The 287300-nt window shown below is 43.9% G+C and overlaps 7 protein-coding genes and 1 long non-coding RNA gene across 19 annotated transcripts; 4 read left to right on the top strand and 4 right to left on the bottom strand.

Moving 5' to 3' along the window:
• Window positions 1–4743: 4743 nt before the first annotated feature.
• LOC136172310 (uncharacterized) lies at window positions 4744–7401 on the bottom strand. Of its 2 annotated transcripts, none has more exons than XR_010664001.1 (3): window positions 7333–7401; window positions 5923–6050; window positions 4744–5511 (listed from the first exon to the last, which is right to left on the bottom strand). It is a non-coding gene; the product is annotated as an uncharacterized lncRNA (long non-coding RNA). The 2 variants fall into 2 exon arrangements; XR_010664002.1 differs by lacking the exon at window positions 7333–7401 and adding an exon at window positions 7066–7235.
• A 13757-nt stretch (window positions 7402–21158) lies between these two features.
• Window positions 21159–24642, bottom strand: FOS (Fos proto-oncogene, AP-1 transcription factor subunit). Its single transcript, XM_065941137.1, has 4 exons — window positions 24291–24642; window positions 23254–23505; window positions 22726–22833; window positions 21159–22602 (listed from the first exon to the last, which is right to left on the bottom strand). Exons 1-4 carry the CDS (start codon window positions 24429–24431, stop codon window positions 21961–21963), a joined length of 1143 nt encoding a protein of 380 aa, XP_065797209.1. The 5' UTR covers window positions 24432–24642; the 3' UTR covers window positions 21159–21960.
• A 77884-nt stretch (window positions 24643–102526) lies between these two features.
• TMED10 (transmembrane p24 trafficking protein 10) lies at window positions 102527–135434 on the top strand. 2 transcript variants are annotated; one of them, XM_065940399.1, is made up of 5 exons: window positions 102527–103264; window positions 118980–119091; window positions 124004–124077; window positions 131259–131413; window positions 131828–135434. In XM_065940399.1, exons 1-5 carry the CDS (start codon window positions 103040–103042, stop codon window positions 131943–131945), a joined length of 684 nt encoding a protein of 227 aa, XP_065796471.1. In that variant the 5' UTR covers window positions 102527–103039; the 3' UTR covers window positions 131946–135434. The 2 variants fall into 2 exon arrangements, with proteins under 2 accessions (XP_065796471.1, XP_065796472.1); XM_065940400.1 differs by having other exon boundaries at window positions 102972–103264; window positions 131259–131385.
• A 4870-nt stretch (window positions 135435–140304) lies between these two features.
• On the top strand, window positions 140305–181342 carry NEK9 (NIMA related kinase 9). Its single transcript, XM_065941459.1, has 22 exons — window positions 140305–140659; window positions 142779–142956; window positions 144876–144931; window positions 145482–145552; window positions 146868–146973; window positions 148622–148753; window positions 150311–150421; window positions 151417–151481; window positions 154212–154262; window positions 154724–154916; window positions 156691–156835; window positions 157486–157686; window positions 157873–157919; window positions 161574–161729; window positions 163864–163972; window positions 166224–166385; window positions 169836–170006; window positions 170749–170808; window positions 173405–173610; window positions 174683–174844; window positions 177178–177387; window positions 178880–181342. The coding sequence occupies exons 1-22, from the start codon at window positions 140441–140443 to the stop codon at window positions 179000–179002; spliced, it is 2934 nt and encodes a 977-aa protein (XP_065797531.1). The 5' UTR covers window positions 140305–140440; the 3' UTR covers window positions 179003–181342.
• Window positions 181343–181749: 407 nt separating this feature from the next.
• On the bottom strand, window positions 181750–193534 carry ZC2HC1C (zinc finger C2HC-type containing 1C). Its single transcript, XM_065941460.1, is given in 5 exon segments — window positions 181750–184685; window positions 184791–184874; window positions 191270–191519; window positions 191521–192615; window positions 193418–193534. Coding segments are annotated over 4 exon segments (1485 nt in total). The 5' UTR covers window positions 192597–192615; window positions 193418–193534; the 3' UTR covers window positions 181750–184610.
• Window positions 193535–193661: 127 nt separating this feature from the next.
• ACYP1 (acylphosphatase 1) lies at window positions 193662–203335 on the top strand. 2 transcript variants are annotated; one of them, XM_065941461.1, is made up of 3 exons: window positions 193662–193970; window positions 198834–198931; window positions 202918–203335. In XM_065941461.1, exons 1-3 carry the CDS (start codon window positions 193805–193807, stop codon window positions 203131–203133), a joined length of 480 nt encoding a protein of 159 aa, XP_065797533.1. In that variant the 5' UTR covers window positions 193662–193804; the 3' UTR covers window positions 203134–203335. The 2 variants fall into 2 exon arrangements, with proteins under 2 accessions (XP_065797533.1, XP_065797534.1); XM_065941462.1 differs by lacking the exon at window positions 193662–193970 and adding an exon at window positions 198273–198424.
• Window positions 203336–208302: 4967 nt separating this feature from the next.
• Window positions 208303–233627, top strand: MLH3 (mutL homolog 3). 9 transcript variants are annotated; one of them, XM_065940816.1, is made up of 14 exons: window positions 208303–208360; window positions 209748–210014; window positions 212877–213090; window positions 215702–215800; window positions 216494–216585; window positions 217321–217425; window positions 218846–218918; window positions 223028–223099; window positions 224459–224570; window positions 225554–225713; window positions 229681–229704; window positions 229807–229885; window positions 232044–232195; window positions 233223–233627. In XM_065940816.1, the coding sequence occupies exons 2-14, from the start codon at window positions 209811–209813 to the stop codon at window positions 233364–233366; spliced, it is 1530 nt and encodes a 509-aa protein (XP_065796888.1). In that variant the 5' UTR covers window positions 208303–208360; window positions 209748–209810; the 3' UTR covers window positions 233367–233627. The 9 variants fall into 9 exon arrangements, with proteins under 9 accessions (XP_065796888.1, XP_065796882.1, XP_065796881.1 ...); XM_065940810.1 differs by having other exon boundaries at window positions 209748–213090; window positions 216500–216585; XM_065940809.1 differs by having other exon boundaries at window positions 209748–213090.
• Window positions 233628–242771: 9144 nt separating this feature from the next.
• Window positions 242772–249306, bottom strand: EIF2B2 (eukaryotic translation initiation factor 2B subunit beta). The gene is made up of 8 exons (XM_065941260.1): window positions 249077–249306; window positions 248852–248972; window positions 248543–248691; window positions 247448–247611; window positions 246715–246810; window positions 245671–245808; window positions 244584–244650; window positions 242772–243324 (listed from the first exon to the last, which is right to left on the bottom strand). The coding sequence occupies exons 1-8, from the start codon at window positions 249237–249239 to the stop codon at window positions 243167–243169; spliced, it is 1056 nt and encodes a 351-aa protein (XP_065797332.1). The 5' UTR covers window positions 249240–249306; the 3' UTR covers window positions 242772–243166.
• Between the last annotated feature and the right edge of the window lie 37994 nt (window positions 249307–287300).

The following is a 287300-nucleotide window of genomic DNA, read 5'->3' as shown; positions in this document are numbered from 1 at the left end:
GGCAAAATAAAAAAAGAATTACATGGACTTTTTTGGTGGTCCAGTGGATAAAATCTGCTTGCCAGTGCAGGGGACACTGCTTTGATACCTGATCCGGGAAGATGACACATGCCTTGGAGCAACTGAGCTGGCCTGCCACAACTACTAAGCCCAAGCTCTAGAGCCTGTGCATTGCAGCTACTGAAGCCCAGGCGCCTAGAGCCTGGCTTGTGCTCCACAACAGTGAGAAGCCCTCGCATTGAAGCGGAGTAGCTCCCGCTTGCTGCAACTAGAGAAGAATTACATCACTGATTCATTTAACGAATGCTATCTACTAAGTCTAAGTTGGCCAGGCACTGTGCCAGCCACTAAGGATAAAATACTAGACAAAAAACACAGTTACGGTCCTTTGGTAGCTTCTGGACTAGTGAAGGAGACAGATATTAACCACATAAAATGTTAAATAACATCTGTGTCATATGAGTAAAGCCATCTCAGACCCTCCAGGCCAGCCCATCCCCCAGCTGAATACCACTGAGGACATCCATCTTTGCCATCCTGAGCAGGAGGATTTCCCAGCCAATTCCTGTCTTCATTCCTGATCCACAAAATCATGAGATCTAATAGGTGTTTGCTCTTTTAAGCTCTGCCTCCCCAGATAAAAATAATGACATCTCTACTAAGTGCCTAAAGCATTAACAGAACGTGAAGTAGAGAAACTACATTTTAGCTTCTTTTCCTAGTTAGTATACTAGAGTGAAAGTAGGTTTAGATATAAGAATTTAGAATAGAGTGACTTGACCTCCTAAATCCTAAAGCCAAATGCAAAGCCTAGGGATGGATGCAAATTCTCAATCCCCAATCCTGCAGATAGGATTTGGGGGTTTCTTACATCAAACTTTGTTCCACTGAAGAGCGCCCTCTTCTGGCTCAGGGCTCTTTCTCCAGCCATGCAGTCTTCTGTCGCCACTTTTCAAGGGACTTGTGGGGTGTACCGCCCATGCCTTCACCAAGTGTGTGCTGAGCACCCAGGCCCCTGGGTTACAGCCAGAATCAGGCACAGGCTCCCCATCCCTGTGAGACTGACAGTCATTTGAGCTTCCTGACATCTCCGAGAAGGCAGGGCAAACTTCATCACTCCCATTTGATAGACGAGGAAATGAGGCAGGAGGATGGAGAAAACTTGACTAAGTTATTGATGATTCAGGACTATTTTAGGAAGGAAACAAAGAAGCTCTCACTGAACATCAGACTGGGCCCAAGTCCCTCACTCCCTATAGCCACTCTGCCGCATCACCCTCTGCTCCCGAACCTTGAGTTCCTCCCCACTTGGGATGTGTCCTCATGGTCCCCTGAACCAGCGGACACTACCCCCCACATCTCTGTGGCCTCACAGGCCTTTCCCTGCCATTTCGTCTCTCTGCAATGACGGTTGCTCCAAAGCCAGCCTTCAGACTCTCTCCTCGCTAAGACCCGCCAGCTCTCCCTGACATCTTGCCCCTGGTAGCCCTCCTAGTGTAGCATGTGTTTGGAAACATATATCTAGGCAGGCACCTCATCGTATACCCTGTCCCTGCCTGTGGAGAGGATCAGACAGGTCTGGGGTTCAAACCCCAGGTCTGCTAACTACTTTCCTGGGAGGTGAGAAAATGAGGTCGCCTTCTCAGCTCTGGTGTTCTCCAGGGTACAGCATGTATATTAGCTGCTCTGAAATGCAGGTGATATGTTTAAGGCACTTGGCACATACTGAACACTCCAGGCACAGTATATGTCTAAGTCACTTAACATGTTCAAGCTGGTCAGCTGCTGGCACAGCGCGATGGCCCTCAAGGCATCTAGTACACTTTTGGGCATACATAGAGAGACAACACACAAGAATTTTAAAACTCAAACAAAATTCTCAGGGAGCAAGATCTTCCACTAAAAGCAGGTGGGTACACAGATTCGAGCAGCATTAAGAATATGCTCTCTGCCACCTCGTGGAGAACAGGACTGACACAAGAGGATGGGGCTGGGGCCCATGATGTTTTTTAGGAATCCACAAAAATATTTTAATTTCGTTTAAAAATCAAAAGAAAAAAACTAACTTTTCTTTCCAAAAAGGACAATTTATTCAAACTTCCTCAGACTATTCATCTTTATAACAATGTAGTCATAAAATGAAATTCTGTATTAATTTTTATAGAGAAAGGGACCTTCAAAGATCAAATTTCCCAGAGCCCATGAAAGTCATAATGCAGCCCTGATTAAGAAAAAAAAAAAAAAGTGGGAAAAGCCAACAGCAGCAAAAGAAGAAAATCAATGAAGAGATGAATGGAAGGGTACTTCCCAGTCTTAACATCCTTCTGCTCCAGGAATTTCTTTGCTTCAGCATGGCTGGGATCCTTTACAGAGTATATTCTTAACAGCACATTTTCCTAGTGCTATTAAAATTCGTGGGCTCATCTACTTTTAGCAGATCTTCTTCCCTAAGAATTTTGTGTAATTTTATATTTCTGGCATGCTGTCTTTTTTAACATTTATTATTTTTATTTATTTACTTGGCTGCACGGGCCTCTGCTGTGGCACGCAGGATCTTTAGCTGATCTTTAGTTGCGGCATGTGGGCTCTAGTTCCCCAACCAGGTATTAAACCTGGGCCCCCTGCATTGGGAGCACAGAGCCTTAGCCACTGGACCACCAGACCACTGACATGCTGTTTATCTTTAGTCAATGACTGTCATGCCCTTGAGTGGCCAGCAGAGGGAGCAGCGACTCAATCTTAAGGATGGGACTAGAAAAGAGAAAGTCCCTTAGTCCCACCCACTCTTTGCAACCCCATGAACCTTGTGGTCCAGGGAATTCTCCAGGCCAGAATACTGGAGTGGATAGCCTTTCCCTTCTTCAGGGAGACATGGGAATGGTTGGCGGGTAAAACAGAAGGAAGCTGTAGACTCAAAGACTTGTTGTTGCTCAGTGTGGTCCTGGGACCAGCAACATGGGTTTGACCCGGGAGCTTGTCAAAGATACCTGTCCCTAAGGAGGATCCTAGATCCACAGAATCAGAATTAGCATGTTGAGAAGATCCCCAGGTAATTATATATACACACTTAAGTTTGAGAACATTGGAAAAGACCCTGATGCTGGGAAAGATTGAGGGCAGGAGGAGAAGGAGGCAACAGAGGATGAGCTGGCTGGATGGTATCACTGACTCAATGGACATGAGTTTGAGCAAGCTCTGGGAGATGGTGAAGGACAGGGAAGCCTGGCGTGCTGCAGTTCATGGGGTCTCAAAGAGTCAGACATGACTTAGAGAGGACAGCAATAAGCTTGGCTTAAAAGTTTGACTGGCTTAAAGCTTTAACTGGCTTAAAACTTGACTGACTTAAAAGTTTCTAGTCTTAGAAGGGGAAGCCTACTTCCTCAAGGGAGAAGACAAGAGAGGAACTGGCTAAAGCAGTCCTCACAGCCCCAAATCTCCTGTTCCTTCAGTTAACAAGCCAGCATCAGTTAGGATGGGTTTGAAGCCACAGAGGGGGCCATCAAGGTATTTGATAGGTCACAATTGAACTGGCTTATTCTTCTTCTGTTTCCGTAACTTTTTGTTGAGTGTCGACTGTGTGCTGGGCATCAGGAGTACAAGAGTAAATTAAAAAAAAAAAAAAAAACAGCCCCCGTTCCTGCTTTTATGGAGCTTCCAGCCCAGTGAGAACACCAAGGGTGAACAATCACAAACACACAATAACTACAAACTCTGACGTTGCTATGTAGATACAGAGGCCCAGGGAAAGTAAACAGGAGGAAGGCGGCCAGCTGAAACCAAACGGTCAGGGAAGGCCTCCCTGAGGAAGTGAGCTTTAAGCTTGAGATCTGAAGGGTGACTGGGCATTCGCCAGGAAGAGCGGACATTACTGGCAGGGGGAAGAGAACTACAAGGCCACCCAACAGGCAGGAACCTGGCGCACTCGGGGAACAGAAAGAACCCTGGCCGGGAGTGATGCAATATGAGGCTGAGAGCAGGAAGGCAGAAAGCAGCCTCGCGGGGCTGGGGGCCACAGGACATGGGCCCCACCTGGGATCTTACAGAGGGGGCCTCCTGGGTGGCGCAGGGGCTGACTGGCACCTGCATCGGCTTCCAAGCTCCAAACGGTACCACGTGGATACTTCACCCCTGTCCACTGTGTTCTCCATCTCCCTCAAAGACACACTCTCCTCTGCTACCTTTTCCTCAGCCAACACCGACTCAAAGGACATGAGCTTGAGCAAACTCCAGGAGACAGTGAAGCACAGGGAAGCCTAGCGTGCTGCGGTCTCTGGGGTCGCAAAGAGCCAGAGACAACTTGGTGACTGGACAACCCCCTCATCAGCCCCTTCTCGATCACTTGTCCGCTTTTTTTTTTTTAATTGTACTGGGTCTTCCTTGCTGTGCAGGCTTTCTCTAGTTGCAGCAAGCAGAGGCTACTCTTCACTGCAGTGCGTGGGCTCCTCATTGGGTGGCTTCTCATTGCACAGCAAAGGCCCTAGGCACATGAGCTTCAGTAGTTGCAGCATTTGGGTTCAGCAGTTGCAGCGTGCAGGCTCTAGAGCATGGGATCAGTAGTTGTAGCATATGGGCTTAGTTGCTCCATGGCATATGGGATCTTCCCGGACCGGGGATCAAACCTGTGTCCCCTGCATTGGCAGACGGATTCCTATCCACTGTGCCTGAGACGTCCCTATCTCAGTGTCTTCCCCTTTCACCATTTAAACCCACTCCAGTTCTTCCCCCGCAACTTTCCCAGGCAACTAGACCTCAGTTTCAAAGACAACTTCTTGCCCTGAAGAAAAGACAATCCGTGAGTCAGAAACAATCACCATTTACTGAGGGTTCGTCATGTGCTGTGCCACTTGACACATTTTTTTTCATCCAGTCCCCACAATAGTCTCATTCCATAAGCTATTATCATTTGAGGAAATTGATGTGCAGAGAAGGTAAGTCATTTCCTCAAGATTGCAGAGCTAGAAATGGGTTGAGCCAATAGTCCCTTCCCATTTGTAACAGGGGCTGCACGCTGTCCTCTGTGACACTGTACTGACTGCACAGCGATGTTTCAAAAGCCTTACAAAGCAGCATGCCCTCGGCCCACCTCAAACTAAATAATCTCAGATGTGCGCAAAAATTTAGCCACGGAGCTTCTTGCATCCTCGTCTAGAATAGAAAAATCACTTAGAAACAACCCAAAGGTCCAACAATGCAGGATTGATTGTTGGATGTTTAGAACTGTTGGATGTTTAGAATCCTATATGACTAGCTATTAAAGTGATCAGGTAGGAAAAAAATTGCATCCATGATGTATGATATAGAAAAACAAGATTATAAAACAGTGTTCTAGCCTGCTCTTGTTTTCATGAAAACTACAATGGATAAATTTAAAAGCATAAAACTAAAGCTTCCAATATAGGAAAGGGAGGGAGAATTAAAATGGTTGGCAAAACCTCTGCAATGTGATGATAGGTGATTTTTCATTTTGATTATCTGAACTTCCAAAGGTTTCATTAGGAGCATCTATTTCTTCTGGAAAGAAGGGGAGAAGAAATAAAAATTAAGAGGTGTTTTGAGTTCTGACTCTTCTCATTTATTATTGTTACCCATAAAAAAACCAAACATACTGTTCTGCTGGGAACATTTAAAAAACATTTTTATTACAAAAGTAGTATGTGGGCTCGCCAAAAACAAAAATCAGAGAGTACAAACAAGCAAAAAGGAGATGATGAAAAACACATTCCTTCCTCCCCAGAGACAACCAATATTAGCACCTTCGTGACTTCACAAGCCACGTTTGAGTTCTGCTCCAGGTACTAGTCACTGGGGCCCACCCCTCCCTTGCCATGACTGGAAACCTGAGTTTGAAATGAGGCTTACAGATCCCTCCGCAATCCCCAAACAGCTCCTAAGACTGTCTGGGATCCCAGAATGACTACTTACTTAGCGTAGACTCTGGCCTGCCAGGGCGCGCAATTCCTCCCGGGTCACAGGGGACTGTAAAAGTGATTCCCAACACGTTTGTGATTGCAACACTCTAGCATCGCTGGATTTTGCAATCTTCCTTCCCCCTTCGAAAAGAACCCAAAGGACTGCATCACAGCTTTTGTATATTCCATTTAGTACTTTTCCATAAATGCGGCTGAAGAGAATGAAGGGTAATTTGACTGTAAGACTATCACAACCCTCCTTCCCACCACTCCTCGGATAGCTGCCGGCAATCACTCTGGGATGTCCCAGGTCAGGGCCAGGAAGGGCAGCTTTGAGGAGCTGTGCAGGCAGGTTCGGCCATGCGGATGGTCATGCCAGGCCTGGGAGGCCAGCTCCTTGTGTAGGAAGTGTCTGGGCCATTCCCACACACACACACACACAGTCATACACACAGTCACACACATACACACTCAACAACAGGTTTCCAAGGCCCACCCTGCCCACGCCCTCTCTTACTAAAGGCCGCCCTCATGGGAAGAAGGGGCCTCCCACTGCTGGCACCTGGCCTGACCGAGTCCACACCCTCAGTACAGCCCTCAGGCAGAAAATGTTCCTAGAGCAGATCCACAAGCCAAACCATTCCTGGTTTCTTCAGATGCTGATATCCAGTCATGGCCCAGATCCAGGCCTAGCCTCCCACCCCTAAGCTCCAGGAACTGAGCCGATCTCACTGCTATTCACTACATTTGATGTTTCTGGAAACCGCAAAGATTTTGGAGACTCTGGTCTCCTTTATCTATGGCTCCTCTCATAGATAATAATAACTATAGCTTCTGTTTACAAAATTCTCGATATGCCTGGCTTTTTACAGTCATGTAATGCATACAACAGTCTTTCAAAGTAACCACAATTATCTGCCCCCTTCCCCTTCACAGATGAGAAAACTGAGGCTCCAAGAAGTAGAATGATCTGCCCAAGGTCAAACAACTAGTAACAGGGACAGGAATCCACCCAGACCTGTACGACCACATAGCTCATGGCCTGCTCAGGAAGTCAGTGCAAAAGGGAACAAAAAGGTCATATAACCTTCCACCATTCTATCTACAAGACAGCTACATTGGAAAATAATCTGACCAACTGTTAGATGGCACTTACCATGTGCTAGGTACTATTCCAGTACTTTGCAAATATCAGCTCAATTTATCCTCAGAATAAGGCCAGGAGACGGGTAGTTATTTTACAGATAAGAAAACGAGGCACAGAGATCAGAGTAAACTTGCCTATGGCCACGCTGCAAGTGGTGGCGTCTGGACAGGAAGCTGGCTCTAGAAGCTGCTCTGCCTCTCTGATCCCACAAGCAAAGCGCCCCCTCCCTGCCCTCCGCCCCTAATTTTTCATCCTTTGACCTTCCCGTGTTCTCACCCTCCTCATCTTTCAGAGAGTTCACTTCCCACTTCTCCATCCCTCTCTGCGTGGGGTGGTGTTCTCTTGTGAAACTGCTTTGTGAAACTCCTTCTTGTGCAAGGCTATCTTTGACTAGATCATTACCTAGATCTCCGCCCCCCCAACCCACTCAAAGAACTGATAGGAAAGTTTATCAAAGCAAAGGCTTGGAGTTGCTTCTGGAGAAATTAATCAATTAATCCGCAAGGGCTTGAGAGCAGGTTTTGTCCCCAGCCCTGTGCTGGGTATTATTCTGTGAACACAAAAGACACCCAGGACTTGGCTTCCACTCTCAAGGAACAACAGTAAAGACAGCAAGTAAGTGTGCACTCGTGTGCTGGGCCTGTGCACAGCTGTAGTTCATAAAATATATAGCAGAGGAGTCAGAAAAGTTGTTATGAAGGAGGTGGAGTCTGAAATAGAAGGGGCAAGATTTGAGAGAAGGGGCAAGAAAACCTTGTTCACTCTAATGGAATCAGCAAGACTTGGCAGGAGGAAAGAAAGCAGTCCAGGCAAGAGAAACAAGAGAGTATTTTCTACGTCCAAATCAATCTGGTCTTCTAAAATAAAGAGATTAAAAAAAAAAAAAAAAAACTTGGATTTTTTTTTTTTTCTTTTCTGTCGGCTTTTGCTATTTCCATCAGAGCAAACAAAGGAAGAAAAAAAAAATCTCTTCCCATAACCATTAGGCAGCTTCTGGAATTGGAGAAGGGTGCTCTGCCTCAAATGTCCACCAGGAGGCAGACCTGTTACTTCTGTCGCTGGAGCTCCAAGTACAAACCGCAGAGAAAGGGGAAAGATCCCAGACTCTTCTTTGGAAGAGTTGGCGTGGCCTGAGGCCAGCAGTGGGCACCAGTCTTACACTGGGCTGCCTAGAATCAGGGAAGAAAAAGAATATAGAATGTAAGAGGAAGTCGGGTGAAACTGAAAGGGGAGACAGACATTAAAGAGGATCTAATCTCTATGTTATAGGGGTTTATAGGGAGCCATAGGGGTTTCCCTAGTGGCTCAGACAGTAAAGCGTCTGCCTACAATGCGGGAGACCGGGGTTTGATCCCTGGGTCAGGAAGATCCCCTGGAGAAGGAAATGGCAACCCACTCCAGTACTCTTGCCTGGAAAATTCCATGGATGGAGGAGCGTGGTAGTCCATGGGGTCACAAAGAGTCAGACACGACTGAGCGACTTCACTTTCAACCTCTATGTACCATGAAAAGATCTTCCAATAGGCAGAACAGGGGTTTCCATGGGCTGAGGCTATTCATGCCTTCTGTTCTCTTGACTGAGAAAACTTAATGAGAGGCTTGGGTAACTATGAAAAATGACCAACTGCTAGTCTAAGCCTAGTTTCAGGGCAACCAATTCAGGGTCTCTGGACAAGTGTAGCCATTCCAGTCACTAGACGGAGGAATGCTCTGCGCTTTGGGGATAACACACCTCCTGGCCATCACCCCAGGCCCTGATGTCACTCTGTGGGTTGTGTGGGACAGGAGGCATGCCACTGGCACCCTTTAAGGAGCTCTGATGTCGGTGTTCAGCTTTACTGTACGTTCCACCATCTGAGCCAGGCAACAGGATCCTGAAGTCACAAGAGCAGAGGGGGTTAGAGGGGAGCTGGGAGGTACGCTAGTTTGAAGCCAGAAATCTTGGCTTTTATCTATCTCTAACCAGCTGTGCAAACTTGGAGGAGTGAATCAGCTTTTCTGAACCTTAGTCCCCCGTATGTAAAATTGAAAGGCTTGAATTAGAGCAGTAGTATCAGATGTGCATTCTAGCTCTGAAATTCTTAAACACACTCCTTTGGTTAGAGGAACTGAGGAATGCGCGGGGGTTGGGGACAGGGCAGGGGGGCGGGAGCCAGTACCAAGCATCTTGAAGAGTTGCCCCCACGCCCGCAGTCGGCTCCCCGGTAGTGGTCACTGCGGCACTGCCCACCCCACCCCCGCCCTCGTGGCCCGGAGGCACACACCCACGGCTCCCTCCGAGATTTCTGGAATCTCGCTGGATTCCTCCCAGGACTGTTTATTGCCCTTTACATCTGCAAATCGCTTTACATCAGCAACCCTGCTGCGCGATGTTAATCATCGCCGCAATATCCCTCCTTCCGCCTCTAAGAGGAATTGCGGGGGTCTGGATTTATGCAGGTGAAATCCGAAAGTAATTTGCCTGGGATTCATTCAATAAGCGGTGAGCAACAGTTAATTAAGCGCCTAATACGACCAAGGCGCAAAGAAACGCACAAAGCCAGTTGCTGCGGGCGTCAGAATTGCAGGGGGTCCTCAAAGAACTTCACCGGTATTCCAATTATGTCATGCACTGCCCCCCGGCCTCCCCCCACTCCCCGTTCGCCGACCCCTCTCTCCCCCGCCCGTAACTACTGCAAAACTAAAAGGTGATGCAGACGATCTCCCCTCCCAAGCCTGACGCCGCTGTGCCTCACCCCCTAAAGCTCATTTACCAGGCTAGGTAAAAGAAAGTGACCTTCCCAAGGTCATGTATCCCCCCAGGGGCAACACTAATTCCCAGAACCACGGTCTTCAAAGCTTTCCACTGCGCCAGAGACGAGGATTTTAAGTTCAAGCCTATAAAATATGAAACAGAAAGAGGCGAAGGATGGCTGTTTCCATGATTTCCGGGCACAGAGGGAGAAAATTATGATCCCAGCTCACCCAACCCAAAACAGACAGACAGCCCAACTCTGGGCTGCAGTCTCAACGAGACAAGAAATATCTGGGACCCCGGGGCTTGTCAATCAATCATCCACGCCTTCCCTCGCGGCCCCTGTCGCCCTCGCCCCTCGCCTCCGCCGGGGGTCGCGGGGTTGAGGAGCGTAGAACTCAGGGGCCCGCCCGCAGCACCCGCACGGGGGCGTGGCCGGAGACGGAGAGCGCGGGGAGGAGAAGGGAGAGGAGGAGGCCAGAGCCCGACTCCCAGCCTCCTCCCACTCCCTCCTCCCAGCGGGCAGCTCAGCGGCTGAGCCAAATATGGGCAGAGCGGAAGCGGCGGGCAGACGTCACGGCGCCGGGTGGGGGACCGCGCTGCGGGGCTGATGACGGAAGGCGCTGACGGCGCCTACGTGTCACCATGGAAACCAAACAGTAAATAGAGGACTTCAGAGCTCCTGGCACCGCCTGGACCCAGCGACCTGACCTGGAGCGAAGGGCCGGAAGCTGGGAAGGGCCGGCAGAAACCTGGGCTTGGCAGAGGAGGGCCGGGGCGCGGCGAGGGTGCTCAGAGGGCGGAGAGGGGACCCGGAAAGAGAATTCCCTCTGGCAGGTCCTTGGGAAGCCGGCCCTCCCTCAGCTCAGGATCCGGCAGGGGCAGGTCAGGAGTGGAAAGAAGCCCTCGTGGATGCGAAACCTTCCTGCCCTTTTTTCGAGGGCTTACTCGGCCGGCAAGATTGTTTGGGATACTGTCTTTTGTTTTCCTTTACTAGAATCTAAGAATTCAGACGTTGGAACCACCCAACCCGGACTGAGATTCCATCTCTGCCACTCTAGTTGGCTAATCTTGAGCAGACAACAATCTTCTGTGCTCCTGGACTACATTATCTTTAAAATAAGGATGATAGCAGGATTTGCCTGTATTCATAAGCTAATATAAATGTGTGTGTGTGTGTGTGACAGTGTCTGGCACATTGTGAGCCCCAATGAGTGCTAGCTGTTAATTTTTATTCCTAAACAGCACAATTTATAGTAGTTTAGTCAACTACTAAATCATATTACTCACGTACTGGGTTTTCTCTTGCTTTGTTTTTTAATTTTAAAATAAAAGAATTTTCTGTTTTAAAATTGATACTAAAATTTAATAAAATATTTTGTGTGTTAACTGAAATGTGCATCTGTCAAAAACAACTCTCAGTTTGCACTGTTTCTTTTAAATTTTAAACACAAAAATTCTAGGCGATCATATAGAATAACAGAACTGAATTAGCTCCAGTTCAGTTTCTCTGATTTTACTGTCACGGGTGTTATCTTTGTTTATTTAGCATCTGTTACTTAAAAACAGTATTGTGTACTACCATAGGATTGGCGACACAGACACATGGCACCCAAAATGATCTCATCTCAAATGATTGTGCACCGTTACAGTCTTCATCTTAAAATGAAAGCCTGTAGCTAAGTCCATGTTTTGGAGACCCACTGTCAGTATAACTGGGAGTTTACTTCCATGTAGAATACACTGCATTAAAGGATAGGGAATTTCTTAAGTGAATGCATTATGAAAACTTGACAGTAATCCCAGCAACTGTTTAGAACTTCAAACAACAAAAGATTTTTTCAGGAAAGAGTATTTTGTTACTGATGATGTCTAGAATTACCAGTTCATGGTCTTAGCTAAAAAGCAGACCAACTTTGACTGGTTTTATAATTTCTTTCAAATTCTCAGCAGGTAATGTGGCCCCTTCGGAAAAGGCAATGGCACCCCACTCCAGTGTTCTTGCCTGGAGAGTCCCAGAGACGGGGGAGCCTGGTGGGCTGCCGTCTATGGGGTCGCACAGAGTCGGACACGACTGAAGTGACTTAGCAGCAGCAGCAATGTGGCCCCTTATGGATGACAGACCCTAGTGTGACCTCCAATAATTCCTGTTGGGAATTTGTGTGGTTCCCTCCCCTTGAGATAGAACCTGAGATTTCTTCTAAGCAACAGAGTATGGTGGAGGTAATGGGAAGCCACCTGGAGATTATGTTGATGTAACAGTATATCTCCATCTTGCTAGCACACGCGAGTGGGTTCTCCTGCAGCCCTTGATGAAGTGAGCAGCCATGTTGAGGAAGCTCAAATGCAAGGAAATTTGAGCAACCTCTAGGACCTGAGGGTGACTTCTGTCCAACAGTCAGTCAAAAGCAGGGTGCTAGTTAAACAATCACAAGGAAATAAAGTCCTCCCACAATCCAGATGAGATCAGAAGCTGACCTTTCCTCATTGAAGCATTCAGCTGAGAACGAGCTTGGCTGACACCTTGATCGAAACCTTGGGAGACTGAACTAGGCTTTGCCAGGACTCCTGACCCACAGAGACTGTGGGGTAGTGAACACATGTTGGTTTGAAGCGGCTCCATGTGTGGTGATTGGTTATATGGAAGTTAAACCCTAATCCACCCTCTTTGCCTGTACCTAGAACTTGCTTGCTATCCCACTTTGCACTGCCTACACTGTCCAGGCCTTCCACCCTAAGTGACGTGATGTGGGCCTCTTCACTGCATTGCCATAGTCATCATCTGATGTCATCAGTGTTTTGAAGCTGAAGGAGTGGTTGGAGACTTTTGAATCCCACTCCTGGTTTGGTAGAGGAAACAGTCTCAGAGGGGTGAGAGTCCCACCCCAGGTCTTAGAAGTACATGTTTGGGGGAAGATTTGACATTCTTGCTGTTCTTGTTCAGTCACTCAGTTGTGTCTGACTCTTTGCAATCCCCTGGACTGCAGCAGCCCAGGCTTCCCTGTCCTTCACTACCTCCCAGAGCTTGCTCAAACTCAGTCCTTTGAGTCAATGATGCCATCCAATCACCTCATCCTCTGTCAGCCCCTTCTCCTCCTGCCCTCAATCTTTCCCAACATCAGGTTCTTTTCCAGCGAGTCAGCTCTCCGTCTCAGGTGGCCAAAGTATTGAAGTTTCAGCTTTAGCATCAGTCCTTCAAATGAACATTTAGCGGTGATTTCCTTTGGGATTGACTAGTTTGATCTCCTTGCTGTCCAAGGGACTCTCAAGAGTCTTCTCCAGCACTACAGTTCAAAAGCATCAGTTCTTCGCTGCTCAGCCTTCTTTAAGATTCTAGGAAAGCGGTTAAGCACTTTGGACTTAGCATCACAAAGAGCTGATTTCAAATCTCAGATTTGGAGGGGTGGGATGGGGAAGGAGGCGGGAGTGGGGATCGATCGGGATGGGGAACATATGTAAATCCATGGCTGATTCATGTTAATGTATGGCAAAAACCACTACAATATTGTAAAGTAATTAGCCTCCAACTAATAAAAATAAATGAAAAAAAAAAAATCTCAGATTTGCTCCTTAGTAGCTGTGTGACCTCAGTTAACTTACTTAGCTTTTCCTAGATCATCTTCCTATAGATAAAGTGAGGGTCCTAATCATACCTGCCTTGTAAGTTTGTGGTGAGGACTAAATGAGGGCATCCATTCAACAAAATAATTATTGTGTGCCCATTGTGTGCCAGCTACCAAAGGCAAAATGATTAGCAAAGCAAATCTGGTGGTACAGCCTGGCACATAGCAAGCCCATGTGAAATGTTGGCTATTATTAATATTATATCTTAGGGTTTCCCTGGTCTGGAAAGATCCCAAATGCTGCCAAGCAACTAAGTCCATGCACCACAACTACTGAAGCCTGAGTGTCCTAGAGCCCATGCTCAGTAACAAGAAAAGTCACCACAGTGAGACCCCATGCACCGCAACTAGAGGGAAACCCCCAGTCGTGGCAACTAGACAAGAGCCCACACAGCAACGAAGACCCAGCACTATCAAAAAATAAATACTTTCTATTCACTATGATTTTTAAATATATATATATATATTATATCCCAGGTTCTATTCCAGCCACACATCTCCAGACAAGCGCCATAAATTGACATCAAAGAACCTCTGCCATGTAATTCCAACCACCCACATTCCTTCCCCCCAGTATTCCAGAGGCATCTTGAACTCAACATGTCCAGCTCAGAACTTACCTTCTTTTCCCCCAAACCTGCTTTTCTTCCCAGAGTCACAAAGCCACTGAGGGACTCACAAACCTCCTTGCAGGTCGAGTCTGGGAAACCTGGGAGTGAGCTTGGATTCCTCCCTCTCGCTCATCTCCCATATCCACTCAATCACCAAGTCCTAACAGTCCTACCCCCTCATTACCTCTTGCTCCCTCCTGATTCCCACCACTACTGCCTGGGTTCAGCCTACACACAACTGAACTCAGTAAATACCAGGCTTTTCATGATCTGGCCACAGTTACCTCTTCTTGACCTATCTCCAACCCCCACGCCCTCCAGTTTGATGCTACAGTATTGATGTCATCAATACGGTTGATAAGTACATCAACTGTACTTATACGACCCTCTATAACTTACATCTCCCACTCTCTCTTCCCTTAGTCCCACACCTTATAGGCTGTTTTTTCTGAGTCTGTGCCTTTATAGTGTATATCCTTCTGCCGCCCGGAATCCTTCACCTGCTACTTGCTCATCTGGCAAATTCCATCCATCTCTGAAGCCCAACTCAGAGGTCACTTTCTGGGAGATTCCCCCAGAGTTCACCATTCCTTCCTTCTCGTAACCCCTGCACATCTGGGAATTTTCATCGTCACCTTATGTGTAATACCTTCTTGTGTCTTTCTTTCGACCAGGGACTCCTTGAGGACAGGGCTGTGTCTTCGCATATGAATCCAGCGCCTGGTACAGAATGGACACACAGAAGCTTTTTCAGTGAATGAAATGAAGTCCACTGCTTGCTCCGGTGTGCGTAGGTGCATGCCTGTGTGCTCAGTCACGTCCAACTCTTTGCGACCCCACGGACTGTAGCCCGCCAGGCTCCTCTATCCATGGGATTATCCAGGCAAGAACTCTGGACTGGGTTGCCATTTCCTTCTCCAGGGGATCTTCCTGACTCAGGGATGGAACCAGAGTCTGTTGTATATCTTGCACTGGCAAGTAGGTTCTTTCCCACTAGCACTACCTGGGAAGCCCACTGCCTGGGTTCAGCCTACACACAGCTGAACTAAGTATGCTCCAGAGGGTATGTATTTTCTCCCTTGACCCCTAGCCCCCTAAATAAAGATAATAAGTAATAACTCACCCTTCTGTGATGCTGCTGTGTGCACAGGAACTGTAATAAGCTCCATACATTTAATCTCACCACAACCCCAGGAGGTGGATACAGTTATTACCTCCTTTTCACAGGTGAGGAAACTGAGGTACAGAGAAGACAGGTAAACTGCCCAAGGTCAAGGAGCCAGGATTCAAAGCTGAGTCGATGCTCTACGCCCCTCTGCTATGTTGAATTCAATTCCTCAAATCCAGATGAACTGAAAATTTTGCTTTGATAAGTTTACCTGCAATGATAGTGTCATGATTGATTCAAAAGCCTGAAAATGAATCAGTGTTTCTGTAGCTCTGGCCACAAATTGCTCGCCAAAGTAAACGCCGTAGCAGCTGGGGCCTGAGCCTTTTATCCTTACAATGGAGGTGCTGCCCTTTGCTCCATACGCTTTGGCAGGATCCCCCTTCCTACGAGCCTGCTTCTAATGTACCTGATGATCAAACCCCATTGGATTCTTACTTTCATCGACTGATTGAATCAAACCTCGGCACTATGTCAGTGAGAGCTGAAAGTTAAAACACCGTATTAATTAAGAAGAGCTGATGACCATTAGGCCAAGGAGCCTCCTTGGGGACAACGGCCAAAGTTCTTTCAGTTTTTTGTCCCCCTGGGCAGCTGAACAGTGCTCAAGAAGAGCAAAGGAAAGGCAGTTTAGATTAGTCCATGAATGGGTGTGTGGAGCCATTGAAATGAACTGCATTACAGCTAAACCTGTTTGTTTCTGTTGCCTTCACTTCTGTGCAAAAGGGAGTTCTATCCAGTCAGCACCCTTCAGGGACTTTGAACTCATTTGTCAGGAGTCAATTCACTTTATTCCCATCCGCTTTTGCTCAGATCTGGGCATATTCTTGTAAATGATGGTTGTGATAATGATGTTTGTAATGACCGTGAGAGCAGCTAACCCTATTCTTCTATTCTCATGCAGACTGAATCGTAAGTTTTGTAATTTAACACACCAACTGCTAGAATCCGTGAACTGGAAAGGATTTGTGCAATAGTCTGAAAATTTTATATCAATGAGAGTGAAATACATAGTTTTGTTTCTTTAAACATGATGATACTTTCATTCACATATGCATTTATTCTTCATTTGCTGTTGAAACAAATTTCACAATTTGTAATTAGCCTAGAAGTGTCTCTGATCTATACAGTATACTTGTATTTTTCAGTACCCCTTAAAATTCTTTCCCAAGTCAGCTAGTTCCTCATCTTAATATTGTAGAACTCTTGCCAAGAATTTTTTTTTAAACAAGAAGGCATATTCTTCCACTCTGGAAGAAATCAATGACGAACACAGGTCATCATCACTGTTAAAGCCTACTTATCTCTCTTTAGACGTTTTTGTAGGTTTTAATCTGCCTTCATTCATTCATTTAACAGTGAGTCCCTAATAGACCTTGGAGATAGAGAGGTAGGTGATCAAGACAGAAAAGGTCCCTGCTCACATGGGACTTACAGACAGTGTAAATGATAGAAATTTGTTTTTCTAAAAAGGAGAGAAAATATAAATAGGTTGTTGCAGAGAGTGATAAGGTCTGTGAAAAAAAGCAAAGCAGGGTAGTGGGACACAGAGTCGTGGGGCGGAAGTGTGCACTTCTAGAGGTTATTCTGGACAGCGACGTGGGAAGGCTTCTTGGAGGGGATGTTCTTAGAGCTGAGTCCTGACTGACAGGAAGAAGCCAGCCTGGGGAAAGGGTCCCAGGCAGAGGATAGCAAGTGCAAAGGCCCTGCAGCAGGGACTTACATGCTATGTGTCAGCAATGGAAGGACGGCCGGTGAGCCAAGTGCCTGCAGAGAAGGACAGGAAATATCCCTGGAGAGGACTGAAGAAGCAGTTCTTTAATGTTTATAGCAGAATGGCACAACTTAAAATGCTCTGATAGTCAGCATTCAAGTCATGCCCAAACCTCATTTGCATTATCCTATTTATTTACTTATTTTATTATTGGCTACACGGGGTCTTCATTGCTGTGTGTGGGCTTTCTCTATTTGCAGAGAATGGAGGCTACTCTCTAATTTTAGTGCGTGGGCTTCTCATTGCAAGGACTTCTCTTGTTATGGAGCACAGGCTCTAGGGCATGGGCTTCGGGAGTTGTGGCACATGGCCTTAGTTGCCTCACAGCACGTGGAATATTTCCAGACCAGGGAACCCATGTCCCCTGCATCGGGAGGTGGATTCTTTAACCACTGGGCCACCAGGGAAACCCTTCACTTATTTTTTGAGGAATTTGATTATTCTATGTTTGGAAGAAGTCTCACACACAGTTTAAAGATTGAATTTTTGTTTTCAATTTTTTTTTTATTTGAAAAACATCAAAACTTCAGTTGATTTCCTTAGAGTAATCATCTGAAAGCTTTTACTTTTCCTCTGTCTCTACTTTATCCACTAATTAAAGATAACATAATTGATTTACTCTCATTCGCACATGGGAAGTTGCTGCTGATACAAAATTACTGTTATTAGAGCAAATTGTTAAATGCTACCCTTTAATTTTGATAATTACAGAAGGTGCAGGGATGTGCAAAAATGATGCAGCATCTACAATCCACTATTACATAAAGATAATTTTTTTCTTCTACTCTTTTTCATCTAAAATTAATTTGGAGCTGAAAGCACGATGGCAGTGCATTCTCTTTGAAGTTGAATTGGCAGAAATAATCCAAGGGAGGCAGTGGAGGAATTCCAGGAGCCAAAGATGGAAGTGGGGTATGGGTTTGAACCCATATATAAAAGTTATGAAATCCCCATTGCTTCATATTGTAACAGGGCCTGGAATAGGAGGTATTAAAGAGTATGCAGGGAATATATTTCTGCTTGTGGAAATAGTGCAGAATTTACTCATTTATCCGCCCCGCAAGTATTTGTTAACCCTGTACTAAGTGCCAGGTGGACTTCCCAGGTGGCACAGGGGTAAAGAATCTGCCTGCCAACGCAGATCGAATCTCTTGAGGAGACTCAAGAGACTTGGGTTCATTCTCTGGGTCAGGAAGATCCCCTAGAGTAGGGAATGGCAACACACTCCAGTGTTTCTGCCTGGAAAATTCCAGGGACAGAGGAGCCTAGCAGGCTACATACAGTCCGTGGAGTCACAAAGAGCCAGGCACGACTGAGCATGCACACTTGTGCCAGACACTGAACCAGGTCTGGGGATCCATTGATGGACAAATTAGGCATTCTCCTTGTAAAAAAAACAAGCCCCTTGAATCCTTCTCCCATCCCTTGCTATTACACAAGCTTCGTTTGTATGAGTAAACAGTGGTGCCCTGAAACAGTCATTTTGTTGAGAACAGTGTAAGGCCATATGGTATGGATAGGAGTCAGGTGGGCTCAGAGTCTTTCCTAAGAGAAAGTCGACATTTCCAGTGTCCATCCTCCATGGGAGTTGTTAAATCATGAGTCAGGAAAAGAGGATGTGGAAGGAGACCTTTAGGTAAAAACAGGGAATTCCTTTTGTCTCTTGATCCCATGAGAATGGTGAGCAGAGAGCTCACGGGAATGTCAACCTTAGGGCAGAACCTATAGGTCCTCTGAGAAGCCCAGTAGAGATTCTCTGTGTGGAGGCCCTCTCCTGGACCTTGTTGATGGAGTAGCCTGGTCTCAGTTGGGCTATAGTGAACTAGAGGAAGGGTCTGCCTCCAGGCCAAGACCAGTGCCGTCAAGCAGAAAGCACAGTTCCCTCTCCAATCAGCACGGGGCTGACAGAGGCTGTTAGTCAGGTCTCCAGGAGTTAGGTATCCAGGTCTAAAGGTTCAGCCTCCCTTTCCCATCTGAGAAGTCTCCTTCCATGGGTTATTATTACTGTACATGTAGGGGAGCCAGCTGCTTTCCTTCAGATCTCTTCTTGTCATTTCAGATCTGGGTGTTAGTTACAGTTAATTCTGTATTTAGTTGTGAGTTGGACCACAAAGACGGCTGAGCACTGAAGAATTGAGGTTTTCTCATTGTGGTGCTGAAGAAGACTCTTGAGAGTCCCTTGGACTGCAAGGAGATCAAACCAGTCATTCCTAAAGGATATCAACCCTGATTATTCATTGGAAGGACTGATGTTGAAGCTGAAGCTCCAGTACATTGGCCACCAGATGCAAAGAGCAGACTCATTGGAAAAGACGATGCTGGACAAGACTGAAGGCAAAAAGAGAAGAGGGTGGCAAAGGGTGAGATGGTTAGATTGCATCTCTGACTCAATGGACATGAATTTGAGCAAACTCTGGGAGGTAGTGAAGGATAAGGGAGCCTGAGGTGCTGCAGTCCATGAAGTCGCAGAGTCAGACACAACTTAGCAACTGAACAACAACAAAGATTGCAGAAAGTTTACCCCCCGAACAACAAACAGGAAGTCTAAGGCCATTTTCATTATTGCCTGACAGGCAAAAATAATATGCAAGTGATGTGTGAGAGATCAGTGCTCTTAAGAGTCTAAAGCACGTTGCTTTCAAATGTCAAGTATTATGTGAGGAGCAGGGAGATCATAGGTGAGAACGGCACCCTCAATAGAAAAGTCATTTAATTTTTTGGAACTGTCATTTTAAATTGCAACTTTCAACTTGACTGAGTACAATATCCCATAACCACCCAGTGATTTTCATGATCACCAAAGCATTAGAAGTCTGGCCTCAAAGCTTCTCTTCCCCTTAGCATGGGTGAAAACCTGGGCTTTCACTTCCAGACTTGGTTCCTGCTCGCTTGATAGCAGAGAGCAGAAGAGGAAGGCGCCACCTCCATTCTTTGTGGTTGGTACCTGTGCGTGTAAGCGCCCCATTACCAGAGGTGTCCCAGACAAAGGTCATGTTCTTCATTAAGATGATAAAGTTTCTAAGTTAAAGCTCATTCAATCATGTTGACTTCTCCTTCTCGAGCTATTATGTAACTTTTTATTTACTGAATGATCAACCATTGTTTGCACTGTTTGAGATCTCTTTCCAATTCTCAGAGCCAGCCTTTTCTTCCTCCAGTGTAAACTGAATGTCAGACATATGTTAAAGAAACTTCAGAAATTATAATACATTGATTACTAAAGGATAGGCTTCCCAGGTGGCACAGTGGTAAAGAATCTGCCTGCCAATGCAGGAGACACAAGAGACTCCAGTTCAATCCCAGGGTCAGGAAGATTCCCTAGAGGAGGAAGTGGCAACCCACTCCAGTATTCTTGCCTGGAGAATCCCATAGACGGAGGAACCTAGTGGACTACAGTCCACAGGGTCAAAGAGTCCAACGTGACTGAGCAACCAAGCGTGCACGTGCATGCACACGCGCGCACGCACACACACACACACACACACACAGAGGGATAGGATAAGAACCCTCCTTTCTTTCTGAGAATGAAAAATATATGTTGGATTGTTAGAGTTAAGGACTGAAAAGTTGTGGGTTTGGTTTTTGTTTTGTTTTCTTTCCAACCAGGTGAAAGTTTTTTTTTTTAAAAAGAAAAACCAGTTGTTAAGAGGCAGTTCAGGCTGATGAATAGGGTGATGAGTGAGAAGTTAAGACTCTAATCCCAGCCGTGGAATATTGAGAAAGCACCATTCTAACCATTCTTGTTTGTTCTCCTTTAAGGTGGGAGTAACCCTCACATGATCTGGTGGCAATAAAAAGTTAAAGTGGTTCATGCAAAACTCAATTATTTGCTAAAAGGGTTCCTAGAAGACCTAGACGTTTAAGTTTTGTATTAGCACAGCCAGATTTAAATATCCCTCCCTTTGACTTTCAAAACAGAAAAAGAAGCAGGAAGATGTGTTCCCACAAAAGCTATTGCAAAGCAGTTTCCCATTCCCAGAACTTGTAGGCAGAGAAGCAGCACTGCAAGGTGAAGGCGTGAGTTTGTACAATTTTCCAACGTCAGCTCCTGAGTTTCTCCTGGTTTGATAAGGGATCAAACAGAGGGGTGTGTCCCCTCCAAGAGCTACCCTTCTTGACAAACTGGTCTCTGACAATACCTTCCAGAAACTTAGAAAACTTCCAGAATGAAAAGAGCACAAGGTGGGTCGCATTCAACTTAAATGCTTTTATTGACAATGTCTTTGAACAATAAGCAAACAATGCTTAAATTTTTCATTCAAGTTCACTTTCCACATGTCAAAAGACCTCAAGGTAGAAAAAAATAAAATAAAAATATAAATATCTGAGAATCCATCTTAATAAATAAATTAAAAACACAATAAAACGTTTTCATGGAAAACTGTTAATGTCAGAACATTCAGACCACCTCAACAATGCATGATCAGTAACGTTACGATGAACATCGATGTTGAAGAAAAAACTACAGTACATGGATATAGCTATTTATTTCTATCTACTAGAAAATAAAGTCATATCTTTTCTTAATTTAATATTGGTCATTGCTAATCAGAACACACTATTGCCAGGAACACAGTAGTTATTGTTAAAATCAGCTGCACTAGATACAATTTGAAAATATCCAGCACCAGGTTAATTCCAATAACGAACCCAATAGATTAGTTAATGCTATGAGAAGACTAAAGAGAAAAGAGAAAAGAGACACAGACCCAGGCCTGGCTCCACATGCTACTAACTACCAGCTCTCAGAGGTGTCACTGGGAATAATACACACTCCATGCGTTTTGCTACATCTCCAGAAGAGGTAAGGACTTGAGTCCACACGGGGATGCTCGCTTGCAAGTCCTTGAGGCCCACAGCCTGGTGTGTTTCACGCACAGATAAGGTCCTCCCTAGGTCTACGGGAACCCTCGAGGGAAGACGTGTTTCTCTCCGTAATGCGCCGACTCAGGCAGTGGCCACGTGCACGCCCACTGCCTCCCCTCTCTGCACGCTCACAGGGCCAGCAGCGTGGGTGAGCTGAGCGAGTCAGAGGAAGGCTCGTTGCTGCTGCTGCCCTTGCGGTGGGCAGCTGCACAGCTGGGGAAGGAGTCAGCCTCAGGGTAGGTGAAGACGAAGGAAGACGTGTAAGTAGTGCAGCTGGGAGTACAGGTCACCACCGGGGTGCACAGGGGCTCCAGCTCCGTGGCCAGAGGCCCCATCCCCAGGGAGCCACCGTGCAGGGGCTCCCAGTCTGCTGCATAGAAGGAACCAGACAGGTCCATGTCTGGCACAGAGCGGGCGGTCTCCGAGCCGCTGGGCCTGGACGATGCTGGGAACATGAAGTCGTCAAAGGGCTCAGCCTTCAGCTCCATGCTGCCGACGCTCTTGACCGGCTCCACTGAGGGCTTGGGCTCGGGGTCATTGAGGAGGGGCAGAGTGAAGGCCTCCTCAGATTCAGGGGTGGCAGCCTCAGGCAGGCCCCCACTCAGATCAAGGGAAGCCACAGACATCTCTTCTGGGAAGCCCAGGTCGTCGGGGATCTTGCAGGCAGGTCGATGAGCCGCTAGGATGAACTCGAGTTTTTCCTTCTCCTTCAGCAGATTGGCAATCTCCGTCTGCAAAGCAGACTTCTCATCTTCCAGTTGGTCTGTCTCCTGGAAGGAGAGAGCAGAGGGAAGCATAAGACATGGTCTGACTCAAGGACACAGATCCCTTACATCCAGTCTCCAAGTTTCCCCTTAAGTTTTAAAAAGAAGTGACCCATGGGCTCTACCTACCGCTTGGAGGGTGTCAGTCAGCTCCCTCCGCCGGTTCCGGCATTTGGCTGCAGCCATCTTATTCCTTTCCCTTCGGATTCTCCTTTTCTCTTCCTCTTCTGGGGACAACTGGGAGGGAAAAAAAGAGCAGCATTCAGTAACGGTGTCTGCCACCAGCTTCATTCACCCACCCCAGGGAAACCAGCTCCTGCAGCTTCCTAGCTCCTGGCACCTCTTCTGTAAAGCCATTTCTAACCTGCAGTTGCAAGCTGGGTGTGACTTGCATTTAAAATAAGAATCTCAGCAAGAGCCAAGAAGAGCCCAGACTAAAGGCACGAGATGGAAACATATTAGGGAGGAAACTACACATCAGGGCATTTCTTAGGGTGAGACAATCAGAGTCTGATTTGGATGGAAAGGGCTTGGAGCCAGGCTTTCCCACTTGGGGTGTCCAGTCAAGGCATCAGTGGCTTCACTCTGACCCCTATGCTGCCTGTCTCCACAATGTCGACCCCCACCTCCCCCTCAGAAGGTGCCAAGAACTCTCACCTGTTCCATCTTGCCCCTCCGGCCAATGCTCTGCGCTCTGCCTCCCGTCATGGTTTTCATGACTCCAGCCCTGGAGTAAGCCCCAGCTGAGGGAGTGGGGACTCCATAGGGGTGGGGGGCTCTGGTCTGGGACGGGGCCACGGAGGAGACCAGGGTGGGCTGCACTAGCCATTGTAGGTCCGGGCTGGTCGAGATGGCAGTCACTGTTGGGATAAAGTTGGCACTGGAGACGGCCAGATCGGTGCAGTAGTCCTAGAATGAAAGAGAAGGAGGAAACGGACGTGAGCGAGCAGGTGGGGGTGAGCAGATTTCCAGTGCCGCATGCAGCAGCGAGAGAGGCAGGAGAAGCCCTCCGGCGATGGACAGCTCGCGTCTTTATACAACGCCCGTCATCGGGGATGAAAGGTCTCCCCCCCCTTTCTTCCCAAGATTTCCGCAGCGCAGTGCCTTTCTCTTCCATCCTGCTGCTGCGTTCCCGTTATCCCTTCAGCATCACTCTCTTGAAAGGGGGTTTGTTATAAATATCTCTGACGTCCGCGCTGACGCAGGCGCCGCTCCGGAGTCTCCTGAATGAACTCGCTTTTTATCAATGAAACTGCCTTACACACTCGCCTGCTTCACCCTCCTCCCCTACCCCTCCTTTCCCTGCTCCAGGCTGGAGGGGTGGCGCGGTGGGGGGGATGGCCGACTTTGGCCGCCTCCCCCCGGAGGCGCCAGGTTCTACTTCGCGAGTCTTTTGCTTTGGGACACTTTGGCCCCAGCTAATGTCAGAGATCAGTCAGCGAGCGTGCGCCGGGGGGTACAGCTCAGAAAGAGCCTGCCGCGGCAAAGAAGCAATTCTGATGACATGCTCGCGGGCCGCTCCAAACAAAGTTCGGAGCTCCCGAGAGAGGGCTGCTTTTGGCCGGGGCAGGTCTCCCTCCCTGCCCCCGGCGAAAGGAGTCCCGGACTCGTCTTCCCGAGCGTCTCGCCCCGGTGATTTCTCCCAGGTGACCCCTCCACCCCCGGGCCCTGCGGCGGCGCGGAGCCAGCCTCACCTGCGCATTGACGGGCGAGCCCATGCTGGAGAAGGAGTCGGCCGGTGAGTGGTAGTAGGAGAGACTGTCCCCGGCCGGGGAGGCGCTGCTGCAGCGGGAGGAAGACGCCTCGTAGTCGGCGTTGAAGCCAGAGAACATCATGATCGCGAGCGGTCAAAGCCGAGCGAGGGGCGCAGGGGCGGAGGCAGGTGCGAGCTGCCGGGCAGAGCTGGGTAGGTGTGCGCGGTCGCTCGCTCGCTCGCTCGCTCGCTGCGCCGCCGGCTCTGTGTCGGCTCCTTAAGCTTGCTCGCTGCAGATGCGGTTGGAGTACTAGGCGCCGCAGCCACCGCTTTTATAACAGCATTTTATGAATGAGCCCAACACGTCACTCACTGGGCGCAACCATTGCGGCTCCCGAGGGGTGGCGCACGGGCCCGGCTACTTCTAGGGTTCCCATTTGCCTCCTCCGCCGCCCTCGCAGAGCCCCCAGTTCCCCGCGCTGTCGAGTTTCTTGATCTTGTCGGCCCGTCTCCCCCTAGTTCCTGGGGTCGCGTGGAGATGCAGAGATGAGGGGCCGTGGGGATGGGTCCCCCCACGACTGCAGCGGACGGCCGTGGAAACCTGCTGACGCAGATGTCCTAATATGGACATCCTGTGTAAAGGGGAGGGAGGGATTGACGGGAACTGCTCGCGGGCTGCAGCCAACACCGAGGGTGCAGCGCCGGGGGGGAGGCGGGGGCCGCGGCCGGGGGGAGGGGAGGCGGAGAAGGCGAGCGAACATTCGCACCTGGTTCAATGCGGACCCTTGTTCCGGGGCTGGGGGAGGATAAGATTGGCGGCGGCGGGGGCGGGGGGGCGCCCTTTTACTCCTATACGAAAACCCGGGAAAGAGTTCTGAGGCTCAGGTTATAGGCGACACAGGTACACACAGCCAAGCAGGTTAAACCTCGGCCCCCGAAGGAATGCGCCTCTGCCCTCACTCCCCATTCTAGCCCTAATTCAGTGCAAGCTCTAGAAACGGACCCTCACCCCCTCACCTCAAGCTCCCCAGACTCCAGCATTACTAGGATTGGTCCTGCGGTTTGGAAGGATCCAAAACAAGACATACGATAACCTACTTTATCTACGATACTGGGTATTTTTTATTCTATATGTTTTGTTTGTTTGTTTTGCTTTTAAGGGGATAGGCGCTTTTGTTTCTGCTTTTTCTTGCCCGTATATGAGATGTTAGTGTTGCTGTCAAACCCCTGAGAAACTAGCCAATAAACATCGTGCAGAATCTCTCTACAAGGATGTCTGAAGGATTCGTTTGCCTGGTTCTGAGCTCGGGCCCCGGGGCGTGGGGGGTGTTCTGTGGACAAGGTCGTCAGTTCGGAGCACCGGATGGAGCGAGCACTTGGGGCAGCACAAGTCCCTGCTGGGGAGGTGGGGGTGGTTCGGCGCCCCAGGAAGCTGGTTATTGGGAGCCCGAAGCCGGTGATTTTCCAGCGCGGACTTGGAGGCGGGGGGAGGGGGGTTGGACCGGGGGCGCCTGGAAGGACGTGCCCAGCAGCGCCCAGGCCGGAATCTTGGGCTGCTGGGACCTCAGGCACCGCTCGGCGGCCTGGAAAACAGGCCTTTGGGGGGGGGGGGGGTCAAGGTGCTCTGGAGTGCGCTGAGCACCGCCCCCCCCCCCCAGACGCCCCTGGCTTCCTGCTCAGATGCAACGGACAACCTGGGTCACACTGCCCCCCGCTCAATCTGCGCGCCGGCCACCTCCGGGACGCCAAGTCGCAGGTCCCCGCAGAGACACAGGTCCCTGTGTCCCTTCCCCCACTCTTCGGGCCGGGGGGAGGGCACGATGGACACCTGGAGAGGGGCGAGGCGGGATGAGGGCAGCGGGCGGATCCTTCGGAACTCGCGGGGAGCGGGACAGCCAACCTGCCTCCCGCGCCGCACCCCGGAGCCAGGCGATCCTGCTATAGATAGTAACAGGGAAGCGGCTGTTTACAGCAACACTGCGCCGCCAGGGCCGTCTCCAGGCGACGCCGCGCGGCCGGGCGCGCCGTCGGCCTGGCGAGGCCGCTCTCCCTCCTTGCTCCCCCGGGGGCCTCGGCCTCCCCGGCCCGACTGCGGCCACTCCCGCCGCCTGACCTCATCTGTGGGGTCCGGGGGTTGAATGCGGCTTGCGCGCGCGGCTGGACGCTAACCTCCATTCTTAGAGATGCGAAACGGGTGAGAGCTGCTAGGGCAGGGAGGCGGGGATTCGTGGAACTGGGCCACTTGCTATTTTTGCATTCCCTGTCACAAGCAGAGGTGAAAACAGAGTTTCATCATTGTATGTCACTGGTTTATGTTGGTGGGAATTTAGGCGCTTTTTTTTTTTTTCCCCTCACTTGAAGAAAAAAGGGGAGAGAAAAGGAAAAACACATAATACATAAACATAGACTTGGAGCTGCTCTGAATCCTCAAGCAATTCTGCTGCATTCCATTCACCTAGTTCTATCGTTTGCCGGACTACTTCATTGTCCTTGATTTTTAAAAAAATTAAAAAGTTAAGAAGGCAAATCCATCTCTCTTATTATTAGCTTTGGGCAAAGTAGGTCAAGCTTTGAATTCCTGGTTCTGGCCTTGCCTTCCCTTCATAACTGGCTCTCAGGCCACTTAAGAGAAAACCTAGAATGATTTCATTTACTTCCCCTTAGAGTTTTGAAGCAGCTCAGGCCAACACCTAAAGGATGTGTCAAGATTTTATATCCAGGACTTATGCATATATCATTTATTTGCCCTTGCCAATAAAAAAGGGAAAAGGTCTTTGGATAAGCCTGTCTCCTCCACATAGCTTAACTCTTTCTTTCCTGGCATCATTATGGCTACAGAGCTGGAGACGTAATAAATCCATCCTCTAAGAAAGACAAAACCATCACTCATTCTTTTATTTATTTAACAAAGAACTTACTTATTGAGGCTTCCCAGATGGCTCAGTGGTAAGGAATCCACCTGCCAATGCAGGAGGCACAAGAGACGCAGGTTCAATCCCTGGGTGGGGAAGATCCCCTGGAAGAGGAAATGGCAGCCACTTCAGTATTGTTGCCTGGAAAATTCCATGGGCAGAGCAGCCTGGCAGGCTACAGTCCATGGGGTCACAAAGAGGCAGACACAATTGAGTGACTGAGCATGCATGCGATTACGTATTGAGAGCCTTCTGTGGCCTGGCACTTGCTAGGGGCTGTTACTTACTCTAATGAACACAATGGACCTGCCCCTACTGTCAGAGAGATTCCAGCCTTATGAACCGACAAGTCATTAGAGAATTGCAGGACAGCAGTAAGTCGTTTGACAGAGGTAATAACAGGGTGACTTCCCTGGTGGTCCAGTGACTAAGACTCCAAGTTCCCAATGCAGGGGGCCCAGGTTCGATCCTTAGTCAAGGAACTAGATCCCACATCCCACTAAGACCCAGTATAGCCAAATAAATAGATATTTAAAAAATAAGAGGGTGCTATGAAACACAGAAGAGAATGTGGGCACAGGTATCAGAAGAAGTGATTTCAATACAGAGATGGGATCTGGATCCACTGTCCTCTGGGATATAACATGATAAAGACTGAAAGCAGCCAGAGCATCATCTAGGAAGTAAAAGCAGGTGCTCAACCTAAAGCAATAGTATCAGAAAATATAATCTCAAACCTCCTCTCCTGCCCCGCTAATATCTGAACCTGCAATTGTTCTAACATACTCTCACATCTCTGTGAAATTATGTTTGCCACTTGACAAGGTCAGGGTAACTTGGAGACAGATGTGGGTGTGTGTATGTGCCTCTGTGAGTTCAGTGCTGCCTTCCAACAGGGCAGGGCTTCCATGTTCTGGACAAGTCTGAGCATGGAAAACCAAAACTTACATAGTTTATGATTATCTGTGTGTTGAGTTCCTGCTACCTGAGGATCCAAAAGTGAACAGGAGGGTAGATTCTCATATCTGATTTTAACCCAGATTAAAAACAAATTTGTTCTTTCTCAGCAGTTGCTCCTTATCAGATAGAGACTTTTCCTATTTTGCACTTCTCTGGCATTTAAGAGACCTGACCCATAGCAAGCTTTTGTTCACTACTCTGGAGGTCAGTGCACATTGTTTAGCCTGGTGTTATTGCAACACTAAGTGAAAGGCTACTGTCTGTGCCGCCTACGTAAATGCTGCCGCACACAACCCATCCTCAGCATGCAGAAGTAGTTATTTATTTGGGGAAGTGTGGTCTATCGGTGAAGGGTTGTGGGCAGAGCACGGGACTAGAAGTCAGGAAGATGCGTATAGCAAATTCATCTCCTTCAGGGACTTGGGGGAAGTAGCTTCTAAGACTTGTTTAGCATCTGCCTACTTTTGGCCTTTGTCTTTTTCATATACAAATATCCACTTAGCACCTACCCCAGCACCTAGCCCGTAGTAGGTGTTTAATAAAATCTATTGAACTGATGAATGAATGAATGCTCTCAGCCAAGCAGGGCAACTGTATATTCTTGTTCTTTATGGATACTAAGAAATCAAATAGAGAATGTTCTTTAACTCTTTGAAAAGGCTGAACAAGCTGAGTCTTTTATCCTTGGATATGAATAGGCAAAAACTGGGAAAGAGAAAATAACAAGATGCTTGGGCTATTTTCAGCCTCTGTCAATAAAGAACATCCCAGTGGTTAGTGATGAAAGGTGGAACTTACCCTTGTTCTTGAGCCCCATGAGAGACAGCCAGTGTCCATACATAAATGCCATATTGTCTGCAATGACAATGACTATGTGACCACCACTCTCTAATTTATCCGTTCTAAATGTCTGAACCCCAGCAGGAGAAACATTTCACTATTCTCACAGGACTCACAAACTCATGTGAGCCCAGCGAAGGACCTTAAGGGTCAAGGTTACTCACCCTATGGCTCAGACAGTGAACAAAAAGTGTCTCTATTTTGAAACAGTAAGAGGCACAGAACTATCACCACCATCATCACACACACACACACACACACACACACACACACACACACGCCGCCATCACCACCACCACTCATTAGTACTATGAATTTTGCCTCTTTGGGAAAAACTGTTTCCATTCTGAACAACTCTTGGCTTTTTGACAGGAGATGATGATTCAATGGGATCCCCGTCCTTCTGCTAATGCAAGCATTTAAACAAAGCTCTGTGTGGTCCCTGGCACACGCTCCATCTGGAGCTGAGGAAGCTGGGGAATAGCTACCGTGTCTAAGAAGGACACATTTCAGCCCAAGCTCATGGGATCTTTCACCACAACCAGCAGCACTGGATCCCCATTTAGTCAGTAATGCCAAAACTTGCTGCAGTCCCCATCCTCCGACAAGCAAGTCTGTCCAGGCTGTCAGATCCCCAGGTATCCTGAGCTGACCTTCTTCAGCTCTGGTGGATTTAGCTGCTAAAATTCCAAAGGAATCTCACTGACGTCACTAAATCTATAGGACAACACCACACCCTGACTAAGAAACCTCAACTGCAGGGCTCCCATCCAATAGGGAAACCTCATGATCTACAAGGGCAGGGCTAAGGATGGCTCAAATGGGCTGGCACATAATGAGCCTCAAAGTGTTAAGACATCTCCAGCATCACTTACACCATTTAATCCACCATCTTTCTCAAGAAGAATAGCAAGAAAGATCTTTAAAAGAGACATTAATAATTATAAGGCAAGAAAAAAAAAAATCCTCTTTCCAAACCAGAAGAATCCTGACCAGTACGTAGGAATTCAGTTATGCTGCCTTCTGATCTACAGATCATAGGTTCATCCTCTGATGTGGACATTTTGTGTCTTAGTTTAGTATCTGATTTGCATTCTATGAAAAAACTTCCAGTTGCAACTCCCAGCTAAGTTTTTATTTTCTCCACTGCTGTTTTGCCTGGAGTGTCAATGAGTTACAGATCCCTTGTGAAAATCCCAGAATTGACTCTACTGAAGAATTCTACCTTTAGACTCTGACCCACCTGAGATTGTGGGGTAATCCATGAAGATAAGGACAGATCGTGCACTAAAAGTCTCCTCTCCCGCTTAGTGGGGCTCTGAATTAAATCCTAACACTAAACACGAAGTCCTAAATCCCTCCAAACTTGTTTAGTGGCCAATATACAGAATTACACTCAGAAAAAAAAAAAAAAAAAAATCTGTACTCCTTAAAGAGATCTACCACAACTATGTAACCCAGCCCCGGCCTCACCTTCCATCTTAAGCAACTTTTCCTCCTTCACTCCTCTCCAGACACATTGGACTTCTTTCTGTTCCTCAAATATGCCAAGCTGGTTCAGGAGCTGGGTCTTTCTAATCACTGTTCCCTCTTTTCCCCAGATCTGGACATGTTGACTTATCCTTATGATCAATATCTGCTCAGTTTTCACGTTCTCCAGGAAGCCTGTCCCCCATCCAACACTACATACCTCCTCATTGCCCCTCAGTCACTTTCTGTCACATTACTTGGTTTTATTTTCTTTCGAAGACTGATCACTAGGTTACTTTGTTTTTGTATGTACTTTTTCATTGTCTCTCTTCCTCTCCTAAGCCACAAGCTCCACCAAAGCAGGGACCTTATCTATCTTATTCAATAGGTATCTATCCTCAGGGCCCTAGCTTGCTGACACTAGTAGGCACTGGATAAATGTTTGTGGGACATTAAACAGAAAGCTCATCAATTGTTCATGTGGCTGGGAAGGCAGCATGGATTCTCGTTTTCGATAAAGGGGCCTGATGGCTGACTTCCTACCTGTATCTTTCTCAGGTGAAGGAAACCAAAATCCTGATCAGTACCTTCTTTATCAGGCATAATAATTTAGTTGCTTATAAACCCAAGTGGTACACCCATCCTTAGAACTGTATGGATTTGTCATATCTGCTTATTAATCATTCCACTAGCTGCCATTCAAGAGGGTATGGGTGCTCTAGTTTTAAACCCACAACCATCCCACCCAGAAACGTGATCAGCACAACAAGAAATTTCATCTCAGATGGGGTATCCTCCAATCCTTTCTTTTCCACAAACTCAGCCTAATACCACAAGCAACTTTTTAGAAACTATTTGGGTATAGAGGTAAAAACCTAACCAATTTTTTAGTTCAAAAGCACTGTGAATAGGGCCATAATAAAACCTTCATACCAACTGTGGCACTAGTGGTAAAGAACACACTTGCTAGTGCAGAAGACATAAGAGACACGGGTTTGATCCCTGGGTCAGGAAGATCCCCTGGAGAAGGGCATGATAATCCACTCCAGTGTTCTTGCCTGGAGAATCCCATGGACAGAGGAGGCTGGTAGGCTACAATTCATGGGGTCACAAAGAGCCAGACACGACTGAGTGACTAACACTTTCACTTTCAAAACTTTCATGGCACTAATACTAAAATGACTATGATACCCTTCCAAATAATTCAAAAATAAAAACAATATCAATTTGCAAAATAAATTTTTACTTGAAAACTAAAACTTACAAATATGCCAAAAATAACGCCAGGATGTAAGTTCCATGAGGGATGGAAAAATTGCTGGTTCCCCAGTGCCTGGAACAGTGCTTGGCACAATAGCAAGCACTCAATAAGTAGAAAGATGGGTACAGTTTTCCTAATTTCTTCCTTGAGTCTTTCTCCACCCCCAACCCAGCATATACTTCCTTGGCTTCTTGGGCAATCCAACCATGGTTGAGAATGTGGCTGGGACCAGGTCAGTATTTGTTCGGCATGCACTGGACAGGACTAGAATATCACATACCACAGGATCACCTCAGGCCTGGATGCAGCCCTATGTGGGCCAGAGCTGATCTCTGTGGTTATAAATGGAGTACCACGTGCTCCTGCTCCATCCAGATTGCTGTAAGTGAAGGATGGAGTCAGCCCTCAGGATTCTTCACTTGAATCATTTGACAGCATTCTCTTCCTTTCTCCAGATTAATCAAATGGTTTGGAATGAATCTCGTATCACTTGCCCAGAAGGGTGTCTGTCGGGGAGGAATCTGCTTTCCCCTAGTCTCTATTTGCCAGGAACAGGAAACTTCATAGCAGGTGAAGAGCTGGGACTTCATCTGCTGTTAGTACTTGGCCATCCAAATCAAGTTTATTTGAACCCAGAGCGTCATCCAGCTGATGTCTGCTCAAGCTTTGGAACTTGGAAAAGAGAGAAGCAAGGGGTTGTGAAGAGGCTGGGGAAACGGAGAAAACCTGACGTTATGCTATTAGCGCTCCGTGCATTGGCTGCCAAATTCCCAAGTTCACCGAACAATAGCTCCCAGCCAGGAACAATGAATATCCACACTTCTCATTCATTTCTGGCCTACATGCTAAAAGAACAGGAGACTCACAGAAAAAAATAAATAAATAATGAAGAAAACGGAAGAGTTTCAAATTAAGTGATTTTAGATTGTATTTTTAGATAAGAACAGCCCTGAGGTGTTAATTTCTCACATCTGGTTTGAGATTAATTTACTTATCTTCTTATCAGATATCTCTCTCCTGGCGTTTTATTTTTCCAATGGTTTCAGAATTCCCTCCAGGGAAGAAAGGGGTTTCACAGACCTCAAATTATTATTACCTTGCGTAAGAAAAAACAACTACCCACAGGTACTAGGGCATGGCCTCTACATAGTTAATCTTTCATCACTCAAATTGTACAATTATCCTATTTCTCATTCTTCATTCAGTACCTTCATTGGACACCTACTGTGTGCCAGCCAATGGAATCCATAGTAAACAGACAAGCTCATATGAAGCTCATGGCCTAGTAATAAACAAGAAAACAAATAAACAAAATATATAAAAGTAAGTGCAAGGCAAGTAGTTAAAGTGGAAGGACATGTTGTGAGTGTGTTGCTACTCTGGATTGGGTGGAAGGAGGTGACATTTGTCATGAGAAGGACAAGGAGCAGAGCATTCTGGATAGAGGAAAGGCTTCCCAGTGTCGAGTATTGAGAAATAAAACCACGGAGCCCAGCAACCCTCTGTCCTTGTAAGGTGCACTTCAAGCCCTACTGTCTGAGTTACCAAAAACTGTCTCTCTCCACCAGACCATAACACCTACCAACAAACCATCTGTCCCTCCCACAGACCGTAAACACCAACTTTTGGATTACTGCTACCAAATTTGGAAATGTCCCAGCCATTCCCCATTTAGTTTCCTCCCTAACCTGTCACTAAACTTCAAACAGGACACGGAGGGTTTTATTTCATTCTCACACCATAACAACCCATATGGATCCTTCTTATAGATGGCTGCATACTAAAAATCAGTGGCTGGCAAGCTCTCTCTCAATAGCTTGAAGAGTCTTACATGAGAGCTCTGAAAAATACTGACACAAAATGAAAAAGACTGCCCTCAAGCAGTCTGTGAGGTCTTCCAGGGCCTTTTTTTAACAGGAATTTGAAAATAGGCACATTCCATTTTGCCCTTTGTTAGAGAGCCACTGACAATAAACAGAGTTCAACTTAGAATCTGTGCTGTAAAACAGAACACTGAACAAAGCAAGTTTTCTCACCCCAGGTGACACTCTCCTGTACTCTGCTGGTATACAGGGTTTAAGCAAGTACATTTGGGAAATTTATGGGGGGCTGAACTCTCATAGTATTAGTTTCTTGAATTCTTTGTTATTTTGTCTGCACTGGAGACCGTCCCACAAGCCATGATCAGAATCCACCCATCTTCAGTTCCCGTAAATATTATGTCTACACAGAACTATGTGAACTATTTCAGAACTGGAATGCTTTTCAGGCTGTGAAAGCTTGCTAATGGGAATGACAGAAAAAGAGCATTAAAACAAATGGGAGAAAATTCAGTGGCAAAGAGAAAAGTGGGCTAGAGGATCACATGTGGGTTGGGAGAAGAGGGTAGCTCAACCCTCAGAAGTTGATTGTCCAGCCCATGCTTGATTATTTAAATGTAGCAGCAAATGTATGCTGACGTATTTCTGGGGTCACTATGGTGACTTTCCTCACAGCAAGTAAAAGAAGTGGAGTTCAGTTCTCAGCGGTCATTCCTACTACAGTTGGTACTGATTGTTCCAGACAATGAGACCAAGGGAAGCTGAGGCAGCGACCGTCAACTGTCAGTGATTCCTGGGAAGGAGCAAACGATAGTGCATTCTGGAGTGCAGGGCGAAACTCAATCTGGATGCAAACTTCTGACGCAGGGATGTCTTCCGATTTTGGCAGTCCCAGCCTCTAAAACATTTGGGAAAAGGCATCATAACATGAAAAGCATGAATTAAATATGAGCTGCTAGTATTATACATATGTTCTCTGCCCCTATTTCCACTCTGCTTCTCAACTCAATCTACTCTTCATCCAGATCGCAAACTTCAGTATCATATCATCACAGAGAAACTCCCTAAGCATCTAGGCTGAATGAGGAACACTTCAGAAGCCCTTGTTCCATCCTAGGTTTGCATGTATAGCACTAGACGCCATTCATAATAATATACACTTATTTAGACAGCGGTCAGTATAATGTCTAAAAGATAAGTTCCACAAGGACAAGAATATTTGTTTTGTTCATTGATGGACCCCCAAGCATCTAGCAAAGCCCTGGTGTTGGTAGCTAAGTGTTGGTTGAATTTGTTCGGTGTCTAGCTCCCCATTTGAGGAAGGCAGAAACCTTGCCTGTTTTACTCATCATTGGCTCCCTAGCCCCTCATATAGTACCTGACCAAGTAAAGTCTGCTCAAAAAGTACTTCTGCAATGCATGGAAATAACAATAACTAATATTCATTGAGTGCTTGTTCAGGAATTATGTTCAGTGCTTTACAGATACTGTTAGGTTATTTATTATTTACCAAAATTCAATAATATAGGTATATTATGCCATTTTGGTTGAATAGGTTCAATAATTTTTTTAAAACCAATGATCTTATAAACACAACATTGTAAAGCAACTATACTCCAATAAAAATTAATATAAAAATAATGATCTTATAATTTTCTAATCCACAATAGACAATTGAACTAAATTTTCCCCCCAGTGTAGTAAGTAGTGACTTGGTAACATGAACAAGTGCATTTATTTCCCATGGTGTCTACTCTCTGGTAGCTGGTGGCTGGTGAGAGAGAAATTCAGTCTCAGGGACCTTAATTATGCTTAAATTGCTTAAAATTAAATTATAGCCTCAGCTCCTATTCATATTGGGCTTTTGAGAGGAAATATATATACTGTATATCACTCATATGTAGAGACAGAAGAGAGATAGGGTGTTGGTTGCATTATATCCTCATGCAACCACAGAATATAAAGAGATTCTACTTCTGCCAGAGGAAACTGGAAGTATGAAAAAATTACTGGCCAAATATTGCCCAAGATGCTGGTTAAACTGGCTGTGCCAGTGTCTCCTGCACCTGCCTGGGATCCCAGTTGGAAGGTAGGTTTGTTCCCTCCTCTGGGAACTCCGCCAGTCTCCAACATTCACCTCTATCTGATCTGGCTGAATCAGGTGTAAGGCAGTTACTTATCCCACCTCCCCAGGTAAAACCAGAAGTGTTTGGGTAGGTGGGGCATGGTCCAAGCAAGGATCAGACCACCTAGAAACAAACTGACCTGCCCCAGAGTGGAAGCAATTCCAATACTCAATGTATTATAGTCCCACTACCAGGAACTCATCTGGTGAGATTATATTATTCTCCTTTGCCAAAGAAACCGGTGACCCAAAAATGCATAATGCAAGAAGCAGCCAGCCTGATCAGGAAACTCAAATGGTTCTTGAGTCAGATTTTTACATCTACTTGGTTTCTCTGTTCTTCACCACTATCACCACCACCCCATGGAGAATGAATAATGAATAGAACTGTCAATGGAAGATAAGAAATAAAGACAAAACAAGGAGTTCTCATAAACATACATATATTCAATCCTTCAGTCCACATCCTTCTGACTTTTTGAGTATTGAAATGTCCTGTGGCTCAGTTGGTGAAGAATCCACCTGCAGTGTGGGAGACCTGGGTCCGACCCCTGGGTTGGGAAGACCCCCTGGAGAGGGGGGGAAGTCCTCGGTCACTGTGCAGTAGGTGCCCTCTGAGGCTTTGGGTGAGGAGGTGGGGAGAAGGGTCTCCCCCCTGCAGGTGTGAGCAGAGCACGGGTGTGCTGGGTGGGCTCGGCGGATCCTCTGCCAGCCACCTGCACACCTGTGACGACCAGCTTTGAACAAGACAGACAGTCTTCTCTAGGTTCCCAGCAACTCGTTTCTCAGACTCACCCAAGAGCCCAGGGCTCCTGTGTGGTTCCATCTGATAACCTCACTTATGTTCAGCTTTAGGAGCTTTATTACTAATTAAAGTATCTGTATTCTAAAACTAAGATCTGAAGAGAAAGGCAAATGCTCACACCAAAGGCACATATGGCTGAAAATGGATAATTTTAGGAATGGTGAGGGAGCGTGCCTTGGTGTGTGTGTGTGTGTGTGTGTGTGTGTGTGTGTGTTTACTCACTCAGTTGTGTCCGACTCTTTGCGATACCACAGATTGGAGCCCACCAGGCTCCTCTGTCCATGCAGTTCTCCAGGCAAGAATACTGGAGTGGGTAGCCATTCCCTTCTCTGGGGGAGTCTTCTCGACCCAGGGACTGAACCTGGGTCTCCCACATTGTAGGCAGATTCTTTACCATCTGAGCCACCAGGGAAGCCCAGGCCTTGATATAGGACATATCAAATCACACAGGTGGGGATTCATCCAGCCTGCCTATGAATTACACCCCCTCAAGCCCACCATGACACTGATTCATATGCAGATCACTTCATAAGACATTTTTCAACTGGAAAATGCCTTCTGCTTTACAGTTTTCGAAGCTTTCACAAGAGTTACCAGGAGTGGGACTCATATGAGTCCTGAGAGGTAAGCAGGGCAGGTAGTAATGTTTTCATTTTTACAGCTAAGGAAAGCCAGACTTGAGGAATGTGAACAACAAGCTGAATTCAGTCATGGCTAGGGTGTGGAAGAGGCCCGGTGTGCACTTGGGCCTGGGAAGGCCGTGTAGGTCATTGCTCCTACACTTTCTGGCCTAGGTCGAGGCCCCTTTGCTATGGAAACCTGATGGGTGTAGGTTCCACTCAGTACTAAGGCAGGAAGTGTTGGGGAAAACTGCACCCATTAATAATGATCAAGCATTTATACACCATTTGGTGTTTCCACAGCACCCATTAATGATCACTACATCATTACAAAGCTCTTAGGTCAGAGCAAATGGGTGGGATCAGTGAGTTCTCCAGACCCCATTTTATAGATGAGGAAGTAGGCTGGGGAGATTAATTGTCTTGTGGTTTGAAGAAATCAGTAGTCTAGCAGGACATCACGGTCCTTAGGTTGAAATTTGTCAGTTAAATGGAGAGGCTCAGCCAAACCACTGGGCAGGAAGGATCTGTACCTGTGTGTGTGCATGTAAGCTCGTATGAAAAAAACTGCTGCTTTCAGTACCATCAAAACTATAATCTACTTGGTATTTCCTGAATTACACACCAAATGTAATGGTATTTAATTAAATTGTGACTCCCTGGGCTACATACCATGGCCCATGACTATATTTTGGTCCAAAGTACAACACTGTGTGGGAGAAGGTGAGGGTGGGATGATTTGAGAGAATAGCATTGAAACATGTATATTATCATATGTGAAATAGATCACTAGTCCAGGTTCGATGCATGAGACAGGGCGCTCAGGGCTGGTGCACTGGGATGACCCTGAGGGATGGGGTGGGGAAGGAGGTGGGAGGGGGGTTCAGCATGCAGAACACATGTACATCCATGGCTGATTCATGTCAATGTATGGCAAAAACCTCTACAATATTGTAAAGTAATTAGCCTCCAATTAAAATAAATAAACAAATTTTTTTAAAAAAAGAACAACAACAACAAAAGAACTAAGAAGAAAGGAAATAAGTCTGGGAGATGGAAAAAGACATGAAAGCTCTAAAGTTATAACTGATGCCCTTGGACAGAATCATAAAATCCAGTTCATGTGCTGGAGTCAAATCTAGTCACTTGGAGACTCTGCCATGGTCCATCTTCCTCCCCGCTTCCTCATCCAAACTGAGAAAATGCCTTCAGCCACCTCTTCCAGCTTTTCAGGTCATTTTCATTGAACAGTACAAAGATTGCCTCATTATTCCTCTTTTGGTGTAACCCAGATATATTGGCTCTCAGAGACCAAGACACTCTGTATTCCTGGAAACATAAAGAGAGATGATAGAATTAGAAAGAGATGTTTGATCATTTAAAAAATGATCTTATATCAGACTCAAATATTCCCTGGCAGTGTCAGGACAAGAGGGAGACTTGCCTGTCAATTTAATATATTTACTCGGTAAATAGTAAGCACTTGCAGTCCCTGTGACTTAATCAGAATGAAGTTCATTATGATAAAGAGCTGTGCCCTTTGGTCCTATTTGCACTAAACAGTCTCCCAATTTCATATAATTTCACTCACATCTCTGAAGGAAATTATAGGCTATGAGGCTGGCCTAGGGGCAGGGGGAAGACAGTTAGCAAGACTATTTACCAGAGGAGATAAAGGGGGAAAGGTAGGTTAAAATTAGAACAGAGAGAATAGGTACCCTCCTTACTCCTTATCAATTCCAATATACAAAAGTACTTTTCTTGTTCTTAACTCGAGGTTTGCATCAGTCTCTCTCTCTCTCTCTCACTCTCTAGGTTTTGAAAACATATTATCAGGTCATCTAAACCTTTTATAAAACATCTCAGACTTGTATGTGCATGAGCTAGCTGGTGAAGATTTATTATGCTTGACACCATAACTTAAGATTTTAAGGCATTCTTTTAGGCACAACTTGACTGAAAACCCCGAGGCTAGATCACTATCTCTTGCCAGATGTTAACCCGGTTTCACTGATGGGAGCCCAGGGTAGGTTAAAACTGTTTCTGGAGGCATTCACGACTCAGAACGTTTAGCTCCATCAGTATACTGCTATTATATATCAAGAAATGTGGGATTTTAACAACAGAATTTTCCCCCACCCACTCCCCCATTTCTGTCCTCAATTTATTTCTCTTTTGGAAAAGTCAAATGCCCCCCAGTTTTGAATTAAAATGGGCAGGGAGAAAAGCCTAATATTCCACTAGCCCACAAACTGAAGCAACCACGCAGTTCTTTGGGGATCCTTTGGTGTCTGCTCAGGTTACGGGAAATCTGGGCATCTATGGGTGGAACGACAAATCAATGATGTCATTCAGCAGAATTAAAACCAGACGGGAAAAAATGTAGCCAAATTCTGCAGGGAGTAGCACTGAATCCTGGCATTATGTATGAAAGCCGACCCCCCGCCCCCCTACTTGAGAACATAAACAAGTTTAAGTGTGAAGGCAACACAGTTCGTGGGATGAGGCTGAAAGGGTAATGCTGATGGGTGGCGGGGGGCGGGGGGGGGGCGGTCAGAGGGTGAAACGCCAAGTATTGGGCTGTGATTGACGCTGGGCCTCAGAACCCTGGACTCTCAGAAGGGACTTGGTCACAAGGGAAACATGCCATTTATTGGGTTGTAATCGGTAGGCGAAAGCTGCACGTTGAGCACGTTTCCTCCTGGTTCCCGTCTTGGTGATGGGGATCTCAGACCCCAGCCTCCAGGATCTGTTAGAGAAATAAACAAGCGGGACACAAACAACCAAAACAGCAACACAGCAGAGCTGGCGCGGAAGATGAAGCTCCGCCTTGGGAAGCTGCGGGCCAATCAGAAGCCTGTTGCTGGGGTCTGTGTTTGGCCGCCTGACGTTCCCATAGAGACGGAGGAACCTTACACACTAAACACTGGGCGACGTTGACGTCTATGCATTATATCCAAGGAGACGGCTGAGTACACGTCATCTCCCCGCCCTCCCGCAGCGCCAGGGGCGGAGGGAGCGACGCAGGCGTCTCCGTCACGTGCCGCTTGCCGCGAGCGAGGCGGGTGGGCGGGGCTTGTTGCTATGGCTGCAGCTGCTGGCTGTTGTTGTTTGGAGCCGGAATTAGAAAGTGCTGAGGCGGCAGTGGAGCCAGAACCAGATTGTGGAACAGCGGCTCCCGCCCCCGGGCCAGAGAGGGTTCCCCAAGCCCGCGGAAAGCCAGGACACCCCCGAGGCTGCCCCAGCACGCTTCAGCCCTAGGTCCTGAGCCAAGATCTCTCTGTGCTGCCTGTGACTCCAGACTGAGGGCCAAACCCAGACCATCCCCTCCACCCTTAGCCATAATTGTCAGGGTGACCTCCGGAACCGCCGTCTCCTCCAGACAGCGGCCCACAAAACTACCACTTGGCCAAACTTGCCTTGCGCAGGAGATAGGAAAAAAAACAAAAACAAAAACAGCGTCGGAAACTTTCCCACTCCTGGAGTAAACTCCGGAATCAAGGGGAATCATCCCCCTGATAGCTCAGTTGGTAAAAAGAATCTGCCTGCAACGCAGGAGACCCCTGGGTTCGATTCCTGAGTAGGGAAGTTCCCCTGGAGAAGCGACTGGCTACCCACTCCAGTATTCTGGCCTGGAAAATTCTATGGACAAAGAGTCGGACACGACTGAGCGGCTTTCACTTTCATGAAGAAGTTTGGATTTAGCTTTTATATGTTAAAAGAAGCAGAAGTTTAGACACCTGACTGTTTAGAGCTTTGTTGAATATTAGAGGGAGGGAAGCGTGTTCAAGAGTTCTTCTCAAGGAGAGAGAAAATGTGGAAGCCCCTACCTGCCTGCCTGCCTGCGAAGTCACTTCAGTCGTGTCCGAGTCTTTGCGACCCTATGGACGGTAAGCCGCCAGGCTCCTCTGTCCATGGGATTCTCCAGGCAAGAATACTGGATTGGGTTACCATTTCCTCCTCCAGGGGATCTTCCCAACCCAGGAATCCAACCGGGTCTCTTAAGTCTCCTGCATTGGGAGGCCAGTTCTTTACCACTAGCGCCACCTGGGAAGCCGCTAGCAGCCCCTGAAGTCCCTAGCAGCCCCTGAAGTCCTTAGCAGCCCCTGAAGTCCCTGATACTGAAAAATGCGAAGGCTCTAAAAAACCTAGGTCAGTAGGAAGTGAAGCTTGATTTCTCCATTGCTTAATTTGATCTTGACTATAGAAGTTAACTTGAGTGTGAGAAATCTGTGTGCCAGCCTCCTTTTGCTTCACCCAACTCTGGAAACTGTTACAGGAATATTGCGGCAACAAATTGTAAATAATTCCAAATCAGCTAACGTGAGTGAAGGGTTGAGATGACCATGTGAGGGCAACCACCCTGAACAGAATGTAACAGTTGAACAATATGGTACAGCTGAAGGGGCCAGGACTTTGAATTTTCTCCAAGTATCACAATGTTCAAGCTTAGCTGAATTTAAACTGTGACTTTTATTTTTGAGGAAACACCAAAGGGATGTTAGTTGCTGGAATTCAAAATAAGTCATGGCAGTGAGCATGACAGCATCTGTTTCTGATGGCTGAAACATAAAGACGAAGCATTTCATTTGGTGTTTGGAGTTGGTCTGAGATCCCTCTATGTCTGCACCAACACACTTCCAATCCTGTTTTCCATCACTGGCAAATCAGCCCCTCAGGGTTGCCTCCCTGTTACTCCATGCTAGACCTCCCTGTGCTCCCATTCAGATATTTACTACCTGCCCACAGAGCATATCCGTTCCCTTTCAACATTCCCTTGCTCCATCCTCTGACCTACCTATTACTCACTTCCCTGACTCCCTTCTCTAAACAGTTCTCCCTCAATTCCCTTCCCACTCTCTTGCCACTCCCAGGTGTGTACCTAGTTGACCAGCACTCCTCAAACCCTTGCCCCATCCACCCATCTCTACCATAATGTTTTTCCTGTCTGGTTCCTACTTACTAAAAGACTGTAGTCTTCTGCAAACGTTGGCTGAACACAGGAGGAAGGGCTTAGTGAGTTGAACAAAGCCATCATCTGCACTTAAAAATAAAAATCCCCAGATAAGAGTTGAGACCCATGACACAAATTCAAGCCTTATGCAGACTCTGCTTATCAGAGCACTGTGGGCAAGGCAGCAGTTTACTAATTCTGACATTTTCAGGAAGGTAATAATAGTTTTTACTTTTTCCTGTTTACTGATGATCAAACTAGACCCCTTTGAGAGTATAGGTTGTACTCCCCACACCACCCACACCCCCATAATACAACACCTAGAGCATAAAGCATATGGAAAAGGGAGAAATCTCAAGTTAGGTTAATCAGTTCAGTTCAGTTGCTCAGTCGTGTCTGATTCTTTGCAACCCCACAGACTGCAGCACGCCAGGCATCTCTATCACCAACTCCCGGAGTTTACTCAGACTCATGTCCATCGAGTTGGTGATGCCATCCAATCATCTCATCCTCTGTCGTGCCCTTCTCCTCCTGCCTTCAATCTTTCCCAGCATCAGGGTCTTTTTGAGTGAGTCAGTTCTTTGAATCAGGTGTTCAAAGTATGGTTAATGGAAAGATCCAACTTGTGGATAGATTAGATTGAGTCAGTTTGGGCGTAAGAATGAAGTGATTTGTGCTTTGTTTCAGATGAGAATGTAAAGCATTGGAATGATTTACCCTCAGACATATAAATAACCTATCTTACCGTCTAGAAAGAAAGTGGAGTAGCAGTCTTTATCTTCCCCCCTTTAAACTGTAAGTTAGAATAAGACAGTTTTGTTTACTGTAAGATTCTCTTTCTAGATCTCTTTTCCAATTCTTCAGGCCATTCAAGAACCCAGGAAGCCACTGACAATGAGTGTGGGAGAAGAAAATAACTGAAGGCAAGGTTGATCTGGCCCTTTGATGTGCCAAACTATATAGAATGTTCTTTGCTTTCATATATGTGGTATCATTTTATCCTTCCAACATTCCTTGTGAACTAAGTCTTCTTGTGCCCATCTTGACTACCAAAGAAACTGAGGCTCAAGCAGTTAAGCAACTTGCCCAAGGATGTGGTACAGAGCCAGTCTTCCAACTCAGATGTCCATTTTCAGAGTATCTGCTCTTCCTGCATTCCCATGAGATGAGGTGAAATGCACAGAAAACCTCCACCTGGGTCACTTTACAAGTTTATCTTTCCACAGGGAAACTCTCGCCCCTTTTTTTAAAAAAAATTTATTTCTTCAAAAAGGCAGAGAAGAGATTAAAGATCTTTTTCGAGATCTGCTATAACTTCATGAAAAGGTGCTGACACCACAAAGTAAAAACATGACTCCGTCCCAGCCTCCTGGGACTCACCTCTATTTCCTCATTGGCCTGAGATCCAAGAGGCAAAGAGAGACATGCCCCAGAGCACACACAGCAGAAAGGTTTTGGGCGAGTTCTGGGAGATTCTGACCTGCCCCAGGCTAGGGAGGGCACCACCTAAGTTCACAGGCTACCTGGAGAGCTCCGCCCAGGTTTCCCTGAAGCTGTCACTTGGGCCTGCTCCCTCCTTCTTCTCCTCTCTCCTCCCCCATGCCTGACCCTTCAGAGAAGCACGTCCAGCACGAATTCCTCCAAACCCGCAGATGCCTTTAGGATTGTAAAGTGTCTGAAAAGGTCCCTCCTTAACATTCGTCGAGTGGGTGGGAAGGGCATTTCCCGGCCCAGAGCTTGGGGGAGACCCTCCTCCCTCCCGTCCTGGCAAGCAGCCCCCGGAGGGATCCATGTGGGTGGCAGTGAGTACAGACAAGTTCGAGGGTTTCTCGCTGGGCAGGAATGCCCATGGGCCACACCTTCTCCAGCCCTCGGAGCACCTCATGTCTGGACCCGCAAAGAGGGTGGCTGTGCCAGGGAGTGGGTCCTCTTGTGTCTGCCTCCAACAACCAGTTTATTGTGACGATTCTATTTGTGTTCTCTGTGTTCTGTTTGACTTGGCAGCCAGTCGGGAAAGGGCAGCCGGTTCACTCCGGTTTGTACTGGGTGGTTCCTGCAGCCACACCCAGACATTAAAGCCGGAGGCTTGTGGCGGGGATGCCTTTACCTGGGGGCCTTCAGCGTGCGAAAGCAAGGTGTGGGAAGTATTTCCTTTTTATGGGCCAGCCAAGTGTGGCTGGCATTTCACCTATTCCTGTATTACTAACGTCACCCAGATTCAGGTCAGAGGGCAGGCTTCCTAGACTTGCCCTGGGATCCGGTTGATTCCGTCCCTTTGGGCTAGATTATGCTAAATCCCTACTACCCGTAGGCAGTTTAACTTCTCGATCTAAAACAAAAATCCAAGGTCTGACAATTGTGTTCTACTTTGGGGAACTTGCCTGGTGGCTCAGATGGTAAAGCGTCTACCCACAATGCCGGAGACCTGGGTTCAATCTCTGGGTCAGGAAGATCCCCTGGAGAAGGAAGTGGCAACCCACTCCCGTCCTCTTGCCTGGAAAATCCCATGAATGGAGGAGTCTGGTAGGCTACAGTCCATGGGGTCCCAAAGAGTCGGACATGACTGAGCAACTTTACTTTTCGAGGGACTCTTGTTCCTGAAGTTGAAATCTGGGCCTTCTTAAAGTATCCATGGTAAGGATTCTTTTCATATGCAGTGGTAGCATTCAAAGAGAGCAGACTTCAAGATCAAATAGACTTAGTCTAGAAATCTGGATTTGCCCGGTTACTTACCTGAGCCTCTATCTAGAACTAAAATCCCTAGCATGTGAGAAATAACAACTAACACTTAACCCCACCCCATCATCTCCACGCTTTACTTCCGAGGCTCCCAAGTCAGCTTGAAAAGGGCCTTTCTACCACATCTAGAAGCTCCTCTTGCCCTGGACCCTCGATAGCCTTTGACTGAATGCAGGCATTATCTTGGTGATGGTGACGGCCATGGTCATCCAGCCAGGTCAGTAGAAGAACCTCCAGAAGTGCACTGGCTTCCATGGGATCCCCTGCACCAGAGAGCCTGGCATGGCATGGAAGAGCATTCTGCTGGGCAGGTGGGTGTGTGCCTGTCCACAGGCTGGGGGAGTGGGTGGCAGAGCCAGGCTTGGGTGCTCCTTGTAACCAAGCCCGTCCAGCAGACGAGGCCACAGAGCCCTTCCCTGAAGAAAGTGGCCACGACCCAGACAGCGGGTGACAAAACCATTTCCTCTTCCAGAGAGGCCCAAGCACATGGCTGCAGGCCTGGCAAGGCCACAGGCTTTGTTCACCAGGCCTCTCCCTACCAGATGTGATAATGTTCACTGTGGGCTCAAGACCGAATTACTTTTTAAATGGAGACAGGGTGTAGATAATTACCATCGCCCACATTTATTGAGTGCTTAGCATGCTTTATATGGCTGATAGGGATTCATTTATTTAATCCTTATAACAACCCTATGAAGTAGTTTCTATTATTAACCCCAATTGAAAGATGGAGGAACAGAGAGGTTCATTTCCCCAAGTCTGCACAGGCCATGAGTGAGATTCAAAACCAGGACTGAGTGACTCCTGAGACTGTGCTCTTAATTACTGAAAGCAAAGTGGAGGCCCTTCCCTCAGAGAGTGGAGATGTGGGTCCAGGGTGAAGTCCTAAGACATTTCCATATTGGTCTGGGAGGGGTTCAAAGCCCCCAGATCCAGTTTACTGGGGATGGTCCACCTCTCTGGAAGTGGATTCTGGCCCCAGGCTCTCACTGACCACTCTGGTTCTCCATGCGTCAGAGATGGCTGCATTAATTCTCTTAGGCTAACTAGGTCCCCTGCTGGAAGTCTAAAGCTGGGCTGGAGACTGGCTGACTCTACAAGAACAGAAATGGATAAGGGGCAGAGATTAGGTATAAAATTATGTCATATTTCTGAGTATTTGTCTGATTATGCCCCTGTCCATCTGTTCATGCCAGACCAAAGCCAAAATCCTCAAGGTACCCTTCTATTTCTGGCCCTTTTATAACACTTCCTCTCCCTCCACCGCCTCTCAATAAAACATACACTCCTTGGTAGTGTTTAAGAACACCAGTCCTGGAGTCAGACTTCCTGGGACCTAATCCTAACTCTGACACTCACTTGCAAAGTATTTATCTTCCAAATTACTTAATTTATCTGGGCCTCAGTTTCCTTATCTGTAAAATGGGCATAGCAATAGTACCATCCTTATACTGTTGTTCGGAGGACACTGAGATAATGAATGTGTGCAAAAAAAAAAGTGCTCAATAAATGTTGGGCATTTTTGTTGTTGTGATAGTTTATCTCTTTGCATCCATCTTATCCTGGATATATGTTGATGAAAACTGACAGTAAACTCTCACTCGCTAAGCAACTGTTTATATTCCTCCTTCCCTGTTCTCTGACTGTCAGTTGTCTTATTTTTTTATATAGTTTATTTTTATTTATTTATTCATTTTGGCTGCACTGGGCTTCTCTAGTTGTGACACATGGGCCCTAGAGTACGTGGGCTTGGTAGTTGCAGCTTGGCACGTGGGCTTAGTTGCAGCATGTCAGACCTTAATTCCCCAAATAGGATCAAACCCGGGCCGCCTCCACTGGGAGCTCAGGGTCTTAACCACATTGGACTGCCAGGGAAGTCCCTGGCTGTCAGTCTTTATGTACTTCTCCCTGAAGAGATCCAGGAATGGGTAATCTTAGAATAAGGGCCGGGGGGGTGGGGGGGCGATCTCTTTAGACTAGGTCAGGGGTCTTTGGGAAATGCCTTAAAGTCAGTTTTCTTGAGAATTTTAATGGGTCCACTTGGGAAGGCAGCCAAAGCTATTAATTTGTAACAGCTGCTGAGAAACTGTTGTCAACACCTCGATACAGATCATCCCTGTTGGGTACAGAGGTTAGATTGAAAGTCATGAAACCCAAAATAATTGTTGAGCAACAGCAAAGTAGGGGATTACTGATGGCAGAATAACCTTTAAAAAAGCCACACATCACCATCACCCCCTCGTTGTGTCCCCTAGGGACTCACACCTTCCTTTTCTTAGATTATCATCTCAGTCTGACTGCAAACCATGTCTTAATAGATTTAACTTCTAACATACCAGCAATACAAATCCACAGGCCTACTAAATATAAGCTGCTGATGGTATGGGCTCAGGATAGAAAGTGAGCCACTTAATGGGTGAGTTAATGCCGCAAAGGAGAGTCAAGGCGGAGGGGTAGCTTGTCTCAAATCTGTATTTCCTGTGAAGTCTGATGAAAAAAAAGAAAAAAAAAAAATTGTGGTTTGACTCCTTTACACAGAGTAAGTTTACAGTGGGCCTTGCCTGCCGTCGAACTTTAAAGCCCTGAGCAGCACATTTGTGGTTTGGTTGTGTTATCCGATTCTGGGGCTGATACTTGCTGCTTTCAGTTCATGGCTGTAGAGTTTCCAGTCCTCCTTTCGGCTCTTACGTTATGGTTTGGGGTTAGCCACAGACCTCTCTCCACTATTCAGATGGAACAGCCAAGGTACCCCAACCAAGAGACCAAATTCATGTTCGTAATTCTAGCTGCCCCGCAGGGCTCGCCGCGTGCCAGGCACTGCTTTATCTGCCTTCTTCATTCACAATGCCCTCTTCACAGGTTAGGAAACTGAAGCTCTACAAGTAAAGTAATTGATCCAGGATCACACAAGTAGAAAGGTGTCAATTCTGAATTTCACACCTGACACCGTATCATGTTGACTGCCAAAGCAGAGCGCTTACACACCAAATCATGCAGCATCACCATACTCCTCCCTCTTTGCGTGTGCTGTCCTGTACCCTCTCTCTTGCACACTTACTGTATTCATCCCCACTCTATCCTTCCCTCAAGACTTTTGCCTCTGTTCTGCTGTCCCAACCACTCCAGCCCAAAGTAGCCTCGCATCCCTCTGAGATTTTCATCTGGCCCATCTACTTTAACACTTAACTGTGCATCATCTTATATTATTATTCAAACGTTTTATTTCATTGGCTCTGTCTCCCCTCCTAAACTACAAGCTGTTGAAAGTCAAGGTCAGTGTATACCCCTCAGCACTCAGTCTACAACTCTGGACACAGTAAGATGTTCACCAAGTGTCTGAACAAATGAAAGAAAGCTCAAGATAAACATTCCAAAGGTAGCCTCTACACAGAGGTTATTTTCTGCAAGTGAGAATCACTTTGAGCTTAACTACTTTCAGCCATAAATATTTTTGCAGTGCTTGGCTCAGTAAATAGGTGACCAACTAACTACCCGAGGAATGAAAGAAAGGAACTCCAGCTGGGTAACTTACAAGTGACTTGGACAAATTATCTGAACTCTTCCAAATCTCCTCCAAGTTTTCTCCTCTGTACAATGGGGATAATTCTTAGAGAGTTTATATGAGGTTAGAGACATGTGAAGCACCTCACCATTATTTTCTAAAGCTTTCATGGGAAATGGTTCCAGCAACTTGAACACAGAGAACTTTGGTCACTGGTCTAATGAGTGAGTGGAAAGGTGCTGCAGGTGATCAAAACAATCCTGGGCAACTGTGTGACCCACAGGTCTTTTGCATTTTGCTCTTTACCAGGTAGCGGGGGTTATGTTTTGTTGTTGCTCGTGGCCAAACGGGAACTCCCATGGTGTCTTCCTATGGAACTCAGCCTACCGTTGCTGCGGGGGCTGCTTTTCCTTTCTTTATTAAGAAAAGGAAACAGGAAATCGAATGTAAAACCCTCTGACGGTTAGCATCAAATCGAAGTTGTGAACTTAACCACACCCCCGCCAGGAAATGAAAACACAGTTCTCACAGTCTTGTTCCCTCTCCTTTCCTGGCCCACATGGTGTTTTTCAGATTTTAGTTAGATAGTGTAGATGAAAGGGCTGAACTGTGGGCAGTGGGCTGTCACTGGGCGTTTGTTGACTTGGGCACGGGTTAGCACACAGATTCGATATTGTACAAACAGAGAAAGGATTTGCATTCGCTCTGTGACGCTATGGCTCTTTCAGATGTCACAAATCAAGACTCCATGGGCAGATTCTAACCTATGGACATGTTTTTCTGTTCCAACCCACATAATGTATTTTTAAATTTGCTTCTTTGCAAATGTTTAGAAACAGAGAGATCTCACATATGTGTGCATGCACGTCCAATCTGGGTTTACAGCCTTCCTGTGGGGAGAACAACAAACTGTGGAAAATTCTTAAAGAGATTCAATACCAGACCACCTTACCTACCTCCTAAGAAATCGGTATGCAGGTCAAGAAGCAACAATTAGAACCAGACATGGTATGGCAAAAACCACTACAATAAAAAAAAAAAAAAAAAAAAACCAGACATGGAACAATAGACTGGTTTCAAATTGGGAAAGGAGTATGTCAAGGCTCTTTGTTGTCACCCTGCTTATTTAACTTACTTGCAGAGTACATCATGAGAAACGCTGGGCTGGAGGAAGCACAAGCTGGAATCAAGATTTCTGGGAGAAATATCAATAACCTCAGATATGCAGATGACACCACCCTTATGGCAGAAAGTGAAGAGGAACTAAAGAGCCTCTTGATGAAAGTGAAAGAGGAGAGTGAAAAAGCTGGCTTAAAACTCAACATCCATAAATCTAAGATCATGGCATCTGATCCCATCACTTCATGGCAAATAGATAGGGAAACAAAGGAAAAATTGACAGACTTTATTTTCTTGGGCTCCAAAATCACTGCAGATGTTGACTGCAGCCATGAAATTTAAAAATGCTCGCTCCTTGAAAGAAAAGCTATGACCAACCTAGACAGCATATTAAAAAGCAGAGACATTACTTTGCTGACAAAGGTTCGTCTAGTCAAAGCTATGGTTTTTCCAGTAGTCATGTATGGATGTGAGAGTTGGACTGTAAGGAAAGCTGAGCACCAAAGAATTCATTCTTTTGCTGTGGCGTTGGAGAAGACTCTTGAGAGTCTTTTGGACTGCAAGGAGATCCAACCAGTCCATCCTAAAGGAAATCAGTCCTGAATATTCATTGGAAGGACTGATGCTGTAGCTGAAGCTCCAATACTTTGGCCACCTGGTGCAAAGAACTGATTCATTGGAAAAGACCCTGGTGCTGGGAAAGACTGAAGGGAGAAGGTGAAGGGGACGACAGAGGATGAGATGGTTGGATGGCATCACCAACTCAATGGACATGAGTTTGAGTAAGCTCCTGGAGTTGGTGATGGACTGGGAAGCCTGGCATGCTTCAGTCCATGGGGTTGCAAAGAGTCGGGCACAACTGAGTGACTGAACTGAACTGAACTGGAAGGAGAAATGGTGATAGTGGGGGACAGTTGCCTGCTTCAGGGGTGTGCGTGTCTTGGGTTCCGTGAAGCAGCCCACTGCCCTAGTTTGCTTTCCCTGCCTGTCCCAGGGTCTGTTTGAGATTCCAGACTTACAGTCTGTGTATCTGAAAAGCAGTCACAAAGCTGGCACCCTGAGGAGCCAGGTATAGGTTCCTGACATCCTGAGTTTGATCTTCTCCTGTGTATTCAAGCCTTCACTTTCACCTACTTATTCCTCCCTGCACGAGTCTCCTGATTTCCAGGTCACTAGTGCCAGCCACTCTAGATCTAAACAGTTGTTTATAATTTGCCCTTGCCTGAGCAGAAGGAAAAGTGTGTTGTTTCTTTGCTCCACTCCAGGGTAGGTCTGGATGTGAGGGATATTGATGAGGAAACGTTCAAGGAAATAAATCAGTTGAAGTGATGTGGCCCCATCAGGTCTTCCTCTGAAATGCACGTCTCCCTCTGTTGATGTGGTAGACTTCTTGCTTTACCACCCAACACTCTTTCCTGCTTCTCCTGGTGGCTGAACTCTCATCTTCCTTCAGGGAATCACCCCTTCCTACTCTCACCTTGTGCTTCACGTGGAGCTGAACCTACTTCTCATTCCATGGGTGAGTCCTGGAACTTTTAGATGAAGCCTGGCTTGATATAGGCACCCCGGAACTTTTCAGGTCCACAAGCTGATTCCTGGAAACTAGTCCTAAACCTTTCTATATATTTATCTATATATTTTATTTAAACCATAATGGATTCATGTCACACATTCTGCTCACCGTTGTCCGTCTCAACTACCATCTTGGACATCCCTCCCTGTCAGTTCCCTGGTGAGAACTTCAAGTTCTTGGCAGAAGGCTGGGGAAACATTTCTGAACACAAGTGACTTCCAGGGATGGTTGCCCACTTGGCCAGTGGTTGAGCTGCCCTAAGGCCTCCAGCAAACAAGAATTATCCACACATCTGAGGCAAGTAACAAATGGACAACAGGTGGTCATTGACCCTTAGGATATTGTTACACTTTAACCTGTTGGCCACTGGTTGAGAAATGTCCATGTGTTACATGCTCCTTGAGGACAAGGACTATGCCTTAGTCCCCATTTTGTATGCAGAGCCTAGTACAGTGTGTCTGACATGCCTGCCACAGGGTCAGTGCTCAGTAGATAAAAGGATGGCTTGTTGAATGCTTTGGGGGAGGCCGTCTAGAAATGAGACTCATTCTGAGGCTTCCATGGACTTGCTGCTAAGCTCTGAAGGTGACATGACTGACCTGGATCCATAAGCATGTATTAATAATGATGTCATGCTGTAGTCCATACAGGATTTTCACATAGTTTCTCGCATTCTTTTGCATTAAGTTAAATTCTTTGCATACCGTCAACAGTTTTAAAAGGACACATGAGCTATTACAAAGATGGTATGCAAGAGCAGTTATAAGTTTAGGATCTGGAGCCAGAATGCCTAAATCCAAATCTTAGCTCTTCCACTGGCTAGCTTTGTGGTCTTGAGCTTGTTACTTAATCTATCTGTGGCTTTATTTCCCCATCTGTAGAATGGTACTATTAAGAGTGAAAGTGAAAGTTAGTTGCTCAGTCATGTCCGACCCCATGGACTGTAGTCTGCCAGGCTCCTCTGTCCATGGAACTCTCCAGGCAAGAATACTGGAGTGTGTTACCATTTCCTTTTCCAATATTAAGAGCACCCAGCTCATAAAGTTGTAAGGATGACCTGAGTTGATGGATGTAGAACATTTAGAAGAGCAACAGGCATGTAGTTGGCACTCAATAAACGTTGGCTATTATCTTCACTAGGGAGAAGTCCTATTACATGACTTTAAAAAAAAAAAACACCGAAATAAATTGACAAGCATGAGATCCTCTAAAATTTCTCCCTCAAAATGCCCCATCAGTCCAAGTGTGCTACTGATTTCAAAATATCTTACATGTTGAACACAGAATACATTGTTTTAACTTGTTCTCATCCCTGGAAGGTGTGCCAATTCATTATTCGCTTCTTGGCAGTTACAGCACATGCTTTTCTGGGCGATGGTAACAGTGCTTAATACATAATCCTTTAATACCCACTCATGGTGTAAACCGAGTCCCCTCTCCCATCGTCGTCATCAGCGGTGGAATCTTCTTTCTCCTCCTTTCCCTTAAGCGGTCCAGCGTCATCTCATTCAGGGGGAGCTACTCTAAGCACCGCAGCTGTTCTAAAATTGTGAGCGTGCCCACAGCCACCCTCCTTTCCTCTCTACTCCCCCGGCTCCCGTCCACGCAGGCTCTCTCTGCTCCTTCTCTGCCACAGCCCAGGGTGACTGTCTGTCAGGATTCATGAGCCTAAAAAAGACACTGTTTAAAATTCAGAAAGTTTCCGAGAAAAATGCCGGTTATGTTCCCACCTTCCCCATCGCCAGTTTCTTCCTGGGCCCACATCATTTTTGTTCTATTATCATGGGGCGACTCTGAGAGAAGGGAGGGACAAAGGACCTAGGACAACACACACACACACACACACACAGACACACACAGAATCGTCTTTGGGAGATCAGTAGGCAGCTTCCAGCAACGTGTTAAATAGAAATGTTTGGGGCAGAGAGTGTAGAAAAGGTAGACTTGAATAAAGCCCAGTAAATGAAAAATGGGAATATTGAAACAGATGAATTAAGTGGTGATTAACTGTCTTTTTAACAAGTCCTTCCTATGTGAAGACTGAATCAGGGATTTAATTAAAGAGCCTGTCTCAGTGTGTTTGAGACCTGATGTATATTATGGACCCTTCTCTGATCCTGTCTCTGCTTCCTCAGAACTATACAGTGTCAGCTACCACCAGAATTGCTGAGCTGAATTCCCTGACCCAGGGTGGCTTAATCTAATTTGGTCAAGTGTGAGGTGCTCAGCATGCTGGCTTCTCTCCCGCGCCCCAGGCCAGCCTCTCCAGAGTATAGCAGAGCAGAGGGAGCAGCCAGCCCCCTGGGATGGAGTCGTGAGGTCTCAGTCATTGTGGTGGAATCACAGCTGCTTTGATAACTCTTGTCGTAACCACGGGGAGGGCGTGGTGGGAGAACTGTGTTCCTCCACGGGGGTCATGCTAAGTCGCTTCAGTTGTGTCTGACTCTGCAACACTATGGACTGAAGCCCGCCAGACTCCTCTGTCCATGGGATTCTCCAGGCAAGAATACTGAAGTGGGTTGCCATGCCCTTCTCCAGAGGATCTTCCTGACCCAAGGATGGAACCCACATCTGTTACATTTCCTGTATTGGCAGGCAGGTTCTTTACCACTTGTGCTGCCTGGGAAGCTGAAATCCATACGCAAGTCCTCTACCTCAACCCCGCAGACGTATGGTGGAGTGGAGGGCATCAGAGGCAGACCCCGTGTAGACCGAGGAAGAGATGCTGACCCGTGATGGCTGATCACCACGAGGGCACCAGCCTGGCACTACCTGGTGTGCCCCGAGCAACAGTGCTGCCTGTCGGACACGGCAGTGGCCAGGGCAGGCTTCTGTCTTGAGCTTCAGAGACAGTCGTGGGCTCACTGGTATTGTTCATGGTCAGATTTCCCAGGACCTGCCTTTCCTCTTCAACTTCATCAGCATTTCCCACCAAGCCCATCTCTCATGACATTTGAGGAACTTTTAGTTTTGAAATGTGACTTCAGTTCAAACTCAGTAGTTCGTTCAACAGACACTGTTGCAGGCTGAGCGTCAGGCCAGGTCAAGAGCTGCAGAGTCCTCGTCCTCTAGAAACCCATGGTCTAGGCAGGACAGACTGCAGAGCATTTAAGAACTAGGGCAAGGACTTCCTTGGCGGTCAGTGGTTAAGACTCCACATGCCCAAGGCAGGAGGCATGGGTACAATCCCTGGTCAGGGAACTAAGATTCCCCATGCCATGCATGGCAGGTCTAAGACATAAAATAAATAAATAAAGATGAAAGTTTCTTAAAAAAAAAAAAAAAAAACCTAGGGCAGAGGTGACCAAAGGTGCAGCGGCGAGGCCCTTGATCCAGGCATGGGGGGGTTAACACAACTTCCTGGAGAAGGTGATGCTGGAGTTGAGGCCTAAGGGAAGCTTGGGGTGTGCGAGGATGACTAGAAGGGCAATGCAGGTAGATGGAAGAGTTCATGATAACACATAGAAGACAAGAGGGTTTGGCCCGTTCAGGGGATTAGAAGTGTTTCAGTAAGGTTTAAGGGGTCAGGGAGTGGAATGAGGCGGGTGGGTGGAGGACCACTTTGGGGAGGGTCGAGAGGGTTGCTGTGTGACCTAAGCCAGAGAGATAACCAGGTCCCGGGGTGATCTGCTCATGCGTTTGGCTGTTCTCTCTGGAGACAGAAATAGAGAGTCTTTGAAGAAGTTCACGCAGTTTGGGTGACCAGCTTTGCGTTTTAGAAAGGTCCCTTGGACACTGGTGGGGGCAAGGGCAGGTAGGGGGAGTTGGAGGTCATCAAGGAGACCACCAAGGGGGTCCGAGTAGTGAGCTGCTGCCCCCCAGCCAGGGGTGGGGGGAGGGGCGTGAGTGGGGAGATTCTGCTTAAGTCAATTATTAATAAACTAGGCACACGGTGATTCATTTATCCCTTCCCCATTCCCAGCTTCATTTCCCCATCTGGCCCTACAGGCCCTGTTTCTGATTCTGGGACGGTTCCCCTTCCTGCTTCCCTTAGCAGGTCCCTTCTCCGGAAGGCTCAGAAGTGCCCGTTCTCTTCAGCCCATGGTAGCAAGCTTCCAGATTCTTCTTTTCTTCATAGAAAGCGCCTGAGTGCTTCTCTCTAAAATCCCTTAAAGGGCTTTGGCTGGAGGGAGAGACGGGTCTTCAGTGCCTTTCAAAGAGCAGCTACCAAAGTGCCTCAGTCAGCTTACTCGGAACAGGAGCCCCACCTGCTGTGGTAGCTGCCCGGTGACAGGAAAACCCGAGTCAGAAGCACCAGCGCCCGCCTGAGGCCTCATATGCTGTCTGCTTCCCGGAGCCAAGCTGCGTCTGTCCATGTGGAATCTTCATTCCCCCGGGGAGTGGATGCCTTGTGGGTTTCATCATGTCAGCCAGAATATACCCTGAGATTGTAGATGAGAAACATGCAGCTCGCTAAGCATAGACCATCTCCTTTCCCCCGCTCATACTGGGGGGGTGGGAGAGGGCAGGACGAATACCTGTGGGACCACCTCATGAGGCTCTGTTAGGCTTGCTCTCGGTACATGCTTTATATTTGGGGAAACCTGCTTCTTTCATATCCACAGACTAATGAGCTGTATTACATTTGGTTTCTATGTGTTCATCCATCAAATTGTATATATTTGAAAACATTTATTAAGATTCAATACTGAGGGAACCAAAGATATGTTAGATATCATATATGACTCAGTTAGCAAGCGCTTATCTTTACACAGGAGTCCCAAGACTGGCACAGTAAGCGTTTTTTTTTTTTAATTAATTTTAATTGGAGAGTAATTATTTTACAATATTGTGATGGTTTTTGCCATACATCAACATGAATCTGCCATGGGTGCACATATATCCCCCTGCCCTGAGCCCCCCTCCCAGATAAGGGTTTTTTGATCTACAAGGAAAATTTTCCCAGCAAGATTTGTACCCAGTGATGTAAGAAATGCCACCTTCCGCCATCCACCCATGCCTAAGCTCAGGTTTTCATCTAGCTGCTTGCTCCTAATTCCAGAGGAAAAAAATCCCTGCCATTGAGAGGCAGAACTGTTTGTGTATAATTTATGAAACTCTTGGGTTCCTTCAAAATGAAAAGAGTTACTGAAATAGAAATTATTCTCATTGCCATGCCAACAGCAGACCCACAACTTCATCCCACAAACACACTGTGACCTAAAGCCCAAAGCACGCTCACTCACGTTTCTCCATCAGAGAGATCTTTCCATTTCCTTCAAAAACAAACCTCTTTCACGTACAATCCCCCCTCCCAGGCGTAAAAGCAGGCCTCCTCCTGCAATGAGCCGGCAGGAGCGTGAGCGCACACACACACACACACACACACACACACTACCCCAGCACACACCTCCCTTCTCATTCCCCAAGAGCTCCGGGGGTGTGTGTGTGTGAATGTCTGAACTGATGGCATATTGTGACAGAGAGCGCAAGAGTGAGACACAGCCGCAAAGCAGTGCAGGTCACAGCAATAGGCTTTATATAACCCAGAGCCACGGAGAGACCCAAAATAGCAGCCTCCCTGCTGCTCAGTTAGTCTCCTCCATCAACCAGGGATAAAATTAGAGCAGGCACTGACGCGCACCTGCGTCTGCACTGGGACTCCAGGGAGACAGTGAGGACAGGCGCTGTGCTCTGCCATGGGCCATGCAGACGGCCAGACTCTTCGGGCCCAGTCTGTCAGCAGACAGAAGTGTGTGTGTGTGTGTGTGTGTGTGTGTGTGTGTGTGTGTGTGTGTGTGTGTGTGTGTGTGTGTGTGTGTGTGTGTGCGCGCGTGCGTGCGCGTGCGTGCTCCTGTGCACCACGTGGAGCCCTGATCTGAGGAGAACGTTTCAAAGGAATGGCTATAAGAGCTTGTCTGTACTGGGCTTTGAGAAGGATGTTCAGGCTTTTCCAGAGGAAGTCAGTTTCCACACAGGACCCCATTTTTACCTCCCAGTTCCTCTTCACATCCCTTCCATGCCATTTCTCTTTGGCCTGTGGGGTCAAGTTTGACTGGAATGCCCTCCCACCCCTTTAGAACCTCACTCTTCAAGACAAATGAAAACAAAAACAAAATCCTACTGTCTTTATTTAAGCCCAGACACACACACAACCTGGATATGAAAAGGCTATGCCAAGGAATCAAGAGGAGGGAAAGGCTGGGCAGATCTGGCTGACTGTTCTGTAGACCTTGGACCTTGATCTCGGATGGAAGGCCTGATCACTGCACACAGCGGTAGAGGGCAGAAATGCTGTCCAGCTGAGGCACTTGGGTGCTCTATTTTCTTTTTATGCTTGCAGGAAGGCAGGAAGGCAGGGAAAAAGACGTTTTTTTTTCAAACAACAATACATAATCATGTAGTCACAAGTTTATCTTGATCACTGGGTACCGGATATAAACTCCAAAGGAGAAAGCCCAGCTGACCCCAGGAACCAGCTACCAGAGAAATTACATGGATAGTACAGATAAGATGATATGAAACCAGGTTTCTTTTTTGAGGAAAGAGTCATCATCCTCTACCATTACCTCTGAAATTCTAGTATACTTTCACTATTCTAAGGAGTAAGAGGGGAAAGAGGTTCCTGTTCCTGGAGTCCTATTTTAAATAAATACTTCAGAGTGGTAACATATTAAAGTATTTCACAAGGAGGAATCAGTGATTTATCAGATTCTTTTCCTTTCCTGTTTTATTTTTTTTTTTTTTGCTGCACTATAGGGCTTGCGGGATCTTAGTTGCCTAACCAGGGATTGAACCCATGCCCCCTGCAGTGGAAGCATAGAGTCTTAACCACTGGACTGCCAAGAAAGTCCCAGATCCCTTTCCTTTTAAGATAACCCAAATAAACCCTGAGCTCCCATATGGCCCAAGTTCTGCACAGTATCATCTTCCAAAACAACAAAACCACACATACACAGGTGAAATCATCTAAACTAATTTCAAAATTAATTCCTATTTTCTTTAAGCACTGAGAAGATCAAAAAAGAACAAAGATCTGATCAGTGAATATAGCCACACTTCTGAAACTTTCTTCTCCTCTTTAAATGCTATAGCTGCTCTGCGCCCCTTAAACTTCCAGACATCCAGCCCTTGTGGATATTTCTTGCCTTCTCCCAGCTTCTCGATTAGCTCTTTATTTTTGTGTAGATTGCCTACTGTCTCTGGCTTCTTCTAGACCTCTCTAGTTTGCCCACTGTTTGATGTCTCCATCCACCAAAAAAAAAAAAAGGAGCATCCAGAAGCTGACTTGGTAAGTAAGAGTCTATTCCCGCATGGAAGCCTGGGCATAACAGTCCAGGGAGAGTGGATATTCATCTTATTAGGCTGACAGAACTGTGGTGCATGGATGGGGAGACCAGAAGTCCCTTGAGCGAAACTTCTGGGGAAAGGACTTTTCTGAAGGAGATGGGGGGACTTCCCTGGTGGTCCAGTGGTTAAGAATCCACCTACCAATGCAGGGGGATGTGGGTTTGATCCCTGGTCTGGTTAAGATCCCACATGCTTCAGAGCAACTACATCCATGCACCACAACTATTGAGTCTGGGTGCCTAGAGCCCAAGCTTCACAACAAGAGAAGCCATAGCAATGAGTCTGTGCACCACAACAGTGAAGATCTAGCACAGCCAAAAATAAATACAGTTTAAGAATAAATAGATGCAATCATTAATGGAATGCATCCCATAATCATTCCTAAAACTAGATATTGTTTCAAATCTCCCTGGTGGCTCAGACGGTAAAGAAGCAGCTTGCATTGCAGGAGACCCAGATTCAATCCCTGGGTTGGGAAGATCCCCTGGAGAAGGAAATGGCAACCCACTCCAGTATTTTTGCCTGGAGAATCCCATGGACAGAGGAGCCTGGCAGTCGATAGTCCATGGGGTCGCAGAGAGCTAGACATGACTGAGGGACTTAGCACACACACAGATCTCCCCTCCAGCTATAATGTTTCGCTTGAATGTTCTAGGAATATCAGATCCTCCATAATGGCATCTTTAAAATCACATATAATGCTGATCTTAAGTGATCTACAAGGCATTGGAGAGCCTATACTTACATACTTACATACCCGGGTCTCAACTCTTAGCAAACCATGTCCCTCCCAGAGGCCACTGGGACATCCCCCAAACACCAGAACATCTCTGCTCAACTGTTAGCCAACAGCCTTTATATATCACATGAATGGGATCAGTTTCACTGTTGCGATGTTGTCCCTTCAAAGACATTTATACCGGCCAGGCCATGTGTCCTGATTTTTGGTTTAGAAAATGCAGTCACTAAAGCTACACATGACCAAAGAAACAGAGGACTGTTCTATAAGGTTAGTTTGCCTGAATGCCTCCCCACCCTCATATACACGTGTGTGTACAAGCACAGACACACACCCGCATGCACACACACCCTTTGTTTCTTGGCTCCACCAACAATATAAAATATCTGTAGCAGTGCACAGAGCTTTTTATTTCTCTCTGTGTAAAAAGATTTATGGAGTTAAGCTCCTGAATGGGACTCTGGGTACACCCAAAGCACACGTTTCCTTGGCCACCATTTTGCACCCCTGATCAGAATTCCTGGGCCTGAGAAAAAAAAGGAGGACTTCCCTGACAGTCCAGTGGTTAAGACTTTACCTCCCAATGCAAGAGGTGTGGGTTCAATCCCCAGTCAGGGAGCTAAGATGCCACATGCCTCAAGGCCAAAAAAGTCAAAACATAAAACAGAAGCAATATTGCAATAAATTCAATAAAGACTTAAAAAAAGGAAAGCGATTTCTCATGGATGAGGGACTCTAAGCCAGGGGCCTAGAGAATAGGGACAGAAGACGAAGTGAAGGTGGTGGACAGGTACCTCTCTGTGCCTTTGCTTCAGACATTCTTGATGCTTACTGGGTACACACACCTTTCTCTGAGCCTGTTCCCTTGCATGCAAAATGGATTTAATAATCATACTTACCTCATGGGGTTGTTGTAAGGATTACATGAAACAATGCATGTAAGGCACACAGATTGACATACAGAAAGCTTAGCCAGTACTCTTTAGCTATTTTCTTGATTTGGCTGGTAATCAAGCTCAAAGGGGATGTTTCGTGATTTCAAAAATTAGATGAAAGGCCTGCCCTCAGAGCTGCTGGTTGCTCCGCAGGCCTCGGGATCTCTGTAAGGTAAGTAGGTCTGACAGACTCCTCATTACAGCCGGTTCCCCAGTCACCTCACCCCCGAACTGGGAGTGGCAAGGAAGGCATTTGGCAAGAAACCCAGGAGTGAGACAATAGGTGTGCATGATGAAACAGGAAGTCTGGTTTGAAAGCAAGCACTAGCAGAGAACCACTCATGCAGAACAATGACCTGGGGCCGCTGAGCCATCATTCAACTCAAGCTTCAATGGGAAGGTTTGTATCAGTGGCCCCTAGAATTAAAGGATGTGGCCCTTCAGGTTATCAGGAAACTAGCTTTAAGTTGGAGACCAAGGGTTCATTTGAAACAGCACAGGCTTTGGCCTTCTTGGTTCAAATCTTAGATCACCCAGTTATTATGTGACCTTGGACACATTATTCAACCTCTCTCAGCCTCGCTTCCTTATCTTTGAATGGGGTAAGGCTCTGGGAGGGTTAATTGAGATAAAAGAGCCTAGCACTTAGCCTGTCGCATCCGTAAATGTGCGCTCCCTCCTACTCCCCCTTCCAGGCGTCGGGGACACCCCTCCACCCCTTCCTTGTCTCCTGACGGAAGACAGTTGACCACTACCTGCTACCTGAGATGACGCTGGTTCTTGATTATTTGATATTGCCACACCTCATCACTGATTATTGACTGTAAGACTCTGCTCCACCTGGCTCCTTCCTGCCAGGTGGCTTCACCCGATGCACGTGGACAAGGATGAAGGGTTGGGCCAAGTTACTGGTGGCCTCAGACTTGATATGAAAAGCTTTCTGCTAGATATTCCAATGTATGGGAACAAATTACTTTAAAAAATGCATATCAGTCTGTGTGCCTGTAACGCACACCCCTTGCCCAGCCTAGCCTCCTTGGGGTGCCCAGGCTCTATTCTCCTTTTAAGAAGAACCAGGCCCCTCCTGGTCCTCCCTCCATCATCTTTGTGCTTCCCAGGCTTCTCTTCAGGGATTTCTGTGAGTTCCTCTTCCTCAGTTCATCTCCTAAGTGTTGGGATTCCAGGGAATCCACCCTCAGTCGGCTTCTCTCATCCTCCCCACATTCCCCCTGCGTGATCGCAACAAGGACTTCAACCATGCTGTACCTCGTCGATTTCCTAACCCACCTGTTTGGCTCAGACCCCTCTTCTGACTATGGATCTGTATATACAACTGCTCTGTGGACCATTTCTACCAGGTGGTCCTACAGCCCCTCAAAATCAATCTCTTCAACATCCACCTACCTCTTCTATATTTTGTGCCCCAGTAAATGGTACACTGTGCAAACCCAGAAGCCTAAGCAGATCTCCTAACTGATCTCCATCTTCCGTTAATTCTCTTTCCTTAGCCTCTCTTGTTTGTATCCCTTCCTTTCAGTCCGCATTCATCATTCTAGGTCTATCTCCCCTGCAATACTGCAGTGGCTACTTGATCTGGGACCCCTGCCTCCAGGCTTCGTTCTCCATAATTGCCCCTAGAGATCTTTCTAAAATGTAAATCTTTTAAAATCTCTCAAGCCGTCTCTATCAATCAGGGTCCAGTCAGGGAACTGAAATCACACCAGCTATGATTATAACAGAACTCATTTAAGACTTAGGATTAATTTCAGATCAGTTGTTTAAGCCTAAAGTTGTCAACAGAAAAGACAGAAGGCTAAGGTATCACTGAGGCAGCAACTATAGGGAGGAGCTACCGCCACCCCCAGAGCCAAGGGAACAAAGGGAAGAATTAGGGATAATCAAGTTCCCTTATTTAAAAAGGGAGTCTAAAAAGCTGCACCAGTTCTTAGCTGTGGCATGTGGGATCTAGTTCCCTGACCAGGGATCGAACCCTGGCCCCCTGCATTGGGAGCACGAAGCCTCCGCCACTGGACCACCAGGGAAGTTCCCACTTTCCCTTATCTTAATAAGAAGAAACAAACTAGTTTGACATGCAAGGCCTTCACTCTGCCTCCCTCTCACCTCCTTGGCCTCCTCTCTAGGCCCAGTGCCAGTTTCTCCATCCTCAGCCCACGTCTGCAATCATTCTGCCCTTAAACCTCCAAGCTGTGCTCCCATTGCTGCCTGAAAGGTTGCTCTCCAACTTTCCCTCGGTAACTCATCCCTCTAGAAAGGCTCACTGAGGCTTCATGTGGTTCTGATAGCCTTTCCTGACCGCTGCCCCCAGTTCTGGCAGAGTTTAATGGTCCCCTTTCTTGAAGGTTCCTGTAATAAGCTGGTCCGGTCACTCTGTCACTATATAATATTGTCACTTTACCCATCTCTGAACTCTGCTCAGGACAGACAGGACAGAGGCAGTCCTTTTGTCCGCTTTGCTTCTCCAACTTTTGATTTGATGCCTGGCACCCAGTATGTGCTCAGTAAATTGCTGAGTGTTAAAGCTGGACCCATGTTGCCTTTCACATCAATAATCTCCTGCCTGCTTTCTCCATCAAATACAACCTTCCCAAGGGCAGCTCTGATCATATCTGTCTGATGATCAAAAACTCATCAGTGGCTCCCCATTGTCTGAGGAATAAAGTCCAAACTATGTCACATACTACGTCTGGTGCTTGTCTCTGACCTTCCTCTCTAGGCTTATTGCCCTCTACACCCTGGCACACACCTGTGCCCCTCCCATGCCAGGCCACCCACTATTTCCTCAATACCTTGAACTCTTTCCCTCCGGAGCAGAGTTCACTTTGTCACCTCTGCTAGGAATGCCTTCTGGAGCTACTTTTGCCTGTTGCAATTGTCCCCAACCTTCAAAGCCTTGTTCATAGGTTGCATTACTTCAAGAAACATTCCAACATCCTTCTTCGGTGGTGGAGGGTAAACTCCCACATGTTCAACAGGATCTTCCTAACCCTGTGGGGTTTGGTCCCTGTTCACTAGTCCAGACGTATCTCTTCCCACTTGCCTCCATGCTCTGTCTGCCGTCACACGCTGGCCTTCCCTGGTTCCTGGGGTGAGCCACGCTGTCTCACACTGCTGAGCCACCGTGCAAGCTCTTCCCTCTGCCTCAAAGAGGCTGTCCCTGCCCTCACTTTCGTGAACCCCAGACTAAGTGAGGGCTCCCTGTTGCACACTCTCCCTGCCCACTGGGTTTGCCCTTTTATGCAGCTCCTGTCCCCACGTCTATAGGCTAGACTGTGCGTTGCACCAAAGCCAGTCCCGCATGTTTCATTTATCATTATCCTCCTGACACTCAGCACTGGGCCTGTTACACACTAGATGCTCGGTCAATGTAATAAATATTCTTGTGTGCGTGCTCAGTTGCTAAGTCGTGTCCGGCTCTGTGTGACCCCATGGACTATAGTCTACAGGCTCCTCTGTCCACAGGATTCTCCAGGCAAGAATGCTGGAGTGGGTAGCCATTCCCTTCTCTAGGGGATCTTCCCGCCCCAGGGAACGAACCTGCATCTCTTATATCTTCTGCATTGGCAAGTGGATTCTTTACCACTGGGCCACCAGAGAAGCCTGTATTAGAAGTTCACCTACTAACAAACTCCCTCATTTATCCAATTCCAACAGTTTGTAGCAAAGTAGTCATTTGTTTACACTTCTCTCCATCTTGGTAATAGTTTGTGTTTTTGTTTTTAAAAAAAATTTTTTTTTCAAAGATAAACAAAAGTCAAGAGCATAATATGATAACCCCCTCTTTGCCATCATGCTTCCTCAACCATCATCAGCATTAGGCCAGTGTTGTTTCATCTCTTCTCCATCTTTCCCCCGCCCTTTAGATTATTTGAAGGTACATCTCAGACAGACATCATAAACCAAACACTTCTTAAGGGTTAATGTGCTCTATTCATCTTTACTTTTCACATAGACCTTAGCATAGCATCTGGCCCCTAACAGATGATAAATGTTCACTGAATTAATTAAATAGAGGAAAATGTCATTTATTCATTCACAAATTCATTGAACAAAGAATTATTGAACCATTATATGCTAGGCACTGTTGGCAATGGGGATAGATTCTATTTGGGAGGACACGGAGAATGAATGAATGAATGAGATTTTTATTTATTTATTTATTTTTGTTTCAAACTTTAAACTATTTTGTATTGGGGTACAGTCAATTAACAATGTTGTGATTGTTTCAGAGGAACAGTGAAAGGACTTAGACGTACATATACGTGTATCCATTCTCCCTCAAATCCCCCTCCCATCCAGGCCAGCACAAAGCATTGAGCAGAGTTCTATGTGCTTTACGATAGGTCCTTGTTGGTTATCCATTTTAACCTCCTTGTTGGTTATCCATATAGCAGTGTGTCCATGACCTTCCCAAAGTCCTTAACTCTTCCTTCTCCCTGGAAGCCATGAGTTGGTTTTCTAAGTCTGTGAATCTCTTTCTGTTTTGTGAGTAAGTCCACTGGTATCATTTCTTTTTAGATTCCGTATATAAGGGATGTCATATTTCTCCTTCTCTGACTTCCTTCACTCAGTATGACACTCTCTAGGTCCATCCATGTGGCTGTAAATGGCATTATTTCATTCTTTTTAATGACTAAGTAATATCCCATTGTGTATATGCACCACATCTTCTTTATCAACTCCTCTGTCGATGGACATTTAAGTTGCTTCCATGTCTTGGCTATTGTAAACAGTGCTGCAATGAACACTGGAGTGCATGCATTCTTTTGGATTATGTTTTTCTCCGGGTATAAGCCTAGGAGTAGGATTGCAGGGTCATATGGTAACTCTACTTTTATTTTTGTAAGGAACCTCCATACTTTTCTCCATAGTGGCTGCACCAATTTACATTCCCACCAACAGTGTAGGAGGGTTCCCTTCTCTCCAAAACCTCTCCAGCATTTGCTGTTTGTGGATTTTTTGATGATAGCCATTCTGACTAGTGTGAGGTAATATTTCATTGTAGTTTTGATTTACATTTCTCCAATAACTAGCAATGTTGAACATCTTTTCATGTGGCTGCTGGCCATCTATATGTCCTCCTTAAAAAATGTCTATTTAGGTCTTCTGCCAATTTTTTGAATGGGCTGTTTGTTCTGATGCTGTTAAACGTCATAAGCTATTTGTAAATTTTGGAGACTAATCCCTTATCAGTCACATTATTTGCAAATATTTTCTCCCTGTCTGTGGGTTACTTTTGTTTTGTTTATTGTTTCCTTTGCTGTGCAAAAGCTTTTGAGTTTAAGTAAGCCCCATTTGTTTATTTCTGCTTTTATTTCCATTATACTGGGAGATGGATTGAAAAAGATGTTGTGATTTATGTCACAGAATGTTCTGCCTATGTTTTCCTCTAGGAGCTTCATAGTGTCTAGCTTCACATTTAGGTCTTCAATCCATTTTGAGCTTATTTTGGGGTATAGTGTTAAAGAATAATCTAATTTCCTTTTTTTTTTTTACATATGGCTGTCCAGTTTTCCCAGCACCTTGAGATTTTTAAAGTACCCCACAGTGGAAAGTACTATGTAGATCATTAAAACAGAATGACGTGATAGCAAGTGATTAAATGGCTACTTAGAACAGGTGGTTGGGGAGCATCTCTCAAAGGAAATGACCTTTAAACTGAGTCCTGAATGACCGGAAGGAACCAGCCTCGTGGGCAGCTGAGAGGAGAGGAGTCCAGAGGTCCAGCCAAGAGCAGAAACAGCCATAGTGTCCTTGAGGAGGGTGCTGGAGGAATGGGGGGAGAGGGGTGGGAGGTGTGGCTGGAGCAAGGAAGCTACATCCTGTCAGGCTTCATACGCCAAGGCAGAGAGTTGAGGTTTTGAAGATTTGTTGCGAACATATCAGAAGCTTTTAAGCAGAATGATATGATCTGGTTAGAAGAGCATTTTGGCTTTGATACGGAGACTAAAGCATCAAGCAGTGGGCTCCTGCAATTAGGAGAGAATGGGGGTGATTTAGGCCAGAGCGGGAGCAGTGAAGACTGAGGAATGAAGGAAGACGGGGAGATGCTTTGGAGTCCGAGTCCGCAGGTCTTGTGAAAGGCCTGGATGCTGAGGCAAGGAAAAGTCAGGGACGTTCCTGGAAGGAGAAAGGGCACTCCTATCGAACGGTGGAGGCAGCCTGGGCAGCGGGGGAGGTGATCAGGGTGTGTCCGAGAGTGAACAGCAGTGTGCTCGTGCGTGACACCAGGTGTGCTCACAGTTTCATTTTAGAGGCTTCGGCGTCAGCCTCAGTTTCCTCTTCCGTCAAATGGGCATGGAGATAGCATCTTGAGGCTTTCTTTTGAAGGTTAAATGAGAAAGAGTGTAAAGGGCCAGCTCCGTCTGGCAGAGTCAAGGCACAATGAATGAGCGCTCTCATCGAGTGCCCCACCCCCGACACACCCTCAACCCACCAGCCACAGACTTGTCTGCGGCTCTCTCCTGGGGCGTGCAGGTATGCCTCTGCCTTCCCTGGAAGGGTCCCAGTTCCCAGGGAGAGCCAATTCCCCTACCCGCTCCCTGGGGATTCTTCTACTTGTGGTGCTCCCTGTAGGAAGGGCTGGGGCAAACAGCAGGGGAAACCGTGGCCCCAGGATTTTCTCAGATGAGTGAGACCCAGAAGTCCTGGGGGGACTTGCAGAGGGGTAAGAATGAGTGAATGGAGGAAGAAGGAAGGCAGTAGATGCTGCTCCTCTGTCCCATGGGGGACCAAGGGTCACAGGACCCTGAGGACTTACAGTTCTCTGCTCAGGATCCCTCCCCACCCGTCAGTGACTCAGGGAGCCCAAAGGGCCCCAGGAACTTGCCTCAGCTTGCCTTTACTGGAAATGGTTCTGGAGCTTCCAGAACTAGAACCCCTGAGCAGCACCCAGGGCATCCAGGAGTTACTCCTTCCATCTGTTCTCCTCCCCTACAGAGCACAAGTGCTATTTTTTTTTTTAAAGTTATGTATGTATGCGTGGGGGAGGTATATATACATAAATACATATATGTCATATTTTATAAATATACATATGCATAGAAAGACTAAAAATATGTACATTAAAATGTTACAGGTGAATTTTCTCTGGGTGGTAAACTGTAAGCGATTTCCATCTTTATCTTTGTGCTTTTTTGTATTTTTCCACCACGCAGTGTTTTCCAACAAGGGCAAAATGTTATAAAGAACCTCCAAAATATCTTCCATGATTCTAATCTCTTCCTGAAATGGAGGGGAATGTTTGTGTAGGAGTAAGAGAGAACATTCATTTACTTACTCATTCAATTCATTCATTCTTTCATTTGACAAATATTTGAGAGCAAAATGGGTATGATTGCTGGACCCTGTGGTAACAGCAGACATGTAAGATATAATTCCTGTCCTAAGGAGCTTTTAAATTCATATTTTAAAAACTGAAAGCAGAAAACCACAAGGAAACGAGTGAGTAATGCAGGAAATGAAAGGTCCTAAGGAGGACGAGAGGACTTGCAGCTGGAAGCATTGGAGACAATGTGAGAAATGGCGTTTGAACTGGGCTTTAAGGGGCGGGTCAGACTTGGACAGGGGAGCCAGGTGGAAGGATATTCCAGGCACGGTGAATGATGGAGGCAAAGGCACAGAGGCAGGAAATGATTAGGGATGTTTACAAATTAGCAAGTAAAGCACACAGTGTGTCTTGGCCACCAACAGCTAACAAGTCAAGGCTCATTTTGTATATTGATAGTTTTGCTCAAAGTAATCATGTGAAGAAACAGGATTCATAGGCAGGGAAACTAAAATCTGAGGAGATAATGGCTTCTGTCCAATGCCTCCAAGTTGCAGTGGAAGGTACAGAAAGAGAAAGTTTTCAGATCTCCTGACCCCATGGGTGCTCACATCGGGGAAAGAACATGTGGCTAGAGATAGAGGGTTTCTCATCAATAGAGAAACTAATGAGACTTTCCTGAGGCTCCACTGGCTAAGAGTCTCAATGCAGGGGGCCTGGGTTTGATACCTGGTCAGGGAACTAGGTCCTGCATGTCACAATTAAAACCCAGGACAGTCAAACAAATGAATAAAAATAAATATCCTTTTTAAAAAAGAGAAAGAAGCCAATCACTAAGAATGTGGAGCAGCATTCCATTACTCATAAACAAGTGGTCAAACGCATACAAGTGTCCATAGGCTGTGAGGAACCTGATGAAGGTGAAAGAGGAGAGTGAAAAAGCTGGCATAAAACTCAACACTCAAAAAACTAAGATCATGACATCTGGCCCCATCACTTCATGGCAAATAGATGGGCAAATAATGGAAACAGTGACACATTTTATTTTCTTGGGCTTCAAAATCATTGCAGATGGTGACGGCAGTCATGAAATTAAAAGACACTTGCTCCTTGGAAGAAAAGCTATGACAAACCTAGACAGCATATTAAAAAGCAGAGACATCACTTTGCCGACAATGGCACGTATAGTCAAAGCTGTGGTTTCTCCAGTAGTCATGTACAGATGTGAGAGCTGGACCATAAAGAAGGCTGAGCGCCAAAGAATTGATGCTTTCGAACTGTGGTGCTGGAGAAGATTCTTGACAGTCTTTTGGACAGCAAGGAGATCAAACCAATCCATCCTAATGGAAACCAACCCTGAATATTCATTGGAAGGACTGATGCTGAAGCTGAAGCTCCAATACTTTGGCCACCTGATGCAAAGAATCGACCCCTTGGAAAAGACCCAGATACTGGGAAAGACTGAGGGCAGGAGGAGAAGAGGACAACAGAGGATGAGATGGCTGGATGGCACCACCGACTCGAAGGATATGAGTTTGAATAAACTCCGGGAGATAGTGAAGGACCTTGATGTGCTGCAGTCCATAGGGTCACAAAGGGTCAGACACGGCCGAGTGACTGAACAACGACAAGCTGTACATCATTGCTTAGGCATAGAGAAAGGTGTAGAAAAATACATACTGTTCTGTCAACATTCATTTGAGTGGAGGAAGGTGCAGGAAAGAGAGAAGAAAGGTGGGAAAAAGAAGAAAGAAAATGAGTTAAAAGTTTTAGAGAAGGCAGTTGGGAAAAGCATAAGAATATATGGACAAATACATTGTTGCAGGCATACTTTATAATTGCAAAAATGTAAACAATTGAAGTGTTTAGGTATAGAATTTGTTGTTCAGTCACTAAGCTGTATCCAACTCTTTTGTGACCCCATAGACTGTAGCCCATGAGGCTCCTCTGTCCATGGGATTTCCCAGGCAAGGATATTGGAGTGGGTTGCCATTTCTTTCTCCAGGGGATCTTCCCCACCAAGGAATTAAACCCATGTCTCCTGCATCCATGGAGGCTCAGCAGTAGAGAATCTACCAGAAATGCAGGAGATTCGAGTTTGAGCCCTGGTTCAGGAGGATGCCCTGGGGAAGGAAATGACAACCCACTCCAGTATTCTTGCCTGGGAAATCCCATGGACAGAGGAGCCTGGAGGGCTATATAGTCCATGGGGTTGCAAAGAGTTGGACACGACTGAGCGACTATCACTTTCACTTTTCATGTATAATATAAGCCTATCTCTTTATGTGAATTTGTACTTGGAATTTACTTCAATACTGGCTGTCAGTGGCTGTGGGATTTTTTTTATAAAAATAGCTTGGTTTTAAGATGGGAAAAATTAGCAAGAATTCTAATCTTTTTTTACTTACTTTTCTTAAGTTACTTTTTCTTGTTTACTAGATTTAATCTCAGGCATTGTCCCTTCCTTTACTTCCCTACTTGATCAACGGTCCTTCTGGAGCTCTGTGACAAGGGCTGTCTGTTTCCTGAGATACCCCACACGTGGGAACACTTGTCCTGCGACCCATCCTAGGGCTTATTCACAACAGATCCTCAACCCCAAAATAAACATCTGGGGTGTTTCCTCTTCCTAAAGGGGAAGCAGAAGGCCCTGGTGAACAGAGGGAAGGGTGAGCCCTGTCTAGACCATCATCCCAGGGGAATTCTGTCCACGCAGTTCCCCCTGGAAACCCCCGAGACCCAGAACAACTCTGCTGACTCAGGCCACCCATTCTGGTGGCACCTCAGATCCCAGTCCTTCTCCAGCACCCCACTCCTTCCCATCCCCGCAAGGAAAGGCAGGTTATCCTAGAGGCAGGTGGAGCATGGTGATCTTACAAAGGAGAATTTGCTCAGATAAGTAATGGATCCAATTAGGGCCTCCTAGGTTGATGGGCCTATCAAGTTCAGCCTTGAGCCTTGCCTGCGAAAAATCCTCTCTTCCAGTTCTGGGAGCACAACTGGTGGGGGCCTGGTCCAAAGGGACTCAAAGAACAAAGAGGCGTTCCAGGGGCGCAGGCTAACAGGCTCCACTTTCATTTCCAAGTAAAAGAATCAAGGAAAGTGATTCTCAACCATGTGCAGCTTGCTCCAAGGAGACGTTTGGCAAGGTCTGGTGACAGTTTTGGTTGTCACAGCTGGACGCTCTGTGTGTGTGTGTGTGTGTGTGTGTGTGTGTGTGTGTGTGTGCGTGTTGCTGGCCTGAGATGCTACTAAGCATCTCAGAAGGCACAGAATAGCACCTTCCCCCATCAAAGAGTTATCCAGCCCCAAATGTCAATAATGCTAAGGCTGGGAAACCAGTCTAAGGGGTATTCTCTGCTCTACAGATGCAAAGCAAAGGGACTCGGGTAAATCCCCAGACTTGGGGACACCTGAAAATGAAGACCTAGTGGGAGGAGAATTTTCCTAAAGATAAGAGCAATGTTTCCAAGCTGTTGTGCCCCCTCAAAATATGGTACAGCTCTATTTCAAAAATATGTTTTAAATAAATGATGAATGGATAAAGAGGATGTGGTACATATATAGAATGGAAGACTGCTCAGCCATAAAAAGAATGAAATGATGCCATTTGCCGCAACATGGATGAACCTAGAGAGTATCATACCAAGTGAAGTAGGTCAAAAACAGAAAGACAAATATCATATGATTTCACTTACATGTGGAATCTAAAATATGGCACAAGTGAACTTATCTACGAGACAGAAACAGACTCACAGGCGTAAAGAACAGACTTATGATTGCCAAAGGGAGGAGGAGAAGGGGAGGGATGGATTGGGAGTTTGGGGTCAACAGATGCAAACTATTGTATACAGAATGGATAAACAACAAGGTCCTACTGTATAGCACAGAGAACTATGTTCAATATCCTGTGATAAACCGTAATGGAAAGGACCCCTGAAGAAAGAATGTATATATCTATATAACTGAATCACTTTGCTGCACAGCAGAAATTAACACAGCATTGTAAATCCATTATACCTCAATAAAAATTATTAAAACATGAAATGATAACAAAAATAAAATTATTGTCTTATAAATATTTTTTAAGGCAAAGAAAGAGTGTGGGAAAGGACAGAGGACAAAGGAGAAACACCTAGATTCTGGCCACTAGCTTGCTCTGGTTCTGAACATTTGGTAATTAAAAACAGACTTCTTCATCAGGAACCCAGAAGAATAAAGCAAAAGAATAAAATGCATATTTGTCATGTAACCTTTATCATTATTCAGAACCTTGGAAATATCTTTGACTGCCCCTGAAACTTATGTCAACATAAACAAAGTGAACTAGAAATTTAATAACACTTGAGTTAACTGCCAGATGGTCAAATGTCTATGGATGAAGTTGAATTAGTGAAAATTTGAATAACTACACCTGCATGGATCATATCTGCCAGATCTTCATTTGGCATCTTCCAGGCAATCTTGGTTACTTCCTTGAATATCTTGTGCCTCTGGAAGGATGCTGTGACATGTCCTCCTCCTTAGACTCATTCCCAAGGTTTGATTTGATTTACCAAGCATTTACTGAGTCTTTCCAATGTGTCCAGCAGGAAGGTAGCTGCTGTTGTTCTTTACTTACTAAGTTGTGTCCAACTCTTTTGTGACCCCGTGAACCATAGCCCACCAGGTTTCTCTGTCCATGGGATTTCCCAGGCAAGAATATTGGAGTGGATTGCCATTTCCTCCTTCAGGGGATCTTCTCAACTCAGGGATCAAACTCACATCTCCTGCTTGGCAGGTGGATTCTTTTCCAAGAAACTACCTGGGAAGCCCCTCTGCTGCAAATGTGTAATACAATGCAAGGATGCTAATTTGGGATTAGCATCTCCAGGATTTTAGACTGAAAGCTTGAAAAAACACTGATGCTTCTAATGGAAGAGGATGCCAGGTAAGTGGGAGCTGGATAGGGCTGCAAGATAATGACTTGGCATCAGATGATCAAGGATCAGTTCAGTTCAGTCACTCATTTGTGTCTGACTCTTTGTGACCCCATGGACTGCAGCACGCCAGGCCCCCCTGTCCATCACAAACTCCCAAAGTTTACTCAAACTCATGTCCATTGAGTCGGTGATGCCATCCAACCATCTCATCCTCTGTTGTCCCCTTCTCCTTCTGCCTTCAATCTTTCCCAGCATCAGGGTCTTTTCCAATGAGTCAACTCTTTGCATCAGGTGGCCAAAGTGTTGGAGTTTCAGCTTCAACATTAGTCCTTCTGATGAACACCCAGGACTGATCTCTTTTAGGATGGACTGGTTGGATCTCCTTGCAGTGCAAGAGACTCTCAAGAGTCTTCTCCAACACCACAGTTCAAAAGCATCAATTCTTTAGCACTCAGCTTTCTTTATAGTCCAACTCTCACATGCATACATGACTACTGGAAAAACCATAGCCTTGACTGGACGGATATCCCAGTGGAAAATGTTCATGAAAATGTTGGAACTGGAGGGTTGGATCTCAAGCAGGACTAGCAGCTCAAGATCTAAACATGGAAATCTTCCCCGTAAAGATGAGTCCACTGAGGTGGGCAGAAAATAGAACAGAAGCCCAAGGGCTGGACCTTGAGATGCAATTCATAGTTGAGGGTTAGGAGGGGGAAGAGAATGCCACAAAGGAGACGAGTAAGAGCAGTTAGAGAACTAAGAAAGAAAACAGGAGAGCGGGCGCTATTGTAGCTGAGGAGGGAAGAGTTGGCTGGTTTTGGGGGTTTTGTTTTGTTTTGTTTTTGTCTTTTTATTGTTTTTTTTTTAAGGAACAGTCAAAAGGTGTCAAAACTTCAGAGCATAAACCCTGAGAAAAGGATCCTGGGATGCAGGATGACCAACTGTCCTAGTTTGCCCAAGGCTGTCTGGGTTTTAGTACTGAAAGTCTCACATCCCAGGAAATAGCTCAGTCCCGGGCAAACAGGAGAGCTGGGATGTGCAAAGCCTGAAGCTAAGCGGGGGCACCACAAATGAATGTTTCAACAGCTAGTCATGTAGACATCCACCGTCCAAGGGACCACATTTTAAAAAAATCAGACTCTATATTTGCCACATTCTCTGAGCGCAACCCTGGGCTTGGACAAAGGCCAAGGTTAATGAACTAGCTGGATCCAGTCTTTGAAAACCTTTGACCAGTTTTTGAGGTTTTTGGCCTGGAGACATTTCGTATCATAAAATTTAGTTAGCCAAACTCTTATTTGGCTCAAGTACTGTTTCTCTAAATTGCCTTCACTCAAGTAATTGCTTTTACTGGAAACACAGCTGTCAAGATAAAGTTGCTGGTCTTTCAGAAAAGAAAGTAAACGTAAAAACTGATGTACCAAAACAGATAAACAACAACAAAATACCTGATGGGCCTGAGAGAAAGATGCAAGAAAATGAACTCACTCCATCAAAGCTATAGGTCCAATTTGGGGAAAACTGCAACAGATTTGGAGAACTACACAGTGCTTCTCTGGCAACTCCAGAAGCCTATAGCTTTTCTGAAGACCAAACATATTGTGGTTTTCTGAGCAGTTGTTGCCAAGCTCTTTTTCTAGTAGTATCTTGTGGGGTTTGGAAATTAAGGGAAACTGAATTGAATGATTTTCATGTTTTCTGTTTTTGTTTTTAACATGTGTCTATTTCTGCCCATTTCCTTTAAGCTGGAGGCCAAAAGCTGGCAGCCTGTGAGCCAACTCAGACTGTGAATGTGTTTTCTTTGGCCTGCAGGCTGTTTTTCAAATTTTTGAATTAGTTGCCAGCATTGAAAAATCAGGAGATATCCCCTCCCCCACTTACACACCAAAAAAAAATCAGGATTTCCTGCTTTTCTTGGAAAACTGGAGACACAGGGTTGCATGTCCACACTGCAATGATCCACAGGAGCTGAGCAACAACGGCCCCCTTTGGACAGAGTATGTGTTTGTCCCTTGGCCCCGTCCCCACCTCGCCTGCCACCTCACTTTGCTTTACCTACCAGGCCCATCTCAAGACTCCACAGAAGAATGAGGCTTCCAAAATACCTAGCTCATTAGTTCTAAACCACTTGCCTTGACCTGCTTTCCATTCTACATCCCAAAAGGTTCCCAAGACTTGGAGGTTCTGAAATCGTGACTGATTTCCTGTTTGTGGATTCGACTCATCCACCTGGTCTAACACCTGGCACAATTTCCTCCGGCTACCTGTATTTCCTGCCCACTTTGCCCCTAGGTCTCTACACCAGGAAGACCTCCTCATGTTCCACGCTGCGGCAGCCACAGAAACCAAGCCAGAGGCTCCCCGTCTGCTTGGCTCTCACCCTGTCTGTCCCTTCTCTGGTTCCCCACTCACAGCTTCTTTCAGGGCCCACCTGGGGGCTGACCCTCCAACTTTGTCTCCTGTTTCCATCCTTGATATCATCTCTTGGACTTAACCACAGAATTAAGCTCTTGTTTCAACTCTGGGCCAGTCTGTCTCAAGCTTTGCTTGTGACTCTTTGTACTTACAAAATCTTCAGCTAAACCCAGCTCCAGCTCTTGGAAGTGTATTAGTCAGAGTAGTGCTCACTGCTATAACCCACAAATCCTCAACATTTCAAGGACTTAAATCCAAAAGAGTTATTTCTCACTCATATAACAGTCAAAGGGGAACTTTCCTGGTCTTAAGGCAAGACCCAGACTGCTTCCAACTGTGACTCTGCTATCCTTGAAGGTCTCAGAATCCTCTTTATCCAGCTAATGGACAGGAAAAAGAAGAGAATGCTGAGGAACCCCTGTCTCTTCACTGCTTTCCAGCCTGAAATTGATACATGTCATTTCCACTCATTCGCTTGATGAGAGCTAACCATGCATGCTCACCTAAATGGAGAAGATGAGAAGTACAGTCTGGGGAAGGCAGGGTAGGGGTGCCATCCCCCAGTGACAGTGTCTGCAAGGGAGGGGAGAGCCTGAGTTTGCAGAGGGCAGTAGGTCTTCGCGGCCACAGTGCCCTGTCCAAGTGGAGACCTGCAGAGCTGTTTCCTGGCTGAGCTGGTACTAGTCCCCATTAAGTTGACTCATTTGAAAAGACCCTGATGCTGGGAAAGATTGAGGGCAGGAGGAGAAGGGGACGACAGAGGATGAGATGGTTGGATGGCATCACTGACTCAATGGACATGGGTTTAGGAGTTGGTGATGGACAGGGAGGGCTGGCATGCTGCAGTGCATGGGGTCGTAAAGAGTCAGGCATGACTGAGTGACTGAACTGATGGACTGACTGAAGTATGGGAAGGAAATTGCATGTTCTCCTCCAGGATTATAGAACTCTTCGTGGCAACTGACAAAAACCCAAATCAGCCTAAGGAGAAAGGGCGTTTGCTGGTTCCCTGAACTGGGAAGTTCAGGGGAACGAGGCAACCTAAAGTGCAACTGGACCCAGACCCTTAACTATGGGTGTTAGGTTTCTCTTTTTCTTTGCATTGGCATTTCTTGACTGAGGACCCTCTATCCTTCTGGAGATTTTCTCAGTGTGGCAGGTAAGGAGGCTGATAGCTGTGCTTATATCGCATCCTCCCGATTCCATGCTCTAAAAGGCAAAGGCCACTTCTCCTCTAGCTCCAAACTTTAAAAACCACAGAGAAGGCTCCAATTAGCCTGGCAGGGGCTAGAGGCCTATCCGGGAGACATACGAACTGTGAGTTCCTTTTCTAGCACATTGGAGTAAGAGAGGAGCAGCCTCCTTAGTGAGGGAGGTACTGAAGAACAGACAAAGCAGTACATGCATGAACCTTTGATCACACAGCCTCTGAGCATACCTCTGTGGCCAGCTCAGATCCCAGGCCTCATGCACGTTCCAAGGAGCAGCCCCCTGAGGCCAGAGCACACTCACTCTACACTGTTTTAGTTAAAGCCATAGTTTCCATAAGAGTTAATAGGACCTTCATGAATTTCCATAAATTCACCACAGATGGAAAAGGCCTGATAAGTTTCTTGACAAGGTCTGAAGGCCTTTTATGCTTCATCAAGTTCCACCAAAGGGAAATCTCTACATAATGAAATATCATTAGAAAATTTGTATTTTTCAGGCAGGAATTCACTTCAAATGCTAAAGTATCTCCTTTACTCATCTGTCCAAAAAATAATTATTAACAATGTATAATGTGTCCAGTTAGGAGTCAGGTGCTGGGCATGCAGTGATGGATAAGTTCAATCCATGACCTCACTAGGCTTACAGTCTCCAGAAACAAGTCAAGCTTAGACTCTCTTAAGCAAACACAGCTAAAGCAAAAAGGGATATCTTGACCAAATCTTGAAGATCATACTGTTATACAAACAAAAACACTCTGAATCCTGAGTATAGAATCAAGAGATTCTCAGGAATGGAAAACATTCCTGGCATGTTGGATAAACAAAGGCAGGGATCAGGAGGAAACAGCAGGCAGAATATCTTGGAGTCATGACATATGGCCAAGCAATTTGGAGAGTAGGTATCACTGGTATGCTACCTTGCAGGTATGCCATTAGGACCAGCCATCCTCCAACTCCTTCCTTGACTGCTACTGAGTTTTAGAGGGAGATTTTTTTCCCCATAAATACACATTGCCGATTTTTTAAAATAAATTTTTATTTTATTTTTATTATTTTGGTTGCCCTGGGTCTTCATTGCAGCACACAGGCTTTCTCTAGCTGTGGCAAGCAAGGGCTACCCTCCAGCTGCAGTGCCTGGGCTTCTCATTGCGGTGCCTTCTCTTGTTGCAGAGCCCAGGCTCAGTACTTGTGGCATTTGGGCTTAGTTGCTCTGTAAGCAACTAAGAATCTCCCTGGATCAGGGATGGAACCCATGTCCCCTGCATTGACAGGTGAATTCTTAACCATTGGGCCACTAGGGAAGTCCCCCCCCCCAATATATTTTCAGAGACTTATAATACCATTACATGAAGTAAAGAAAATCTATACAGTCTAACTCTTGATTCTTTTAATATACTTTTTACTTATGACTAATTTTTGATTTCCAGAAGTTGCAAAGACAATACAGAGAGTTTCTATATAACACTCACCCAGTTTCTCCAAACAGTACCTTTGTCAGAACTAAGGAACCAACATTGCCCTATTACTATTCACTAAAGGCCCTACTTCACTTAAGCATTTTCGTTAGGCATTATTCTGATTTCACCGGTTTCCGGCTGCTATCCTTTTTCTGTTCCAAGATCCAATCCAGGATACCACATTGAATTTTGTGGCTCTTGATTTTTAAGGATCAGTATTCGTCAGGCATGGGTCAGCTGTCTTTCTCTCTTTGCTGCCAATGCCTCAGACATTTCATGGTTCATTAGCAACTGCTATAGAGTGTGAACAAGGGAAGGAAACAATTTTGAAATGCAAATCAGCCAAATGTTGTTATTTATTGGTTTGTGGCAGTTAGCTCAATTGTTAATAAGGCCAAGGTTACTGGCTCCATCTCTGTAAATGAGTCAGCTGACTTAGCGATGACAGGGGAAATTTTCTCCTGTGGCCATCATTTGCTCCCTAAATCTTGCTCAGCTTCTCTGAAACGCAATCTTTTTACCACAGTGGGATAGTGGTGGGAGTGTCTACCCTATTACCTTGTTACTCAAAGTATGGGTCATGGGCCAGTAGCATCAGCATACCCTGGAACTTGTTGGAAATACAGAATCTGAGGCCCCACCCAGATCTAGGAATCAGAACCTGCACTTTAACAGGATTCGCAGGTGACAAAGAAGCATGACCATTCTGCAAACATTTCTTGAAAACCTACCCTATAAAGATGCTGGAGTCTCAAGCGAAAAAAGGAAGCACATCCCACCATCAGAGAACATACCCACCACCTAGTGGGGATTCCAGACAAGCCGACTGACAATTATAATGTCATATGTAAGTCGAGAGCTGAAGAATAAGAAGACTTAGCCAATTGAAAGAGGGAGGAAGGTACAAGGGGTGAGGATGGAGGAAAAGCAGGCTAAGGGTGGAGAAACTCAGAGGTAAGGGAGACCATGATATCTCCTGGGAACTGCACATAGTACAACATGGCTAGAGCATCACATGTCAACTCTGGGAATGTATGACGGGGATGATCCAGAGATTTCCTTCTCTCTGTATTCACCAGCATCATCAACGCATATTATTGAGCACCAACTACATGCCTGGCACCGTGTTAGGTGTCGGGGATATGGGTAATAAATTTCCCATTTGATAGAGTCCCGGGACTCTAGTCCAGGTCAGTTAAATGTAGTAATTACCCAAACAACTGGAGGAAAATGATGCACAATACACCAGAGGCCTTGCAGGTGCAGCTCAAGGATCCCTGAGATGCCACGGTCCAAGGGAGATTAGGCCTATGTTCACATAGGGTCAGTAGAGTGTGACCCTATTGAAGGGCTAAGAAAAGGGGTCCCAACTAAATCATCCTTTAACTAGAGTTACATGAGTCCCATAGGGCCAAAAGGTGATGCCAAGGTCAGAGCTTGCGTTCATTTTTTATTGCTGCATAACAAATCACCACATATTTAGTGTCTCAAAAGTAAACCCACGTATTAGCTGACAGTCCTATAGGTCAGAAGCCCAGCAGATTTGGTTAAGCTCTCTGCATAGGTCGAGCTCTCTGCCTAGTTTCTCGCAAGGCTGAACTCAAGGTATCAGCCAGGCTGGGTGCTTATCTGGGGACCCTGGGGAAGAACTCATTTCTAAATTCATCCAGGTATTGGCAAAATTCAAGTGCTTGTGGCTGTAGAGCTGAGGTCCCTTTTTCTTCCTGGCTGTCAGCCAGAGTCCACCACTGTACACTCCTAGACACCACTCACATTCTTTCTCAAGTGGCCTCTTAAATCTTCAAAGCCATCAGTGTTAGTTGTTAAGTCATGTCTGACTCTTTGTGACCTGTGGACTGTAGCCTGCCAGGCTCCTCTGTCCATGGGATTCTCCGGGCAAGAATACTGGAATGGGTTGCCATTTCCTCCTCCAGGGGATCTTCCCGACCCAGGGATTGAAGCTGGGTCTCCTGCGTTGCAGGCAGACTCTTTACCATCTGACCCACCAGTAAAAGTTCCCTCATGCTCTGAATCTCCAACTTCCACTTCTGCTGGAAGCTGAGAAAACTCCTTGCTCCTAAGGGATCACATGATTAGATCAGTCCCACCTGGATAATCTCCCTCTCTAAAGGTTAATTGTGCCATATAACATGCTATAATCATACATAGTCACATCTCATCATATGCAGAGGTTCTGGGAGTAGGCAATCTGTGGGTTTGGGGATGGGGACCAGGGACCATTTTAGAAATGCTGTCTGCTACAGGAGCTAGGAATCAAATGGAGTTTTGGAGTCCTAATTGGCAGGTCTTGGTTCCACATGAGGTTGATGGTGAGAGTGGGAAGAGGAGTGTGCCATGCTTCTGATGAGCTCTGGGGAGGCGTGTCCCAGCACTGTTCTGACTGCAGACACTCAAAGATTGCACACAGATAAACCTTGTGTTTTATCTGATCTTTTGCAGGATTCTGGTGATCACGGTTACTTTTGGGGCCAAGCTCCTCCTTCCCCTAAATTAGGTCAGCCTGTAAATCTTCTTGCCATCCCCGTGAAGGGGCTCTTCTGTTCTGTTCCATGAGAACCCGGATCTGGAGCTCAGTCCCATTTCAGTCTTGGCCCCAAAAGTCACTCGCTGTGGCTTTGGTGGGAGCAGCAGACCCTACCAAGCTTTGAGACATGAACCCTATCATCGCCACAAGAGCACTAAGCATTTCTCTCCCTGGAGTTCCTTCATGATGATTGGCCCTCTCCCCTCTCTACTGGCATGCTGCGGTCCATGGGGTGGCAAAGAACCGGATACGACTTAGCGACTGAACAGCAACCACCTCGCCCCCTCCCTAACTTCCATCCTGCACCACTTTACCTCTTCCTGCCTCTCAGAAGCCAACCCCCTTTCTCCCTTTATCATTTGTAGAGCAATTCCATTTTCCCCAGCTTCAGATTTTCTTCTGCACAGCTGATGACTTGGCTAAAGCTTTGGTGTCACCACTTGTAAGGATCTACTATATTCAGTCCTTAAGTCAAGACCACCCTCCTCCCGAGTCTTTGTTTTCCCAGGGGAGTGAGGGCAGCAGTGGTTTCACATCCCTGTGGATGGAAGTGCTGAGTACAGGGGGAGTGCAGGGTTGCAGCACCTCCCCTCGTGGGTCACAGGGAAGGGGAGGCCTGAAACATGGCTAGGAAGGTGGAAACTAGGTCCCAACTAAGGGGAATAGTTTGTGGTAAAGTGGGAGCAGATAGAGAGCGCACACAAAGCCTGTTTTAGAAAGTGAAGAAGCACAGAACTGGACCTTGAAGGAAGATTAAGATTCAAGTGAGTGAAGTCGCTCAGTCGTGTCCAACTCTTTGCAGTCCCATGGACTGTACCCTACCAGGCTTCTCCATTCATGGGATTTTCCAGGCAAGAGTACTGGAGTGGGTTGCATTTCCTTCTCCAGGAGATCTTCCCGACCCAGGGATTGAACCCAGGTCTCCCGCATTACAGGCAGACGCTTTACCGTCTGAGCCACCAGGGAAGATTCAAGTAAGCAGAGAAGAGAAAACAGTTTTCTAAGCAGGGATCTATTGGCAGAAAAGGCAGGGAAGAAAGAGGATGGTAGGACCTTCTTGTGAATTATCAGACCTTTTTGACTTGAGTAGAGTGCTATCACAGAACACGCTGGGTTTCAAGGCCAGTTGATAAAAGTCATAGAACATGAGGCTATTACCAGACTTCCCTCCCACAGGCAGTAAGGAGCCAATGAGGTTTTTAGCCTAGCATGTCAATTTGTGCTACCAAAGTCACTTTTTATTGACTTAGCCAGCCTGTTTGCAAGTGTATGCTTTCAGATTACACAAAACCCACTTTTAAACACACACAGACACTTCCGATTCACAAAAGAACAACTGTTTGTTAACAACCTGCATTGATTTTGGTTTTTTTCCCTCTGACTTGGTGATTTCTCAGTTCACTGGGAATCAGCAGCAGAGCTGCCACTGACAGGCAAAGTATTAGGTGAGACGAATTGGTGTTCAGTATCCAGTTCCACTTTTTGCAAAAGGCTTCCCTGGTGGCTCAGATAGTAAAGAGTCTGCCTGCGACGTAGGAGATCTAAGTTCAATTCCTGGGACGGGAAGATCCCCTGGAGAAGGGAATGGCAGAATGGCAACCCACTATAGTATTCTTGCCTGGAGAATTCCACGGACAGAGGAGCTTGGAGGGCTACAGTCCTTAGGGAAGCAGAGTCGGACACGACTGAGCAACTAACACTTTCACTTTCACTTCCACTTTTTACTGGGTCTTCTTAAAAGCTGCTGCTGCTGCTAAGTCGCATCAGTCGTGTCCGACTCTGTGCGACCCCATAGACGGCAGCCCACCAGGCTCCTCCATCCCTGGGATTCTCCAGGCAAGAACACTGGAGTGGGTTGCCATTTCCTTCTCCAGTGCATGACAGTGAAAAGTGAAAGTGAAGTCGCTCAGTTGTGTCTGACTCCTCACGACCCCATGGACTGTAGCCCACCAGGCTCCTCCATCCATGGGATTTCCCAGGCAAGAGTACTGGAGTGGGTTGCCATTGCCTTCTCTGTCTTAAAAGCTAGAGAACCATAAACTTTGTTTCTCAGAATCCCTTGTGGCTAGAGTTCTGAATGATGCAAATTAGGCTCCACCAATTAAATGCACTCGTGAGATACTTAAATGGCAGGAGGGCGTCAGGGGGCACCTTTCTGTCGCCTTGGCTGTATCTGCTGAAGGGCGATGTCAAAGCCACGTGGACAGCTACAGCAGCAGTCCCGTGTTTAGTTTCAGGATCCATGAGTGTCAAGTGGAAGTTGTGGCAGAGGTGGTACTTGATCCCTGGATTACAGCCCTGGTAGTGAATTCTTCAATCGGGCAGTTTCATTCGTAGCCTCCTGCTTATGGAGGAGTCACGGTTCCCCAGGCAGGTTAGTTCTGCAGCGCTCTGGTTTTCATTCCAAGAGGCAGTTCAGTCCTCCAACTCTTCTGATAATTATAAAATTGTGAATTTTATTTCTGGCTTAACATACCTTAAGTGGCTTCTGTTTCTCGCTCTGAACCTTAAATTCTGCAGCAAGAGTATATAAAAGCAGAGTTTGCCCCTAAATAGACTCTCAAGCAATATTCTTAGGGTTGACATCCACACGGTGGTGAATTGAGGGTCTGGGACTGCATGTGTCCAGCACCTGGACTTTTCTAGGATAAGGTTTCCAAAGCATGATGCATCTACCTCTAATGATGCATACGCGTCCCTCTGCGGGAGGATTTTAGATGGTACATGGGTGAACATTTACACAGTTTTAGTGGATGCATATTTATTTAAAATGTTCCAGAAAAAAACTGATGGGTAGCATATCAGACCTGATTTCGTGTGTCAGGGACTTCATGAATATTATTGTTTATGGGAAGGCTAGAATGGATTGTGGGCACTCCAGAAAAACATAGTAATCAATTTAATGAAAATATGAAGGAAATAACAGATGGTACACAGAATTGGCAACAACCATGGAGATGGTGTTCAAGTGACTGAGTTTGGAAAACCCTTTCCGAGTAACTAATTTTTTTCTTTTTTCTTTTTTTGACTGTGAGGCATGTGGGATCTTAGCTCTCTGACCAGGGATTGAACCTGTACCCTCTGCATTAGAAGGTGAAGTCTTAACCACTGGGCCACCAGGGATGTCCCCTAATAACTCATTCTTGGGTCCTATCACTGTATGAATGAGAGGAAGCAAATTGAGATTATAAATCCTGTGCTTCAGCCTCTACCAGACCCCATCCCCAAAACTGTCATTCTTTTTAACTCCAGACATGACACAAAGTCTATAATTCTTTGGAATGTCACAGAGAGAACATAAAGAACCCTTGAGTTATCATGTGCCAAGGCTGGATCTGTCCATCAGCGGGACCAAACGGTGGGGTTGGGAGGAGAGATTATAGAACGAGCCCAGCTCCAGGAACAGTATGTATTCAGCATGGAGCCATAAGTTCAGAAATACCAGACTTGGGTGTGTTTGTTATGGAGACTTACTATAGGAAGAGGGAGAGTAAGAACCCAGGTCTGTTCTCAAAGGGAAAGCTGGCAAAGTCATCTGCTAGGAGTCCCTGTCAGAAGCCACCAATCCCACACACAGGAACAAAATAAGGGGACAGCCAGGAGCCACCCTACCTCCCTGTTCTCGTTTTTATCCCTCAGACCTCAGAAAAGATAATGCAGATATGTGACGCTAAATGTAATGAGTACAAATTGTAACTACTCGAAAGCAATACCTTGATAAAGTTTAGCTGCAGCAGCAGGGAGATAAGACAAGAAACTGGACTAGAGGACATTTAGAAAAAAGGGTCTAATAGGTCAGTGATTTCTAAATGCCGATCTATAGACCAGTGTCCTGTTGGCTACAGAATAATCACCTGTAAGGAGGATGGATGTGTTTTTTTTTTTAAGTTTTTTTTCCAGCTTTACTGAGATGTAATTGACATATAACATTGTGTACATTGAAGGTGTGCAATGTGTTCATTTATATACTTATATATTGTAAAATGATTGCCACTGTAGGATGGGTGTGTGCTTTAAAATTGTAGATTCCCAGTCACCACCCAGAGAGCATTCTAGTTCAGGTCAGAGATAGACTCTCAGGATTGGTGCCTGTAACAAGCTGCCCTGACAGTTCTGATGTTCAGTCAACTTTTCAAACTACTTTTTGAGCCCTTGTGACACATGTCTCATTGCCTCTTTCCATTCCCCGTGGTCCCAGCCTAGTTCCTTTCTCCCATGTTGGTTGACCCTGACAGCTCGCTAACCCATCTTCTGCCTCTCTCTTGTCTTTAAACACTTTAGAGCCAAACCAATGCCTCTAATGAGCAGGAAAATCATACAGTAAAGAAAAATAGGATTTGGTGTCCAAAAAGAGCTTCCCTTCTTGGGAAAAGTCATCATGTAACCTCTCAAAATTGTTCTTCTCCTCATCTTTAAAAATAGTGGTTAAGAAATGTGCCCACGTTACCAGGTTGTTGTAAGGATCAAACAAAACTACAGATCCAAGCACGTAGTGACATGTGATCTAAGTTAACCACATTGTTTCTGTGCTCAGAAGCACCCACTAGCTAGTGGAGCCTACATGTCTCCTTTAGTCTGGCTGACTGGCATCTCTTCCTTTGGGAACTGTCTCCCTTTCCCTCTTCTGCAGTATTCTGCAGGTCAGTCCCAAAGCCTCTGCAGTGAGCACGTGACCCAAGCTAAGCCAATGAGACTCTGTCCTTGGAATCTGAATGCTGAGTGGGGATTCAGGCATGAGAGGTTTGAAGTTGAGTCATGGATTCATCCTCTGGAGATCCCCTCTCGCTTGGTCAGTTCTCCCTTCAACTCTATAAACTCCCCAATGTCCTTCCAACAGAGTGTCCTCTTTTTCATTTCAGCTAACCTAAAATTGATTCCTGTCTTCTGAAACTAAAGAGCCCTAAATGATACAGCTCCCTATTTTTTACAGAACGAAGCAGCGAAACTTCTCATCCTGTGTTACAAATTCTCCACATTGTATTTGCATCTCACTTATTGGCTCTTCCCTAACTAAGCTTAAGCCCTTGTGGAACAATCCCCTGGGAGACAGCTATCAGACTGTTTGCATTTTATGGGCAAGAAGGAGGTCTAACTCATTTCTGTCCTATGCCAGATGGCTTGACGTATTCCCGATCAGATTTCCTTGAGAACTAGCTCTGACATTTTAAAGTAAGAAAAGGCATCCTGTGGCTCAGAGTAAAAATGTTTTCCAGAGACTAAGATTACAGAGAATCTGGGTATCAATCAAGTTCTGGGGAAATTTTTAGAAGTATGTTCTAGAAGATATATTCTAATTCTTTGGCTAGAAATTAGATTTGGAAACTTAAGATAGACGGCCTGACTGATGCTCAATGAGGCCAGATGTTCCTGGATTTATATATCATAATCTTCTGAATTATGCATTTGGGTGTTCAGAAGGGTTATTTGTACCCTCAGGACATCTCAATGACCCAGGAAATCTTATTCGTAAGTGCTGAGTTTCAGGAACTTAAGTCTAGAAGACCATAAAATTTTTTTGAGAAAAGAAAGGAAAACAAATTCTTAACTGATCACAAATAAAATTTAAAAGTACTGATTTTTTTATTGATCTGGTGGCAAGACTCCTAGTAAATTCTCTTTCCCTTCCGTATCTGTTCTGCTCCCTCTGTTAGCATTATCAGCTCCAGTTACCAACTAGCCATTGCCATCTGTGGCCACGTTCACCAGAGGTCTTACATTTCCCAATAGTGAAAAGAGGTAATAATTAATTTATCCTGCAAGAATGATGCAATGAACAAGGCAAGCTTGGAGTCCAATGAACTGGGGTTTATATCCAACTCTGGCACTTGGTAGCAATTTAACTTCAAGCAAGTGATTTCCCCTCTCATAAGTTTCAGTTTCTTTATCTGTGGAATGAGGACAGTAACACTGTCCTTCATCTCCAAGATTCTGATTCTGTTGGTCTGTGGTGGCTGTGGATAATGGGAATTTTGTTGTGAGGATCAAATGTATGAAAGCCTAACCTAGTGCCTGGTTCTGAGTCTGTCGACAATAGGTGTTCCTTTCTCTTTTCCTACAGTGCCTTCTTCCCTAGTAGTTCAGTTCAGTTCAGGTCAGTCGCTCAGTCGTGTCCGACTCTTTGCAACCCTATGTACTGCAGCACATCAGGCCTCCCTGTCCATCACCAACTCCCAGAGTTTACTCAAAATCATGTCCATTGAGTCGGTGATGTCATCCAACCATCTCATCCTCTGTCGTCCCCTTCTTCTCCTGCCTTCAGTCCTTCCCAGCATCAGGGAAATTTTCACATGAGTAAGCTCTTCACATCAGGTGGCCAAAGTATTGGAGGTTCAGCTTCAGCATCAGTCCTTCCAATGAATATTTGGGACTGATTTCCTTTAGGATGAACTGGTTGGATTTCCTTGCTGACCATGGGACTCTCAAAGAGTCTTCTCCAACACCACAGTTCAAAAGCATCTTCCCTAGTAACATCTGTTTATTTCCACAGCAGACCTCCTGTCTCATTATATACAGATGCAAGTGTGCACGCTCAGTCACTCAGTCACGTCTGACTCTTGTGACCCCATGGACTGTATAGCCTGCCAGGCTCCTCTGCCCATAGCATTTTCTAGGCAAGAATACTGGAATAGGTTGCCATTTCCTCCTCCAGGGGAAATCTTCCTGACCCAGGAATCTGAACCCTGTGTCTCCAGCATCGCCTGCATTGGCAAGCAGATTCTTTACCACTGAGCCACCTGGGAAGCCCCCTATATACAGGAATATGTACATGAAACATGTGATTTTAATATATAAACATATTCTATGTACATATGCATTCATTTGTTCAACAAATGGTTATTGAGAATCCATTTGTGCCAGGCACTGTGATTGAACCAGTTAGACAGGTTCCTGTTCTCATGGGACTTACTTTCTGGTGGGGGAGTGGTGTGATAGGGAGGTGCAGGTGTGGGGGAGGAGCATCACGTGGGCTGGACAGGTGAGGGAAGACTTCTCTGAAGAGGGGGCCTGCGAGGTCCAGAAGACGAGGAGGAGCGAACCTGGAACCAGACCAGGGAAGAGCACCCCAAGTAGAGGGCAGAACTGTTGGAGTGGGAAAGGAATGGAATCCGATTTTATGGATTTTATGTTTAAAAGGTATCGCTCTGGCTGCTGTGTCTCAGTATATGACAAGAAGCCAGGATGGAAGCAAGTCCACGTGATTACAATATCACCCCACACACAGGGACTCCCAGACTCAGAAAGAAGCACAGAGGAGCTCTGGCCCAGAGACGCAGGAATGCCTGGGGGAAGGGAGAGTCTCCAGCCTGGGGAACCCTGATCCCCATCTCCACCTGCGCTGTGCAGTCCCCCAGGGGCACTGCTAACAAAGTTCCAGGGCTCCACAGCCACTGCCTCGGGTCAAAAGAATGAGAGTCTCATAGATGGGGCCAGGCTAATGGCAGTGTTTTGTTTTTGTTTTTCTTTTTTTCCCCCAAAACTCCCTGGAATATATTCAGAGTTGAGAATCATTGTGTCTGGGTGAGCTCTCCAGAGTCCAAGCTCTCTCTGATGCCTGAGACACGGTTCCAAGTGTTGGACATCCCATTATTACAGTGTTCTTTCTCAGAGTGGACTAAAATCAGCCTCTGGCTAGCCTTCCTGCACAACCACTCTTGTGGGGAATCCCCACCTTCACCCCCATCTCCACACCCACCATCACCCAAGGCAAATTTTGGCAAAGGGAAGGAAATACGGGAAACTTGGACAGAAAAGGAGGAGCTGTCGGGCTTCTGGGCACCTTTCCCACCCCCTGCAGGGTCCCAACTAGCAGGTTCTTGCACCCAGGGGTACTGTGTGGGCTGCTCAGCGTCCAGGCTTGTGGCAGCAACAGCCAACACAGCCCCCGGAGGTAAACTGATGGTTGTCCCCTCCCACCCAGTCCACACTGCTACCAGAGAATTTGAGAACTGGAAGGGGCTTTAGCATAAGTAGCTTAATTCTAAGTTTACCATGGGTGGGCGGAGGAGGGAGTCAGACACTAAATATAGTCAGTCTTGTATTTCTGGGGCATTCCTAGAAGGTTGAGAAGGGGGAAGGGAACTTGATCACCTACCTTCTGGCAGGCTTTGTGCTCTGTAATTTTCAGTCCTCACAAAACCTCCACGGAGCAGATGCCTTTCTTCTCATTGAGAGACTGGGTGACTGAGGTTCAAAGAGGTAAAGTAACTTACTTGGCCATGGTCACCTGGCAGATCGGTGTCCAGGGCTCAGTGAAAATCGAGTCGGCCTCTCACTTTGGCTCAGCCTTCGTCCACCACTGTACCATGCTCCCTCTTGGTGTCCAACTCTAGAATCTTCCTTCACTGGAGGGATAAACAGCATCACCTTTTGCCCCAGGTCACTCCATTCAAGGGCAGGATCCAGTTTCCCAACTCCTACTACCCAATGCCCATTGCTCTGTGGCCCCGGCCCCCTGGGTGCCCTCTACCAGTGCACAGCCGATTCTGGCCCCTCTCTCTTCTTCCTCAACCGTGTTTCCTACGAACCCAGGCCAGAGCACAAAGAAACTCTAAAGTGTTAGGGGAAAAAAAGCCAAATGTGGAGGCTGAAAGGTTGTCCATTTGGCTTGCATGTTTTGATGGAAGGGCAGAGGGAGGGAACCGCTTTCACTCCTGTTTCGACATGAAGCTGATGCTTTACCTGCGTTGCAGTGATTTTGCATACTGATTCCTCATCCGTGAGAAATTTCCCAACTGTTCCAGGCCTCCTGTGATCTCTCCTTTAAAGGCTGTGCCCAGAGTATTAGCACCTACCTAGGAAACTGACTTATCCTCTAACGTTCTCTTGTTGCATGTGGACATGTAATGACCAATCACTGCCACCACCCCATGGTAGACTGAGGGGTTTTGTTCTACACTCCACCTGGGTTTCCCAGCACCTGAGTTACCAATGAATTATTGTTGACTAAGCGATTGGCTGACCTATGTGCTGGGACCACTCAATTGAAACCAGAGAGGTCGAAACCACGCCTATACCTAGATCTCAGAAAAGCCGGGACTAGACAAAGAAGCCATTCTTTATGATGTTTTGCTTTCAAAGCAGAAACTCAGTCCCTGGAGGAAGCCATTCCTATAAGCATGATCCTTTCCCACCTGAAGGCAGCTTCCTCCAACTCCTGGAAGACCCTCCCCCATGTCCCCCTGGAACTCAAGAGTTAACATAACTATCCCAGGGGCTCTGCCAGGCCCTTTGTGAATCTTATCTTAGTTAATTCCCACGGCCAACCTAAGCAGCATCATTCCCATTTTACAGCTAAGACAACTCAGGATCAGAAAGGGTGAGTAACGTGCTCCGAGGCACAGACAGCCCATGAAGAGCAGAAACGGGATCAGCACCCCGGCGTCCTGGGCCACAGAGCACCAGGGCGCCAGACACTCCTGTGTGTGTGCTTCATCTCGGCCAGATTCAAGGCTCCTCGAGGTGGGGACCAGGTTGGGCTGCCCCACAGCCTCAGCATAGGGCAGGGGCCTAGTGAGTGTTTGCTCAGTAAATTGTCAGAGGAAGTTCACCCTGATTACCCATTGTGTGAGAGAAAGTATTGGGGGAAGGAGGAAGTGTTTGTGTAGTGATAAGGCCTGTGTGCTTGATGGCGGCCCCATGTCCTGGGCCGGTGACAAGAAGCAGGAGTGTGGGCAGCAAAGTGGGGCCCAGTGAGAGGCCCCTCCCTGACAGCAGCCGAGCGGAGGACCGGGGGGAGGCTGCAGACCTGGGACTCGGTGGAGGATGAGAGCCGCATCCCGGAGCCTGCCTGGCTTTGCTTCCCTGGCATCCAGGTCTCAACCAGCTGAAGGGGCTACAGGGACAGGGGAGGAAGACGGAGGCAGGCCCTCAGCGGACACCAGGGCCACCTGGGGGTTGAGGAAGAAACCAGCTGGAGCGGCTGTGTGTGGGGCGAAGGATTTGGGTTTGGGGAGACCCTAGGGGCAGAGGTAGGATTGGAAGGTGCTCCCCAGGAAAATGGAGGGAAACTATGGTTTGATTCAATACCTCTGGGAAGGGGACATTTTCTTGGAGGGCCCCAGACCGAGGAGGCAAAGCCTGGAAAAGCACAGTTGGGAGGGATCAGAAAAAAGGTGGAGCTTGCTTTGGGGAAGCTGTGGAGGGAAGGTTTGGCAAGCTGGTTCAGAGAGACAGCTGGGCCTGATGAGAGTGCAGGGGGGTCGTGTGGGGGGGTCATAGAAGCACAGTGCATAGGCAAGCAGAGGGAGTGGGGATTCAAGCTGATATTGCGCATTCCAGCCTCACCATTCCCTGACTGCAGCACTCTGGGCAAGTTACTTAACCTGCCTGGGCCTCAGTTTCCTTATCTGCAAAATGGGAGGAAATAATACCATCTGATTTATCATTGTTGAGAGAGTAACATGAGATAACACATGTACTGAGCTTAGCACACTGCCCAGAAAAGAAAAAGATTCATTAGCAGTTAATTGGTGACGATGGGGGACGGTCCTGGGAGGGAGGGATCTAGGAATATGGGGGGGGGGGGGGGAGAAGCCATGCCAGCCTGTTCTGTTTCATGACAACTTATATTTACTGAGTGTATACTATACGCCAGAAACTATTCTCAGTGTTGTCAATGTTTTATTTCATTTAATCCTCACCATAAGCTTAAAAGGTAGACAGTATAATTTTTCTCATTTACATGAGAAAACAGATTTCAGAGAAATCACAGCAGAGAAAGCGCAGAGAGATTAAGTAACTAGTCTGAAGTCATGCAGTTCACAGGTAACAGAATTTGAGTATTCTGACTCTAGGACTACACACTTACATCCTGACTCTCATCAGCTTAAATACATGTAAGGCATCTAGAGATACAGCAGATAAGTGGTCATGGAGTATACACAGCATGACTTCTCCCAGAGAGATGATCTAGAAGGCACACCCTTTGGCAGGGCCCAGAAAACCTGACTCTGGAGGTAAGGAGGACAGAAGTTTATATTTTTAATCAGCTCTGTTGGTGATTCTGATGCTGGTGGTCTAGAGGTGGGAGGGGAACACATAGTGCAGAATTACTAGATGGCCCAGTGGAGGTAACATCTGGGTGATGAAAACAGGCAAGTTCTCCTGGATAAGGTGGCATTTGACCTGGGTTTTGTTTTTTTTCCAACTGAGGTATAATTTACATAAAACATTAGTAAGTTTCAAGATCCCTTGGAGAAGGAAATGGCAACCCACTCCAGGATTCTTGCCTGGGAAATCCCAAGAGAGAGGAGCCTGGCGGGCTACAGTCCGTGGGGTTGCAAAAGAGTCAGACACAACTAAACAACAATAGTTGATTTATATCATGCTAGTTTCAGGTGTAGAGCAAAGTGCTTCAGTTTTATATGTATACATAGAAATATATAATACATATATTATTTTTCACATTTTTTCCCCTCACAAGTTATCATAAGATTTCTAAAATTTTTTATTTAATTAATTACATTGTGGCCACAGCCTGGAGCAGCAGACCTGGGTCACACAGCGTGCGGCACAAGCCCTCTGGGAGGAGGTCACCATTAACCCCACCATAGAGCCGCCGAGCAGACAACCCACAGACTGCACAACAATTATACCAAACACATTCTCCCACTGTTAAGAAAGTTCTAGGACCCACAATAGAGTTCCCAACCTGGGGGTCTGGCAAAGGGATTGAGAACCACCAGGGAATTTGACTTTGGAGGTCAGTGGGATTTGATCACAGAACTTACACAGAACTGGGAAAACAGACTCTTGGAGGGCATAAACAAAATCCTGTGAGCACCAGGACCCAGGAGAAAAGAGCAGTGACCCTACAAGAGACTGATCCAGACTTGCCTGTGAGTGTCTAGGAGTCTCTGGTGGAGGCATGGGTCAACAGTGGCCTGCTGCGGGGTCAAGGGCACAGAATACAACAGTGTGTGCCCAAGACCTTTTGAAGGAGGTCACCATTATCTTCATTACCCCTACCATAGTTTGGTCTCAGGACAGGAGGGAGCACAGCCCTGCCCATCAACAGAAAATTGGACTAAAGATTTACTGAGCATGGCCCCACCCATCAGAACAAGACCTAGTTTCCCCCACAGTCAGTCTCTCCCATCAGGAAGCTTCCATAAGCCTCTTATCCTTCTCCATCAGAGGGCAGACAGACTGAAAACCACAATCACAGAAAACCAACCAAAGTGATCACAGGACCACAGCCTTGTCTAACTCAATGAAACTATGAGCCATGCCATGTGGGGCCACCCAAGACAGACGGGTCATGGTGGAGAGTTCTGACAAAATGTGCTCCACTGGAGGAGGGAATGGCAAACCACTTCAGTATTCTTGCCTTGAGAACCCCGTGAACAGTATGAAAAGGCAAAAAGATAGGACACTGAAAGAGGAATTCCCCAGGTCACAAGGTGCCCAATATGCTACTGGAGAAGAGTGGAGAAATAACTCCAGAAAGAAGGAAGAGATAGACCCAAAGCAAAAACAATGCCCAGTTGTGGGTGTGACTGGTGATGAAAGTAAAGTCTGATGCTGTAAAGAACAGTCTTGCATAGGAACCTGGAATGTTGAGTCCATGATTCAAGGTAAATTGGAAGTGGTCAAACAGGAGATGGCAAACATGAACATTGACATCTTAGGAATAAGTGAACTAAAATGGACTGGAATGGGCAAATTTAATTCAGGTGACCATTATGTCTACTACTATGGATGAGAATCCCTTAGAAGAAATGGAGTAGCCCTCATAGTCAACAAAAGAGTCTGAAATGCAGTACTTGGGTGCAATCTCAAAACCGACAGAATGATCTCTCTTCATTTCCAAGGCAAACCATTCAATATCACACTAATCAAAGTCTATGCCCCAACCAGTAATGCTGAAGAAGTTGAACGGTTCTATGAAGACCTACAAGACCAAGAACTAACACCCAAAAAAGATGTCCTTTTCATCATAGAGGACTGGAATGCAAAAGTAGGAAGTCAAGAGATACCTGGAGTAACAGGCAAGTTTGGCCTTGGGGTACAAAACGAAGCAGGGCAAAGGCTAACAGAGTTTTGCCAAGAGAATGGACTGGTGATAGCAAACACCCTCTTCCAACAACACAAGAGATGACTCTACACATGGACATCACCAGATGGTCAATACCAAAATCAGATTGATTATATTCTTTGCAGCCAAAGATGGAGAAGCTCTATACTGTCAGCAAAAATAAGACCAGGAGCTGACTGTGGCTCATGATCATGAACTTCTTATTGCCAAATTCAGACTGAAATTTAAGAAAGTAGGGAAAACCATTAGACCTTTCAGGTATGACCTAAATCAAATCCCTTACAATTATACAGTGGAAGGGACAAATAGATTCAAGGGATTAGATCTGATAGAGTGCCTGAAGAACTATGGACAGAGGTTTGTGACATTGTACAGGAGGCAGGGATCAAGACCATCCCCAAGAAAAAGAAATGCAAAAAGGGAAAATGGTTGACTGAGGAGGCCTTACAGAGAGCTGAGAAAGGAAGAGAAGCTAAAGGCAAAGGAGAAAAGAAAAGATACACCCATCTGAATGCAGAGTTCCAAAGAATAGCAAGGAAAGATGAAAAGCTTTCCTCAGTGATCAGCGCAATGAATTAGAGGAAAACAAAAGAATGGGAAAGACTAGAGATCTCTTCAAGAAAATTATTGATACCAAGGGAACTTTTCATGCAAAAATGGGCTCAATAAAGGACAGAAATGGTATGGACCTAACAGAAGCAGAAGATACTAAGAAGAGGTGACAAGAATACACAGAAGAACTGTACAAAAAAGATCATGACCCAGATAACCACGATGGTGTGCTCACTCACCTATAACCAGACAACCTGGAATGCAAAGTCAAGTGGGCCTTAGGAAGCATCACTACAAACAAAGCTAGCAGAGGTGAATAAATTCCAGTTGAGGTATTTCAAATCCTGGAAGATGACGCTGTGAAAGTGCTGCACTCAATATGCCAGCAAATTTGGAAAACTCAGCCGTGGCCACAGGACTGGAAAAGGTCAGTTTTCATTCCAATTCCAAAGAAAGGCAATGCCAAAGAATGTTCAAACTACCGCACAATTGTACTCATCTCACACTAGCAAAGTGAAGTCACTCAGTCATGTCTGACTCTTTGTGACCCCATCGACTGACTATAGCCTACCAGGCTCCTCCGTCCATGGGATTTTCCAGGCAAGAATACTGGAGTGGGTTGCCATTTCCTTTTCCAGGAGATCTTCCCGACTCAGGGATTGAACCCGGGTCTCCCGCATTGCAGGCAGACGCTTTACTGTCTGAGCCACCAGGGAAGTGCACACTAGCAAAGTAATGCTCAAAATTTTCCAAGCCAGGCTTCAGCAATACATGAACAGAGAACTTCCAGATGTTCAAGCTGGATTTAGACAAGGCAGAGGAACCAGAGATCAAATTGCCAACATCCACTGGATCACTGAAAAGCAAGAGAATTCCAGAAAAACTTCTACTTCTGCTTTGTCGACTATGCCAAGGCCTTGACTGTGTGGATCACAACAAACTGTGGATGTTAAGTATCGACTAGGGTTTTTCATATCCTTTTACCCTTCTCCACTTGGAGACTATACTGGATTGAATTGTGTCCCCAAAAAGATATGTTGAAGTCCTCCTAATCCCTGGTACCTGTGAAAAAGACCTTAATTGGTAAAAGGGTCTCTGCCTGATGTAACTGAGTTAAGGATTTTGAGATGAGATCATCCTGGATTATCTGGGTGGACCCTAAATCCAAACACAAATGTCCTTATAAGACACAGAGGAGAGACACAAAAGAGAAGTCCATCTGAAGACAGAGGCAGAGATTGGAGCTTTGCTGCCACAAGCCAAGGAACGCCTGCAGCCATCAAGAACTGGAAGAGGCAAGGGAAGAGACTTCAGAAGGAGCTTGTCCCTGCTGACACCCTGATTTCAGATTCTTGGCCTCCAAAACTGTGACAGAATACACTTTTGCTGTTTTAAGCCACCAAGTTTGTGGTAATGTGTTATTGGCAGAGCGTGGAAACTAGTAATACAGAGGCTTTCATTCTCGGCCCATTCTTTGCCGGTCTTTGCAATCAGAGGTCTTTGCAATTAGATGCAGGACTGTGGAGGTCCTGGCCCAGAGACAGCTCAGCTGTGCTTGCTGAACCCCCAGCCGGGACACCAGGCCCGAGAGGAGGGTAGAGGAACCTGGCTGTGAGCAATGCGGTGGCATCACCTTTGCGAGTCTGCAATTTCTCCACTATGTTTTGGATGCATGCTTATAAAAAGTCAAAGAAAGTCTCTGTTCTGTCTCTGGCTTCATATTTTACAAAGGAGGAAGTCAACACCTAGATGGCATAATTTCTAGCCCAAGGCCGCCCAGTGAGTGGGTGGCAGGGCAGAGCCAGGACCCCTAAAGGACACATCTCCTGCCGGAAGTCCAGGCCAAGGCTCTCACTGTAGGTTTACCACGAAGCCCTGGTTATTGCAAGCCTGGATGTTGTTACTTTAACTTCACTCCGAAAGAGTCACTTCTAATGATTTTGCTTGCCCCGACCCTCATGTGGGTAGTGGCGGTGACCTCTGGCTTAGAGACTCTGATAGTTCCCTTCCCCACAGCTGGGTCTTCTGCTTTAGGGATGCAAGTTGAGCTATCTTCGGAAGCCACTATCTGAAATGCAGAAGTTGGCCATCTGTAGAACTGACAGCACTGGCTGTGGTCTGTGAAACACCAAATCTTGGAGAAGTACCTCTTTAGCATGGTTAATAATACTTCCTTGGCCCACGTGCCACAATGACTTTCTGCAAGAAAGAAAGGGAAAAAAAAAGCCTCCCTCATGTGCCTGCGAGAGAACTTCCTCTTCATCTAAAGTCCTGGCTTTCCATTCCCCCTTTGCTGACACTTGAGCTGGCAGAACGTGGCTGGCCCAGGAATGAACCTTGTTCCCCAGCTTGGGACAAGGTTCCAGAGACTCCCCTTACCAGAGGTCCAATTTCATGTCATGTGCCAGGAGAAAGGGCAGCAGTGCTCAGGCAGGAGAAACCGGGATGGAAATCGGACTGAGAAATATTTATGGAGAGTGTGCTCCTTGGAAGGTATGAAAAGGTCAGGGATGGAAATAGGAATGGCCAAGGGTTAGGTGCAGCATTAATTTGCAACTCTGGGTGCCATGTTGGGAAGTTTTAAAACATCTAAATGCCCAGGCTGCACCCGTACCATTTGCATCAGAATGTCTGGGGGAAGTGGTGTCATGGGAGAAGACAGGCATCAGTGTTTATTAAAGATCTCCAGATGGGTCCAGTGTGTAGCAAAGTTAGGGAACCACTGACATATGGTATTCCTCTGGACAAGACCCAGATATTCTACAGACCTGGGACTGCATTGGGTCCCAGGTGGGTCCTAGGCATTGGCAATCTTTAAAAATCTGCCAGGTGAATTCAGTGTACAGAGATGAATCAAGTAAATAATGAAGAGAAGGTCATGTGGGCTTTATCAAGGTGTCTGCAGCTCCTGGTCTTTTCCCATCTGTATGGTCCATATCACTCATAAGATAGAGCTTTTGGGGGAGGAGAATAACTTCTGGTTGATTTCAGAGACAGCTGGTGATGGCAGACACCAGATGCTGACCGCTTAGTGGCCTATCAAGGACGGTGCATTGGAGAGAAAACAAAACTTTCTCAGAACCAGGAGTGAAGGCCAAAACCAGTGTAGTCCTCTGCTCTTGGTCACCAAGCTTTTTAAGTCTCAGAGGGCTTTCTGAAGTGATCCTGAGAGCTCTTAGGACCTGTGTGCAGGCTTCAGGCACAGCTGTTTCCAGGGACTTGTGGGTAGATGCCATTTGGCTATGAATCCTCCTTAGGGCTGCCTCAACTCTGGAGCTACTTCACAAAGCACTGAGCAATTTCCCCATTTCTGTCTTTCCTTCTCAATACTTTTTTTTTTTTTCCTCCTTCTCAGAAGCATAATTGGCTACAGACATAAGGTAAACATGGGACCCCTGCAGTTCCATCTTAGCTCCCCGACCCTACTTCCTTCCCCACTAGAGTCTCATCTTTGCAACTCCTTTTTTTTTTTGCACCTTGATACCTCCACTCCAGCTGGCCAGGTGAATTTCTTTTCATCTCAGTCTTGCCTTGGGATTCTGCCTTCCTGGCCTCCAGGACTTCACCTCTCTGTCCTGGGCTCTGGGGCTGGTATTCTCCATAAGCAAACAGTGCCGATGAGACAGAAGTGACACCTCCCTTCCACTCCTGCCCTTGTCGGCTTTGGTTTGCTCTCAAGGCATACGTATAGTGGGAACACTATAACTTCTATAAACTTCTTTGGGAACATATATTTTTATCGTGGGCTTGCCTCATTTTTAAAGTTCTTCCCGAGACTTTCCTCCTCGTTCAGGAGTTTAGACTCTGCTTCCACTGCAGGGGACACGGGTTTGATCCCAGGTCTGGGAACTAAAATTCCACATGCGGATTCCACATGCCATGCAGCACAGCCCCAAATACATAAATAAAAGTTCTTCCTAATAATTTTTTGTTAAATCCAGACTTCTTAGTGTTCTCAACTCACATACAGCACTAGAAAAACTTTGATCCTGGCACTAAGGATTTACAGGATGTAACATAAGGGCTGGGCCCTGATAGGCTTACCTTGACAACGTTCTAGAGACAGCACTAATGAAGGGCATTAATTGTGATGGAGGGTTAGGGAGGAGGTCATGCTTCCTACTAGGGAGGTAAAAATTCAGCACCATGGGAATCTGGAGAGAAAATAAACCTTGTTTTTTAAGCAAAATGAATTAAGGGGAGATGTTAATTGATTCTACAAGTTTCACATCAACTACCAACATCTTTAAGAATGTTCTGACTTACATTTACTTAAACCCACAAAAGTTGTATTTTGAATATAAGTGAGAGTAGAAAAAGAGAACCCAGAAGAATCGAAAACTTCTTAGTAGAGTGGGGACTAAATAATACATATCATGTTTTATCAAATGTAATGACAGTTATGTCTGCAAACGGGTCCGCACTCATTTCTATTCTCAGCTCTAACACTGACTCATCATATGGCTTGAAGCAAGTCACTAAACAACGTTAGACCTCAGCTTCTCCATATAAAAATGGCAATTAAAATACTAGATAGAGGAACTAGCATTTATGGAGCAACTGGTCTATGCTGATGTGCTAAGTGCTTTATGTTATGTTGTAGTATTTCATTCAGCAAATATTTGACCACCCAGTGTGCACAGAATACTGTGCCTGGCCTCTGAGATACATAAGGCACACAGCAAACAGTGCTGTCTTAGAGTTTTTAAGTTCCAGTGGGGTTGGGTGATAATTAACAAACAAAAATGAAAGAACAAGATACTGTCAAATAATGGCAAGGGCTTCCCAGGTGGTGCTCGTGGTAAAGAACCTGACTGCCAATGCAGGGGATGTAAGAGATTCAGGTTCCATCCCTGGGTCCAGACGATCCCCTGGCAGAAAGCATGGCAACCGACTCCAGTATTCTTGCCTCAAGAACCCCATGGACAGAGGAGCCTGGCAGGCTCGAGTTTGTAGGGTCAAAAAGAGTTGGACACGATTGGAGCAACTTAGCATGCACATGCACCTTATATAGATAATAAAACCAGATCACATGATGAAAGTAACCTGGGGACAGAGTTACTTATGTAAGGTGGGCTCCCTGGGAGGTGACATTGGAATTGGGACCTGAACAGCAGAAGCAGCCTGCAGAGTCCAGGGTCCATGGGACAAGCTATGTAGAAGAAAGTTCCAGGTAGGCATTCAGTGCAAAGGCCCTGATGGAGGTAGAAGCTTCAACTGTTTGGAAGGCCAGAGTGATTGGGTGGGTGGTAGGAGGAAGTGATCATCGAGTAAGGTGAGATTAGAGAGGTAGGCATGAGACTGATTGCAAGGGCAATCAGTGGGACGTGCTAAAGTATTTGGGCTTTATTCTGATCCGTCTGATTTACATCTTTTCAGGAAAATAACGAGATGTATTAAGGAGTGTGGCTACAGTGGTGTAAGAATGGAACAGGAGGGAGGCTGTAATCTTATCTTGGTGAGAGAAGAAAACTTTTCTGTAAAGGGTCAGATAGTAAATAGGTTTTTCGAGCCACATAAGCGCTCTTGCACACATTCTACCTCTCCCCCTCTCTCTCCTGCCCCTTCTCCTTCATTTGTAACAACCCTCTGCAAGTGTGGAAACCATTCTTAGCTCCCGGGCAATATAAAAGCAGGAGGTTGTCGGACGGATTTGGCCTGCCTAGCTGGGCAGTATTTGGCCGATCTCTAGCTCAAGAGAAGTGGAAACTGATAGGCATATATTTAGGACACAGAACTCATAGGACTTGCTGATGAACTGGCTCTGTGTGGGTTGGGGGGTAAGAGAAAGAGGAAACAAGTATGGCCTCAGTGAAGAAGTAGAAAGTGGTGTCATTTACTGAGATGGGGAAAGAAGCAGATTTGGGAGTAGGGGGAGAGGGCAAATCAAGAGTTAAGTGTGAGTTGCCTATTAGTCATCCAAGTGGAGATGTCAGGTCAGGAGCCTAATACAGACTCTGGAGTTTAGGGAAGAGGGCAGGGCTGGAGATTCACACCTGGGAGTTATCCTCTATGGATGCATTTCAAGTCCTGGATGGGATGAGATCACCCACAGGGCAACATAGAGTTTCCAGGACCAGCTCCCCAGAGGACTCTAGAACTTAGAGGACCCACAGAAAAGATCCTTGGAGTCACTCTCTGGGTCAAAGAGTATGACACATGACAAACTGCTTTCCAAAAGGCTCTCTTGTCTCTTCACAGAAGCCATCCTGTTTGAGCTATTCAAATACAGCTTTGTGAGTGGGACTGTACACACAAATGGGCAGGGACACCGGAGTTAGGCATCCTTGACTGCTTTTGCGTGGGAGCCGGGGAGCCTCAAGCCACACCAGAGGATTAGGCTGCTTGAAGGAGGCATCAAGGGGCCGTAGCTCATCCAGGACTCCCAACCACAGAACTGCCCAGCAAGCTTATTACAAATGCAGATTTTTAATGAGAGCTTCTGATTCACTGTCTGGAGTGAGGTGTGTGTTAAATAAACTCCCTCTCATACAAATGAAAGTTTGTGAATCTGTGGCTTAAGGACAGACTGGGTGGAGGGCGTGTCCTGATGACATCTCTTCACCTTCAGAGGCTGGGATAGGGGAGTGGGGTTTTCAGGAATCTTAGGTGAGGCTGGCTGGGGAAGTTTCAGGATGATGGGATAGCAGAGCACTGTGAGGCCAGGGGAAAAAAAACACCATTTTCTCTAGTTGGGGGACACTTTCCATTTGCTCTCCAATTCAGAATGAGGCCGTTTCCCCAAACAGATGTGAAATGATACCTTATTTGCCATTCCCTTCTCCAGGGGATCTTCCCAACCCAGGGATCGAACCCACATCTTTTATGTCTCCTGCATTGCAGGAAGATTCCTTACTATCTGAGCCACCAGGGAAATCCTTATTTAACACAGAGGTAAAGTTGAAAAGTTCTAGTTCCCTGGAGTATCTACTCTGCCCTCTAGTTACATAGCAGAGAGGGGAGTTTTTTGGTTTTTTCCCTGTAAACTTGTATGGAAACAAGAACACGTTTTTCAATTAAAAAAAAACCAAACATGTTGTTGCTGAAACTGAAGTGGTATCCTACACTTTGGATACATTATGGATTAAACAAATTTGTGTGAAAACAGCTAAGGAAAAATGGAATAGATTTACTGTTAGACCTCCTGCTAGGAGCTAAGAAATTAATCTTGCATTCATTGAATCATTATTTATTGTGCCTTCTAAGTGCCAGGCACTATTTGAGATTCAGAAAATAAAGTAGTGAACAAAATAGACAAAAATCCCTGCGCCTAACAAATAGATATCCTAATTAAGGAGACAGATTAATATTAAGACAGATTTATCATTAAATTATTAATTTAATGATAAATAAGTAAAATGTATGCAGCATTAGATAGCGATGAGTACTAAAGAGAAAAATATAAAGGAGGGAAGGGTGGGCAGAGGGGGTGGGGGACAGAAGAGCTGGGGACCAGGATAAGTGAGACAGGAAAGGACTTGAGAGCTGTGACTGAGGAAAGTAACTCAATTTCTCTAAGTCTCAATTTCTTCACCTGTAAAATATAAATAATATTAATAGTACCCTATAAAGATAGTTCAGGCCCTCAGACTGACTTTGTCACTTTTAAACTATGGGACTTTGGGTACAAGAATTCTTTGGGGTCTCAGAACCTCAGTTTCCTCGTCTATAAAATCAAAAGATTTGCCCAGCCTCTGTCACACTGGTTTTTGAGAGTGCCAAACAAGATAATTAATATGTGTGAAAATATTTTAAAACATGTAAGCTATTATTTAAATGTAAGAAATCTAAAGAAAACATACACATAGGCTTTTTTTTATGGTTTGCAAATCTCTTGCTGATGATCAGCAGAGCCTCAGGACTGTTAGTAAACAATGAATTAGGTAATGACTTGGTACTGATTCCACGCACTGGCAAGGAAAAGACCAATGCAAATTATCAGGATGTACTGGGAAATCCCACGGACAAGGAGCCTGGTGGGTTACAGTCCACAGGGTCACAAAGAGTCAGACATGACTGAAGCAACTTTGCACACACACACACACACACACACACACACACACACACTCCATGGGGTCACAAGAGTCAGACACAACTTAGCGACTAAACCACCAACGAGTAGATTAGCAACCATTATCTCTTGTGAAGAGGGATAAAAAAATCAGACTAAGTGTTCCAAAGTAGACACCTCATAAAATAATTATTATATGCCTTCTGTCAAATTTTAAAATTATTTACGAAGAGCTGACTCATTTGAAAAGACCCTGATGCTGGGAAAGATTGAGGGCAGGAGAAGGGGACGATAGAGAATGAGATGGTTGGATGGCATCACCGACTCAATGGACATGGGTTTGGGTGGACTCTGGGAGTTGGTGATGGACAGGGAGGCCTGGTGTGCTGCGGTTCATGGGGTCGCAGAGTCCAGACACAACTGAGCGACTGAACTGAACTGAAAATGCTTTACAGCTCCTTTATGTTTGTTCTTGTTTTATTTGTGCGACTTCAGCTCCAAGAAAACAACTAGGTAGACTGAAAGAAGTTATAAATACGGAACAGTTATTTAATTTGCTAAGTGCAGACAATCCACCTTCTGGGTATTTCTGTAGATGCTCAATAAACATGCATCAAAGTAAGATAATTTCAAACTTAAGTACTCTTTTTTTCATCTTCCTATTTTTTTAGCCTTGAATATTTCACAGCATCTCCATAATGGTTAAATCAATAAACATGTCAGTATGTACGAATGGTATAGAGTCTGGCACACAATAGGTAACCAGTAAATATTTGTTACAGGAAAGCATGAATGATTACTATGTAAATTTTCTTGCTATGACTCGTAAGACGGTTATTTTAAACGTTTAAAATACACCAATACTTGCCCTCCATATACAACTCTAATCTGGTAAACCACATTAGGTCCATCTACAGTGTTCATTCAATTTAAATATTAATCCAAATTTAGCGTGAATAATACCTGACAAAGTAGGTGCTCAATATTTGCCAAACAAGATGCACATTCAGAAATTAGTTACTACAGCCCAAATAACCCCCGCTCAGGCGCACGAACTGGACGCCTCCAGCTCACATTCACCAGGAGACTTCCACCACTTCTCTCAAGTTCTGGCCCCCACTCGCCTAATAGCCAAATTAGAATCTTTCCTCTGCTTCTGGAAGTCTTCCTCTTAAGAGCTCTACGTCCCAACTGTCACCAGGGTGCTAGGACTGCACCACAGCCGGTGGGGGGTGGTTGGTGGGCGGGCCCAGCGATAGGCAGTGTGGCTGTTTCCTATTGGGGCTTGGTTGCTATGGTATCACCGACCTTAAACCTCGCGGGCGCTACTTCCGGAAGTTAAAAGGAAATTACTTCCTGAGCTGCCCGTACTTGCTATGGCCGACTGAGCAGGGACTGAGCTTAATAAAAATGAAACTTTTCCTGGAAACTCCTGGAAAAATCTGATTTAACCACATTAATTTGTGGGCATGACGTAGTATCATATCCCTTCTTCACTTTCTAAAGGTTTACTAATACATTTCCCCCGCCCCCATCTATTTGCCAGTCTCCAAAATGGCGCCGGCGAATTTGAGAAGGTCAGAGGTGAGTTCCGTGGGCCATCCTGGTTCCGGCGCGATCGAGGCCCAGGGCGGTGAATAGTCTCCGGCACCATGTCTGGCTCCTCAGGCCCACAAGCTCGGCGTGGCCCTTGCCCGTTCGCGTTGCTGCTGTTACTCCTGCTTGGTCCCAGCTCGGTCCTCACCATCTCCTTCCACCTGCCCGTTAACTCCCGCAAGTGCCTCCGCGAGGAAATCCACAAGGACCTGCTGGTGACGGGCGCGTACGAGATCACCGACCAGTCTGGGGGCGCCGGCGGCCTGCGCACCCATCTCAAGGTGCGGCGCGGGGTGGGGCGGGGAGGGGAGACCGCAGGCGCCGGCGAGGTGGCCGAGGATCGGGGAGTCGGGCGGGCGGAGGCCTGGAGGGCTGGCCTGGCCGCGCTGAGGGCGAAGGGCGCGCCGTCGAGACCGCCCCCTCACCCCGCTCCTTGGCGGTCGCGGGGCGGGACTGGGAACCGCGCACCGAACCCGGGAACCCTTTAGAGGGCCCGCCAGGGCCTTGGCGGATGTGGTGACCGCTGAGCGGCCGCGGCCTTGACTTTGAGTCCTTGTTAGGGTCCTGTCCCTATTTTGGTTTTAGGTAACTTTGAACTGCTAACTAGGGGTCTTCGAAGAAGTCTTTGGAGGCTGATTATTTGGGGGATCAGCATCATAAGACATTGATACCTGCAGGAAAAGAATGAAATAGCTTAAATTTACTGTGAATAATAAAAAGCTGTTATTTCTTGAGCATCAGCTGTGTTCAGGTCCCGTGCTGTTGTACACATATTAGCAATTAGTTCCTACCCTACCCTATGAAGTAAGTACTGTTTAGCCTCATTTTACACGTGATAAAACTGAGGCTCAGAAAGGTAATAGAGCTGGTGTCAGAGCTGAAGTGGATTCTTAGGTTGGGAGTTAAAAAAGGTGACAGAAAACTGCTGCAGCCCTATTCTCACCGTGTCTTTTATTTGTCATTCCTGTGATTGATTAAAGTCGGTTTTTGGTGATAAAACGGTCTCAGTCTCTAGTCCTTTCCTTTCTGGTTCCCCAGAGTCTGGGCTTGGCCAAGTTTTCTGTAAATTTCAGTGATACTCTTGGATGGTGACAATTATTGCTGTAGTGCCAGTTTGGTCCCATATTGACTGGGGATGATGACCAGACCTGATCTTTGAAGCGTTAATGTGTTTGATATCTGTCAATAGTTGATTGTCTTTTAGGTAAATTTTATTCATTCACTATAAGCACCTGGTTTTTGTTTTTAGCAGGAGGGGTCGTGAACCCAGACAGGAAGAAACATTTTTACACTTTATTAGAGCTTTGGGTGTAATAAGACCATAGTTTATTTTTAAGGAACCCAATAGTGGTAACAGATGGCCTCCCAGGTGGTTCAGAGGGTAGAGAATCCACCTGCAGTGTAGGCGGCTCTGGAGATGAGGGTTGGATCCCTGGGTCAGGAAGATTCACTGGAGAAGGGCTTGGCAACTCACTGCAGTGTTCTTGCGTGATGAATCCCACAGACAGAGGAGCTGGCGGGCTGCAGTCGCAAAGAGTTGGGCATGACTATAGTGACTGAGTATGCACAGTGGTTAACAGATGCAGATTATTTGAACTTTGAGAGATGTAAACTATTTTCACCACTGTTGCACCATGAGCCAGACTTTTGTTGTTCTCTTCGGGCCCCAAACTTCTCTCTGGCCAAGAAACGAATGATGGCATAACTTTACAGACTTAGATACAGTATTTTGGGGGTCCTGCTCTGGCTCTTCAAAGGGTGTAGTGGATAGAATCAAAGAATTTGAGCAATGAAAGAGAGTTTACTCTCATCTCTAGTGTTGCCCCTCTGGTACTTATGTTTTAAAACCTTAACTATTCTTTACCTGGTAAAGTTTAAATTTTCCAACATACTCTGTAGCACTCTTCATGATCTGTTCCTGAAGCTTTAGGCACTTTGTCATCACTCCCCTTTGCATTTTATATATGAGCCACCCTGAACAGTACCCTAAACTCAGTTTATTTTCATCTTACAGTGTAACTACTTGTATTTATATCTTGTCTTCCTCATTAGACTGTTAGTATCGTGAGGGCAGTAATTATTTTCATGTTCATTTTTTTCTGAATGTCAAGCATACTGCCCTGCTTCTAGTAAGCACTTAATACAGGAAGCATATAATATAGCAAGTTCTTACAGGAATTACATTTATATCCAAGGCTGCTGAAGGGACCTCGGCAGCAGGAATCTGTATCTACACACTAGCATTTTACCATCACACATTTGCTCTCCCCATGTCTGCTCTGTTCTCTTACTTTGTGGTTGTTTATTTCTAAGTCATGCCCGACTCTACAACCCCATGAACTGCAGCACACCAGGCCTCCCTGGCGTCCTTCACCATAACCCAGAGTTTTCTCAGACTCATGTCCATTGAGTCGGTGATGCCATCCAACCATCTCATCCTCTGTCTGCTCTGTTCTCTTGCTACTGACCAGCTTACTCAGACTACTTCTGAGGTCCTTCTCCTAGATGCCAAGTAGGTAACATAAATGAATGAATTGGGCCAGCTATAAGAAAAACAGCAGCTGTGATGATAAATGGGGGATAACGAGGAGTAGTGGAAACTCTCAGTTTGGAATAGTCAGTACTCATCTCTTGATGTGGACCTGTTGCCACATCTGGTTTTTCAAATGAAGTTAGAAATCCAGATTTTGAAGCGAAAGCTCTTGATTTTAAAATATCACCAACTAATTCAAGTTGGTCTTGGTACTTGTTTATTTTTTATAGAGAAGAGTACAGTCTGTCCACCATGTACACATTACCCAGATTATCGGAATCGTGTCACACTTGTTTCGTCTTAACTACTTCTCCCTTCTCATTTTATGCTGAATCGTTTTAAACTAAAGTTTAATTATCATGGTATTTCAGTCTTTCATACTTCAGGATGAATCTCTTTAAAAATACGAACTTAATCACAATGTTATGTGACTGTTTTCATGCCTTGCAAAGTTAACAATAATTCCTTAATGCTATCTAATGATTGATGTTTAATCACTAAGTTGTATCTGACTCTTTTGTGACCCCATGTACTGTAGCCCTCTAGGTTTCTATGTCCATGGGATTTCCCAGGCAAGAATTCTGGAGTAGGTTGCCATTTCTTCCTCCAGGGGATCTTCCCAAGCCAGGGATCAAACCCATGTCTCCTACATTGGCAGGCGGATTCTTTACCACTGAGCCACCTACCACTTCATGCTCAAATTTCTCCACTTGTCTCAAAATAGCTATTTAAAATTAATTTGTTTTATCTCTCAAGTCTCTTTAATCTACAATAGTTTCACTCTCTCTTCCCCAGCTCCCTTTTTTTTTAATTTGCTTGAATTATATTATTGGAGTCAGTAGTCCTTAAATCATGTCCTACATTATAGGTTTGTCTCTGCTTCCTTAAGGTGTCATTTGACGAGTCTGTCCCCCTTGTTCTTGTAAAAGTAATCAACTATAAAGAGGTAACTGGATTCGGGTTTATGTGAGGTTACTTCACGAGTGGTATTGTGTACTTCATGTGACATCATGACACTGCACACAGTACTTTTGTGTCCCTTGGTGCTGCTAAGGTAGATCAGTGGATTCAGTTGTGTGTATTAAAGTCCATCTGCTGCTGTAACAAATTATCATGAACTTAGTGGCTCACTGGTAGCTCACCTGCTAAAGAATCCACCTGCAATGCAGGAGACTCCGGTTCTATTCCTGGGTTGGGGAGATCCCCTGGAGAAGGGAAAGGCAACATGTTCTTGGGCTTTCCTTGTGGCTCAGCTGGTAAAGAATCCATTTGCAATGTGGGAGACCTGGGTTTGATCCCTGGGTTGGGAAGATCCCGTGGAGAAGGGAAAGGCTACCCACTGCAGTATTCTGGCCTGGAGAATTCCATGGACTATAGTCCATGGGGTCACAAAATCAGACACAACTGAGCGACTTTCACTAGTGGCTCACAGCACACATTTATCTTCCAGTTCTAGAGGTCAGAAATCCTAAAATCAAGGTGTCAACAGGACTGTGTTCCTTCTGCAGGCTCTAGGGGAGAATCCATTTACTTGCCATTTCCAACTTATAGAGGCCATCTGTACTCTTTGACTGGTGACCCTTTCCTCCATCTTCAAAGCCAGAAGCATAGTATCTCCAAAACTTTGTCTTCCTTTCTCCCACCCAAACCTCTCTCCCTTCTCAGCTTCTATCATCTCATCTCCTCTGACTCTCCTGCTTCCTTCTTTTCCTTATAAGGACCCTTAATTTAATCCACATCTGCAAACCCCCTTTTGCCACATAGAATCACATATTCACAAGTTCTGGAAATAAGGATATGGACATCTCTTGGGGGTTGGGGGCATTATCCTGCCTACGAAGTTGGTAACAGCCTGGAGCTTCTAATGTAAAGCTGCCAATTAATCTTTAATTTGTGAAGCTATTGATGACTTATGTGGATATATTGTTTCATTAAGATTGTGAAATGATGATTTTCTAATTGTTCCTTTCGTATTTACTAGCTGGGATTATTCTTAAGAAATTCATCACTTAAGGCCAGTTGATTACTCTAAAATTTATAGTTCAGGAAGGAAAGTTGGGCTCAGTGCAGAGTTCATTCCTTTTTATTGTTGGTTTTCAGAGCAAGCAGTTGTTGCCTTTGTCACTGCCACTGTACTCTGAAGAAGGTGGTTGTTTTAAGTATTATACTGAGATCATTCTTTATTGTTGTTTGCTTCCATTTTTGGAGTGATTGTTTTAGTCAGTTGCAGTCATTCTTTACGCTCACTTGTCCCTTTGGCTCCTACATCCTTTTGACCCAATCCTGTTGGACTTTGATGGCTTCCCTGTTTTGTGGAATAGCTAGGCGGTGCCCGTGGCTCATCTTTTGTATGTCGGACCCTTGACCTGGATGCAGCTGTTCCTCCGAGAAGTTGTGGTTCCTTTTTGTGAGGCATGGTATTTTAGAGACCATAAGTCAGGTGTCATTTTTAAAAGTTTAATATATTGTGCAGGCTGCAGAACCTATATGTGAGCTTGATCCCACTCCTTAGCACAATTTGCAACCTTTTTCATAGCCTCTGTCCACTTAGTTCTGCTTTCTTTTAAAGCAGTGAGCCGTGAGTGGTCCAGACTCTGCCTCAAGAATTCTCTCTGTGCATCATTTCACCTTCTGAGGTGCAACTCCAGTGTGCAAGGATCTGGTTGGTTCAGCTTCTTTTTATATCCCAGGCCACATTCTAGGTCTTCAAACAGCCTGTTAATTATTTTCCTTTTGGTCATATATCCACTCCTGGTTTAAGCAGCCACGGTTTGGAGACATGGATACTTTCTGCAAAAGTTGATCACCTGGGCTTGGCATTTAGCTATTGCCCTGATGGAGACACTCTCTCTTAGAAGGATCTTTGTGAATGTAGTGTCTTGATGAACCTGTCTCATTCATCATCCTCCTATCAAGGAGCACCTTAATGTCCAATGAATACATGAGTGTTACCATATATCACTCTGCCTTGCAGTTCAGTGTTTACCCAACTCCTCAGGTAGACGTTAACCTTGAGCAGAGCCTATGTCTGAATTGTCATTGAAATGCCTATGTCTAATACAGTGGATGGTACATAGTAGGACTTCAGCCTAAGGAATGAGTGAACAAATGAATTGGCACTGTCATAATCTCATCTCTGATCTTTTCATCTTCACTTGTCTCCTCCTTCTCCTCACTGTAGCCATTCTGAATACCTTGCAATTCTTTGAACACAAATGTTCTTTTAACCGGTACCAGTCTTTGCCTGTACACCTCTCCTGTGTGCTTCCCCAGTAATAGAAAGTAATATCATGCCTACTGTGGAGGCATTATTGTACAACTGAGTTAAATATTTTAGTCTTATTGAGCTTGGGTCTGGAGTCAGACAGATTTGGGTTCAGATCCCATCAGCTCCACCATTTAAAGGGGGTATGGTCTTAGGGGAATTACTTAACCTTTCTCTTTGAGTCTCTTATATGTAAGATGGGGATGATAGTGTTCATAGAATTATTAGAAGGGCTAATGGAGGTGAGCTCTTTATTGTGCAGGGCTTATTGCAGTGGGCCATAGATATTAGTACTTTGCTTTTCTCTCTAGTAAATGAAAATTGAATTGCTTATCTCACTTCCTCTCCCTGTGTCATTGCAGTGACAGATAAAGAGCATTTTAATGAGAGTAATTCTGAAGTTTTGTGATTTTTCCCACTCATTCAGTAAATATTTATTTAATACTTAGCACAAATGCCAAACATAGCTGGGGTTATAGGCATGAATAGCAGACAAGGTCCTTGACCTCTAGTGAGAACAAAGACAAAATACAAGTTTGAAAAGATACAGACAAATCTCAGGTAGTAATGAGTTTTATAATGGAAAATCAAGCAGTAGGTGGTAAGGAGTGGTTAATAGGGTAAAATGTATTTGAGTGGCCAGCCAAGGCCTTTTTTTTTTTTTTTAATAATTTAATTAATTAATTTTCAGTTGCTCTGGGTCTTCATTGCTGTGCATTGGCTTTGCTCCAGTCACAGGGGGCTACTCTCTGGTTATGGTGAGCAGGCTTCTAGTTTGCAGTGGCTTCACCGACTCTAGGACACCCGGGCTTCAATAGTTGCGGCATGTGGGCTCAGTGGTTGTGGCTCGCAGGCTCTGGAGCGCAGGCTCAGTAGTTGTGACCCATGGGCTTAAGTTGCCTGGTAGCATGCAGGAATCTTCCCAGATCAGGCATCAAACCTGTGTCTCCTCAGTTGGCAGACAGAATCTCTACCACTGAGCTACCAGGGACGCCCCAGCCAAGGCCTTTCTGAACACAGAGAGAAGTGGATTGAGATGATGGGTGGGACTATGTTGCAAAGATTTCTCCTTCAGGCCCATATTGGGATGTGTTTTCTGTTGAGATTTCCAATTGAGGTTATCCCTTCCCTACTCGTTTCATAAAATGAGGCTAAATCGGGCTAAATAGTTTCAGATTTAAAGATTGCTGCACAGAATTGAAGCAGGAAGTACCAACTCATCATGCATAGTGAATATAGAAGTTTTCTCATTACTTCAGGTTCATAATAAAAGCCTATTGTAGGGACTCAGAATCTTTGAGTTACAAACCACATTTTCATAAAGACTAAATGATATAGATTCCGGTATCAGTTGTTCTTTGGAATCTGTGTTAATAGTGAAAATTGATTAATGATGAATTAATGATGAATTAATTTTAGGGAATGAGATGAGTTATTGCCTAGGGTGATTTATACTTTGGAAATACATTACAGAAAAAAAGAAAGCAGTTGTGAGAGATGTCATAATCATCACCAGAAAAGAAAGAAAAGCCTAATGGTAATAATTTAGGTCACTTATACATTTTTAGCCTCTTTGAAATAATCCAGTTGGTCTAACTTTTTTCTCATTGTTATTCTTCAAGAGTACTGTTGCTATTAATAATCCATTTTGCCAAATGAGATTGTTTTTTATTTGGCTATTATACTCAGATATGGTCCCAGTGTTTCCCAGCTAGCTTACAGATAAGAAAGCCAAACAAGATCATTTGGAAAGTTCACCCTTGAGTCATAGGCCTATCACAGTTTAAGCCTAAAAATGATCAAGAAGAACCTTGGCCATTGGGAAACCATTGGCCTATAATTTTTTTCACCACTAAAAGCTGCATGAAAAGGTTGTGTCTGTGTGTGCACATGTGCACACACATGTGCACTACACCTTTAATTGATTTTATTTGGAGTAGCTATGCTTCAGCTCATGATTACTGTTTCTACGCTGAGGGCTGATCTTTTTCTCTGAAGAAAAATACATCTTTCTCAAATTTACATTTGATGTGACTGTTGTACAGTGGATTAGAAACAGATCAATAAATAGATAGTTTAGTACAAAAGGCTGATTGGTACATTAAAATGTAATGATATTAAAATCTAGTTTATTTTTTGTATTATATACTGATTTCTAGATTTAAATTAAAACCTGATTGTGTGTTTCCGTCTCCACAAAAGTTAAACAGCATTACTTCAGTTAAACCTCTCATTGGACATTTGTCCTCAGCCTTCTCTCTTTTCAAGTGATCTAGAGAAGGGGGCTGCTTAGAATTTGAAATTGCTGTATCATATCTTTATGATGACTTCTCATGTTTCTAGGAAAAGGGAACCGATTTTTAAAGGTTACCTGGTGGGGTGTGGTGGCTTCTTCACTGTTTCTTGTGTGAGCTGCTGACTGGTGGTTGATCCTGAGCTGCGGCCCCCATATGCATATGCAGCCTCGCAGCCTGGACAGTGGCGCCTTCTGTGAAAGCAGCCAGCTGGCCACAGACCAGAATTAGGGCTCCCAAACAAGCCTCCGACTTGAGGGAGGTTGATGTCATCTGCTTTATCCTGTGCCCCCAACCTCATTGTTCGACACAACTTGTGGGAAATCAAGGGACTAGTTGTTAAGAAAGAACAAGGCTTTGTTTGTGCCTGAAAGGGTCACACTGGAGGTTTTTACCGTAAATAACTTTGGAACAGTATGAAAAAAAACATTTGATCTGGCTTCACCCCCGCAGCAGTATTGTTAGGGCAGCAACTGGTCTTTCCTTCTCATTCCCTTCCCTTCCTCCCTCTCTTTCTCCCCTGCCTACCCTGCACTCCCCCTCACTCCCACCCCCCCCACCCCAGTCAATAATGACGTATTGCCTATGTTGAGTTAATACAGTAAATGCTGATGGACTCAGGAAGAGAGCATCTATCCATTATCATACCACTGCCTGGAAATTTTCCATGTCTAGTTTTCAGTACTTCAGAAGCCTCCTTAAACGTCACTTCTGTGCTGTGCTATGCCATTGCTGAACTATGTTGGAAATTTGAAAGAATTTAGTGTTGCTTGATGCTGCTTATGGCCTTCTAAGTTTTACTTTGTTCTGGGTAAAATCTAGATGTCCTTTGATTTCAGGGATGCTGTTGGTAGGCTTGATACTTAATCTTGTTTGAAAGATCAGAGTAAATTTGTTGTATGACCGTTAAATACAATTGCTAGGCTATCAGAGTCACCCATATTCTTTGTGTACAGAACTTGTGGTAGCCTCTTGGAAATATTTCTGATACTACTTTTCTAGTGTAAAACTACAGTATCTTCGGTGATTTGGTGTTCTCTCCCATTAGAGTAATAGACCCTACAGCTTTAGATTCAGCGCGAACTCTTAGGAAATGAAACGTATAGACCTGCAACCTCTGGGCATAATATGTGCATCCACAGTCCTCTCTTCTACTCCCCCAAACTTAATGTTGTTGAGTCCTTCATGTTTATTACATCAGTAAAACACATGCAGGAATTGCTGAAGTCATCTGATATTTCTTACTGTGGCTTGGTAGCAGCTAAAACGATTCATTGAATACCTGCTTTGTTCAGTTCAGTCGCTCAGTCGTGTCTCTTTGCGACCCCATGGACTTCATCACGCCAGGCTTCCCTGTCCATTACCAACTCCTGGAGTTTGCTCAGACTCATGTCCATTAAGTCAGTGATGCCATCCAGCGATCTCATCCTCTGTCGTCCTCGTCTCCTCCTGCCCTCAGTCTTTGCCAGCATCTGGGTTTTTTCCAATGAGTCATCAGCTCGCCAGAGTATTGGGGTTTTGGCTTCAGCATCAGTTCTTCCGATGAAAATTCAGGCCGATCACCTTTAGGATGGACTGGTTTGATTTCCTTGCAGTTCAAGGGACTCTCAAGAGTCTTTTCCAACACCACAGCTCAAAAACGTCAATTCTTCGGCGCTCAGCTTTGTTTATGGTCCAGCTCTCACATTCATACATGATTACTGGAAAAACCATAGCTTTGACTAGAAGGACCTTTGTCAGCAAACTTACCTCTCTGTTTTTTAATATGCTGTCTAGGTTGGTCGTAGCTTTTCTTCCAAGAAGCAAGTATCTTTTCATTTTATGGCTGCAGTCACCACCTGGGTTGATTTTGTGACCCAAGAAAAAAAAGTCTGTCACTGTTTCCATTGTTTCTCCATCAATTTGCCATGAAGTGATGGGACCAGATGCCATGATCTTAGTTTTTTGAATGTGGAATTTTAAGCCAACTTTTCACTCTCCTCTTTCACTTTCATCAAGAGGCTCTTTAGTTTTTCTTCACTTTCTGCCATGAAGGTGGTGTCATGTGCATATCTGAGGTTACTGATAATTCTCCCAGCAGTCTTGATTCCAGCTTGTGCTTCATCCAGCCTGGCATTTTGCATGATGTACTCTGCATGTAAGTTAAAGAAGCAGGGTGACAGTAGACAGCCTTGACGTATTCCTTTCCCAGTTTGGAACCAGTCCCTTGTTCCATGTCTGGTTCTAACTGTTGCTTCTTGACCTACATACCGATTTCTCAGGAGGCAGGTAAGGTGGTCTGGTATTCCCATCTCTTTCAGAATTTTCCACAGTTTGTTGTGATCCACACAGTCAGAGGCCTCGGTGTAGTCAGTAAAGCAGAAGTAGATGTTTTTCTGGAACTCTTGCTTTTTCTTTGATCAAGCGAATGTTGGCAATTTGATCTATGGTTCCTCCGCCTTTTATAAATCCAACTTGAACATCTGGAAGTTCATGGTTCACGTACTGTTGAAGCCTGACTTGGAGAATTTTGAGCATTACTTTGCTGGCATGTGAGATGAGTGCAATTATGCAGTAGTTTGAACATTCTTTGGCATTGCCTTTCTTTGGGATTGGAATGAAAACTGACCTTTTCCAGTCCTGTGGCCACTGCTGAGTTTTCTAAATTTGCGGACATATTGAGTGCAGCACTTTCATAGCATCATCTTTCAGGATTTGAAATAGCTCAACTGGAATTCCTTCACCTCCACTAACTTTGTTCGTAGTGATGCTTCCTAAGGCCCACTTGACTTTGCATTCCAGGATGTCTGGTTATAGGTGAGTGATCACACCATCGTGGTTATCTGGGTCGTTAAGATCTTTTTTGTACAGTTCTTCTGTGTATTCTTGTCACCTCTTAGTATCTTCTGCTTCTGTTAGGTCCATACCATTTCTGTCCTTTATTGAGCCCATCTTTGCATGAAAAGTTCCCTTGGTATCTGATTTTCTTGAAGAGATCTCTGGTCTTTCCCATTCTTTTGTTTGCCTCTATTTCTTTGCATTGATCACTGAGGAAGGCTTTCTCATCTCTCCTTGCTATTCTTTGGAACTCTGCATTCAGATGGGTGTATCTTTCCTTTTCTCCTTTGCCTTTAGCTTCTCTTCCTTTCTCAGCTCTCTGTAAGGCCTCCTCAGACAACCATTTTGCCTTTTTGCATTTCTTTTTCTTGGGGATGGTCTTGATCACTCTCTCCTGTACAGTGTCACGAACCTCCTTTCATAGTTCTTCAGGCACTCTATCATATCTAATCCCTTGAATCCCTTTAACATGTTTTGTTAAAGTGCTGCATTAAGGAACCAAGTACTTGCTTTGTTAGGCACTTTGTATCCCTTCAGTTTCTAAATCTTTCTGCAGCTTCCTCTAGGTTTACCTGTCTTTTCCTTTTTCGTGTAACAACCATGTCGGCCCTAGTCATCCCTGGGTTTAGTCAATGTAGACTGCTTTATTTAGTTTGCCATCCATTAGCACTTTTAGGTTGGAAGTATGGTTAGTTACTTAAATGTTTAATTCTCACAATAACCTCATGAAGTACTTACTCTTGTCCTTATTTTACATATGAGGCACAGAGAGGTCAAGGAACATAGCCAAGGCTTCACAGCTGGTAAGTGGCCCAACTGTGACTTGAGCACCAACTTGAAGCTTGAGCCTGGAACCTTCGGTCTAGCTATTGTGCTCTACTGTCTCTCCGAGAGAAGAGTAGGTGTTTCTGTTTTGGTTCATTTTTCTTCAAGGTATAGAGCTTCTCTGTACATTGTATAGGGTTCATTTGGTTCTATACATTTGGTTCATTTTGTTCAGTGTTTAGGGACCTGGTTGTTTCCGAATTCCTTAGTTGTTCAGAAGCTACAAGGTTGATGTTTATCCTTAAAATGGCACGTACACTTTGTGTACTCAGTATTATACCACAGACTGATCATGAACCTAAGGAAGACAGTGCAGGGTAGGAGCCTGTATGAAGGAGATGACATTTTCAGAATTTCACCAACTACACTCAAGCTGCAAGTTGATTGACCTCCGCTTCTATGGCCTGAGTGGTGCATGGAGCTGGACTGCCGGGGTATGGAGCTGATTCAGCAAATGGAAGCAGTGTGTGAACTGTGCCAGTAGAAAGACACAGCCTTGCCACCTCCCCCGCAGACAATGTGTCACTTTACAAGAGTAGGTGTAGACTTGTCCGAATTACCTGTTTGTGTTTAAATACATCCTGGTGGCTTAGACAGTGGCAAATCTGCCTGCAAGGCAGGAGACCCGGGTTCGATCCCTGGGTCAGGAAGATCCTTGAAGAAGGGAATGGCAACCCACTCCAGTATTCTTGCCTGGAGAGTTCAATGGGCAAAGGAGCCTGGTGGGTACAGTCCTTGGGGTTGCACAGAGTCAGACATGACTGAGCAGCTAACACATAACTTAAGTATATGAAAATATTTGTTTGCTTGCTTGACTTTGATTATAAATTTCTTAAGACTGTGGAAGTATATGTGTATGTATGTGTTTGACTTCATCCTTCTGAATAGTATTTTTAAAATAAGCTTTTTATCTTAGTTTTAGATTTCCAGAATAACAGTGAAGATAATGGAGTTCCCAGGTACCCCACACCCAGTTCCCCCTGTTGTATGGTACATTTGTCACAGGAATGAACAAGTATTTATACATCATTTTTAACTGAAGTCTGTACTTTATTCAGATTTCCTTAGTTTTTAACCTAATGTTTTGTTTTCCTGTTCCAGGATACCATCCTTGATATGTAACATTTAGTCATATTTCTTTGGGCTCCTCTAGATTATGATAGTTTCTCAGATTTTCCTTGTTTCCGACAGCCATTTGAGTTTTGAAGAATACTAATCAAGTATGTTTTAAGGGACTCCTCTGTTAGAGTTCATCTAATGTTTTCCCTGTGATGAAACTGGGATTATGGGTTTGGGGAAGGAAGAACACAAAAGTGTCATTTTCATCATATTGTATGGAACATACAGGAGCATACTGTCAACATGAATGAGTTATCACTGTTGTGTTGACCTTGATCATATGGCAGAGGTCGTGTCTGTCAGACTTCTCAAGTTACCCCCCTTCTGTACTGCACTTTTTGGAAGGAAGTCACTGTGTACAGCCCACACTTGAGTGGGGAGTTAGGCTCGACCTCCTTGAGGGTGTTGTCTCTATATAAATTATTTGAGAGTGTTCTTCATGGGATATTTTTCTCTTCTCCCTTGCTTGTTTGATCATTTATGGATTCATGGCTGTTTATTTTATACTCTGCATTACATTCCAAGTACTACTTTATTCTGTTGCTCAGATTGTTTCAGCTTTGGCTTTTGGGTGTCCTTTCGTTCGGTCCGTGTGTCCCTTTGACATACCCCGTTGTCGGTTTTTGTCTTAGTTTGTTTTTGAGCGCTTCTCTACTTTCTGGCTCTACAAGATGCCCCAGGCTCATCTTGTGTGTTTCTTGCCCCAGTCCTGGGTTCAGCCATTCTCCAGGGGGGCCTTTTATTGAAGAATGGTAGTTAGAACCCAAGATCTGGATGGGTAGTATTATTTTAAGATATCTTTTCCTGACATTTAAACACACATGCACACGCACACGCACACACACACACATACACTTGTAGTAGCAGTAAGTGGCCAAAAGTAGTCCCAGCCTTATTGCAACTTTTCGTAAGGCTAAGAGTTCTCAGGGCAGCCAGAAGAGCTAGGATAGGGTAAAGGGCAGAGGCCTGGGGCTCAGGAGCTTTCACCCAGTTCCTTCAGGTCCCGCCTCTGCTTTAGATCAGGCAGATGTTATGGCAGGTCACTAAAAGGATCTGTCTCAGTTGTATTAGTATTTGTATCTTTAGCCAGGCCATGTTTGAAAGTGGAGAGTCTAATATTGGTTACAGTCCTTTCACAAGGACCTTCCTGATAAATTGTTCTTCTCGTTTAGTTCCAGGAAAATTATCTCGGAAGATAAATTTGTGAGCTTTCATCAGTAAACAAATGATGTGTAACCCAACTTGTTTCTTTCTTAATCTTGGCTTCCGGAAAACTGAGAGCCAAATTTATTGTGCAGATACCATTTGCTTAGTTCTAATTGTTAGTACCTTCATTCTATTTGATAGTACCTATTTGTTTCTTCTTCCAGGTGAACTCTGTTCCTTAAATTCTTAGTTGCTTTATTTGCCTGTTTGGGCCTAAGCTACTTGATCCTTTTGAAGCAGGCAGGGTATTATCTTGAGTGTGTGGCAAAGGAAGAGGGTCAGGCTTCTGGAGCAGGACCTGCCCAAGAACCTGTCTTCTCTGACCAATACCTAGAATGGTCCAAGAAAATCAAGTTCTAAATGAGTCTGTATTCCCAGTGGACCTGTATTCTCACTTGTTTTATGATGTGAGTATTCACATATTCTTGACATCAGCTACTGTGCATGTACAATTAACACTTTCCTATTTTATAAGTTGTGAACTTTACCTTGCCTTTTTTCTTCAGAAGGTGTTATCTAGAAACAGACCTTTATTACTTCCTATTCCTTGATGTCATATGGACAGATTTTATGGCTTGGTATTACCTTTGTTTAATTAAGAACTTCACAGTAAATTTTTAAACTGTTCTTTTATTGTTTAAGAGGGATCCTTTGCGAGCTTGCTGTGCCCCTTTGTGGACTTGTACTGGCCCATTGGACTCAGTTTATGCTGCCTGCTTCATCCTTGCAGGCATATGCTTTGTGGTCTTGTTCTGAGGGCTCTCTGTTTTTAAAATTTCTCAAATCTGGCCCCTGTCTCTCCATACCCGAAGCCTTTATCATTTCTAACCTGGATTCCTGGGTTAGTGTCCTAACCCATCTTCTTATCTCTAGTATTCTTCCCTCTTGAATCTCTTCACAGTATTGGGTCTCTTCACAGTGTTAGCAGAGGTTATCTTTCTGAATTGCAAGATGAATCACATTACTCTCATTAAAAAAAAAAAGTATAGAGAAATCTCACTATCAAAAATAAGTAATGTTATTAAAGTGCTTTAATTAAATATGTTTATATGTATGCTACCCAATTTTTGTTTTTAAAATCTCACCTATAATTGAATCTTGATTTACAAACAACATTAGAACATCCAGTTTATTATAAGGAATCTACTCCTTTTGAGTTCTACATCGCAAGTAGCTTCCTGTCTTAGGTAATGAAATGTGCCTTCTGCCCAGACACTCATGTGCTCTAGAAAAGAAGCTTGAGACCCAATCTGTCATAGTACTGTGTCAAACCTTTGCTTTATTTGCGACCATTCACTTAGCAGTATATGCCGCTTCATCTGTTAACAGGCCTTTCTCTGAAGAGCCAACAACTTAGAAGACAGGGATTGTTATTTTGGGGAAGCAAAGATGTCTTTTTTTAGGAGTAACTTCTTATCCCCACACCTCCTGTAGCCCTTGGCATAATTATTGTGAAATTTGCAGGAGTAGCTCTCCCAGATTTGTCCTCCGTCAAGCCATCTTTTCTGCTTCTCCTTGTATCAGGGGCCCTGATACAAGGATATTTCCACTCTCCACTCGCACCACAAGATTTGTGTTATACAAGAAATGTGTCCTCATATATCTTTCTCCTTTTTGCAGTATATTCTTTTGGTAATTGTCCACTTGTATTTTTGTGACTCATCTCTCTCTAGGAAATGATCTTGGCCTACAGTGTATAAAGTGAGCTTTTGCTAATAAAATCACTTAAATCAACTGTATCAACTGTTAGAATGTTCGAAACTTACTGTATTTGGGTTTCACCTTCTAATCTAATTCTTGTGTTTGGGAGTGTTTAGACCATATCATCATAATAGACTGTCTTTTATAGAGAGTGTTTTCTTCCATTTCTCCAGTTTCTATAAGTTCTCTTCACAAGTATTATTTGCTACCTGTTCTTACTTACTTTTTACTTTTAGATCACAGATTCTGCTGGCCATATTCTGTACTCCAAGGAGGATGCAACCAAGGGGAAATTTGCCTTTACCACTGAAGATTATGACATGTTTGAAGTGTGTTTTGAGAGCAAGGGTAAGTAAATAAGTTTTCCCTGAATTAAGCAGCATCTTCCAAGTAAGTTAGAGCATGAACTTTTTCTCTCCTGGCCTGGGCAGGAAGAGGAAATGAAAACTACATTTGCTGGGGTGTAGAGACATTACTTTGTCAATAAAGGTCCATCTCGTCAAGGCTATGGTTTTTCCGGTGGTCATGTATGGATGTGAGAGTTGGACTATAAAGAAAGCTGAGCGCCGAAGAATTGATGCGTTTGAACTGTGGTGTTGGAGAAGACTCTTGAGAGTCCCTTGGACTGCAAGGAGATCCAACCAGTCCATCCTAAAGGAGATCAGTCTGGATGTTCATTGGAGGGACTGATGCTGAAGCTGAAACTTCAATACTTAGGCCACCTGATGCGAAGAGCTGACTCATTTGAAAAGACCCTGATGCTGGGAAAGTTTGAGGGCGGGAGGAGAAGGGGATGACAGAGGATGAGATGGTTGGATGGCATCACCGACTCAATGGACATGGGTTTGGGTAAACTCCGGGAGTTGGTGATGGACAGGGAGGCCTGGCGTGCTGCGATTCATGGGGTTGCAAAGAGTCGGACACGACTGAGTGACTGAACTGAACTGAACTGATATACGTATAAGTGAAAGTCAGTGAGTGGGTAGAGTTCTGCATGTCCAAGAGTAGGCATTTCTTGAGTGCTATACTTGGCTTGAATAACAGAGTTAAATTTTGTATAGATGCTAGGAAATAGTGTATTTATATGCTAGTGACATGTTTTCTTAGAGGTTAGAAGTAGGGTCTGTCTGACAAATCACATCTCGTCAGAAATACTTTTGATCTCCAGGGCACTTGCTGTTTCCCAGTCCCGGTGTCTTGCTGTGGCTTCTTCTGTGCATATCAAGGCCAAGAGTCCTTAGAAACTTCTAGGCTGATTGATTACCTGATGGCTTCTGCACATGGTGGTTGGTGAAAAAGCAGATGCTTCTTCACTCCCTGTTCTGCAGCTTTAAGGACAGCAGACTCCAAAAACTATATACATTTATACCTGTCATATTACTTGGGCCCTTTGGGGCTGAAGGACAAAAGGAACGAAATTCAAACTGGCTTAAAGGAAGACTGTGTGACTCTGAGCTGTGGAGTCTACAGTGTGGTGCTGACTTCAGGCACGACAGTAACTTGGGGTTTTAACAACATCATGAGCATTTTACCCCATTTTTAGTGCTTTTTGCCTCCATTTGACTTTATTCTCAGGCTTTCTCCATAGGGTAGCAAAAGGACTTCTGGCAATTTTACATTTATACAGTGTTCAGAACATGATGATCCTAGAAGAAGAACAAGCACCTTAGCCAACAGCACCAATGGATTCCCAGGAATAGCAAAAGAACTAGCAGCTTTTAACAGTTAACCAAAAACTGACCCCTTGACCTCAAATGGGTCAGTTTAGTCTGAAAGCTAAAGAAGTTCTCCCAAAGTAAATGGAATAATAAAATGGAACATTAAAAGACTGTAATAATGATTTCATGATTGATACCCTTCTCCCTGCCTCTTGCCTTGCCAGTCTCCAGGATGTCTCAGTAGTATTCTAGATGGTTGTACTGTTCTTACCTCAAAACTCAGACATCTAAGACTATATTCATGACCACCTCTTTCAGACTGGTTCCCTTTATTCATCAGTATTACCACAGTCTTTCCAGTTATCTGGGCTCACATTTTTGAAATTACATACTTATGTCTTTTCTGGTCTGTCATCAAGTTGTGCTGATACTTCTTTCAAAATACCTCCTATATCTGCCACCACACAACTCTGAACTCTCAACTATAAAATTGTGGATTATGTCAGTAGCCTTCTAACTAGTATCCCTGCTTTTCATATATCCAAATACTGCCACCAGATTTATCTCCTAAAACTTGCATTATATCAGTCCTTCTTTGAAAGCTTTGTAGCTGCTTTATAGTGGCAGTGATGTTCCTGTTCTGTAGAATGAACCCCGGAATCATGAAAATTTTCAAGCTAGATGAGATTTTAGGCACCGTGGCTTTTAATAGCCTTTATACTCTTGCTCCATCCAGCCTTATCTCCCTCTGCCCATCAGGCTGCAGCCATTCTGGTTCATTTTTCCCTCTAAACTTGTCACATTTATTCATTTGCTGGAATACCTTCTTCCTATATTAAACATAAGTTTACTTTTAGAATACATCTTTTAGAATACATCCCGCAGCCATTCTGGTCTGCTTAATATCTCAATCAACTGATTTATCCATCGCAGTTCTAGGTGTTAGGGAGATAGCAATGAGTACAGCAGAAGTCTCTGCTCTCATGGAGCTTACATTTTCATTGGATCAAATAGACAATAGGCAAATATAAGTCAGATGGTCATGACGGCTTTGGGGAAAAGCAAACACCTTGAGATGCTGAGCTTGTCTCAGAAATACCAAGGGGGTAACTGTGGCTTCCTCCGAACAGCGCAGCACTCGCTACTGGAGACACACATACCTCACACACACAGCCTTGTGTTGTTTAAATGTCTTATGTGTATATTTTACACTCCCAATTTTGAATTCTTTGAAGGCAGAGATCTTTTGTTTTAAATTTCTTATATGCTGATGCCGTGCATGTAAATGTCTAGGAACTAGTTTTAAACTGTGTGTGTGTGTATATATATATATAAACATGTATATATGCACACATATTGTAGTCAACACTCAATTTCTAGTTTTATTTGAGTTTATCCATGTGTGTATTCTGTTATGAATATCTGATACCCCCTGGTCTTTGGAGCACCTTTTAAAAGCTTGTCCATTTGCCAGGTAAATGCAAAGAGAAATTACTAATGGGTCTTTTTACAAGAGACCCTTTAAAGCCATGATGTCAGCTGAGGGGATAGGCTGGCTATTCTGTGCAAGAAACTATGGTCTGGACTCCGATGGTCTATGGTTTTGTGGTTTCACTTGTGTTTGAATAATGCTGAAGCTGTGCTGTGACAGAGAGATTGTGGGAGAAGTCTTTTAGGAGAGTATCTTGATCATTTGGAACAGGTGGAGCTATGAGCTGCTTGGATTTCACTTTTAAATAAGGAAAAAGGAGCAAAAAATTTGGATTTGGGAGAAGAGACCTCTCTGAGGGTCCCTTTTTTGTTTTGCTTTCTTTTGTTCTTGGAAGCCTAATTGATTTAATGCTCAGAAGGGATCTGTGATTTGGCTTAGTTTCTTTTTTTTCCTAGTATTTATTTATTCATTTGACCGGGCCTTAGTTTTGGAATCTTCAGTCTTTGTTGTGGCATGTGGACTTTTTTGTGGTGGCATGTGAACTCTGAGTGGTAGCGTGCGGGATCTAGTTCCCTGACCAGGGATCAAACCCGGGGCCCCTGTGTTGGGAGTGCAGGGCCTTAGTCTCTGGACCACCAGGGCTTAGTTTCTTGATCCAACCTATTCAGTCTTATTTTATTGCTTTCGACTTGATCTGTCCAGTTTATCCAGAAGAACATCTTTACTGTCCTTTAAACATGCTGCACTCTTTTCTCCCTTCCTGGTTATTTATTTTTGGTGTGCTGGGTCTTTATTGCTGCTCACAGGCTTTCTCTAGTTGAGGCGAGTGGGAGCCACTTTTTAGTTGTGGTGGGTGGCTTCTAATCCACTGCACCACCGGGGAAGTCCTCGATTCCTTCCAATAGCTGAGTCTTTGCCCATGTGTTCCCTTCTGCCTAGATACTTTCTTTATCTGCCTTCAGGTGTTGACGTCTGTCCACAGCTAATCTCTTCCCTCTTCTAACCTTTGCTCAATAGCCGGGATTATCTGAACCATTTTTGGTTTTGTTTTTTCCTTAAAGTTTTAGACTGCTTTGTATTTTCACTGTGCTATTATGCGTATTTGTGTCTTAGATGCCCATCAAATTATTTGAAGGCAAGGATTGCAGTCACCACCACTGTCCTAGCACTTCGTGAGTTCTCAGTGAATTGCTTTTTGAATTGATATTTCAGAAAATCTCCAGTGTTTCTCAGGGTACTGTACCGTTCTCTATGGCTTATGGTCTCAGGAACCACAATGCTTAAATGGCACTGTTTCCCAGAACTCCTGATTTCATGCAGGTAGTTGTTAGTTTTATAAGTAATCAGGTGAATTCCACAGGATGAGGACTGAGCAGTTTTCTGGGGCTTTTTGCAATCTTTCCCTTTCTCCTACTTGATAAGGATAGAATTTTTGTTGATCAGATTACCATTTCTCATGGGAACGTTGCTCTGTTGGTCCTACTCTATCCCAAATGGACTTTTCTGTTTGTAAGAGGTATCCGTGAGAATTGTATTCTTACTATTGAGTTTCTTCTTGGGCTCCTCTAAGGGCTTTGTGGGCCTAGTCCTGTACCATTTTATTTACCTGTTGAAATGGCCTTACGTTGACTAAAACCTTTGAAAGAAGTGGAATAGTAGACAAATTCTGTGTACTTTTCAGTACTCATGTTAAGTAAATCCAAGCTCAGCTTATACCTAATAATCCTTCTCTCAGAATTTCGCAGGCCTTTTTCAGATGTGGAAAAGTGCCTGTTCAGCCTGCGTGGGTGCCCACTACCTACTGGTCTATATGCCACGGTGGTGCACGGTTCTGACTCTGGTTTCCTAACCTAGTGAGTCTGTGTGTGTTCTCTTCTCCTATTCTGTTCCTCTGTTCTACCAGCTGCAGGATCGTGTGTCCTGCTCCCTCAGAGATGTTTGCCAGCAGTATGTTCTTGTCGCTTTCCGGCACCCCACACACATAGAGGCTTTGTCTGGAATGCTTGTGATTTTTAACCAGAGCCAGGAATTTTCTGCAGCTGAGTAGGGGGAGGAGTTGCGACTGTTTCCCTCTATTGAGAGGGTAGGGGTTAGGGAGAGGGAGGGCGGGTGGGTGATTTCCCGGAATTTTAAATATTCCTCACAATGAACCCTTTGATTTCTTTCTCAGGAACAGGGCGGATACCTGACCAACTCGTGATCCTAGACATGAAGCATGGAGTGGAAGCAAAAAATTACGAAGAGGTATGTCCTGCTTAACAGCCAGTGGAGGCAGTAGCCTGCCGTCCTGTGCGGTTTCTGTGACCCAGTCAGGCCAGCAGGCTGTGCTTTGCCCAGAAGGCTGTGGTTTTCTCAGCAGTCATGTGATAGCCAGCTTGATATAAAAAAGTTGTGTTAACAGCCTTGAACAATAATTCTGGCTGTGCTGTCAGCCAAATGACTGGACCAACTGTCCCATAGAAATGTTGGTGTGATAAAACACTCAAGCACATGCCAGAAGTGCTCTTGAGACAGAAACCAGATATATATTTAGAATTTCTAAAAGCTAGAATTCATTAATGTTAATGTTCAAGGTTAAGAAAAGTGATTTTTTTTTTTTATTCCTATGGTTTTTATTCCCAGACTGACAGCTATGTGTAGGTATAGCTAGGGCCTAGATTCAGTGCTCTTTAGACTTGAACAATTGTGTTGTCTTTGAGAAACACAATAATCAAAAGTAGCTTTTAATTAAAATAATTTCAAATTTTTCAAAAAGAGAGCAAGATGGAAGGAAAAAACTACAAGAGACTTGGAGTTTTGCTGACAGCATGTATTATAGAGAATAAAAATAGGCGTTTATTTGGGTGGTAGGGAGCTGGAAGTGTGCTTAGAATTAGGGGAGGGGGACTGGGCTCTTTTAATCTATTGTGAGAGACTCTAGGGCAGCACAAAACGCTTCTTTAAATGAAGAGCACCTGTGAAAACCACAAGACCTATTTAAGACTGGAGGATTGATCTTTACTGAAAGATAAGAGTGTTTTTTACCCGAGGTCAGTCTTTTTATGAAAGTACCTGAAGGCATATAGAGGAGACAGGCTACAGGAAATGTAAATGGATTTTGAAGAATGTAAACTGAATAAACAAAGGAAAGTTGTTTTAAGTGATTTAAGATAATTTTCTAGGAATGGTGGAACCTGAGAGGTGGTTCTATCTTTGGTCAGAATTTGGAAGGGAAATATCCTAAAATGGAAGAAGATTGGAAGCCAGTGGCTGGCTCTGCAACAGGAAGTAGTAGTACAATAATTGTGGCTCTCCAGGCCTTTCCTCTTTTTTCTTAGTTCATGTGTTCAACTGAACAAAACTAGACTGAATTATTTGTAGGCAGTAAATCGGAGCAAGTGATGCAGTTGTGAATGGAAGGCAATTCCCGGTAGAGACTTTGGTTGCTTGTTTCTGTCTCCAGGCTGGTTTAATTAAAAGAAATAAAGCCAAGAGCTTTTTTGTTCAGTGAACTTAAGAGTTAATTGAAAAATCCTTTTGAACTTTTATGAGTCAGAGGAATCCTAATTGTATTTAGTAAGTTAAAGCACTGTTGTATGATATAAAACACTATGAAAAATGTTGTATTATTATGAGGTTGAAGAATAGGTAAAAGAATTTTCAGTTTTTGAATACTGCTGCTATATTCTCACCCTCAGATTAGATGCTAGACATAGCTGCTGCTTCTCTGAAACAGACAGTATTATTCTGAGTTGACATGTACAGCAATGTGGACATCACCACTGTATAGCATTTTAGAACCCCCATACCCCTGTACCTCCTGGAATTTCCGTCATCCTTGGACTTTGTTGACACTAGGAAAGGGCCTTTATCTTTCCTGACCTTTTACTTAACCCAAGAGGGGAATCCCTAGCAGAAAGGAAACCACGGAGCTTCCTCTGCTGCTTCCTGCCTCAGCAGTCTGGCACGTCCTAAGCCTTTCTTTACGCACATGGTTACAACACAGCTCCAGATTCTCTTTCTTAACCAAGAAACTCCTCCCACTACTTTCTTTGGTGCCCTACCTCCCCTCTCCCCGACCCCTCAATCAGAAAGCAGATCAAACTGAGACAGAGGATGACATGTGATTATGACACAGGCCAAAACCCAGCCCTTTTCTCAGGCCAGAGCTAGGCTGGCTCCCTTGAACCTTGCTCAGAAATAGCTGTTTAGTTGTCGCTGGTCCAATACCTGTGACAGGAACATGAATAATAGGAGCACTTGCTGTGTAGCTCATTACCAGAGAGCAGTGAACATATGTAGAGGTTTTGAGGTGTTTAATTTCAGGCCCTTGGGGCAAGGGAAAGGCTTTATCTCCAGAGGATTGGGGCCCTTTGGCATCAGTATTTAGATTCAGGAAGGTGGTTTTTTTTTTTTTTTGGTTTTTTTTTGACTGGGATCAGGGAATTTATTATTTTTTTTTTCCATTTATTTTTATTAGTTGGAGGCTAATTACTTTGCAGTATTGTAGTGGTTTTTGCCACACATTGACATGAATCAGCCATGGATTTACATGTGTTCCCCATCCCGATCCACCCCCCCCCCGCCCCCCGGTATATTTCTTTGAATATATCTCTCCCTCACATTTGTGGACTCCATAAATCTGAAATCCCACATGGTCCTGTACAATTAAGTGGTAATCATTGTCTAAACAACTGGACAGAGTACCACACTACCTACCAAATTATTATGGAGGTTTAGTTAATGCATGTGAATGCATTTGTCTACATTTGCTATGTAGACAAATGTAATTTGTTTACAAATTACAAATGTAACATTATTTGAAGGCAGAATGGTTGACATTTTGTAAAGAAATAGTTTTGTAGCTTGAAATCTTTAAATAGAAAAAATGCTTATTTCCTCAGAAATAAAACATTTTTAATTCCCTCCAATAGATTTTAAGGATCTCTCACCACTATCTTTTGCCCCCTAAGAGGGTCCTATTTTGGTAGAATCAGTATGTGAATTGAGCCATTTCTTTTTAGTTTGTGGTCTGTGAACTAGAACAGCTGTTTGCAGGCACTTATTATCTAATCTTAGAAGTTGTGGGAATGAAGGCAGTTATCCCACCAGGAAGGAGCTGTCTGACATATCCTCTAACTCGCTGGGCTGTGTTTGTCCCTTCTTGCTTAGGTGTCAGTATTTTCAGCACAATTAAAATCATGTTTTGCCTAGAGGTTCTATTAGAATACCATTTGCTACCGACAGATACACCAGAAACGCAGTTGCACTTTTTGAAGCATCAGCTGAAGCCTTTTCAAAAGTTCTGTTTCTCTGAATGCCCTCATGAGGAGGAACTCTGGTTCTACATACTAGATCCAAAAGCCCTTTCTTGACATAGCTTAAATGAAATAACATGGGTAAGCTACTTGACACATAGGCGATCAGTTCAGTAGATTTTAGCTCCCTTCTCCTACCCTGCCTAGAAGCTGCCGCATGTCTATGACAGAGTGAATAAAGGATCTTTCTAAATTTCACTCATTGAGTCCTAAGATTGGCAGTCTTTTCTGGACTTATTTTGGCATGTTGTTGACCTTCTGACCTTCGTTGAAGAAGCCTGTGATCCATGTGCCCTTGTGCATAAGTAGACTTGGCTTTGGGTGTAAGTCTGTCTTCATTGTCTTAATTGTGTTAAGACTGGGTGGTTTCCTCTTTTATTGCTATGCTTCTAAAATTTGCAGGGGCTGTGAGTGCGGGTATGGAGGTAACAGTCATTTGCCTGAATCTGGCTCTTCTCATGAAGCTTCTGTCTTGAGTTTCTCAAAGTTCCACCAAGGGAAAGAATGCAGTGATTCCCTAGAGGCAGGTTCCACGTGTGTGTTTCAAGAAGCAGTCTTTCAGATTTACCACCTTCCCTTGGTATAATTACATAGAACTCTGAACTCTTCAGAATTCAAATCATTATTAGAGGAATGAAAGATTTGGGTATAGTTTAAGGGTAACTCTACAGTTATTTGGGAGGTATTGTAGATGTGCAGGGAAAGCTTTTTCAAACAATACCTCCCACTACAGATGAGAGTGATAGATATGCTGGTAGAGAAAAGTTTCTCCTAGGCAGTGGGCCTGGTGAAAATGAATGCTGAGTAACAGTTGATGCTCTTAACATTCAAGGAGTACTTGCTTCAGGGGACCAGCAGCACTTAATATCTGCTATAGGAAGTTGACTCCTTAAAGAAGGCACAGAATTGATACACTGGGTCAGCTTCAAGTATGTACCTTGTATCAGGCATGTGGGAATACACAAAGTATATATCATTCTGATGCTGTTGCATTCAAGATCCAAACTAGTGTGGGGGAAAAGGATAAAAAGCAAAACAACGTGGATATGACAGTGTATGATTGAGTGGCATAGTCTTAAATGTTGTGGGGCTTTAGAGAAGAGGCAATCAGTGTGGACAGTAGTGGTTAAAGGAGGCTTCATGGTTAAGGCTGGAAAGATAGGTGGGATTTGGATACACTGAATGTGTATGCGTTTGGAAGTCAGGGATTCATTTTTGCTTATATTTTATAGCAGAGCTTTGCGGTTTTGATGCTAAATAAATGCTTTGATGACCCTGAATAGGGAGTCATGAGACTATGGTACTGGTGGTCTTGGTCTTGCACTCCGAGGACTGAGTAACTTTATGAAATTCTCAGTTTCCTTATTTGTAAAATGAAGTCTCTTTTAGCCCTGATATTTATTTAATGGTTAAATGCAGCCTGAAAGGGGAATGCTGCCTCCTAGTGGAAAACCTGTGAAATAGCCTTTTGCTTTTATCAAACTTGGCAAAACACACGTCGTCCTTCTGATCATGGAAGAGAAAAGTAGACTAGAATAATAATGGCCTGCCTTCATGAAACAGGTTTAATTTCACATTTTTAAAGATTATCTGAACATTAAGTCAGATGTTTAGAGTAGCAGAACAGTCAGTGGGGATATTGATAGAGATTTTCTTGTTAGCTCTTTGTATTGATGTTCATCCCACTGAGAAGTCTGGAGATAATTTACTGAATTAAAGACAGAATTGAGTAGGGATTTCATTGGGGAAATGAGATTCAACTTGGATGATATGTTATGAGTAGAAGTATAGAGTCTAGAGTAAGATCTATACCAGAAAAGGGGTTAGGAAAGTGAATGTTTAAACAGTGGCCCGTGTACCATATGGAATACTGTGCAGCAGTTAAGAAGAATGGGGTCAATCTACAAGCATTTAAGTTTTTAGAAAGATTTTATTAAATGAAAAAAAGGAAACCATAGAACAACATATACATTATGGTCACATTTATAGATACGTTTTTAGTTATATTTTCCTTTGTACATTTGTAGACACACAAAGGCATAAATAGTGTGTTATCTTCTATCAAGGTCTTGAAAGATATACACTAAATTCATAACCAAAGTTACCTTTAGGAAGGAATGGGTGGATGTAGGGATTGAGGAGCTGTAAAGATGGGCCTTTTGTTTTTATTTTCTTTACTTCTAAATAATTTAAATTCTTTAGTAGGAGGAATGTGTTTCTTGTTTGGGATTGGGAACAGTTTTAGGAGACTACTAAGGCTGTTCTCAGTACCAAATTTATTTTCATTCCGTCCTCCTGTTTTGGATCTTAGGCCTCTGGGGTATTGTCTCTTAACCCAAAAAAAGGATGGGGAGTTAGAAGTAGTCTTCAAAGTGATTTTTAAGAATATTGTTTTCAACTGGCAGAGAAAGGTACAGCCAGTTTCACTTCCAGTTCCTTTTGTAAGTTTCTGTCTGCTTGTGCTTGTGCTGAGGTGTCCACTGTGTCCGACTCTTCGGGCGCCGTGGACTGGAGCCCTTCCCAGGCTTCTGTCTGTGGGGATTCTCCAAGCAGGAATACTGGGGTGCACTGCCAAGCCCTCCTCCAGGGGATCTTCCCAGCCCAGGGATCAAACCCAGGTTTCCCACACAGCAGGGAGCTACCATGGGAAGCTGAGCTACCAGGGAAGCCCAAGTTTCTATCTAGGGAGCCTTAAATCATTTACCTCTATAAAGACGTATTATGCTGTTGCCTTTATACTGTCACATTCAAGAAGCTCTGGAGGGGAGAGCATATACCAGGAGGGAAAATGTTAAACAGGCTAACGTTCGGCTTATTTAATTATGTGTCTTGTATCCTTTTCCTTGGGTGGTTTCTTTGCTCTCCATCTCTATGTGAGATCAATTAATAGATATATATTGTAGGTTAATGGTAAAGCCTGACATTTGTGTATTCAGCTAGGAGTGTTAGCTCAATGTATTGACTGTTGTGTAAATCTCATACCCAGTTAGCTTTATTCTGTTCTGCATCTGTCAGTCGTGCCATTAACTCTACCCAGGCTTTTATAATTATAGGAAAATGTACATCCAGTGAAAGAAAACTTAGATGGATCATTAAAAACCCATCCCCATATTTTTAGGTACCTTAACTATAAAGTCAATTTTAATATTCCTATCTTAACAGTTTCTAGTTTTCTTTTTTTTCTTTTTTTTAATAACTTTGGCTTGTTCTTCAGTAAATAGAACATAAGAACACCCTCAAGCTGTTCCCATTCACCCCATGTTAAGTGCTGTCAACATTTAACAGAGAAAGTACAAGAAAGTTTCATTGGACAAAAGAGAAGAAAAAGTAGGGAGTTATGTAGAGAATGTATAGAGAATAAAGAAGCAGATGCAGAAATATTTTTTGAAGAATTCTCTGTGGTAGAAAATTAAGAGCAACTGGTACATGAGTTTTAAGATTTGGAAAGCTCTGATACTATATCCACATTTTTAAAGCAAATCATAATCTAAGATTGATAAGAAAAAACAAATAGAATAATGAAATCCTTGCTCTGGTCATATGTGCTTTCAGTTACTAGATGCTTTTAGAAGTTTCACAGTGGTCTGGGTTGAAAAAAGAAGCAAGTTTATTTCTCATACTCTATGCTCCTTAGCACACGAGGGTATCCTTGGGGATTTATTTTGATAACTGGCATTGCAGTTTGAGTTATTATCTTAGTGCTATAGTTATCTGTACTCTCTCATTCCTGTGCATTCTCTATTGGGAATTTGGTATGTTTTCTTCTTAAAAGCACATTTGACTAATACTATGATGCTCACACTTATGTCTAATAATATTGCTTATTTCTTAGACAAAAGTGAAATGTCAAGTAAGATGCTTTATTAAAGTCAGAAAAATTGGGAAATATAGCCTACCATGTTATTAGTATTTCTAAGGAGGTTTTAATCAGAATGAAAGTATAAAAAAAAGTCTGAGATAAAAACATCCAGACAGTAGGGAAGGGAAGAAGCCCAAATTTTAAAATGTGTTAGAATGAATACAGATTTTAAGATTTGTGAAACTTTTAAAAAGACTCCTCTGTTACATAGTGTTCTTGACCAGAGCAATTTTTTTAGGGAATGGGTTCATAATTCCTTTCTTTTCCAGATTGCAAAAGTTGAGAAGCTCAAACCTTTGGAGGTGGAGCTACGACGCCTAGAAGACCTTTCAGAGTCTATTGTTAATGATTTTGCCTACATGAAGAAGCGAGAAGAAGAGATGCGCGATACCAATGGTGAGAGGAGGGCGACTCTTACTTCTCAGTGAGTGCACCATAAAGGAGATAGGTCCCCATACTTTAAATTCTGATGTACCCTTTTCTCAGTTTTACCAAAGGGTGTTTTATAAAAGGTGATTTGCCCACTTCAGTGCTGTTGCTGTTACAGGTAAATGAGCCTTGTTTGATTTTCAAGGGAATAACATTTTTTTCTGTAATAAGCAGTTGATCATATCAGTCAACTTAGTGTATCAAATTAATAGCACTAATCTTTGTAATTTTAACATATATATATAGGATAATGAAAATTAAAGAAAAAACTATCTGAAGTCCTACCGTAAGGTTTAGGGGCAGAGTGAAGCTAATTAATTGCCTTTTCCCCTGGCCATTTAGCCTGCTGAGCCTCACTTCATTATGTTTACACTGCTTTTTGTTTTGTTTTGTTTTGTTTTGTTTTTAGAGTCCACGAACACTCGGGTCCTGTACTTCAGCATCTTTTCAATGTTCTGCCTCATTGGTCTGGCCACCTGGCAGGTCTTTTACCTGCGTCGCTTCTTCAAGGCCAAGAAGTTGATTGAGTAATTAAGCCCAGTCTCCTCCCACCTTGAATCTTGGCCAGCAGAACATCACTGGCAAAAGGCATCCTACCAACAGCACCATCAAGGCACCTTGGAGCTTTCTTGCCAGAACTGATCTCTTTGATGTGGGAGGACGTGTGTTACCACCTTCACCCAAGAAGTCAAAGAGGGACTTCTTTTTAACCTGGTAGGATTTGGACTGGTTTTGCAACAAGACTATTATTAGAGTCACCTATGACAAAAAATAGGGGTTACCTAGATAATGCCAAAGCCAGCATTTGTACTGGGTTTCCTCATATGATCTGTTTGAACCATGTTTTCTTTTCTTCTCCCACTTGCTCACCAGCTTGGGCTTCCATTTTACTTGTTTTACCAACATTTGTATGACCATGTTGAACTTGTTTCTTTCTGATTGTCCTCTTTGGATTTCTGCGTGACAACGCCCTTAACTTTCTCTTGACCCTTAGTTGAAATGTTTAGCTAGCTTCTGGTGATACCCTTTCATAATTTTATGTCTCTTGAAAGGGTGATGGCTGTGACACCTCAAAGAAATGAGCTTTGAACTGTAGATAGCTCTTAAAGAAAATTTCACTTTAGAGAATTAAAACATTTGTGCTCAGCTGCTTGAACTTTTCTCTTTTTGTGTATTTATGTGTGTTTAGTTCCATGCAGTTTTATCACATGTATGGATTTGTGTGACCTCCACCACGAGATGCAGAACCGTTTCATCACATGGATCCCTTGTGATTCCCTTTTATAACCGCAGTCACCTCCTTCTGTAACCCCAAGCCCCAGCCTCTGGCAGCCACTAAGCTGTTCTCCATCTCTCTAATTTTGTCATTTCAAGAATGTTACATAAATGGAATCATACGGTATATATATAAAACCTTTTGAGATGGACTTTTTTCACTCAGCATAATGCCCTTGAAATTCATCCAAGTTGTTGCCTATGTCAGTGGTTTCTGTCACTTTATTGCTTAGTAGTCTTTTGTGGCGTGGGTGTACCATGGTTTCCCCAGTCACCTATTGAAGGACATCAGTGTTGTTTTCAGTTTTGGGCCATTATTAATAAAACTGCTGTGAACACTCATGTACAGGTTTTTATGTGAACACAAATTTCATTTCTCTGGGATAAGTGCCCAAAAGAGCAATTGCTGAGCTGTATGGTAAACAGACGTTTATTTTTGTAAGAAACCGTCCTGCTGTTTATCCAGAGTTACTGTGTCATTTTACGTTCCCACTAGCAATGTCCGACCAATCCAGTTTCTCAACATCCTCAGTATTTGCTATTATTTTTTAAAAAAGTTTTTTTAGTCATTCTGAGAGGCATGTGGTTTTAATTTGTATTTTCCTATTAGCAAATGATGTTGAACATCTTTTCATGTGTTCATTTGCTATCGGTATATCTTCCTCAGTGAAATACCTATTCTTTTGCCCATTTTATGATTAGATTGTGTGTTCTTTTCACTACTGAGGTTTTGTTTTTTTTTTTTAATTGACGTATAGTTGATTTATGCTATTGAGTTTGAGAATCCCTTATATATCCTAGATATAAGTCCTTTGTCAGTTTTGTGGTTGCTTAAATTTTAACATAACTTCTACAGAAGAAAAAACAAGTAAAATTTGCCGAGTATTCTTACATGGTAAGTCACTGACTTGATTTGATTTGTGTTCTTATGTGTTCATGAGGAAATTAAGATATATGACGTAAACACAGCTAGAAGGATCATGAATCGAGTAAATACTTGAAAATATTTGTTGTAAAAGCAAAGCCGAGAATCGCTTTGGGACATATGCCTGCCTAAACGCCAATACTAATATGAATAAGAGAAAGTGTGGGCACAGATGACCATGTTCATTGACAGTGACATATAATATCACTTGACATTTTCCCCACTTCTCCCAGTAAAGTGGGTGGGAGTTTGTCCTTTCTGTAATCTCTTTTTTTCTTTTTTTAAGTCTTCTGACTCTTACAGGGCTTGTCCCATTGCAGTGACAAGAATTATAGAAGTTAGGGCTGTGCAGCTTGCAGTTAAGAAGCAGCATATTAGAATTAACAGAACACTGTTGTGATGACCTGGATAAAGTACCAAGGGGGAAGGGGGGCAAATTATGTTGCTAAAATCTCAGCCTGTTCTGTTAATGTTCCAGCTACTAAACACAAAAGGCTTTTTACCTTCTTTTGACTCCCCGTATGAATTCTTCTTGGACTTCCCAGATGGCTCAGTGGTATAGAATACACCTACTAATGCAGGAGACATGGGTTCTGTCCCTGGTTCAGGGAGATCCCTTGGAGAAGGAAATGGCAACCCACTCCAGTGTTCTTGCCTAGGAAATCCCATGGATAAAGTGTGAGCCTGATGGGCGACAGTCCATGGAGTCGCAAAGAGTTGGACATGACTTAGCAACTGAGCACACACTCGAATTCCTCCTATGTGGCATGAAAGTGGTTCTTCCATCAGTTTGTGTAACGCTGCCATCTGCTGTTGAAAAATAGGTACTGCTTCTGAGACCCTAACAGCCAGATCTCATCATAAGGGCGACAGTGTTTAATTTCAGTGAAAGTCGCTCAGCTGTGCCCACTGTTTGGGACCCCATGGACTCTACAGTCCATGGAATTCTCCAGGCCAGAATACTGGAGTGGGTAGCCATTCCCTTCTCCAGGGGTTCTTCCCAACCCGGGGATCAAACCCAGGTCTCCTGCACTGCAGGCGGATTCTTTACCATCTGAGCCATCAGAGACACCCCATAAGAGCAACAGATGTTGAGAGAGTCTGTGGTGTTACATATACTAAGCAACAGAGGCTATTACATATTAGAGATACTAAACAACATCCAGACAGGGGCGAGAATAACCCAACTTGTGAGTTAAGCTCTATCTTCAGACATTTAAAAGTGAAATTCTGTTTCATACCATTAACCAAACAAGATCCTCTTTTCCATTTCTAACTGGTGCCTTCCCCCTTTTTAGAAGCAATGAAAGCTGCTCCATTGGTTATAGTCTTCTGACAGGGTGTCAAAGAAGAAGATAGGAGAGGAAAATATTTTATTTTGCTAATGTTTTGTTCCCAAACGTAACTGTGAAATTGAAATTCTTTCACATCCTTTCCTTTACTCATGTCAAGACTGCCAAGTTGGACATTTGTGCTTTGGGTTTAAAGTTCATTGATATTACACTTTGATTTTATCTGAAAAGTAAAATTATTTGCTTTTGATAAAAGACTAGTGCAAGAGCAAGTCAGCTTTAAAAACAAGGATGTTGTCTGTTTTCCTCTATTTTGGGCTCTGTTGTTCAACACAGTCTTAAATTACTGATCAGAGTGATAGTTTTAAGTAAGCTTTGTTATATCAATGTCATAAGCCCCTGTCATAAGCTGTTTTTGTGTTTATTTAATGGAAAGAGGCATGTGGGATTTATACAGATTCACTTGTAAGTGTTGGATTGGGATTTTTGTGTAAATTTTCTCAAATAAAGGCTAGCAGAAACCATTTTAGCTGTATTTTTCTGTTACTCATGAGTATCTCTTTGTCTGGATTGACAATAATTCCTCCACATTCCTCAGTATTAAAAGTATGGCAAGGTATATGTGACAGATTAGAGAAAAAAATATTTGTAATGTACTCCAGATGGATAAAGTTTATGTGAGGTAGGATAAATTCATTATACTTTATTTGTAAACATATAACCATACAATATGTATATTAAAATATATTAATTTGAAAAGACTAAATATAAATAGGGTTCTGTAAGCCAGGAATTCTCTGTAGCTTCTCTGTTTTGGAAACTGCTGTTGAAGTTATTCCTACAGGGTCTTCTCCCTTTCCTTCCATTCTTAAAATACCCCTCCTAATTTAGAACCTCTAGGACTTATTTTTTTGGACCATCACATCTATGTAAAACCCTACTCCAGCAGGTAAAGGCAAGATCATCTTTCCTTTTACTTGCAGTTGAGTATTTTCTGTAAAGCTTCTTAAGAGTCAACGTGAAGTGCTTTACGCATTGACTAGCTAGCCTCCTATTTAGCCTCTTTCTCTAATCCTCAAAAAAAGTTAATAAGTCAGTGAATCTCTAGTTTATAAAGTAGTGGTTCTCAACATTTGAAATACTTTCGAAAATGTCTCATTTCTCCCTAATACTTTAGAGAACATAAATAGTGAAGGCAGCAGAATGTTTAAATGTGAATTTAAATGACTTTAAATTTAATGTTATTTAAATTTAAATGTAATTGTGTCAGCAGTATCATATTTGTTAAATGGTTGTGCATGTTCTGCAAATTATTATCTATTCAGTGTGCTACAGTCTCCTATAGCATAAGCCCCATGAATAATATAAATTTTTCTAGTACCACATTTAAAAAGTACAAAGGAACATGAAGTTTTTTATTTTATCATTTTTATTGAAGTGTAGTTGATTTGCAGTTGATTTGCCGTGTTGTGTTTTTCTGCTGTACAGCAAGGTGAATCAATTATACACTTGCATAAATCCACCATTTTTTTGATTCTTTTCCCAAATAGGTCACTACAGTGTACTGAGTTCCCTGTGCTATACACTAGGTTCTTCTTAGTTATCTATTTTATACGTAGTAGTATGTATATGTCAATCCCAATCTCCCAATTTATCCCTCCCCTGCTTTACCCCTTAATAACCATAAATTTGTTTTCTGCATCTGTGACTATTTGTTTTGTAAATAGGTTTGCTTGTACCACTTTTTTTAAAGAGTCCACATATAAGCGATAGCATATTTGTCTTTGACTTACTTCACTTAGTATGACAATCTCTAGGTCCAGCCAAGTCACTGCAAATGACATTATTTTTTCTTTTGATGGCAGAATTTCCATTGTATATTGTAATATTCCATTGTGGTATATGTCTACCACATTTTCTTTATCCATTCATCTGTTAATGGGTATTTAGGTTGTTTTCATATCCTGGCTATTATAAGTAGTGTGAAATTAATTTTAATTATACACTGTCTAATAGATTCAAAATAGAATTTCAACATAAAATTCAATATAGAAATGTAAAATTGACTGAGATAGCTGACATTCTTTTTTCCTTGTAGTCTTTGAAATCTGGTGTGCATTTTACAGCATGTGTTCATTCAGACTAGCCATAATTCAAGTGGTCACTACTGGCGACCATATTGAACAATGAAGCAATAGACTTTGCTAAGTACTTTGGCAATTTAACTATTCGCTTGTTAAGATATAAAATGGAAATACCATTTTTTACCAAAAGTATGTTTTGTTTTTTTTTTACCAAAAGTATTTTAAAATCAGTTATACCTTTAAAATGTTGACTATTTCTGGGCTTATGAGTATTCAAAAGTCAGATATTTAGTTTCATTTATATCTGATGTAATGAAGTGCTGAGCTTTAGTTTCTTCAGTTTTGTATTGTCTAAGATGAAAAAGGACATTTGTTAAGCTTTTATCTATGTATTATAATCAGGATAATTCACAGTATCAGGCTAACCAAGTTATAGAAAACTGTTTCCACATTGCAAATTTTTAGTTTCCACACAAAGAAGAGTGAATTTTTAAGCTTTGGCTGAAACCTATTCAGCTTCTCCGAATGCAAGTCAACACTTGGAGCTCTAAGCAATTGTTTTTTCCATGCAACTCAAAAATTTATTGATCATCTGTTTAACGTGCTGAACGAAACTCTGGAGTAGACCCAGGTAAAAAAGAAGCAATACCTGTCCTCAAAGTGCTTTCTAATTTCATAGGAGGAAGTAGATGGGATGTCTTCTGTCCAGCATGATTTCCATACTTGCTTTAGCCACCACTGACTTAACATTGTGGAAGTTAAGGAAGCTTTCACTAACCCAGCTAGTTTGTCTTGGGACGATGCCCCTCCTAAACACCTTTCTAGAAGATTGTACTTTTCTTATAACAGCACTTAGACACCATTGTAATTGCCTGGTTTTTTTTTTTTTTTTTTTTTTTTTGTCTGTTTATATGGACGGTGAGCTCCAGGAGAAGAGGAACCATGTTTATTTTGACCTCTGTTGTAACCCAGCACCTGGCACAAGTTGGTACTTAGTGTTTGTTGGATGAATAAATTGAAAATTGAAAACTATCTGTACAGTCTAGAACCCTGGAATGAAACCAATAAAAAATTTAACAGGGTGTTATCAGTCGGGCATTTTGGTTTAAGAGATGTACATATACGATAACAATGACCTGATATTCTTTCAACAAATAAATTTTAGGCTTGTTATATCAAGCACTTTTCTAGGCACTGATGATACATAATTGTGAACAAGAGGGCAAAATCCAGGCTCTCGTGGAGCTTATGTTCTAATGAATGGAGGTAGTCAAAGTAAACAATAAATAAGACATCAATTTTAAAGATAAACATTGTGAAGAAAATAAGGAGTGATGTGATCTGGCGGGAGAGCCGTGTTACTTTGGATCAAATTGGATGTGAAAAAGAGGTTTGCTTAAATACAAACACAGTATAAGCAGACCATCATTAAGTCTGGTACACTAATAGAAAAAATGGATCCAGATCAAGAAAGACAAAAGTCCCTCCTATTCAGAACCATTGTGGAATGTCACGCAGAGTGTAATAAGATATCATACTTTAAAAGGAACACTGATGAACTCTAGAGGTCAGAGGAACGTGAGCTCATTAGCTCTCATACCCTTCACCCCATTCTACCCATTCTCTTCCTCCTCTGTTTGCTGTCACTATCCACCTACTTAAAAACCTAGATGCGAGTCTCCTGGACTCAGATTTGCTTCACCAACCATATCCCAACTGATCACAAAGTTCTAAATGTTCCTCAGATGGATTTCTTAAATCTTGCCCCCCTGCCCACTCACACTGATAGCACCTGAGTGCCTGTCTCTAGGTCTCCTGTCTGTCTTCCGTGTTGTCATCAGTTCTTTGTAAAGTATAGCTTTGGTCTTATACAAGGTGACGTTATTTATTGTCTGTGCTGGGCACATGAACAAAAGAAGACTCATTAATTATGCTGTGGGGAAAAGTATTAATTGGGACTCCCCCAGCAAATCAGAACATACAGACACACAGATCATATACTCCTCTGCTTAAAAATGTCCAGTATTTTCCATTGCCCACAGGAAATGTCAAATTCTATATAAATAAATATTTGAAGCCTTGTCTTCTGCTTCTATCCCACAAATACCATGATCTCCATCCACATGATCTCTTAGCCCCCAAATATCCTGCTCTCTGAAAGAGATCCCCGGCCTTGTTGCTGACTTTGACTCCCAGCTCCCCTCAATAGCTATGTAACATAACAGTAGGTTACTTAACCCTCTATCTTAGTTCCTTTTGCAGAATGGGAATACTATGAGGATTAAATGGAATGACACATGGAAAGAAAACCTTTAGCACAGTGCCAGGAACATAATAAATATAATGAATGTTAGCTGTTATCTCTGTAGGTCAATAATTCCAACTTTACGACTAAAAAGTTATGTTAGAGATGTAAAGTTGCTCAAGGCACACAACTGATGGAACACGCTTTTCCACTGTATTGCAATTCTCTTAGTGACTTGAGGGCTCTGCAGATTCCCCACCTCCGATTACAGTATCTGGCACTTATGGCATGAAGAATGTTGCATGAGATCATCAGGTGGTCAAAGATTTGGAAATACACTTGGAAGAAGAATGTGAAATCTGGAAAGAGAGGAGTGTCAGGAGAGTTGACTTCAAATACTCTCTAAGATGTGTGGAAGACAGAGGGACGCACGGTAGTTCTGAAAGAAATAACTGGGCCCACTAACTGAGATGACAGGAGGCAAGAATTTTCCTCTGGGAGAGGGAAGGGAGGTGAGGTAAACGGGAGACCTAAGAGACAGAGTTCAATCCCTGGGTTTGGGAAGATACCCACTCCAGTATTCTCGCCTGGAGAATACCATGGACAGAGGAGCCAGGCGGGCTACAGTACATGGGGGTCACAAAGAATTGGACACCATCTCGACTTAGCACGCACTCAAAGATATCTTTGCTGTAACAATTCTCTAAAACAAAGAGCGCTGTGCCGCGCTAGGAAGGGCTGCTTCCCCCAGTCACTGCCCTTGAGATAGGCCTGGCGCCAAGATGAGACTGGACGACCTCTGGACCTCAAAACTGTCTGGGCACCGGGGTAGGAATCAGGGGAGGGGTCTATAGACCCGAGGAGGACGCCCTTGCCCCTGTGGGAGCCATCTGGTCCCTTTCGGTCTCCACCGGGTGCCGCCAACCCCCGCCCGAGGCGTCGTTTGCCCGGCCCGCCTTGAGGGAAAGAAGTCTTGCCCCCGGGCTTAAACGAACGGCCGGCAAAGGAGGCGGAAACCCTACCGAGCCGGAAGCACCCAGAACTGCTTCCGGGTCAAGGGGGGGGGGAGCGCCACCATGGAGCCTCGCGGGGTGGTGGGGCTGACGGGGCCGCGGACCGGCGTCTGAAGCGGGAGAGGCGCACCGCCGCCAGCGCCACCCGGGACATTCAGGCCTGTCCCGTCGCCGCCGCCGCCGCCGCCATGTCGGTGCTGGGCGAGTACGAGCGACACTGCGACTCCCTCAATTCGGACTTCGGGAGCGAGTCCGGGGGTGGCGGGGACTCGGGCCCCGGGCCCAGCGCCGGTCCGGTTCCGCGAGCCGGCGGCGGCGCGGCGGAGCAGGAGGAGCTGCACTACATCCCCATCCGTGTGCTGGGCCGCGGCGCCTTCGGGGAGGCCACGCTGTACCGCCGCACCGAGGTAGCGGCCCCGCTCTTCCTGCCTCGTCCTCGCTCCGCGATCGGGTCCCGCAGAGGTGTCTGTCTTGGGGTCCTCACCGCTCCTGTACTAGGAGTGCGTAACAGCACTGGTTTTTTTAGCCGGTCGTTTTTGTTTACCATGGGGACTGAGCAAGCCATTAAACCTCTGAGCCTTAGTTTTCCCCTCAGTAAATTGGAGTTAGGAATAGCTAAGTGCCTTATAAGTATTATTTTTTAAGATTATTTTGAGCATCGAAGGAGGATACTTTGGAGATTGTGAGTTAAAGTAGTATATGAATGGGGAGTATTGTCAGAACTTCCTTCCTTTCATGCCGTACAGCTCTCCAAGCCCGAGGTGGAGAAGTGGGGACAGCTTCAAAATTCCCACATCCGCGGCAGCTCCACTGTCTTTGCCAAATCTTTAAGGTCAGATGTGAACACTCAGTTGGGGATTTTTCTTGAAGGTCATTGGTAAGATTGTAGCGGGTGGGCTTCTTCATCAGTGATAATCCAGCAGTTGTTTATACATGGGAAATACTTTATTTTTTTATTTTTTTATTTTAAACCATTCGTTCTTAACTTCAGGAGGGATAAAGGACTTCTTTGAGAATTTAATGTAAAGGTACCTTCCCGCTTATCCACTGTTGCACACATACAGATCCTTTGAAGAGATTCTTGAATTGCTAGTCCCTAGTTCAGAATGTATACTTATTAAAACCCTAGAGTGGGGAATCTGTTTCCAAAATTGATCATAAACTTTGATCGCTAAAGTCTTAAAACTCTAGTTTCAGAATAGTTAAGCTTCTGTGGGGTTGCTGGCGTTGCTGAAGATGAGATTCTATCAGTGACCTGTCTGCAGGTCTGGTGTCTGTTCCAAGTCCTTTTAAGTCTAAAAGATGGATGAGGAGAGAGGTGGTTGCAAGATGAATGTATTATGAGTTACTGTTAGTATTCTCATGAGAATGAGGAGATGAACTTTGGTATTCCTATTTTATAGTTGAAGAAAGTAAGGTAGTATATTTAAGTGACTTGCTCACTTAAATTAGAAGCAAATCCTGGGCTGGAATGGAGGGTCACATCTGCTTGTCCATGCCTTTCCATGATTATTGCGTTGAACTTGATTACCAAGGTTGTTTTAAGTTAAGTTTGATTATGCTTTCCCCAAAATTGCATAGCATTATCTATAACATCAAATGTTTATTACTTTTGTGAGTTTACAAGGGTTTAATTAGAAGCAAATTTTTCCCTCAAGAAGCATGTATTTCAGTGGGAAGACATGTTAGTCTTGTTAGTAACAAATAGCATTTAAGTTGTATGTGTATTTAAGTGTGAAAGAATGGACAAATATTTCAGTGGAAGGGAATTAAGGGATTGCACAGTAGAAGGTTCATTGATCTTCCGCTGAAGTTTCAAAGGCCCAGCACAGCCATTCTAAAGGACAGGCAGGGTTATTTAGGTGGGGATGCTTCTGAGCTGGGGAACATCAGTAAATTAGAGGTGTTATAAAATGGAGTGAACATTAGGAGCTGCAGGTAAGTCTTCATGAATAGAGGAAAATGTGATAACATGAATATGCAGGAGAAACAATCACAGAACGTGATAGAGTGAGGAAAGTAAACTCAGAGCTCTTAGACATGACTTATTTTTATCTAGAAAGAAGAAATGAAAATCACTAGAGAAATCTATATAAAGTTAGAGGCAACTTTAACATGTCTATTTTACAAGAAATGTCAGCCATAGATAACCACTCTCCAGTTCTCTATTTTTCCAGTAGTCTAACCATACTACAATCCTCATCATGACTAGCAGTCTTTCATAATGTCCCTCAATAGAAACCCTGAGATCTACCTCCATCCCATATTTTTTACCTGGAATTGACATTATGTAAATTAAGTGTAGAAACAACATAACATTTTGATGCTTTCCCTAGACCTGCAGTAAATTTTGATGCTCAATTGTATGCAGAATTTTTTAAGTCTCTTCATGTTTTATTTAAAGAAGAAAAAGGAGTCAGTTTCTGCCCATCTAGGAAGTTTTCTTTCTAGGCTCAGAGATCCCCGTGTGGATTCATTCTCTGCCAGGCTAGAGGAAAGCACCATACCTCTGTTGCTGTGTTGTAGGATGACTCATTGGTCGTGTGGAAGGAAGTTGATTTGACTCGGCTATCTGAGAAAGAACGTCGTGATGCCTTGAATGAGATTGTTATTCTGGCACTGCTGCAGCATGACAACATTATTGCCTACTACAATCACTTCATGGACAATACCACCCTGCTGATTGAGCTGGAATATTGTAATGGTAAGGTAGAATCCAGTGGGACTTCCTCCAGCAAGGCATTCTTGTGCTTATACTTACCTTGAGGGGGAGAGAAAAATAAGATCTATATTTACAAAGAATAAAAACTTTAAGACTGCTAGAGTTTAAGAGAAATAGTTCAGGCCCTGAAGAGTTTTGAAGTGATCTACAAAATGAGGGGAGGGATTGTCCCCCTGCATACTCAAATTCTGCTTTGTGATGATAATTCTATCTTCAAATTATTTGTTCAGTTGAATTTTACACTCCCTTTTCAAGGTTTTTTCCTTATGAAACGACATTAGTCAGGCATTAGAAGCATAGCATGGTTTGACACTTAATAGGGAAATCTTATAGGTAATAATTATTTGTAATGATTTCAGCTAAAGCTGTTCTACTGAAAAGTGGTCTAAAGACCATAGCTGACTGAAAATGATTTCTTTGAACCCTTTTGCTTGTTAAAAAAAAAAAAGCAGTATAGCCTATTTGTTAAAAAATAGACCCTGAACCTATATCCCATATCCTAAGCTTCAGTACTTTTTAATCTCTATAATCTTGCACGGACTACTTAACTTCTCTGTGTCTCAGCCTCCTCATCTTAAGTAAGTTTGCTAATAAGCAATAGTTAACCTCTTAGGGTTATTGTATTAAATGAATACATTTAATAAAGCTCCAGCAACTTTAACATTTCTATTTTAAGGGAAAGTATACTATTTTACAGTAGTTCTTGATATGTAGCAAATTTTTGATAAATTTTGTACTAGCTGTTATCATTATTACCTAAGAGAACGCCCAAATCTCATTCTTGAGCTGCATGCTAAAATGGTCCAGGCATATTCTTCATTTAAATCTCTAAGAGAAAGCTCCTAGATTTGTCATTTATTTACTAGATTCTTGTGTATCCTGATTGTTTTCAACCCTAAATGTATGAGATTATATTAGAGATTTTTGAAGTAGCAGAAGCCTCTTAACTTCCTTTGTGGTTAGGAGGAACTAGAACAGATGGTACATTTATTGAAACTTTTGAGTTACTAAATTGCAGAGGGGAAGAAGTTGTGAAACTTAACTAGGACTACAGTAAGTTATAGCTGCAGATAGGAAATAAAGCAAACCATCATCATTTGCCATCTGTTACCTGATAATAAAAAGGAGAAGCAAATTCAGACTTAACTCTGAAGGAATGAGTTAGTAAAGGGAGTAATATTTGGAAGCAATCTAGAGTCTATCCTAAATTTTGGGAAACCTTGTCAGTGTGAGGTGGAAAGAAAAAGAAGTTGATGGTGATATATACCTATTTTTGTAAAATATCACCTCACAGGTATAATCCAAATCTTCTAATAGACTGAGGAAGTTGTTACCAAAATATTGCAGATTCCTTTAATAGGAGTTTTGAAAAAGAAAGTCATCTGATTTTGAAGACTTTCAAAGTACTTTCATGAATTAGGGTACTAGAGAAATGGTCTTTACTTTTATCTTTTCTAAAAATGTTGTACTTCCCGTTTTCATACTGAGTCTCTTCTATTAGGGAGGGGAATCTTTGGAGAATATTTCAGATATAGTCCTTGACAGATGGGAAGTTTTTTACCCATGTGAAGAGCTCGAGGGAAGAGGGGGGTATCTTTTCAAAGGAAGCAGAACGAGATGGCTTGGTGGAAAAGAATCCGCCTGCCAGTGTAGGAGATGTGTGTTTGATCTTTGGGTAGGGAAGATCCCCTGGAGGAAGAAATCCAACCCACTCCAGTATTCTTGCCTGGCGAAGTCCATGAACAGAGGAGCCTGGCAGGATACCGTCCATGGGGTCTCAGAGTCAGACATGACTGAGCACGCATGCACTCATGCAGAATCTTTCACTTGCTATGCCACCTGTTAAAATCCTAGTAGCTTTGATCTCTGTTAAGCAACTCAAACCTGTTTCTTATTTGCAGGAGGGAACCTGTATGATAAAATCCTTCGTCAGAAGGACAAGTTGTTTGAGGAAGAGGTAATTCATATTTCTGTGAAAAGAAGCTAGAATTGTATTGTGATTCTTGCATTCTAGTTCTGTATTTACTCTTCCAACAATGAAGAGTGTTTTTTTCCTTTTCTTCATACTCCTTCCAGGCTCTGATTGATATTCATGAGAAAGGAAACCTCTAACAAGGAAGCTGTCTATAGCTGCTTCCTAAACGGTTTACCTCCACATCATGATTCTCTATGGGCTTTCTTTCCCGGTTCTATTACTGCATACTGGTATGCCCAGTTTTCTCTACCTTTGCGTTCTTCCTGGATTTCTTTCCACAAGTCTGCTTCACCATACTATATTTTATAACAACATTTGAACTATTTTATGATAATCTGCTTTTTTTTTTTTTTACCCCTACCACTTTTCTTTGCCTATTCAACCTACAAGCAAGAAATGTCAAGTCATGTTGAATCATAACCTCTAGTTGCAGTTTTCTTTGTTGAGTGTGTGTGTGTGTGCGCGTGTATTTATTTAAATGGTATTTTTTTGTTTGTTTCCAGTCCAAGTATAATTTATTTTTTCTCTGCAGATGGTGGTATGGTACCTATTTCAGATTGTTTCAGCTGTGAGCTGTATCCATAAAGCTGGGATCCTTCATAGGTAAAGAGTGAAAGAATATGGGATAGATTCCTTTCCACCAATCCAACCCCCACCTTGAGTACCTCCCATCAGCACTATTATTTTCTTGATTAAACAGTCAAGGCTTTTCCGTTGATAATGATTTAGGAAGGAAAGAGTGAGTAATGAGGGACATTATCGTCACTTCCTGAAGTTAAACTGTTTGTGATCTAGGAAGAGTCTTCTCAATAGCTTATACTGCTCAGTCATCTCTTTATTTTAGAGGTGAGTTCATTAATTCATCAGTACAGGCCACTATAAAAGTCGTATTAGACTGGTTGGAATTCACAGTAAATGTTTTCTCTGAGCAATAAAATTGGCGTTTGTTTTTAATTTAAGTAAAAAGCTTATTCATTGTTTTACAATTAATTATGCAGTTTTACCAGATCTTGACCAGGGGGAAACAGCTTTCTATTCACTTCTGGCTATAGGAGAGAACCTTTATTCAGCACAACCATCAACATTGCTGTTCAAGAAATTTACAATTTACGTCCATTCCAAGTTGTAAATGGTAGTCTTTTTTTTTTCCCCAATAAAAAGACCATTAACTTAAAAAAAAAAAGGACATTTCCACTTCACTATACCCTTACATGAGTCATGGACTACTGCTAGAGATTAATATTAATACACTAGTTTTTTTTTTATTGGTTTGTCCATTTAACATATTTCTTGATAGTTGTTGAGTAGCTACAGTTGTATATTGTTTTATTTTTGAAAATTATAAAAAATATTGTTCTGATTTTTTCACATCTTTCAATAAAGAAAGGCACAAGGTGAACCAGGCACAGTTTATTTGTGTTACAAATGGTCAGTTCATCTTTAGAAAGATAACTGGTGATTTTATTTAGGTGATCTGTATGGCCTAATCATTTTGCTGCTGGGATGTGCTTCTCTTGCCTTAACAGATGTGAAACTTTGACACAACTCAGTGTTAAAATTGCCTAAATATCCCTTAATTCAAGGCACCAGTGGTAATTGAAGAGGCAGTACACCTTATAGGAATTACCTAGGGCACTTTTTTTTTTAATCTGACCTTTCAACTTTTCCTAATGACTTCAGTGTTTGGGGGGATGTGCCTATGCTGTGAATCCCTGGAGAATGAAGTAATTCTCTGCCTCTACTCCCCCAAGTTCCCTTCTCAGTGTTAAAATGTATGAGAAAGTAATGAACACTCTTTTGGATCCCATAACAGCCTGAACAGTGGTAACACACTTATTCTGTACTAATTTGGGGCGAGAAGATAGATGAGATAAAACAGTTGAGTGTATGGGTTTAATATACAGCATTTTTTCTCCAGGGATATAAAGACATTAAATATTTTTCTGACCAAGGCAAACCTGATAAAACTTGGAGATTATGGCCTAGCAAAGAAACTGAATTCTGAGTATTCCATGGCTGAGACGGTAAGTATGTGTTAGCATTGACTTAGTTGGACTTTTTTTATTTTTTATTTATTTTTTGTAATTTGGTGGTGCCACACAGCCTGAGGGGCCTTAAGTGAAGTCCTGATAACCACTGGACCACCAGGGAATTCCCCCTTGACTTTTTTTTTTTTCTTTTCCTTTCTTGCACCTTGAGATATAACTGTACCCCCTAAATCTTGCATGCTTTTTCTCTGTTTTATACTTAGAAAGCAAGTCTTTTATAAGTCATACTTTAAAAAGGAGTCTTTTCCCTAGACCCACTACCAGGTATTTATATGCTCGGGTGTTTTTTAAGAGCCGTTGTCCACATAACAGCTCAGACATCATCGCCCTTTCCAACCCTGACTAAAGACTGTTCTAAAACCAATAAAATGCTTTACCATGTCTTCCAGCTTAGGATCTTCAGTAGATCTCACTTTGTCTCTCATTTAATGTTTTGAGTTTCGAATATTAGACGTCTCTCGTTGTGTTTCCTTTGAATTTTTTCTGGTTCAGAAACCCTATATTACAAACAAAGGCTGATGCCCAGAAAACAATCTCATCCTTAATATGATACACAGTCTGCACCACAGGGCTGCCTTCTCACCTGATCCTATGAAGGACCATTGGTAAAGAGGAGACATAAATTGATCTCTGATGATAGTGATCTGATCCTTTTAGGACTTGATAAAACCCAATTATTACTCTTCTGGTTTCACAGTGCTCTGTCTTTAGAAGACCTTGAAAATGTAAGTTACTAAAATTAATTTTGTCCTGATTTTTTTTTTTTTAATAATATTGAGATATTCCTGCAAGCAATCTAGAAACATCCAAGGATACTGATAGCCAGGGTTGGGAGTCTGCTTCAGAGACAGTCTGCTTGTACGATGTTGCTGTATTGAGTTTCTGAGGAAGTAGTCGTGCCCTTGCATGAATTTTTCTCATCAAGAATAATCCAGTAAAATAAATGCCAAATAAGCCATCTGAAAAATTGCTTTGCTTTGCTCATTAAAGATGGCTATCAGTGTTATTAGAATTTCTTGGGTACTCACTGTCTGTCATCTTGGGAGAGACATGATCTCCATTCAGGACATTTTCCTTCCAGCACATTCTTGAACTCAGAAGATCTTTTTGAATTTGGAAGAAATTCACTATGTTAGTATTGCAGATGTTAAGTTGAGTTGTTTATAGAGTTTCACTTCTGTGTGTTTCAGTTAGAACTTCTAAACCCCTTTATTCAATTACCATCTCCCACTACCGGTTTTTGTTTTTTTTTCCATTGGTGAACTTTTACCAAGTATGCTTTTTCCAAGTCTGTGAAGTCTTCAGTGGTCTTTGAATGACTAAACCTTCTGTGATCCAGAAATCACAGAGCTGTTCTACCTCCCAAGTTACCACAGGTCTTCACCACAGAGATTGTCTCTTTATAACTGGCCCAGGACATTTGATAAGAATAAGATTTCTCCCCAGAGTGGCATCAGCTCAGAATGATAATGGGATATGCTGTTTGATGGGAATGTTTTGGGATATGCTGATGAATGTTCTATAGTTATCACTAACTCCTGGGAAATTTAATTTAGTTGTTAAAATATTAATATAGTTACCTCAGAAAAGAAGTTAATTTTTGATTGCTTTCTTTGTTGTTCAGCTTGTGGGAACTCCGTATTATATGTCTCCAGAGCTCTGCCAAGGAGTAAAATACAATTTCAAGTCTGATATCTGGGCAGTAGGCTGTGTCATTTTTGAATTACTTACACTGAAGAGAACATTTGACGCTACAGTAAGTTGATGTATTATCCCTACGTTGTCCTTGCAAATGGTCCAACTTGGTTGAGAGAATCAACTTCATTTACCCCTGAGCTTCTGACTTCTTGAACAGAAATCAGCTGTAGGCAAAATAATAACCGGTGTTCAGGCACTGGTTTAGTAGTGTATTGTAAAGTACTACAGACAAGATTTATTTCCAACTTGAATTCCCCATTGAAAAATAATCATAATCAAGTAATTTGAGCATGGTCCTTGAATCCATTGACTATAATTTTAAAACTGACTGTAGGATCGATTGTGTGATGCAGCGGTTTGGGTAAGCCATTTCATTTCTTATACTTTAGCTACATCATTTTATAAAAGCTAAGGCAAATTGTATAATACTCATTAAAGTGTTTTGATCTTTTTTGTGAAAGATTACACACTGACTCTTAGTTTTACTACAAACTTACTGTTTTATAAACAACAAATACCTCTAAGTCTCTCTTCTTCTTAAAGTAAAGCCTAGTGTTAAGTAGTGCTTCTCAAGCTTTAATATACATAGGAAATCACCTGGGTATCTTGTTAAAATGCAGACTCTATTTTAGTGAGTCTAGATCTAGACCTGGTATTCTGCATTTCTGACAGACTCCCAGATGCTTCTGATGCTTGTTCATGGACCACAATTTGAGTAGCACAAGTGGATTCACATCCAATATCCTCTACAAACCAGATGTGAGAACTTAGGCAAATCACCACATCTCTTTGATTCTCTATTTTGTCAATAACAAGGGAAAAGATACATATTCCCCTTATAGAGCTGCTCTTCTAATGTATATGAAAATGTAAATGTAAGATAATGCAAAGTTCTTTGGCCTTTTATGAGACCTGTTTATTTTTCTAAGTCCTGAAGTTTATTTTCTTAAGTAATATAATGGAAGGAAAATGAGTTTTGAAGTCAAACAGACTTTGGTTGGAATTATGGCTCCATTTTTTTACTGTTTGTGTAGTCTTGGGTAGGTTACCTTACATCTCTGAATTGGTGATGATAACCTTGTGTGGTGTTTACAAGAGTTAAGAAACATATGTGCAACTTATGTTACATAATGATCTCTTAGTAAAGGTGGTGGTGGCATTGTTATAATAATTTCTTATCATTATCAACTTATTATTCATTGCCTTGTCTTTTGCAGCAGAGTATCACCTGACCATTATTAGGTTATATAAATCAGGAGGCAAATTAGTTAGCAAAGGAGATACTTAAACTCAAGAAGCATAGCTAACTTTGCTTTCCTTTTTCTTGGGAGTCAGTTGACAGGTCAGATTATAATACACTCTTGAGTATTATTCTGTTAGTCACGTAGTCATACCTCTGTGTTGGCCAGTTGGTTTCATTCTCTCTGATAGTAGTAGTGCATCTCCAGCCATTTCTTAGTGAAGTGTACTAATAATTGTAAAAAGAAGTCAGACCTAATTTACAGGTATTGCCGTTTCTTTATATGATAATCACAGATATCTTAAAGCCCCTACTGGTTGATTGTAATGCCATCTTTATATAACCAAGGACAATACAGTAATCATTTTCTCATAGAATCCACTCAACTTGTGTGTGAAGATTGTACAAGGCATCCGGGCCATGGAAGTTGATTCTAGCCAGTACTCTTTGGAACTGATCCAAATGGTCCATGCATGCCTTGACCAGGTAAGTGTAATTTGCATATTGATTTCAGTTCACTGTTTTCCCTTCCAGCCTTAGTGTCTGGAGTATGGCACAGAGGAACTTGCACAAAACCACATCCACATCCCCAGGGTAGGATGTATTTGTGGCTGTATTCAGGTGAATGAAAAGTGAAAGTGTCAGTCATGTCTGCCTCTTTGCGACCACGTGGACTGTAGCCCACCAGGCTCCTCTGTCCGTGCAATTCTGCACGCAAGAATACTGGAGCGGGTAACCATTCCCTTCTCCAGAGGATCTTCCCAACCCAGGGACCGAACCCGGGTCTCTTGCATTGCAGGCAGATTCTTTACCGTCTGAGCCACCAGGAGGTCCATTCAGGTGAATTGGCAATTCATGCGAGTAGTGTGCTTCAGCCAACAGATTCTCCCTTTATTAGTTTGGGAAATTGTGCTCCATTTTTTATAATCAAGATTAATTTTTATGAACTGTATAAAATAAGAGGTAATTTAGAATTCCTGATGTACAGAATGTATATAGTTCTAAATGGCACAGTTGCCTTGCAGTGTAGCTCTAGGTCAGTATTATTCAGAGGTATTCCAGGAACCCAGGCATGAGAATCCCCAGGGGGTGGGCAAGTTTTACAAGAAGAAAATGAAGATTCCTGGGCCCTACCCCAGACCTTTTGGATCAGAATTTCTGTGAATAAAGCCCAGAAATCTTTATTTGTAACAGGTACTCCAGGAGATTCTTACGTTCTATATATATTGAATTGTGAGAATCACTACCCTAACAGTTAAAACCAGTGAGGAAGGTGCATTTCTCATTCTCACATGGAAGTGCTGATGGTAATGAGCATGAAGCATAGAATGTGACATAATAGTTTTTTTAAATAAAAAGGATGATATATAGTGGTCTCTCAATAGCAAACCTACAGCCTTCTGAGAGGAAGTAAAATGCCTCTTTAGATCCCATTTTGCCCATTTCCTTTAAGTTAAAACTAACCCATTGGTACTTTTTAGGATCCTGAGCAGAGACCCACTGCAGATGAACTTCTAGATCGACCCCTTCTCAGGAAACGCAGAAGGTAAAGAACAAAGAAGTCGCTTCATTGTCTTTCTGTAGATGGGCAGCTGACTGTATGGGCCTGACCAGAGTACCACAGAGAGAGGGTGGTGTTTCCTGACGTGGCCACCCTGGTGCCGTTTTCTTGCAGCATCTCCGCTTTCGTCGCTCGGCTTCGACCTCCCTCGCCCCTGCTAGTTTGTTCTGAATCGATCCTGATGAGGCCCTAGACCCCCCATCTTCTGTGAGTTCTCTAGAGTTTGGGCACGAGAGTGTAGTAATTAAGAGAGGAGGGCTCTGGACTCAGTCACCCTTATGTTTGTATCTGAGTTCTGTCACTGTCTTTGTCAACTTATTTAACATCTCTGACCCTTAGTTTTCTTCTCTATGAAGTGAGGTAGGCTGAGGATTGAAGGAGGCAATGCATATAAAGTGCTCAGCCCAGGGCCTGGCACAAGGTGCTCAAAAGTTGTTGGATAGGAGTGCGGGATTGGACTGGGCCATTGCTTTTTAGCGCATTTGTTTAGATTGTAGGTTGTAATTGGAGGGGTCCTCTTCAGATACCTTTTGCCCGTTTCCCATAGTCAAGTTTGATTGATTCCTGACAGGTTATTTTCTGAGATTTATTCAGTGTTAGAGGTCTCTAGAGGTAGAAGGAAGGCCCTTTATCTCTCACTTTTTGTAGGAGACTTCAAACCCTAGCTCACAGGAAGAGATGTTCTTTATCCTTCTTAAATGCCCTAGTCTCTGTTTCATCCTCTTACACTATTTTACCCTTACTTCTTCTGCCAGTTCTTTTGAATCTTCCCAGCATTCAAACCTGTACTGTCTTCTTTTTGAAGTCTTGCCCTTGGATGCATTAAGTGTATACCTAATTCCGTAATCTCTGTTCTTTGGTCAGTATCTTTATTCTGTTGTATTAAATTCTGGTTTTCCAATTGGTCTCTAGCCGGTGTTTTAGTGCCTAGAATTACGTATAACACTCCAGATGTAGCACTGTAACCTTTCATTTATGTTCTATTCATATTCAGGCAGTCACTCTTTAGGGCTCGGTAGGCATATTTAAATTCTTTATCTGGCTTATTTTCTAACAGAATAATCACTGTTTAAATCTCTTACTTAAATATTTCCATTGATAATTTTTAATTGCAATTCTTATTGAGATAATTGGAGATTTACATATAGTACTTCCTTAGCTCTTTGTTCTTTGATGAAAAAATGTAAGACAGAGCTTTCCAGATAAAGCACAGACACAGAGAATTATGAAAATATTCAGGAAGCACTAAGTCCTGTTTGGCTACACTAGAGGTTTTAGACCTGGCGTTCTCAATAGCAGCACCACTAGAACTTTAAAAAATTACTGGTGCTTAAGCACCGCCCCAGGTCTTCAGCTATAATTGGTTTAGGAAGAATGGGAACCCTGAGCTGAAACATAGGAATTGATGGAAGGAACCCTGGAAAAGTAGGTAGAGAATCTTGAATGCCAGATGAAGGAATTTGTGCTGTATTCAGGGAATTGTATGAAAGTGTTCGATATTTGAGAGGGCAGTTCATGTGATAAGAGGTGGAACCTTAGGAAAGGTTATTTAGCAATACTAATATCAGTGTTAAGTCAGTGCAGGACTGAATAAAGTGTATTGAAACTTTGGTGAGACCAATTAGATGCTACTACAGCCTAGTTGGACAGTTGTAAGGATGTGAGAGTTGGACCATATCCTACTTGTATGGCTGTGAGAGTTGGACCAAAAAGAAAGCTAAGCGCTGAAGAATTGCTGCTTTTGAACTGTGGTGTTGGAGAAGATTCTTGAGAGTCCCTTGGACTGCAAGAAGATCAAACCAGTCAGTCTTAAAGGAAATCAGTCCTGAGTATTCATTAGAAGGACTGATGCTGAAGCTGAAGCTCCAATACTTTGGCCGCCTGATGTGAAGAACTAACTCATTGGAAAAGACCCTGATGCTGGGGTTGAAGGATTGAAGGCAGGAGGAGAAAGGGACGACAGAGGGTGGCATGGTTTGGATGGCCTCACTGACTCAATGGACCTGAGTTTAAGCAAGCTCCGGGAGGTGCTGATGGACAGGGAAGCCTGGCGTGCTGTTGTCCATGGGGTTGCAAAGAGTTGGACACGACTGAACGACTGAACTGAACTGAACTGAACTGAACAGCCTAGTTGTGAAGTAAAGCTGCCCAGAGCTAAGGTGGTGAGGCTGAGAAGGACAGGTGAGGATAAAGGGCATTGTATGAGTAGAATCTGTAGAATTTGAATATTGAAGAAAAGACAGCTGAATCCAGAATTGCTGAAATTTTAAGCCTAACTCACTGGGAGGATTTAAGGTGCCGGTTACAGAATCAGGAGTGTCAGAAAGAAAAGCTGTATGGGGAGAAAGATGGTGAGCTGAGCTTTAGAGATGTTGAGTTTCGGGAATCACTGGGCAAACTCGATGGAGATGTTAGCAGGTTCCTAAAATGTGCATCAGAAGGAAGTTCTCGAGGCTCTCTGGTCCAGCCTAGAACATTCCTCAGAGATAGAAAACAAATGACCCCAGACTGCTGGCCTCATTGTGGTTAATGAATTGTCTAATGCTAGGTCTATGTAACTGTTTGAGTTGTATCAAAGTACTTTGCTAAAAATGTTATAGCATCATATGAGGCATATGGTTTACAGAAGATTAAGTCTGTGAAAGGTTTTAAAGAGATACTGGTGCAATATAGAACTATTATTTCTCTCATGTATCTTTGCTTTTCTTTTGGTAGAGAGATGGAGGAAAAAGTCACACTGCTTAATGCACCTACAAAGAGACCAAGGTAATGCTCAGGAGACTCTTGAAAAAAGTAATATATCTTAAATTACCACCAGGGGGTCTTTCTTTCTTGGGTCTGGACATTGTTTGATCCCAGTAAGAAGCCTTTGGCATCCTTTCAGAAGCCCAGCATCCATTTAAATATCAAATAGTCATTTCAGAGAAAAAGAAAGCTGTAATTTCACCCTCTTGCCAAAGTGGACATCATTATCATGATGAATGTTGAAAAGCTGAAAAGTGTAGGTGTCATGGATCAGACTGGTATCTGATCTAGCTGGGCTGTGATGAAGCCCTGAGGCAAGAATTGCAAAGCCTGCCATGATAGAGGGTTGGAGTAAGTTGTCAAGAAAGAACATACTTTCTCATACCATAATTGGCAGTTCTACTCAGGGAACAGACTGAAAGCATTTTTCTTTGATACAATTTTTATGTTAAATGTGCCTTTGTTCTGGGGGTTGTTGGCAGGTCAAGCACTGTGACTGAAGCACCCATTGCTGTGGTAACATCCCGAACAAGTGAAGTCTATGTCTGGGGTGGTGGGAAATCCACCCCCCAGAAACTGGATGTCATCAAGAGTGGCTGTAGTGCCCGGCAGGTGTGTGCAGGGAACACCCACTTTGCTGTGGTCACAGTGGAGAAGGAGCTATACACTTGGGTGGTAAGTGAAAGCTACATACTTTAGAACAATGACGTGCACCTCACTAGGCCCAGGATGTATAAGAATTTTGTTGGTTAAGTATGTGCTGCAGAAGTGGCAGCATGAGATGGAATGTAAGCTCTTGAGAGGAGGGATTTTTTTTCTGTTTAGTTCACTGATGTGTCCCATGTGCCTGGTACATGTTAGGTCGCTTTTAAGTGTTTTTTGAACGAATGAATGAGAGAGCGAGAGGAGGAGAGAAAGGATTAAAAGGCTCGGACTCAGGAGACTGGATTCTCATTTACAGATGGGTGACTTCAGAAAGTCGCTTGTTTACTCTGTTCTATTACCATGCATTTCAGAGCAACTTACATCTGTGAAGTCACTTTGTAAACAAATGAAGTAGTGTACCATGTCAGGAAAATTCTAAGACCTCCATCAGTGATTGAAGATTGTATATCTCGAGTAGAATTTTCCTTTGTTCCCCTCTAGATTCTACCTTCTCTCTCACCTTGAACATACTGCATATTTTTGCTGTCTCTTCTTATCTCCCACTCATTCCTCATTTACCTGCCAGTCAACTGAAACTACTCTTGACAAAATGACCTCTAAATTATGAAAACAAAACAGATAGGTGCCCTTGAGTCCTTGCTTGACCTCAGTATTAACATATTGGTCACTTTTCCTTCTTGCAGGAAGCCTTGTCCTCCCTTGGCTTCCACAGGAGCATGTTCTCTTGGCTTTCCTCCTGGCTCTTCAGCTGTGCCTTCTTAGGCTCACTTCATGCTGCTTTTTCATTCCCCAGCCTGTCTGAGAACCTCAGTTCTTCCCACTCTTCCTCCTTCTGGAGGAAGCTCATTTTTTCCAGTAGTTTCAGATAAGTTCTCCAAGAGGACAAGCTTTATCCCCAGTGTGTGACAGAGTAGACACTCAACTATTGTAGAAAGAATGAGTGATTTGACCTCTGTTACAGGTTTTAACTTGCTGTTATTTCCAAATATCCTCTCACTTGAAGAACTAGCTTCTGGGGGTACTTCTAGAGATAGAATGAAATTAGTGCCTTAAAAAACATTTGTGGAAGGCCTTACAGTTGAGCTATTAAATGAGAAGAATGACTCACCTCTCTAAAACTGCTGGGAAGTCATTTAGGACTATTGTCAGTGCCTTCTAGCAGCCTCTTTGATGTAGCCAGATTCCTTATGACTTGCATATTTCAGGGAGTGAAAGATGCTGTCGTGTCCAACTCTTTGCGACCCCATGGACTATACAGTCCATGGAATTCTCCAGGCCACAGAATACTGGAGTGGGTAGTTTTTCTCTTCTCCAGAGGATCTTCCCAACCCAGGGATCAAACCCAGGTCTCCCACATTGCAGGCAGATTCTTTATCAGCTGAGCAACAAGGGAAACCCCCCTGTGACTAAAATTTGTAAAACTTTTGTAAGGATTTCCAAGAGTCTGTCCTCCTATAGAAAAAAATCAAGCTAAACTACATAAAGACATTGTTTTCATCATCACCCATAATTAGTTTACCTTAGACTTGAAGGAAAAAGACAGGATTGGGAATGTGTCCTTTTAAGTCCTGATAAGATATTTTAAAAATCTTTATCTGTTGGCAGGGGATTTTTACTATCTGTCATTAAAAGATTTAATGGCCTTACCTTTTTGCTTTGTTTTTATTTCTTAATTATCAGCTGATTTTTTTCCTACTGTTTTTCTTAATAAGAAGTGATGTTAAAGATTGATTTGCTTTCGCATGAAAAGTTTAAAACTTCACAAGACCTGTTTATTTCACAGAACATGCAAGGGGGTACTAAACTCCATGGTCAGCTGGGCCATGGCGACAAAGCCTCCTATCGACAGCCAAAGCACGTAGAAAAGTTGCAAGGCAAAGCTATCCGTCAGGTGTCATGTGGTGATGATTTCACTGTCTGTGTAACAGGTAAGCCAGCAGCAGAAAGCACCCAGGTGCATTTCAGGTGGAGTGTTGTACTTAATTTTATGCAGTTTTAGCTGGGATTTTACACAAAAGACAGGATTCCAAAGAACCAAAGGCAGTGAGCAAATATACACTTTAATAGCAACATGCCCAACTTGATATAGCATCATGGGAGTGATGAGCACGGAGAAGGCAGGCAGGTAACAGAAGAGGCGGGATTGGGAGAACTACGTTGTCTGTCCCATTTTGGGGGGCCGCTGGGGAGGAGTAACCTCACTACCTAGTCAGCTATAGATAATACTAAATCAGGGATCAGGGGCTAAAATTTAGTTTTGGTCTTACCATTACTCACTTTATGATTGCTTGGTGCTTCCTTTTTTCTCTGTAAAATAGAGATGGCCCGGCAAAATTTTAAGCCTTTTTAACACGATCATCCCACCATTTTTTTAAAAAAACTGTTACATAACAGTATGCATGACCCTCTAAATACAAAGAACTCTAGGCGTCGTAGACAGTCTGTCAGATTTCTCTGTTGCAATCATCTGTTATGAGCTCGTTGTCTGAGATCGTTCCTCGTTCCAGTGCTGTCCAGCTTTCTCATTAGACAAAACAAGTAATTGATTTGGTGGGTTCTGCTTTCCTTCTTCTCACAGATGAAGGTCAGCTCTATGCCTTTGGATCTGACTATTATGGCTGCATGGGGGTGGACAAGGTTGCTGGCCCTGAAGTCTTAGAACCCATGCAGCTGGACTTCTTCCTGAGCAATCCAGTGGAGCAGGTCTCCTGTGGAGATAATCATGTGGTGGTTCTGACACGAAACAAAGACGTCTACTCTTGGGGCTGTGGTGAATATGGTATGTGCTACCTTGACACTCTCCACTTATTCCCAGGGGCACAGCCTGACTTCAAGCTTGTGCACCTCTAAGCCTGTCATGCAGCCTCTATTTAAGTGTTAATTTAGTAAAAGAGAATCTTACAGAACATTTTCATTGGGATGGGAGCCCTCACATTAATGATTTTCTTTCTCATGTGTGTCTCAGGACGACTGGGTTTGGATTCAGAAGAGGATTACTACACACCACAAAAGGTAAAATCAGAGGCAGCTTCTTCTTAGAGCCTGTCTAGGTCACACAGCGTCCAGTAATAAGTCCTCCTTCCCTGCCGCCTCCTATCGAGGTGTTTATTTCTGAAATATTCCCTATCTGGGAGATTGACAATCCAGGATTCCTAATTTAGCACTCTATGGTCTTATCATCTGACTAAACCACGAAAAGTGGAGAAATTATGTAGCCACTGTGGACACTCTGGAGTCACGGCTTGCTCATCAGTCAGCACTGCATGCAATCAGCATGTCCACTGAAAAAGTCACATCAAGCTAAACACACACTGTGTGGGAAGATGCTGGAATGCAATATGCTATCCTTTCACCTGGCACAGCCATTTCCCTTCCTCCTTCCACAACTACACACCAGATGAAGTAGTTGTTTGTATTTAGGGGTCATATTGTATGAAGCATAATACCTAATTCTTCAGCACTGTGGAAGCTTGCTCTGTCAGAGCTGGCATGGGAGCGGAAACCAGCTGAGGGAGAGCACGGTCATGTTCCCACCCTAGAACACAGGCTCGCCCCCTGGAAGGTTGACTGTAATCAGCTATACCTTTCACTATGAATGATGTTTGTTTACATTTTAAAAATTAACTAATTTATCTGGGGGACCATTCTCACTGAGTAGAATTCATAGCTATTCCTCTTCACCTGAAAAGGCTGTAGTATTGTTAGAAGGTTTGAGTTTTCAGGTTTCACAGGTACACCCATCATGTCCCCCACCATCCTCCAGCCCTGTCTAGTTAGCTACAGAGGGATATGAGCCTTCAGATATCTTGGCTGCTGCCTCAGTCCTTGGTCATCTCATTTATTATATGACTGGGACTCCACAGGGCTGAGTTCTTCTGTAACCATCATGAGATGTTGTATCTCAGAGGACTAAATCAGTAATAGATTGAAGCTTCTCCTTCCCCAGTGTTTTCTGAGAAGTGTTCTTAAGTAGTAACTAAGTACCTGTTGCTGAAACTTTGACAGGAGCTATCTGTTTAGTCAACCTGCAGTTGCCTCTTTATTATAAAACTTAAGCTCCTTATTGAAAACAGCAGCCTCTAAGTTCAGTTCAGTTCAGTTCAGTTGCTCAGTCGTGTCCAACTCTTTGCGACCCCATGAACCACAGCACAGTCTATCACCAACTCCCGGAGTTGACTTAAACTCATGTCTATCGAGTCGGTGACGCCATCCAGCCATCTCATCCTCTGTCGTCCCCTTCTCCTCCTGCCCCCAATCCCTCCCAGCATCAGGGTCTTTTCCAGTGAGTCATCCCATCACATCAGGTGGCCAAAGTAATGGAGTTTCAGCTTCAGCATCAGTCCTTCCAATGAACACCCAGGACTGATCTCCTTCAGAATGGACTGGTTGGATCTCCTTGCAGTCCAAGGGACTCTCAGGAGTCTTCTCCAACACCACAGTACAAAAGCATCAATTCTTTGGCGCTCAGCTTTCTTCACAGTCCAACTCTCATATCCATACATGACCACTGGAAAAACCATAGCCTTGACTAGACAGACCTTTGTTGACAAAACAATGTCTCTGCTTTTTAACATGCTGTCTAGGTTGGTCATAACTTTCCTTCCAAGGAGTAAGCGTCTTTTAATTTCATGGCTGCAGTCATCATCTGCAGTGATTTTGGAGCCCAAAAATATAAAGTCAGCCACTGTTTCCCCATCTATTTGCCATGAAGTGATGGGACCAGATGCCATGATCTTAGTTTTCTGAATGTTGAGCTTTAAGTCAGCTTTCTCGCTCTCCTCTTTCACTTTCATCAAGAGGCTCTTTACTTCTTCACTTTCTGCCATAAGGGTGGTGTCATCTGCATATCTGAGGTTATTGATATTTCTCCCGGCAGTCTTGATTCCAGCTTGTGCTTCCTCCAGCCCAGCATTTCTCATGATGTACTCTGCATTTAAGCTAAATAAGCAGGGTGACAATATACAGCCTTGACGTACTCCTTTTCCTATTTGGAATCAGTCTGTTGTTCCGTGTCCAGTTCTAACTGTTGCTTCCTGACCTCCATACAGGTTTCTCAAAAGGCAGGTCAGGTGGTCTGGTATTCCCATCTCTTTCAGAATTTTCCACAGTTTATTGTGACCCACACAGTCAAAGGCTCCGGCATAGTCAATAAAGCAGAAATAGATGTTTTTCTGGAACTCTCTTGCTTTTTCGATGATCCAGCGGATGTTGGCAATTTGATCTCTGGTTCCTCTGCCTTTTCTAAAACCAGCTTGAACATCTGGAAGTTCATGGTTCATGTATTCCTGAAGCCTGGCTTGGAGAATTTTGAGCATTCCTTTACTAGCGTGTGGGATGAGTGCAGCTGTGCCGTAGTTTGAGCATTCTTTGGCATTGCCTTTCTTTGGGATTGGAATGAAAACTGACCTTTTCCAGTCCTGTGGCCACTGTTGAGTTTTCCAAGTTTGCTGGCATATTGAGTACAGCACTTTCACAGCGTCATCTTTCAGGATTTGAAGTAGCTCAACTGGTATTCCATCACCTCCACTAGCTTTGTTTGTAGTGATGCTTCCTAAGGCCCCCTTGACTTCACATTCCAGGATGTCTGGCTCTAGGTGAGTGATCATACCATCGTGATTATGTGGGTCATGAAGATCTTTTTTGTACAGTTCTTCTGTGTATTCTTGCCACCTCTTCTTAATATCTTCTGCGTCTATTAGGTCCTTACCATTTCTGTCCTTTATTGTGCCCATCTTTGCATGCAGTGTTCCCTTGGTATCTTTAATTTTCTTGAAGAGATCTCTAGTCTTTCCCATTCTTTTGTTTGCTTCTATTTCTTTGCATTGATCGCTGAGGAAGGCTTTCTTATCTCACTTTGCTATTCTTTGGAACTCTGCATTCAAAAGGGCATATCTTTCTTTTTCTCTTTTGCTTTTTGCTTCCCTTCTTTTCACAGCTATTTGTAAGGCCTCCTGAGACAACCATTTGGTTTTTTGCATTTCTTTTTCTTGGGCATGGTCTTGATTCCTGTCTCGTGTACAGTATCACAAACTTCCATCCATAGTTCATGCACTCTGTCAGATCTAGTCACTTAAATCTATTTCTCACTTGCACTGTATAGTCATAAGGGATTGATTTATTTCATACCTGAGTGGTCTAGTGGTTTTCTCCACTTTCTTCAATTTCAGTCTGAATTTGGCAATAAGGAGTTCATGATCTGAGCCACAGTCAGTTCTTGGTCTTGTTTTTGCTGTCTCTATAGAGCTTCTCCATCTTTGGCTGCAAAGAATATAATCAATCTGAGTTTGGTGTCGACCATCTGGTGATGTCCATGTATAGAGTCTTCTCTTGTGTTGTTGGAAGAAGGTGTTTGCTATGACCCGTGCCTTCTCTTGGCAGAACTCTATTAACCTTTGCCCTGCTTCATTCTGTACTCCAAGGTCAAATTTGCCTGTTACTTCAGGTATTTCTTGACTTCCTACTTTTGCATTCCAGTCCCCTGTAATGAAAAGGACATCTTTTTTGGGTTGCAAATCTGAAGAGCATAGAGCAACCTTTACTTCCCTGTAGTCATTCTGCTAAATGCAGAACATCACAGTTTTGAAAGAATTTGAGGATTTTTTCCTAATACAGGTTATGTTGGGGAGATTTCTTTTTTTTTTTTTCTAATTTGTTTTTTTCTTGCAGGTGGATGTTCCCAAGGCCTTAATTATTGTCACGGTTCAGTGTGGCTGTGATGGGACTTTTCTGCTGACCCAGTCAGGCAAAGTGTTAGCCTGTGGACTCAATGAGTTCAACAAACTGGGTCTGAATCAGTGCATGTCTGGAATCATCAACCATGAAGTGAGTACCCCATTTGGTATCCTAAATAAACCATCAGAACCTCTCTAGGTTGAAATTTCTTTGGAAATGCCATTATTGATTTGTGACCACTTAAGAATAAAGTGAGGATCTCCACAGATACTATGTCCAGCAAAGGTAGCCAGCCACAAAAGAGTACATACTATATGATGCCCATTATTTGAAGTTTGTGTGTGCTAAGTCTCTTTAATCGTGTCCGACTCTTTGCGACCCCGTGGACTGTATGTAGCCCACCAGGTTCCTCTGTCCATGAGCTTCTTCAGGCAAGAATACTGGAATGGATTGCCATGCCCTCCCCCAAGGTATCTTCCTGACCCAGGGATGAAACCCACATCTTTGACATCCCCTGCATTGGCAGGCAGATTCTTTACCACTAGTGCCACCTGGAAAGCCCACTGATGCCCACTGTTTGAAGTTTAAAGGCAAAATTAACTTATTATGGCAAAAGTCAAAATAGTGGTTACTTCCGGGAGGAGGGGTATAGGCATTAAGAGAAAAGGTCGGAGAACCCTAGGATGGTGGCAATGGTCTGTATCTTGGTCTGGGTCATTTTTATGTTTATATACCTGTAGAAAAATGTATCAAGCTGTACAGTATTGTACAGTACCTTATAGCTCAATAAATTAATGGGCTATAAACAATCAAGTGACGGAATTCAGTTTCTACCTTGTCCCTGAAATATAAACACAGGAAAATTAACATTGTGAAAAGAAACATTTTCCCATGTATCACCTCCAAGGAGAGTTTTTAAGATAACTCTCAAATCACTGATCCTATACAGGCTTATTAAATGTAATTACTGTTACCTCCTTCAAGCATGTCATAAAATGCACCTCTAATATTACGCCCTAGTCCCCTCTTTGTGGTAGTATGAGTTTTCGTCCTTTTCTAAAGAATCGTATTAAGAGACAAGTTTGCTGACTCAGTGGGAAAGAATGGAATTAATTTTAAGCAATCTCTGTTTTAAAGTAGTGATTGTGAAATGGGAGAGTACAGATTTGGAGCAGGTCTTGGGAGAGTGTCTATGTAGTTTGAAAAGACATATTGAGAATTAACATTACTTGATTTGGGTTTTGTTATTGAATTGTATTGTGAAATTTTAAACTTACATGATAAGACTTGTTTTTATGCTAATTTAAGGGGACGTGGGTTTTAACAGGTTGAGAACTTTGTAGGTAAAATTAGGTCACAGTAAACTGATAGCTTAATAGGCTAGAGAGAATCTTCAAGATTCTTTAATTCCTTGCCCTGCTTTTGTTAGCTATGCAAAGTGTATAACCAAGACAGATGTGAATGATTTTGTCCTTATATAGATGCCTTCTGAGATGGAGAGTTCATGTATGCATACCCTAATGCAGTCATGAAATTAAAAGATGCTTACTCCTTGGAAGGAAAGTTATGACCAACCTAGATAGCATATTAAAAAGCAGAGACATTACTTTGCCAACAAAGGTCCATCTGGTCAAGGCTATGGTTTTTCCAGTGGTCATGTATGGATGTGAGAGTTGGACTGTGAAGAAAGCTGAGCACCAAAGAATTGATGCTTTTGAACTGTGGTGTTGGAGAAGACTTTTGAGTGTCCCTTGGACTGCAAGGAGATAAATCCTGGGTGTTCATTGGAAGGACTGATATCAAAGCTGAAACTCCAATACTTTGACCACCTCATGCAAAGAGTTGACCCATTGAAAAAGACCCTGATGCTGGGAGGGATTGGGGGCAGGAGGAGAAGGGGACGACCGAGGATGAGATGGCTGGATGGCATCACCAACTCGATGGGCATGAGTTTGAGTAAACTCCGGGAGTTTGTGATGGACAGGGAGGCCTGGTGTGCTGTGGTTCATGGGGTCGCAAAGAGTTGGACACGACTGAGCAACTGAACTGAACTGAACTGAATTTAGGAATTTAAAACTTTTGTTGTCAGAAAGTCCAGTCTCATACTGAATTCTGATTACATATTGAACTTATTTCTTTTTTTATTCTGTTAGAGATGAAAGGTTACCTGGTACCTTCTTAATAATATGATTTGCTTGAAAGTCCTTTTGGTCACCCTAACAATATTTTCAGCCTATTTTCCCTCCATTTTTCACCTAATGAGTCTTTGCTTATCTTGTTCCAGGCATACCACGAAGTTCCCTACACCACCTCCTTTACCTTGGCCAAGCAGTTATCCTTTTATAAGATCCGTACAATCGCCCCAGGCAAGACTCACACTGCTGCTATTGATGGTGAGTTGATTTACAACTGTGTGCACAGGCCTTAGAATTTTAGGTTCTTTTATTCTATCAAGTAGTAGCTCTTCTTAACTAAGTGTATGTTCTCCTTATTTCCCCTCTCATCAAGTATTATCTTATTAACAACTTGGGCGTTCAAGTAAATGTTTTGTTGGTAATCATTACAAATGTATAATGAATACATTTCTTAAGGAAAATGCCATACCTGTAATTTCTGGCAACTACTGTCTCTAATTAGCACCATCTGTAAGTTTTCTTTTTTTTTTTTTTTTTTTTTTTTTTTGTAAGTTTTCTTATAAAAATTATAAGTTTCTTATAAAACTCTCTTATAAAAGGCATTGCCAAAGAATGCTCAAACTACGGCACAGCTGCACTCATCCCACACGCTAGTAAAGGAATGCTCAAAATTCTCCAAGCCAGGCTTCAGGAATACATGAACCATGAACTTCCAGATGTTCAAGCTGGTTTTAGAAAAGGCAGAGGAACCAGAGATCAAATTGCCAACATCCGCTGGATCATCGAAAAAGCAAGAGAGTTCCAGAAAAACATCTATTTCTGCTTTATTGACTATGCCGGAGCCTTTGACTGTGTGGGTCACAATAAACTGTGGAAAATTCTGAAAGAGATGGGAATACCAGACCACCTGACCTGCCTTTTGAGAAACCTGTATGGAGGTCAGGAAGCAACAGTTAGAACTGGACACGGAACAACAGACTGATTCCAAATAGGAAAAGGAGTACGTCAAGGCTGTATATTGTCACCCTGCTTATTTAGCTTAAATGCAGAGTACATCATGAGAAATGCTGGGCTGGAGGAAGCACAAGCTGGAATCAAGACTGCCGAGAGAAATATCAATAACCTCAGATATGCAGATGACACCACCCTTATGGCAGAAAGTGAAGAAGTAAAGAGCCTCTTAATGAAAGTGAAAGAGGAGAGCGAGAAAGCTGACTTAAAGCTCAACATTCAGAAAACTAAGATCATGGCATCTGGTCCCATCACTTCATGGCAAATAGATGGGGAAACAGTGGCTGACTTTATATTTTTGGGCTCCAAAATCACTGCAGATGGTGATTGCAGCCATGAAGTTAAAAGACGCTTACTCCTTGGAAGGAAAGTTATGACCAACCTAGACAGCATGTTAAAAAGCAGAGACATTGTTTTGTCAACAAAGGTCTGTCTAGTCAAGGCTATGGTTTTTCCAGTGGTCATGTATGGATATGAGAGTTGGACTGTGAAGAAAGCTGAGCGCCGAAGAATTGATGCTTTTGTACTGTGGTGTTGGAGAAGACTCTTGAGAGTCCCTTGGACTGCAAGGAGATCCAACCAGTCCATTCTGAAGGAGATCAGTCCTGGGTGTTCATTGGAAGGACTGATGCTGAAGCTGAAACTCCATTACTTTGGCCACCTGATGTGATGGGATGACTCACTGGAAAAGACCCTGATGCTGGGAGGGATTGGGGGCAGGAGGAGAAGGGGACGACAGAGGATGAGATGGCTGGATGGCATCACCTACTCGATAGACATGAGTTTGAGTCAACTCCGGGAGTTGGCAATGGACAGGGAGGCCTGGTGTGCTGTGATTGATGGGGTTGCAAAGAGTCGGATATGAATGAGCGACTGAATTGAACGGAGACGTTTTCTAAGTTAAATAGTACCCATTTTCCACCTTTAAAGTAGAGTATATAGGGCTTCCCTGGTGGCTCAGTGGTAAAGAATCTGCCTGCCAATGCAGGGGACCCAGTTTCCATACCTAGTTTAAGAAGATCCCACATGCCATGGAGCAGCTAAGCCTGTGCAACACAGCTACTGAGCCTGTGCTCTAGAACCTGGGATCTGCAACTACTGTGTTATAGGTGTTGTGTGTAGGTGTAGGTGTTGAAGCCTACACACCCTAGCACCTGTGCTGCACAAGAGAAGCCACGGCAATGAGAAGCCCGCACACTGCAACTAGAGAGTAACCCCCACTCGCCACAGCTAGAGAAAAAGCCATTGCAGCAATGAAGACCCAGCACAGCCAAAAATAAATACGATTTTTTTTTTAAAGAATACATAATATTGAGTCATTCCCTGTGTCTAATAGGTCATAGTTCCCCTAACTGCCCTAGGTCTGAGATTGTATGGGAGTTTATACTTGTATATTCTTAATAACCAAAAGCTAGTCTGTTGGGACTCTGCATTGTCTGCCTTTTCTCTGTTTCATGACCCATTTGTATCTGGTTATTTATTTTTGCTTCTATCTCAGAACGAGGCCGGCTACTGACCTTTGGCTGCAACAAGTGTGGACAGCTGGGCGTTGGAAATTATAAGAAACGTCTAGGAATCAACCTGTTGCGGGGACCCTTAGGTGGAAAGCAAGTGATCAGAGTCTCCTGCGGTGATGAGTTTACCATTGCTGCTACTGATGGTGAGTCTGTTCACATTACTTCAAGCTTGCTGGACAGATGTGTATACTTTAATTTTTGGGTGTGAAAGAGGTGGACTGGCCATGTATAACTGGGTCATATGTTTACTTTTTTATTTGTGTTAAATTGGTGGTTATGTTTTTATGCTTGTGGAGCCTCATTAACTTTTCATGTGTCCAACATAGTGATTGTTGTAAAAAGGTTAGATTTCTAGGAAATGGCAAGTTAGTACCCTTAAATTCCTGGGTTTTTTTACTTTTACTTTTTTGGCACAATGTTTTAAGAATTATCAAATACTTATATGTATACCTTGCCCAGCACAATGTTGGTTCCAATAAATGTTGGCTGAGTAGCTAGAGAGATGAATGTGTGTGCGCGCCTGTGTGCTCAGTCTTGTCCAACTCTTTGTGACCCACCAGACTGTAGCCCACCAGGCTCCTCTGTCCATGGGATTCTCCAGGCAAGAATACTGCAGTGGGTTGCCATTTCCTGACTCCAGGGATCTTCCTGACCCAGGAGTCGAACCTGTCTCTTGTGTCTCCTGCATTGGGGCAGATTCTTTACCACTGGTGCCACCTGGCTAGAGAGGAGAACATCATGATTTGACCTTGCTCCTAGGTTGGGGTCACTCCACTGCGGTGATGTCCTTAGGGATTGCTAAAACTTGAAAGGCTGTATACCGTTTCTCTCTCAACTTTCTGAGTTGGTCTAATGGGATTTTCTTGTTTCCTTTCAGCTATTTCTTCTCCTCAGCATCTTCTTGCTGTTACTTCTGCTGCCCTTTACTCCCTTTCCTCTTTCTTCTGCTTCTTTTTTTCTGTCTTCCTGTATCACCTTGATTTTTGTAGCCATTTCTTTTCTGGTGAATGGTGAGCAGCAAAACACATTTCATTTTCTTATCTTTTGACTCTTTTTTTACTGTTGCTCATGCTCAGAGATGTCTTTGTTTTCTTTCAGTCTGCGCCTGCTATTTATACGGAGGAATCCAGCAATAGTGTCAGATAAGTGATCTGTTACCATACTTAAGGAAGTGAACCAGCCTTGAGAGTTGTTTGTCTCAAAACAAGGGGTTTTAGGGAACAGACTGGTTAGTTCATGCTAGATAACTGCAAATGTTAGAAATAGAATGAGTGTGTCATTGAGAATTAAAAATACTATAGCAAGTTCAGTAGCACTTTCTGACAGGGCCTTAGAGAGGGAATGTTTTTTCAGTAGATGTGTACTTCTCAGGTTAAACCTCAGAATGATGAGTTTAGAATTAGCTTCTGTGACTGGGCATATTGCCTACTGATGTTTGTTCCTCTGCTTCTCTGAATTGTACTTGATCGCCTCACTCCCATGGCAGACATCAACTGTGTGCCTACTATGCTCCAGATCCTCTTTTAGACTCTGGGAATATGGAAGTGAGTTTCAGTAAAAATAGAACTGTGATCCAGCAATTCCATGCCTGGGCTTATCTCCAAATAAAAGGAAAGGAGTAATTCAAAAATATACATGCACCCCAGTGTTCATAGCAACACTATTTACAATACTCAAGACATGGAAGCAACATAAGTATCCTCCAAAAGATGACTGGATAAGGAAGATATGATATACATGTACAACGAATGGGATATTACTCAGCCATTAAAAAGAATGAAATACTGTCATTTACAACAACGTATATGGACCTAGAGGGTATTACGTTTAGTGAATAAGTCAGAGGAAGACAAACACTCTATATTAGCACTTATATGTGAAATTCAAAAATAAAACAAATGGATGAGTATAACAAAACATAAGCAAACTCACAGAGAGAGTGAGAACAAACTAGTAGTTACCAGTGGGGAGGAAGACGTGGGGAAGAGCAATATAGGGGCATGGGATTAAGAAACACAAACTGCTATGTATAAAAAATAAGCACCAAGGATGTATTGCATAGCATAGGAACATATAACTATTCTTTTATAGTAAATTTAAGTGGAATATAATCTATAAAACTATTGAGTCACTATGTTGTACATCTGAAACTAATAAAATATTATAAATCAACTATACTTAAATTTTAAAAAAAGTCTTAGTTGCTCTTCTCAGGGAATTCATAGTCTAGTAGGGTAGGGGAGATGTACATATAAACAGATTAGTGCAGTCAGGTAGGTTCACTGCTGTGATTGCAGTGTCCGGCTCTAAAGTTTGAAGTGTCCAGGGCTCAATCCTTCCCTCCCTTCATTTTCTGAGTGAGGTTATTACCTTAAATCCTCCCTTGTACACTGATAGCTTTATATTACCATCCCTGACTCCCGGACTCACTAATTCAACCGCCTCTTGACTTAGAATGTCTAAAGATAAGGTGGCTTTATAGCCCAGTCTTCCCAGATTGGTCCTGATTCATGCCTATTGTCTGAGCTTAATCGTTAATAGCACCCCCTTTTCATTAAAAATGTCCTGATTTGGATAAGAGGTAATGAACATCTCAAACAAATTTACTATATTCCAGAACAAATTTCTGATTTTTTGTTCAAATCAGTTCTTCCTGCAGCCTTCCTGTTTTGGAAAACAGCACCTCTGTCCTACACCTCACATTCCATCCATTAGCAAATTCTATAGATTATCTTTGAATATATCCAACCACTTCACTACTACATCATTCATTACTACAGCTGATCTCCCTACTTCCACCCTTGGGCCCCTGCAGTCTGTTCTCCTCATGGTAGCCTGGGGGATCCTTTTAAATACCTACTGTTAAGTATCTCTACTGGTCTCCTATCTCAAACAATAAAAACTAAAGTCATTGCAGTGGCCCACGTGACCCAGACTTCAGTCACCTCTTGATCTCTTCTGTAGCCACTGTCCACTCCTTTACTTTGCTCCAACTGCAGAGGACTTCTTGCTCTGTGTATGTGATACTCACCTTACCTACATGGAGCTATGTACTTAGCTGTTTTCTCTGCCTGGAAAGCTCTTCCCCTGGATAGACGTGGTTCCCTCTCACTTCAGGAGGTCTGCTCAGGTATCAGCAAGCACTTCTCCGACTACACTATCTAAAGAAATGATACTCCACTGTTATGGTTTATTTCCACTTTTCTTTATTGTTGATCTTCCTGCAAAGCACTTAATACTACCTAAAGTAATTAGTCAGTCTCTCCCCACTGGAAGGTCAGTTTCACAAGGGCAGCGACTTTGCTTTGTTCACTGCTGTCTTCCCAGCACCTCAAGCAGTGCCTGTCATGAAGTAGATGCCCAATAAATACTTGAATGGATGACCAAAAATGTTGAATGAGTGAATGAATGGATGGCAGTATGTAGAAGCAATGGTCATTTTTACCTTGGTGGCATCAGAAATTGTTTAGGCTTTATACAAGGGAATAAATAGGGGCGAAAAATCTTTTTAGCTCTAGAACATTAAGGTGGGGAATCCAAAAGAGTTCGGAAGCCAGTGTTCTGTTCAACTTTCTGCTATTTATTTTTTACAGATAATCACATTTTTGCCTGGGGCAATGGTGGTAATGGTCGCTTGGCAATGACACCCACAGAGAGACCCCACGGCTCAGATATCTGCACTTCATGGCCTCGGCCCATCTTTGGATCTTTGCATCATGTCCCAGACCTGTCTTGCCGAGGCTGGCACACCATTCTCATTGTTGGTAAGGGTTCCACTTGTTGGTTAGGATGGCTTTGACAGAGGATAGACCCACACCTAAGTTACTGAGGGTCACACCCTTGCAAACAAAAGTGTCCTAAAGAAAAGAAACTACTTCTGTGATCTAACAGTGATCAGGTGGTAGGAACAGACCATTATTTCCTGAGCTTTGTCACTTGCCAACTCATGTAAACTTTGGACTCTGCCCCCTTAACATAGAATTTGTTACTTCTGGTCGTCCACTAATTAGATTATCTGTAATCATGCTTTTGTGAGAAACATTCAGTACACCTTTAAAAAGAAACTAAACCATAACTGTTTTCTGCATAAAGATTCCTTTGTTATGAACTAAATTATAAAGGCCTGTGTAAAGGTCTACAAGTTCATTGTTTTAGGTCAGTGGTTCTCAACCTTGGCTGCACATTAGAATCCCTTGAGTTTTTAGAAATCCCATTGTCCTGACCAATTAGATCGGAACCTCTGGGTTGGGACTAGGCATTGCTACTTTCTAAAGCTTCCCAGCTAATTCCAAAGAATAATTAAGGTGGAGAATTGCTACTTCACACAGTGATTATAGTTAGAGTTGCTAGTGGTGCTTGGCTTCTAATATTTATATCTAAAATAGTAATTAGTTGTCTGGTGTGAGAGATAGCAGTTATCTCCTAGATTAAGTCCCTGTCCAAGTCTTGTCACTTTTCCTGCCTCTGGCTGTAAACAATGCTTACCTACTGAATATTTTTCCTCAGAGAAAGTATTGAATTCTAAGACCATCCGTTCCAATAGCAGTGGCTTATCCATCGGAACTGGTAAGTAGCGGTATCTCAGGTTCCAGTGGTTTTCTCAGGTGCGAGTCTTTGGGTTGAATTCCATGCAGTCTCCCCAAAAAAAGGAAATAGGAAATATCTTTGGGAAATGAGGAGCACAGTGATCAAGAGGGAAGAGCATATTTTGGTAGATTTCACAATAGATTATGACTTTTACTTTGTGGTCAGGGGGAGAGTACATCTTTGCCACCACACATGTGGGAGTAATTACGTGGCTAGCCCAACATTGTAATGTGACTTATGTACTGTTCCTTTCCTTAGAATGCTAGGGGCCGTATGTTCTGTCCACCCTTTACTTGTATGGTGTTCCCAGGGGTGTTCCAATCTGTAGAAATAGTCCTTCAAAACAAGCCCTCAGAATTAAAAGTTGACTTAACTTTCACTGTGGTCAGGAAAATCAGCCTGAAAGTCTCTAATACTTTTCCTTTGGCTGCTTTCTTCATGGTTCCCTTATTTAGGGCCTTCCTGGGAAACTGAATCTGTGTTCCTTTTGGTTTTCCATTTGCTAGAGTACCTATAGTCCTTGATGTCTCAAAACTGGATATTTTGTGGAATCAAAACAGATAAAGACCCAGAATGAAAGCAAATTAATCCTCCAAAAAGACAGCTGCAAATCTGATCCAGACTTGTTAAACTCTAGTTGACATAAACAGGCATCATACCTATTATTAGTTTTCTTTAGTAACTCATTGCTCAGCATCTGTTTTGTCCATATTAATATCTGTTACAAATGATAAAGTATCTTTTTGCTAAACACAGCTGTTCTGTTACAGCTTTATTTTACTGGAACAGTATTTAAAGAAAAAGCATAAGATTAAAAGCACATGTCCGTTATCTGGAAGATGTAAACTCCGTAAGAGCAGGGGTTTTTGTCTTTTTTCTTCAATAATTTTATCCACATTGCCTAGAAGAGTGCCTGGCAAATGGTATTATAATTAGTAAGTGTTTGTTGATTGAATGTGTTATAACCATCCAGTGGAATATTATATGTGTTAAAATGAACAACATCCACACATATTTCCATAATGTGAAATGTAGAAAGCAAGTTGCAGCAGTCTACATGCCTTTTTGTAAAGTTTAAATACAAACAGAATAAATAATATATTGTATAAGGATACATAAGTGTGTGATAAAGTTTTTTTTTCCTCAAGAAGAAATGAAAAATACAAAATTAATCAGAGTAGTTATATCTAGGTAGGACGCCAGAGAAGGAAGGAATTCACAAGGTAGATAGAGCAATATCCTTGTTCAGTCCTGTCCTATAACTCTTTCTGCAGCAGTGGGGATGTTATGTATCTGTGCTGTCCAGTGTAATAGCCACCAGTCACATGTGGCTGCCGAGCACTTAAAAGTGCCTCTTGTGACTGAAGAACTGAATTTTTAATCCTGTTTAAATTTAAATAACAAAATATGGCTAATAGCCACCATATTGGAAAGTAATTGTACTTTCACATAGTAGATTCATATATGTTCATTTTGTTAGGCATCAAAACTTATACATGTTAGAAATAGTCTTATGTATATGTCAATGGTAATATAACTTTTACTTTTTGTAATATACTTTTTTTTAAAGCCATTAAGACAAAAAAGCAAGCTTCAGAGATTATTTTGGCAGCCACAGTTCTGCCGCTTTCACACGAGCACAGTGAGGCACAGTGCAGTCCTCAAACCAAGTTAGCTGGCCGTCATGAATAAGTAACCCTTTACATTTAACTTGAGAAGATCCTGTGCAATGCTTTTTTTGTTGTTTTTTGGCAAATTTCTTAGTTATATTTTTCTTTGGCCCACTTGAAAATTCAGTTTCATTTCCTGTCTGTGCATCAGCTCATCTTCATTAAAGGTAACTTAGAATCTGCTGCGCGACATGGAAGCACCAGCCGTCGCAGTTTTTGTTTGTGTTTGTTGTTATTGTGCTTCGTTGCTGTTGTGTCCAACTCTTTTGCAGTCCCAGGGACTGACCCGCCAGGCTCCTCTATCCTTGGGATTTCCCAGGCAAGAATACTAGAGTGGACTGCCATTTCCTTCTCTAGGAGATCTTCCTGACACGTTCTTTACTACTGAGCCACCTGGGAAGCCCTCATATTTTTTAAATTCTTATAGATAGTCATTAAAGAATTTGATGAATTTAATGTTGAGGACTTCTCTATTCAATTGTTTTCCCAGAAAGGGAATTAATGGTGAGTTTATCTGGCAACTTTAAGAGGTGTTTGGCTCAAATGTGAAAAATCTTTTGTATTCAATATATAAGATGAACCTCTATGGAGGATGTTGGAGTCTGAACATTTAAGGTGTGGATGCAGTGGTTGGGGTCAGTATTCAGTAATCCTGTAGAACACTGATAATCTGCTGAACATAAATATAAGCAAGTTTGGAAAGTAGAAGTGAATACTGTCATAAAGATCCTGATGCACAATACCTTGTGTAAAAAACTAGAAATTTAGTCCCAGGTATCTGACTTACACCGTTGCTGTTCCACTTCACATGACTCTAGGAAACTCTCCAGGGCTTGGTGGGGCTGTCAGCTGGTAAATATTGCTGCATAGCAAAGCTCTCTATTTCTGTGCTGTGTATCTGTCAGTGGTTCAGAGCTCCAGCCCAGGAGGTGGCAGCGGTGGCGGAAGAGAAGAAGAGGACAGTCAGCAGGAATCTGAAACTCCTGATCCAAGTGGAGGCTTCCGAGGAACAATGGAAGCAGACCGAGGCATGGAAGGTCTCGTCAGTCCCACCGAGGCCATGCGGATCAGCAGTGGGGCCAGCAGCTCCTGTCCTGGCTGGCTTCGAAAGGTAGTTCCTTTGGTGACGGGAACTCTGTAGGGACTAGAAGGATCTCTGTTTCCCATGTCCTGCTCAAGTGCTTTGCAGCAGGCATCTAGTTTTCTGATTTCTACCTGAGCCGAAATCATCAAATCTCTAATCCTTTTTCTTCCTGACAAGAAAAGATAAGGTGGTCTCATACCTGTATTACTTAAGTGAATGGAAATTAATGTAACCTTCCTTGAAAGAAGTGTTTGTAATGCATGTGTGCAAAGATTAAACTTGTAGATTTTGTACTGTGGTTCATAGAAGTAGGATATTGGGGTCGTTGGAATGCCTTACAGTAGAAAAATGCCTTAGCAGTGGTTACCTGTGAGTGATGGAATTACTGGTGATTTTTATCATATCCCTTTGCCTGTCTACATTTGCATATTTTCTACAGTCAATATTTATAGTTAAGGACTTCCACGGCAGTCCAGTGGTTGAGACTTTGCCTTCCAAAGCAGGGGGTACAAGTTCGATCCCTGACTGGGGAGTTAAGATCCCACATGCCTAGTGACAGAAACAGTATTGTAACAAATTCAGTGAAAAGACTTTACAAATGGTTGACATTAAAAAAGAAGAGCTTCTTAAAAAAAATTGTAATTAAGAGAAATTTTAAATTTTTTACCCCCCTCCCAACAAAAAAGGGAACCTGTAGATGTAAAGCCCCCTCTGTAATAATATTAAACTTGATAGCTACTTAGGAATGTGAATGAAAGAAGCGGCACACAGTTCTGTCTAAACCTTTAGCAGCCTGGCAGTTAGAGCCTGGGAAGCACCTTAGAGCTTCCCAGCTTACTGAATAGCCTTTGTTGACTGAGTGTGTTGAGGCATCACACTGAGTATCAAAAAGTGTTCTTGAATTTGAATTCCCTTCACTATCAGCTCCTCAGAGGGACTGGCAGGATGTTGACTGACAGGGCAAACCGTGTTGTAACCACAGCTGTCCTGCTCCGCTAGAGGGTGCCGATGACACGTCAGAGTGAAAGGTATAGCAGGGAAGGAATTCGGATGAAAGGGAATGGCTCAGAACTGATGAGGTACTTTCTCTCATACATAGGAGCTGGAAAATGCAGAATTCATCCCTATGCCTGACAGCCCATCTCCCCTAAGTGCAGCTTTTTCAGAATCTGAGAAAGATACTCTACCATATGACGAGCTACAAGGACTCAAGATGGCTTCCGAAGAGCCTTTGGAACACAAGCCCCCAGCAGGAGCCTGGGTAACTGAGCTTTTGCCTTAAAATCAAGACTAGATAAACAGTGGCTGTAAGCTCCGCCCCATTCTCCTGGCCTCCCTGCCTCCCCTTCTAGCTTCACTGTCTCCCAGCTGCCCAGCATCAGTTCACACTGTCTGTTCAGTAGTGCTTAAAGCCTCTATGCAAGGCTAAACTGACCTCTGTGGATAGTATTTACCCTTTCGTATTTCTGACAGGCCCACACCTTTCGATTCCAGATGACTGTCTTTCTTTTCTGCCTTCAGTTGAGTTCAGTTCAGTCGCTCAGTCTTGTCCGACTCTTTGCAACCCCATGGACTGCAGCATGCCAGGCTTCCCTGTCCGTCACCAACTCCCGGAGCTTGCTCAAACTCATGTCCATAGAGTTAGTGATGCCATCCAACCATCTCATCCTCTGTCATCTCCTTCTCCTCCTGCCTTCAATCTTTCCCAGCATCAGGGTCTTTTCAAATGAGTCAGTTCTTCGCATCATGTGGCCAAAGTATTCACCAAAATATTTCAGCTTCAGCATCAGTCCTTCCAGTGGAAATTCAGGACTGATTTTCTTTAGGATGGACTGGTTGGATTTCCTTGCAGTCCAAGGGACTCTCACGAGTCTTCTCCAACACCACAGTTCAAAAGCATCAATTCTTCACTGCTCAGCTTTCTTTATAGTCCAACTCTCACATCCATACATGACTACTGGAAAAACAGCCTTGACTAGATGAACCTTTGTTGGCAAAGAATGTCTCTGCTTTTTAATATGCTGTCTAGGTTGTCATAGCTTTTCTTCCAAGGAGCAAGTGTCTTTTCATTTCATGGCTGCAGTCACCATCTGCGGTGATTTGGGAATCCCCAAAAATAAAGTCTCTCACTGTTTCCATTGTTTCCCCATCTATTTGCCATGAAGTGATAGGTCCAGGTGCCATCACTTTAGTTCTCTGAATGTTGAGTTTTAAGCCAACTTTTTCACTCTCCTCTCTCACTTTCATCAAGAGGCTCTTTAGTTCTTCTTTGCTTTCTGCCGTAAGGGTGGTGTCATCTGCATATCTGAGGTTATTGATATTTCTCCTGGCAATCTTGATTCCAGCTTGCACTTCATCCAGCCCAGTGTTTCTCATGATGTACTCTGCACATAAGTTAAATAAGCAGGGTGACAATATACAGCCTTGGAGTACTCTTTTCCTGATTTGGAACCAGTCTGTTGTTCCATGTCCAGTTCTAACCATTGCTTCTTGACCTGCATACAGATTTCTCAAGAGGCAGGTCAGGTGGTCTGGTATTCCCATCTTTTTAAGAATTTTCCAGTTTGTTGTGATCCACACAGTCAAAGGCTTTGGAGTAGTCAGTGGAGCAGAAGTAGATGTTTTTCTCTCTGCCTTAGAAATTCCAAAATTCAAGTCCAGTTTTTCATGACACTGAGCGTAGGTTGGAGTTTTAAGTATAATAAGAAATAATACTTTTAGTCTATTGGGAGAGCAATGCATTTATTCCCAACTTTGGTAGAAATCAAATTGTGGTAACTATCTCAATAAAACTAAACTGGGGATCATCAAACTTTTTCTAAAGGACTGCATAGTAATTATTTTAGGCTCTGCAGACCATATAGTCTCTTGTAACCACTCAACACTGACATTGTAGCACAAAAGCAGCCAAAAGTAACACCTAATGAATGGGCATGTTTATGTTCCAATAAAACTTTATTTACAAAAACAGGCTGTAGGCTGGATTTGGCCGGTGGCTATTATTTGTTGACCCTTTTTAAAAGTACAGTAGAAGGGAGAAAAATCCAGGCTAGCATAATTGAAAAGCTTCCCAGAAGAGGACATAAAGCCTTTGAAACTTCAAGGTAAACATTTTTATTCCTCTGTCAGTTAGCAGTCTTGAATTGTTTTGGTGATGCAGTTTACTGAACACCTCTTAAATCTCTTCTCAAGTATGATCCACTATATTTCATGAATATTGACCCTTTGAATCATGGTGTCCTCACTGTGATCATACTTGTTCCAAACCAAATTGTGTATTCCCCCACAACTTTAAATTGGGAAGATGTCAGTGACTTTAAATTATTTCACAGAGTCCTCCAAAATAGATGATTTTTCTTTTAGCTTACCGTAATGCAACTGAGGCACTGAGAGCTCCCTTGCTCTGTGATGTTAAAACCAGCTTCTACAGTAATCCCAGAAGTTTTCTGTTTCTCTTACATTGACTTCATGTGTATGTGTTTTTTCTTATTACTTTAAAAGTAAAATCTGGTAGCACATAGAAGGGACATTGGATTAGGGAGCTGTAGCATACGGGCAGAACCTCCTATGACCCTTTTTCTCCTGTCTCTCTAGCCACCTCGGCTGAATCCTGCAGGAACATGTGCTGGGAAGGGAACACCCTTGGCTCCTACCTGTGCGTGCACTACTCTGCAGGTGGAGGTTGAGAGGTTGCAGGGTCTGGTGTTGAAGTGTCTGGCTGAACAACAGAAGTTACAACAAGAAAATCTTCAGATTTTTACCCAGCTACAGAAGCTGAACAATAAATTAGAAGGAGGGCAGCAGGTGAGAGCATTAAAAGAATAATTCAATTTCTAATTTTGTTTTGAAGAATCACAGAAACAAAACACCAGTCACTGAAATAGACTTACTTCTTTGCAAGTACTTATTTTTTGACAGTGTAACTTTTGTAATTAATCCCAGAAGCTCGGCCTGTCTTTAGGCACCTGGATTGAATCATCTCATCACCTAACTCCATTGTTTTTTCTGTTACCTTTGTTTTTCCTTTTACTTATTATGAAAAATCTTAAACATTGCAGTTCAGTGGACTCACATCTAGATTCAACAGTCGTTAATATGTTGCTGTGATTGTTTCAAATGTGTATATGTTTAAATATGTGTTGCTATTTATCTGTGTGTATTTGAAATAGGATTGTGTGTATATGTGTATATTTTTTTTCTTTTTCTTTAGCTAAACCATTTTCAAACAAATTATGCAAGTCATGACATAGCTGCCCTGAATACTTCATTACATACATCCAAAAATAGACACTCATGCCTCTGGAGAACCACAGTACTATTACCACATTTAACAAAAATACTACTAGTATTCTTAATTTTCATCTAGCACTCAGTTGACGCTCAAATTTTCCCAGATTTCCCACACAAAAAAATGTTCTTTATAACTTTTTATCAGACCAGCAACCAGTTAAGAACCTCCTTTGACATTATGTTTCTTGTTTCTTTTATGTAGAACAATTCCCTGCATTACCACTCCTACCTCTGTTTTTAAAAAATTTTCATGGCATTGGTTTGTTGAAGAAACAGGGTTAGTCATTTAACAGAATGTTCTACATTCTGGCTTTGTCTTATTTTCTTGAGATGTTACTTCACTTGTTCTTTTGTCACCTTGTCATTTCTGTAAACTATAAGTTAGACTTAAGGCTTGGTTAGATTCAAGCTAAGCCTTTTTGGTAAAAAAAACTTCACTGGTGTTGCTGCTAGCATCATTTTTAAAGGGTCATAGTATTGCTCTGTATAGAGTGAACTAGGATAGGGAAATACTGTGAACCATTGGCTTTTTCCTTTATCAGCTTTACACGTTTGCACAAATTAGTTTGTTTCTCTGAGCCCTTGTTTTCACCTGAAAGAAGAAAATAATACCACCTACCCTGTATGGTTGTTTTGAGGATTAAATGAAATAATGTCGGTGACATTATTATTATTTTGGAAAGTAATATACACAGTTGAGGTAAGCATGAAGTGATTGGCAGCGGTAGCAGGCAGGAGGACCGTTTTGCCTAGGGCTGTTAAGAGTTTTAAAACCAAAAATTCTGCATCCCAGAAAATCCTGCAGCCCTGGGCAAATTGCAACACTTGGTCACCCTACCTGCAACAAGTGTACAGGAGTGGCCTTTACATAAAGTCCTATTATCCCGGTAGTATTATGGGCTCACGAAAGTGGCTGCACTTTCTCAAGGGGTTGGCGTTGAAAATGGAGTCCTGAGCCGCCGTAACCAGGTGGCAGTTAACCTGGAACTGTGTTTTATCTGGACAGGTGGGGATGCATTCCAAAGGAACTCAGACCGCAAAGGAAGAGACAGAAGTGGATCCAAAGCCTGACTTAGATTCAGATTCCTGGTGTCTCCTGGGAACAGACTCCTGTAGACCCAGCCTCTAAAGCCTGTCTAGCCTCCAGGAAACTAGGATCCAAAGACCTTCACAGCACACTTACTGAACGCAGAGAGCGCTTTCCTGGCTTCATTCACTTGCAGACAAGGAGCGCGAGGCGGAGGTTCTGAAGCACTTTCCATGTACACTTGGAGAGTAGCACTGCCTATTAGGATCTAGGAGTGGTTTTGTGTTGGAGAACGGAGGGCCCCATGGCCCTGGCTTTGTCCTCAGTGACTGCCATAGCAACAGCAGCTCTGTACCTCATCTGGTGATCCCACCTTTGAAGAGGAGACACGACGCTCACGTTCATTTTGCTGCTAGCAGCTTATATCCCACTTATCATTTTCACCGTTAATTGGAAGCTGCCTTGGGAATTCAGTGCCAGGCATTGCACCTCTGGGTGGAGGAGGTTAAAGTGTAAAGCTGGAGGGGGCTGGAACCAGGTATGGCCCATCCAGGGTCATCTGGAGAGTGGTGAAGTGTTCTAAGCCCTCTCACGAGCCTTAGTCCAAGAAAGTATGTCTGGTGGAGTAAGTCTCCAGCTTGTTTTCAGAAAGTTGAATTACTTTGTGCAGCTGAATGCTTTAGGAGGAACAATGGGCTTAGATTGCTTTTACTCTGAGAGTTGAGTGGAACTTGTTCAGTGAGGAGCAGAGAAAGAAGGGCAGGTCCCTCCTCGTCACACAGCAGGAGTGTCAGGGTGGGATTTCCTAGCTTTGGGAAAGCCTTCTGAGAGATGAGGCGTCTCGTAGAGAACTGAGTCCATGGGGCAGAGGGAATGGACTTTGGAGGAAACCATGAGGGGAGGTCCTCCTTAGCTGCTTCAGCTTGGTATCTTCGAGAGGACCTAGAGTGACTTGAGTCTTCTCCTCTGAGGAGGCTACTTGTGCCTCTACCTTCGTGGCTCTTAGGGTTCTAATCTTGACATCAGCAGCCCCAGCCACTCCCTTTCTGTATGTCTAGTCAGTATTTTTCCCCTTTTGGTGTTTTATCATATCAGTGAATCTGTATCATCTTTCCTACTTGAGTGGCCCAGAGCCAGCACCAAAACCTGGTAGTCCCTGAAGCCTGACAGAACAGGAGGAGCCTACCAGTTTTTGAGAGGAATTTTGGCTGAGAGCTCCCTTCTGATCCCCGTGTCTTCATGTCATTGTAGACAGGAGCACGCCAGCTCTTCGAAAGAGAGCAAGTGTCCTAGAAACATTTGATGGTTTTACTTAAGGAGGCGAGCTTTGTTTCCAGCTCGCCTTTACATGAGCTGCCTTGATGACCATCACATCCTACCTCCTTAGAAAGAGCTAAAATGATTTGTTTCATTTTCCCCAACCAACAAGTAAGTGTTTGATATCTGTTTAATATTTTGGAAGGACCTGTGCAATGTAAATTTTGCCATTTCCCTACAATTGGTGGTGTAAAGGCTGCTGCTCCAGGAAAACCCCACAGCTGGGGATGGGCAACTCTACTCAATGGGATCTTCTTTGGTTTGATATTCCCATTGTTTTCTCAATTCTGGGAAGCCTAGTACAATGGTACTAACGTAATCACTGAAGCCTTTTCTTAAAATAAGGGAAGGGGCCAACCCTGGATTAAAGTTACAAGTTCTGGGGACTTGGGGGGTTTGCAACAAACCCTAACAATGGGTTTTGGTTCATCATGTAAATGCAACTTTTTTTTTTAAAGGACTGACTGGCCTTTCATGTTCCTGTATCCCTTATGCTCACCATCTCAGCAGGCCTGAGAGGCAGGGTCTGTTTGGGTGTTAATCATGAGTATTGCTTGTGCCATGGAACTGAGGGACATGGGCACGTTGCTGAGACTGTGGGTGAAGGAGCACTGAAGGGAGGGTGGGAGCCCTGGCTCCGGAGGGGGAGTCACTCTCCAGTAGTGGAACACTGGGGTCATTTGCTCTGGCATGTTCCCTTGGGAAGTCTTGGTTTGCTCTTAATCTGGATGAGAATATAAGTTCTGTGCCTTAGAGACAATTTGCACTTTCCCAAATTGTGCCTGGGACAGCCACATGATTTTTCCACCAAAAAGCTATGCAAACAGAAACCAGTTCATAGGTGGCAGCCACACATCAGATAAGAAGTGAAAGGTGAGGCAGCAGAAATGCCTTTAACTGGTTTTCTGTAGCTAATTTTAAATTGTGTCCTGTTTTCCTTCTTTATGTAGTGCTAGGTGTTTTAAGTTTTCCAGTAGAACTGCTTTTGCATTATAGTATAACCTGAGTTACTCCTTTGCTCTGACATTGTTGCTGAAGAATTAGCTTATTGTTAGCCAGATGTTTGAAAGGTTGAGGGTGGAGTGGTTTGGCATTTCTGTTTTAAATAAACATTTCAACTCTCCATCAGTGCTATGCCTCAGTGAGCCTGCACATGGACCTTAGTCACTGGGGATCAAACACACAGACTCCAGGCCTTCGTGAATCTTTGATTCAGTGAGTCGTTATATAAATAAATAAATGCAAGGGGCATTTGCAAAGAAATAATCTTTGCTTCTTTCCAATTTGTTTTTCTCGGTAATAGAATCATTTTTGCTGCTACAACTTTCTTCCCCCAACCCCCAAACTTCTAAAATATAGTGCTTTAAAGCGCAGAAGGAAAAAAAACATGAGCCATTAAAAGACGAAGGGTGATGTCTTGTACTTATCTCCTCAGTCATAGTGGGCTTTTTCAAGTGATACTGCCAGTTTATGTTTATAAAACTGTTTTCCCTCAAAAAGGCTGAACTGTATTTGGTCTCCCTGACATAGCACAGCCAAGTTATAACTTCTCTTGGCTGAACACTTCACTAAAGTTAGAAGCAAGAACAGACCTAAACTCACATTTCATTTGATTTTGCCATATATTTGGAAACATTCATAATAGAACAACTCTGGTGCAAGGATGTATTGTAAATAAATTATTTCAAATGAGCATCCCTGGGCCTCCAAAGTAGTATTATTCATGATAGTGTCAGGGCATAGTGGCTGTAGTCAGGACTGCAAAACGTGTTCCTTCCAGCCACAAAGCAAAAAATCATTTATCACTGCAGTGATTAACCATAGAGATAATTTAGTGGTTCATGCTGATCACTAAATCTCACAGAATCATGAACATTAAGGAGGAACACACTATATCATTTCTCTGCTACCTCCTGTGTAGCTGTGAAAAGTAACAAATTGATGACATACAGCAAATGTTGGCCAAAGGTGAGGTGTTGCATTCAACAGACTGCTGTTAATACTGTCTCAGCGTGTCTGCATATACTTTTCAACGAAGTGAGTCTCACTGTGAGATTTTTTTCCTGTTGCTTAACCTTTTGAACTTTAAAAATTTATAGCGTCTACTTACTAAAGGTTCTTGGATACTGTAGTATAACACAGAGACATTAACAAGCAGCATTTATTTATCCTCTGTCATCCTCTGCTATCCAGGAAAAGACTTAGAAAAAGTGTTCTTACTTCTTCCCAAAGATCCAATCAAGCTAAATTTAAAAGGCTAATGGATATTCCTGTTGTAATCAAGGCCTAAACATTTTGAGATGGAAGGGAACACTAGGGCATTGACTATTATTTATCTCTCTAGCAGGATAAGAAAGTGCTCCCCCCACACACATTCCTTCTCCCTGGAGGCCCCGGCCTGTGACCTTGTAACATCATCCAGGGGTCCTGACCAGACAGACAAGTAAGTGAAGCAGGTGGGTGGTGCTGGTGCTCTCTCCGCTCCGCCCCGTCTGGAAGGAGCAGCTGGTTCCGAACCCCACTCGGTGCTGAGCAGAGCTGCAGGCCCAGGGTTTCCAGAACTTCCAGTTTTTCAAAACATGCTCCATATCACCGTTTTTAAACGTCAGATTATACTTTTAATGCTGTGTCAGTCAAAACACACCTGTGAAGCAAAGCAGTCCAAAGGCTACCACTTTGTGACCTTGGCCACCACTCATTCTCATCATCTGTTGCTTTTACCGTCAAGTGTGAAACCTAAAAGTGGGTAACTTGTTAAACTTGCCAGGGAACTGTATATATTGGGTTAAATATCTGGTGTTTCTCTGTGAGGTTTCTTGAAATGACCAACCAGAGGCCCCATTATGTTATACCTCTTTTTCTTTGTAACAGGAAAAGCATAAAGCATTATATGCTGTTTTTTAAAAGATATATGATTTTGTTTTCAGCCTAGTGTCCAGCAGCTTCACAGCTAATGCCTTAAAGATGGGCATATCAAATTGGTCTGATCTGTTGGCCCAGCCACTTGGCAGAAGCTGCAGAGGAAACGGAACAAGAGTGAGTGGCCATTTGTAGTTAGTAAATATGGCTTTATGGTCTGCACAGCCCCCTTTGCCTGGATCAGCTTCGTTGACTTTTCTCCAGTATTTTAAACTAACAGTTTAAGTAATGCTCTCAGGACAGTAATCTTATTAGTATTTCAGATCTGTTGTGCTCACTTCATTCTACCTGAACTGATATTTCCCCCATCAGACACTGCCTTATCACTTCTCCTGTTTGACAAGTCTGAAAGTGAAGTCACTCAGTCGTGTCCAACTCTTTGCGACCCCATGGACTGTAGTCTACCAGTCTCCTCTGTCCATGGGATTTTCCAGGCAAGAATACTGGAGTGGGTTGCCATTTCCTTCTCCACTGACAAGTCTAAGACTCACTGATTTTATTATTTAATTTTAAATTCCCCAAACCTATTTTTTCAATGCCTTATTATGAAGGTTACTTGCAGTAGGCACGATTCTGCTGAGAAAATTTTAGATCTGGCATCTCCTTCAAAGTTTACTTTCTAGAAGAGAGGTTTACTGTGATATAATCAGTACAGACATGTGACACTGAAATGTCCCAGCTTGCTTTGAGGGTACATTTTGCTGCGTCATTTTAAAAGTCATCAAACCAAACTGATTTGAAAGCAGAGTACTAGCAGCAGCTGAAACTAAAGTTCCTTCCTTCCTTTTTTTTTTTTTTTTTGACATATGAAATCCATTAGAAAAGAGACACAGTGTGCTTTCCCCCATCCCTACCCTGTAAAGTACATAAAGATGAGGTTCCCTTTATTACACAGCCCAGCATGGGGAGGGTTTAGGACATACTGGCGCCCTAACCTGACATATTTGCATTGACATTCTGCCAGGAGCATGTACCAGGGAGGTCATTTGCCTTAGAGCAGAAGTGTATTTTTTATAAGAGATGCCATGCATGATCCTGTGACACCAGTGAGTCAACTTCTCACAAGAACAAGAAGAGCTATCCGGAACCACAGACATACATACAGAGGCAGTGGCAAGAAGGCACAACAAATGCAGGCACTTATACTAGCACAAACCACAATCAGGCTTGCGAGAGGAGAGCTTTAATGTAGCCTGCTCACCGCTCTTAAGTTTCTTCAGCCATCAGTTCTCAAAGCAATTACATCAGGCACATCAGCAGGACGTGGGGATTTAATGGGAAGCTGAGGCCTTTTGCATCTTGCTGCTTAGCAATGGGTCTCTCTTTTTTCACTGATTTCAGCTCTGCAGGCAGATCTGGGATATGTAAAAGTTTTAGTTCTTTCTGCTCTGCATCAAATTACTATACTCCTACTTACTGCTCGAGAGAAGCAGAAGCCTTCTGGACCATCGAGGAGGTTTCCACTGTTGTCTGCTCAACTGTCGTGCTTTTTTGGAGGCGGAGGACGGTTCTTGATGGTCTTACACTTGGGAATGTGCCGCTCTGCCACCTTGGGAGCAAAGTGGCGGCTACAGTGAGGGCACTGAATATAGTCTGGATTTTCTACAGGCAGGATGGGAGGCAGGTCTGAGGGGTTTCCACCTTTGGCAATCACCTGCTGGAACTCTTGAGCCTGACAGAGGGTACGGATGAAGGATTCATGCTTCTGTCTCCAGTTGCTCTTCCGAGGAGGTTTGGCCTGTAAGTTGAAGAAAGACTAACCATTTAACTTGGTGTCTAGGTCATCCCTTTCCTGAGTCTCCGTTAGAATTACAGTAAGGAAGTTAAAAGGGTGTTAATACACAAGGTCAAAGAGAACAGGAAAGGAGCAACAATAACTGACTTGCCAGAGTGGAGATACTTAAACCTAAGGGCCTGCAAAGGCAAATATCACTGAGAGGCAAGCTAGTTTTCCCTGAGAGGCTTAATGCTTGGAAATACAGGTAGTGGAAAGAGGGAGGTACAGGGCTGAGAATAGGTTGGCTCCCATGGCTCCTCTCCACCTTGTACATCCAAGGGCCCAGCACTTCCAACACCCTCTCTGGAGAAAGTGAACCAGACAGGTTTCAGACTCAGGATATCCAGGCACAATGGAGAACAGGGTTATCTAGGAGGTGAAATGGGATTAAGGGCAAGTCGTACATGATATACTGTGTCCCCCACCATCCTCCAGAGTACCAGGCACACTGGCACCCTCATAGGAGACGAGATTTCTCTGGATGCATCAAGCAGTTGGTAGAGAAGTTGAAATGCTGACTCTGAGCAACCCCACTTAACAGGCTCACTGTTTGATAACCCTAATATGAAAGCCTTCAGTCAACAAGCCCCACTTAAATATGAATGGACAGACAAAGATCACTAGACATTTGAGTAAAGCTCTGACTTTAAACTTTCCTGACTTCAGACTATACTACAAAGCTACAGTCATCAAGACAGTATGGTACTGGCAGAAAAGCAGAAATTTAGACCAATGGTACAAGATAGAAAGCCCAGAGATAAACCCATGCACCTATGGACACCTTATTTTTGACAAAGGATGCAAGAATATACAATGGAGAAAAGACAGTCTTGTCAGTAAGTGGTGCTGGGAAAACAAGACAGCTATGTGTAAAAGAATGAAATTAGAATACCTCCTACCACCATACACAGAGATAAACTCAAAACGGATTAAAGATCTAAATGTAAGACTGGAAACTACTATAAAACTCAGAAAAAAAGCAGAATACACTGACATAAATCACAGCAAGATCCTCTATGACCCACCAACAGTAATGGAAATAAACAAAGGAGGTCTAATTAAACTTAAAAGCTTTTGCACAGCAAAAGAAACTATAAACAAGATGAAAAGATAATCCCTCAGAATGGAAAAAAATTAGTTATAAATGAAGCAACTGACAAAGGATTAACCTCCAAAATATACAAGCAGCTCAGGCAGCTTAATATTAGAAAAATAAACAACTCAATCAAAAATGGGTAGAAGACCTAAACAGAAATCTCTCCAAAGAAGACAGATGGCTAATAAACACATGATAAATTTGCTCAACATTGCTTATTATTAGAGAAATGCAAATCAAAACTACAACATATCACTTCACACTAGTCAGAATGCTCTATCTCTCTGTTAAGTCATATCCAACTCTGCAACCCCATTAACTGTAGCCTGCCAGGCTCCTCTGTCCATGGGATTTTCCAGGAGAGAATACTGAAGTGGATTGCCATTTCCTCCTCCGGGGGATCTTTCCAACCCACAGGCTGAACGGAGGTGTCCTGCTTTCGCAGGCATATTCTTTACCACTGAGCTACCTGGAAAGCCAGAATGGCCATCATCAAAAAAATCTACAAACAATAAATGCTAGAGGAGGTATGCAGAAAAGGGAACCCTCTTGTACTGTTGGTGGGAATGTAAATTGATACAGCCACTAGGGAGAACGGTTTGGAGATTTCTTTAAAAACTAGGAATAAAATTACCATATGACCCAGCAATCCCACTACTGGGCCTATGTACCCTGAGAAAACCACAGTTCTAAAAGACACATGTATCCTAGTGTTCAGTGCAGCACTATTACAGTGGCCAGGACATCTAGGCCAGGAAGCAACCTAGATGTCCCATCAACAGATGAATGGATAAAGAAATTGTGGTACATATATACAATGGAATATTTCTCTGCCATAAAAAGGAACAAATTTGAGTCGGTGATAGTGAGGTGGATGAACCCAGAGCCTGTTATACAGAGTGAAGTAACTCAGAAAAACAAATACTGCATATTCACACATATATGTGGAATCTAGAAAAATGGTACTGACGAACCCATTTGTAGGACAGCAATACAGACGCAGACATAGTGAACAGACTCGTGGACAAAGCGGGGGAAGGAGAGGGTGGGAAAAGAAGAGAGCGGCACTGAGACACACGCACTACCATGTGTGACACAGAAAGCCAGCGGGCATCCGCTGAATGATGCAGAGGGCTTAGCCAGGTGCTCTGACAGCCCGGCTGGGCTGACGAGGTGGGAGGTACGGGAAGGTTCAAGAGGCAGGCTGCGGCTGACTCACGCTGATGCGTGGCAGAAACCAGCACAACACTAAAGCAATTATCCTCCAATCAAAAATAAATTTTATTTAAAAGTCATAATAACAAATGAGTATTAGAAGAGCTTTTGTCTATGAAATGAGAATATATATATTATGAAAAAGTAATGAGAAAACCAGAACTATTATATATTAATACTGTGATAACTAAAAAACAGAACTGTTGTAAATAATGTCAGAAAAATTACTCAGAATGGGAAAAAAGAATTAAAATGGAAGGTTGAAAACATCAGAAAATTAGAAAGTCAATCTAGAAAATCCAACACCAACCAATAGGAGTTCCAAAAAACAGGACAAGGAGGAAATTATTAAATAAATAAGACACTAAGTAGTCCTAGAAATAAAAGTCCCTACCCTTGAGATTGAAATGGCCTAAGCACTACCCAACACAATCACTGTAGAATTTCATGTTAAAGAGAGAATCCTATAAACTTGGATAAAAAGCAAAAATATATAGATTTCATATAATGGAGAAGGAAACAAAATGGCATCAGATTTCTCAACAGTAACACAGGATGCTAAAAGCTAGTAGTAAACTATCATAAAAGTTCTAACAGAAAATAATTTCCACCTCGAATTCTCTACCTGGCCAATTCATCAGTCAAAAATAAGACTATTGTATAGATATTTTCATTCATCCCATGACAAGGAAAAAAGAAAAAACAACATGCCTCCATTCACCTTTCTTAACAAGCCTCTCCAAAGCAAGGAGTCAAGCAAAAAAAAGGAAGACACAAGATGCTGGGAACAGAAGAGAAGCAAAGAGAAGGTTCAAGACAACAGGTCTGCACCAGGCCTGGGGAAGAACCAGTCTGGACTGGAGCAGGAAGGAAAAAATGGGAGGGAGGTTTCAGAATGAAAAAATCAAATGGATAGACAATGAGAAGTGTTTGAGCAGTTACAAAAACATTAACTAGTGTCTGAACCTAGGAGGACCATTTAGGGGGAAAAAAACATTTGAGATAGGTATGTAGGAAACCAAACAAATTAAAACATGAGTCAATTATTAACTCAGTACATGTGGGTAGGGGCAGATTCTGTTCACTGAACAGTGAGCAAAATTTATGTGATTATTATCACATAAATAGCTGACTACTGGTTTAACCCAAAATTGTGATTTCACTACAACAGAAGAACAGAAGTGGGAGGAGAGGGGATATGAACCCACAGTGTCCATAAGTGGAGGTGAACAGATCATGTGCAAAACTGATAAATCAAGAAAATAAGTATATTAGAAATAGACATTCCAGAAGAGTCACCTATCAGAACTGCCTGTGGGGGCAGAAGAAAGGTGAGAGAGGGATGAGGCAGAAGACTGCTGATCTGCACTACAGGTCACTTAGAAATACGTGATTTTTTAAATGTATTCAAATATTAGATGAAAATAAAATTAATATTAAAAAGAAGGGGAAAAAAGGCAAGTAGCTACTTGGCGATGAATATAGGAAGAGATGTTATCAAAAGGAAAGGAAGGATCCATCAGGAGAGTCTTACTGAGAGAGACAAGGTAAGAGAATCGGTGTTAGAGATGGTATCTAGCAACCTTTAGAATTAAGGGAAAGTTCCTCAACCATATGATACTCACACTTTAATTCTTCATTGTACTGAAGTTCAATTAACACTTATGAATCACAAAGCACAAAGATGTAGTCTCTTACACTCATATGCACGTTGTACAGTAGAGAGACCAAAAGTACGAGTCTATTGGAAATTATGTGAATAATAAAGGAGAGGAGAAAAACCGTCTATTCTTGTGAGTACACAGAAGGAATGACAGACACAAACCACTCAACTTGCAGAGGCACCAAGCTTGGGGAAAAGACTCAAGACAGTCAAGGAAGGGAGTGCATCTCAATCCAGATACTTTCTGCTATGGTATCCTCAACACAACATGTTTCCTCAAACAAGTTTCCACAAAGCCAGGGCATCTAATCTCAGAAATCCAATTGTTTTGCTTCATTGCTATGCTATTTGGGAATTTAAGAAATACAAAGTTCTTTTTGGCTCTGGTCAGAAATAAACCACTGCAGTGGGACAAAGAATTCCCCAGTGGATTATTAGGTTGACCAGAAAGAAAACAGGAAAGAACAGGAACCTGTGATCATATCATTATCTGCAAGAGCAAAATGTTGACTTCTCATTGGCAACAGGATTTCAGGGAGAGCATCGATAAACACAGAAATTACTTTCTTGTAGTCATTTCCCATACTAAAAGAAATAACTCTAACTGCAAAAAACATGTCTTAACAGCCATCACATAAATGTGAGTTTTTAAAGGCCCCACAAATACACACATAAACTATAAACTGCCAATGGACAAGAAGTGCTAGCGCAGCAGTGGGGAGGGTTGGAAGGAAATGAAAATAGAATAATGCTTTCAGAGTTTAGAGACAGGGCTTTTCGATCATGTGGTCTAGGCTTTCCCACATTTTAGTCATTTGCAGACCACTTTCACTTTATCCTCCTTACTTTTCTTTAGTCAATATTCCTAGAAATCAAGGGCTTGTTTTGGTCTTGCCTAATACACATTAAAATTACTAAAATAAAAAATGTTTGTCAGCATGCCATACTTTGAGAAACACTTATTTACAATCCCAGTGGTGTAACCTTGACAAGGTATAACCAGACAATCTTCTCCTGATCTGACTGTCCACATGTGCTTGTGAGGTTCTCCCAAACGTATGGAAGTGTCTTGAAGTCACTTTTTACAACCTAGTTTTTCTACAGTTAGGAATGTTCACCAAAAATAAAGTCTGCTATCCCAGAAAAAAAATCACTCCTAGGCATATATCTGAAGAAAACCATAATTCAAAAAGACACACACAACCCAATGTTCACAGCAGTACTATTTACAATAGCCAAGACACGGAAGCAATCTAAATGTCCATCAACAGAGCAGTGGATAAAGATGCAGTACATATACACAATGGGATATTGCTCAGCCATAAAAAAAGGACGAAATAATGCCATCTGTGGCAATACGGATGGACCTAGAGATTGTCACACTGAGTGAAGAGAAAGTCAAATATCATGTGATACCACTCATGTGTGGAAATTTTTGTTTAAATGGTACAAATGTGCTTGTTTGCAGAATAGAAATAAGTCATGGATGTAGGGAACAGACTTGTGGTTGCCAAGGAGGAGTTGGGGGGTATAAATTGGGAGACTGGGATTGAGACATACACACTACTGTATATAAAATAGATAATAAGGATCTGCAGTATAGCACAGGAAACTCAATACTGTGCAATGACCTATCTAAAGACGAGTGTGTGTGTATAGATATAGAGATATACCTATATATGACTGATTCACTTTGCTATACACCTGAAACTAATACAACACTGTAAATCAACTATACTCCAATAAAAATTATTTAAAAAATAAAGTCCTCCACCTTTAGATTGTTTATACTCTAAATGGGGAGAAAAAGAATTCCAAACTTAATCATGTGTTTCATTTATTTACTAAGAAGGTATAGCAAAATTAGCCAAACTTGGAAAAGTAGATAGAGTTCCAGGAGTGGTAACAAGTCCTAATTTGGGGTGATGGCAGAATATATTATAAAGAATGAGGAATTTTGTCAGGGTAGTGAAATGCTTCATAATATTTTTTTATATTTTTCATTCTCTTAAATTTTCTACAGTAAGTGTTTATTACTTATGTAATCAAAACGACATTTTCTTTTAAGTCTAGATTTTGGAATCATTCTGACCCAGATTTATATGCGGCCATTTAAAGCTGTTTGTGATCATAAGCAAATTAACCTGAATCTTGATTACCGAACTGATAAAATAAGATAATGAAATCTTCACAGGGCTGTAGTGAGGAACATATGAAAACCTCCCATCACTGTGACTGGCACACAGTAGTAATCAATAAATCAAATGTGAATTCTTTCTCCCTATAAGATACATGAAATCTTTCTAAAGAAAATGGATGAGGACATAAGAGGCTCTTAAAAATGATCCCCACTCAAAGGCAAATCCATAAGGCCCTTGTTACCTTGACTGAAGCTGGACCCTTCCAGTTCAAGTACTGCTCTAGTTCTGTGCCCTTGGCCCGGGCCCTGGAGGAGTCAAACACTTTCCTCTTGGAACCCTGCATCCTGCGGCAGATGCTGGAGTGTCTCTCCAGCCTGAGCAAGAGAAACTTTCGGCCACAGTGGCTGCACTTGCCCAGTTCTGGCTCTTCAGTGGGACATCTGGAGCCTGAAGAGTCTGGTGCCCAGGATGAGCTAGAATTGCTGGTGTATCTCCAAAGTGTTGAGCGGTGTTTCTGGAGCTTGAGAAAACTTCTCCTTCAATGGCCCTGAGACTGGGTCTCGGATTTTGTTATTGCTTGCCACCAGTCTTTCCCTTTTGAGCTTCTGAATTCTATAATCAGAGAAATGGAATGGACTAGAATTCTCTTCAGATTGTCCCCAAGTTTCATCTTCTCCTGTGTCTCTGTTGAAGACCTCCTCATACCCGAATGCTGGAGAGAAGATAGGTTTGTACGTGGTGATGCTATTATCTTTAACTCTCCTCCGGGAGAGCACCATTCTCTGTAGCTCTCTTTTTTCATTTTCCTCAGCCTGTTCTTTTTCCTTCTGGATCCTTCTGAGTTCCTCCTCCATCTTCTTCAGCTTTTCCCTCAGAAGAGTCTCTTTTCTGCGGATTTCCTCCCCTAAGCTCTCCCCTGCAGCTTCTAGTCTTTGGATTTGCATCCACTCTGTCCTGCTGGCATTTGCCATGACCCTTTCCTCCTGAGTGGCAGCAACTGGACCAACCATCAATGAATTCACCCAGTTCCTTGAACCAAAGCTACTGTACAAATACTTTCTTGGCTCAGGGGTTCTTGGAGAAGCATTCTGGTCCCCATCAGTGCCAGCCTCACCTGTACTATGGAACTTCCGATGAAACACAGGTTTCAAAGGGTATGCCCGGTCCACCCCCACTCGCTTCTTTGTCAAGGGGATAAATTCCTGGTCATTTGTTTTGGAATACTGGGACTGAGGGTCTGATGTGTAAAACAAACCCTTGGCTTGGCCCTGGGGATTGCTCCTTGGATTGTGCTGGCTCATTCCAGCACAGTGGGGATACGAATAGCTCTGGGCTTTTGTGCAGGGGTTCCACTTGGGGTGAGCGTAGAGATTATCCAGCATCAGTTCTTGGTTACCCAAAAGCTTCTGCTGGAAATTGTTCTTTGGGTGCCCTGCAGAGGACCGCTGGGAAGAGTCACTTTTTCTATAGGGGTCTTGCTTAGCTGAATGGAGCTCTGGAGCATCCCTTTTATTATGTGGGAGCATAACGCCCATAGGCAGAGGCAACGCCAACTGGAGACCAGCCATTCAGGGCCTGGATTGAAGCCTAGGGGAGAGTTAAACCAGACATATGTGAGGAGTTTGTCTGAGGTTCACCTCCACTGCTAAAGTATAACTGTTTCTACATCTGCCTACCCACATTTTCCCTTAGACTTTTTAGGGACACTGGTACTGGGTCCACCAGAGCTTTCATTCAATAAGCATTTGGTAAATGCTTACTGTGTTCTGTGGGTGCTTATTAGGTTCTGAGGACAGAAAAAGGAGTGTGACACAGGTGTTCTTGCCACCTACCTTTCCTTTATATCACTACCAGTCTCTGCCATACACAGCGAGGCTCCCGCACACACAATAATACACTCCATAGCAGATGGAAAGAGTTACTGGATTGAAAGTCAGTTTTTAGGCCTGTGACACAGGAGAAGCAGCTTCCCCTCGCTGGGGATTCGCCCAGAGTTACAGGACTGGAATTCGGGGGACGCAGGACTCTGAGTCCAGCCCCATCATTTTATAGGCGAGAAAGCTGCAGCCCATTGCTAAGTGACCGGCACAAAAACTCCCAGGGCTTCCCTCCTGCTGGAACCGAGCTTGATCCTAAAGAGCACAGAGCCGGTTCGGGGCATGCAGCAGGTGCCTGGCTGCCAAACCCTCACCCATGAACCACATGATCCACACAAACCCGCCACCGCGGGTTTAGATGGGAACGCGGAATTTGCGTTCTGTCCTGGAGGGTCACCCGGGACGTCCCCGACTTGTGACTCCGCTTCGGGGACAAGCCCTCGGCTCTTCAGTCCGTCGGGCCTTTGGGAGATCAGGGCGCTGACCCCATGCCTTCCCGCCCTTCCGCGTACCTGAGGCTCTTTTGGAGGCGGCTCCCGCTCAGGGGAAGCCGCAGGACTCAGGCTTCCGGACCACACGCCCTCCCGCAGCCGCCGGCCGCGCAGGCGCTCTCAGAGGGCGGCTGTTATTCCCGTTTCCTGGAGACGGGGGCACGTGCGCGTGCCCAGCCCCGCCCCACCGCTGGGTGGCTGAGCGGGTGGGGTGGGGAGGGGGCGTGCGCAAGCGCAGTCCGCGCACCCCGGGCCGCCCGGGCCGCGGGCGCGGTCCAGCAGTGTCACTAGACGGGGTGTCCCGCCAACTCTTCAGCTCCGTCCAGCCCTGCCTTTGGGGAACGTGGGTAGGGGGTGGGAGAGGCTCTTCTGGGGCTCCATCAAAGAGCTTGTATTTTGCCCAGAGCGATGCTCTCCGATCAAGGGGTGTGCCCTTCTCTGGCAAAAGACGGAGCGCCTAGATCCGCCCTCCGGTCATTCTGCCGCAAGATCCCGGTGTCGGCCCTCCTCTTAGCTGGAGTGGGCATGCTGATCGCCTTTCTTGGCACGCTCGGCTGCTTGGTACGGGCCCCAGGTACGGCTGTCGACTTTTCTCCATGCTTTTCCTCGCACATAGTTTGGAGCTTGCGTCAGATTTTAGCAACTCCGCTAGGTTTTGCTACGCAGTCTCTTTCCGGGGAAGTTTTTGTAGCCAATCTCATTATTTTGATATAATGTTTTCCTCTCATGTGGTAACTCTGGCCTTGTCTTCTTAGGGCCCAAGAATGACTCAGACAAGTGTAATGATAATGAAGCTAACCACCAGATCCAAAATACTCAGTGTAACCTGGTTTCAACCCTAAAGATATTCCATAACTCGTTAACATCAAAAGAGAGTTTATTTGTCTTCATACTTCAGTTCATTTGTGCAAGCTGTTTGAAACAGGCAGCTTACTCTTTTTCCCTTGTAACTACTTAAAAAGATTCATGCACATGGAAAATAATATAGACAGCAGTGGTCAGTATTGCTACTTAAGCATGTCATAATTGCAGTTTTTACATGTTATAAATTCCTTGGTGGCGCTCCAAAGCAGTCTTTTGATGCCCTGTTTTCTCTCCTAGTTGTCTCAACTGCCTTCTCTGTGTATGCATTTCCAGACGTTTCTCACTCTTTTCAAGGTCCCAATTATCTCAGCATGGGGCTTGCCTGTCATTAACTCCAAAAGCTCCTCTTTAGCCTGGCAGAATTTCCCAGGGTGCCTCCTTCCATCTTGACTTTTTTCCATCTTGTTTCTGAGGAAGAAAAAATCTTTGTCTTTCCTTGAGTTCTCTTGACTTAGTCCCTTTCAGTACCTTCCAGGAATTGACTCACCATACCCATCTATCTTGTTAACTTCAAGTTGTATCCATCCACACACTCTTCTTTGGTCTTAAAATATGCTTAGCTTTGCCTTACAAAAAAAAAAAAAAAAAAAGGCTTCATTTCCCTTGACCTCACCTCTCACCTTACGGTTCCAATCCTTTCTCCTCCACAAGACTTCTTAATAGAAAGCTTTACATTTGCTGTCCCCACTTCTTTGACTCTCCCTCATTGTCTAGTCCATTGTGGTCTGGTTTCCTCATCTCCGCTTTTAACTGGCCAGGCTACCAGTGACCTTCCAATGACCCTAAAGACAAAAGCTGCTATTTCTTCAGCTTACTCATTTGACATTATTGATTTTTTCTCTCCGTTGGTACTCTCTTCTCACTTGCTTCTCTGTGCCTTCTTGGTTTCTTTCTTCATGTCCTTTTTCCATCTTCTTTCATATTCTTGCATTTACATCTTTTCCTCACCTGCCTCCCAAATACAGTTGTTCTCCAAAGCTTATTTCTCATATAAATGCAATTTCAGACATTCTCTTCTGTAATGATTTCAACCAAATGCTGAAATTTCAGTTCTCACCTATGTTTCAATGGCATCTAGCTTAGTTCTGTCCCTTAGTTACAGACTCAAGTTTCCAAATGCCCACGTAGCACATGCACATGAATGTTCCTCAGGTATCTCAAAGTCAATATGACAGAAAACAAACTTGTGATTACCTCCCTATTTCCCAAGCCACTTCTTCAGTGTTCCCTCTCATGCTGAAACATCAGTCATCTTCCACTCCCCCCTATTTGTCACCCCTTCTCTCTAACTGGTCAGCAGGCTCTGTTGAATTTATTCTGCAGTGTCTTTTATATATGTCCCTCCCTTTTCATTTCTCCTACCCTAGGCGAGTTTCCTCACTTCTCACTGGGACAGCACCACTCTCCTGCTATACATCTGCTTCTTTTGGCTGTTCTGAGTCTTCACTCTGTTGTGTAGGAGCTTCTCTAGTTGTGATGTTTGAGTTTTAGTTTCCTGAATGGGGAGCGAATGTGCGTTGAGAGGTTAACCAGTGGGCTCCCAGGAAAGTCCCTATCCTAAATCCTAAATACATCTGAGCCTATCATTCTACCCAATGGTTTCTTCTTTACCTACAGGATAGAGTTGAAACATGCCTTGCCTTCCCAGAGTCAACCCTAGCTGTGTTTTAGGGCTACCTGGAAAGTAGTTTTTCTGGAGGTAAGGCCTGGGTATCAGTCTTTTGCAAACTTTCCCCCAAAGTCCTAATGTACAGCCAGGGTTGATTTATACCCAGTAGTTTATCAGTAGTGTATACTGGGTAATATACACCCAGGGTCCAGCCACATCTGACTACTTATACTGTCTTACCTCAGTGGCCTTACTCCAACTCCATGTACTGGAAGGTGGTAGAACATAGCATTCAGTACAGAGTAGGCTCTGTACTCAGACTGCTTGGAACTAAATCCCAGCTCCATCACTTACTCTTTGTGGTTGTGTAACCTTGGGTAATATGCCATTTCCTCCAAGAACGCTTTCCCAGTCTTGCCAGCCAGAAGGAATCTCTCTGCTCCTTTGTGCTCTCATAATATTTTTTGTCACAGGGCTGGCTTGTCATGAGCTCTCAGTGGATGTTCATGGAACTGAATTCTCACGTTGTGCATTGCATTGTCATCATTTGCATGCATATTTGCCCCTTACTGAAATAAAAAGCTCTTTAAGGACAAAGATTATATACCATCCATCTTTATATATCCTACAGTGTGTATACATGTAGTTAGTCAATAGTTTAATGCTACAGAGAAACTAGGGTTTTTTTTTCCATTTATTTTAGAAACTAGTTTTTTTTTTTTAATAAATTTTAAAGAAATAACATCAGCCAGTTACTCTGTTCAGCATTATTTTCAAATATTGCCTAGCATGACAATTCAATCCAGTTTCCAACGACACTCCCACCCCCACACCAGCACTGAGGTCATATGACTCTGCAGGATCTGGACCCTCACTTTGTAGTGGGAAACTAATGGAATAATGAATTTCCATGGCCTGCAAATCCATCTCACCTTGCCAAGTTTGCCAACCTGGCATATTTACACATGGAGTCTTATGGAGGGTTGTAAGGTACACAGCACTCCAAAGAGCAACAGTAAGCACCACAGTTTACCTTCACAAGTTATATATATATAACTTTTTTTTTTGTTTATTTTTGACTGCACTAACTCTTCATTGCTGTGCTCAGGATTTCTCTAGTTGTGGCAGGTGAGGGCTACTGTCTGTTGCAGTGCAAGGGCTTCTCATTGAGGTGGCCTCCCTTGTTGCAGAGCACAGGCTCTAGGCACTTGACCTTCAGTAGTTACAGCACGTAGACTCAGTAGTTGTGACTCTCAGGCTCTAGAGGACAGGCTCAGTAGTTGTGGCACATGGAGTTGGTTGCTCTGTGGCACGTGAGATATTCCTGGACCAGGGATCAAACCTAAGTCCCCTACACTAGCAGGCAGATTCTTATCCACTGCGCCACCAAGGAAGCCCCATATGCATTCTTAATCATAGGATATCTGGATATAAATGCCTGCAAGGTGACCTTTGGGTTTCCCTCGTGGCTCAGACAGTAAAAAGTCTGCCTCCAATGCAGGAGACCTGGGTTCAATCCTGGGTGGGGAAGATCCCCTGGAGAAGGAAATGAAAACCTACTCCAGTATTCTGGCCTGGAGAATTCCAGGGACAGAGGATCCTGGTGGGCTACAATACAGTCCATGAGGTCACAAAGAGTCAGACATGACTGAGTGACTGATACACACAAGATGACCCTACTTTTAACAATCATCACCCACAACTCCCCTTGACAATTCCCTTCTCTCCCTAAAGAAATTCATGCAACTTGATCACTTGGCTTAGGTTGACTGATTCAGTTGTGATTCTGGAGCCCTGGTTTGTTTGTGCTTGTGATTAGTTGCTTTAGATAAGCATTGTTTAGAGTTTTCTTAGTAAGGTAGACTTAGTAGACTGGTGGGCAGCTTCCATAATCACAGTGGGAGAAATAACCTTGCATGCGACCTCCTAGACTTGTTGCTGCTGCCACCAATTCCAGACTTAGGCATGACCCAGAATTGGAGGAGAACTGAGGAAAAGGGCAGAAAAGTTTTATGTCTTGAATTTAATTTTTTTGTTTTGTTTATGATGTTTATTGTTTGTCGTCCGTCTCTGTTTCCAGAATTTAAGCTCCTCCAATCCAGGGATCCTTTCTGTTCGTTGATGTGTGGCAAGCACCTAGAACTGTGCCTGGCACACAGAGGCTCTCAGTAATTATTTACAGAATGATTAGATTGATCTCAAGTGTTTCTTCGTCTTCGTCCTTCTCCTCAGGAGAAACTTAAAAAAAAAAAAGAGGTGCGCTTAGTGACCAAGGTAGGATGAGGACTCGGTCAGTAGAGTCGTGGCCGAGACCCTGGACAGATCCTTCCCAACCCGAGGGTCGGGCGCTCCTAGACACGCGCCTCCCGAAATCCCACCCTCTAGGCGGGCTCTGGGCCGAGCGCACCGTGCGTGATTGGTCGGTGGAGGTGATGGACAGGAGAGGCGGCGAAGGAGGAGCCGCCCTCTAAGCTTCCGGGCGCAGCGGTTACGGGTGACTGTTGGCCTGGTGGTCTGCCGGGTAGTCCCTAACGCTTGAGAGGACGACAAGGAGGGTGAGCCTGGGATAGGGACCCGGGGCGTGCCCATGAGTTCGATTAGCTCTCAAATTTAATAGGAGGGGGTACTGGCAGCAGCGTGGAAGACAGGTCTGTGGGAAGAGGGAAGGATGGAAAGGGAGCGGGACCGGGGATGGGTTGTAGGGACGTAATTGGATAAGCAGGTAATTGCCCCAAAAGAGGCCTCTGTGGGCAGTCGCGACCCGAAGCTCCCTTGCAGGTGTCTTCCCGTTACTTCAGACACCCGCGCTTATACGTATCCGAAGTACGGGCACCGTAAGGTCAGGGAGAGGTCGCAGTGGTTAAGGATGTAGAGGTATGGGTGTGACTCTTTCTGCCTAGGGATTGGAGGCCCTGGAGTAGGATAATGAGCCCTTTACTTTTCTGCTATCCTGGTCTCTGACAGGTTTGAGCATGAGCATGGCAGAAGGGGATACCCTGATATCAGTGGATTATGAAATTTTTGGAAAGGTGCAAGGAGTGTTTTTCCGTAAGTACACTCAGGTATGTGGCCTACCTACCTTATCAGCATGGGAACAAGAGACATGTTCCCGAAAAATATTCTTTGGAGAAGCTGGCTCTTTGGTAACTGAATGGCAAAGAGGTGGTTTGTGGAAGAATAGGTATGAAAATGCTTTGCAATGGGTAAACCACAACGCAAATGGAAGCTTTTCTGTGTGCGTGCATGCTCAGTCGTGTCCAACTCTGCAACTCCACAGACTATATAGCCTGCCAGGCTCTTCTGTCCATGGGATTTTCCCAGGGAGAATACTAGAGTGAGTTGCCATTTCCTCCTCCAGGGGATCTTCTCCACCCAGGTCTCTTGCATTGGCAGGTGGGTTCTTTTACCACTGAGTCACCTGGGAATCCCTACTGGAAGCTTTGTCTGCTGTTATTATTGGTCTAACAGTGGTATTGAGTACCGACACACATATGGATGAGCTTCGCTTTTACAAAGAGAAAGGGCTTCTCCAGTTCTCCCTATTGGGGCATCATCAAAAGAAATCACAATTCTTATAGAAAAGTTAACACTGATCAGAGATGACATTTAAATGACTGTAATTTATGTAACTGCTTCCTCTGTAGCTGTTGCATTTTCTTCAGACCTTTTTTTCTCTTCAATCCTCTCCCATTCCCCTACTTAATTCCTTAATTCTGCTCATTTTAGGTTTTAAAGAACAAGTACCTTTTCCAGGGGAGGACTTCCCAGGTGGCTCGGTGGTAAAGAATCTGCCTGCCAATCCAGGAGATGTGGGTTCTATCTGTTCCTAGGTCAGAAAGATCCCTTGGGGATCCCTTGGAGAAGGAAATGGCAACCCACTCCAATATTCTTGTCAGGGAAATCCCATGGACAGAGGAGCCTGGAGGGCTACAGTCCAAGGCGTCACAAAGAGTTGGATACGACTTGCCGACTAAGCAACAACACCTTTTCCAGGTGAACTTTTCTAATGAAAATACTTTATTCATTCCAGGGTAAGTAATAGTAACACTGAACATGGAGCCTGGTATTACTATGACATATTAGTAACTGAGGGAATGAACAGACTTTTGACAGCCTCTGCCTTGACTTCACTAATCTTCCTTAATGACAAAGATGAAATCTTAGTTTGCCTTCTGTTTTCTATAGGGGAGTATCAGGCTATTGCCTTCCCAGTGTATCTCCAACCCCAGAGATAATGAGTTAAGACTGCAGAACTTGCCAAAGCCACTGAAAAGTTCAAACCTGAATCTTTGAAATGTGAATGTTAAGTGTCACTACCTCTTTTTCCAGTGATCTGCAAATCAGTTCCTCCTGTCCCCTGCTCATATATGAGTGCCTGTTGGAAGAAAAGAATTACTGAAAGTCATAGCAAGAGCTATGTTTCAGATAGCTTTGCCTCCAGTCATGTAGGGTAGGCTTCCCTGATAGCTCAGTTGGTAAAGAAGCTGCCTGCAATGCAGGAGACCCCAGTTCGATTCCTGGGTTGGGAAGACCCCCTGGAGAAGGGATAGGCTACCCAGTTCAGTATTTTTGGGCTTCCCTTGTGTCTCAGCTGGTAAAGAATCCACCTGCAATGCAGGAGACCTGGTTCGATCCCTGGGTTGGTAAGATCCCCTGGAGAAGGAAAAGGCTACCCACTCCAATATTCTGGCCTAGAGAATTCCGTGGACTATATAGTCCGTGGGGTCACAGTCAGACACAACTGAGCAATTTTCACGTTCATGTAGGGTAAGTTCCTGTGGCTTAATAAATGGATTAAAAATTAATGAAGATTAATAAAAGTTGTTGAGGGAAAAGGAGCAGATGGCAGGAGAGCCCATCTTTATAGCACCTCCCACCCCTCAATGTAAAGAGATAATAAAAGAATGCAGAAAAACAATTTTTAAATATTTATTTATTTGGCTGTGGTGGGTCTTTTAGTTGCGGCTCACAGGATCTTTGTTGAGTCCTGCAGATCTTTTGTTGTTGAGCTAGGACTCCCTAGTTGGGGTTTGGGGGGGTGGGGGTGGGTCGTGTGTCTTAGATGCTCTGGGGCATGTAGGAAATAAGTTCCCCTACCAAGGATCAAACCCGCATTGCAAGGCAGATTCTTAACCACTCTACCACAAGAGAAGTTTTCTTTATCCCTGTATTATTTATTAACTCCTGCTCTAATCTTTGTTATTTCCCTTTTTTGCTTGATTTGGTTCAGTTTGCCGCTCTCTTTCTAGTTTCTTAATGTGAAAGGTCTAGGTTATTGGTTTGAGGGTACCTTGTTTTTGAGATTGAGACTAGAATTGGTGATTATAATCTTTAAAATGTTTGCAGATGACTGTTCAAGAGGAAATATGGTTATGAGGGAGGATCAGCTCCTGGGAATTTTCTTAGGAGAAAGCACTGCTTGCTTGTTTAGATATATAGTCAAAGCTGAACATGAGTCAGCAATATTGTGTTACCATTTAAAAATAAGAACAGAATCCAGTGCACTGATAAAAAGCCATAGGAAATCCCTATTCTCAACATCTGTCAAAGTTGGGAGTGTTTTGTTTACTCTCAGGAATTCAGATAAATCACACTGCAGTTTAAAGTGTATCAAACTATTATAACCTCCTGCTCAAAACCTCCACACAATCCTTCTTATAGCAAGTTACCATATAAGGTAACTAAGAACTAGGCACAGCCCACTCCCCTGGGTTAACATGAAGTAGAAGAGAGTGCAGTTGTTGCACAAAGTCAGTGGGACATGGAGTCTTATTCAAATCCGTTCTCTGTATTCTTTTTTAATGCTTCAATCTACAACCCTTAATCATGTTGTAGATATCTCTTATTTTTCTTGATTCCTTAATTTCCTCCATATCCTTTAAACTGTTATTTGACCGAAGTCTCTTTTGTTCATTATGCAAACATGTCTTTGCTTTGAACATAACTGATTTGATGAATACTTCAGTTCCTCATCAAACATACTTTTGCTCTGCATAACATTTTCTTTGGCCAACTCTAGCAATATCCCATATTTACTAGATCACTAGTCCAGCATTTGGACATGCAGTCCTGTTAACTCCCATTTTCTTTTGTAATCCAACTCCTTCTATTTAGATAGAATGTAACAAGCAATAACTTTTATAAATCCTTAGTTGGAAATTTTACAAAAATAAAATTGCCTCTGAAACATTGCTACTTTCCCCCAATTTTCAGTTATTTCACAGTTAATGCTTTATAGGAAAGAACAATAAAAAGTCTAAGAAAAGAGCAGTTACAATGATTAGATGTTTTTCCTAAGCTTATTCAACATTAAAGGCCTTGTGATTATTTAGACAGAAGAAAGTCAAGTGAAACAATAGTTAATGTGGTCTTATGAAATGTAGTTGTTTAGAGGCTGATCACCAGCAACTTTTTCCTTCTCTCAGAGGATGAGAGAAAATGGGCTTTGAATGCAAGGTAAAGACCTTGGATTAGACTGTTTCTTTACAGTGAGAACAATGGAATGATTTGCCCAGGAAATTGTGAAATACTCTCTAATGATCTTTAAAGATACTTAAGTCATTGGACACTTAATGGACACTTAATCATCTGGGTTTGTTTAGGTATGGTCTTGGCTAAAGAGAAACAGAAGGATCTGATAACTTTATGCTTTTTTCTATTTAATATATTAGATTCTTGATTAGGAGAAGGAAAATGAACAAGATATAGTCCAGTATCCTAACAAAAATCAGCCTTAGAGAATCATTTTGAAAACATCAGATTTGGTCTTAAATCTTTAGTACTTAATCAAATTGACTACGCAGTGAAAAATGCTGGTGCCTGGGTTTTATAGGGTGGAAGAAGGAAATGGAGTCAAGTGGTCAACACTTCACATTAAGATCAGCAATGAGATTCTCCTTGCTGTAGTTCTGTTTTGACTGTTCTGGACAATATCAAATTAGTTTCAGTGGCTTGATTGTAGGCCAAGGTTCTGGCAAGAGATTGTAGTCTCAATTTGTTTTGTTCAGTCTCACTGGATTTCTCTTCTTTGTCTTTTTCTTTCCCTTAGGCTGAGGGTAAAAAGCTTGGATTAGTAGGCTGGGTCCAGAACACTGACCAGGGCACAGTGCAAGGACAATTGCAAGGGCCCACCTCCAAAGTACGTCATATGCAGGAATGGCTTGAGACAAAAGGAAGTCCCAAATCGCACATCGACCGAGCAAGCTTCCACAATGAGAAGGTCATCGTAAAGCTGGACTATGCAGATTTCCAAATTGTGAAATAATGGCCTGCATTTAAATTTTCCAAGATACTGAGTGGTTTTGTTTTTCATTGTTAATAGAGATAGAACTATTCTGTGTTCAATATTAGAATTTGTCAATAAGTTATTTTAGCATGTTACTTGCTGGTTACTGTGTATTATATGTGTGATGAAAAGAATGAAAACCACACAATTCTAATCAATAAAAACAGAACCTTCTGTGTAAGATACTTCTTTTCTTTTTGATGAACTTCATTTTGGGCAAAATAAGAGGCATTTACTCTGTGAACATCTTTGGGAAGAGAACTTTGAGGTAACTTAAGGAAGTCTGAAAGAAAAAGCAGTTACTTTTACTCATTTCTTTTTAATAGTTTCCACGAAATTTTCTTCAGGAAATTGTACCTAATAAGAACAAAAATCCTGGGACTCCCCTGGTGGTCCAGTGGCTAAGACTGTGAGCTCTCAATGCTGGGGCCCTGGGTTTGATCCCTGGTTGGGGAACTAGACCCCACATGCCACAACTGAGACCTTGTGCAGCCAAATAAGTAAATAAAAATAAATATTAAAAAACCCCCAAAATCCTAAAGTTCAATTTGTTAGCTGTCCAAATGATATCTGGGTTTCCCTGTTGGCTCAATAGTAAAGAACCCGCCTACCAATGCAGGATATCCCAGGTTCAGTCCCTGGGTCGGGAAGATCCCCTGGAGCGGGAAAAGGCAACCCACTCCAGTATTCTTGCCTGGAGAAGCTCATGGACAGAGGAGCCTAGCGGTCTATTACAGTCCATGGGGTTGCAAAGAGACACGACTGAGCACAGCACATACACAAATGATATCTTGGACTAACTATTTTACATTTTCTGGAGTTTCTGCTGTCATTCTGTCCTCCAGGTAAGGCATTCACATAAACTGATGCTATGGGTTAAATTATGTTACCCTCCCACCCCTGCCAAATTCACACGTTGAAGTCCTCTGAATACCTAAGTATGCAACTACATTTGGAGAGAGGGCCTTTACAGAGGTAATTAAGAGTAAACAAAAACAATACGCAGTTGTGGATGGGACTGCTGATAGAAGCAAGGTTCAATGCTGTAAAGAGCAATGTTGCATAGGAACCTGGAATGTTAGGTCCATGAATCAAGGCAAATTGGAAATGGTCAAACAGGAGATGGCTGTAAGGCATAGTTCCGGCGAGGCAGAAAAGGAAAGACGACCTCAACAGAAGTAGGTTACCTTTATTCAGGCAAGGAGGGGCGACAGTCGGCCAAACGACCAGGCTGAGCGCCGAAAGGGATCAGGGAGGCTTCATACTTATAGGAAGGTTTGTGGAAGCGATAAGGGAAACATCAATCAAGTGGGATATTTTGAGTATTCTTTTGTTGAGATGACACTTGTAGTTGGGCAGGGGTGATAAGTCTTCTGAGCGGGTGTAGGGGGTGGAAGGTTTCTGGACAGGGCGTGATAAGTCCCAGATAGATGCAACTGGCCTGGAGCATCAGGATGGAACTAAAGTTATGCTTTGTTTTCTCTGAAGTTAGATGATTCAGCAAGGGGCCTTTGAGACTGTTGTTCTCTTTTCTAGGCCCAAAAGACTCCTTCAATGGCAAGAGTGAACATTGACTTTCTAGGAATCAGCGAACTAAAATGGACTGGAATGGGCAAATTTAATTCAGGTGACCATTATGTCTACTACTGTGAGCAGGAATCCCTTAGAAGAAATGGAGTAGCCATCATGGTCAACAAAAGAGTCCGAAATGCAGTACTTGGATGCAATCTCAAAAAGGACAGAATGATCTCTGTTTCCAAGGCAAACCATTCAATATCATGGTAATCCAAGCCTATACCCCAACCAGTAACGCTGAAGAAGCCGAAAGTGGAACGGTTCTATGAAGACCTACAAGACCTTTTAGAACTAACACCCAAAAAAAGATGTTCTTTTCATTATAGGGGACTGAGATGCAAAAGTAGGAAGTCAAGAAATACCTGGAGTAACAGGCAAATTTGGCCTTGGAGTACAGAATGAAGCAGGGCAAAGGTTGATAGAGTTTTGCCAAGGGAACACACTGGTCATAGCAAACACCCTCTTCCAACAACACAAGAGAAGACTCTACACATGGACACCACCAGATGACCAACACCGAAATCAGATTGATTATATTCTTTGCAGCCAAAGATGGAGAAGCTCTATACAGTCAGCAAAAACAAGACCTGGAGCTGACTGTGGCTCAGATCATGAACTCCTTATTGCCAAATTCAGACTTAAACTGAAGAGAGTAGGGATAACCATTAGGCCATTCAGGTATGACCTAAATCAAATCCCTTATGACTATACAGTGGAAGTGAGAAATAGATTTAAGGGACTAGATCTGATAGACAGAAAGCCTGATGAACTATGGACAGAGGTTCGTGACATTGTACAGGAGATAGGGATCAAGACCATCCCCATGGAAAAGAAATGCAAAAAGGCAAAATGGTTGTCTGAGGAGGCCTTATAAATAGCTGTGAAAAGAAGAGAAGCAAAAAGCAAAGGAGAAAAGGAAAGATATTCCCATCTGAATGCAGAGTTCCAAAGAATAGCCAGGAGAGATAAGAAAGCCTTCCTCGGCAATCAATGCAAAGAAATAGAGGAAAACAACAGAATGGGAAAGACTAGAGATCTCTTCAAGAAAATTGGAGATACCAAGGGAACATTTCATGCAAAAATGGGCTCAATAAAGGACAGAAATGGTATGGACCTAACAGAAGCAGAAGATATTAAGAAGAGGTGGCAAGAATACACAGAACAACTGTACAAAAAAGATCTTCATGACCCAGATAATCACAATGGTGTGATCACTCACCTAGAGCCACACATCCTGGAATGTGAAGTCAAGTGGGCCTTATAAAGCATCACTACGAACAAAGCTAGTGGAGGTGATGGAATTCCAGTTGAGCTATTTCAAGTCCTGAAGGATGATGCTGTGAAAGTGATGCACTCAATATGCCAGTAAATTTGGAAAACTCAGCAGTGGCCACAGGACTGGAAAAGATCCGTTTTCATTCCAATCCCTAAGAAAGGCAATCCTAAAGAATGCTCAAACTACCGCACAATTGCACTCATCTCACACGCTAATAAAGATGCTCAAAATTCTCTAAGCCAGGCTTCAGCAATACATGAACCGAGAATTTCCAAATGTTCAAGCTGGTTTTAGAAAAGGCAGAGGAACAGAGATCAAATTGCCAATATCTGCTGGATCATCGAAAAAGCAAGAGAGTTCCAGAAAAACATCTATTTCTGCTTTATTGACTATGCCAAAGCCTTCAACTGTGTGGATCACAATAAACTGTGTAAAATTCTGAAGGACATGGGAATACCAGATTACCTGACCTGCTTCTTGAGAGACCTGTATACAGGTCATGAAGCAACAGAACTGGACATGGAACCACAGACTGGTTCCAAATAGGAAAAGGAGTACTTCAAGGCTGTATATTGTCACCCTGCTTATTTAACTTAAATGCAGAATACATCATGAGAAACGCTGGGCTGGAAGAAGCACAAGCTGGAATCAAGACTGCTGGGAGAAATATCAATAACCTCAGATATGCAGATGTCACCACCCTTATGGCAGAAAGTGAAGAAGAAGTAAAGAGCCTCTTGATGAAAGTGAAAGAGGAGAGTGAAAAAGTTGGCTTAAAGCTCAACATTCAGAAAATTAAGATCATGGCATCCAGTCCCATCACTTCTTGGCAAATAGATGGGGAAACAGTGGAAACAGTGGCTGACTTTATTTTTTGAGCTCCAAAATCACTGCAGATGGTGATTGCAGCCATGAAATTAAAATATGCTTACTCCTTGAAAGGAAACTTATAACCAACCTAGATAGCATATTAAAAAGCAGAGACATTACTTTGCCAGCAAAGGTCCGTCTAGTCAAGGCTATGGTTTTTCCAGTGGTCATGTATGCATGTGAAAGTTGGACTGTAAAGAAAGCTGAGCACTGAAGAATTGATGCTTTTGAATTCTGGTGTTGGAGAAGACTCTTGAGAATCCCTTGGACTGCAAGGAGATCCAACCAGTCCATCCTAAAGGAGATCAGTCTTGGGTGTTCATTGGAAGGACTGATACTGAAGCTGAAACTCCAATAATTTGGTCACCTGATACAACGTGCTGACTCATTTGAAAAGACCCTGATGCTGGGAAAGATTGAGGGCAGGAGAAGGGGACAACAGAGGATGAGATGGTTGAATGGCATCACCAACTCAACGGACATGAGTTTGGGTGAACTCTGGCAGGTGGTGATGTACAGGGAGGCCTGGCGTGCTGTGGTTCATGTGTTCGCAAAGAGTCGGACATGACTGAGTGACTGAACTGAACTAATCTCACAATCCCCTTATAGGTCCACTCTCATTCCATTAGAAAAATACCCAAAAAAGTCAACGAACAGAGTCTTGTTGTCCTCATCTGTAAATTAAGAATAGAGCTATATTGACTCTTCATCTTTCCCAGCTCTGAAATAACTACAGATCTTTAAGATGGAAAGCTCTGGATTAATATTTTAGTGTCTAACATAAGCCTGCAGTTCCTGGGGTGACAAGGAGTCGGACACGACTGAGCGACTGAACTGAACATAAGCCAGGCACTGTTCTTGCCATAGGCATACAGCAGCAAATAAAAATAGACAAATATCCACATTCTAGTGAGTAGACAGATGATAAGCAAATAAAATATCATGCTTAGTCATGCCTCTTTGCAACCCCATGGACTGTAGCCCCTCAGGCTCCTCTGTCTATGGGACTTTCTAGGCAAGGATACTGGAGTAGGTTGCCATGCCCTCCTCCAGGGGCTCTACCCTACCCAGGGATCAAACCCTCATCTCCTGCATTGGCAGGCGAATTGTTTAATAGTGCAGCACCTAGGAAGCCTCTGTTGAATTAAATGGTAGTACGCACACAAGAGATATGAGAAGGGGAAAAGGGGGAAAACGAGTAAAAATTGCTAGAAACAGCTTTTCACGCCATGCTAAAACGGGATAAGGACTGGAAACTTCGGTGTACCAGTGAGAAGAGACCTGGGGACACGTGCGTTTCCAAGCCGGCGATACCTGGTGCGCATGCGCATCGGGGTGTCACGGACTGGAGGGCGTCCTCCGCGCGGTGCCTCAGTAGCGCATGCTCGCGGGCTCGCGCGTGCACGAGCCTCACGTGTACGAGCCACACCAGCCAGCGAGCGCGCGCCCGGCGTCCCAGGCGGTTGGTATCAGGGAGTTGGGGAGGTACGATTCCGGGTGACTTGGCGTAAAGCACGCGACCAGAGGGCGATTCTGGGAGCTCGTCTACCACTCGAAGGGCCTTGGCGACCGCTGCGGGTCAGCCTTACGGAACCACCGCGCGAGGGGGCCTGGGAGGCCTCCCGGCCTACCTTCGGCCGGGTGCCCGAGCCTGGGCGGGCCGGGCCGGGGTTTCCGGTTGCCAGCTGGGAGGGGGCGGGGGTGGAGCTTGAGTCTGACGGCCGCGGGGGGTGGGGTGGGATGCGGGTGCGGCCCTGCTCCTCCTCCAGGCTTTTCAGCTCAGAACCCGGATCGAATCGTCCCACTTGTCTCAGGAACCCCGAAAGCCTCATAATTAGGAAATCGGATATCGCTGAGTTTTGGGTACCAGAAGGAATACTTACTAAAGCTTGACCTCTCATTTTTTGCCGGCTGCAAAGTACATTATCTTAGAAACCATCAGATCTGCAATTAGAGCTCTGATTTTCCCCGTTTGAAAAACAAGTCCTACCACTTGTGAGACGGTCCAGCCCATGCTGCTGTCAGCTATGAAGGGAGGGGACCTTTCATTGAGCTATGATTTTTAGCAGCAAGAAAAAGTCTCGTTTGAAGATCCCCTTGCCATCATTATCATTGCTGGGGTAGTTTGGAAGCATCTGTAAAGACCAAAAGTGTATTAATACAAAATAATAAATCATAAGTAGTAATAGGTAAGGGCCTTCTGAAAACTTAGTAATACATGTACGAGATTTAAAAATCAAATGATAGAGAAAGGCTTAAAAGGCAAAGGAATTTTCCTGCTCTACCGTTCCCATTCTTGGTCTCTTTCCCCTGAGATAACCACATTTAACCAGTAGTAATTATTATAATAATTATCGCTCCTTGATATAATAATTTTATTTCATTTCCTCCTCTTCCTTCACCCTAATTAGTACAGTGTCTTAACACGTCATTGTAATTTTTTCTAAAAAGTCATGGTTATTGTGTAATGGATAAATGTTATGAAACTAGCTTGGACATTTTTTTCATGAATAATTTCTAGCTAATGTTTCTTAGCGGAAATTAGGCATCTGTTTTTGGTGAAGTGATTGGCATTTTGAACACTTTAGCGGTCAATTTCAAGTGTGATTATGATTTCATTTAGGGCATTTGGGATTTAGAGAGGAGCAGTAAAAATTGTGAAATTATGAATACTGTTTTGGATGTTAAATCTGCTGTGCCAAATCTGAGCTGTTTGATCTGCCTAGAGATCAGAAGTATAATTTTTGTTTCGTTAATAAGAAATTTCGTTTACCTCAAATATTTCTTTATAATGCTTGAGAGAAATGGTTGATGCCATGTAACTCTGAAGCTTTAATTGTGTGTGTGTGTGTGTTTTATTTTCTTCCCATAGGCAATTATTTCCAGTCAGAAAAGGGAACCACTGCCTGGCATTCTCACCAGCTTTCTACCTGCCATGATCAAATGCTTGTCAGTTGAAGTACAAGCCAGATTGCGTTCTGGTTTGGCTATATGCTCCTTAGGCCAATGTGTTGAGGAGCTTGCCCTCAACAGTATTGATGCTGAAGCAAAATGTGTGGCTGTCAGGGTGAACATGGAAACCTTCCAAGTTCAAGTGATAGACAATGGATTTGGGATGGGAAGCGATGATGTAGACAAGGTGGGAAATCGTTATTTCACCAGTAAATGCAACTCCATACAGGACTTGGAGAACCCAAGGTTTTATGGTTTCCGGGGGGAGGCGTTGGCCAGTATAGCTGACATGGCCAGTGCTGTGGAAATTTCATCCAAGAAAAACAAGTCAATGAAAACATTTGTGAAACTGTTTCAAAATGGGAAAGCCCTGAAAGCTTGTGAAGCTGACTTAACTCGACCAAGTGCCGGGACAACAGTCACTGTATATAACCTGTTTTATCAATTACCTGTTAGGAGGAAATGCATGGATCCTAGACTGGAGTTTGAGAAGGTTAGGCAGAGGATAGAAGCTCTGTCACTCATGCACCCTTCCATTTCTTTCTCTTTGAGAAATGATGTTTCTGGTTCCATGGTTCTTCAACTCCCTAAAACCAAAGACATATGTTCCCGGTTTTGTCAAATTTATGGACTGGGTAAGTCCCAAAAGTTAAGAGAAATAAATTTTAAATATAAGGAGTTTGAGCTTACTGGCTTTATCAGCTCTGAAGCACATTATAATAAGAATATGCAGTTTTTGTTTGTGAACAAGAGGTTAGTTTTAAGGACAAAGTTGCATAAACTCATTGACTTTTTATTAAGAAAAGAAAGTATTATATGCAAACCAAAGAGTGGTTCTGCCAGTAGGCAAATGAATTCAAGTCCTCGGCCTCGGTCTAACCCAGAACTCCATGGTATCTATGTAATCAATGTACAGTGCCAGTTCTGTGAGTATGACGTGTGCCTGGAACCAGCAAAAACCCTGATTGAGTTTCAGAACTGGGATACTGTTTTGGTTTGCATTCAGGAAGGAGTAAAAACGTTTTTAAAGAAAGAAAAATTATTTGTGGAATTATCAAGTGAGGACATTAAGGAATTTAGTGAAGATAATGATTTTAGTTTATTTAGTGTCAGTCTTCAGAAGCAAGTGTCCTCTGATGAGAAGTGTGGCCAGGTCAATTTCCAAGAAGCATGTAATAATATTTTTGATTCCTACGAGATGTTCAACTTGCAGTCAAAAGCTGTGAAAAGAAAAACTCCAGTAGAAAACATAAGCACACAGAATTCTAGGGATTCAGAAGCTATCAGGAAAGAGACAAATGATTCATTTTTGTACACTTACAAATCCAATGGGCCAGCCCATTGTAAAATGGCAGAGTCATCTTTGCAAAATGAAGACAGTGCTTGCTCACAGTCAAGGAACTTAGAACAAGAGACAGCTGGAGCATCAGAATCGGGAGAAAATAAGAAACATCAAAAATTTTGCTTGGAACATAATTCTCCAGAAAATCCATGTGGAACCAGTTCAGCAATGTTTGGAAGTCCTTTTCAGACATTATATCACTTTGAGGGGAGTGGAGAAGATCTAGAAATACAGAAAGTAAGTACTACTGTTAATAGCATGGATGCCAACCTCCTGGAAAATAACAGAATTCAGAATCAACCAGAGAGATTTAAAGATGCTACTGAAATGGAATGCCAACCTCTGTCTTTTGAGACAGCATTATCAGGAGAACCTAGTGCTCAGAGAGAGGAAGAGAAAAGAAAAAAACCTAGTACTTGTGGAAGAATAAATGTTTTTCATTATGGACAAGTTAAATTATGTTCCACTGGCTTCATAACTCATGTGGTACAAAATGAGCAAACTAAATCAACTGAAACAGAACATTTATTTAAAAATTATGCTCAACCTGGTCCTGTGAGTGCCAAAGAAACATTTGGAAATAGAACACTCCATTCAGTTGAGACTCTAAACAGCAAAGATTTAACCAGCACTTTAAGTAAAGAATTTGCTCAACTGCCCAACAAAAGTCTCTGCAGAACAAATCGAAGTTACGGGCTAGAGAACAAACATACAGCAGCTTATAAAAATTTTTCTATTTTTCGGGAAAGTAGTAAAATATCACACACAGGTGGCTTATTACCTGACACATCCTCTTTCTCTTGGGGTAGACATGTTTCAGATGGTAGTAAGAAAACAGACAAGTTGATTGGTCCTGCCAAACCCATACTTCATAAGAAGCTAAGCTTAAATTCACAGCTAGGATCTTTAGAGAAGTTTAAGAGGCAATATGGGAAGGTTAAAAATCCTCTGAATACTGAAGTGGAAGAAAATAATACTTTAGAAATCACTACCAATCTCGGTCCTCAGGTTGAACCTGACATTCCCTTGAAAGACAAAAACCACTTAGACAACTCTGATATCTGTGAAATCACTACTATGAAATATAATGATTCCAATAGTAGCTGTCAACCAGTAAATCACATGTTTTTTTCAGAAAAGTTTCCATTCTCCAAGGAATATGATTGTTTGGAACAACAGATGCTTTGCTTAACAGAAAGCACTATAACTCCACAGGAGTTACCTCATTTTAACAGAAAATTTTTGGATGTTCAGAAGTCACCTGAATCACTAGCCTCTAAATTATCCAGATTGAAGGGTTCTGAAAGAGAGACTCAAAAGGCGGAGATGAGTCATTTTAATGAATTGCCACAATTAGATTCCAGTAGGAAAGATGGTGACTTGTCCAGTGGGTTAACCCTAGATTCTTGTAAGTTATTTAAAACTGAGCATAAAAAAACAGAAAGTGACAACATCCCAATGTCAGACTCTGTCACACAAGGTAATCTCTTCAGTAAAGACAGTGAAACATATTCTAACAACAATACCACTGAGAAGATACCAGGAAATCCTTTGGTACTGCCCTGTGACCATGCTACAGTTATCAGTAAGGATTCAGATGTTCCTATAGCTTCAAGACAACAGATTGGAAGTCCTGACTCTCCGAGTAGAATGTTAATGAGTCGCGTGGAAGATTCCACAGCTAACCAAAATGGAACTTGTTTTCAGAGTGAGGAATCCATAGCAAGAACTTTTTCTGGAGATGAAGAGTCCAACACCTGTTCTTTGGATTGGCAGCAGCATTTTGATGTAACTCTGGGAAGAATGGTTTACATCAACAAACTAACAGGACTTAGCACATTCACTGCTCCTACTGAGGATGTTCGGGCTGCTTGTACTAAAGACCTGACAACTATGGCTGTGGATGTTCTGCTGGAGAATGGTAAGTATATGGCGTTCACTGGCATGAGTGCTTTTGAAGGTGGAAATAATGGCTGAGGAGTAAGACAGTCATTATTCAAAGAGATTTTATCAACAGATAGAACATTTTGAAGTTTAATTATAAAATGTGTTTTATTATATATGAAAACTCTAGGTCCAATATTATTTAAACATAAAATTACAATGAAAGAATGATATAGAATGGAACTGTAAATATATTTATCTATGGGTGTATGTGTGTACAAGAGGTTGAGACAATGTTTAATGAAAATGGTGCTATTGATAGTTGAGAAGATCTGCAGTGTTTCCCTGGGGACTTCCCTGATAGCTCAGCTGGTAAAGAATCTGCCTGTAATGCAGGAGACCCCAGTTCGATTCCTGGGTTGGGAAGATGCACTGGAGAAGGGATAGGCTACCCACTCTGGTATTCCTGAGCTTCCCTTGTGACTCAGCTGGTAAAGAATCTGCCCGCAATTTGGGAGACCTGGGTTTGATCCCTGGGTTGGGAAGATCCCCTGGAGAAGGGAAAGGCTACCCATTCCAGTATTCTGGCCTAGAGAATTCCATGGACAGTCCAGGGACTGTTTTCAGACTCAGTCCATGTTTCCATGAACTCTGCACCTTTCCCAGGTAAAGGACTGGAGTGATTCTTGTAGTCATCCTAGATTTCCCAGTAAAATCTATGACTTAGTACAGTAGTATATTTATAAACTTAAAAAAAAAGGACTTGACCATAAATTTTTTGAAGTGTAGGTTAAGTATGTATTTTTATAATCATACTTTTCAAATGTACTTTATTATAATGTAAATGCTAATAATCTTGGTCTGTATAAGCGGCCGTTATTCAGAAAAACAATAATGTGGCTTTTAGATCAGACCACAAGGCCACATCAGAGCCTAGGCTAGGACTCTGAGTTCCCAGGTCTCAGTCAACATTAAAAGTGACATTGTTTTGGCAGCATGTTGAGAGCCAGATGTTGGGAGATGGTAAAACTGATTTCCATCTGGCAGTAATCTTGGTTTTGCATCAGGAGGATAAACATTAAATGTTCATTTGTATTAAGTCTTGAATGTTGCAAAAGAATGTAAATTGTATGAAGGTAGTTCCAAATTAACTTATCATTTCTCCCCAGGATAAATATCTCTAGCAGGATGCTCTGATTCATTTAAGGTTAAATAAGACTTTTATTTTTCAGTGGTTTCCAGTTTTTTTCCCTTGTGAAAAAAAGTAATCATTGTAGTAACTTTCAAAGTATTAAATAGAAAAAAACCCTTTTCTTCAGTACTGCTCCTGAGACTGTCACGTGGCTCTTAAAGACACACGTGTTTTTCAGTGTATGTAGTTTTTTGTCCTGATTTATACTGAATGCTAATCAGAGGTAAATCTAAGGCACTGGCACCTCATCTTTTTGAAATACAACTGCTTCTGATATGGTAACAAAAAATAACTGAATATTATTAAACTGAGATGGTTGTTTCTAAAACAAAAGGGGGAAATCTTGGCTGGCCATACTGAACATGAACATCTGCTCCTGTTAAGTAAATCTAGATGTCTAAAATGCTTCAACCTGCTTAATTTCTGGATTAGCAGGTCTTATAGTGAACCTTTGAGAGTCACGTGAAGTCAGAGATTCATAAGTATTTGGGGTCTAGGAGCTAGTTCCAAGAAAGATGGCTTCTGAGCAACCTCCATTCACAGGTGGGGTGAGGGTTGGCTACCATTCTGTAGATGGCTGGTGTGTAGCAGGACATTAGGACGTGCTTGAGCCTCACGTAAAAGGTTACATTAGATGAACTGTTAAGAGGTAGATTTAACTGCACAGAAGAAAGGCTCTACAAAGGTAATGTTAGGGAGTGGTTGTCAGGTCTCCAGCCCTGGTAGTTATTTTTCTTTAAAATGTCTTCAACTCTGTCCTTTCTATTGACAGTGACACAACTTTATTTCACCTCACACTTATATTATTCTTAGTTAATCTCTCTCCATTTTTTGTCCAACAGATTTATCTTTTTTTTTTTTCAGATTTATCTTTTTGAAACAATAGTTTCATCATGTTTTACTCCTGTTCAAAGCTGTCAAATTCGGCATTGTCTCTAAAACTCAAATCTGATCATCCTCAGAGAGGAGGGTAGAATTTGGGTGACATCTTACTGGGCATTGGAATTTAAGTTGAGAACTTTTCATTCATTCATCTCTTTATTTATTCACTCATTTGTGATCCACACCATGCTTGGGGCTGTTACATTGCATATTGACTGGCTTTACTTTCAACTGTCCACAGACTGTTAGGGAGGACAACCATCCAAACATATTAATAGGATGAGGTAAATGTTATAATAGACACATACGCATTGCAAAAAAGAGTGTGTCCATTGGGGATCTTTTCTAGGTCTTCATTCTGTCTGGTATAGATGGGTAATAGGACTGAGCACTAGGGCAGATTCCTAAATTAGCAGAATAATTTCATTAAAAAAACTTCTGACTCAGTCTAGTGTTTACTAGTCTGCCTTATGTCTTAATTCAGTTTGTACAGAAAGAGATTTTATGAAACTGTTATTTTAATAGTATATATTTTGAGTTCAAATGTCTAGATTTTTTTCTTTTTTGTATTTAGGATCTCAGTACAGGTGTCATCCCTTTAGAAGCGACCTTGTTCTTCCTTTCCTTCCTAGAGCTCGGGAAGAGAGGCCTGTGATGAGACAGAGTAACAGAGGTAGGGGCGCTGACGGAGACCGCCAGAACACCTGGTACATGCTGTGCCACCCAGCTCGAGGGAAACAAAGCGGGGCTGTTGTCCAGCTTGATCAGTGCCAGCTGCGCCTTCCTGGAACCAGGAATTCCCTGTGGTCCTGTTTCACAGCAGAACTAAGTTAATTCAGTGCATGCATTTAGATCAGAAATTACTTTTCCAGACGAGGTCAGTGCTGGTTGATTAGGCACAGTCTGTGGTGTCTTGTGATTGAGAAAAATGTTTCTTATGTTTAAAGATTGGAGTTGACTCCATATTGCAGTAGTTTTATATAAGCAAGATTCTTATCTTCAAAAAAAAAAAAAACAACCTGCATTTATAATTTTTCTTTTTGTTGATTCTAAAAATAGATAAGGTATATTTTTACCTCAAAAAGTGGGGCTACTAATTTGAACCAGTTTCTTGTGGACTTGTATTCTGAAATATCTCTTGAAAATAGTTTATAGAAAAAGCTATAACGCCAGAAGAACAGTCATCAAGTTTAGTTAAGAAATAGCAGATAAAAACAGTTTAGAGATACAGCCAACACTTCACATGTGCAGAATATGGGAACACGGTGTCTGATCTTTGGTCTTGAGGCTGCACTACACCAACCATGAGACACCATGCACCCTCTGCCCTGAGGCTCTTGATGCCAACTTTACTTGTCCTCTTTAGCTCTAGCTACTGGGGATGATGCCTTTGGTCCTGAATCGCTTCAGTCTTTGTTCTCAGAATGGGACAATCCAGTATTTGCTCGTTATCCAGAGGTAGGTCTGCAGCACTTATTCTTTGCATGTTATTTTAAAATTTGAATTTCATTTAAATTGGAGGTGGGCATGAATGACTATATTGATCTGTAGTTATGAAGGGAAAGTGAGCATGTTTCCAAATAATGTATTTGGAAATGAATATTTAATGTAGAGAGGAGGAATCAAAATTCGTAGCAGTTTGGAAGCTTGGACACTTTGGATGATACTTTAGACCTGTGTCATCAGTGTGTGAATAGTGAGTGTGTTTACCACTCTCAGAAACCCTGACTTGCAGCTTTGGCCAAGTATTTAAGGTGGTGGTAATAAAAACTGTTATCATTTGATAAAGTCCTTTTACCTGCATCTTCATCACTGGACCTGAGTGTGCACCCTCTCCTCAGGGGGTTACCACACAGAGTGCTTTCTGTGTGGTCCTGAGGCCGCAGAGCGGATGAGCGTTTGTTACTGATTCATCAGTTAAGATGTCTTTCAGGGCATGCTTATGAACACAGGCAGATTGTTATTCTGAAAGTATTGGGTTTTTGTCAGTAATTTTGTGTATAAACAAAAATTATTATTCAAGAGTGAAAATTCATAAAGCCCTTTGAATTTTTATAAGTTCTCTGAATTCAACCCACCTCTAATAGGTTCTGTGAAAATGAATGTTATTAAAGCACCTTGAGATCTTGGTAAAACAGTTCTGCAAACATAAAAGATTACAACGTAAATGACATTTGTTCTGGGTCTTTCTAGGTTGCTGTTGACGTAAGCAGCGGCCAAGCTGACAGCCTAGCAGTTAAAATTCACAACATCTTGTATCCTTATCGTTTCACCAAAGAAATGATTCACTCGATGCAGGTAAAAGGTTGCCTTTGAAATCTCATTTATATATATATATATAAAATATAATATATAAAATATATATATATAGCCTAAGCTAGGCTAACTCATGTGAAATTGGATTTATTTAATGATATAGACCACGCTGATCAATGCACATGTGTTCTTTTTAATCTTACTAAAACTTTTATCATCAGAAGGAAAAGCAAAGGACTAATTATAATTGCTATTGTTCAGTTGCTAATCATGTTGGTCTCTTTGCAACCCCAAGGACTGCAGCATGCCAGGCTTCCCTGTCCTTTACTATGTCATAGAGTTTGCCCAAACTCACGTCCCTTGAGTCGATGATGCCATCAATTACAAAAAAAAAAGTGTCCTTAGTGGGGTGAGCAAGTTTGGAGTGATGAATTATGGATTCAGGCACACAGTTTCAAGGATTATATATTGACTTTCTGTACTGACAATAATTTATAAGTCAACTAAGTAATGTAGTTGACTGATAAATTTGGGCTTCCCTGGTGGCTCAGATGGTAAACAGTCTGCCTGCAATGCAGGAGACCTGGGTTCCATTCCTGCGTTGGGAGGATCTCCTGGAGAAGGGAATGGCAACCCACTCCAGTATTCGTGCCTGGAGAATTCCGTGGGCAGAGGAGCTGGTGGGCTATAATCCATAGGTTGCAAAGAGTTGAACACAACTGGGCAACTAGCACTTACTTACTTAAGTAATGTAGAGGCATTGTCCTTAAATGTGCAATGATGCCCCTTTTAAGTGGCCCTCTATTGTATGAGACTGCAAATGACATGGCTTAGGAGATTCCAGATTGAAAAGTTAACACAAAGGACCCGTTTTCTAGTTTGCCCTCTCTCTACACCACTCAGGCTGTCCTCATCTTCTTATTTTCAGTATGGAAACAAATTAGAAGCTGAGACCAATCTAGGTAGAGGGGAGCTACCAAGGTCTGCAACCACCAGTGGCTATTAACTTACTGCCTTAGTGTACCAACTCCTACAAAAATGATTTCCATTTTTTGTATACATTTTTTGCATACATTTTCCAAATTTTTTTCAGCCCTATTTGTTAGCAGTCTCTGGTCATATTAATAATTGTCTGGTCACATTACCTGTTATTAAGAGTCCTTCTGTTGGGAACATTTCAAGTCTACTCTGAAGTTTTATTAACATAACCCTATGAGTTGCTTCAGTCTGTTCCCTTGTAGTCTTTCCTTTTGTCTTACAGTTGCTCTACATGTCTATTCTTTATCCTTCCTAATGACGAACCTTGAACTCCTGCAGGTTCATCAGCATCTCCCCTCAGTCTTAGATATGAATGTTATAATGCAAACACCTTTAAATTAAATGCGATTTTGTCTCTCTCTATGCAGATATGCCATTGTTAACTTATATTTAGTATTGTACCACTTACTTGAATGTATGGCAGGTTCTCCAGCAAGTGGATAACAAGTTTATTGCCTGTTTAATGAGCACTAAGACTGAAGAGAATGGTGAGGCAGGTAAGAATGGGGTTAGTCTTAGTGACCAGCTGGTCTTCTCACAGTCTCTTTTTAAGGTTATTTTTTAATACATGATACAGTTTCAGATTTGGCTAGATTAGGAAAAACCAATCTAAATTATGAAAATACATCATGAAACAATAGTTTTAAAGTACATTTAGTTTTATGTGCATACACATAGATGTGTGTGTGTGTGTGTGTATGATACGTGTTAAACTATTAAGAATGGTTACCTTGGGAGTGAGAATAAAAATGGGCAAAGGGGAAATTTCATCTTTTACTCTTTGAAATATTTTATATTCTCTAAATTTTTAATAATGTTTTAATACAGTTGCTTTATAATAATAGAAAGTTTATATGATGAACTCTGTTAGGTTTATGAAGAGTTACATATAATCTCTTGGTGACCTGCTTTAATAAAACAATAATAATTTGTAAATAATAACATTAACTCATTCAAAAGATGTTGATTGAGTACCTACTACACGTGAGGGACTCTGCTAGATATACAGTGGTGGGACACAATATACAGGCAAAAGAAACAGATAGTTACACAAACATTAACGTTTTACCTTTAGCATTATGGAGGAGAGAAACAAGATGCTCTAAGAACCTGTATTAGGAGATTTAAGTTAGTGAGGAGGTCAGAGAAGGTTCTGTTGGTAAGGAGAGATCTGAAATATAAGTTAAGGAGGTAAAGAAGGGAGGGAGAAGTATTCTGGGCAGAGGGAATAACATGCAATTTGTGCTTCCGTCTCCTTCAGTGAGAGGAAGCAGGGCAAGCCCTTCCTTGTGTGAGAGCAAGGAGATGGGCTAGAGATGTAGGTCACAGCCAGGTCTTAAAGCCCATTTACAGTCCTTGTCTTCATCCCAGTACCAATAGGAAACAATTGAAGGCTTTTTGTTTTCTTTTTTATTGTTTGTTTCCACAGTGGCACGTGTCACATCACATTTGCTTTTTTTTTTTCAGCTGTGCTGGGTCTTCATTGCCATGCACAGGCTTCTCTTGTTGGGACTTGCAGGCTTAGTTGCCCCACAGCATGTGGGATCTTATGCCCCAACCAGGGATCGAACCTCTGTCTCCTGCATTGGCAGGTGTATTCTTAACCACTGGACCACCAGGGAAGTCCCCACATTTGCATTTTGAAAATACTGCTCTGGCTATAGTATGGAGCATGGAGCAGGTGTGGAGGTGGAGACCTAGTCACTCCAGAGAGAGTGTTAGGAGGATGTTGCAGTATCTAAGAAATGATGGGGAGGTGGCCTAGAGAGAAAGATATTTATGAGATAAGTCAGTAGGACTCTGTGATGGATTGGACATAGGGAAGGGATATCAAAGAAGACTCCTGGTTTTCTGACCTCTGTAGCTGGATGACATTACAGGACCAGGTTGAAGAAGAAGCAGGCAAGGAGGGTGAAAATCATGAGTTTGGTCTGAAATACCTTTGAAATGTTCAAGAATGTATCAGGAATGTGGTTGGATATTACACCTCTAGCAGAGACTCCGAAATCTGTGACATGGAAGAGAGACTAGGGAGGGTGAAAGCTTTTTTTTTTTTTTTTTTAAACTGGGAGAGCCTTGAGCTATTTACAAGGAATGCTAGATCCTGTCTGGTTCTGGAAAAGGCCTGAGTGCCTGAGAGTCCTGAGCACCCCTGCAGGGGTTGGCATCTGATCGGTAGGCCTGCAGGAGAGAGCTTCTGAAGTTTGAAAGTGGTTCATTCTCTTTGCTTTTCAAAATGTTCTCTTTTATCTTGTTACAGCATAAATTTATTTGATAAATATCATCATAGATCAGGGGTAAAGTAACCAAAAATTATCATAATTATCATAAATGTAGAATTAGTAAATGTCAAAATCTAGTAGTCTTTATCTAGAAAGCAAATAGATTTTTTTTTCCTAAATATTTGATTACCTGAAATTCTTTGTTGTTTAATACCAAAGTCTCTACAGTGGCACCTGAGATGGGTATAGCCACTAAATCTCCAGATATTTAAATGCCTCTTGCAATTCCAGATTGTCACTGTGTTGATTGGCTACCACCAAGAAGTATGTATTAGATTAAAAAAGTTTTTTTAATCAAAATGAGTTTTTATTGCTCATGAATACCAAAAGCAACCTATCCCTATAATTGTTTTACTTTTATTTTAGTATTTTCACTAATTTTTGTAATGGACATATAATTGTTTTAAATTATAGTGAAATTAATACCATATAATGGCATTTTTATTGCCTGTTTCCACCTATAATTATGATACTGTAAAGAATAAGGATTCATTCATTTATTCTGCAAATATTTATTGAGTGCCTATGATGTGCCTGGTGCTGTTGTACATGCTGGGAATATAACAGACAAAAATCCTTGCCCTTATGAAGCTTCTATTCTGTTATTTTGGAATATCAAAAATATAGCTCTGACACAAGTAAATTACTTTTCATTTATTCTGCTTCATTCAAAGAATGGAAAATGTCATGAACGTTTTGTAGACTATAAGTCTTCCCTCCAGAGTAAGTGCAGGATTGATTTCTTAGAGTTCTTGACTTTTGGTAATTTACGCTGGTAACTTACACTGGCTGTCGTTTTGAGTTTGAGGTTACTCCCTCATAATTTATTATTTATTCCATTGTTTTGCCCAATACAGCATGTTCAGTATTCATCACAACCAGCTGCAACTCCTCCTATCCTCAAAGGAGCTGAAAATTCAGCATTTGGGGGCCTGTTTTGTGGTGGAAAATGCTGTCAGAAAAATTACATAATTTTTTTTTAAGTCTGAAGCTCTTTTGCCATGAATTTGATAGTGTCATAGAAACAGTTTTTTTATCTTATTAGTAGAAACAGGAAAAACGGACATTATCTCGTTTGATCAAATTCAAGAGGAGAACTCTCATTTCAGTATAATCAGTAACAATAAACGTCAACCCTTTGGCCAAAAGTAGTAAAATTACAAGGTAAAATGTACTAATGTCATGGAGAATCAGTCCTCCTGTCAGTGAGAAAAGGATTTCCCTGTAGGTTTGGCTTTGGGGTCAGGACAATCTGTTTCCTCTGTTGCACTTGAGAGTGTAAAACCTGGCTACTCAAAATCAAGGTCAGTAAATGACATCACATGGGAGTTTGTTAGACTTGCACAATCTCGTGTCCCATTCCTAACCTACTGAATCAGAATCTGCCTCTTACTCAGATCCCCAGGTGATTTGTCTATTCTTCAAAGTTTGTGAAGCCTGAGTCTAAAGCAAGGCACACTGTGGCCTGGGGGCCAGATCCGGACAACTGTTTCTGTAACATCCAGGGCGATAAGAATGGTTTTTATTTATTTTTTTAAATTGACATATAGTTAATTTACAGTGTTACATTAGTTTCAGGTGTACTACATTTTTAACTAGTTGGAAAAAAGCAAAGGAAGAGTTATATTTTTTAACACATTAAAATTATATGAAATTCTGTGGCCAATTCATGTTGATATATGGCAGAGGCCATCACAATATTGTAAAGTATTATCCTCCAATTAAAATAAACAAATTTTTAAAAATTATATGAGATTAGCATTTCAGTGTCTATAACATTTATTGCATCACAGCTACAATATTCACAGATTGTCTATGGCCACTTTGATTCAGAATGAATATTTGAATAGTTGTCTCAGAAACCACGTGTTCCAAAAGCCTAAAATATTTACTGTCTAGCCTTTCACAGAAAAGAAACTGCTGACCTCTGATCTAAAGTGTAGTAGAATTACACTCTTCATGGGTTCTGGAGTAGCTTGCAAATCAAGGTTAGTTGATTAAAAAATATGTAGTTCAATGATCCTTCATTGTATCAAATTTGAATTAAAAAGGCAAAGTCAGTATTTAAACACTAAATTCACACATATTTTAGAAATGAAATGCTAATGAACCAAAGAATGTATCATCAGAGATACATTTGTTTTAGTTTTCCCATAATACATTTTAGGAAATAAAAGCAGCAGTTGTTACTACATAGTTTGTATGCTTCTCTTATGCTCATGTTGTTAAATAGTTTGAATTAACCTTTCCTCCCTCACCACAACATGATTACTTTAATCTTGACCTAAGAATTTGAAACCCCTTGGTGCTTGCTGGTCTTCTAGGTGGAAACCTGCTAGTCTTGGTGGACCAGCACGCTGCCCACGAGCGCATCCGACTGGAGCAGCTGATCATTGGTAAGGATCTGCTGAGGCCTAGGGAAGATTGGAGACTCCCCAGTGGAATTAATGTGCCTGAAAGAGTTTGCCTAACGGTGACTATGGTGAAAAAGATGAATTGTATGTTTAAAAAAAAATGAAAAAAGAAACTATAAAAAAATGAAGCTGAAGCCTGTTGGAGTGACTTTTACAATTAAGAGAATGTAGTAGTTCACTTTACTAATTCAAACATGTGGATCTCACTTGCATGGTCAAAGGCGTATTTGCCACATACTTACCATCAGCCCTAAAGACAAGGCTACTTTATTACAACATTCAGCACAAAGATATGCCCCTCCACATGCCCATGTAATCGTGGTTTACCTTCACAGTTCATCAGGCAGAGACCACCTGTAGCTCAGAAGGCCCAAAATATTTTGTTTCTATTTTAAAATTTAATTTGTTTTTGAATAGGTAGTGTAATTGAATAGGTTCCAGTCTGAAAGGTACAAAAGGGAATAAAATAAAGTTTCTTTTCTACCCTTGTCCTTCATGGCACCTCGTTTCTCTCTCCAGAGGCAACCTGCATCACTCATTTGTTACGTATTCTTCCAAAGTCATTATGTGCTTTTTAATTTTTGCTACCCATTTTTTCTCATCATGAGCCTGTGTGTCCCCAAGATGATGTAAAATACCCAGGAAATCGTTACTCCTGTGGTCAAGTAATAAAAAAACCAAATGGGTGAAGGCTTCAGGAGGTATTTCATGGACTAGAATGGCAATGATGTCACTTTTCACCTTTCCCTATAAAATGAAGATCTAGGAGATACAGTAAAAGCAGTGTTAAAAAACTCGCGTGCTATAGGCCCTGGACCGTTTGAGAAGAGGAGTAATTCTCATCAGAGACTGGGCAGTCCCTCCGAAGGAAAGCAGGCGCCTTCTTGAGCCCCGGGTTGTGTTGTGCTGGGCTTAGCCGCTCAGTCGTGTCCGACTCTTTGCAGCCCGTGGACTGTAGCCCGCCAGGCTTCTCTGCCCATGAGATTCTCCAGGCAGGAATACTAGAGTGGTTGCCATGCCCTCCTCCAGGGGATCTTCCCCAATATTAGCCAGCCTCTGTTATTGAAATCACATTTGTTGACTACCTACAGGATCACTGCATTGTTCATTTGAATGTAACATTTAAGTCTTATATTTCTTATTTAAGAAAATACTGCTAAAATGAGTAGACAAACTAGATATTTACTAGTTTGACTTTAATAATGGAAATTCAGAGCCTAAAACCGAACATTGAACATGCTACTAAGCACTATAATAATCCCACGACTGTGTCTTCATTTTTATCTGAATTTGCAAGACTTCAACTTGCTGCTCTTAACCTGTTCACCTTTCTCCCAATAGATTCCTATGAGAAGCAACAGCCACAAGGCTTTGGTCGAAGAAAATTACTGTCTTCCACTGTAAGTCCTCCACTAGAGATAACAGTGACAGAGGAACAAAGGAGACTCTTACGGTTAGTACCACCATGAGGATGTGATGTAGCTAAGGTGCATCCTCACAAAAATTCTGTGAGATGTAAACGTAACTATTGTTCCTTTTCTCAGATGAGGTTTACATGACTTGTTCAAGGTCATAGCAAATATTAAGTGATGGAGCAGGCACTCAGAGGCAGGTTTCTGACTCCAAATGCTGTTCTTTCCACTGTATCACAGATGTTGAGTAAAGGATATAGTTTCCCTGATAATTCTTTCCAGAAGTTGGCTTAGAGTACTCTTACCATTCCTTGGAACAGTCAGTATTTATGTTGTGCTGTTTCTGAAAGCGAAGTTACTGCAGTAATTGCTTCCATTCTGCTTTGCCTTGGTGCATTCTAGATTCTTAGTTTTCATCACCATAATCGTACTGGGAAGAAAGTAAAACCCCAGACCCCAAGGAACGGGCCAATCATATAATGAGTCACAAGATAGGGCATTTTCCTACTTTGGGGCAGCATAGATTATTGGAAATGAAAAAGAGAGAATTGTCTCTAAATTTATTTAATATGGGGAATATAAGACTGCCAATAAATCTTTTTCTCTGGGGCATAATTTATATTAGAGGCAGATCCATTTATTTACATCCCGTTAATCAGAACTTCTCAGTTCCTGGGGCTGTTAATTACCTCCCTGCTTTAGTGCTGATTCAAAACATTCGCAGCCCTTTTGTGTCAAACTTCTTTAAGTGCCAGCAAGGAGTAGTTAGCAATCCCTCAACGGAGAATAAAAATTCAGGAATAAGACACAGAAGCAAATTGATTCAGTGGAAAAGAGGGGGAAAAAATAAAGGTTACTATAATTCAAAAAGGAAATTTGATAATAAAATCCTAAACAACCTTAAGTGTGAGGAAAACAGTGCAAGTTTTAAAGCTCATGGCAGCTTTTGAGAAACTATCAAGTATTTGGAACCAATACTGAAATGTGAATGAAGTAGCTGTTTTACATTTAAGGTTCTCTTTAGGTGTTACCACAAAAATCTGGAAGATCTGGGCCTTGAAATTGTATTTCCAGACACCAGTGATTCACTGGTCCTCATAGGAAAAGTACCACTCTGCTTTGTAGAAAGAGAAGCCAGTGAACTTCGAAGAGGAAGATCTACTGTGACCAAGGGCATTGTGGAGGTAAGACACAGCTGCAGATGCTGAGAAAACTGCTGCTTGCTAATAACCTCCTCCTTTGTTTAGAAATTCTCCATATTCATCTTTTATTCAACAAGTAGTTATGAAATACCTGCTGTCTGCCAAGTTCCAGAGATTCAAAGATGAATTAGCTCAAGGTGAGGAAGGATACTTAAATTACAGTGCAGTGAAATTTGGCCAGCAGAGGTATGTTCAAAAGTGTTATGGCAATACAGAATATTTACTGTGCCCAGGAGAGTGGCGGTCAAGGAAACTATCAAAAGAAAAGCCTTTTTTTGTTTGTTTTAGGAAAAGTCTTATAGAACAGTGGGAGCCTGCCAAGTATAGAAGAGGGGAGGTCCTTCTCCATAGATATCAGAGACTTGAAGCAGATCCTGTGCTTAGGGAGCTACCAATACACATGACTTGTATTAAGACATACACAGGATAGTGGTGGGCTTAGATGAGCCTAGATAGGTGGTCAAGGCCAACTGATCAAGGGATTCAGCATATTCAGCTAAAGAGTTTGCATTTTATCCTGTAGGCAGCCAGTGAAGAAGGGTAAAGTATACTTTAGCATTGCACTTTAAATACTTACGTGTTTTTTAAAAACAAACATGATTTATTTTGTATTTGTTGTCTTTTCTTTCCTGTTTTCTATTAAAGTTTCCTTTATTTCTCTTGTTTTCCCCTCTCCTGGTTTAGAAGGGGAATTTTAACTTGCATACTTAACTCAGTTTAATGGTAATTTGTTCTTCTGTTGTTTTCCTAAACTGTACATAAAATCACCACCTTTTATCTTCTAGCACTCATCTCCCACCTGTCCTTTTTTCATGGTGTCCTTTTTTTATTCATTGTGATTTCTTAATTGCTTCTTTAGCTCTTTCAGTTTGGAACACAGGCAAATCCACATCAACTCAGTCTATCATTTTTTCCAGACACCTGAATTACTGTAGTAACATCTAAAAACAAAAGGTAGAAGATAGATTTAGCGGATAAACTGTGAGATAGATGGATATAGGAAAGATTTGAGGTAGAGAGCACCTGAGGGGCTAGTTAGCGCCCTGGTGCCAACAGGACAGGATGAAGGTTTGACTTAAGTTAGTAGCAACGAGAACAGAGAAGAGAGACGTATGTGAATGAGACATAATCTGGAAGGCAGCATCAAGAGGACCTGCTGATCAAGAGAATGTAAAAGAGATAAAGGAGAAAAGTAAGTAATGATTCTGAGGGTTCTCACTTGGTCGACTGTAGGGATGGCGCTTTTGACAGAAAAAGGAAATAGAGGAGAGTACCCTTGGCTGAGGAGTTAGACCAAGAGCCTTCAGATGAAGATGTGCAGTGGATAGACAGGCCAGATCCAGCACTTGGGAAAGAATTCGGGCTGTATTATCTGTTTGGGAGTTAACACTATAGAGGAGTTATATGGCCCTTGAACAGCATGGGTTTGAACTGTGCAGGTCCACAGATGCACAAATTCTTTTAAAAAAATATACCCTACCCTACTGGAGGATCTGTGGTTGGTTGAGTTCCCAGATGTGGAGGTGCGTCCACGGGGGGCTGACTCTAAGGTTATACAAGGATTTTCTCACGTGAAGAGAGCTGGTGCTCCTAACTCCTGCACTGTTCAACTCCTGTGATGGTCAACTGTTTATATTTTGATAATATCAGAAGCTGAAAAGCGTCTAAAGGACATGAGATTGTTCCAGGAGAATATGAAGAAGAAAAAGAGAGCAAAGTGCGGGGCCTGTGGAACACCAGCATGCAGGGTGTGTACATTTTGGCACCAGTCTGGAATGCTAGTGCTAAAAAGAAGAGACTGTAAAGGATGACTGAAAATATTTGGTGAGAGAAGGAGGAGGAAAACCAGGGAAAAGTAATACTGCCACCGCGAAGGGAAATTTTCAGCAAGAAGGCAGTGGTCAACAGTGGCCAGAGAGTAAAGCCTGAGGAGTTGGATTTGGCTTCGGGGGACGCTGCCTGCCTTGAGGAACCCGTTCTTAAGGGTGGGCAGGAGTGAGGGGAGGGAGAAGGGGGAGCTATGGAGGCCATTCTCCCAAGGACTCTGGCTACATCCAGAAGAGACGGGGCGACAGCGAAAGGTGAGGGGTGTCGGGAAGCATGGGGGCAGGGCACCCGTGGAGGAAAGAGTTTTGTCTCTTGTTGGACAGGAGAGACTTGAGCAGGTGTGTCGGCTAAGCATGAGAAGACGTTTGAGAGGAAGAGGCAGCTGACAGGCCAGCTGTGGGATCACCTTGACTTGAGCCTTCCCAGAATCGCCCTTTGATCAGACCACCTCTGCTCGGCTTTCAGCAGGGGGCCCCTTTCTTCCTGCATAGCTTGTTTTCTCCAAGGCTTCTCTTCCAAACTGTCTTAAATCCAGGAGATAGGATCTGCTCAAATCTTTTATTGTAATTCAATCCTTAAGTATTTAACGAGAAAATTATAATAAAAACTTTCCCTAAAGTGACTTCAAAGATGACTGGTAAGAAGTTTACCTCAGACTGAAACAGGGCTTATGGTTTCAGGAAATCTTGATTATGTTGTCAGGCTGATCAGAAGAGATTTTGTTGATTCTGAAAGAAGCTGGAAAAGTTCTGGCATCTTGAAGAAGAAGTAGTTACTTGGATCCTAGCAGTTGAAAGATCAAACCAAGACATCTTTCTATAAAGTTCTACCTTCCAGCTTAATGAATGTGCCTTTTAAATATTATTCAAATTATCTAGCATTAATTGAACCATTGAAATATGAAATGAACAGAGAGTAAGCTCCATTTCCCCTTCCCCAGGCTTACAGACTAATGTTTTACAAGTCCCAGATAGATAAGCAAAAGAGAGAATAGCAAAGAGGTTAGGATTGGATCTGTAACCACACTAAATTTTGTTAGCGGGTCAGGTATAATGAGACATCTATTTAGGTTTGTTTGGGAAAATGAATGGCTTTTAAAAAATACATAATATCTACCCCCTAGTTCTTGGTAACTGCTCATTTATAAGTATGGTGTCCTAGTGTCTAAATGAGAGAGGCAAGAGAATTTCTGGTTTAAAAAGAATCTATCATGTTCTAATCTTGGGAAGCTATTTTTTTTTTAACTGTACCACGTGGCTTGTGGGGTCCTGGTTCACCAACCAGGGATTGAACCCAGGCCCCAGCAGTGAAAGCACTGAGTCCTAACCACTGGGCCACCAGGGAATTCCCAGGAAACTGATTTATACACTTTTAGGAGTAAAGAAATCCTGTGTTTTCTTATAAAGAAATTATTGAATGTGCCATATCGCAAAACAGTTTTTAACCTCCGGAGGTTAAACAAATTAATAACATGAAATAGTGTCTGCTTTAAATTTCTTTAGTCCTTTCATAAATATTAACATCTGCAGGGATATTCTTACTGCAAAGGCTACCCTAGGGACAGATATGCAAAGGAGGAGAAATTTCCCAGCAAAATGCCTCAAAGAGGAAGCTTTTTGTCCTGAAGGAAATTATTGCACACACAAAAAAATGCCTGTGGGAACTAACTACTTATGTTTCTGATATCAAAGCAGGTGTTATACTGAGTGCACAGTTGTGTTGATGACCGTTGTGTATTCTGTTTATGTGCCACATTAAATGTGTTCTAGCCAAGGTAATAAATACAAACAAACAACCTTGCAGTAAGAAACCTCCCTGATACTTAGTCAAGTCATTAGCCTGCCAGTTACATAACCTCATGAGTTGATGAGCTATCTCTGGAGAAAGCTTCAGTAGCTAAATATATTCTCCACTGAGCAAGAGTTCTTTCAGTTGTCTTGGTATTTCATAGTCAAAGTGCCTTACAACAAATACATTATTTGTATCTAAGTGCTATATTGCTGGAGCTCTTTTCTTCAAGAGGCATATTTTTAAAGAAGGAAATTGAGATATTTTGTAAATTATCAAAGGGCAGTTATAACATAGCAATAGATTCATGTCTGTTGTCCTTTTCTCTTTGTAGGAGTTTATTCGAGAACAAGTGGAGGTAAGCTTTACTTTCATTTTGGGGTTCCACACAGAGGCACCGCACACAGAAGGCCCCATTGTTCCACTGGCTTTTCCATTAATGGATGTGTTTATGCATTAGCTACTCCAGACCACAGGAGGCATCCAAGGGACTTTGCCACTGACCGTGCAGAAGGTGTTGGCATCCCAAGCCTGCCATGGTAAGACTCTCAACACACCAGCTATTGAGTGCCTTTGCATGCTAAGCACTGGCAAGGCTCAGCAGTTATGAAAGAAGTAGAAGGCACGATTATCATCTGCCTCTTGAAAGGCACAACTTAGATCAAGAAACAATACACTAAGAATGAACCCTAGAAAATTATTTTTACAAAGCAAAATTTGTTGTTGTTGTTGTTGAGTCACTAAATCGTGTCCAACTCTTTGTAACCCTGTGAACTGTAGCCTGCCAGGCTCCTCTGCCCATGGGGTTTCCCAGGCAGGAATACCAGAGTGGGTTTCCATTTCCTTCTCCAGGGGATCTTACTGACTGAGGGATTAAACCCACGTCTCCTGCATCGACAGGCAGATTCTTTACTACCAAGCCACCAGGGAAGCCCACAAAGCAAAATACCAACATATATAGTGGACCATAATGCAGACTGATTTATATGAGTAGAGGAGTAACTAACTCCTAGAGGAGATGCATTTTGAGTCAAGTTTTGAATGAGCTGAAGGACATGAATTGAGAGGAAGGGAAGGTTTAGTACAGGGGAGGAAATAGCCTGTGCAGAGATCCAAAGGCAGAAACAAATAGGTTATATGAGGAGCAGCAAAGAATACCAGGAAATTAGGATGGTGAGGAAGCGTAGAATCCTAGAAGTCACAACAAAACCTTTAGGCCTTATACAAAAGGCAAGAATCATTGAGTTCTTAAGTAGGGTAATATGATAAAATAGAGAAAATGGTGTTGGAGGAACTTACTTTAGGGATCATGAATCCCCTGTAACTCTCATTTGACCACAGTGGGATCTCCACTCCAGACACCCTCCCCATCCATTTGATCTCCCCGCGACCCCCATCGACCTTCCCCTCTCTTCACTTCCTGTCTTTTCTGGCCTTATAACCTCAGTCCCTCACTAGTTTGTCTCCTGCAAATACCACAGATCCCTTCCCCACTTTATCCTGTCTTTACTCCTCGTATCTTCTCCATCCCCAATTTGATCATCTCTACCTGCAAAGTGTATCTTCAGGTGTCTAATGCGATCTGCTTCCACTGCCGCCTCCCCTCCCCAGGACTCAACGATTCTTCCCCCGTTGAGTCCTCTGACTAAGTCTTCCCATATCTATCCTGGTTTCCCTTCAAGCCATTCTTCCCACAACACCCAGAGGAAACTTCTTGAAACATAACTCCGAGCATGTCCTTCTTAAAGAAACATGACGGTGACTCCCCATCGCCCTGAGGATGAACGTGTTATTCTTACTGTGGCCTGCAGGGGTCTTCAGTTTCTTCTCACAGTACCCTCCACCTCGCCCTTCACATTCCAGCTGGCTTCCTTGGTCTTGGTCTTGTGTGCTAAATTCTGCACTGGCCTTTTTCCTCTGTCTGAAATGCCCTTCTGCTCATTCTTCAATTAGCTGTGTTTTTCTTAACCCAAGGTCTCAGATTAAATATCATTTTGCCACAAAAGCCTTCCCTGACCCTTCTAAACCAGGTTTGGTCTTCCTTTATATATATTCTTTGATTTTCTATATTTTATAGTACTTACAATTTTAACTATTGTGTAACTTTGTTTAATGTCTGTCTCACCTGTTAGAGAGTAAGCTTTGTGGGGGTGGTGAGCATCCATCTCATTCATTGCCTGGCAGAGCTCCAGCACAGAGTAGATACTTAATATTTGTTGACTGAGTAAATTACTGTAGGCATAAAGGCAGTTTCTGACAGTATGAGAGTTTAGAGTAAGAAGATTATGATGGAAACAAAAAATCAGCAAATAAAATGGACATTGTAGGGAAACAGATATCTTGGTGATAGACTGGCTCTGGATGGAAAATGACCTTGATTTCACAAACTTAAGAAGTAGGCAAAAATATTGCTTTTACCTCTCTGAAAAAACTCTGAAAGCAAAGTCCTAACAAGATAAGAAATGCGTGCTGCAGGGATTAAAAAGACAATTAACTCCATAAGGAAAGTTGAGAGACAAGTCAGTCCTGAAGCCTTAGTTTCATCCATGGAAGTAAAGGCCAATTTCAAGCAGTATTAAAGTCACATGAGAGAAGTCTAGGAACCATGTGTCTCTCCCCAGAGATTTAACTCTCTCCCAGGGCCAGCAGGGTTTCCCACCATACACACCATACCCCTGGTTTTTGTCTTTTGTTTAGGGGCCATTAAGTTTAATGATGGCCTGAGCTTCGAGGAGAGCTGTCGCCTTATTGAAGCGCTGTCCTGGTGCCAGCTGCCATTCCAGTGTGCTCACGGCAGGCCCTCCATGCTGCCGTTAGCTAACATCGACCACTTGGAGCAGGAAAAGCAGGTACAGAAACGACTTAACAGGAGACTAGCTCCTGTGATCCAAATGTAATCTGTCTTAATCCTTTTCCCAATACAAGAGTTTTGAAAAATACTGGAAGTTTTTTTGGAAGTCTCACCATTTCATCTTCTAGCTCAAATTCAAAACGGAGTTTAGGCAAAACTATCTGATTATACATATGATGCCTTCGTATTTTTTAAGCTTAACACATGTACAGACTAAAGCATCCTAAACATCCGTTGCCTACAGGCTCTAGGTTTTCTGAGATAGAGAAGTTCTCTCTGGGACCACAGAAGTTTGGCCAAAACAGCAAATTCACTGCCGGCAAATGTAGCCTAATGAGCCAGTTGCTTGATAGTATTGGGTTGGCCAAAAAGTTCGTTTGGGTTTTTCCATAACTCCGTACAGAAAACCCCGAACGAACTTTTTGGCCAATCCAATACTTGGTGGAAATGGTAGCCATCTCCAGGGATCTCTAGAGTAATGATTTGAGGATCAGGCAAGGAACCAAACTTAGGAGATTTTCACATTATGTTTTGGCCCTGATTACTCAGCAGTCCAAGAACAATGATGTGGATAATTCAATAAAGGCAGCAAGTGGTTTAAATTAAAGAACATTTCTATCCTTGTTATAATCTTAAATGAAACAGAACATGAGAGCATAATAGGAATGTCCGCTTTCCAAAACCTTTTATTTTGCTTACTTTTCCTGCTGAGGGCTGTATAGTCTTTTCTTACATGGAGTTTTCAGGTACTAATGTTTTCTGACTCATCTAGTCCATTTTACTCCATTAAGAACTTTTTGTTTCATATGACAGTGGAAAAATGAAAGAGGTTTTGTGTCCATTCTTGAAGAGATGTGCCTCTAGACTTAGTTTTCAGTCCCACTTATCCTAAGGAAATCTAAAAATCTTTTCTGAATCCAGAAACTAGAAATCTAAACTAATGTGAGTAGCTGTAATTAGGAAATACTTGTATGCTCCTTGGCTTTTCATACTGCTAACTGGAGTTATTCTCTTTCTTCCCACAGACTAAACCCAATCTTGCTAAACTTCACAGAATGGCTCAGGCCTGGCATCTCTTTGGAAAAGAAGAAGGATGTGATATAGGGCAAAGCCCGCAGGCATCCATGCCTCCTTGTGAGCTGCCAAGAGAACAGAATTGCTGTCTGTAAAGAACCAAAGGGATGCTGACTCTATAGGCCTTTGAGCAGAGAGCGTGAGCAGCAGGCACTAGTCGGGTCTTGACTGAATGGGCCTGGGGCCCTGATCAGCATCTCCATCTTCCCTGAGCAGGTGATCCCTCCAGTCGAGGAGCCAGATGGATTTCAAGCCTAAAGACAGGTCATTCATTGGCATCCATGGACACAGGAGGTTGCCCTCTAGTATCTACATTTTTAATTTATAAAGAGGATAAAATGTAATGATTAATTGTCTGATTGTCTGGTTGGTTTGTTTGCAGAATTTGGGGGTAGTAGGATGGGGGTTTTCATTTTGCTCTGCCACTTTTTTGAGCCTCATAATTTGCACCCGATGCTGAACTCCCTTCCCCTCTGGCCACCTCCACTGTCCGCCACTGCTGCTTCACATTCTGCATTAAAGAGTTTCTCCATGCTTAAAAATGTGCCTGGCAGTCTTCCACCAGGCCTGCAGTTAGATTATTTTAAGGATAAAAGCAATTGATAAAGAGAAGCAAGGACAAGGATGGAACAGAGAAACTGTAAAGCCCTGGGTTTTGTTTTATTGCCGCCTTGAAACCTTTTAGGCAGGCACCAGCCCACCGTGGCTAAAGCTGCGCCTCAGGCAGGCCCGGGCCCTCAGCTCTGCAGTCTCCATCTGCTTGCAAGAGAGCTGTCAGCTCCCTCTGTCACATGCTTGTTGATCATATGAAAATTCTAGAAACAGGTCCCCTGACATCTAAAAATGTTGGAACAGTATTGGTGAGGGCTGTAGCCTGTGGTGATGTAATACAATTACAGATTAAAGTGGATGAAGAGGGGAAGATCATGAATGCCAGGTCTAAGATTTGGCTATAGTTCTGCAGTTGCTTCCAGCTAGTTAGCCACCCATTAGGTAAAAGGGAAAACAGTAGAGGAAGCCTTAACCATCAAATACATGGACGTAGCCAAGGGACTCTGCCTTCCTCCTGTGGCTGCACTGTTCCCTGCTGGCTGAAGGTGCATGCAGTTCAGGCTGCCCTGGCTGATGACACAGGGAAACAAGAACCCAAGAAGGCAGGGGCAGAAGAGATAGGAGCCCTTGGCGAAGAAACCTCGGCCCGGTTGCATCAGCAGTTTGCTCCCCGTCCCCGACAGTAAAAGAGCTATGAGATACACAGAACATTTGCTTTTCATAGTGTGGCTCAAATGCCAGCAAAATGCACAGTTTAGTTGTTCTGAATCCTATGATTTCTTTCAGCCCACGTTTATCACCTTGACCCAGTTCATGAATATTCTGAATTGTCTTTACAGTCTCAAAACTGAAATCAATAATGAAGTTTCAGACTTCCCTGGTGGTCCAGTGGTTAAGAATCTGCCTGCCAATGCAGGGGACACGGGTTCAATCCTTGATCTGGGAAGATCCCATGTGCCAAGGGGCAACCAAGTCTCAGTACAACAACTACTGAGCTCACACACCTACATTCTGTGCTCCGCAACAAGAGAAGCCACTGCAGTGAGAAGGCAGCACAGCGCAACTAGAGAGTGGCCCCTGCTCAGCGTAGCTGGAGAAAGCCCATGCACAGCAACGAAGGCCAAGCACAGCCAAAAACAAGTTATTAGTTTAAAAAACTTAAAAAATAACAATAATAAATGAAGTCTCAAGTTTTGGTAGTCCACAAAATGCACAAATAACAATTTCACCTGAATCTATTTTGAGGAAGATTACCAATAGAAGTCTTTGATAAAAGACATAGGTATGATTATTTGATAGAACCAATTATTGTTCAAACGTGAAAAGTGAAGTCACTCAGTCATGTCCGACTTTTTGTGACCCCATGGACTGTAGCCTACCAGGCTTCTCCATCCATGGGATTTTCCAGGCAAGAATACTGGAGTGGGTTGCCATTTCCTTCTCCAGGAGATTTTCCTGACCCAGGGATTGAACCTGGTCTCCCACATTGTAGGCAGATGCTTTACCATCTGAGCCACCAGGGAAGTCATATTAATAAGTAAAAGAATATAAGACAAAATAATAAATAACCCCCCCTCTCTCAGAGACTGATATTGTTCCTATCCCAGACCAGTAAAATGGTGAAAGTACTGTGAGCTTGTTTTAGAAAAGATTTTTTTGTACACAAAGTATCTCTCTTAATGTGAAAGCAATTTTCATATCAAAAATGCAGCATTAATTCTTTCAACCTAACCAGATACATTCTCTACACTTTTTCAGGAGACAAGTGTTATTTTGGTCCCTTTCAAATTGCATCTTGGTTTTTTTATTGTGGTACACCTATCTAATGGCCCCATAATCTCATTTGGGACCAGGACTGATCTTTCTGAAATGCTTATTATGCTACTCTTAAACCATACTTGTCCCATCTTTTTAGATGACTTGATTTCTGGTGAATAAGACTCAAGAGACTAAAGTACTATAAAAGGAGAAAAAAAAAAAAAGCAAAAATAAAGCTAGTAATATGTCTGGGATGGGATGTGTTTTGAATGGGATGCCATATGATGAGAAAGATGTTGCAATGAGAATTTCTACTTTTGTATTTCCTGGCCAGCCTGCTTACACTGGTCTTTGTAGCAAATGGAATGATTTTCTTCCTTTTTAAATACAGGAATCAGATTTGTCCTCACGGAAGAAAAATTCACTTGCTAGCAGCCTTGCAGTGAATCTTATGGGAGCGATGAAGTAGCACATTCACAGAAGGTTTAGGGAAAGCCTTCACTGGTTTTCAAGGGGATCCTTGTAGAATTATGTAATTGGACCCCGGAAGAATAGGCGCCACTGTCTAAATATGGCCCTTACTTCTCTAAATACGTATAAATGATTTCATAGGCTGGGAGGAATGACCTTAGAAAGGAGAGTGTTTTCAGGGCCTCAGCCTCCAGGAGCAGTGGGGTGCTGTGGCCTCTGGACCTCTGCTGCCACTCCCCAGAACTTCATGGAGGTCAGCTGTCCTAGGTGTTTTAAAAATCTTTTTAGGTCAGACCAATCTGTAGGATTAAAAAAAAGTCTTACTATACCTCTTATATTAGGATGATGGGGTGCGATTTCACAAGGTTTTGCTAAAAATCCCAAACTCTGTGTTCTTGAGCAGGAAACTAGAAAAAGTTCTCCAGAAATCATGTAACCAGTCATCCTGGCCAGCCTGACTCTAGCAATGCAAGAGATAATTATTCTTTCTCAATAATTTGTATTAATCTACCCATCTTTATCTTTACACAGCAGAAATGATTTATAACAAAGAGTCAAAATGCTGATCACATAGTTACATCAATCTAGTATCTTTAGTTTCACATAGCAGCAATCATAACAAAAGGGTAAAAACACTGATTATGTAGTCACTATATACATGTTATCCTTACTGTTTTTATCCCATCACATTCAGGTAATAAGAAAATGAATTTGTTATTTGCAAAATTTACCTAAAACAGCCAAGGTTTTATAATTCCACTGAAGTTTCAGAATTCAATTAAACACACACAATACAAAGTGTTCTCTATCTTAATAATTTATACACGCAGTAGCATGCATCAGCACAAAATCAACCAATTAGCAAAAAACATCATTACTTTTATTGCCTGTTAGCATTCTGTTAAGTTTTTAAAATCAGGTGCCTTATTACAAATAATATTTGCATAATTTACTTGAGTTCTTGGCAATCCATGAAATAAGGTGGTAATTATTCTCCCCATTCTACTAAGTGGGAAACTAAGGCTGAAAAATATTGTCTAACATCACACAGCTAATAAGTAAAGCAGAGCATGGTATCCATGTTTTCTGGCTCCAAGAACAATGCTGGCTACCATTTCCTGAGGGCTCACTATTATACCAAATGCTTTGTATACGTGATCTCTAATCCTTACAAAGTCCCCTTAGGAAGCTAATATCTCTCTCTTGCATTGAGACTTCTTAGCTTAGAGATGTTAACAGGTTTGCTGAGCATGAGAATTCCAGCCCAGGTCTGTTGGACTTCACATTGCACCCTCCTTCCCATTATTACCCCACACTGCCCAACATATTTTTAATTTATTAGGGATTCATCAGATTGTAAACCTGGGGTGGTTCAACTTTGTTCGATTCTGGTTGGTGGAGGAGGCTTTGTTAACTTCAGAGTAAAACTTGAGAGATGAGAAGTGCAACAAAACCATTCTTCAGAGTTCCTTTTGTCAGTAACACTCATCAGAAGTGCATTGGGAAATAAAGATGTATACCTTCAAGACGCTTAGCTTCAGTTAGGGAGAGAGACAAGGAAACTAATTAATGTGTGTGCCATGTGCTCAGTTGGGAATGGCTCTCTGCGACCCCATGGACTGTAGCCTGCCAGGTTCCTCTGTCCATGGAATTTTCCATGCAAGAATACTGGAGTGAGTTGCATTTTTTCTCCTCCAGGGGATCTTCCCAACCCAGAGGTCAAACCACATCTCCTGTGTCTCCTGCCTTGGTAGGTGGATTCTTTACCCACTGAGCTATCAAGGAAGCCCAAAACTAACGATAGGCTATGGTAACTTCCTCTAGGTGTAGGGATCACCATGAGTTACAGCTATGTCTTTATTATTGAAACAAAAGGTGATAATTCTACGGTCAGAATTAAGATGGCAATAGAAGCTAGTAAAGAAAGCTGAGCGCTGAAGAACTGATGCTTTTGAACTGTGGTGTTGGAGAAGACTCTTGAAGAGTCCCTTGGACTGCAAGGAGATCAAACCAGTCAATCCTAAAGGAAATCAGTCTGAATATTCATTGGAAGGACTGATGCTGAAGCTGAAGCTCCAATATTTTGGCCACCTGATGCAAAGAATTGACTCATTGGAAAAGACCCTGATGCTGGCAAAGATTGAAGGCAGGAGGAGAAGGGGACGATAGAGGATGAGATGGTTGGATGGCATCACCAAGTCGATGGATATGAGTTTGAGCAAGCTCCAGGAGTTGGTGATGGACAGAGAAGTGCTGCAGTCCGTGGGATCTCAAAGAGTCAGACATGACTGAGCGACTGAACTGAACTGAGAAGCTAGTATCAGAAAAGCTCAAGGCAGGAATTCCCTGGGCCGTCCAATGGTTAGGACTCTCTCACTGGGTTTGATCCCTGGTCACTCTCTCACATGCTCTCACTGGGTTTTATCCCTGGCTGGGAAACTAAAATCCCAACGAGCCATGTGGCCAAAAACACATGAATTTTTTCTAAGACAGAATTTTGGCAAAGCTTAAAGTGTAGGCTAGAAGGAAAAGGAGAGGCTAGGGAGGGGGCTAGGGCAAAGTCCAGAACCCAGGTGGGGAGGTGGAACTCCTTGAGTAGCTGAAAATGAAGAGGATCTAGCAATCAGACATCAGAGCAAGGGAAAAGGTCAGACACAAATCAACAGCTGGGATCTGAGCCTAACAGACAGTAAAAAGAACAAGGCAACCCTAACAGGTCAGAGCAGGAGGGGGCTCAAGGCCAAGTTCTGGAGATGTGTTGGGGGCTGAGGAAGCCATGCCAAGGGAGAACAGAAGCAGCCCATCATTTCCTAGACAGCACTGACAACCACCAGCTTCAGTGGAAGCCTCAGCTGGGGGCCAGCACCAGCATCCCTGAAAGGAGGGAAGAGCAGTTTCCCGCACAAAGAACCAGGCTCTCCTTACCTGTTTTCCACTGAAGTGCGCCCCCTTTCAACAAAACCCTTTACACAAGCAGGCTAACAGTGAGAACTGACTGCTGCGTTTGAAACTATATATCATGCCTGTTTTCACCCCTTCTCAGCTGAAGGTATTCTTCTTAGCTGAAGGTATTCAACACTGAGATAGCAAAATGTGGGCTCAGAAGAGAGGAAAAGAAGGAAGCCTGGTAAACCAAAAATCTGGATAATCTGCACCAAATAAACCCTTCCTCCCTTCTATCCCTCCATTTATTCATTTGTTTATCATTCAGTAACCTCTAGTGAGTCCCTTCTAAATGTATTGATGCAGAAATTGTGGAGGCAATAAAAAAAGTTATCCTATGGTTTAGGACTTTTCAAGCCTTTGAATCACTTTTATCCCATGCCCATTTGTCACAGAGCACTCAGTTTTATCTAGAAACATCTGATAAAGCTCAGGCAACCTGATCAAAGACTGTGGAAATCTGAGTATCCAATATTTTGCAATCTATCAAGCCGGCAAGCTAGCGTGACTCAAGTAGCGATGTGAAGAAGCTGGATTTGGCCAGATTTTCCCTGTACAACTTGCCTGACTAAACAGTTTGCTCATATTTACTTTAAGAGCAAAGAGTATCCAACTGTGATTTAAAAAAGAAAAGGTAGTCTGGAGTTAGTCTATCATTAGTTTATCACTGCCCTTAGCCTATCATTACTTAAATATGCTATCACCTCTCTTTAATAGTAGTTAACTGTAGAATTTTACATATAAATTATGAATCTTGTCAAGTTTTTAAGTAGCTTCCTTCTTCTCTAGGCAGGTCTTAATTCTAAATGAAAATAACATGCCTGCAAATACACTACTGAAAGGCCCCTTCTCGTCATGACAGTACTTAATATAAACATCAGGAGATCATCATTTCAAGTGCGGTTAGGCTTGAAGGCAGCCCCGCGTGTTGTGAAGGTTGAAAGCTTAGACCATAGCTCTTTATTAATAGTAATTGCTTAGCCGTTGTGCAACATCCTGGAACAACTGTTTGGTGAATGAAAGGGTAATTCAGAGCAAAGTAGACCAGATAAGAAAAACACTTCCAAACCACATTTCAAAACAGCTCCTTTGTGTCAACTGGGTACATGTCTGCAGAGTAGAGTTTTTGCGAGGACAGGTGGATAGTATGGAGCCTTTACAGTAGTGACATCCCCATCTGGTACTATCTTTATGGCAAAGCATGCTGTTGTACCGAGGTCTACACATGTGGTATCACAGAGTCAGGGAGCTCTGGGGTGGAACTGTGAGCCGGGCAGCCTTCATGAACCCAAAGACTGCTGCAACAGCTCACGCTGAGAAATGGCTTGCAGGCACATCTGTGAAACTTACGATCTTACGAGTACCGGCATTTCTTTTGAGGTATCACTTTACACTTCAGTTTTTCTTGGTAGAGTATTTTTCAGAGACTTCTCTTAAGAGGCTATATTAGGAATTTCTGTTCCTTATTTGAGTTCCAGGAACTTGTGCCTTTCCTGCCCGCCGTCCAAATTGGAAGATACAAACCGTGGGAAAACACGTCTTTACAAACTCTATGGAGTGAGTGATCTAACTTGGTTTATTTAGCATATTCAGGAAGACTTTCATGTCCATGGAATCCCTGATTAATTCTAAGCTACCACTGTTTTTAAACAAGCTTCTGAGTTCTGCTGCAAAGGCAGGGGTGGGAAGCAAGTTCAAACAAAGGTTGACAGGTAGTAAGCTGACAAGAACACCTCGGTGTCCCCCTGCTTAGATCAGGTTCTCCCTTTCCAATATTTACTCTTCCTCAAGCAGGAAAAGGGAGAGAAAGAAATAAAAAAGCGAGGTATATAAATAGCGTAGTGGGATTTGCTTAATTGAAGTTCTAAAGTCCAAAGAATCCACATCTGTGCAGCTCTGTCGCAGACACTGTAAGAGCCGGCTGCAGACAGCAAGCCTCTACCCTGGTGACCTTCGTCCATCTCAGGGATGCCTGGGAAGGATGCTGGTGCTAACTTTAGACCCAGAGACTAAGATGCACAAAGGACAAGTATCATAACAGACTTTCAGAAACAGATTAAATCCCTCCTGCTCTTCCTCCAGAGCACAGTCATATTCAGGCAAGCCGCTGTTGGGATGGGTGCCTTCAAAGACTTCTCCAAACGGGTAGCTGGAAGCCACTTTACTGAGAAAGCATGCGGTCTTAGATGCTTTAAGAAATAACTGACAACAAAGACCTGCGTGAGCCGGGCTCTTCTGGGTCAGAGAGCTTTCAGGTCAGTTCTTTAGACTGACTCTCTTCAGTCTTGCCTTCTTCCTCTCAGGGAAGACAAGAGTCCGAAGGCAAAGATCTGCCCACGTCAAGTAGGATCAGAGTAGAGGCCTTTCCCTCATTGTCTACCTTCTGGCCAGTGTTTACCAAAACACAAATATCAAATCACCTGGTAAAATCCCTTGAGATGCTTGTTAAACATGCAGATTCCTAGAACTTCCACCTTCTGCCTCATAGACACTGATGCCAGAGGTTGACTTTGTGACAAGCATCCCAGGGGGGTTCCCTTGCACACTCGGGGGATCTTGGCCCTGAGAAGAAGTTTGATTTGCACCATGCTTCCCAAACATGGCATCCAGATCATCTGACCTGAGGAGGCTTTTTGAAAACATAAATCACTAAAGTAGCACACATGAAGAATAGAAACAATATCCTAAATAAAATCAGAAACTATCCTGCCTGCCACAGTTTGGTGTTAATTCTTCCAGATTTTTATCCTGTGCATCCACATAATTTGTTTTAAGGAGCTAAGGGTCATTTCATGCAGATTGCTCTGCAGCTTGGTTTTTTCCCCAGCTTGTTTTTGGTTAATAGAATATAAAATAGACTTGCTTATATAGCTATCCCATGCATTAACACAAGGGTCACAACTCAGATGCCCATAAGGGTTCAGCAGACAATATAAATGAGTTTTGCGAACCTGGCTTGGAATTGTAGAAAACGGGGTTCCCATTTACTAGAATTAGAAGCTATCCACCTATAGTCAAATTGTTGCCATTTGGGAATGTGGGCCCAGAGTTCACCAAATCTTCAGGAGATAGAAGAAATCTGAATTTATCTAATGTGTAACATCCAGATTTTAAAATACTGGTAACTAATTCAAATTAAATACCAGATGAATCAATCAAAATGTTTTTAATCTAGACACTGATCTCAAGTCACCTTTTGAAACCTCTACTGCAATGTATACAACATCAAGTAGGTCACATTTAAAAACCTTTCTTGTTTTTAACTAACAGAATACAAAATGCTATATTGCTGGACCCTTAGGCTGTGACATTACAGCTGCTACAATGGACATTCTTGCCTATGTCTCTCTGTGCTTGCAAAAATAAATCTAGAAGGTTGAAAATTTCCCTGGAAAAGGTTGCACCAATTTGCAGTTCTATTAATAGTTCACGAGGGGGTCCTTTTCCGGGACACTCTAAGCATATTCCCAGGACACTCTAAGCCAACCCAGAGATCAGACACAGTAGGTCTGAGATGAAGGCTGAGATTGTATATTTTCTTAAGCTCCCAGATGATTCTGATGATCAGAGATTTTGGAACCACTGTCTTGGATTATTAACGAGTTGTTTGGGACCATTTCCAGTGAGTTATAAAGGAAATCATAAATACTTTCATCTGAATTTCTGTTTCAGGCTGTTACCTCTAATTACTGCCCTCTATGAAAACACCAAAGGGCTCTGCTGCTGCTGTTTCAGGCAGTTCAGTCGGAGCAGAACAATAAATAAACCAACTCAGGAACCTTCAAGCAGCTTTTATTGGCACGGCCTCGGAAAAGGTGTGGCAGTCATTTCTGAGCAAAAACCTGTAGCCCAGCAAGTCTTCGGTGTTGTGTTTAAAACACCACTGAACCAGAAGTTTAAGTTCTTGAAACAGATACTCCAAGTCACTAAGAGGCTCCGAAATCAAGAGATCAAGCTCTGCTGGCTCTGTAAGATCCAAGAGGCAAAGAACAGTCCTGGAGATGCATCTCAGTTATGGGATGACCGAAACGGCAGGAAACAGTATCAAGTTTTCTAAGGCTGACTCTTCTTTGCTCCCCCATTACAAGGAAGATGCATTTCAGTCGTGGCACAGAAATCTCCTCTCTGTTCTGTCTTTGCCTAAGCAGCTTCTGCTTAGGATGAGTGGCGGTTATAGGATGTGATCGTCAGGATGGTAGAGTTCACTCATCAGGCGGTAGATGTAGGAAGGTGCATTCCCACCAATGTTGGAGATAAACAGAGTAATGAGCTCTGGAGGGACGTAGTCAAACACGGGGCAATGGACACTGACCTTCTCCAAGATGTCCCCTGAAAGGCAATCACACGAGCTAAAGACAAAACCAAGGCTCCTGTTCTAATAAGTATCTCATGGATTCTAGGCTCAATAACCCAGGGATACTTGCCACCCCAAGGAAGGGAAGCTGTAGCAAAATATAAACCAGAAGAAAAGACGTCTGATCATGATCTGCCCTGTGTTTACGACTCTCCAATACCTTCCCATAGAAAGGCAAAAAAGTTTCAAATTTGGGATTGCAGCTGTCAAGATTTGGGCCCTCTCCACTGCACTACACTATAGGCCAAATCGCTCTCCCTCTTGCTCATTACTCTTCAGCCACATGGCCATCTTCTTCCACCTGGCTAAGCATGTACCTAACTCGGGTCTTTTGCACCAACATCTGGAAAACTCTTTCCTTCACCTTCACGTGGCAGGCTCTATTCCTTCAGGAATCAGCTGAAATGCCATCTCATTAAGTCCCTTCCCCAGTCTAAGGTAGCCCCCTAGTCACTTTCCATCATATCATCCGTATTTTCTTCCTAAAACACTTCATGCCCTGACATATTCTTGTCTGTCTTTTGCAACATGATTTAAACTCTGGGGGAGCAGGGCCCATCTGTGTTAATCACTGTTATATTCCTAGTGCCTGAAATAGTGCTGGATACACAGTGGGTGCTCGAGTCATAAATCGTTCTTGAAAGAATGAATGTTTGAATAAATGGTGAAGTTATTAAATTTCCAAGAAGAATCAGCACTCCAGGTACTGTTTTGCTCCCAGAGGATGTTAAAGACCATGCAAACTGTTGATGAGGCAGCAAGTTCACTGAGCAAAGCTGCTGCCTTCAGAAGAAGAGAAAAGGTCCCCAACACACAAGTGTCCAGACTACAGGCAAGTTTTATAAGTAACATTTCAGACCCCGCTTCCTTTAGCAGTCACATCACCAAAATGACTCCCTGCAGCAACCAAAATCAAGTACACTTTCTGATTGGGCTGCTGCCTGTATCTCAACTTGCAAAGCCAATCCCAGTCAATGCTGGGTGATCCAACCCCACATGGTCCCCATAACTCAGCTAAAATATATTAGTTTCAGAAGAAAATGAACATGCATTAGGTCAGGTCCGCAAACACTCTAAGTTGCTAAAGAGAACAGTCCCCACAAGAAGTATGATTAATAAAACACAGCCCAACGACATTCAATCCCATTGACCACCAAAAGACCAAAACAAATATATACAAAAATCCAAAACACACCAACTTCGTGTGCCATACACATTCAAGCAACTTCTGTACCTTCTGTGAAAGGCAGGACTTCTTCAGGAGCCACGAACTTGTGAAATGAATCTTCTTCATTGGGGAACTGGAAAAGGAAAAATTAGGAAGAGAAAAAGAGAGATTTGACACTTTGACTTTCAGGTATACACCCAAGAGAAATAAAAAGACATCCAGACACTTGATTACAAAGGCTTATTGCAGCATTACTTACAAAAGCCAGAAGGTAGAAATAACCCAGATGCTGATCAACAGATGAATGGATGATTAAATTGTGGCATATCCATACAACAGAACATTATTCAGTCACAAAAAAGGAACAAAGTACGTGCTATAACTCAGATGAACTCCCAGAGTATTTAGAAATCAGAAACAAAAGGGTCCATGCTGTATGACTTCTTTTATGTGAAATATCAAAATTAAGCAAATCCATAGAGACTCAAAGCAGATTAGCAATCACTAGGAGATGGGGAAAAGAAAGAAGGGAGTGATTACTTAATGGGTACAGAGTGTTTCTCTGGGATGATGAAAAAATTCTGAAACTAAAGAGTGGTAGTTGCACAATGCTGTGAATGTACTAAATGCCACTGAACTGTACATTTTAAAATGGTTAACTGTGTATTATGTGAATATCACTTCAATTTTTTAATAAAGAAGACACCTATAGATAGGCTGTTATTTTCAAAGCAAGTAGTTTCTATCACTGGTAAAATGACTCTTTACTTAGTAACTGCTTGTGTTCAGGCTACAGAATACAGTTCCTGGAATTATGACAAATAAAAACCAATTCTATGTTTCTAGTTTCAACTTGCTTGGCATTTTCAGAAATGGTCAGGGTGACAAGGGAGTGGTGGCAATGTAGACAAAGGGCCTTCCCCAACTACATGCTATCCTGACCTTACAATTTTGACCTCCTAAAGCTGAAAGGTTGTAACTATCAATGGCTCTTCCTGGATCAAGACTACGGTGACCTTTTCCAGTCTCCACTGGGTCTAATCCACTGAGTAAATGCAGAAAAAGAGAAGTCCCAGAGTGAGAAGGTTGAAGGTTAAAGAGTTCAAACCTATACTTTGACTTCCTTCTGTTGGCTAGAGACAGACAGACATACCTGTGGGGAAAGCTTGAACATTGGCGCACAGACAATGAGTGGGGTGGAATGGTGTTTTGCTGCCAGTGCTAGAGTATGAGTTCCGGCCACAGCTCGAAGGGCACCGTTGGCCAGGATGGTCTTTGTGCCAATGATCACCTTTGGGACAGGAAGAAAGAAGCGAGCCATCCTGAGAACAGAGCCTTCAACAGGCCATTGGGCATGAGCGCCTGAATGCTTAGCCCCCGGTCTTGGCAATTAGCAGGGGGTGGGCGTGGGGGTCACACACCAGGACAAGGAAAGGGATTCTAGGTTCAGACCACGAGTTCTAGCATAAAAGTGGATTCCCAAGGGAAAAATGAACACAGTACAGGACAGAAAACTACAGTGTTTATTGCTCTTAGCCCTGTCTTCTCTGCTGGAAATCTATCTGCCACACCTCCTGAGAAGTGGGAAGCCTTTCTTCTACCATCCACCACTACCAAGCTCTCTGAGCAGAAGTGGGCAGCTCTCTACCAGATCTCTAACATGCTGACATGATTAGCTTAGTCCTATTTCATTCCTTTCAATCCTTTAATCAAAATGAGGTGCCTCTAAGGGAGGACAGAGAAGGAAATTGCAACCTACTCCAGTACTCTTGCCTGGAGAGTCCCATGGACAGAGGAGCCTGGTAGGCTGCAGTCCATGGGGTCGCTAGGAGTCGGACAGGACTGAGCGACTTCACTTTCACGCAATGGAGAAGGAATTGAAAACCCATTCCAGTATTCTTGCCTGGAGAATCCCAGGGACAAGGGAGCCTGGTGGGCTGGTATCTATGGGGTCGCACAGAGTCGGATATGACTGAAGCAACTTTGCAGCAGCAGCAGCCAAGGGAGGAATAAAGAGGGGGGAATCAATATTAATAGAATAAGAGATTTAAAAGGTCCATGTATGTATGTGTTTTCAAAAGGTACTAGAAACTCTCCACTCTTCTTATAGATATTGGGGCCAGGGAGGGGGGCAGATATTAATATTTTAAAGTATAATCTTCATAAATTTGACATAATATAACTCAAATGCACCCACCTTGTTGACTCTTGACATAACAGCAAAAATGGCAGCATCCGTCATGACAGTTGTCTCAATACCTGCTTTGGACAAATTGACTGCCATCTCGTGACCCTGCATTTGGAGACAAAGGCTGACGCTGACAGGAAGAGTGGGAGAGAGAGAAAAAGCTTTCAAACATAACTAGATCTGGGAGACTGTGTGACACTGGGCATACCCAACATGCAACTTCCAACAGGTAACTAACTCATCTGGTAGGTGTTCTCTGGGAAGCGGCAGGAAGCCCAGGGGAAGCTAATTAATGTTTATTACTCCCCAGCAGTGCTGGGACAGGCACAGAACTGGAAATACAACTTGCTTGTGTAACTGGGCAGAGGGCACAGGACAGCTCCTGGCTCATTATTTTACAACATCCTTGCATCCTTACATATTTCCTTTCTGGAGACCTATTATTTACCTGAAGACTGAGTGAGGTCAGACCAAGCATCAGTCATCCCCAAGGTTATTTACCCTATTCTGATTTCTGAAAGAACTAATGCTTATCTTTTCTTAGGCCAAGTAGTTCACTCAACTTCCTTAAATGAATACTTTAAGAATGTCCACAGGATCAACAACGTGAAATTCTCTTAAATGTTTTACTCTATCTCCTCAAGGTTTGAATCGCATCAATTCAAAGACGGCATGGAGCCCACCGACCTCTCCTTCTCTCCTCATTTTAAATTTTTCTTAGCAGCTCCAGCAGTCCCCATACCTGACAGAAAGGTGCACACTCTGCCACGATGACATGGAATTTCCTCTTTCGGGCGGCCTCTTTGAGGAACGCCTCCACTGTGCGGGAGAAGCCGATGGTCATGATGACCTCATTGGAATGGATGTGCTCCAAGGCCTGGGCTGCGATGTTCTCCGTTGTCCCTTCTGCAAGAAGCCAGTTTTGCATGGAAAATATGACACAGCCATGCTATAACACAGACATGAGAGAGAATAGAAAGGGATGTGTGCCCTTCTTGTACACTGCCCACCTAGCAGAGCCTGGTAACACATGGTCAATGGACTAAACAGGAAGTGTCCTATTGCCTTAAAAGCCCCTGCCTCCAGGGTTTTCTATCTCTCAAGCTCTCAGCCGACCGTCTTGCCCAGCAGTACCCGTACTCATCAACTTACTCCCCTCACCCCTAGCCCGCCCCAAAGCTAGTTCTTTACAACTGACTTTGAAGACAATGAATTTAGGCAAGAAATGTCCCATGAAATTGAAAGTGCTGAAAGTAGGGTAAACAGAGCTTCCCTCTAAAAGAATTCCTCCTCCAAAAGGTGGCCACAACGCCTCCATCTGACAGGGAGGACACAGAAGAAAAACAGGGGAGGAATTTGGAAGCAGCAGCTCAGTGCAAGCAGCTCATCGCACAGACAGACCCAGTTTCTTCCTTTCCTGGAAACACTCAGGGCAATAAATATCTGGTCTCCTAGGTCACAGAGACAGGGGGGATAGAAGTGGCTTGTGTGTATGCATATGGGTATGTATGTGTGTGTCTGTCTGTAAAATTTCAAGAAGTTGAGTGAAAAAGGGTTTAACAACTGTGGTTTTCAGAGGTTCATCTTAAAAAATAAAAGCTCTTCTCAAACAGCCTCTGACACAGTGGATTTGCAGTGGGGTCAGTCTGTAAAGAAATGTAGAGAGGGTTATCTTAGTCTTGCCACCTATTCCAGTCGTTCTTAATCAGGATGAGGGCAAACCTCTGAGAACCAGAAGACTGGTTATCTCCCATCTCTGCTTATGAACATCTTCCAGGGTCTTCTGTTCCCTCATCTGCCTGCAACTTGTCCTGTCCACCTAAGGATCAGGACTCACCCAGTTCCACCAGCAGCTCATTAATTGCCTCAATGATGTTGGACTGGAGTTGAGCATAATGGGAACGGAAATCCTCGCTCAGGCCCCCGGATGTCAAGAGTTTGTGCAGAGACTCCTGCTGATCGCTCTCGTCGCTGCGTCCGTGGAGTCTACGAAGGCAACAAGACCCAGAGGAGTTGGGGGAAGAGATGTGGTCATTTAAGTAACGACAGCTGCTCAGCTCCAACAAAGGCTCCAAGCAGGGGGAGAGAGGGGCCCGCGCAAAAAGCTTCACTGGGCCCAAGCCCCGGTTCAGGATGTGGGCCTGACCTGCCATACTCCTCCCGGATGATTCTGAGCACTCTCCGCACCATGTTGCCCACGGTGGTCTCTGAGGGTTGCGCGGCCGTCATCCTCCGGCCTTCTCTGCGGATCAGTTCCATCAGCTCCCCTACAGCCCAAAGAGAAAAGGTGAGGGCGAGAAGCGCGCGGCGTGGGGCCTGGACGACTTTCCGCCTGGGGATCGGGATCAGAAAGGGGCGAGGCCTGCCTCACCTGCATTGCTCCAGCGGTGGTCCGTGATGATGCGGCGAAGCAGCCCCAGAGTCTCCCGGGCCATGTCCTCGGAGCTGCGCCGCCCGCCGCCCCGCTTCAGCGCCTCCACGAAACTCTCGATCCTCTCGGACAGCTCCGAGCCCTTGGCGGCTGCCCCTGGCATCTCGAAAGAAGCCGCCTTGCCGGCGGAGTCCACACCTGGCAGATCTCCGAGCTTGTACTTCCGGGGCAGGAGAGGTCGGCTTCCGCTCTGCTAGGAAAAAAAAACTCACCCTTGGGAGAAGGCTGGGCCACGCCCCTCTCTGCTAACTCCCGCCCCCCACCCCGACAGAGCCAATCAGACTCTTGGAACTCGATGTGTTACGTTTACCGCCAAGCGTCCGCGGGCCTCGGAGGTTAGAAGGCTGGAAGTGTCCTTTCCTGGCTTCTCGATCACTGAAGACGTGACGGTAGACGCCATAAGAGGGTGGCTAGTCCCGTTGCTGTGGAAACAGCCAGTCTGAAAGGCCCCTACCACTTCCCGAGGCTACGCTGGAGAAGTTGCAGGCCTACTTGCCGGTCCCTCAGCTTCGGTGACGACCTGAGTGCGGCTCCAGGTCCGCTCCCCCTAGGGCAGACGCCCCATTATAATGCTGTTACATTGCATGATACTGGTTCGTTTGCACCTCTGTCTCTCTAACAGATTGAGCTCCCTCATGGCAAGGACTTTTTTTTTTTTTGCCTTTGCCTTTTCAACGTCTAGCACATCTCCTCAGAGATGAGGAGACCGAATATCCACCAGTAAGGAGATTCAGAGTGGCAGTTAATATGGGAGCAAAGATGATGTCCTTCCATCTGGACAGATTAGAGGGGAGTAAAACATATAACACGACCGTTTACCTTTGAGTTTACTAGGTGTTGGACACTGTGTATGAATTGTCTCATCTAATGCATCTCTATGAGATAGGTCCTCTTATCCTAATTTTACACATCAGAAAACAAAGCTACAGAATTTTAAGCAGTTAATAAGGGGATGCGTTTATATTTAAATCCAGTTGTGTCTGAACCTAAAATCTGTGTGTAATGAGAATCTCTATTTCATTAAAATACATTCTTAGAAATGGGAAAAAAAAAAGAAAAAGGGAATCCTTTGGCACGCACTTTTCTAAGACTTTTGTTACAGTTGACAAATTGCCTTGTAGAAAAATATATCAGTACCAAAATCAGACACAGATAATACGAAAAAAAGAAAATTAGAGACCAGGGTCCCTCCTGAATGCAGATACAAAGAGCTGCAACAAATTATTAGCAAACCAAATTCATCAGTACATAAATGATTCATGTAAGGACTTCCCTAGTGACCCAGTGCTTAGGAATCCACCTCCCAGTGAATGCAGAAGACACAGGTTCAATCCCTGGTCCAGGAGCATCCCACATATTGCAGAGCAACTAAGTGGTGTGCCACAACTTCCAAAGCCTGCGCCCTCTAGGGCCGGAGAACCACAACTACTGAGCCCCTGTGCTGCAACTACTGAGGCCCATGTGCCTAGAACCAGTGCATCACAACAGAGTAGCCCATGCTCACCACAACTAGAGAAAGCCTGCGTGAAGCAATGAAGACCCAACACAGTCAAAAGTAAATAATAAAATTAAGATCAATGTATAATTATCAAGTATAATTTAAATCTGGAAGGCAAAGCTGTTTCAATATTTGAAAATCAATTTGAGAACTCTATGTTAATATTCTAAAAAGTAGAACCACATGACCGTTCAATTGATGCAAGAAGCATTTGACAAAAATCAACAGCCATTGAGTTAAAAACAAAAAACCTTAAAAAACTAGAAATAAAGAGGAACATCTTCAGCATGATAAGGGCCATCTACAAAATCCTGTACCTAACATCATACTTTGTTGTCAAAGAAAATTTCTCTCTAAGATCAGAAACAAGGCAAGAATGTCCACTTTTACCACTCAAATTTAAACTCAAAGATCTAGCCAGTGCAGTAAGACAAGAAAAAGAAATTTAAAAGCATACAGACTGGAAAGAAAACTAACAGAAAACATCATTGTCTTCATAGATAATCCCAGAGAATCAACAATAAGAAAAAACTTCCTAGAACTAATTTAGCAAAGATGCAAGATCAACACACAAAAATCAATCATATTTCTATATACTGTTAATGAATAATCAGAAACCAAAATTGAAAGCATAATTACTCCCCAAAGCCATCAAGTATTTATCAATTTACCATGTTAAGTTTTTTTTGTTTGTTTTTTTGTTTTGTAATTTACCATGTTAAGTTTAAAATGTCTGAAAAGTTGTATCAATTTACAGGCTTGCTAGCACTTATCATGTTCTGGCCAACCTTGGATATTGTCATTATTTTTCCAGATATAAAGACATTAAAAAATAAGATATGTACTGTTTTATAATACAAAAGAATATGTGTGTGTGTATATAGCATGTATATGCAAGTTATGAAATGACAATAAATGAACACCTGTGAGCCCATCTGTTAACTTGAAAACTAAAAATCTTAAATTCGTAGACACAGGAAAGTAGAATGGTGGTTGTCAGAGGCTGGAGGGAAAGATTATTTATTGTTTAATGTACAGAATTTCAATTTTACAAGATGAAAGGAATTCTAGAAATGGATGTGCATTTATATTGTATAATAGTGTAAGTGCATTTAATGCCACTGAACTGCACACTTAAGGGTTAAAACGGTAAATTTTATGTGTATTTTACCACAATTTAAAAAATAAATATGTGAAATTTTAAGAAAACACCTAAAATACTGCTAATACCATCACATCATGTGTCTACTCTTCTCCTAATCCATGTCCTTGCCTTCTACCACACTCAAGGATAACTACAAAATTTTGATTGATATGCCTTTGGCTTATAAAAAAAAGTTTTATATATTTACAGCCCCTAAATAACAACGTGCTTAATTTTGCTTATTTGGAATTTTTTATAAATGGTATTATAATGTAATCTTCTACAAGTTGCTTTTTTTTTTAACTCAATATGATGTTCCTAAAATATCCCTCCATGTCGCTACACGTGTCTATAGTTCTGTTTGCACTGCTGCATAATGTTCCGTCATGTGACTATACCACAATTTATGTATTCATTTTCCTTGAACAGATATTTGGGTTGTTTCCAGTCTTTCTGGAGAGTGAGAAAATATAAACTATAAACATTCTTGTGTATATCTTGGCATACCTACAAGTGGAACAGCTAGGTCATAGGCTATGTGAATATTCAACTTTACAAATAGTGCTAGTATTCCAAAGTGGTTACATCAATGTATGCTCCCTCCAGAAGTGTTTAAAGAGTTCTAGCTGACCTACTCCTTACCAACACTTGGTATTATTTGTGGTTGAGGGAGGTGGGTGGAATCAGATAGACATATAAGGATGTATCATTGGCACCTTAATTTGTTTTACTGATTACTAATGAGGTTTTTTTTTTCATATGTTTATTGGCCATGTCCTTTTTCTCCTTTGTGAAATATCTGTCTTTTACCTACTTTCTTTATGCAAAGAAAAAAAAACTTTTCCTAATATATTTGTAGGAGTTCCTTATATATTCTGAATACTAGTTTTTTTCCCCTTAATTTATGGCTTGTCTTTTTACTCACTTTGAGATGTCTTTGAACAAAGTTCTTGATTTTAATATGATGAAATGTATCAATCTTGTCTTTTATAGTTAATGCCTTTTGTGTTTTATTTAGAAAATCCTTCCCTAATCTAAAAGCTTAAAGATAATCACCTGAGTCTTCTGAGTAATTTTACAAATTGCCTTTACACATAATTTTGAATTACTTTCTATATAGGATGAGAAATGAGATGTAATTTTATTTTCTTTCTTCAGTGATTTTCAGTACTATCATGGTAATTTGTGAAATTTCTATATTGTGAGAGTCTGTTCTGGGGCCCTCTGTTTGTTCCTATTGCTAAATTTGCCTGTCCTTGAATCAATATTACATTATCTTAATTACTACTATCTTTTTTTTTAAGTCTTCCTATCTGGTAAGAAAAACTCTCTTACCATATTCCTTTCTTTAAGAGTGTCTTTAGTTTGGGGCCTTTGCTCTTTCACGTATATTTTAGAAATAAAACATCTGTTTCTCAAAAATAAAAACCCACTCTATTGAGATTTTGTTTGGCATTGCTTTAAATCTCTAAACCAATTTGAGGACAATTGATATCATTAAGATACCAAGTCCTACTATCCATGAACATGGTATATATCTGCATTTACTTAGGTCTTCTTTAATGTTGTCCAGTAAAATTTTATAATTTTCTTCATTTAGGTCTTGCACATCATGTATATAAAATTTCTTCTTAGGCATTTTGTATATTTGTCTGTCTTGTAGGTAATTATCATTCTTTTTCATCATTTCCAAATTAATAGAGAAATACAGAAATTACTTTTAATTTGTACCCTTTTGCTCATTAATCATGAAGAGCCTTTTTTCATATTTATTTACCATTTGCTTTTCTTCTCTTATGAAGTACTGGTGCATGTGGTTTGCCCATTTTTCTGATGTGATGTATAGCAGACATTCTGGTTGTTCATTCAATATCCATTTCTCTCTTTTTTCTTATTAGAAAGAACTTATTTTGTTTGGTTTCTACCCACAGGAAAGGTGGTTTTAGCTTATGAGTAAATCTTGATTGATCTAAACCAATCATAGCCATTCCATTCTCCTTTTTTTTTTTTTTTTTTTAAAATAGATTGGTATAGAGTAACCTATTTGCTAGCCAGTGGAATGCAAGGGAAATCTGGCACTTCTTGGAAAGGTTTCCCTGTTCTAAAGAAAGAAACAGACAAGACTACTTAGCCTTGTCTATTTCTGGACTTCTTGGGTGAGATTCCTAGAGTTAATGCAGCTATCTTGTGTCCCTGAGGTCTGAAGACTGAGAATAATGTTAACATGCTAAGGATTCCAGAACAGAAAAGCTGGAAGAACCTGAACTCTTGATAATGTCAACACTTAATGGCTATTTTACGTATATTAGCTCTTCATCCTTGAACCTATGAGATAGATACTATTAATATAGCCATTTTCAAATTAGGAAGCTAAGGCATAAATAGGATAAGTAACTTGCTCAGTGTCCCACACTCAGTAAATGGAAGGGCCAGGATGTAAACCCAACAACCTAGCTTCAGAGCCTCTACCATTTGTCTATGTTTTGTGGTAACTTTTTTAAAGTTATTGTGTGAAATCAACAAAATCAGAAGTTGCCCTACCTTTGGAGTTATTATATGACGTCTAAATTTCTCTATTGTTTATATAATTTTAATTGGAATTTTATATCATTTGCAGCCCAAAGCATCTTGATTTGGGGTATTTCTTTTTTCTAGGTGACTTATAAGATTTATTTAGATATTAAGAATGCTAACTGTTTGATTGTAATTTGTGTTGAAACATAACTGCCTAATTCTTATATACTGCTGTGGGATTGTAAATTGAAACCTTTAGTAGGACAATTTGAAAAACAGAAAGCAAAATACTGTATAATGTTCATCCATACCCTTTATTTTTATTTGCTTTATTTTTTGACTGCACTGCACAGTATGCAGGCTCTTAGTTCCCAAACCAGGGATCAAACCCACACCCCCTGCTATGGAAGCTTGGAGTCTTAAGCACTGGACTGCCAGGGATGTCCCTTCATTCATACCCTTTAAACCACTATATCTATGTCTAAAAGTTTATCCTAAGGAAATAATCAGAAATAAACACAAAAATTTTTCCACAATATTTTTCATTTTATTATTTATAACACAAAAATAAGAACACTCGTAAAATTCAGAAATTCCTAAAATTTAGACTGATATTATATTATAGCTATACAATGGAATAGCATGTTTTAGAAGTATACTTAATGACATTGTTGTTTAGTCATTATGTTGTGTCAGATTCTTGTGACCCCTCTGGACCGTAGCCCAACAGGCTCCTCTCTTCTTGGGATTTCCCCGGCAAGAATACTAGAAGTGAAAGTGAAAGTCGCTCATCTGTGTCCGCCTCTTTGTGACCCTGTGGACTACCCAGTCCATGGAATTCTCCAGGCCAGAATACTGGAGTGGATAGCTGTTCCCTTCTCCAGGGGATCTTCCCAACCCAGGGATTAAATCCAGGTCTCCCGAATTGCAGGCAAATACTTTACTGCCTGGAGTGGGTTGATATTTCCTTCTCTAGGAGAGCTTTTTGACCCAGGGATTGAACCCATGTCTCCTGTATTGCAGGCAGAGTCTTTACCACTGAGCCACCTGGGAAGTCTTATTTAATTAAATAGAAAGTGTTTAACGATAAGGAAAATTGTTGACAACATATTGTTAAGTTTAAAAAAGTAGATTGCATACAGTGAGTCTGCAAAATAGTTTGGCAATTCCTTTCAGAACTGAAGATGGACTTATAATACAACCCAGGAATTATACTCTTGCTCATTTATCCCAGAGAAGTGAGCACTTCTGTCCAAATAGGAAGTTGTACATGAATGTCCATAGCAGCTTTATTCATGATAACACCGAACTGAAAACTTAGCCAAATGTTCTCCAGTTGATTAATGTTTAAACAGACTGTGGTATTACACATCCATACCATTGAATACAGCTCAGCAGTTAAAAGGAACAAACTATTGGTGTCTATAGCAACTCAAATGAATCTCAAGACAATTACAATGAGTGAAAAAAACCAATCCTAAAAGTACTAATACTATCTAATTCCATTTGCTTAACATTCATGAAATTATGGAGATAAAGAATGCGTGCGTGGTTGCCAGGAATTAGGAATGAATGGGGGATGGGATGGGTTTGGCTCTAAAGGAGTGATGTACAAAGGATAGAAGAATTGAGTTTCTTTATTGTGGTGATGTAAAGCTACACATGAGTCCATGGATGACTAATGAAATCTAAATAAGCTCTATGAACTGTACTGATGTCAATATATTGCTTTTGATATTGACCCACTATTGTATAAGATGTTACCTTTGGGGGAGGCCAAGGAAGACTGCATGGGCCTTGGTGTACATGGCTTTCAACCTCCTGTGAATCTACAATTATTTCAAAATAAATAAACAAAAACTTCATAAACCAGGACCTACAAAATAAAAACATCTATTATTATTTAAAAGAAATTCATAAAGCATTACCTTACTCTAATTGTTTAAATGACTCAGTGCTAAAACAAACTATAAAAGAGACTTTAAGAGCTGTGATTTCTCAAAAAAACAGGATAAAAAATAGTATATTTGATGGGAGCTCAATTTCAGTTAAAATATATATGTTATTTATATAAATTTTATATAAAATATGCATACATATACACATATGTACTTCAAGCACATATATGTACCATGTAGCTTTATCTACATATCTACACATTCCTATATTTATTAGATTGGTGCAAAGATAATTATGGTTTCAGACTCTGAATTTTAAATCATTATAACTAGGCTCAAACACATCTTTATTAACCAAAATAGAAACTATTGAAATCAACGAGAAATAAGTTTCCTTATTTCTGTTGCATAAAATCCGTGCTTCAAAATTCGACAAACTCTTGGAAAGCATTTTCTGCCTCCTGCTGGCTGTGGAAGCATTTTTCCTGCAAAAAATTGTTGCGATGCTTGAAGAAGTGGTAGTTGGTTGGTCAGAGGTCAGGTAAATGTGGCAGATGAGGCAAAATTGTAGACCAGTTCATTCAACTTTTGAAGCATTGGTTGTGCAACGTGCAGTTGGGCGTTGTGGAGAAGTCGGCCCTTTCTGTAGACCAATACTGGCTGAGGGCATTGCAGTTTTCGGTGCGTCTTATCGGTTTGCTGAACATATTTCTCAGATGTAATGGTTTTGCCGGGATTCAGAAAGCTGTAGTGCATCAGATGGGCAACAGACTACCAAACAGTGGCCATGATGGTTTTTTTGGTGTAAGTTTGGCTTTGGGAAGTGCTTTGGAGCTTTTCAGTCCAACTGCTGAGCCAGTTGTTGCCGATTGTCGTATACAATCCATTTTTCGTTGCACATCACAATCTGATGGAGAAACGGTTTGTTGTTACAGAGAATCAGAGAAGACAAGACCTCAAAATGACTGCTTTAAAAGCTTCCAGGCAGCTCACGAGGCGCCCACTTATTGACTTTTTTCACCTTTCCAGTTTGCTTCAAATACGGAACAACCATAGAGTGGTCGATGTTGAGTTCTTGGGCAACTTCTCGTTAGTTACAAGAGGATCACTTTCGATAACAACTCTCAGTTGTCATCAGCTTCCGATGGCCAGCCAGCCGCTACGCTCCTCATCTTCAAAGCTCTTGTCTCCTTTGCAAAAATTCTTGAACCACTGCACTGTATGTTCATTAGCAGTTCCTGGGCCAAATGCACTGTTGATATCGAGAGTTGTCTCTCTTGCTTTACGACCCATTTTGAACTCAAATAAGAAAATCGCTCAAATTTTGCTTTTTGTCTAACATCATTTCCATAGTTTAAAATAAATATAAAATAAACAGCAACTAATTCTTTAGCAAAAAAACATTAAGTGAGAAATGTGCATTAAAATGACCTATTATATAACTGCATTTATTTAGAATGTATTCCAATATCAAATGGCAAATTTCAGCAATGTAAGACCACAATTACTTTTGTACCAAGGTAATGTTTTTCTGTATGCAGGTGTGTGTGTGTGTTTGTATGTGTGTACGAATGACATATACCAAGATGTTAACAGTGGCTATCTCTGAGTGTATTGGTAACAGATTTATCAGTTCAGTCGCTAAGTCATATCTAACTCTTTGCAACCCCATGAGCCGCAGCACGCCAGGCCTCCCTGTCCATCACCAACTCCCGGAGTCCACCCAAACCCATGTCCATTGAGTTGGTGATGCCATCCAACCATCTCATCCTCTGTCGTCCCCTTCTCCTCCTGCCCTCAATCTTTCCCAGCATCAGGGTCTTTTCAAATGAGTCAGCTCTTCACATCAAGGAGGCCAAAGTATTGGAGTTTCAGCTTCAGCATCAGTCCCTCCAATGAACACCCAGGACTGATCTCCTTTAGGATGGACTGGTTGGATCTCCTTGCAGTCCAAGGGATTCTCAAGAGTCTTCTCCAACACCACAGTTCAAAAGCATCAATTCTTCAGGGCTCAGCTTTCTTCACAGTTCAACTCTCACATCCATACGTGACTACTGGAAAAAACAGCCTTGACTAGGCAGACCTTTGTTGGCAAAGTAATATCTCTGCTTTTTAATATGCTATCTAGGTTGGTCATAACTTTCCTTCCAAGGAGTAAGCATCTTTTAATTTCATGGCTGCAATCACCATCTGCGGTGATTTTGGAGCCTGAGAAAATAAATTCAGCCACTATTTCCATCGTTTCCCCATCTATTTGCCATGAAGTGATGGGACCGGATGCCATGAATGGCATCTGAATGTTAGTTTTCTGAATGTTGATCATTGGCCAACTTCTTCACTCTCCTCTTGCACTTTCATCAAGAGGCTCTTTAGTTCTTCATTTTCTGCCATAAGGGTGGTGTCATCTGCATATCTGAGGTGATTTATATTTCTCCTAGCAATCTTGATTCCAGCTTGTGCTTCTTCCAGCCCAGCATTTCTCATGATGTATCCTGCATATAAGTTAAATAAGCAGGGTGACAATATACAGCCTTGACGTACTCCGATTTGGAACCAGTCTGTTGTTCCATGTCCAGTTCTAACTGTTGCTTCCTGACCTCCATACAGGTTTCTCAAGAGGCAGGTCAGGTGGTCTTATATTCCCATCTCTTTCAAAATTTTCCACAGTTTGTTGTGATCCACATAGTCAAAGGCTTTGGCATAGTCAACAAAGCAGCAATAGATGTTTTTCTGGAACTCTCTTGCTTTTTCGATGATCCAGCGGATGTTGGCAATTTGATCTCTGGTTCTTCTGCCTTTTCTAAAACCAGCTTGAACATCTGGAAGTTCATGGTTCACATGTTGCTGAAGCCTGGCTTGGAGAATTTTGAACATTACTAGTGTGTGAGATGAGTGCAATTGTGTGGTAGTTTGAACATTCTTTGGCATTGCCTTTCTTTGGGATTGGAATGAAAACACCTTTTCCAGTCCTGTGGCCACTGCTGAGTTTTCCAAATTTGCTGACATATTGAGTGCAGTACCAGAGACCCCTTAATTGCTCAGTAATAACTCTTCTGCAGTAATATTCTGGGCAATTAGCCACCCAGAAAAAAAGACTACATTTCCCAGTTTCCCCAGCAAGCAGATGTGCCCATGTGACTGCATTCTTACCACCGGGACAGTATGGACACCTTGTGTTGCTCTTTCTGAGAATCTTCCCTAGGAGTAGCTGTCATGGGTCCTTGACCTCTTTATCATCTTCTCCTTCTTGCTGTCTTTCTGCTCTGCTCACTTAGATTATGAGGTGGCAGGCCTCAGTGCAGGGATGGCAGAGTAGTGAGCTGGAAGGAGTCTAGGCTTGGCAAAGCCTCTGGAGAGCAGAAGTCCCACGCAAGCCTGGACTTTTGGACTTCATGTAGCTTTGAGCAAATTATACTTCAGTCCTGTTTAAGCCATTGTTAGCCGGGGTTCCTATCAGTTTCGGTCACACCCAATCCTAACAAATACAAGAGTAGGTTTTTTTTTTTTTAATTTATTTTTGTATTGAAGGATAATTGCTTTATAGATTTGTGTTGTTTTCTGTCAAACCTCAACATGAGTCAGCCACAGGTATACATCTATCCCCTCCCTTTTGAACCTCCCCCCATCTCCCTCCCCATCCCTCCCCTCTAGGTTGACACAGAGACGCTTTGAGTCTCCTGAGACATACAACAAATTCCCTGTTTTTGAAAATAGCTATCTAGTTTACATATGGTAATGTAAGTTTCCATGTTACTCTTTCCATTTTATATGTGTTCTGTTCTGTATTTTCAAAAATTCCTATAATACACACAACCCATTTATAAACAGAAAAAGTTATTTGTAAGAAAGAAAAGTTATTTGTCAGGGTAAAAAAAAAAGTCATCAGGCACATTCTCTCAACCAGGAGTGTGATTATGTTGACCAAATCTTCCAGATTTTTCCAAAGGATCCCAATTTCAAGCATTCTGGCTAATTGTCTGCATAATTATCAAATCACCGTTTTCAAATTTAATTTGGAGAATAAGGTGCTGTGCTGTGCTCAGTCATGTCCAACCCTTTTGTGACGCCAAGAGTGGTCTGTTCACCAGGCTCCTCTCTCCCTGGGATTCTCCAGGCAAGAATACTGGAGTGGGTTGCCATTTCCTCCTCCAAGAGATCTTCCCACCAGGGGTCAAACCCATATCTTCTGAATCTCCTGCATTTCAGGTGGAATCCTTACACCTGAGTCCCCGGGAAAGCCCCAGAGAATAACATGATTATGATGATAATTCTCAACTGGTTGGGGGGGGGGGTGTCGGGGGGGTTGCTGACCAAAATATTTGTGTCTTTCTCCTAGTGTTCTAAAGAATCTCTTTTAGGCCATCGGATCACTTCCTTTTCCTGAAGGGCTTTGACTCAGCACTTGGGCATGTGAACGCACTATTGTTTTTATCCTTCTTTGATTGTTTTGGTGGATAAGTCATGTCTCTACACAACCTGAGAACACAAGTGCTATTGTAGTGGACACCTGTTGTTTTTATCTCCCCTGTACCTCCTTTCCTTTGGGAATTGCCCCTCCTCATCCCATGTCATTCAGGTGGAACTGTCAATCCCAAGGCCTCCTGGTACCCAGCGTGGCTGCTCACCACAGGGATGGCACACCACCCAGGTCTGGTCAGTCACCCACTTCCATGCTGACTGACTGTGCAAAGCCCTTCAATTCTTCGCTGTGATTTGCCATACAGACCCCAGAAGAGAGCAGGTTTCTATCTTCCTCGTATGCTGTAGGGAAATTGGCTCCGGTCTACCAGTGGCCAGCTTTCCTGCCTCATAGAGAAAGCTTGTCTTCAGGAGAAAGTCAGGCAACTGCTCCAGGAGAAACAAAAAAAGCAAGCAGAACCAAGTCCTCGAGTGAGAGGGGCGAAAGGGGAAAGAGAAAATAAGCTGATGATTTGAAGCGAGCCCTTAGATCTAGCCAGTCTTAAAGGCAGTCACCCTTGAACTTCACAACAAATTCCTCTTTGGCTTAACTTTTTGGGTTGCTAAAGCCTTGACTAGGTTTCTCTTTTGTCTCCCAACCTTATTGTCAGCTAAAGTAGGAGTTTATTATTATTTGATTGATCCTGTTAGACTAGAAGCTAATCTTGGTCTAAATATGAATGTACATTTTTTTGGAAACTGGCTCTGTTCTTGAGATTCCCTGGCACTTAAACATGATTCATTCCTAGGAATTTGGAGGGAAAGTCTAATGACGACACAGTAGTAGTCCCAGGGCATGTGATTAGAAAAAAAACAAAACACACACTGTTATTGCTATTAGGACTGGGTATTAATAGCTTGCTCTTCATAGAGCAACATATTCAATATGCAACAAACATTTATTCAGCATATAAATAAATATAAGCACCATGTTGCCTATTGGAAAACAGTCCCCATAGTAGGGGAGATTCTAATAATAAGCAGCATCACCCCTTACACTTAGAGGATCTTGCCTTTTAGTCAAAGATATTCGTATTCCTTGCCTCTCTCGGTCTCAAAAGAGCCCTATGACGTGGGCTGGCTCTGGTCAAGAGATCAGTCATTCCACAATTGATCGGTCCGTTCTTTGGATTTGGAAGTCATGTAAATCTCAGTTTAGATCTTAGGTCTGCCTCTCTGAAACGAGGTGATGTTATCTGTCAGGGGAGATGATAATGGCAGTGACATTCGATAAGGGTAGTCATTTTAAAGATTAGTGTAACTGCATGCTAAGTTGCTTCAGTCGGGTCTGACTCTGCAACCCTATGGACTGTAGCCTGCCAGGATTCCTTGTCCATGGGATTCTCCAGGCAAAAATACTGGAGTGGATTGCTGTGTCCTCCTCCAGGGGATCTTCCCAATCCAGGGATCAAACCTGTGTCTCTTATGTCTCCTGCATTGGCAGGCAGGTTCTTTACCACTAGCACCACCTGGGAAGCCCAAGTGTGAGTATTTCAGAACAGTTACAGACACTGCATGATGGTGTAGCCCAGTCAGGAAGCCTGGGTCCTGGGTCCCAGCACTTCCTACCATTCTTGGTGCATCTGTGACACTCAGCCATTAACCAGCAGGCAGAGGCTACTGGTGGGTCACAGGGGCCCAAGGCCCACCCTCTCCCATCTGGCTCCCCTCCTTCTTTCCCTGGAGTAGTTTCTATCTGATGGTTTGTTGCCTATGGCAGGAACATCCTTAACAACACACAGCCATCTAACTCACGAGGGTGATTTGAATGACTGGTTCCTCACCAGAGTGGAGAAGAGAAAGGTGAGGGAGCTTCTCAAGCACACTGTCCACATTGTGCAGAACCTGGTGGGTGGGGAGAACCGAACTGAGTACTGAGATCAGAAAGATCTTTCTAGTCTCAGCTTAGTTTCCTTCTTTGGGCTTAGGTAATAAAAATCAGTGTCCTCCACTTATTAAACACCACACCTACCCTGTGCCAGAGACTATTATTATAATTACATCAAAACCATCCAAGACTATAGGGTAAATGTTAATGTCTTTATTTCACAGTGGAGGGAGCCGAGGCTCAGAGAGATTGAATTCAATGCCCAGGCATGTAGCCAGTGGGGCAGAGGTTAAGTTCTAACCCAGGTTGTCTTCCCCAGAGATTTCCACAGTGTCTCCCAGTTCCACAACATCTGTACCCTTCATGTTAGAGTGGAGGTCAGGGGGCCAGGCTCCCATCAGTCTCTGAGGTCTTCAGGATCTTGGGGATATAAAGTCCTGTGTCCCCACCCTGTCACATGTTTAAGGAGCTGAAGGATGAGACCAGAGCCGATGCTGAGAAAGCTGAGTGGCAGGCCTCTGAGAGCTGTGCCCTGGCCTTGCTAGCATGCCCTGCACACACCTGAGGGCACTAGGGGGTGGTTAGTGGAATCTCCCCATCAGCCCCTATCCCCTGAAGGGAAGGCTGCATGGAAACTTCCCAGGGCTCACAAGCCCTAGCCTGGGGTGGATGGATCCATGAAGCCCAGTGGCCAGTCACACCCCGTGGGAAAGCCTTGGCCCTTGCCTGCCTGGGAGCCACGGCGGTGCCGCCTCCTGCCCACGGCTTGGCTCAGCGGGTTCCCAAGTGGCTTGACTTCCTGCCCCCCCATCCACCACCAGACTCCCCCACCACGGTCCCCAGGGAGCTAGGGAGGCCACTGGCAGAGTTGGCTTTCAGTCCCGCAGGACTCCCAAAGCCTGTTCTCCCTACACCTTGGAGCCAGATTTCCCCCCAGGGAAGCAGAAGAGGAGACCCTCCAATCCCCCTAGGTCTCTTTGGGGCTGGCAGGCCCCATCCCCACTCCTTCTGCTGCACGCTGAGGCCCCAACTCTGGGCTGCAATAACAGGGCTTTGGGTATGGGCTGTTGTTTTTGCAGCTGGGCCGGGGCGGAGCAGCAGGGGGAAGGCTTCGCGGGTACCAAACATCTGAGAAAGCCCCGAGCCCACATTCCCATTAGAGCTGGGACAGCGCTTCAGACTAACAACTGTACTGTTCCTACAAGAGAGGCCCCTGGGCAAGGCTCAGAGTGTGGAGGGAAGGCAGAGAAAGAGGCCAGCCAAAGGGGAGCGAGAGCATAAGGGAGACCCCGGGCCTCCTTTGAGCCAACCCTTCCCCAGCAGACTGTGTTTCTTCCCTCATTTCCAGCTGCAGCTGGACGGAGCCTCTCCCGCCACCCCCACCCCCGCACACATCTGGGAGATACTGGAGCAAGCTTCCTCAAAACAAACAACAAACAAACAAAAAAAACCTCATTTACTAGGGCAAAATGTCAGAAACTAAAAAGAAAGATCAACCCATAATCCCTTTACTCAAAAATATTCATTATGGGCATTTTGATGTATTTCCCCTATGACCTCCTTTTTTTTTTAATAGAGGTAAAATGACATAAAATTTACCATTCTCACCGTTTTAAAAAATATAGTCGTTTTAAAATGTATATTTATATTCTTGTGCAACCACCATCATCGGCACTTTTTATCTTCTCACATTGAAACTCTGCATGATTAAATAATAACTGCCCACTCCCTCAAGCCCCTAGCAACCACCTCTGTCTCAAAGAATTTGACTACTTTAGGTACCTCGTATAAATCATACCGTAATTGTCCTTTTCTGCCTGGCTTATTTCACTTAGCCAAATGGCTCTAAGGTTCATCCATGTTGTAGTATCTGTCAGAATTCCTTTCTTTTTGAGCTGAATAATAATATTCTATATATATTTTCATGTTTTGTTTCTCTATTCATAACCAATTTTTCACATAATTAAGATAATACTTGGTCAGTAGTTAGATAGCCTGATTTTTTTTTACTCAGATGTTTCCATGTCATAAAAATTTTTTCCTAGACACAACTTTTAGTGCTCATTCTTTAATTCCTTGCGTAGATGATATAGCATAATATGCTTAACCAGTCTCCTACCATTGGATACTGAGATATCTTCTTTGTATGTTTGCTACTATAAATGACACTGAGAAGAACATCTTTGAAGACATTTTTTCCCTGCCTTCCTACAGCTCTGCTTGACTTCTGACATTTCAGATTATTTCCCAAGATAGAGTACCAGAAGTGGAATTGCTCATAAAGATGATAAACACTCCTCAGTCTTCTTGATAAATATCACCCCAAACTTACCAGAAGAATCCTGTCTACTGCTCCTCCCTCGAGCAGTATAGGAAATCCAGAGCCTTTTCCTTCCTTCATCTCATATTTTCCACATTGCTGAGCACTCGTGTGCCTGGCCCCAAGGAACCAACGATGCTCGTGCTTTGACTTGTCTTTCCTAGAGAAAGGTCGAGGACTTCATTAGCAGAGGCTTCCATGGTGGCCTGACGATAAAGAATCGGCCTGCCAAAGCAGGAGATGCGGGTTCCATCCCTGGGTCGGAAAGACCCCCTGGAGAAGGAAATTGGCAACCCACTCCAGTAATCTTGCCTGAGAAATCCCATGGATGGCGGAACCTGGTGGGCTATAGTCCATGGGGTTGCAAAGAGAGCGACTAAACACCAACAAGGCCCAATGACTGCTCTCACAGACCATAGGCCACGGTTACCTCTGCGGTCTCATTTTACTGGCAAGGCAACTGAGTTCCACGGCCATCTGCTTCTTCTTTCAAGGCACACAGCTGGTGTGTCATAGAGCTGGGATTCATGCTCAGATGTCTCTAGCTCTGGACCCTGTGCCCTAGGCTATTCCTATTTCCTGCTTCTTCTCACAGGGGCGCCCCCAAGGAAGAGAGAGGGAAGGGCTATGGACCAGTGATGGTCTATGGGGTGAGATTTGGCTCTGCCCTTCCGCCCAACCTGGCCAAATTCGAGACCAGAGACCCTTGGCCATTGGGAATGGGGAGTGCTCTATGCCCCCAAGGGGACCTGGGTGGGGCAGGGGTAGGGGCAACTGGAGAGAGTGTCTGGGGACCACACTGCACACAGAGTCTGTTGTGTTGCATCCTCTGCTCTTTAGGAAAATGAGCATCATGAAGTCTTGTTTTGGACAGTCTGGTGTCCCAGAGACCCCAAACCAAAGAAAACATGGACTGAGGAGCCAGAGCCAGCAATGTTGAAGCCTGCAGGCGAAACCGGCCCTTCTGGGGTTGCCCAAGGGAGCTCTCGTAGTGCGGGTGCTAATGACCAGAACAGACTCCTTGCTTGAGGCTCCTTCAGTTTCAGTCAAGCCTGGAGCTAAGGGAATTACTCCACAGACAGATGGAAGCCACTGGAAGCTCAGAGATCCGATGCACATTCCCTGGGCTCCCGTTGCTCAACCTGGGGAACACGCCCTGAGGTGAAGCAGGATAGGGGCCCCTGGCCTCAGGTGGTCTACAAAGCAACCTACAAAGCAAGGGAAGACAGCTCAGTGAGAACCCCGGCGGGGAGGAGTGATCTTTTTTTCCAGAACAGGACTCCCTGCGGGGCGCAGAACAGAAGTCAGTAGGCGCTAGAGTCCCGGACATGCCTGCTTGACTTGGCTCGGGTCAAGAGGGCAGCCCACGGGCCTGGCCTCGCCAGCCAAAGCCAACACAGGAAATGCCAAGCAGACCTCAACAGCTGGGTACCTCATTTGTACTGGCTAGCAGGGAGCACCCGCCTCCCCAGCACCACTGGGACTTAGCCAAGGCATCAGCACTCAGGAGATGCACAGTCCCAGGCCTGCCCTGGTAGGCCCTCCACCCCAGGGCCCGGAGGAGCCAGGCAAACACACAGGAGGCTAGCAGGCAGTGAGAGGAGTCAGGCGTTAACCTGGATGGCGGCCCTCAGATTGCTGTTAGGATCCAGTTTCACACTCCTACTCCTTGGAGGAGAGCTGTGAGGGATCATCCCCTCTGAGACGCCCTGGGAAGGAGACTGATGGGCAGACAGTTGTTATTCACGCCACCAGAGTGATGAAGGCCACTGTAATTGGCCTCCCAGACAGACAGGGGCCAGGCCTGTCCGCCAGCTTCCCCCCAGGGTCTGCGGGGCCAGGGAGGGGACGGAGGCACAGGGAACAGCGTGTGCTATAGCTGCTTGCGCTGATCAGATTCGTTTGTGAATTGACATCCAATCCTCCTCAGTGATTTTCTTTCCAGGGCCCCAGTGAGGGCCAGAACTGTGGAAGTGGATGGGTTTTGGGCAGGGAGGGGACATGGGTCTTCTGGGGCTCTTTTTACCTGCGCGCTAGCTGAGGCAGCCTCCAAGGCGAAACTCTGCATCTTAATTATGGCCTCAACTTGGCCAAAGTCCACTCTGAGCCCCGCAGGGACTGCTCAGCCCACCCCAAGTGGAGGGGTCCGCTCATCTCTTGCTGGTAATCCCCCCTCGTTCCCAATGCAGGTGCACTCTGTACTCCCAGGTACAGCACGGTGCCTGGCACAGAGTAGGTGTGCCAAGGATCTTGGCACAGTGAGCACGTTGGTGTCCTTTTTCCTAGTTGGTCTGAGTACCTTGTGGGAGAATCTCTGTGATCCTCTTTGAGGTCTGAGTGGTCCTTGTGGGCACATTTTTCAGACAGTCTCAGTTATAGAGAGCTCTCAGGCCACCAGCCCTGACCCTGCTTCTCCAGGCAGCATCCTTTACACCATCTCTGATGGGCAGATGTGCTACACTTCAGCCAAGTTCTTCCTTTCTACATGAGAGTGTGTGTGTGTGTGTGTGTGTGTGCACACAAGTGTGCACATCCATGTGTATGGCTGGGGGAGACTACGTGTGTGGCCCTGGATATATTCTTTCCTGTCCATCCTCTATGTTCCCTTCCTTGGAAATCCCAGTCAGAGAGGAGAAAAGCGAGGTGTCTGGTGTGGAGGCTTCTGGGTTAAGACCTTTTCAAAGCCTGTCTTTTTTATACTTCAGTCGGAGGAACAGGTTAGGCAAGCCTCTCACAGGTCTGTCCCCTTAGCCCCCTCCTTGAGGTTGTGTCCCAAGCCATCTGAGTAGGAGCCGGTCCTGGCTGCTCAGGATCTTGCCTGGGATTCCTTTCCACGGGAGGAAATATCAGAGGCCAGGTACCTGGAGCCCTAGAGAGAGAACAAAGGCCCATTAGGTCAGTACGGGGGGGCAGGGGCAGTGGCCAGCACTTACCAATGGTGATAGAGGAGAAATGCCCCTTCAGGCATAAGAAGGCATGTGCCCCAGGGACACTGGGGACTGAAATACAATCCTTCGTTCCCTTTTTAAAAATGTATTTATTTTTAATTGGAGGATAATTGCTCTACAAAATTGTGTTGGTTTCTGCCGTATATCAACGTGAATCAGCCGTAGATATACACATGTCCCCTCCCTCTTAAACCTCCCTCCCACCTCCCACCCCATCCCACCCCTCTAGGCAGCACTACTTATAATAGCTTGGACATGAAAGCGGCTTAGATGTCCATCCACAGATGAATGGATGAGGAAGTTGTGGTACGTATATAGAATGGAATATTACTCAGCCATCAAAAAGAACACATGTGAGTCAGTTCTAATGAGGTAGATGAACCTAGAGCCTTTTTTTAAAAAAAATATTTTATTTATTTATTTTTGGCTGTGGTGGGTCTTCATCGCTATGCGGGCTTTTCTTCAGTTGAGGAGAGCAGGGGCTACCCTCCAGCTGCGGTGTGCAGGCTTCTCATTGCAGTGGCTTCTTTTGTCGCAGAGCATGGGCTCTAGGGCTCGTGGGCTTCAGTAGCTGCAACTCCTGGGCTCTAGGGCACAGGCTCAATTGTTGTGGCACACAGCTTCTTTGCTCTGCGGCATGTGTGATCCTCCCGGATCGGGGATCAAACCTGTGTCTCTTACACCGGTGTGCAGATTCTTTACCATTGAGCTACCAGGGGAGCCCCCTACAGGGCTGTTGCCAACTTTAAATGTTAAGGTACCTTTGTTGAATGAATGAATGAATGATGGATGAAGGCCGGGTGCACATCTGGCTCAGCGTACGCTTCTCCTACCCCCACCCCTGCCAAGCTAACTCTGACTCCTTACTTACCCACTTTCTTCTCCTGAAGGGGTTAAAACAGCAGCACTTCCGAAGGAGAGTAAAGGGAGCCCAGAAGCCCCCCGGCAAGGCCTCAGCGGGGTGTGTGGGGTGACATGGAGGGGGCACCGCCCAGCGGGCTGCTAGGCCAGCCCTCTCTGCTCAGCTCAAGACCTGCTTCCAATTACCCATGAAATCTGAGCTGGAAGAGACCTATTAAAGCCCCATTTAGTTTGATCCCCTTGGGGGCCAGGGATCTTTTCCGGCGACATCCCCCTCCTTATCCGACTGGGACTCCAAGCCCTTTGGATGTTATCTCCTCCTGGGTCAATATTGTGACAACTCCAGCTGTGACCCAGGCCACCCTGGAGCCAGAGCTGATCTGAGCCTGCTGTGGTGCAGGAGGGCCCCAAACCCAGCTCCCTTTCTACCTCGAGGCTCCCAGAGGTAGTGGGCAATCACAGGAAGCTGCCTGCCTCTTGCCAGAACCCAGCCCAGCCTGCACCCCTCATTCCCAGCTGGTCTGCAAGTGACCGGATGGCTCCTGGCCCACCTGGTCAATCCCAACGGGAGTTCTTACTGGTAGGGACCACCTTCCGTATATTCCCAGTCGTGCCTGGTACAAAGTCCCGTGTTTCATAACCCCCATTACATAAGAAATAATAAATAATGATGATTAATGACCTCCTCCCCAAGTCCCTGAGCTCGCCGGGGTCAGACCTCCCAGAGATGTCACGGGAACTCTAGGAGGAGGGGCAGGGAGCCCAGGGCGTAGGGGATACCCACCCTCCATCCACACCCTCCCCAAAACTTCTTCATGTCCTCTCCCACAGCCAGTCCAGCAGGAGCAACAGAAAGCCACCAGTAAACACATGGCAGGGGCCCCAGAGCCTCTCAGAAGAGGGGACCCAGCACGGAGGTGGGGCCCAGGGTGCATTCTCAAGTTCAATCGGCTTTGGTTCCCTCGGGGTCACCCTGGTGGGGCGCCCTGTGCCCACCAAGGCCTGCCCTTTCCTCCTAAGGCACCCTGCCCTCCCGAGACGTCCCTCCAATTTTGGGCCTCCAAGTACTGTTCCTGTGGCTGGGAGACCCAGGGCTGGCCTCCAGGGACCAGGCGGGACTGGACTGGCCCTTTGGGGGTGGTCTGCTGGGAGGTTCTGGGGCTTCTCTCCCGGATTCTTGAGCAGCAGGGAGGGAGCGAGGAAGCCACTCTGGGGGCAAGGCTGGGGCAGCCCCTAGGAGGTGAGGCGAAGGCGACAGGAAGTGGAGGCTAAGAAGGTTTTTGGCGGGAGGAGTGGAGGGAGGCATCTTGGGGGCAGTGAACGAAGGCAGCCGGGCTGATCCTCTCCCCAGTCTCCCCATGGGCCCCCTCAGAGCCGCAGAGGACTCCCAGCCAGCCTCCCGCCTCTGACCCCCTCCACCACGTTATGAATGGATGTGGATTCTGTCTGGGGGATCTTCGCGGATGTGGATTTTGTGGCCTTGGTCAATGAGGGATGCTCCTTCCTTCTGTCTAGCCTAAGCTTCGTTGCTGCGCTGTAGACTTGTAGCTCCTCATCCCCCCTAAAGTGGGTTCACACAAATGGACCCTCCCTCAGCCCTAACTTGTGGCTTTGTTCCTCTGAAGCTGACTTCCCAGAGGAAAGAGGACTGCAGAGCCCTGGCATTCCCTGGGTACGCTGGCCCTGTCTTTGTCCTCACCTCCAGTAGCCACTATGTGCAACCCAGGGAGGATTCCTGTTGCCTGGGACGAGCACAGAGCCTTTACCTCTTTCTTTGACCAATCGTGTTATTTATGTATTTACTTTTGGCTGTGCTGGGTCTTCGTTGCTGTGCAGGCTACTCTCCAGTTGCAGTACTGCTCGTTGCGGCGCTTTCTCTTGTTGGGGCTGACCGGCTCGAGGACACACAGCCTGCAGGAGCTGTGGCGTGTGGACTCAGGAGGTGTGGGTGCCAGGCTCTGCAGCGCAGGCTCAATAGCTGTGGTGCACAGGCCTCGTTACTCCGCGACACATGGGATCCTCCTGGATCAGGGACCAGACCCGTGTCTCCTGCATTGGCAGGCCGATTCTTTACCACCGAACCCCCAGGGAAGCCCAGGCCATTACCTGTTTGCTGCACCCCTCCTGAGCCCTCCTAGACCCAGTCACTGGCTATGTGGGGCACAAGGGGTCCCGAGGGCTGGGGGCCAGGGGCCAGGCCACCATGGGACCAGACCCCTGCCGCTCACCGATGCTCTTCACCATGGCTGGACAACCGCACAGGAATGCTTCATTTATCTCTGTCAAAAGCCAGGACGCAGTGTGCAACCCCTCCTCTTACCCGTGGAGGCTGGGCGTGGGTCGTGTGTGGAAAGCAGACCGTGTGGGCCTTGGCCTTCCCCAGTACCGTGGGCAGGGCAGAGGGAAGTACACCAGGATATGGACACCGGCATGGACAGACAGATTCTCCGGCAGAATTCTCCAGAATTCTCCAGCACACGCCTTCTCTATACACACTCCCCAAAGCACATGCTCTGGTCCGTGAGTGCAGGGTCACCTGCACAGGCTCACGTGCACACACCCACTTTCACACGAGCAGAGGCACACTCATTTCCACGCATTTCCAAACCCACGTAGCTCCGTGTGCTCATGTTGCCTTGTATCTTCCCACGAAGGTACAAATATTCATCTCCATACAATGATACGCTTCATGTGGAATCACACGGAACATTAAGGGAAGGTTTTCAGCTGCTGCTTGATTTACAATACGGAATATACCATGGAAGTCATTCCAAAGCCATTAACTCTAGAGAGCATGGGAAGAGGAAACCTCGGTCCACAAAGGAAGTTTTCTCCCGTGCCCTTTTGGGAGCCATCAGCCTCCCAGGGCACGAGGAAATCCCAGACCTTGCAGAGTGGGTAGAATTTCAATAGGTAGGAGCGGTGACATGTTCCAGGAAGAGGGTCTGGTCTGAGCAGGGGAGCAGAGAAGGAGGAGTTTCAGGCCAAGATTGGGGCAAGGCTTGGGGATGGCTTGATTGGAGTGGAGTGTTCTCTGGCACATCCTACGGGATGATGCAGCAGCTAGAGAGGGTAAAAGTTCTTTTGTTACGGAGAGCCACGGCAAATGTTTGAGCTGGAGAGTATCAAGATAAGAATGGCTCCTTAGGAAGCTTCATTCACTCGATGATTGTGAGACGAGAGCCCAGAGTGGGGAAATGAGCGATTCTACCTGGAGTTGATGGGGGGAGCGGAAACAGCTTCACGTCTGATGTGGGTTTCCAAAGACGGACAGGAGTGGTCCAGACAAGGAAGGATGGGAAGAAAGCCTGAAGCTAGACCTGGCAGCTGGGGAATGGGGAGGAGAGCTGTGTTATTTTTCACATGCTGCTCATAGAGCCAAGCACAGGTTGTTTTGAGGAGCTGAACACAGCATCTAGGCTGAAATCAGGAGTCCCAGCAGCTATGACCAAGTGCACCAGGACATACAAAATGAGGCCACTGAACAGTGCATGATGTTATCTTGGGGCAGGTTGACCTAACCTCGAGAGAACTCTTCTCCTGAATGAGTGAGAGCCCTGGGGTGAGTACACAGAAGGAGTCTTCAGGGCCAGTTGGCTGGCCTTCCCAAGGGACCACGCATGTCTCAAGGTCATCTGGATAGAGAACAAGGTAGAACTATGGGGAACACCTGGCTCTGATCCTTTGACACATCCCTTCCCTTGGAAACCTCACTAAAGCCATTCTTGCCAACCTCTACCCCACTGTAACCCTGCCATCCTGCCGAGAGCTGTGGCCAAGAGGCCCAGTGCCCCAGACTGCAAACCCACCAGAGCGGGAAACACCACATCCCAGCTGTCTGACCCAAATCCATCCGGAGGCCAGCCAGCTTGGCTGGCTGAAGTTCAGCTTAGCCCAGATCCAGGAGACACTGCTGGGAAGAGGCAAGGGCTGGAAGAAAGCTGCGGGGTCAAACCCCTTCTGGGACCTACAGCGCAGGATTCCCCCGGCACAGCCACGGGCTTGTCCATTGCTTGTCCATTGCCAAGCATTTCTCCAGGCCTCTCTGTGCAGTCTTAAGTGATACAGGTTGCCTTGACAGCTGGTGGTTGGACCCCAACCTGATTGCCAAAGGCCTGGAGGTCTGGCCTTGAGCCTCACTTAGGACAGAAGTGAATCTGGTTGAAAACCCACTGTCCATCTTGCAAATTTGGAGAAAGCTTGTCATCATGCAGAGACCCTCACTCTGAGATCAACTCCCTCCTTCCTCCCGGCCCTCCCTCCCCACCCCAGCCCTACCCGCAGCAGCTGTTGCAGCCCTTGGGACAGCCTGGGGCCACTACTGCCAGTGCAGAAGATGAAAGGAGGCTGGGCGTTGTTGGGAGGGGGGAACGGTCATGCTGGGCTGCTGCCTCCTCCCTAGTTCTGTGCAGTAGGCTCCTCTCATCCTCCAGACACCTGCCCCCTGGGCCCCCAGCCCCTGAGCAGGCTCATCGCTCCCTTCCCTCTGCTTTCGCCTCCATCCATGCAGCTCCCAGCCAGGAAACCCTTTTCTGCTGCCCGTGGCCTCTGGTGCCATCTCCAATCTGCCACATTCCATGCATATTCCTTTCTGCCCCTTTTGCAGAGAGAGGAGCCATAGGGTCCTAGAGTCAGAATCAAGCAGCAGGGTGGAGACAGCCAGAGGACACAGCCTCTGAGACAGTCGGCGAGGACATCTGTTCACAGAAGGAGACGCAGAAGTGGATGGCGAGACAGAGGCCCAGGGTCAGGTGACTCCCACCGAGCAGCCCCCATGAGGGTCGTCGTGGGGAGTCCTGGATGGGGGCAGGGCCAGTGCTGAGACAATCTCACGAAAAGTGGGCCCAAGTGGGCCCACCCCTCCCAACATTCCCATTGCTCTTTGACCGCCGGATCTGGGGCTCTAGACGGATCAACTGGTAGGCAGGTGTTTGGGGAGGTTGAGGATACGAGCTTTGGAGTGAGACACTTAGATCTGCCCTTCCAAGGCTATGTGACGTGGACCAAGAGCCTTCATCTTTCCACACCTTGGTGACTTTGGTGAAAATGGGTCTGCTGTTGTACCCGTGATTCCTGTGAGACTTGAATGAGTTAGGGTTGCAAAGTATTCTGCAGAGTTCCTGGCACTGAACAACATGATCTTGGGGTTAGGCAATTATTACCCTCATTTTCTGAGTTTTGATTTCCTTGCTTGTCACAAAGAAAGTGAAAGAGAAGTCGCTCAGTCATGTCTGACTCTTTGCGACCCCATGGACTGTAGTCTACAGCGCTGCTCCATCCATGGGATTTTCCAGGCAAGAATACTGGAGTGGGTTGCCATTTCCCTCTACCTACATACCTCCCAGTGGCTATGTGGAATGAGTGGGTAGACGTCAACTCGGGGTCCCACTCTAAGCTTGAAGGCTGTGGGGCCAGGACCCACCCCTATCCCAGCCCAGTGAATGACTGGCTACTGAGGCCCCCAGGCAGGCTTCATGCCCAGCCAGGCAACAGGTGGCAGGGCCAGCTGGGCGCAGGTGCAGCCTTGTTGGGGGATGTGGGGGGGTAGCCCCCCCCCCCCGTTTCCTCCCCAGGCACGGCTTCCCCCAGCTGCTGGCGGGATGAGCTGTGCCCCGGAGGAAGGCTGGGCAGAGGGAGCAGCCAACGTGCGTGCGGCCGGGGCTGAGTAATCGCCGTTTCCTGCTGCCACTGTCAGCAGCTTCAGCCCCACTGGCCAGTGGGCGGCTCACAATGCTGCCGGGCAGGCGCCCAGCCACGGGCAGGGTCACTTCCCTGAATTGTCCCGGTCTCAGGCTCCCCCAGCACACCTGGCGGGCCTGTCTTGGGGAGCCGTGGGGTGCCTAGCCAGGCTGGAGAACATCATACCGAAGGGCAGCCAACCCCCACCACCCCCACAAGGCCAGGGGGTGGGGGGCTCGGTTGGGCATGGGGTCCACAAGAGAGCCAGGGAAGGGGGGTCCTGAGTTGGGCCCCAGCCCACTGTGCCCCTGGCAGCAGCAACAGGAGTGTTCACATAGAACTCTACACCAGGATTGGACGCGGGTCAGTCTTCTGGCAGCATCTCCCACTATCTTGGTGGGCTCGGGGTATCACAAACACCCCAGCAGAGTGCTCGGAGACAACCGAGAGGGGTGGGATGGGCTGGCAGGTGAGAGGGCGGTTCAGGAGGGAGGTGGCACATGTCTACACATGGCTGATTCATGTTGATGTATGCAGGAACCGGCACAACATGGTAAAACAATTATCCTCCCATTAAAAATAAATAAATAAATAAAACCCAGCAGACAGTGAGAACAAATGCAAGTGGCTAATGCTCACTTGGAGGGAGAATGTTCAACTCAACTCCCCAGTAACCAAGAAAACGTATGCAAAACAGTCCCAACTCTTTCCCAGACCTGATGGCAAAGATGTAAAAAAAAGAATGATGATACTAAGGCCTGCCAAGGTGTGGGCATCTCCTCATTCTGGACATGGTAGGGAGGAATGGAATGGCTTTACTCTAGGGAACTTGACAGTAAGCCTCAAAATCCTTTAAGCCAGAAATTCTACTTCTAAGCAATGTAAGGGACGCAAGCAATAAATATGTATGTGAAAGTCACTCAGTTGTGTCCGATTCTTTGCGACCCCATAGACTATACAGTCCATGGAATTCTCTAGGCCAGAATACTGAACTGGGTAACCTTTCCCTTCTCCAGGGGATCTTCCCGACCCAGGAATTGAACCGGTGTTTCCTGCATTGCAAGTGGATTCTTTACCAACTGAGCTATCAGAGAAGCCCACATGCTCATTGTAGCACTGTTAATAATGGAGAAAACATTAGATACAACCTGAACGTCCAATTATAGGTGGGTTTGAAAAGAAAAATTTAATCACACAGTGATAAGTCTTCTCTGGAACTACAACCATGAAAAATGATGCCAGACAGCAGCATTCTCAAACATTAGTGTGCACAGAAATATCCTTGGGATCTTGTTAAAATGAATATCTTGATTTAACAGGTCTGGGGGTGATACTTAAAATCCTGCATTTCCAGCAAGTTCCTAGGGGATGTTGATGCTGCGGGTCCCTGGACCATACATTTCAAGCAGCGAGACTATAGAATTTTTACTACTCATAGGAAAAGATATTACCAAAATATGATAAAATGAAGAAGAGTATGCTATAAGCAATATGATGCCATTCTTATTTTTTAAAAGATATACATACTTAGAAATCTAGACGAATAGCAAACAAAGTATTAATAGAGGTTTTCTCTGAGTGATGAGGTTGGGTGGTTTTTATTTTACCCTTTATGTTAATTTATATTTTCTGCAATGGATATACAGTCATCTCTCGGTATCTACTGGGGAATTGGTTCCAGGACCACCACCTGCTGATGCTTCAGTTCAGTTCAGTTCAGTCACTCAGTCGTGTTCGACTCTCTGTGACCCCATGAATCGCCACACGCCAGGCCTCCCTGTCCATCACCAACTCCCAGTTTACTCAAACTCATGTCCATAGAGTCGGTGATGCCATCCAGCCATCTCATACTCTGTCGTTCCCTTCTTTTCCTTCCCTCAATCCCTCCCAGCATCAGGGTCTTTTCCAATGAGTCAACTCTTTAGGTCCCTGATATTAATGGCATAGTACTTGCGTATACCCTATGCGTGCAGATCCTCCCACATACTTCAATTCTGTAATTTAAAAAATTTCATTATTTATTTATTTGGGGCTGTGCTGGGTCTTTGTTGCTGCGTGCAGGTTTTCTGTAGTTGCCGAGAAGGGGGGTCTACTCTCTAATTGCAGAACAGGGCCTCTGGGACACTCAGGGCTTCGGGGTTTCAGTAGTTGTGGGACATAGGCTTAGTTGTCCTGCAGCATGTAGACTCTTCCTGGACCAGGGATCGAGCCCTTGTTCCCTGCATTGGCAGGCGGATTCTTCACCACTGGACCACCAGGAAAATCCCTCTCATATACTTTAAATCATCCTTAGATTGCTTATAATACCTAATACAATGTAAATGCTATGTAAATAGTCATCAGTGTGCAGCAAATCCAAGTTTGCTTTTTGGAAATTACTGGAATTTTTCTCCTGCATATTTTCAGTTCGTGGGTGATTGAATCCTTGGATTCAGAAGCCTCGGATGTGGAGGGCTGACTGTATTTGTTTAATTAAAACAGAGTGGCTGTTTATACTGCCAGGCCACACCCTGAATGTAAGAGGTGAGTCTCAGCGGAAGGGACAGCATTGCTGAGACCAGTTATGAAAGGTGTGTCCCTCCGTGCAAGAGCCCTCCCTGAGCTGAGAAGACCTGGCCGGGCAGAGGCCTGGGAATGGGGTTCTTTGGACCTGGACCAGGAAGAGGATGCAAAGTGTCAGAGGAACCCTAGGTGGTATGCTTGCAGATGAGCTGTCCTCCGCGAGGCAGGTACAGGCCAGGAACCGAGGCCCCCATCCCAGGCCTTTGACACTAGAGGGCAGACATCTCAGGCTCCAGACAGTGGCCCATCCCACTTCCCTCGGTTTTTGTACCTCCTTTGTCCTTTTTTCCCCTGAGTGCCCACTGGGACCCACAAAGTGGGGACAGTGGGCACCAAGAACAGAGAGATGCCCATCAGAAGGTGAATCCTATTTCAGGGCGGAGATCAGACTCCCAGGATGGCTCTCCCAGGACCAGCCTCTGTGGGTCTGGGTTTGCTGCAATGCGGGACAGGCTTCCCACACAAAGTGATGCTGGGTTCACCTATCTGAGGACAGGGTGACTAGAGAGGACCATCAGGCATTTGCAAAGTCTTTTGTGGGATAACCTGCTGGATGACCTTGTGTGGGCCTTGTGACCTCTACCTGAGCTTTCTCAGCCATAATAGAGAGGAAAATTACCCAGAGATCTTTTGGGCTGCATAAGTCTTTGAGTTTCATATGCTTGGGGGAAAAAAAAAAACAAAAAACAACTCTTTGCAAGTTGTAAAAACATGTACCAAAACTGAGAAGCTTGCTTATCCTTTTTGTTCTTTATAAGAGAGGAAATGACTTGAGCCTTCCATATTGCTCAGCGGAGCTTGCCAATGAGGGTTTGCTCCCCAGACATTACATCTATCCTGACTATGGAATTGGAATGTTCATTTTTCTATGCCACCGGTTCTCAAAGTATGGAATGCATATAAGATGATTTGGGGTGTGTTTAAGATGATTTTGTCTAGCCTTGAATACAATCGAGTCATAAAGTGGGAAGACTGTTCCCTTCCCAATCCTCTCTCCATACTTCTAGTGAGTTAAAGAGAAAACCTCAGTTAGAAGTTAATATGTCTTTAACACCTAAATGTCCTTTCCAAAACAAAAAGAGCAGACCTCAGACTTAGAGTCTTCACTGGCAATATCCGGTTATAATTTATTTTTACAGTTACTTTACTATTTAAAGTAGTGATATAAAGTTTCCTTTAAAAATGTTTTATAAGTTTAAAAAAATCAGTCTAAAACAAACAAACAACAGTGTAGGCGGTACTAGGATTTGGCCAGCTTCACGATCGTGGCATGTGGTTATGAAGATACTGGTCCCTGGAGGGAGGCAGGCACCCTTGCAGGAAATGATCCCTCAGGTTGACTCTTCTGAGGCTCCACCCACCCACCCATCACTGCTTATACTGGCTCTGGTCTTAGGGGTGACTTCTCAGCTTTTCCTCCTCGTACTGCCAGGTTTTGAACAACCCAGTACAGGGCCTGGAACAGGATAAATATCATTCACAAAGGGCTAGAAGACTTGAGGTCAGAGGTCAGGCTTCGTGGGGCATAAGATATTTGCCATATCCACGTATCAACTGGGAACTGGGAAACTGAGCGCTGTCCTAACTCCTACGCTCACATCTGTGACCCTGGACAAGTCCCTTTCACCCCCTCATCTGACTGCATCATGGTATGTTTTCAGCACACTGAGTGTGGTCGAATCCAATCCACTGTCATTCAAACCCTTTTGCATATAGAAAACGAGAAGTGAAGACGAGGCTGGAGGAACAGAGGGTGGTAAAATGGGGTGAGAGGCAGGAGGGCTGGAAAGGGAGGGTGCCAAGAACCCACCTTCACAACTTCATCTAGGGCTGGGAAGACCTGGAAACTGCCCTCTGTGACTTTGACCACAGGCCTCCGCTGCTAGTGGAACTCCCCAAGTCTGTCCAGCACAAAAAGCCTGGTCTTTGGAGTCACGTGTCTAGTACCGCATGACAAGTTCCAGCTTGGCTACTCACTGGCTAGGTGATCTGAGGCAAATTACTTAACCTGTCAGTGCCTTACCATTCTCAGCACTAAGATGCAGTGATGCCAAGTCTCAGGGCTATTGTGAGGATGGAGTGAGATACCACATGTGTACATGCGATCTGACACATAGCAAGTGCTCAGTAAATGTGGGTTCCGGAGAACTCTTGAAGGTTCCTGGAAGAAAGATAGGGAAGTGATTCACAGTATATGAAGTCATCTGGAGCACTTGATTCATAATTGGGGAGAATGGGACTCCCCAAAGCCATCCTGGTCTAAAGCGAGAACTGGAAAGTAGAGTGCAGCTGTCAGATCCACCTCCACCCCCATCTCCCAACTCCACCCCACTCTACCAAGGCAGAAGCCAGTTCTGCCCCTTTAGAGTCTCTTGGGCTACAGATTCAAGGCCCCTGTTCTTCTCCAAGATGACAGGAGCTGGAGGAAGAGGGGGATCTTTTGGAGAAGCAGCCAAGTGTTCTTTGACTCATAAGAGAGCCAGGGGCCAGGGGGCTGGCTGGAGGACCTCTGTCTGTCTGCTGAAAGCTCCGCTAGACTTTCTGTCTCCTCCACCCCTGGGAATCCAACCATAAGAGGAACTAATCTGGCTCCCCTCTGCACCCCTTGCCCCCAACACAGTTTCCTTCCTGTGCTTTCTGGAAGAAGATGAGAGCTGGGAAAAGAGGGATGCGGCTGGGGAGGCAGGTCCAACTCAGCTGGGCCGCAACATCTGTATGCTTAACTGTGGCCTCCCCATTCCTGTTTCGAACTAAGAACTGAGAGGGGATGGGAGAGCACCAATTCTCCCCAGGAAGCAGTGATCTGATTCACTCTCCAGGATAAGTCATGGAAGAATGCAGCCTTTTTTCTATAAGACTCATAAAACTGTGGAATTCATGCTCTTACCTTTATATGGCAAAATGTGGAAGACCACATTTGTTAACAGAAAACTCCAAAGTGATGACTTAAGATGGAAGTTTAATTTCTCCTCACATAAAATAATTTTAGACGTTAATAGCCAGGGCTGGTACGAAGACTCTGCAAAGTTTTCAGGGATCCAATTTCCTTTCAACTCATCTTCAAGGTCTAAGGTGACTGCAAGAGCTCCTGCCATCATGGTTGAATTCCAGGCAAAAGCTTGGAGAAGCAAAGCAAGCTTCTTTCTTTAACGGGACTTTTCAAAGTCCAAATTCCAAATTTTCCCTTAAACCCAAAACTCTTCAGAAGCCCTCAGGGGCAAAGATTGGCCAGAACTTGGTCATAAGGTCACTGCCAGCTCCAGGGACAGCTGGGAAATGAGCTCTTCTATCTGGGTGACAATGGATCTTATCTCGTCTCTTCACACAACCACTGTCCTGAGCCAAGCCTCTCTCAGCTCTATCATAAGCACAGATCTGGCCTGCCTGCCTCCAGGCCAACCCTCCACCTCTGGCCATATCATTGTCTTATTTAAGAACCTGCTGTGGCTCCCTGGAGCCCTTGGAATTAACTGCAAACTCGCGGTATGGCCTCCAAAGCTCTTCACTATCTGACTCCAGCCTTCCTTTCCAGCCTCTTCTTCAGGTATGGACGCACAGTCTCCCAGGCTTGCACTCTGTCCCGATCCACCAGATTCTTCTATGTCCTTCAAATAATCCATGCCTCACCAGGTTACTCCCCTTGACCAGAATGCTCTTTCCACCCTTCGATTCCTGATAAACTTCCATCATCTGGTGAGGTGTTGCACAAGCATCACCTTCTCCATGTGAAACCTTCCTTGCCTGCTCTGTGGACCTCCTGGCAAGTCTCTGGAACACTCTTCTATGTTAGAATGCCCTCCAGCAGACAGACGTCTAAGGTTAGAGCCGCTCACCCGCATGCTACCATGGGTCTGCAGCAGACCCTGGACGGTTTTCTTTCGCATGGACTTGGTGTTATTTAAGACCAAAAGCTCCTCCAGCACCATCGTGGTCTTGGTGTCCCCTGCAGAGAGCCCAGGCACAGAGTAGGGCTGAATGAACGAAGGACTCACAGAAGACGCAGCTCCTTCTCTTCCCCATTGTAGCTCAGAGTCCAGCCGATTCACCGGCCTGGCCCCCTCCCCCTGAAGTGCAGAATGACAGCTTGACCAGGGACTAACACTTTAAAGGATGACATTAAAATGGAACAGATACAGGCCCTCACAGCAAACCTCATCCAGATCCACACCATTCCAATTATGAGATGTTTAGTCTATACTGTCTCCACTAACCTTTCGACCCATAACAGAGGCAGCGTCATTCCTGACGAGAACAGAAGCCCCTCACTGCCCCCTGGACTCCCGACATCGGGGGAGCGCTGAGCCAAGACTCTAGGTCCTTTGTGCCCTGCCAACTCCTGGAGGCCGGACGGAGGACAGGCTGGCTGGCTCCCCAGACTCTGCAACCTCTGGACATGGTGCTCCGAGGGTGAGGGGCTGGGATGGATCTTCTGGTTGCTATTTTCTTCTACTTTCCCCAAGTCCACCCATTCCTACCAGGTACTAGGAAGTCCTTCGGTTGCTACCAGAAAGCAGGCATGACTTTTTTTCTTTGGGAGGAGTCCCTGCAGAAGACTTTTGTCACACTGACACCTGGAAGACACAGCTGGGGCATTCAGCCTCCTTCCCCTGGGAGCATCAGGCCCTGGTTCTAGGGCCCATCTCCCTTCTAGCTTCTGGGTGGAGGCCTCCCCTGGGGGAAGGAATGGTCAGGGTTCCCAGGCCAGGGAGATTCAATATTGATTTTGATCTTTCATCCCTACATGCACACGCAGATACACGCAGACACACACACACCAGCATCCTCTTTCCCACTCGGTGTTCCCGTAGCACTTTGCACCTGGACTCTGGTTCCTCAGAGGCCAATTCACAGTGATCTGTGATTGTCTATGACTCGAGACCATCCCTATTTCCTTAGGTGAATGGCACAGAGAAGGGGCCCGAGGATGGGGGTGCATGGGGGCGCCCTCTCCTGTCCTGACACTCCTGTGCTATGGAGAAGGAGGTCTCTGAGGTTGACTCCACCCCCTTGGAGGTCAGAGGACTAGCCTGGAAGCCTTGCCTCCTCTGGGACAGCTTTCCTGCCATCCATGGTAACCATGGTGACCATGGGGACATCTGCTTGATGCTTAGTGGGGGTAATCTGGCCCACGTCATTCCCCTCTCCCAAGGAAACGAAGATAAAGGCTGAAGTTATTAAACACAAGGTACCAGGCACTCTGCTATGTGATTGACTTCCACTTTCTCACTTAAACCGCACAACCCAGCCACTAAAGACAGGGTTAGAAAGCTGGAAAGACTTGCCCAAGGCCACACAGCTAGAAAGAGACAAGCTCTCAAGCCCTGCCTAACACTGCCTTCTCGTGCGAGTCTCCTAGTGTTCGTCCATCCTTCTCCCTTCTGCGGCTTGCCGGGCACACAGGAGGTGTTACATGGGGCGGGCAGGAGCGGCCCCCTGCCCTCTGCCCTCAGGCCTCCTTGGCGGAGTGGGGGAGGAGGAGGCTGACCTGCCACACCAGCCACCCAGCTGTTGTTGCTGGGGAAGGACGGCCCCGAGCTGTCACAAGCCCTCCAGTTCTCAGAGAGCTCTGTTCCACATCACAGCCGATTAGTTATAAATTGCTTCCTCTCCTCCTGGATCACTTACACCCCAGAGAGAAAGGGGAGATTGTTCCTGAGGAGGACGGTCTCCCTGGCCCCTCTCACCAGGGCAGCTGGGACACACAATGGGAAGGAGAGGAGGGGCTGGAAGGAAAAGGCGGCGGCGTCACGGGGCATGGAACGTGGAGCAGCTCAGCAGCTGGGAAGGGACCCACCGTGTCCATCCCGGTAGGCAGCAGGCAGGCGGGGGACCAAGGCTTAGCAAGAGCCCTGAGCTACGGGGACAGGACAGGGAGGCAGTCATGGTGCAGCTCAAGGGCCCAGTTCCAGGAGAATAGCTGGTCAAGGGCCCCCACCCAGCCCTCCAGCCCCCTGCCCTGGGAGGACGGGCCCTGGGTGGGTAGCCGGAGTGCAGCAGGTGCTGGCCTCTGGGTTTCTCGAGAGCGTTGGTAACCCGGGGATCTGAACAAATGCCTTCCCTCAAAACAGCCTGCCGGCCCTCCGGCCCCTCTGGTTTCGATAAAGCCCAGGCTGGAGCCTGGAAGAGCCTGGAAGGAAGGGCAGTGTCAGCGAAGCTGCTGGACACGAGGTGCTGGCTGCGGCCCCTGTGCCCCTGCTGAGCCCTGACTTTGCTGTTGCCACTAAGCGAGGTCCCAAGCACGCAGAGTACCCCTTTGTCATCCCGCTTCGCACAGCTGAGACCAGCTGGCATTTTCACAAAGGACTTTACTAAATACTAAGGGAGAACAAAAGGGAAATAATTACAGAAAACACGAAAAACCCAGCCCCGGCTGCCAAGTTCCCAAAGTACAGGTTTCCGATCCTCTGGTGATGACACGTCACCCCAAAAGCCTGGGCTAAGGCCGCGGGCACCTCGCCTGGCTGCCCTTGTTCGTGGTCTCGTGGCGGGTACCATCTTGCTTTCCACTCCTGGGAAACACTCGGTCCCCCGTGGGTTCTACTCTTGTCTTTCTTCCAACTCGGACCTACCCTAGGCCTCCCACCAGGTTCTGGTCTCTGGCCCAAAGCAAGAGCCTTGTCCCCTGGGGGCTGGCGGGGTGGTGGTGACCAACCAGGGCAGGATTACATAGTAACGGGAGGTTGCTTTCCCACACCACCTGGCCAGAGGGGCCCACCCAAGTTGTCTTGAGCATGGGGTCTAGCAGGGCTACCTCTGAAGGCTGAAGGACTTTGGATAAGGAATGAGCAGGCTTGGGACATTTTCCTTGTGGAGAGAGGAGGAAGTGCTCTGAGGATGGGCCCACCTCAACAAACATCCAGTAAGCCCCTACAGTGCACCAGGCACTGTACAAGGTACTGGGGGCCCAAGGGTGAACAAGTGTCTGTCTTATAAGCTGAGGGAAGACAGACCAGCATCTGTGCAGTGGTGATGCTGAGGACCAGGCGCTATTATGGAAGGGATATTCAAAGTGTGGAGGGAGCCTGGGTTAGGAGTGATGGTGGCCAGGGAGGCCAACAGAGCCTGAATGAAGTTCATGGAGAGAAGGAGAGAGACTCGGGGTTGAGGCTGGGGTGGGTCCACTGGCCTCGTGGCAGGACAAGAAGGCAGAGAGGCCAGCCAGCCATCTTCTTGCTGCTGACTTGGGCTTGCTGGTGGCACAGCACACGCCCAGGCTATAAAGGGCAAAGGCCTTTGGCCCACGCTGCCCGCTGCCCCTCTCCCGGCCAGCCACAAAGCAGGAGATTCTCGTCCTTGGATACTCCGCTTCTCTCTCATCTCTGGACACCATCTGGGGCCCAGGGACAAGGTCAGAGCCACCTGAGACACCGCTCCAGAGAATAATGATCAATGTCATCAAGGGAGAAGGAAGAAATCAGAGTTGGGAAATAGATCAGAGGGTCAAGGCTATGAAAAGGCCAGGCCAAAATGAGAAAATGAGTCAGGAAGCCAAAAGCCAAGAAATAGGGATGGGCTGGGGCAAGTGTTTCAGGCTCAGACCATGACTAATGCAAGGTGTGGGAAGCCCTGTGTTTTAGGGCAGTCTCAGGAGGCAGCCCGCATGCAGGATTAGAACCCACAGCTGCTCAAGGGGACTACTGTCATGGTGCAATCAACATTCCTATGGCCTAGACCCTTGTGTTTACCTGTATTTACCTGCAACAGGGCCAATTTCAGGACTGGGATGATGGTTTCTCCCTCCTACACATCAGCCTTCAGAGTTAGTCAAGCAGCCATTCCTCTCGAGCAAAGGGAAGATCCAGAAAAGCTTCAGGATAACAGCCCTACCTTCAAATTATCTGCAATCTGCTTGCAGAGAGACCTCATGGCTCACTGGAAAGAGCCCTGGAGAAAGACCTAAGCTTGATCTCCATCTCTGTTCCTTCCCTGATAGCTAAATGTTTTATGGGCCAATTACTTCAACTCCCAGCACTTCTGTTTTCCCTGGCGACTTAGACGGTAAAGAATCTGCCTGCAATGAAGGGGACCCGGGTTCAATACCTGGGTTTGGAGAATTCCCTGGAGAAGGGAATGGCTACCCACTCCAATATTCTTGCCTGGAGAATCCCATGGACAGTAGAGCCTGGCTGGATACAGTCCATGGAGTCGCAGAGTCAGATACGACTGAGTGACTAGACACACACACACGTATAGGGTTGTGGTGAGAATTCAATGAGTTGAAGTGTTAAAAGCACCAAGCATGCTGCTTGACACATAATAGGCACTCCAGAAATATTCATTCTCTCCCTGAAACAAAAACAAATGATTGCCACACTCCACAGCTAAATGTTGAGTTGTGAACACCGATGCTACCAGTGGATCTGCTCAGCACCTGGATCTACTCAGAAGATCGCAAGGACAGCTGGGGACTGACCACCTGGATGGTGATGGAGATAGGTTGTGAGTGTTGTGTGTGTGTGTGTGTGTGTGTGTGTGTGCATGCATGTGTGTTAGTCACTCAGTTATGTCTGACTCTTTGTGACCCCATGGCCTGTCAGGCTCCTCTGTCTGTAGAATTCTCTAGGCAAGAATACTGGAGTGGGTTGCCATCCCTGCTGGCTCAGGTATGCATGCATGCACGTGTGCAAATCCCTGCATACTGTTGTGCCTCTGCAATTCAGAATCATGAGATTCTTCATTTTCTGTCTCATGTCCAGGATGGTGAGGACTCTATTCTGTAGTGTCTTTATATCTCCAATAAAAATAAAAAGTTGAATTAGAAATCATGCCTAACAGCTAACATTTCCTGTACTCCAGGTACTTTACCAGCCCTCACCTATGAGGTAAGCAAATTATTATTCCCATTGGGATGGAGGAAGTCTAGGCCCTGAGAAGTAAAGGAAGTGACTTGAAGTAATACGGCTGATAAGGACTGGAGTCACAATCCCGGGGAGCAAAGCCCCCGGAGCACCTGCCCTGGGCTGGATGTGAGCAACAGTAAGCCTCTATCTGACCCACGGACATTTTGAAGTCTAATTCATTTCTGCTAGCCTACCCTAGCCAGTTCATCTCACAATGCAAGAAGCCAGGTGTAGAATGATACAGTCTTCAGTTTAGTGACAAAAATCTGAGGTGCGCTTGCAGGAATTGCAGACACTGCCCAGGCCCTGGGCTCACTCCAGAGAGTAGAAAGGGAACTGTGAAATTCCCAGCCATCTGAGCATAGTAGGACTGAAGCAACGCATGTTGAATGAAAGAACAAATAGAACAAATGAATGAAAACAAACACATACATATACACACACAAAGATATGCTCCCTTATACTGTGCAAAGGTGCCTAAGTACTCAAAACACTCAGTTATAGACAAGCGTATACAGTGTGTGTGTTCGTCACTCAGTTCGTGTCCAACTCTTTTGACCCCATTCTATATCCCACCACGCTCCTCTGTCCATGGAATTCTCCAGTGGGTTGCCATTTCCTTCTCCAAAGCATGTACAATACAGATACTTAAGTACACCCACTCACACACAAAACACACTCGTGCCCACAGCCACAAATCCAAAATAAAGACACACATGTACACATGCATATGTGTAAACACAGATGTTATGGGCAAACATATACGATCCAGATATGCCCAAACACTCATCTACTCACCCCTCATATACACGCATAGCAGCGATACCCAGACATCCTCCACCAAGACCCTGGGCCCAGGAAGGAATCTGTCTGCTCCACGAGCCTCAGCATGTTGGAGCTCGTCAGAAAGTTCTTGCAGCCCCCACCTAGCTGGCTGGTGACTGGCCCCTGGCTCCTGGACCTCTGGGCTTGGGGCTGGCCAAACAGGACGCAGCGTCTCGGGCAGCCCCACGTGGGTGGGCGGGCAGACAGCGGACACAGAGGTCACTGGGGTGAGAGCTGGGGCTGCCCTGGCCTCTCTTTTCCTGGTTGGAATGTGAGCTGTAAGGCCCGCCTCTCAGACCTCCCCCCTCTCCCACAGCCGCCCACCAGCCCCAGGTCCAGGCCAACCCATGACCCCAAGTCCTGCCAGGTTATTGCATCCAGGAAGCTGTGCGCAGAGGGTGGTGGTGGTGATGAACCCTTGAAGACACACACAAATATGCAGAGAGATGCATAGTCACACACAGCAACCGGCCCAGATATTCACATACAAAGACATGGGCAGGCATACGAATTCACAATCCTGCTGAAAGGTACATTCAGACACACTTCCAAACCCAGGAGAAAAATCACACACCACACACACACGATCACACAGGCATACAGAGATACCAAGAGAACAGACCCTCACACAAGCGACATTTACAGACACCCAGACTACACAGAGAGCACACGGGGGACCTTCACAACCGCACCTAAATGCCCACACACAGGCCCAGGTGCAGACACACACACACACACACACACACACACGCACACAGACCCCTGCTGCACTGGAACACCTCCTCCTTC

This window comes from Muntiacus reevesi, chromosome 7 (assembly GCF_963930625.1).
Source record: "Muntiacus reevesi chromosome 7, mMunRee1.1, whole genome shotgun sequence".
In the NCBI taxonomy this organism is placed as follows: Eukaryota; Metazoa; Chordata; class Mammalia; order Artiodactyla; family Cervidae; genus Muntiacus; species Muntiacus reevesi.
The sequence above is the reverse complement of the archived record's forward strand: the minus strand, read 5'-3'. Positions and strand labels throughout refer to the sequence as shown.

What these genes read in the sequence shown, in the direction of transcription:
- FOS (XM_065941137.1), bottom strand. Translation starts at nt 24,431, where the DNA reads ATGATGTTCTCTGGCTTCAACGCCGACTACGAGGCGTCTTCCTCCCGC. An exon ending in GCTCGCCCGTCAATGCGCAG is followed by an intron (nt 23,506 to 24,290) that starts GTGAGGCTGGCT and finishes CTTTCATTCTAG; the next exon opens with GACTACTGCACCGATCTGGC. An exon ending in TGACTGACACCCTCCAAGCG is followed by an intron (nt 22,603 to 22,725) that starts GTAGGTAGAGCC and finishes CTCTCCTTCCAG; the next exon opens with GAGACAGACCAACTGGAAGA.
- TMED10 (XM_065940399.1), top strand. Translation starts at nt 103,040, where the DNA reads ATGTCTGGCTCCTCAGGCCCACAAGCTCGGCGTGGCCCTTGCCCGTTC. An exon ending in AAGCAAAAAATTACGAAGAG is followed by an intron (nt 124,078 to 131,258) that starts GTATGTCCTGCT and finishes TTTCTTTTCCAG; the next exon opens with ATTGCAAAAGTTGAGAAGCT. An exon ending in AGGGCGACTCTTACTTCTCA is followed by an intron (nt 131,414 to 131,827) that starts GTGAGTGCACCA and finishes TTTTGTTTTTAG; the next exon opens with AGTCCACGAACACTCGGGTC.
- NEK9 (XM_065941459.1), top strand. Translation starts at nt 140,441, where the DNA reads ATGTCGGTGCTGGGCGAGTACGAGCGACACTGCGACTCCCTCAATTCG. An exon ending in AGGAGCTATACACTTGGGTG is followed by an intron (nt 154,917 to 156,690) that starts GTAAGTGAAAGC and finishes TTTATTTCACAG; the next exon opens with AACATGCAAGGGGGTACTAA. An exon ending in TACCATTGCTGCTACTGATG is followed by an intron (nt 166,386 to 169,835) that starts GTGAGTCTGTTC and finishes TATTTTTTACAG; the next exon opens with ATAATCACATTTTTGCCTGG.
- ACYP1 (XM_065941461.1), top strand. Translation starts at nt 193,805, where the DNA reads ATGCTCTCCGATCAAGGGGTGTGCCCTTCTCTGGCAAAAGACGGAGCG. An exon ending in CTGCTTGGTACGGGCCCCAG is followed by an intron (nt 193,971 to 198,833) that starts GTACGGCTGTCG and finishes GGTCTCTGACAG; the next exon opens with GTTTGAGCATGAGCATGGCA. An exon ending in TTTTCCGTAAGTACACTCAG is followed by an intron (nt 198,932 to 202,917) that starts GTATGTGGCCTA and finishes TCTTTCCCTTAG; the next exon opens with GCTGAGGGTAAAAAGCTTGG.
- MLH3 (XM_065940809.1), top strand. Translation starts at nt 209,811, where the DNA reads ATGATCAAATGCTTGTCAGTTGAAGTACAAGCCAGATTGCGTTCTGGT. An exon ending in TTATTCGAGAACAAGTGGAG is followed by an intron (nt 229,705 to 229,806) that starts GTAAGCTTTACT and finishes TTTATGCATTAG; the next exon opens with CTACTCCAGACCACAGGAGG. An exon ending in GGCATCCCAAGCCTGCCATG is followed by an intron (nt 229,886 to 232,043) that starts GTAAGACTCTCA and finishes TCTTTTGTTTAG; the next exon opens with GGGCCATTAAGTTTAATGAT.
- EIF2B2 (XM_065941260.1), bottom strand. Translation starts at nt 249,239, where the DNA reads ATGCCAGGGGCAGCCGCCAAGGGCTCGGAGCTGTCCGAGAGGATCGAG. An exon ending in TGAGCTGCTGGTGGAACTGG is followed by an intron (nt 247,612 to 248,542) that starts GTGAGTCCTGAT and finishes GGCTTCTTGCAG; the next exon opens with AAGGGACAACGGAGAACATC. An exon ending in AGTCCTGCCTTTCACAGAAG is followed by an intron (nt 243,325 to 244,583) that starts GTACAGAAGTTG and finishes ATTGCCTTTCAG; the next exon opens with GGGACATCTTGGAGAAGGTC.